General features: G+C 47.4%; 7 protein-coding genes across 9 annotated transcripts; 3 read left to right on the forward strand and 4 right to left on the reverse strand.

The window, feature by feature from the left end:
- Nucleotides 1–42,778: 42,778 nt before the first annotated feature.
- TARDBP (TAR DNA binding protein) lies at nucleotides 42,779–52,383 on the forward strand. 2 transcript variants are annotated; one of them, XM_060088961.1, is made up of 6 exons: nucleotides 42,779–42,973; nucleotides 43,964–44,211; nucleotides 46,277–46,440; nucleotides 47,055–47,195; nucleotides 49,899–50,069; nucleotides 50,456–52,383. In XM_060088961.1, exons 2-6 carry the CDS (start codon nucleotides 43,974–43,976, stop codon nucleotides 50,984–50,986), a joined length of 1,245 nt encoding a protein of 414 aa, XP_059944944.1. In that variant the 5' UTR covers nucleotides 42,779–42,973; nucleotides 43,964–43,973; the 3' UTR covers nucleotides 50,987–52,383. The 2 variants fall into 2 exon arrangements, with proteins under 2 accessions (XP_059944944.1, XP_059944943.1); XM_060088960.1 differs by having other exon boundaries at nucleotides 42,786–42,973; nucleotides 43,960–44,211.
- Nucleotides 52,384–55,126: 2,743 nt separating this feature from the next.
- Nucleotides 55,127–71,027, reverse strand: MASP2 (MBL associated serine protease 2). The gene is made up of 11 exons (XM_060088959.1): nucleotides 70,954–71,027; nucleotides 70,590–70,821; nucleotides 70,296–70,473; nucleotides 69,428–69,559; nucleotides 66,167–66,363; nucleotides 65,946–66,093; nucleotides 61,879–61,997; nucleotides 59,880–59,958; nucleotides 57,668–57,799; nucleotides 57,090–57,164; nucleotides 55,127–55,890 (listed from the first exon to the last, which is right to left on the reverse strand). The coding sequence occupies exons 1-11, from the start codon at nucleotides 71,025–71,027 to the stop codon at nucleotides 55,127–55,129; spliced, it is 2,130 nt and encodes a 709-aa protein (XP_059944942.1).
- A 5,521-nt stretch (nucleotides 71,028–76,548) lies between these two features.
- SRM (spermidine synthase) lies at nucleotides 76,549–80,549 on the reverse strand. Of its 2 annotated transcripts, XM_060088963.1 has the most exons (8): nucleotides 80,294–80,549; nucleotides 79,594–79,714; nucleotides 79,032–79,124; nucleotides 78,108–78,261; nucleotides 77,398–77,481; nucleotides 77,144–77,289; nucleotides 76,939–77,061; nucleotides 76,549–76,837 (listed from the first exon to the last, which is right to left on the reverse strand). In XM_060088963.1, exons 1-8 carry the CDS (start codon nucleotides 80,458–80,460, stop codon nucleotides 76,817–76,819), a joined length of 909 nt encoding a protein of 302 aa, XP_059944946.1. In that variant the 5' UTR covers nucleotides 80,461–80,549; the 3' UTR covers nucleotides 76,549–76,816. The 2 variants fall into 2 exon arrangements, with proteins under 2 accessions (XP_059944946.1, XP_059944947.1); XM_060088964.1 differs by lacking the exon at nucleotides 79,032–79,124.
- Nucleotides 80,550–86,436: 5,887 nt separating this feature from the next.
- EXOSC10 (exosome component 10) lies at nucleotides 86,437–107,317 on the reverse strand. The gene is made up of 25 exons (XM_060088966.1): nucleotides 107,185–107,317; nucleotides 104,790–104,926; nucleotides 103,916–104,039; nucleotides 102,542–102,646; nucleotides 102,088–102,253; nucleotides 101,824–101,938; nucleotides 100,435–100,510; nucleotides 100,112–100,222; nucleotides 99,763–99,906; nucleotides 99,065–99,255; nucleotides 97,877–98,033; nucleotides 97,601–97,749; nucleotides 97,386–97,436; nucleotides 96,620–96,731; nucleotides 94,921–94,971; nucleotides 94,680–94,758; nucleotides 94,477–94,586; nucleotides 92,182–92,277; nucleotides 91,761–91,835; nucleotides 90,523–90,610; nucleotides 89,386–89,459; nucleotides 88,691–88,862; nucleotides 87,843–87,904; nucleotides 87,203–87,279; nucleotides 86,437–86,566 (listed from the first exon to the last, which is right to left on the reverse strand). The coding sequence occupies exons 1-25, from the start codon at nucleotides 107,293–107,295 to the stop codon at nucleotides 86,536–86,538; spliced, it is 2,664 nt and encodes an 887-aa protein (XP_059944949.1). The 5' UTR covers nucleotides 107,296–107,317; the 3' UTR covers nucleotides 86,437–86,535.
- A 3,825-nt stretch (nucleotides 107,318–111,142) lies between these two features.
- On the reverse strand, nucleotides 111,143–232,165 carry MTOR (mechanistic target of rapamycin kinase). Its single transcript, XM_060088967.1, has 58 exons — nucleotides 232,072–232,165; nucleotides 229,941–230,116; nucleotides 228,886–228,994; nucleotides 227,953–228,185; nucleotides 226,496–226,696; nucleotides 225,422–225,556; nucleotides 221,806–222,081; nucleotides 221,613–221,721; nucleotides 218,677–218,863; nucleotides 217,578–217,706; nucleotides 216,470–216,714; nucleotides 214,834–215,049; nucleotides 213,926–214,131; nucleotides 210,629–210,751; nucleotides 209,899–209,988; nucleotides 209,691–209,783; nucleotides 208,853–208,987; nucleotides 208,491–208,620; nucleotides 206,796–207,046; nucleotides 194,985–195,071; nucleotides 190,683–190,850; nucleotides 190,072–190,184; nucleotides 189,592–189,754; nucleotides 188,394–188,486; nucleotides 187,571–187,717; nucleotides 182,797–182,939; nucleotides 180,000–180,162; nucleotides 179,717–179,862; nucleotides 152,451–152,526; nucleotides 149,080–149,219; nucleotides 144,355–144,455; nucleotides 142,547–142,662; nucleotides 141,229–141,306; nucleotides 140,934–141,041; nucleotides 137,645–137,770; nucleotides 137,423–137,554; nucleotides 133,493–133,608; nucleotides 132,577–132,694; nucleotides 129,539–129,784; nucleotides 128,773–128,873; nucleotides 127,983–128,079; nucleotides 127,400–127,498; nucleotides 126,980–127,102; nucleotides 126,602–126,784; nucleotides 126,044–126,178; nucleotides 125,649–125,823; nucleotides 124,157–124,292; nucleotides 123,399–123,546; nucleotides 122,661–122,783; nucleotides 121,351–121,433; nucleotides 120,066–120,138; nucleotides 119,045–119,119; nucleotides 118,519–118,654; nucleotides 117,787–117,852; nucleotides 115,453–115,533; nucleotides 115,096–115,176; nucleotides 112,812–112,917; nucleotides 111,143–112,104 (listed from the first exon to the last, which is right to left on the reverse strand). The coding sequence occupies exons 2-58, from the start codon at nucleotides 230,100–230,102 to the stop codon at nucleotides 112,089–112,091; spliced, it is 7,647 nt and encodes a 2,548-aa protein (XP_059944950.1). The 5' UTR covers nucleotides 230,103–230,116; nucleotides 232,072–232,165; the 3' UTR covers nucleotides 111,143–112,088.
- Nucleotides 170,361–175,390, forward strand: ANGPTL7 (angiopoietin like 7). The gene is made up of 5 exons (XM_060079767.1): nucleotides 170,361–170,730; nucleotides 173,272–173,372; nucleotides 173,951–174,145; nucleotides 174,799–174,997; nucleotides 175,221–175,390. Exons 1-5 carry the CDS (start codon nucleotides 170,361–170,363, stop codon nucleotides 175,388–175,390), a joined length of 1,035 nt encoding a protein of 344 aa, XP_059935750.1.
- A 5,794-nt stretch (nucleotides 232,166–237,959) lies between the features above and the next one.
- On the forward strand, nucleotides 237,960–253,920 carry UBIAD1 (UbiA prenyltransferase domain containing 1). Its single transcript, XM_060079774.1, has 2 exons — nucleotides 237,960–238,840; nucleotides 251,232–253,920. The coding sequence occupies exons 1-2, from the start codon at nucleotides 238,312–238,314 to the stop codon at nucleotides 251,717–251,719; spliced, it is 1,017 nt and encodes a 338-aa protein (XP_059935757.1). The 5' UTR covers nucleotides 237,960–238,311; the 3' UTR covers nucleotides 251,720–253,920.
- Nucleotides 253,921–285,385: the final 31,465 nt, after the last annotated feature.

The raw sequence follows: 285,385 nt of genomic DNA on the forward strand, positions 1-285,385 counted from the left end.
GAAAGGATGGGTATTGGGGGCCCTCTTGGGTCTTACCCTGTGGGCCAGCGGCTCCTAAAGACAAGGTATAGCCGCTCCCCACGAGCAGCAGGGGGCCTGTGGGCTGTGCAACTCTTGCTGAGGCAGGGGTGCCTCCCCGTGGCCTCCAAAACTGCTCCTTCCAGAAGCAAACTCCCTCCACAGGGCCCCCCTCCCACCTTCGCACCAACCTGTGGGCTGAACCCCCAAGGGTCGCAGAGCTCAGGTCAGGGACGGTTCTCCAATGCAACCGGGATATATTATTTCGCCGCGATATTTTTAGCAGGAAAGCGAGCTCGGAGCAAATGTCATGTGAACCGTCTTCTCTTACACGGCAACTCTGGGCTATTTAAAGAGATGGTAATTACGCTCCTGCCACCATGATCAGGACGACAAGCTGAATGCGTGATTGCAGGAGCCGCTCATCTGCCACGCAGAACGCTTGACGCTAATGGAGCCCAATTTTCGAAGCTGCCTGCCTAAATCTGTCCAGTCTCCAGGTGGACACTTGAATCGGCACTGGAGCGCTGGCAGACGGCTCTCCGGGGCCTCCCCGAGGGTGCCACGCCCTGAGGCTCCCCGCCTGGGAGGGGTGCTGCCCACCACTGACCTCCTGCCTCTGGACAGGGTCTTGCCTTGGGCTCTGGATGGTGAGGGTGGTGGTGATGTCCACGCTGATCATCATGCTGTTGATAATCCCATCAGGCTGGCGTCCCCCAGAGAAGCCACCGGCTCCCCTCCGATGGACAGCAGCCATGGGGTCTGGACAAACAGCAGGTACTCATAAACAGTCTGGCCAAGGAGATGGGGTTGCTAGGGGTTCAAGGAGAAGGCACACTTGAGAGAACACTCAGGAAGGTGACAGGGCCAAGGGGAGAATAGGCAGGACCACGAGGGAGGAAGGCAACCTGGACATTTACACTCCTTAAGCGCCAGGGAAGGAGACCCCTGGCAGGAGCACTGGGCACGTGGTAGGTGCGCCACGGGGCTGAAAGATCCAATGAGCCGTTACCCCCACTAGCAAGGCCAAAGGGTGACCCACACTCTGCCCAGTCTGAGTCCTGGCCTCGGTTCCCTTTGCAATGCTCCAGAGGGACATTGGCCATCGGGGCCTTGAATAAAGGCGGGTGTCTGGAGGGCGGGGGCGGGGGGGACAGAGAGGGGTCCCCGGCCCCTATCCTAGGAGGACTATAGCAAGAGGAATTCAGGAGAAGACTTGAGGAAGGGAAAGCTCACTGACTTCAAATATTCAAAGGGCCATGAAATGGAGAAGGGACCGGCTCCTTCCGGGGGGCTGTGGAGAACAGAGGACCAGCAGAAGGAAAGTTTGGGGGAACAGCTGTGCAATATGGCAACAGGTGGTCTTGCAAAGGAATGAGCTCCCCATCACTGGAGACTGTGCAGAGAGAATCTTAGCACGAGGAGGACCTCAGAGGCCTTCAACCCAAAGCCGGGACCCCTCCTCAGATTTCCTCTCAGAGGGCCTCTGCCTGCAGGACACCAGGGAACGCTTCCAGCCTCGGCTGCCGAGACACGAGCCCAGCAGAGCTGGCCTTGTCCACCAACTCTCCAAAGGAGAACAGAAACCAAAACCCCCTGCCTCAGGGTGTCCCCAGGCACCAGGCCTGGCAGAACCTTCCAGCAAGTTGCTCCTGACCCACCTACCTGTCCACTGGTGCTTTCCACGGGTAGGGGCAGGGAGACCTGCAGAACAAAAAGGAAGCAACATGTCCTGGCAAAGCAGCAAGCGAAGGTGAGAGCAAACATTTCTGCCTGAGCACAGAAGCGCTGACAATTACCCCAGCAGGAGGCCGGTGAGAGAGCCGCAGGGCTGGGTTGTTTGCTCATTAAGACAAGAACATCATTTATGTTCTGAGACTCCAGTGTCCACAGGCCCAGGGAAAGGTCGTTGCCTCAGCTGCCACCCTGGGTCTGGCCAAGGGGGCAGCTAGGGTCCCGGGAGCAGCTGGCAAGGCCAAGAGCGCAGGCGCATAGCCGGGATGGTCCTCTCCCAGTCCTCCCAGCTTGTTTTTCTCCCCATTTCACCCGTTTCTCCCTCGCCCTTTCTCTTTCCTTTTCAGATCCAAAAAGCAATGGTGGAGGGAGGGCTTCCAAGGGCGGACACTTTCACCACCGGCACTGAACTTGGGGTGACCATCCAGCCCAGTTTCCTGGGGACTGAACAGGTCCCCCTGGGACTTAGTGCCAAAACAGGAAAGGCCCAGGCAAACTGGGATGGTCGGTCACCGTACCGCCTGTGAATCTCGCAGCCACGCCACAAGGGGCACCGTTCTCCCAGACGGTCATCTGAGAAATGCACAGACGAGGGGAAGGTGGTGGTGTGGGCTGGGCACCTTTCCTGGAGCTTCTGCTGCAGCCCACAGCCTCCACCCTGCCCTTCTCTCAGTTCTTTCTGCTTTCTCCAAGCTCCACTTTGCATTTGCTTCAGACCTTGGCAGGGAAGTCTCGGCACAAGGAAGGAGTCACAGACCAGCCGAGGGGCCCTCGGAGATCATGTGACCAACACCCCTCCCTATCCAATGTGGGAAGGGATGAGGCCAGAGGGGACTGGCTTGCCTTGATGATGCCCCCATCCAAGACCACTCCCACTCCTCCAAACGGAGGGACAGAGAGGGGCTCCCTGCAGCAGAAAGAAGCAAAAGGGACCGGGAGGACACCCCAGGCAGCTCAGCCTTCTCAGCTCCCCAGCCCTGCTGCTCCTTGGCCCTGAGAGCCCCTCCTGGCAGCAGGTTCACGATGGCCCACGGGGAGCTCCTTGAGTGAGCCTGGCTGTTTCCTTGTCTTTGGAGGTGCTGCCTTCACTTGTGGGGCAAAGGGGCAGGAATGGGACGGATGCCTGAGGTTTGGTGAGAGGATTCGGCATCTGCCTTTGCCACCACCAAAGCTGTCCCGTCGTTCCCACTCCTGGCCTCCACTGCAACCTGGAGGAAGGCAGGGAAGCCCCCCCGGAGGCTGAGCTTTGAAGAGGGAGACAGTTCTGCTCCAGGAAGGAAGAGAAGACAGATCAAGAGCAAAGCAAAATGCACGGCCCTTTAAGGCCCCACGCGGAGGCTATATTTAGGGCCGCAGGACCTCGGGCAGCCTTCCTGGGAGCAATCGCTAATCACTGCATTGAGTTTACGGGTGCCCCTGGGCACACTTAACCCAGGGCAATGAATAGTTATTGCGCGGCCTCCTGCTCGGGGCCTGTGGGCACACTTAAGCGAGTGCGCCGGATCGCTGGGAGCGGGCACGGCTTGGGTACACCCTTGGGCACCCTGCGCTTTCAGCGGGGAGAGGCAGAGTATTAAATATCTATGTGCCCTGTGCCCACAGCTGCATTTAGCCAAGGGCAAGGCCGGTGAAACGGCTTTAATTAAAACTTAATGCAAGTTCAAGGTGCAGACACGGAAGCCGCGGCTGCAGAAGTCACCAGGAATGAATCAGTCAATTCGATGAGGTTCTCAGGTTGGGGAAGGGGGTGGCGGGGAGGGGGGCCTGGGCTGCGGAGACCTGTCTTCTGCTGAGTACTTGCTGCCCACCTCTCTGCATTTGTGCTCTGGGACTTGGGGCCACCGCACACGCCCATACCTCGCTTGGTGAAGGATGCTGGGATTCGGGTATCAGGGCATCAAAGGCAGGTGGTTGGAAATAAAGCAGGTCCCTGGGCCGGGGCGGGTCCTGCTTTTCTCAGCCACGCAGCCCAATGTCGCTTGACACGGGTAACGCCGTCCCCCTGGCGGCAGCTCCCAGAATTACAGGCCCAGTGCAGAGGGAGGAGTGACCAGTGCCGGAATGTCAAAGGAACGTGCTGGTGGCAATGTTTGGGGATCCTGGGGTCCGACCCTGCGATTCTTCGGAGGACCAGCACCAGGCTTGGTGTGGCCACTTGTGCCACTAAAAAGGCAAGTAGGCAGAGGAAGCCTGGGAAGCAAAGGAATCTCAGAGAGGTCTGCCCATCGGCCCAAGATGGCAGTGAGCTGGGCTCAGAGTTGGAGGAGCTAAGGTCCTCTGATCCGTGGTCCAGGAATGCTCCCTGCCAGACACACCTGCTTTAAAATTCAGACCAGGGCTTCCCTGGTGGCGCAGTGGTTGAGAGTCCGCCTGCCGATGCAGGGGACACGGGTTCGTGCCCTGGTCCGGGAATATCCCACATGCTGCTGAGCGGCTGGGCCCGTGAGCCATGGCCACTGAGCCTGCGCGTCTGGAGCCTGTGCTCTGCAACGGGAGAGGCCACAACAGTGAGAGGCCCGTGTACCGCAAAAAAAAATTCAGACCAGATGAGAACACAGCTATAAAGCCTTCCTGGGGTAAAGGCTTCACGTCTCATTCAAATCTGTTCCCTTAGCAACAGCACAGCACCTGGCATATAGTAGGTGCTTACTAAATGCTTGTTTCATGAATAGTGATTGTCATTAGCAGGCTTTTTGTGCCAAACTCCTCTTTTCATGTCTCCTTTCCTGTCTCCTGATCTTTAAAATGGAGGCATTATACCTGATTGTAACAGAGGTACTTTTATGACTAAAAGTCTATAATTCCTTGGCACTACCCAGGTCAAGAAGGAGCATGCAAACTGTCAACTTTTTTCAATGGAGAGAAAAAGAACACAAGGACATAATATTGCAGATTTGGTGATGATCCCGTCCTCCCACTGTCCCCAGTGCCAGCAACAATGGGAAGTGGAGAATATTAGTTCAGAACCTTTAATAGTCCCACTCCCACTCCATCCCATCTCCTCCCAGGTTGCTCAGACAACAGCCCAGCGGATCTGGGCATCCAGCCAGGGCCCACAAATGTCTTCAGAAGAACCATGCCACGCGGCACCTCCAGCTGCCACCTGTGGGCCCGGCCACATCTTGAAGCTCAGGAGCCATGGCCTCTGGAGAGAAGCCCAGCCTGGGAACCCCTACTCCCACCCCCAGGCCTCTGAGCCCATTAGCTGAATGAATGTGGGCCAGCAGTGGACACTCTCTTGGCCCAGCCTGGACGTGATCACTGGACACTTCATTACGTAGCAGTCACTCTGCTCCAAGCTTTTCACCTCCCCTTTGAAATATTCTGGTTTCCAACCTGTAATTTGCTTTCTAGAAGTAGGACAAAATTCCTGTGTGCAAATGAAAGAGGAAAACACAGTTAATAGGCTGCAATTATAGGTCAGTGACTATTCACAGCAAATATGATTAACATCAACCCACTGGAAGCTGGGCAGTTCTCATGGAAGAGGCTAGGAAGTGAGCTGAGACTGCCGGGGATCAAAACCTGGGTTCAGCTTCTGGAATCCAGCAGTTCAGCCTCCACCAGGGAAGCCCTCAGGGCCAGTGGATTTCAGGAAGGTCCAACCTGTCCGGACAGAACAGGAGCTTGTGCCTGAACATCCCTTGACAGGTGTCAAGCATCTGCTCACAACTTGTCTCCCTCGATCCTCACAAAGATCCCATAGGGTAGGCTTTCTTATTCCCATTTTACAGATGAAGCAGTTGAGGCTCAGAGGAGGTAAATACTAAGCCAAAGGCATGTGGCCACTCTGGGACTGCCTGGCTCATTCCATCATGTGCCAGATGGAGCTTCAAAGATGTCAAACCAGTGGGTCCCACAGGGGATGCTGGGGCTGACCTCATTTAGCCACAGAGGATGAACCCAATTTGAGGCTTTGTGGTGGGGTCTGAGAAGAGTGTGTACTGATGGGGTGGGAGGTGGGGAACGTCAAAGAGGAGGGTGATTGCAGAAAGGAAGAGAAAGAGAAGAAAGAGGATAATTCCTGAAATTTCTCCCCCATTATGGACCACAACCCCCTCGGTAGAAATTCTGGGCTGGATTGAGGGAGGAAGACAAAGAAATGAAGGAAGAGGAAATGGAGGTGAGGAGAAAAAGAGAAGAGGAAAACATGAGGGTCCATGGAGCTGTTCACACCGTCTTGGGGGCCAGGCGGTGGAATAAAGCGACAGGTGTGCCCAGGGAGCTGCAACCCTCCAGCCCCCAGTCCCTCAGCCACTGCCTAAATCAGGGTGGCTCCTTGTCCTCCTGGCCCCCAAAGAAGCATCAGTTCCCCCTCTGACTGACATGAGCCCACCCCTCCAGCCCCAGATTTGAAACCTGCTTCCCTGGATGGGGTCCATGTTGTCTGGGGCCTGCAGCTCATGCAATTTGGGAGAAGGACCTCTTTAAGAAAAAGAATATAAAAATATCTTACTTTTGCAAATTTTACAGAGTCATATGGTCTTGTAGGCATGTAATGGGCTATGCGACTGAGGGGCCCTGGGTTTATGCTCTGTCAGATCCATGGTCAATCAGCATTTACTCACCTCACTGAGCACTAACTGAGCACCTACTGTGTGCCAGGCCATAAGGCAAACACTGTGGGGGGGACTCCCTTACCCCAAAGACACTGCAGATCTAGCAGGAGATGCGGTGTGAGCAGCTGTTATTAATCAGGGTGGCAGGTGCCAAGGTAGAAGCAGGTACAATGCACAGAGGAGGAGAGATCAGCTATTAGGAAGACTGCCTGCGGGCCTGGAGGAGGCATCATCTGAGCTGGGTTAACAACCTCAGCAGTCTTCTGAGATCTGCGCCCATAGACTCCGAGAGGGCAGGGCCTGGTCTCACCCCTCTCCCTCGGCTGACTTCGTGTGGAGGAAGGGCAACAGTGTCCCCTTTCTGGACACCTGAGCTCAGGCTGAGCTCCTTGTGTCTCCCAGAATGCAAGCATCTCAAGAGACATCATTGAGTCTGATGTCTCCCAAGCCTACTTCCTTCTGCATGCAGAAGGTGAAGTATCAGGCTTGAACAATGAAATTACCATCAGGACTATGATGCAGGAAGTAGCCCCATTTGGCAGGGAAAGAATCCAGGCTGTTGGGGGGCGCTGCAGGTCCCTGTAATGAGAGGGGGACAGCAACATGGGTTGAGCCTCTGCTCAGGCTGCTTCTCTGCAAGGTCGGAAATCTCAGACACCCAGATAGAAACTGAAAGGCTGCTCTGCCTAGAAGCTCCTTACTGGTAATAGATAAAATATAGCAGTAATAGGAAAAAGTCTGGAAAGGTATATCCCAACAAGAAATCCCATTGGTTCTACCTTCAAAATATATCTAGAATCCTCCCCGATCTCCCCACTCTGGTCCTGGGTTTCTGCAGCTGCCTGCTCCTTGTCTCCTGGCTTCCCCCCCTCACCCCTTATTGTCTGCACTCCACACAGCAGCCACGGGATCCTGTTCAAAACTAAGTCAGCTCATGTGCCTCCTCTGTTCAAACCTTCCCATTTTTCACTCCGAGGAAAAGCCAAAGTCCTTGAAGGCCCCAGTGATTTGCCCCCTCACCTCCCTGACCTCTTCTCCCACTTCCTCATCTCCCTCCCAGCCGCACTGCTCCAGCCACACGGGTCTCCTCGCCATTTCTCAAGCATGTCAGTCCTGCCTCAGGACCTTTGCACTGGCTGTGCCCTCTGTGTGGAACTCCTCTTGGATACCTGCATGGCTCACTCCCCCACCTCCTTCAAGTCTTTGCAAAAATGTTGCCTTTCAGAATTGGAGACACAGATGCAGAGAACAAATGTATGGACACCAAGGGGGGAAAGTGGCCGGGGTGGTGGGGGGGTGGTGGGATGAATTGAGAGATTGGGATTGACATATATACACTAATATGTATAAAATAGATAACTAATAAGAAACTGCTGTAGAAAAAAATAAATAAAATAAAATTCAAAAATTCAAAAAAAAAAGTCTCCTTTTCAGTGAGGCCCACCCTGACCTGCTTTATCCTATGGCCCTGCTTCCTTTCTCTGTAGCACCTGTTACCTTCTAACCTTATTTGTTATATTTAAGGCTCATGTCACCCCACCCAAAGGTCAGCTCCATGGGGCCAGGGAGTCTGTTTTGCTCATCGCTGCATCCTTGGTGCTTTGAGCAGTCAGGCATATAGACGGCTGTCAATAAATATTTGTTGAATGAGTGAAATATACAGAGGACTGTCTCTGGGTAGAGAGATTATGGGTAATTTTCATTATCTCCTTTGGATTTTCTCTAGTTTCCATAATTATCGCATACTGCTTTGTCATGATTTTTTTAAGTCATTTTTAAAAGCTCATGGTTTCTTTTTCCAGTGCTTGACTCAGTTGTGTACTTGATAGGAGATGAATGCGTTATTTCAAAAAACAGCTCTGGAAGCCTTTCTGGAGGGGATTCTCTGGTGACATGCCTTTTCTTTTAAAAGCACGCAGCTTCCACCTCTATCTTAGCAAGCGATCATGGCCCTGCCTCTGGCAGGGGGAAGCTCTGAAAGGTAGATCACTGGGGAAATAAAGTGTCTTAGCCTGGATGTGCAAATTGACCTGGATCGTTTTAGTTTTGCATTCAAGTTTGCACTTTGTAAATATTTGCCTGTCACCCCGCTGCTCACACCTGCTTGCTGTCCCCTCAAGTTTATGGAAGGCAGCAGGCACTGTCATTTCTCCAACCCCACCTGGCGCTGCCAGCACGGCCGTGTGAAAAGGAAACTCGCCTGCGAAAGCCACGGGTGTCTCTGACAGCGCCTAAAACTAATGGCCTGTGGCTGGCCGCTGTGACTAATTCTCTGATTATTGACTTTATGATTTTACGCTTAAAACTTCTTTATAATAACACACAGAAATGTTTAATGAGCTCTATCCAGAGCCATAAAAATTACTTATTGAACAAGCGTTTTAAAACTATTAATCTATTGTTTTCCATTAATAATGGCTCTCCAAAGAACGGGCGACAGCTTAATGTATCCGCAGCATTTCTCCTCGAAAAGTGGCCTTTTAAGACATAAATGCCGCTCCCAAAGCATCGCGGGCTGGCCGGCCATTGGGTAGCTGACCCTCCCAGGACAGATTTAGGCTCTACCAGTCCCAGAGGGTGCTTTAAGGATTCCCAGAATGACCAGGGGCCCTGGGAGATTTTTCTAGTCTCTCTGGAAAGCCCCTCTCCTCAATTTCTCTCTTTTTGTGAAAAAGACAAGAGGTATTCCGGGGGCCTGTTTTGCAATGCCCCATGGAGAGCACAGAGGGAAGCAGACAAGTTATACATTGCTATCCTTGTTCCTTCTGGAAGGTTCCAGGTACCCATCTGGTTGTACCCATCACCCCTTCTTCTGTGGGCAAGCCTATGGCTGAAAGTTTTCCATGATACTATGCCCCTGTTTTTGCTATTTTCGGGGCACAATTCCCCCACTAAGCATGAGATGGCTTCCTACTTCAAGTGTGTAAGAATAACCCCTTTAAAATAAATCATCCGGGACTTCCCTGGTGGCGCAGTAGTTAACAATCTGCCTGACAATGCAGGGGAGAGGGGTTCGAGCCCTAGTCCGGGAAGATCCCACATGCCGCAGAGCAACTAAGCCCGTGCGCCACAACTACTGAGCCTGCGGTCTAGAGACCGCGCTCTAGAGCCCGCGAGCCACAACTACTGAGCCCGAGTGTCGCAACTACTGTGCCTGTGTGCCACAACTGCTAAGCCCGAGTGCTACAACTACTGAAACCCACGTGCCTAGAGCCCGTGCTCTGCAACAAGAGAAGCCACTGCAATGAGAAGCCCACACACCATAACAAAGAGTAGCCCCTGCTCTCTGCAGCTAGAGAAAGTCCGTGGGCGGCGACGAAGATCCAAAGCAGCCAAAAATAAATAAATTAATTAATTTTAAAAATTATATTTTAAAAATAAATAAAATAAATCATCCATTTATTTTTCTGGGTAATTTAGATTGTGAAACATATTGGCACCAGATGGGCACTTCTTCTAAGAGCTTCAGGCTGTTCGTTCATTCAGCAAATATTTATTGAGTGTATACTAAGTACCGGGCTGTGTTCTCGGTTCTGGAGACACAGGAATAAACCAGAAACACATGGGCCTTGCCCTCACAGAGCCCATCTGTCAGAGGGGAGCAAAGATGACAGCAGGTGAACATTGTAGAAGATAATTTTAAGATCATTTAAGTAATAAATGCTGAGAAGCCAATGGGATAAGATTGTGACAAGAGTGGGTGGGGACTGCTTTCGATGGAGAGTCAGGAAGGCTTCTTGGGGAGGCGGCCTTTGAGCAGAGATTTGAGTGACAGAAAGGAACCAGCCATGAGAACTATTCCTGGCAGGGGAAAGGCAGTGCAAAGGCCCTTGGGTGAGGTATATATACAGGTCTCTCTCCCTAGGTGAAGGCCCTGCCCAGACAACAACAGTCCCTTACCTGGCACGTGCAGGATCTGCTCAGCCACTGCCTCAAACCCTCCATGTGGCTCCTGGGACCCATAGGGCATGTAGTGGAGAAGCATTCAACCTCGTCTATTGAACAAGAAAATACTTCTCCTCCAAGCCCTACTTCAATGGAATGGTTAGGAAGGGGCACAAAGGAGTCATATTGTCACAATGAGAAAGACCCTTTACACCATGCAGAGGTCACAGAACAGTGTCAGAGGGGATATGTTTTAGGGTTGCAGCTTCTCAAACTTCAGGTGCCTACAAATCACCTCGAGGTCTTTTTCAAATATAGATTCTGATTCGGTAGCTCCAAGGTGGGGCCTGAGATTCAGCAATTCTAACAAGCTCCTAGGTGATGCCAATGCTGCAGGTCCAGGGACCACACTTTGAGTAGCAAGATCCTAGAGGTCATTAAATCTCACCACTGTGTTTTACAGGGGGAGACGGAGAACAATGTGACTTAATGGTAACAGGGATCTGGAGTCAGAGCACCTGGGTCTGTTCTGTGTGTGTGTGTGTGTGTGTGTGTGTGTACCAGTTCCTTAGTTTTAGTTTCTTCCTGTAAATTGATTGTATAATGACAATGGCAGTGATGACGGTCACAGTAGTGGTAGAGATATGGATGATGATGGTGATGATGATGGTAGTGAAAACGGTAATGATGGTGGTAGTGATAATGGTGATGATGGTGATGGTGGTGGTGGCAATGGTGATGATGGTGATGGTGGTGGTCATGATGGTGATGATGGTAGTGAAAACGGTAATGATGGTGGTAGTGATAATGGTGATGATGGTGCTGATGATGGTAGTGATAATGGTGATGACGGTGGTGATAGAACTTCACAGGGTGGGTGTGAGACTTGAATGAGGTCATGCACACAATGATCTTCACGGAATGCTCATCACAGAGAGCGGTGCCTAAAGATGACAGCTCTTACAATGATAATTACTGTCACCTAGAGATTAAAGGACTTGTACATAGTCACGGAGCAGCAGGACCAGGTGCCTAAACATTCCTACCATCATTTTGCAGTTCATAGTCCATAAATTAGGATGTCAGAGAAATCGAATAAACACTAGAACGCACATGACCCTGAATCAGTACTGAACTCAATGTGATGTTCCTCTGCTGGCTGGCCTCAAGGTCATTGTTGTAGACACAGCCTCCTACAAGGAGGCTAGAGAAAATGGGGGCTCTGGGCTGAATCTGTCCAACACAGGTACATGATAGGCATGTGCAGTTTAAAGGTATGAATTGGCCCTGAGTAGGAGCTTGTTTACAAGTCACTCAACTCATAAAAGTGAAGTAGGGGGAAACCAGGGCATTCTTGGAGCTTTGCAACTCAGCTGAGGACTCTGGCTAGTGGGCACAGCCAGAGGTGAGAGGCAGTGTGCAGTGTTCTGGTGACACCCTATCTTTACCTCTGCTCCCCACCCCCAATCCACCCCAGATGGCAGTCAAGAGGGATCTTAAAGTGTAAATAAAGGACTTCCCTGGTGGTCCACTGGTTAGGACTCCATGCTTCCACTGCAGGGGAAACAGGTTTGATCCCTGGTCGGAGAACTAAGATCCCACAAGCTGCATGGAGTGGCCAAAAAAAAAAAAAAAAAAAGTAAATAAACTCATGTCAGTCCCTTCTCAGAACCCTTCAATAGCTCCCCACTGCCCTTGGAATATCTCACCTGATAAGTGTCTTTGTCTACCTGGGGGCCTTGGACCACACAGGATAACCTGTATTAACTGTGTGATATATGGTGGGGGGCTTTGAACCTTGTGGTATCAGCTAAGCCTCTGGAGGGGCTGGAGACTGAGGTCATCCCACAGGGGGTCAGCCATGCCTACATGACTGACCCCTAGTAAAAACTCTGGACACCAAGCCTCAGGTGAGCTTTCCTGGTTGGCAATACCCTGACACAGTGTCACACATCATTGCTGGGAGAAGTTAGCTCTGTTCTCATGACTCCACTGGAAAAGGATGTCTAGAAGCTTGTATCTGGATCTGTTCTGGATTCTGCCCTGTGCACCTCTTCCTTTGGCTCATCTCAATCTGTAACCTTTAACTGTAGTTAACAAGAACCATGACTATAACAGCTTTTCTGAGTTCTATGAGTCTTTCTAATGAATGACCAAACCAAGGGTGGTCTTGGGGACCCCTGAACTTAAAGATGACGTTAATGGGCTTCCCCAGTGGCACAGTGGTTAAGAATCTGCCTGCCAATGCAGGGGACACAGGTTCAAGCCCTGGTCCAGGAAGATCCCACATGCCACAGAGCAACTAAGCCCGTGAGCCATGGCCGCTGAGCCTGCTCTCTAGAACCCACAAGCCACAACTACTGAGCCCGTGTGCCACAACTACTGAAGCCTGCGCACCTAGACCCGTGCTCCACAACAACAGAAGCCACCGCAATGAGAAGCCCATGCACCGCAACAAAGCGTAGCCCCCACTCACCACAACTAGAGAAAGCCCGCGCGCAGCAACGAAGACCCAACTCAGCCTAAATAAATAAATAAATTCATTTAAAAAACAATTGATGTCAAAAGAGAGGTTGGTCTTGGGGACTCCTAAACCAGCACCTCCCTCCTTGGGTACCGAGAAGATAAAATGAGATGATGTACATACAACACTCAGAATAAGTGTTCAATAAAGATGTGCTATTTTCTAGTGTCTTCTATTTGGTGTGGTGGCAGAGCCTCTGGAGCTCGCCTGCCTGGGGTGAAATCCTCTGGCTCACTGCTATGGGACTTCAGACAAGCCAGTCCCTCCCCTGGACTTTGGTTTCCTCATCTACAAGTCATACTGTCATAAGGATGGGTCAATGGACACAAATCCCTGAAGGCAGGCCTGGCACACAACACATGCTCCACACTGGTTTGTATTACTGAAACAAGTGCTGAACTCTGAGTCAGAGGATCCAGGTCCAACCCCAACTCAGGCACCAGCCAGCCACGTGACCACCGGCACTTGGTCTCCCAGTTCCTCACTGGGAGAACAAGAGACTGAAATCCAGGTTTCTGCAGAAGGCTTCTCACTTTCCAAGTGACCCAGAATCACCAGGTCACTTATCAGTCTGCTCAGTGGAGAAATGCTTGAAGCCTGATGCAAGCCATAAAAATGTCATTCATATACCTGTTGAAATTTCAAGTGCAGGGATGGGCCTGTCTTTGTTTGATCTGAAGGGGAGGATCCCTGGGAACACCACAGGTGAACACAGACAAGACAGACGGACCTGTAGGAGAGGAGGGACAGAGAAGGGCCGTGGGTAGGAGACAGCTGCTACTGATCTACCTACCTTCATTCAGTCCATTATATTTATTTGCAGTGCCCACCCCATGCAGTGACCAAGACAGGGAAAGACCACCAAAAACAAGTAAAGAGGGCTTCCCTGGTGGCGCAGTGGTTGAGAGTCCGCCTGCCGATGCAGGGGACGCGGGTTCGTGCCCCGGTCCGGGAGGATCCCACATGCCGCGGAGCGGCTGGGCCCATGAGCCATGGCCGCTGAGCCTGCGCGTCCGGAGCCTGTGCTCAGCAATGGGAGAGGCTACAACAGTGAGAGGCCCGTGTATCGCAAAAAAAAAAAAAACACAAAAAAAACAAACAAAAAAAACAAGTAAAGAAATAAATGAACAAAGTATCTCAGAAGATGATACAGCTCTGAAGAAAGTAAAACAAAGCAATGAAATACAAAGAGTTTGGGTTGGGGAAGGTCGGTGTTAAAAGATAATTTTCTAAAAGCTGTAACATCATGACTCCTGTACTGACTAAAAAAAAAAAAAAAAAAAAAAAAGAACCCATGTTAAAGATTTTATCTAACTCATTATTAATGAGGGAACCAGGCAGATGTTACAACCAGTTCAAAGGAGAAATCAAAGAACAGACACATTTATGATGAAAAATGTTGGAATGAGTTTGCAAATAGACCAAAACTGGCTTCTTCCGCAGGGTGTTGGAAGTTGATTGAACTGCCCTGGACTCACTTTATTTGCAAAGACAAGGAACACTTGCATTGCCATAGGTGCTCCACAACTTCCAACACTGTAAAATAGGTCAGAGACAATGAAAGACTGGAGTCAGATAGCAGGAAGGGTGTCCTGTAAACACTGGAGACAGGCAGTAACCTTTTTTGCTTGTTCCAAACTCTCTATGTCAGATAAAACATTGCTGAAAAGTAACATCTGAGCCAAGACGGTGTGTCAAGGAGTCCCGGGCAAAGCTCTGGGGAGGGGTATCCCCAGCAGAGGGAACAGTAGGTGCAAAGATCCTAAAGTAGGGGATGAGTCAGGTGTGTTTAAGGAACCAAAAGAAGGTCAGTGGAGCTGGAGCCAGTGACAAGGGAGCAAGTGGTGGGCACAAAGTGAGACAAGCAGGCAACGGCCAGAGCAAAAAAGTGCAGACTAGGATTTTATCTTAAAAATGAAGATTTTTACCCTGGAGAACTCAGCAAGGAAGGGACAGGCTCTCCCTTATGTTTCAAAAGAATCTTTCTGGCTGCTGAGACTGTGGCTACTTAAAAATGACTTGTAGGGGCCAATATCACTGGTGAACATAGATGCAAAAATCCTCAACAAAATACCAGCAAACAGAATCCAACAGCACATTAAAAGGATCATACACCATGATCAAGTGGGGTTTATCCCAGGAATGCAAAGATTCTTCACTATATGCAAATCAATCAATGTGATAAACCATATTCACAAACTAAAGGAGAAAAACCATATGATCATCTCAGCAGATGCAGAAAAAGCTTTTGATGAAATTCAACACCCATTTATGATAAAAACCTTCCAGAAAGTAGGCATAGAGGGAACTTACCTCAACATAATAAAGGCCTTATATGACAAACCCACAGCCAACATCATTCTCAATGGTGAAAAACTGAAACCATTTCCTCTAAGATCAGGAACAAGACAAGGTTGTCCACTCTCACCACTATTATACAACATAGTTTTGGAATTTTTAGCCACAGCAGTCAGAGAAGAAAAAGAAACAAAAGGAATGCAGATTGGAAAAGAAAGTAAAGCTGTCACTGTCTGCAGATGACATGATACTATACATAGAGAATCCTAAAGATGTTACCAGAAAACTGCTACAGCTAATCAATGAATCTGGCAAAGTAGCAGGATACAAATTAATGCACAGAAATCTCTTGCATTCCTATACACTAATGATGAAAAATCTGAAAGAGAAATTAAGGAAACACTCCCATTTACCACTGAAACAAAAAGCATAAAATAACTAGGAATAAACCTACCTAAGGAGACAAAAGACCTGTATGCAGAAAACTATAAGACACTGATGAAAGAAATTAAAGATGATACAAACAGATGGAGAGATATACCATGTTCTTGGATTGGAAGAATCAACATTGTGAAAATGACTATACTACCCAAAGCAATCTACAGATTCAATGCAATCCCTATCAAACTACCAATGGCACTTTTCACAGAACTAGAAAAAAATGTTCACATTTGTATAGAAACACAAAAGACCTCAAATAGCAATGAAAAGACCTTTCTCAAGCAGTCTTGAGAAAGAAAAACGGAGCTGGAGGAATTAGGCTCCTGGACTTCAGACTATACTACAAAGCTACAGTAATCAAGACAGTATGGTACTGGCACAAAAAACAGAAAGATAGATCAATGGAACAGGATAGAAAGCCCAGAGATAAACCCACACACATATGGCCACCTTATTTTTGATAAAAGAGGCAAGAATATACAATGGAGGAAAGACAGCCTCTTCAATAAGTGGTGCTGGGAAAACTGGACAGCTACATGTAAGAGAATGAAATTAGAACACTCCCTAACACCATACACAAAAATAAACTCAAAATGGATTAAAGACCTAAATGTAAGGCCAGACACTATAAAACTCTTAGAGGAAAACATAGGCAGAACACTCTATGACATAAATCACAGCAAGATCCTTTTTGACCCACCTCCTAGAGAAATGGAAATAAAAACAAAAATAAACAAATGGGACCTAATGGAACTTAAAAGCTTTCGCACAGCAAAGGAAACCATAAACAAGACAAAAAGACAACCCTCAGAATGGGAGAAAATGCTTTCAAATGAAGCAACTGACAAAGGATTAATCTCCAAAATTCACAAGCAGCTCAATATAAAAAACAAACAAACAACCCCATCCAAAAATGGGCAGAAGACCTAAATAAATAAACATTTCTCCAAAGTAGATAAACAGATTGCCAACAAACATGAAAGGATGCTCAACATCCTTAATCATTAGAGAAATGCAAATCAAAACTACAATGAGGCATCATCTCACACCAGTCAAAATGGTCATCACCAAAAATCTACAAACAATAAATGCTGGAGAGGGTGTGGAGAAAAGGGAACCCTCTTGCACTGTTGGTGAGAATGTAAATTGATACAGCCACTATGGAGAAGAGTATGGAGGTTCCTTAAAAAACTAAAAATAGAACTACCATACGACCCAGCAATCCCACTACTGGGCATATACCCTGAGAAAACCATAATTCAAAAAGAGTCATGTACCACAATGTTCATTGCAGCTCTATTTACAATAGCCAGGACATGGAAGCAACCTAAGTGTCCATCAACAGATGAATGGATAAAGAAGATGTGGCACATATATACAATGGAATATTACTCAGAGTCATAAAAAGAAACGAAATTGAGTTATTTGTAGTGAGGTGGATGGACCTAGAGTCTGTCATACAGAGTGAAGTAAGTCAGAAAGAGAAAAACAAATACCATATGCTAACACATATATATGGAATCTAAAAAAAAAAAAAAAAAGGTTCTGAAGAACCTAAGGGGAGGACAGGAATAAAGATGCAGACATAAAGAATGGACTTGAGGACACAGGGAGGGGGAAGGGTAAGCTGGGACAAGGTGAGAGAGTGGCGTGGACATATATACACTACCAAATGTAAAACAGATAGCTAGTGGGAAGCAGCCGCATAGCACAGGGAGATCAGCTCGGCGCTTTGCGATGACCTAGAGGTGTGGGGTAGGGAGGGTGGGAGGGAGAAGCAAGAGGGAGGAGATATAGGGATATATGTATATGTATATGTATATATATAGCTGATTCACTTTGTTATAAAGCAGAAACTAACTCACCATTGTAAAGCAATTATACTCCAATAAAGATGTTAAAGAAAAAAAAAAAAAGACTTGTAGGGACTTCCCTGGCAGTCCAGTGGTTAGGACTCCACACTTCTACTGCAGGGGCACGGGTTTGATCCCTGATCAGGGAACTAAGATCTCACAAGCTGTGCGGCATGGCCAAAATAAATAAATAAATAAAATTTTAAAATAAATAAAGTAAAAATGACCTGTAGGGAAGAGCCTAAGCTTCCTGGGAGGAAATTTTCCTTAGGGAAGTTCAGAAAGCAATGCTGGAGCCAGAAGCTGGAGAGGACTGACTATAACAGGAAAAGACAGCAGGATACGGAGCAGTGAGAAAGATCCTGCCTCCTTTGGGAATGAGATTGGTTCAACCACTTTGGGTGCCTGGTAGGATCTACTAAACTGAACATTCCTCCTCCAGCCTCTGACCTCCAGCAATTCCACTCCAACTGAAGTGCGAGCACATGGGCACCAAAAGACACAGAGAAAATGGTTCACCACAGCACTATTATTTCCTAAAACTGGAAACTGCTCAAATGCCCATCAATAGTAGAATGGATATAGGGGTCAGTTCATCCAGCTGTCGTGTGATAAAAAGGAACAAATTACTGATGTGTACAACAGCATGAATGAATCTCAGCAACATTTTGAGGAGGGTAGGAAGCCACGTATAGAAGAGTCTTTGATTACATTGATAGAAGTTCAAAAAGAGAAAAAAACAGCCCTTGGGTTTGGAAATCTGGAGAGTGGTTACCTACAGGGAGGAAGACAAGAGTAATGAATGAATGAGAAGAAGCCCAAGAAGGGCCACCAAGGAGATGATGATGGTCTGTTTCTCATCCTGGATGGTATTTACAAAAGTGCTTGCTTTGGAACAGTGAATGGGGCCATACACTAGCTGAAGGGAAAACTGAAATCCTTTGAAATAGATCTCCCAAATTCCTAGGTTTCTTTAATAGAAAACCAGGAGTTGTCTAGTGCACTCTTTGGGATTATTTGATTCTATGCACCTTTCATCACCTTTGAGCTACTTTACAACTCTGTAAGTTGTTAAATATCGATAATAATACAAATGATTCTTGTCCAGAAAAATGCATATATTGTGTCCAGTGGGGTTGCAGTTGGTTACTGACTTGTGGATACTGACCAATTTTGTATCTACTAAGCAAATTCATTCCAGCATTCCTGACTGCCTATACGTGTGTCTGCTCTTTAGATTGCCCTTGAACAGACTGTAATGTGTTACTGGTTCTCTTGTTAGTTAATGGGTTAAATAAGATCTCTACATGTGTTTTTGTTTGTTTGTTTTTTAATGGCCACACCGTGCAGCATGTGGGATCTTAGTTCCTCAACCAGGGATCGAACCTCTGCCCCCTGCAATGGAAGTGCGGTGTCCTAACCACTGGACCACCAGGGAAGTCTCCACATGTTCATTTCATATTTGTATGAAAGTCATGATTATACCATTTTTTAAAATTCTCATTTAACAAGATCTATAGGTTTTTCTGTCTGTGTGTTAGACTTCAATTTTAAAAGTTAAATTTAAAAAGTTAAATATAAAAGGGCAGGGACTTCCCTGATGGAGCAGTGGTTAAGAATCCTCTTGCCAATGCAGGGGACACGGGTTCGAGCCCTGGTCCGGGAAGATCCCACATGCCGCAGAGCCACTAAGCCCATGAGCCACAACTACTGAAGCCCGTGCTCCGCAACAAGAGAAGCCACCACAATGAGAAGCCCGCGCACCGCAAGGAAGAGTAGCCCCTGCTCGCCACAACTAGAGAAAGCCTGCGTGCAGCAACAAAGACCCAACTCAGCCAAAATAAATAAATTAATTAAAAAATAAATGATAAAAGGGCAGGGAGGGTAGGGTGCTGTGGCTCCATCTAAGACTGCTGTTATCAAGCCCTGGGACGGGGCAGCCAACTGCCAAGGCCCCCAGGCTCCCCAGAGTGGGTTGGCAAGAACGACAGGGCAATTCCCTGGCCGGGAATCTGAGCCGAGCCTGAAGCCTGAGAGCCAGAGGAACGGGAGGCTGAGGGAGCCTAACTTCATTCACCAAATTCACCAGCAAGAGAGGTCTCCCTTGGAGGAGGCAGGCCCCTCCCCCGTCGCTGAACCTGCTGCATCCTCTGGCCCCAGGCAGGGGGGAACGCTATTATTATTTGATTAATTCTGAAAACAAAGACCTGGCTGGGGCAATAGGGCTTGAAGTAAGGTTCTCTAAGGGCGAGTAAATCAGAACGGAGAAATAAACCAGGGAAGGAGAAGCGTTGTCTCTGACATTCGGCCCCATCCTCCAAAGGAAATTCCTGCCTCTGCCTTTACATTAAGGAAAGCTACATGAAACTGACCTTGCAAGAGGCTAGGGGCTGCCGGGGTGGGCGGCCACCCTTCCTTCCCGACCCACTCCAATACTCCTCCTTGAGCTTCCGACCCACTGAAGATTGACAAACGATTAAGAGAAAGATGCAGGTTTGGGTTTTGCCCCCTCACTTCTGCAACCCAGCTCAGGCGGCTCCTGAAAACTCCCGTCGCGGCTTCGGGATGGAATGACGCCCTCTCCCAAAGCTGAGCCCCCTCGTTGGGCATTTGTGAGAAGTGGGTGGGTCCTGGGGACCTCACAGGGGACAGAGCCCAGGCCTCCTCCCTGGCCTCCTCCGCTCACAAAACTTGAAACAGAAGCCCTGCAGCCAACTGCCAGCCCCACCCCGGGGGGAAGTGACAACAGCCAGCTACTGTTGACATTCAAGCCGGTCCTTGGAGGCCTCCCTTCCCACTCACAGGAGCTTTTCAAAGTGCTTCTGAAAAGTGGGTCTCAGCTGGGAAAGGGAAGCAGCAATCGTGCTGTTGATGCAAATGAGATTCTCTCCATATCCTCACCATTCCCTAGTTTGTGACCAGGGCCCCCGCCATTTGAAAGCTCCTTGAAATCAAGCATCTCTCAGGCATCGTGAACCCTAACTTGTTTTAAGGACCGTCTAAGCAAAACAAGAGTGTTGCGCTTTCTCCTTCACAAGACAGAATGACTCGAATTCCAGGAGCCCCAGGAAGGTGGGAGCAACTGTGGCTGGGCATCACCCCAGAAGCCCAGCCGCTCCCAAAGCACGCCCAGACCTGGTCAAGCCTCACACATTGGGGCCCCTTTTCCCACTGAGATGTGAGGTTTCAGGATTCTGACAAAGAAAAACAAATATCGTATAATATCGCTTACATGTGGAATCTAGAAAAATGGTATACATGAACTTATTTACAAAGCAGAAATAGAGTCACAGGGCTTCCCTGGTGATGCAGTGGTTGAGAGTCCGCCTGCCGATGCAGGGGACACGGATTCGTGCCCCAGTCCGGGAAGATCCCACATGCCGCGGAGCGGCTGGGCCCGTGAGCCATGGCCGCTGAGCCTGCGCGTCAGGAGCCTGTGCCCCGCAACGGGAGAGGCCGCAACAGTGAGAGGCCCGCGTACCGCAAAAAAAAAAAAAAGAAATAGAGTCACAGATGTAGAGAACAAACGTATAGATACCAAGGGGGAAGGGGGTGGTGGGATGAACTGGGAAATTGGGATTGACATATGTACACTGTTATGTATAAAATAGATTACTAATGAGAACCTACTGTATAGCACAGGGAACTCTGCTCGGCGCTCTGCGGTGACCTAAATGGGAAGGAAATCCAAAAAAGAGGGGAGATACGTATACGTATGGCTGATTCACTTTGCTGTACAGCAGAAACTGACACAGCAGTATAAAGCAACTATACTCCAATAAAAAAAAAGAAAACATATTGCATAAATGACTTTTTTATTTGAAGAGTTTTCAGCCTCTAAGTTACCATGTTTTTAGGTAAAAAATGTATTTCATTTCCAATGCTTTTCCTATTCGTTTCCTTTTCTTTGGGATTATCCCTGTACAAACTTGGTTTTGTAAAAATTGAGTTATTTAAATATATATTTCCTTTAAATTAAATATTTAACAATTCCAAAAAAAATAAAATAAAATCATTTTTAAAAAGAATTCTGACAAAATATTTGGTTTCTGCTCCAAGCCGTGCTCAGCACTCCACCAGCCTCCCCAAGTCCCACAATAACAAGGTGAGAACTTTGGGGACAGCCTGGATAAGAGACACTCATCAGACCACCCCTGGGGACCCCTGTGTCCTCAGGCTCAGCAGCTTTCTCCTGCGCTGGACGAATTTACCCGGAAGCACTTCCAAGCACATAAATGAATGGCCAGCCTCTCCCCGTCCCCTCCAGTACAGATCTCAAGGGTCACTCAGAAAGCACAGGTAGGCATCAGCATCTCCCAACTTCTGCTTTAGCCCTGGGGGCGCCAAGTAAGAGTGGGGATCAGAAAGATGACAATAGGTCGGTTTCCCTGAGAGGTAAGGCCTCAACTTCAGTTTGCAGGAGAAGCCTGTGTAGGGAGGAAAGAAAAGTTTTCCTAGACCTTCTTAGGGTCCCTGGTGGGGTCTCAAAATTAAACTGACGAGACAGATTAACAGGAGAAAAGCATACACATTTATTTCATATAAGTTGTTTTTTTAAATAAGTTTATTTATTTATTTATTTTTGGCTGTGTTGGGTCTTCCTTGTGGTGCGCAGGCTTCTCACTGTGGTGGCTTCTCTTTGTTGCGGAGCACAGGCTCTAGATGCGCGGGCTTCAGTACTTGTGGCACGTGGGCTCAGTAGTTGTGGCTCACGGGCGCTAGGAGCGCAGGCTCAGTAGTTGTGGTGCACGGGCTTAGTTGCTCCGTGGCATGTGGGATCTTCCCCAACCAGGGCTCGAACCCATGTCCTCTGCATTGGCAGGTGGATTCTTAACCACTGCGCCAGCAGGGTAGTCCCTATTTCATATAAATTGTACTGGACTCAGGAGCCTTCATAAGAAAATGAAGACCCTAAGAAATGGTCCAATCTGAATGTTTCTATGCTAGGTTTGAGGAAGAGTGAGAAGTCGTGGAAAGCAAGGACAAAGGGTGTGAGTTGAGTGTAGTCAACTGGGGGAGACAAAGCAAGACCTGTTCACTGAGATTCCTCTCAGTGTCGCTCTGTCTTAGAGAAAAGGATGCTCTCTTCCTCTGGGTACAGGGAGGGCACCTCTCACCTAAGGGTTTATGGCCTGCTTTCAAGGAGAGTCACAGAGTCCTTCTGCTTCTGCTGTTTTTCTCCAACTCCTTCAGCTTAAAATAACCAATACACCAAGGTGCCGTATTTGGCGTAACGTGTCCTGAACCTGTCAGCTCTCTCCAGGCCAAGTGAAGGAAAGAAGCTGAGAAGTCAAGTTTAACCTGAGGAACAGCCACGTTCTCTTGACCCGACTTCCCAGAAACCTACCCAGGGGTCCCACCCCCACCCCAGCAGAGTTCAAATGCAGCTGGGAGCAGCTGCACCAGCTGGCAAAGCTTGGAGGGAGTCTGAGAGGATGAGTGGAGACTTTATGAATAAACCAGCCCAGGTGAGAAAAATCATGATGGAGGGGGGACGTGAACTGACCTGAGGATCTTTTTTTTTTTTAATTTATTTATTTTATTTATTTATTTTTGGCTATGTTGGGTCTTCGTTGCTGTATGTGGGCTTTCTCTAGTTACGGCAGTTGGGGGCTTCTCTTTGTTGCGGAGCACAGGCTCTAGGCACCTGGGTTTCAGTAGTTGCAGCACATGGTCAGTAGTTGTGGCTCGTGGGCTCTAGAACGCAGGCTCAGTAGTTGTGGCTCACGTGCTTAGTTGCGCTGCGGCATGTGGGATCCTCCCGACCCAGGGCTCGAACCCGTGTCCCCTGCATTGGCAGGCGGATTCTCAACCACTGCACCACCAGGGAAGTCCATTTATATAGTTTTATGATGAAAAGCATACCTTTTCCACTATACTTTCTAGTTGGATATTATTGGTGTGGAGATATGATTTTTTTTTTTTTTTTTTTTTTGCAGTACGCGGGCCTCTCACTGCTGCGGCCTCTCCTGTTGCGGAGCACAGGCTCCGGACGTGCAGGCTCAGCGGCCATGGTTCACGGGCCCAGCCACTCCGCGGCATGTGGGATCCTCCCGGACCGGGACACGAACCCGTGTCCCCTGCATCGGCAGGCGGACTCTCAACCACTGCGCCACCCGGGAAGCCCCTGGCCCCAGTTTTATTGCTAACCAGCTCGGGTGAGTCACTTCATTTTCCTGTGCTTGCCTTTCCACATATGCTGTTATGGACGGAGTTGTGTCCCCCCAAAATTCATATGTTGAAGTCCTAACCCCCAGTACTTCATTATGTGACCTTATTTGGAGTTACAGTCTTTATGGAGGTAGCTAAGTTCAAATGAGGTCACTAGGATGGGCCCTAATCTAACCTGACTAGTATCTTTATAAGACGAAGTTAGGACATAGACACACACAGACAGAAAACCACGTGAAGACACAGGGAGAAGACAGCCATCCGCTAGCCAAGGAGAGAAGCCTCAGAAGAAAGCAACCCTGCTGACACCTTGATCTCGGGCTTCTAGCCTCCAGTATTGTGAGAAAACAAATTTCCATTGTTGAAGCCCCTCAGTCAGTGGTACTTTGTTACAGCAGCCCCAGCAGACTAATACACATGCAAAATGAGGGCTTAGGACCCCAAGGCTCCTAAGAACCCTTGCGAGTAAAAAATATACAGTTTTGATTCCACTGTTCTATTTTATCTATACATATGCCTTTCTTTCCCCCCCAAAGGGTTGCCATCACTGAAAATCAAGGAGCTTCAAAATTCTGGCAGAGAGCTGGACACACAGTAGCTCTTAATAAATGCTCACTGAGTGAAAAAAGGAACAACAGGGCAGAAGTAGTAGGGAGTGCCCTTAGTTCTGTGAAGTATAGTGGACATTCATTCAACAAATGTTCATTGAGCACCTACTATGTGTCAGGCCCTGTTCTAGGTGCAGGGATCACAATGGTGAACAGGAACTGTCTTCCCTGCCTTCCTGGAGGTGACATTCTAGTATTGGGGGAGGGGAACAAGCCATAAGCACATAAAAAATTTAATTATGTAATAGGGCTTCCCTGGTGGGGCAGTGGTTAAGAATCTGCCTGCCAATGCAGGGGACACAGGTTCGAGCCCTGGTCCAGGAAGATCCCACATGCAGCTAAGCCCGTGCACCACAACTACTGAGCCTGCGCTCTAGAGCACGCGAGCCGCAGCCACTGAAGCCCGCGTGCCTAGAGCCCGTGCTCTGCAACAAGAGAAGCCACCACAGTGAGAAGCCACCACAGTGAGAAGCCCACACACCAGAACAAAGCGCAGCCCCTGCTCAACACAACTAGAGAAAGCCGGCGCATAACAACAAAGACCCAACACAGTCAAAATAAATAAATTAAATAAATAAATTTATAAAAACAAAAAAAGAAGTTAACTATGTAATATTGTTAGTCAGCCCCAACTACTTATTGATGAGCTACTTTGTGCCAGGATCTGGCCCAGAGGTGAACAGGGCCTTCCTCCTCTGTTTCAGCTACAGCCCAAAGCAGCCACTCTACTACAGGGCTGCCATAACAAAGTACCACACACTTGGTGACTTACAAAAACAGAGGTTGATTCTCACAGTTCTGGAGGCCACAAGTCCAAATCAAGTTGTCAGCAAGGCCATGCTCTTTTTGAAGGCTCTAGGGGAGGATACTTTCTTCCTTCTAGTTTCTAGTGGTTGCCAGCATCCTTGGCGTTCCTTGGCTTAGAGACGCAACACTCCAATCTCTGCCTTGATCTTCACATGGCGTTCTCCCTGTATGTCTCTGGTCCAAATTTCCTTCTTCTCATAAGGATACCAGTCACTGGATTAGAACCCATCCTAATCCAGGATGACCTCATTTTACATTGATTACATCTGCCAAGGCTGTATTTCCAAATAAGGTCCCATTCACAAGTACCGGGGGTTTGAACACATCTTCTGGGAGGACACAAGCCAGCTCACAAAAGCCACCATCTTGCTTTGCCCACTCAGAGTGAGCAAGATTGCAGCAGAATTTAAACGTCAGGAATCTACCTCTCCATTTCATTCTTAGAATCCAATTAATTCTTTTTTTTTATTATTGGAGTATAGTTGATTTACAATGTTGTGTTAGTTTCAGGTGTACAGCAAAGTGATTCAGTTATACATACACATATATTCATTCTTTTTCAGATTCTTTTCTCTTATAGGTTATCATAGAGTATTGAGCAGAGTTCCCTGTGCTATATACAGTAGGTCCTTATTGGTTATCTATCTTACATATAGTAGTGTGTATATGTTTATCCTAAGCTCCTGATTTATCCCTGCCCACGTTTCCCCTCGGTAACCATAAGTTTGTTTTTGATATCTGTAGGAATCCAATTAATTCTGTCAATCATTTTCAGATTCTTTTTTTTTTAACTGAGCTGGAAGAAAATTATCCCAGCTACATAAAAATTAAAAAGTTGGGGGTCTGGGGATAACAAGACCTTTTCTTTTTCAGTTGGACTCTCCCTTTACACAGCATTTTATTATGATAATTTTCAAACATACAGAAAAGTCGGAAGTGTACGATAAACACTTATGTAACCACCACAGAGATTCTACTTAGATTGTTGACCTATTGCTCCATCTATTTTGGATTATTTCTTTTGACTCATCGGTCTGTTGATCAACTTTTCCTTAATCCCACGTTGCTCTGGACTTATCGTGAGCCACCTGAGAAAACATGGGGTTGGACATCAGGACCCAGTGCGGTACCTGAAGGCTGCTCGTCACCAGAGTCTGTTCATGCATGGATGGAAGGCCCTCACGACACCCAGCAGAAGCAAACAAGAGCAGAACACACAGCTGGTTAAACCTTCACAGGTATTCTCTGGAGGCCCTGGCCTCTTCAGAAGGCCTCACCCAGGAATGCCAAGGCCAGTGTCCCCCTACACAGCTCACTCATCTCACTCAACAGAACCTACGAGGACCAGCCCCGAGCTCTTGTTTATATCTTTTTTTTTTGCGGTACGCGGGCCTCTCACTGTTGTGGCCTCTCCCGTTGCGGGGCACAGGCTCCGGACGCGCAGGCTCAGCGGCCATGGCTCACAGGCCCAGCCGCTCCGCGGCATGTGGGATCTTCCCGGACCGGGGCATGAACCCATGTCCCCTGCATCAGCAGGCGGACTCTCAACCACTGCGCCACCAGGGAAGCCCCTATATCTTGTTTTTAACTGAAATATAGTTGTTTCTTTTTTGCAGGGGTTTTTTGGCCATGCTGCCTGGCATGGGGGATCTTAGTTTCCCAACCAGGGATTGAACCCGTGCCCCCTGCAGTGGAAGCACGGAGTCCTAACCACTGGACTGCCAGGGAAGTCCCTGTTGAAGTATAATTGATTTACAATGTTTCAGGTGTACAGCAAAGTGATTCAATTCCATATTTTTTTTTCCAGATTCTTTTCCATGATAGGTTATTACTAGATATTGAATATAGTTCCCTGTGCTATACAGTGGGTTCTTGTTTATTTTATATATAGTATACAGTAGGTCCGTTGTGTTTCTATTAATCCCAAATTCCCAATCTATCCCTCCCCCCTTTCCCCTTTGGTAGCCACAAGTTTGTTTTCTATGTCTTTGTTTAAACCTGAAAAAGAGAAGAGGAAACAGTATTTGAAAAGCAAATTTCTTCCCTATTTGACAATCCAAAGTCCATTCCTCCTACACACATACCCCTACACACATAGCTAGACACACCCCTATTCAAGCCCTTACACATATGCCCTTCACACACACACACACACACACACACACGCGCGCGTGCGCAGCTCCTGTGTTGGACATTCTTAGAGAAAGCAGTTTCATTGGGATCTTTTCACTCGTGTTCAAATTTCATTTCTCCATTTGGGAAAAATCACATTTTCAAAATTGCTTTTACTCAATAGATTGGATGCCTTGGGAAATGGCCGAATCACAACCCCCACACGGTTTCACCACGGTTTTATTTATTAACACCCTCCCTCTCTTACAAATGAGAAATTGTGAAATCCTTTTTAAACGAAGGGCTCTTATACCTACTAAGCTGGTTTTTCAAAAGCAGAAACCACTGACCCACTCACTAGTTTCCTTTGATGCTTAGAGATCAAATGGTAATGAAATATATTAACTCCAACTGCCAAGCTTCCAAAGCATTTTAATTTCGCCCATCTCAGATCTGGCACCATCATTACCACTTTATAAATGAGGAAACCAACATTTAACCAAATGATTACCAGCCTTGTTAGAAAGCTACTGAATAGTCAGTTACAAAACCCACACGGCACCCTGGGAACCAGGAAATGAATGGTCAATGACTGTGATAAGGAAACCCAACTTTCTTCTTTGCTCCTTTAGAAGGAGCAATTTAATCCATTCTCAGGAGGAGTTCCCTCTCCTCCTGGAGCAGAATTCAAATCTTTGATTATCCTTCCCTCCAAAAGGGGAGCCCATTTTTCTGCTGCTAAGAACCGCCATTTATCAAGTGATTCCAGAATTAGACATGGTTCTAAGACACAGAGCATCTAATTCGGGGATTTTTACCCAAGGTCCACCCCAAGGATACATGTATAGAATCTGGAGGGCCCTTCAATTTGGATGAGGGGAAAATATCACATCTTTATTCCCACTAACTTCTAAATGGAATTTAGCATTTGTTTCTGTTATGAAACCAGGCAACAAGCCTCATCATTATTGTGGCTCTGTCCTCAGTGGAAATCCCAGGTATTTTTGTACCATGTGACAGCTGTTACAGATATCTCCAGAGATCTTTTACAGGTATCACTACTTTTTTTTTTATAATAGTGAATTGACCTGCTGCCATTTAAATCCTAATAAAGCTGTGCTTTTTATGTCATACGTCACACATTAGCTTAGCATTTTGATAACTGAATTTTGATATAATTTTTTTGTAAAACACCTTTATTATTTTCATTTGTGGTAAAAACCACGTAGTAATATAAAATTCACCATCTTAACCATTTTTAAGTATACAGTTCAATAGCATTAATTACATTCACAATATCAGGCAACCATCACCACCATCCTTCTCCAGAACTCTTTCTATCTTACAAAACGGAAACTCTACACCCATTAAACAATAACTCCCATTCTCCTCTCCCTCAGCCTCTGGCAATCACCATTCTACTTTCTGTCTCTATGAATCTGACTACTCTAGGGGACCTCATATAGGTGGGATCATACAGTATCTGTCCTTTTGTTTTTGTTTTGTTTTTGTTTTGGCCATGCTACATGCCATGCGGGATCTTAGTTTCCCAGCCAGGGATAGAACCCGCGGCCCCTGCATTAGAAGCATGGAGTCTTCACCACAGGACCGCCAGGGAGGTCCCAAGTACCTGTCCTTTTGGGTTTTTTTAAACTTTATTTATTTATTTTTGGCTGTGTTGGGTCTTTGTTGCTGCGCCCTGGCTTTCTCTAGCTGTGGCGAGTGGGGGCTACTCTTCGTTGCGGTGCAGGGGTTTCTCATTGTGGTGGCTTCTCTTTGTTGTGGAGCACGGGCTCTAGGCACGCGGGCTTCAGTAGCTGCGGCTCGCGGGCTCTAGTGTGCAGGCTCAATGGTTGTGGCCCATGGGCTTAGTTGCTCTGCCACATCTGAGATCTTCCTGGACCAGGGCTCGAACCCATGTCCCCTGCATTGGCAGCAGATTCTTAACCACTGTGCCACCAGGGAAGTCCTAAGTCCCCGTCCTTTTGTGATTGGCTTATTTCACTTAGCATAACATCCTAAGCATAACATCATGTTGTACCATGTGTCAGAATTCCCATCTTTTTTAAGGCTGAATATTCCACTGTATGTATGTACCACATTTTGCTCACTCATTCATCCATCGATGGACACTTGAGTTGGACATAATTATTTCTTTGTTATACCATGTATTTTATTACATGCATTTAAAAACGTTCTTTTATTTATTTATTTATTTTTGCGGTACGTGGGCCTCTCACTGTTGTGGCCTCTCCCGTTGCGGAGCACGGGCTCCGGACGCGCAGGCGCAGCGGCCATGGCTCACGGGCCCAGCCGCTCCGCGGCATGTGGGATCCTCCTGGACTGGGGCACGAACCCACATCCCCTGCATCGGCAGGCGGACTCTCAACCACTGCACCACCAGGGAAACCCCTTAAAAACGTTATTTTGGGGAGTCCATTGGCTTCACCAACCATCCAAGGGATCCATGTGTAATACACAAAAGTTGAAGAAGCTCAGTGAGACAGACATTAGGAAATGGGCTCAGAGAAGTTAAAACATTTGCCCAAGGTCACCCAGCAGGGAGTCAAGCCCAGCTCAGTCAGAATCCAGAGCCCACCTCTATGGTATGACTTCCCTTTCACTGCGAATGACTTAGACTCTGGTTTCAATGGACATTTGGTGTTTTTCCAGGGAGACCCTCCAGGAGCACTGTGAAGGGAACGGAGGTAGCTTACATCCCAGCACTGAAGTTCAGGGCATGGGTCACCATTTGTGGGAGGAAAGTCCATCACTCTCTCCACTCCCACTTCTCAGGCAGTGCCCCTTTTGTCTGGGTCTTCACTCACCTCTGTCCAACTCCCTAGTGAGGACCCCAGGACATCTGAGACACAAAGGGACCCCTGGATGTCTCCTAAGTTACCTAAACCCTGAGATCTGGGACAGTGGGGAGTGTGCACCCCATTATACCCCCAAGTCTGTGAGCAGACAACTAGAATACCCTCATCCTCACCTAATAGCTGGAAGAGGGCAGTGATTCCCGAACCTTCTCTGAAGTCATATTGACAAACAATCACATGCTTTAACTCCCGATATAAAATTTGGGCCTTGTAATTGCTCTAGTCTAGCAAAATTTCCCCTTGAGAAAACTAAGAGCTGAGATTATTCACACTGGTGTCATGAGAGACCCTCTGGAAAATGCTAAACTCTCCGACATCACCGCATAATGATTCTTTTTCCCTTTCTTATGAGCACTGATGGGGTTAATACTAGGAGTTCATAGCAGAGGGGAAGCAGAGGGAGGGATAAACTGGGAGATTGGGATTGACATACATACACTGCTATATATAAAATAGAAAACGAATAACAGGGAACTCTACTCAATTTCCTGTAATGACCTATATGGGAAAAGAACTTCTAAAAGAGTGGATATATATATATGTATAACTGATTCACTTTGCTGTACAGCAGAAACTACCACAACATTGTAAATCACCTATACTCCAAATAAAAATTAATTTAAAAAATAAATGACAGTAGCTAATACTTATTGACACCTTCTTTGCACCAAACATGTTAATTCTCCAGGAATCATATGCAGCAGGGGCTACTACTGCCCCTCATGTTACAGAAGAGGAAACAGAGGCCCAGAGTGGTTAGTAATTTGCAAGAAGTCACACAGCTGGTGAGTAGCTTGAACTCTGACCCTAGGTGGTCTGCATGGAGCACATCATGGCCAAGATCTGTGAGTCCTCTTTCTAGGACACAAGCCTCAAGTTGCAACAAGGGAGGAAGGCACATAGATGTCTTTGAATTTCTTTGTTAAAACTTTTTCTTCACCTTGTGTAGAAGATAAACTGGTTTGCTTTCAAGAAGCAAATTAACTGTTAGGAGCCCAGATTCTAGAAATATTCAAATTCACTAGACGTCAGAGAAGTGCAAATTAAAACAACATTACAAGAGAAGATTTACACTCATCAGAATAGCAAAAATCAGGGAGGTGGACATGAGAGAGGAGGAGTGTCTGCAAAACCACGCAGAGAGGCAGGAGGACATAGAGCTAAGAGCCCGGGTGCCACAACCAGTCTGGGGGGGAGTCACACCCACCCGGGCACCTCTGCGCTGTTTTCCTTATCTGGAAATGGAGGTGATTTTATCTATTTCATAGAATTGTTGCGAGGATTCCAACAGCTAATGACACCAAGGGCTGGCAAGGGCACCTGTGCCCGTAAGGGCTCCATGAAAACAGCACAGGCAAGCCTGAGCTCCCGGAAGACAAGGCCTTTTCTCTGTTCGTTGGCTGTATCTCCAGTGCCTAGAATAAGTGGGAACTTAGTAAGTGAAGTGCTCAATTAATATTTGTTGAATAAATGAATGCATTTACAAATGATATGGGGAGAAGGCGATATCTCACCACTACTTGATGAAACATCAAATAGTGAAAAATTAAAAATCTTGGAAATTGGGACAATACGGAAAGAAGGAAAATTAAGTAGTTTGTCCACTCCATGAGCCAGCTATCTCACTTCGATGTATCTCAGAGACTTCCTCCTCTGGTTCACGATGGGTAACAAACCAGGGGACAATCCAGGGACATTCACAGGGAACAAGCAAGTCAATGTGGGAGAGCCACACGATAGAACATGCTGCAGTAGTTAGAAGTGATCATCCAGAGCAGGGCTTGGCAAACCTTCCTGTAAAAGGCCAGATAATATATACTGTAGGCTTTTCAGACCATAGGGTCTCTGACGCAGCCTTAGATGGTCTGTAAATGAATGGGCGTGGCTGTCCTAACAGAACCGTTTATGGACACTCAAATGTGAATTTCATATAATTCCTACGTGTCCCAAAATATTCTTCTTCTTTTGGGTATTTTCCCCCCAGGCATTTAAAAATCTTAGCTTGTTGGGCTTCCCTGGTGGCACAGTGGTTAAGAATCCGCCTGCCGATGCAGGGGACACGGGTTCAAGCCCTGGTCCGGGAAGAACCCACATGCTGCGGAGCAACTAAGCCTGAGAGCTGCAACTACTGAGCCTGTGCTCTAGAGCCTGCAGGCCACAACTTCTGAGCTTGCATGCCACAACTACTGAGCCCATGCACCACAACTACTGAAGCCTGCACGCCTAGAGCCCGTGCTCTGCAACAAGAGAAGCCACCGTGGGCTTCCCTGGTGGCGCAGTGGTTGAGAGTCCGCCTGCCGATGCAGGGGACACGGGTTCGAGCCCTGGTCCGGGAAGAACCCACATGCTGCCGAGCAACTAAGCCTGAGAGCTGCAACTACTGAGCCTGTGCTCTAGAGCCTGCAGGCCACAACTTCTGAGCTTGCATGCCACAACTACTGAGCCCATGCGCCACAACTACTGAAGCCTGCACGCCTAGAGCCCGTGCTCTGCAACAAGAGAAGCCACTGTGGGCTTCCCTGGTGGCGCAGTGGTTGAGAGTCCGCCTGCCGATGCAGGGAACACGGGTTCGTGCCCCGGTCCGGGAGGATCCCACATGCCGCGGAGCGGCTGGGCCCATGAGCCATGGCCGCTGAGCCTGCGCGTCCGGAGCCTGTGCTCCGCAACGGGAGAGGCCACAACAATGAGAGGCCTGCGTACTGCAAAACAAATAAATAAATAAAAAATAAAACAGAACAGAAAAAAAAAAAGAGAAGCCACCGTGATGAGAAGCCCACGCACCGTAACGAAGACCCAACATAGCCATAAATAAAATTAATTAATTAACTAAAAAATTAATAAAAAAATAATAAATAAAAATCTTGCAGGCTGCACAAAAACTTCGGGGGCCCAGGTTTCTCTCAGGGTCCATAATTTGCTGTTCTACATGTATGTCGGCAACATGGATGAATTCCAAAAACACAATCAACAAACCTGGTGATCTTGGGCAGGATAAGGGTTAAAGAGAAACGACCATACATCCTAATTTTCCAGGGACAGACTAGTTTACCCCACATTGTCCCAGTAATTAATAGCCTGTCTTTCACTCTGAAAAATCCCAGACTGGATGATGAATTACATGTCACCTTCCCCAGTTAAACCATCATCCTAGTTATATAAATTACAAACATACGTTCATTTGTGTATCCCCCAGCATGTAGAGCAGGGGTTGGCAATTTTTTCCCCATAAAGGACCAGATAGTAGATATTTTAGGCCTTGTGCCATGTGATCTGTTGATGCAGCATGAAAACAGTCGGAGACAACACAGCAATGAAGGAGTGAGACTGGGTACCACTAAAACTCACTGATGAACACTGAAATTTGAAGGTCGTATAATTTTCACATATCACAAAATATTATCCTTCTTTGGATTTTTTCCAACCATTTAACTATGTAAAAACACTTTCAGCTTGTGGGTCATACAAAATCTGGCAATGGGCCAGATTTGGCCCAAAGGCTGTAGTTTGTTGACTGCTAGTCTGGAATAACACCTAGCCCCGTGGTAGGTGCTGCAGAAATGTCTGGTTTTTGCTGAGTACACTCACTGTGAAAACCCGTGCCTGTTTTACAAGGACACATGCAGATTTAAGGACAGATAAACACCCGAGTGAGGGTCTAGGAGGGGAATGGGGGGAAATAGGGACTGGGAATAAATAGGGAAAATAATGAAATAAGAGGAACTTCGTCCAGACTGAGCAGAATGGTGGATCATGAACTGAAGAAGGTAATAAACGTTACTCCACTTCTGAGGCTCAAAAAGAAAAAGGAAAAAAAAAAGTGAGGGCTCTGGAGCCAGAGAGCCCTACATTTGAAATTCTGAAGCTGCCCACCCTATCTGGTGACCTTGAGCAAGTTTAACCTCTCAAAGGTTCTTTGGAAAATGGAACTAAATATACTACCTACTTCCTAGGGCTGCTGTGAGGATTGAATGAATCCATACAGGTAAGGGCTTGGCATAGTGTCTGGTCAATGAATGTTATACTGTAGTGGTCTTTTTCCATAAAGAATAGAGAGAAACGTGTGCCCCAGGGGTCCAAATAAGGTGATTGATTAGAGGTGATTAAGAGGACAGGCTCAGGAGCCAAGAACCCCAGCTTTGCCACGCACTGGCTGTGTGACCTTGGCCAAGTCTTGTGTCCTTCCTGTGCCTCAATTTCCTCAGCTGGGCAATGCTAATAATAGTAGTACTTGCCTTGTAGGATTAATGTAAAAATTAAATTACTCAAAACATAGCCTAGGGACCTCCCTAGTGGCACAGTGGTTAAGAATCCTCCTCCCAATGCAGGGGACACAGGTTCAAGCCCTGGTTGGGGAGGATCCCATATGCCACGGAGCAATTAAGCCAGTGTGCCACAACTACTGAGCCTGCGTTCTAGACCCCATGCTCCACAAGAGCAGCCACCGCAATGAAGAGTAGCCCCCATTCTCCACAACTAGAGAAAGCCCGCATGCAACAATGAAGACCCAACACAGCCAAAAAAAAATAAATTTATTTTTAAAAAAAACAAAAACACATAGCCTAGCAATTCTGACATACGCTGCAACATGGATGAACCTTGAGAACATTATGCTAAATGAAATAAGCCAGTCACAAAAAGACAAATACCTATGATTCCACTTACACAAGGTACTTAGAGTAGCCAAAATCATACAGACAGAAAGCAGAATGGGGGTTGTTGGGGTGATAGGGAGGGGAGAATGGGAAGTTATTGTTTATAGGTATAGAGTTTCAGTTTTACAAGATGAGAAAGTTATGGGGCTGAATGGTGGTGATGGCTGCCCATAATGTGAATGAATATATGTAATACCACTCAAGTGTACACTTAACAATGGTTAAGATAGTAAATTTTATGTTATGTGTATTTAACACCATAAAAAACATTTGGTTACAAAAAAACAATGAAACAAACACACCATAGCCTAGCATATAAGTGCTCAAATATTATACATTAGTATGTTATCACTCTGGACCCACAATTTCTGCCCCAGGGGAAATTAAAAAAGGAATCAGACCAACAATCCCCTGTGAAATACTCCAAAAGATCCAAGGAGTTGGGCTGTGGGCTTTGAGGAAAGATTGCATTGAGGAAACATCTAACATGAAAGACAAGATCAAAACAAACAAACAGACAATAATTATTCTGATGAAACAGACATAATGTTGTGCACAAGAAAACATCAAAGAAACTAACATTAATATTCTCAGAGAGTTAAATTAAAAATATTACCTCCATGAAACAAGAACAGTTGCTGTAATCAAGGAAAAAATCAGAGAATAGGAAAGATCTTTTGGAAAATAAAAACATAGATGCCAGAAAACAAAAAATTCAGTAGAAAGACTGAAGGTAAGGTCGGTGGATAAATTTCACAGAAAGTAGAAAAAATTTGCAAAACAGAGGAAAAAATATTTTTTAAATGGTGAGTCATTGCAGGAGATTCAATAGCTAACTAAAGACTTTTAGAAAGAGAGAACCAAAAAAACTGTGGGGGAGAAATTGTCAAAGTAATAATACAACAAACTTTTCCAGAATTAAAGGAGAAGAATATTCAGAATGAAAAGACCACCATAGGCCCAGAACAATGAATGAAAAAAAATCTCCAGGAAGACAAAGTAAGACATCATCTTCAATTTCAGAATACAAGTGGTAAGAAGATTATGCAAGATTGTAGAGAAAATGCAGATTACGTGAATGACCAAGAATACAATGGACTTCTCAAAAACAAGAGAAGCCAGAGGGCAGTGGAAAAATATCTTCAAAGGGCTGAGAAAAAATAACTTTCAACCTGAAATTCTGTCTACAACCAGACTATCAGTCAAGTGTGAGAGTGGAATAATGCCATTTTCAGACATGTAAGGAAGTCCCAGCATGACAGCTGATACAAGTCCCAGAAAGTGACCAGGAAAGGGGGTCTGAAACCTCCAAGAAATTTAAAAATGGAAATGATAATTGTCTGACAGATTTAACTATAAGGAAAAACTTAAGAGCTTTCTATACCTTTTGGAGGGTATAGGGAGATGTAGCTGTTCAAAGAGAACAGAACAAATGAAAAAACAAGAGGGGAGGGAAATTAAAATAAAACAAAGGAATTAATAACTCCAAGAAAAACAAAAAGTTGCACAAGAAAAGATACTTCTTGGTTCAGCATTGAATAAAATTTATGTAGTCATAATAATGAAAACATTGAATGTGTATTTAACCAAAATTTGTGATATAAGTATATTAAGAGGATGGAGGAAATGATAATGGAGTGTGTGAGTTAAAAATCCTCACTGATCATACAGGAAATTAACAGATAATTTCTAAAACAGGTGAATCAAAATATAGCAGAATAGTTTTATTATTTAAAAAATATGTAAGTAGGGCTTCCCTGGTGGCGCAGTGGTTGAGAGTCCGCCTGCCAATGCAGGGGACACGGGTTCATGCCCCGGTCCGGAAAGATCCCACCTGCTGCAGAGCGGCTGGGCCCGTGAGCCATGGCTGCTGAGCCTGTGCGTCCGGAGCCTGTACTCCGTAACGGGAGAGGCCGCAAGAGTGAGAGGCCCGCCTACCAAAACAAAACAAAACAAAACAAAAATATGTAAGTAAATCCATAAGAAGCAACTAAAAGAATGGTTGGTTACCTCTGAAAGGGATAGGAGGGTTTTGGGGAGAACATGGGATGGCAGTCTTTTGCTATTCGTGTTTTTGCACTAATTGGCTTTTTACAAAAATAATTTTAAAAGTCTAAGACCTAGGCTAAATAGGGGAGGCAGATCTTAATTTTGGAAGGTTCTAAGACACTTCAATGAAAAGGAAAGTAAGTCATGACGAATAAAAATGGCTTGCCTTGGTATTATATTATTTTACCTTTCAAAAATGCTTTTGACAACCAAGGCAGCAATGAGCACACCTAATGACCAGATTCTAGTTTCTAAATGTCTTTCCTGACTAAAAGGAACCAGGGCTCTTTAGAGGAATGGCTGATTCCAGGGCTGGCGCAGGGACAGTATATGGTGAGTCTGGAACACTTTCTTGTGCCAGAAAGCAAGAACGTACTCAAAGACTAAAGGGAGGGCATCCCTGGTGGTGCAGTGGTTGAGAGTCCGCCTGCCAATGCAGGGGACGCAGGTTCGTGCCCCGGTCTGGGAGGATCCCACGTGCCGCGGAGCGGCTGGACCCGTGAGCCATGGCCGCTGAGCCTGCGCATCTGGAGCCTGTGCTCCGCAACGGGAGAGGCCACGATGGTGAGAGGCCCGCGTACCGCAAAAACAAACAAACAAAACAAACAAACAAACAAACAAAAAAGACTAAAGAGAACACATCAAAAGAACACAAAGCCAGTTTAAAGGGTTTCCCCAGGCCATAATTAGGACAATTTGATCATTAAAAACACGAATGACTGTAATTATTGCAAAACATTGAATAAATAAATTCCAAGAGTTCATAGTGACTAAAAAAACAGGAAAAAAATAAAATTAATTTGTTTCCATTGGAGATGACTATGATGTCAACCTACTCTGAAACTTGATACAAAGTTAAGCATTTAGGGGGAACTGTAGTTCATCTCCAGTTAAGGAAGGAAAATTCTTCTTTACAAAGGAATGTAGAAGAAATGATATATTTAAAATTTTGTCTTTTTGCAACCCCCAGTGAAGTAACTGAAACAGGCAGGGATCGTTAGTGGTTGCTAAAACCATTAAGTAAAAGGTTGTAGGGAAATGGGATATTTCCTTGTGCCAAAGTATCCAGAGATTACTTGCAAACTGCAAAGAAGGAAAATATACTTTTTCTGTGGAGGGATCCAGTGGTCACAATATTAACCAAAAGACCAAATTTAGGAGCTTCCCTGGTGGCGCAGTGGTTGGGAGTCTGCCTGACGATGCAGGGGACACGGGTTTGTGCCCCAGTCCGGGAAGATCCCACATGCCGCAGAGGGGCTGGGCCCGTGAGCCATGGCCACTGAGCCTGCGCGTCCAGAGCCTGTACTCCGCAACTGGAGAGGCCACAGCAGTGAGAGGCCCACGTACCACAAAAAAAAAAAAAAAAAAGACCAAATTTAGCATTGCTGAAAGTGAGACAACCAGTCATTGTGTTCCCGATGGAGTGCAATGGGACGTACACGGCTTTATCCACAAAGTGTTCTGGCCATTTTCTAACCTGAATGTGACCATGAGTTTAGACCAACTTCCACTATGCAGGAAGATAGAGGAGAGAGGAATGAGCTAAGTAATGCCATGAGGAGCCAATCAGATGAATCCAGAATGTACAGTTGACCCTTGAACAACACAGAGGTTGGGAGTGCCGACCCTCCAAAAACTCAAAAATGCGAGTATAATTTATAATAGTTTCTGTGGTTCCTCTGTATTCGTGGTTCCCCTGTATCTGTGGTTCCCCAGCCTCAGATTCAGCCAACCAAGGATCATGTAGAAGTGTAATATTTATTACTGAAAAAAAATCCATGTATAAGTGGACCCATGCAGTTCAAACCTGTGTTGTTCAAGGGTCAGCTGTATACATTCCACAAACTATCTGACCAGATCTCTTTAAAAAGCCAGTGCCTTAGGTGGGGAGATTATTTTAGATTTTAAAAGACTAAAGGATATAATAACCAAATGTAATATGTTAATTGGATCCTGACTCAATAAAGCAAATGTAAAAGACACTATGTTGTGAAAATTTTGAATATGGACTAGATATCAGATAATATTAGGAAATAACTTAATTTTCTCGGGTGTAAAAGTGGTATTATGGTTATGTATGAGAATGTCCTTGTTCTTTTTTTATCTTTATTTTTACTATTTATTTGTTTATTTAGGCTGCACCGGGTCTTAGTTGAGACATGTAGACTCTTAGTTGTGGCATGTGGACTTCTTAGTTGCAAACTCTTAGTTACATCATGCATGTGGGATCTAGTTTCCCTACCAGGGATCGAACTCAGGTCGCCTGCTTTGGGAGTGTGGAGTCTTACCCGCTGGACCACCAGGGGAGTCCCAAGAATGTCCTTGTTCTTCGGAGATACAGGTTGAAGTATTTCCTGACTGCAGCTTAGTTTGAAATGGTCCAGCAAAAGTAGAGAGTTAGCTATATACACAGACAGATAAAGCAAATAGGGCAAAATAGTCACAGTTGTTGCATCTAAGTTGTGGCCATGTTGATGTTCTTCAACTGGACTGTTGCTTCAATTTTTCCATACTTTGACATTTTTCAGAATTAAAAGTTTAAAAATTAATTGTTGAAGAAATAATGGGGGAAAAAAAAGAAATAATGGAACTAGAAAATCATCATTTTGCAACCATTCGAGTGGCAACTAATTAGGCAAGCGTCATCGATGGATCCTAAAGCCAGTAGGTGAAAATTTGAAAACAAACAGGATATTTGGGGTCATCTCAGTGTATCTACCCATAGGTTTGTTTGTTTTTTTCCACACGGCTTGCAGGATCTTAATTCCCCGACTAGAGATTGAAACTGGGCCCTCAGCAGTGAAAGCGCAGAGTCCTAACCACTGGACCACCAGGGAATTCCCTCCCATAGATTATTTATTAGTTCCAAAAGGGGGAAAATGATATTTTTACAGTGGAGAATAGCAGTACAAGAAGGGCACAACACTGCCTCTGTGGTATTCTTGCCAAAAATTTATATTATATTAATGTTAAAATTCCCGAATTTGATAATAGCACAGTACTGGGTTATACATATTATTATTATTTTATATATCTTTCGAGAGACAGGGAGTGATAAAGCAAATGTCACAAAATTTTATCAGTTGGTGAATCTGGACAAAGGGTACACAGGAGTTCTGTCTACTATTCTTGCAACTCTGTCATGTTTTAAATTATTTCAGAGTAAAAAATTTTTAGGAAAATCTAAGTTAGACCTAGACTAGTTGGGGAGGCAGTTCCTAAAAATGTAGGGATTAACAGAAAATTAAAATCTTTTTTTTTTTTGGTTGCACCGGGTCTTAGTTGCAGCCTGCGGGCTCCTTAGTTGAGGCACATGAACTCTTAGTAGAGGCATGCATGTGGGATTGAACCCAGGCCCCCTGCATTGGGAGCTCAGAGTCTTAACCACTGCACCACCAGGGAAGTCCCAAAAATTTAAATCTTGATAAAATAAAGTTACTTTTCTTTAAATACTTTTATTACCTTGGCATTTCTTTTAGCTTTCAGGAATACTTGACTTCATGGAGCTGGCAGAAATGGGACTCCAAGAGAGGGGCTGGAAGGTGCGAAGGCATGCGTGCCCAACTGACCGGGTTGCAAACTGAAGTCTGTTCCCACTCTGGTTCTCTGGACGGTACCCTTTCTTTCCAGGTGAGACTCCTCATTCTTATATGGAAGCCAGCTCCCCAAAGAGCGGTTGGGGAACCCATCAGACCCTCAGCATCTGCCCAGCACTGGCACCCACATGCTTTATACCTCTTGGGATTGTTTTCCAATTATTCTGTCATCACCCTCACCTGGATTAGACCATTCCATCCAGGCCATGACTGGCTTCCAGTTTTCTTGCATGTCTTTACAGAATGGTTTTAGCACAGTGCTGAATAAGGCATAAAAGCTCAATATATCATTTCTGATCCATTATTTTCAGAAAGCAATGAATAAACAGATACTTTTTGGCCTTCTAACAATCTTTGGGCTTAATGTGTAAGGGATATGAACCAACAAGGAAACAAAGCAAGATCTTTTTTTTTTTTTTTTTTTTTTGCGGTACACGGGCCTCTCACTGTTGTGGCCTCTCCCGTTGCGGAGCACAGGCTCCGGACGCGCAGGCTCAGCGGTCATGTCTCACAGGTCTAGCCGCTCCGTGGCGGCATGTGGGATCTTCCCGGACCGGGGCACGAACCCGTGTTCCCTGCCTCGGCAGGCGGACTCCCAACCACTGCGCCACCAGGGAAGCCCCCAAGATAATTTATAAAGCACATTTCAAACAAGTAGAAGTTGTTTTGTTTTTTCTTTTGAAGTATAGTCGATTTACGATGTTGTGTTAGTTTCAGGTGTAAATAAGTACAAGTTTTGACAACCAGTACTATCAAGCTGAAACCCAGAGATGAACTCCACTAGGAGTGGGAGAACTCCAGGGTCCAGCCTCCCTCTGGCCTTAGCAGTTCTCTTCCTGAAGGAGTTACTTACCTTCCTCAAGACTGTGTTTGCTGGTCTTCCCAACTGGCCTGAAAACTTCTGGGAGAAGGGACAGACCTTGTGGTTTTGTCCCTGTGTGACCTCTCTCCAGTTTCTGCACACTCAGCTCTGCCCACTTGCTGCAGGCATCCCAGGCCCCACGGAGCCACCCACACTAAATGCCTCAGCCTCAATCTTGTCAGAGAGAATGGTCCAGGGAGGTGGACAGAGCACAGCTTCAGGATCTGACAAACCCTGGACAGTAATTTACGGGCAGTGTGACATGCTCAGGCAATTTACACGGCCTCTGAGCCTCAGTTCCTTCTTCTGCAAAATGGGGGTAGTGGGAATTCCCTGGCAGTCCAGTGGTTAGGACTCCATGCTTCCACTGCAGGGGGCACGGGTTCAATCCCTGCTCTGGGAGTAGTAAAATTGACTTCTCCCCCAAAATGAGTGGGTGGACTGTGATGACAGGCCTCTGTACTTCATCCAGTGTTTGGAAACCTTAGTGACCGTCAGGGGCCATCTGTCCAGCTTCATCCCCTGTGTGTTGAGCTACCCCTGGGGGTGGGTAGAGGTCACTCATTCTGACTGCCTCCACTCCCTCCTTTCTATCTCCCCAAGTTGGTTCAGGTATAATCTGCTCAATATGAACAGCAGGTATCAGAGATGGATGGGCAGGACTCAATATTTATTCCCTAGGAGGCTATAAGAAGCAGGAGGCACCAACTCCCGACCCAGACTGCCTGGGTTCAAATCCCAGCTCCACCATCTACCAGCCCTGTGAGCTTGGGCAAGGTTACTTAACCTCTGTGCCTCAGTTTCCTCATCTATAAAACAGGAATGATAACAATGACACCTACCCTATAGGGTTATTCTGAGGATTAAATGAGTTAATGCATAAGTATAGAGCGCTTTGCTAGTACTGCATTTCATTGAATCTGATACACTGGTACACTAGGAAATTAAGATTGTTGCCAATTAAACTAGGACATATCATCAGTGGAACTGGAACTGAAATCACATATTGATTTCAGAAATGTGAACCATAACATATGTCAAAATAGATGAAGTACACTTTTATTATTAGCGTACTTAGCTGGAATACAATAGCATTAGAATTAGGGGTCAAATCCCAGATTCACCATTTACTACCTGGGTGACCTTATTTATGCAAGATCCTGAGCCTCTCTGCGCCTCAGTTTCCTCCTCACCTGTATGTGCGGATAACATCAGTAGCACCTACCATACATGACTCTTGAGGTAATTAAATACGTGAGGACTTAGGAAGTACCTGGTACACAGTAGGCACTATGATTGGTATTATTTAGAACAACGTTATTCTCTCCAGGTGTGGAGGTTGGCTGGGGAGAGAAGAGAGGACGAACCTGGCTGGCTTTTTAGATAGAAAGGTCTTGGCCTCCGCGTCCCTCCCCAGTCTCGCAACGGTCAGGAGGGCCCAGGTGCCCCGCCCCAACCCGGCGCCCCGCCCCCGCCCCCGCCTCGCCCCGCCCGGCCCGGCCCGGCCCCTGAGCTAGTCTCGCGCACTTTTAAAGTGCGCGAGCTCAGGCCGAGACCCAGGGCCGGCGGATGGTAGGGCGAAGCCATCTATTATGCTACGTGGGGGGAGCTAAAAGCCTACGCCTCCAGATGTTTTTCCATTTTTAGCTTTTCAGGCCCAGATTCTGGTCCCCTTTTAGCCTTCAAATCAGCCCCCTATACTCTGACTCCGAGAAGGGCGTTCTGATTCTCTGGGGAAAGGGTCGTTGTGTCTCTGTGCGGCGGCCTCCCCCTCTGGACGGGAAACCGGTGGGAGAGGACGACGGCCGGAGGAGGGAGGAGGCGGCCCTAGCGCCATTTTGTGGGAGCGAAGTGGTCGCTGGGCTGCTCTTGGATTCCTCGCTGCTTCAGTTTCTCTGTCGGGCTTCCTAGCAGCGGCCTAGCGGGTGAGTCGCAGACGCTTCTCACTGAGGATGCCCTGTGTGCCTCGGCTCCCGCAGTGGGGCGGCCCCCGCCCCGGGAAAGGAGCCGTGGGGCCGGGCCTGCCTCATTCTGCCCGAGCGGGCTCGCGTGGGAGCGAAGTTAGGGCCTGGCGCGGGGTGGCAGCCGGCGCCGAAGCAGGGACGCCGGGCCCGCGGAGCCGTGCAGCCCGAGGCAGAGGTTTGTCCTGGCTGCTTCCGGGCCCGGGCACTGTTTTGTGTCTTCGTACTTTGCGCCAGCACAGCGTTTAGGCCTGGTGCCCCAGCGGTCCCACCCCGGCCGCGCTTAAAAACTCCTCCCACGGTTGTCACGCACTGGCTTCTGGGAGGTGGTGGCCCGCGTCGCGAAGGACCTGTCGCCGCTGTCATTGCGGCTCAAGTTTGGAGAGCCCCCAGAAGTCCCCAGATTTGGAACAGGGAGGCACTTTCCCCTTGTTCTCTTCATCTCGTTCACTGCTCCTATTTAGTCCTCCAGACTCAGTTTCTGCCTCGCTTTCTTAGGGAAATCCACTTTGACGTTCCCCTCACACACATCTCAACCAGTTTAGTTTCTTCCCAGTCCCCAAGACTACTCCTTTCTAGTAGCATAATCACGATTGTAATAAAATAATTGTTTGCTTGCTTTCTCCTGCTTATCTCCCCCTTTGCAACCAGCATGCCAGCTGGGACTGTGGTTTCACACACAGTTAATAGTTGCAGCACCTGATGGTTAGTAGGCACTCATCAAATAATGGATGAATGAAATAGCAAGGCATTACATTTTAATAGGAATAGCTATCCTTGCCTGTACCTCCTCATTTTTCAGGGATAACCCACACCTATAAGAATCCAAACACGGAGAATTTTTCTGGAAGTCAGAACAATGACATGGTAGTGGTATTAGCTGGGATAATTACTTTGACACAATTACTTTGACACAAGTGTTGGTCATTCGTATCTCTTTCCCATTTAAGCAAGACAAGCAAAGATGTCCGAATATATTCGGGTAACCGAAGATGAGAATGACGAGCCCATTGAAATACCATCAGAAGACGATGGGACAGTGCTGCTGTCCACAGTTACAGCCCAGTTTCCAGGGGCATGTGGGCTTCGCTACAGGAATCCTGTGTCTCAATGTATGAGAGGTGTCCGTCTGGTAGAAGGAATTCTGCACGCCCCTGATGCTGGCTGGGGGAACCTGGTGTATGTTGTCAACTATCCCAAAGGTTTGTTGCCATTTGATTTTGCAGTGATGCTAAAGTATAAAGTAGAGGTTTGTGTCTCGTTCTAAGTCATAGGTCATGGCCTCTTCATGGTGAACCGTCTCCTGTAGCCCAAGTGTTTCTTTAAATGTTACCGTCAGACAAGTTTGAAAGACCACTAGTTTAAATTAGTGAAAATTGGAAATGACAGGACATTTTAAAAAAACTATGTGTTAGAACAATTATCTGGACTAACGTTGCTCAGCTAATGCGAAATTTAAGGAATTAAGAATGCTTTGCAGTTGTTATCAGTCTGTTGTAAACAGATTTTTCTGAAGGGCCTCAGTATTTTGGTTTGGTCTTTGTCCTTGCAGGCTTACATCATTCATCCAGCTAATCTTTTTTTTCCTCCTTAAATGAACATCAGTTGCAGTAGCCCAAACCTTGAATTAGTGCAGTCGTAATTATAATTGTGGGTTCTGGTCTTATTCTCACTGCCCCTTATCAGTGATGTTTTTAATCTAAAAGGAAGCATGATGATGTAGAAGTGAGCCAGGGAAATGAGGTACATTTTAGCAGTAGGAGTGTGCTAGTTGGTAGATCTCTCTGTTACTTTTTTTTTTCTTTTTGCGGTACGCGGGCCTCTCCCTGTTGCGGCCTCTCCCGCCGTGGAGCACAGGCTCTGGACGCGCAGGCCCAGCGGCCATGGCTCACGGGCCCAGCCGCTCTGCGGCATGTGGGATCTTCCCGGACCGGGGCACGAACCCGTGTCCCCTGCATCGGCAGGCGGACTCTCAACCACTGCACCACCAGGGAAGCCCGTGTCTATTACTTTTATTGTAACGTAATATTGCAACAAAGTCATATTATTTGGTCAGTATTTAAGACGTTGCATCAAGAAATTTTTTTATATATCAAGAAAATTGTTAATAGCATCAACTTCATTTTTTTTTTTTTTAGTATGTAGTTTCTTGATCCATTGGCTGTAGGTTAATATTTACCCAAACTTAAAATGTCATTTATATAGTAATGTGTCGATGTAGGTTCATGGTTGTAACAAACGTACCACCCTGGTGGGGGATATTGATGCTGGGGGGACTCTGCAGGTGTGGGGAGCGGGGGTATATGGGAAGTCTCTACCTTCCTCAGATTTGCTGTGAACCTGACAGTACTCCAAAAAATGGTCTGTGTGTCTGAATGTCATTTAGTTCCTCTTCCAAATACTGATTTTTTAAAATAACCTTAGGTTTCCTTTCTTTTTTAAAAAAATTTATTTATATTTATTTATTTTTGGCTGCATTGGGTCTTCGTTGCTTTGCGCGAGCTTTCTCTAGTTATGGTGAGCGGGGGCTAGTCTTCGTTGCGGTGCGTGGGCTTCTCATTGCGTTGGCTTCTCTTGTTGTGGAGCACGGGCTCAAGGCGCGTGGGCTTCAGTAGTTGTGGCCCATGGGCTTAGTTGCTCCACGGCATGTGGGATCTTCCTGGACCAGGGCTCGAACCCATGTCTCCTGCATTGGCAGGCGGATTCTTAACCACTGCACCACCAGGGAAGCCCAGGTTTCTTTTTTATTACAAAAGTAACGCGAGTTCATTGCTGAAAGTTTAGAAACAAAACAAAAAGAAAGAAAATTGAAATCACCCTTAAATCCACAGCTGGAGATAAAAGTTGCTAATTTTTTAGTAGTCTTCAAGTTATAGGCCTTAAAATAATCAAGCAAATATATTTAATAGGCACAAAGATAGTATCACAGTTATTCAACCTGTTTTTTTTCTTCCTTAATGTATTTTAAAGTGAAAGTGAAGTAATTTTTGTTCTGATACACCTTTTGAGAGGAGAGAACATACAATTGTAATCTTGAGACATTATGGAACCAGAGGTTGGAATCCCTGGATTGGCTCTAGAAAAGCACCTTAGCCACTTACTCAATTCTTATTCTGTCTGTGAGAGCTAACATCACTCTTTGGCGAAAGTTTCCAGCGTCTTAACTGTTCTGAGAATGTTTTTACTTCTCATTTCTAGATGAAGAGGGTGTGTGTTTTAAGAAGCGTTTAATGAAAGTTCTGAAAGGTTTCTGCTCATTTTGTTTAGATAACAAAAGGAAAATGGATGAAACAGATGCTTCATCAGCAGTGAAAGTGAAAAGAGCAGTCCAGAAAACATCTGATTTAATAGTGTTGGGCCTCCCGTGGAAAACAACTGAACAGGATCTCAAAGAATATTTTAGTACCTTTGGAGAAGTTCTTATGGTTCAGGTAAACTTTGATTTCATTTAACAGTTTTTCTTTTGCAGTGAATGAACACCCAGAATTCCTGTTGTTTTAGTGACGCTGCCTTTCATGTTCAGTAGATGATATATTTTTTTATGTTTTCTTTCTTTTTTTTTCCCCAAATAAATTTATTTATTTATTTATTTTTGGCTGCATTGGGTTTTCTTTGCTGCATGCGGGCTTTTTCTAGTTGCGGCGAGCAGGGGCTACTCTTCGTTGCGGGGTGCAGGCTTCTCACTGCGGTAGCTTCTCTTGTTGCAGAGCATGGGCTCTGGGCGCACTGGCTTCAGTAGTTGTGGCACATGGGCTCAGTAGTTGGGGCTCACGGGCTCCAGAACGCAGGCTCAGTAGTTGGGGCACACGGGCTTAGTTTCTCTGCGGCATGTGGGATATTCCCGGAGCAGGTCTCGAACCCATGTCCCCTGCATTGGCAGGCGGATTCTTAACCACTGCGCCACCAGGGAAGTCGCGATGATATTTTTAATATTTGTTATGTGTATACGTAAGAAATTTGGTTTATACTATTTCCCTTCACGTATGTGCTCTGAGTTGATTACGTGTGTGTGTGGTTTTAGTAAATTTAAATGATTTGTTTCTAGGTTAAGAAAGATATTAAAACTGGTCATTCAAAAGGGTTTGGCTTTGTTCGTTTTACGGAATATGAAACCCAGGTGAAAGTAATGTCACAGCGACATATGATAGATGGACGATGGTGTGACTGTAAACTTCCAAATTCTAAGGTACTCTATTTTTTTTTCTCTGCTTTGGCCATTTTTGCTGACAGACTTACTTAGAAGACACTGTAAAATAAAACATTACGGTTGGAAAATGTAGTGGCAGGGTGTGTTCTTGAAATCTTTTGCCTTGTTAAAGTCTCAGGATCTTAATGCATGCTGAATATTTTATATGTTTGTTTGAAATATTCAGTTCATTGCTCCTCCAAACTAAAATGTTTTTCGTTTTGTTCTTCCTTTTTCTCTTGTTATTTTTAGTGATTTAACAATTTCTTACATAGTTACATGTTAATAAAGACAATTAGAATATGTTAATCTTTTTAAAAAGCCTAACTTGTTCCAAGCAAGCAAGACTTGCTTATTTGGAACATTATCATCTTTGCCAAGACATTTCTCAATCATCAACTTTCCTTAATCCAAATATACTTTCATCAAAGTATAAGACACTGATGAAAGAAATTAAAGATGGTACACATGGGCTTCCCTGGTGGCGCAGTGGTTGAGAGTCCGCCTGCTGATGCAGGGGACACGGGTTCGTGCCCTGGTCCGGGAAGATCCCACATGCCGTGGAGCAGCTAGGCCCGTGAGCCATGGCCACTGAGCCTGCGCATCCGGAGCCTGTGCTCCGCAACGGGAGAGGCCACAACAGTAAGAGGCCCGCGTGCCGCAAAAAAAAAAAAAAAAAAAAAAAAAAGATGATACATACAGATGGAGAGATACACCATGTTCTTGGATTGGGACATCTTGGATTGGAACAGTCAACACTGTGAAAATGACTATACTACCCAAAGCAATCTACAGATTCAATGCAATCCCTATCAAACTGCCAATGGCATTTTTCACAGAACTAGAACAAAAAATTTCACAATTTGTATGGAAACACGAAAGACCCTGAATAACCAAAGCAATCCTGAGAAAGAAAAACGGAGCTGGAGGAATCAGGCTCCTGGACTTCAGACTGTACTACAAAGCTACAGTAATCAAGACAATATGGTACTGGCACAAAAACAGAAATATAGATCAGTGGAACAGGATAGAAGGCCCAGAGATAAACCCACGCACCTATGGTCACCTTATCTTTGACAAAGGAGGCAAGAATATACAGTGGAGAAAAGACAGCCTCTTCAATAAGTGGTGCTGGGAAAACTGGACAGCTACATGTAAAAGAATGAATTTAGAACACTCCCTATTACCATACACAAAAATAAACTCAGTGGATTAAAGACCTAAATGTAAGGCCAGAAACTATAAAACTCTTAGAGGAAAACATAGGCAGAACACTCTGTGACATAAATCACAGCAAGATCCTTTTTGACCCACCTCCTAGAGAAATGGAAATAAAAACAAAAATGAACAAATGGGACCTAATGAAACTTAAAAGCTTTTGCACAGCAAAGGAAACCATAAACGACGAAAAGACAACCCTCAGAATGGGAGAAAATATTTTTAAATGAAGCAACTGACAAAGGATTAATCTCCAAAATTTACAAGCAGCTCATGCAGCTCAATATCAAAAAAAAAAAAGGAATCCAAAATTGGGCAGAAGACCTAAATAGACACATCTCCGAAGAAGATGTACAGATTGCCAACAAACACACGAAAGGATGCTCAACATCCCTAATCATTAGAGAAATGCAGGTCAAAACTGCAGTGAGGTATCACCTCACATCAGTCAGAATGGCCATCATCAAAAAATCTACAAACAATAAATGCTGGAGAGGGTGTAGAGAAAAGGGAACCCTCTTGCACTGTTGGTGAGAATGTAAATTGATACAGCCACTATGGAGAAGAGTATGGAGGTTCCTTAAAAAACTAAAAATAGAACTACCATACAACCCAGCAATCCCACTACTGGGCATATACCCTGAGAAAACCATAATTCAAAAAGAGTCATGTACCACAATGTTCATTGCAGCTCTATTTACAATAGCCAGGACATGGAAGCAACCTAAGTGTCCATCAACAGATGAATGGATAAAGAAGATGTGGCACATATATACATTGGAATATTACTCAGCCATAAAAAGAAATGAAATTGAGTTATTTGTAGTGAGGTGGATGGACCTAGAGTCTGTCATACAGAGTGAAGTAAGTCAGAAACAGAAAAATAACCGTATGCCAACACATATATATGGAATCTAAAAAAAAAAGGTTCTGAAGAACCCAGGGGCAGGACAGGAATAAAGACATAGACGTACAGGATGGACTTGAGGACATGGGGATGAGGAAGGGTAAGCTGGGACGAAGTGAGAGAGTGGCATGGATGTATATACACTACCAAAGGTAAAATAGATAGCTAGTGGGAAGCAGCTGCATAGCACAGGGAGATCAGCTTGGTGCTTTGTGACTACCTAGAGGAGTGGGATAGGGAGAGTGGGAGGGAGATGCAAGAGGGAGGAGATATGGGGACATGTATATGTGTAGAGCTGATTCACTTTGTTATAAAGCAGAAACTAACCATTGTAAAGCAATTATAGTCAAAGATGTTTAAACATATGTATATACTTTCATCAACTTTAAACTTTAAAACTTATTCTTCACTGAAGTCTTACAAGAAGAAGTGCTAATGCAAAAAATAAGAATGTACCTACTTTTTAATGACTCACCTAATATAAAAGGCAGATAGGTTGTATTATATCCTCTACCATAATGCTGTTTTCATTGCTCATAAAATATTTCTGATGGTTTTCTTCCTTTCAATTTGACCAGCAAAGCCCAGATGAGCCTTTGAGAAGCAGAAAGGTGTTTGTTGGGCGTTGTACGGAAGACATGACTGCTGATGAGTTGCGGCAGTTTTTTTGCCAGTACGGAGAAGTGGTAGATGTCTTCATTCCCAAACCGTTCAGGGCTTTTGCCTTTGTTACGTTTGCAGATGATCAGGTATTTTCTCTTAATAATTTTGTCCCAGCTAATTAGGTAATTTCTGTGGAACTTTGCCCTTCCAGCTAATTGTCACCCTTAGCTAATCTCTCTGACCTTGTACGCTGTGGGGTATATGGGCCTAAACATTTGTGATAAACCCCTTAGATATTTTTTTAGTACGTGAGGTTTAAGTGGGGATGTTACATGTCCTTTGAAAAAGAACTAAAAAATCCCTGCTGCCATTACTAAAGCTAAAGGCTATTTTATGGTTTTAAATAAATAAGTGTTCATTGCTTACTTTTTCTCCAGTTTAGATGATGGCTTGAAATCTAAGTTTTATTGCTACTTTGATGTATGAGTCAGTGGTTTAATCTCCTTTATTTACATCCCTTATTTTTTTGTAGGTTGCCCAGTCTCTTTGTGGAGAGGACTTGATCATTAAAGGAATCAGCGTACATATATCCAATGCTGAACCTAAACACAATAGCAATAGACAGTTAGAAAGAAGTGGAAGATTTGGTGGTAATCCAGGTGGCTTTGGGAATCAGGGTGGATTTGGTAACAGTAGAGGGGGTGGAGCTGGTTTGGGAAACAATCAAGGTAGTAATATGGGTGGAGGGATGAACTTTGGTGCTTTTAGCATTAATCCAGCAATGATGGCTGCAGCCCAGGCAGCTCTGCAGAGCAGCTGGGGTATGATGGGCATGTTAGCCAGTCAGCAGAACCAGTCAGGCCCATCAGGTAATAACCAAAGCCAAGGCAACATGCAGAGGGAGCCGAATCAGGCTTTTGGTTCTGGAAATAACTCTTACAGTGGTTCTAATTCAGGTGCAGCAATTGGTTGGGGATCAGCATCAAATGCAGGGTCAGGCAGTGGTTTTAATGGAGGCTTTGGCTCAAGCATGGATTCTAAATCTTCTGGCTGGGCAATGTAGACATTGGGTTATCGTTGGTATAAACTGGTGGGAATTCAGATTTTTCTAAACTCATGGTAAGTATATTGTAAAATACGTATGTACTAAGAATTTTCAAAATTGGTTTGTTCAGTGTGGAGTATATTCAGCAGTATTTTTGACATTTTTCTTTAGAAAAAGAGGAAGAGCTAAAGGAATTTTATAAGTTTTGTTACATAAAGGGTTGAAATATTGAGTGTTTGAAAGTGAACTGCTGTTTGCCTGATTGGTAAACCAACACACTACAATTGATATCAAAAGGTTTCTCCTGTAATATTTTATCCCTGGACTTGTCAAGTGAATTCTTTGCATGTTCAAAATGGAAACCATTGGTTAGAACTACATTCTTCTCTCCTTGTTTTAATTTGAACCCCACCATACGGATTTTTTCCTTAGGAAAATCTCCTTTTTGGAGATCATGGTGTCACAGTGTTTGGTTCTTTTGTTTTTTGTTTTTGTTTTTTAACACTTGTCTCCCTTCATATACAAAAGTACAATATGAAGCCTTCATTTAATCTCTGCAGTTCATCTCATTTCAAATGTTTATGGAAGAAGCACTTCATTGAAAGTAGTGCTGTAAATATTCTGCCATAGGAATACTTCTGTCTACATGCTTTCTCATTCAAGAATTCGTCATCACGCTGCACAGGCTGTGTCTTTGACGGTGGGTGTCCCATTTTTATCCGCTACTCTTTATTTCATGGAGTCGTATCAACGCTATGAACGCAAGGCTGTGATATGGAACCAGAAGGCTGTTTGAACTTTTGAAACCTTGTGTGGGATTGATGGTGGTGCCGAGGCATGAAAGGCTAGTATGAGCGAGAAAAGGAGAGAGCGCGTGCAGAGACTTGGTGGTGCATAATGGATATTTTTTAACTTGGAGAGATGTGTCTCTCAATCCCTGTGGCTTTGGTGAGAGAGTGTGCAGAGAGCAATGATAGCAAATAATGTACGAATGTTTTTTGCATTCAAAGGACATCCACATCTGTTGGAAGACTTTAAGTGAGTTTTGTTCTTAGATAACCCACGTTAGCTGAATGTGTTAAGTGAAACGATACTTGTATTTCCCCTACCCCTTTGTCAACTGCTGTGAATGCTGTATGGTGTGTGTTCTCTTCTGTTATTGATCTGTAAGTGTGGTAATGTGAACTGAAGCTGATGGGTTGAGAAGATGGACTGAGCTTGTGGTGTGCTTTGCAGGAGTACTTGGAAGCAGAGTTCACCAGTGAGCTCGGGGTGTCTCACAATAGGGTGGAAGTTCTAATGTCTGTTAGCTACCCATAAGAATGCTGTTTGCTGCAGTTCTGTGTCCTGTGCTTGGATGCTTTTTATAAGAGTTGTCAATGTTGGAAATTCTTAAATAAAACTGATTTAAATAATATGTGTCTTTGTTTTGCAGCCCTGAATGCAAAGAATTCATAGCAGTTAATTCCCCTTTTTTGACCCTTTTGAGATGGAACTTTCATAAAGTTTCTTGGCAGTAGTTTATTTTGCTTCAAATAAACTTATTTGAAAAGTTGTCTCAAGTCAAATGGATTCATCACCTGTCATGCATTGACACCTGATACCCAGACTTAATTGCTATTTGTTCTTGCATTGTCCAAAGTGAAAAGTTTTTTTTTTCTTTTTAAATCTAGTTTTTAATAAGTCTGGGTGACCGCACCTAAAATGGTAAGCAGTACCCTCCAGCTTTTTCTTAGTGCCTCTGTGCATTTGGGTTATGTTCTATTTACATGGCCTGTTATAGATCTCCATTGGGAAATCATGCCTTCTAAAAATATTCTTATTTGGAGGAGTGGGCAAAACAATGTTAATTATTTTAAAATGCTTTGTAGCAAAGCCTATGAATTGAAGGGAATATCAATCAGCACCTTTCTAGTTGGGGATTTGAAAAGTGGAATTAATTGCAATAGGGATAAAGTAGAAGAAACCACAAATTATCTTGTGCCTGAAATCCATTAAGAAGCCTGATAGCTTTAAGAACTAGCAGGGTGGGTTGTCTCTCTGTGGAAGTGTTAAGTGAAATGGGCTTTGTCTTCCAAAGGTGGGGAAATAGAGTAATGTTGAATAAAATCGCTTATAAAACTCAGATTAGACTCTCACGATGCATTGTTAAGTATGTAAAAGCAATAATATATTCTCTATTGTACTTAAAATGTAACTAACTTCTATGAGAGTTGAGCTCCTTTTCTAATGGAAGAATGTAAGTTTTTGTGTTGATAATTTACCTGATGCCCTTATCTAATTAGATTATGATAAATAGGTTTGTCATTTTGCAAGTTACATGTTTTAAACTTATAAATGAAATCGTCCTTTAGACTTATGGTCGCCACATTGTTTTATTCTGTTTCCTCTGTAAAAGGATCTTGCGTTGTTTTAATTTTTTTTTTTTTCTGCATCTAAATTGCATGATTTCCAAACCCTGTACCATCTGAATTTTGCATTTTAGCACTTGCACTATTACTCAGCAGCAGTAACATGGTAACACTTAAAATGGTATTCGGGGACCTCCAAAGACTAAACTGACAAGCCTTCAAGGAGCCCAGGGGTAAGTTATCTTTGTCAATGGCATGGTTTTGATCCCTTATTTACACTTGTGTAAATCTAGTTACCAGTCTTAGAAGGCTTTCAGTGTTGACTAGCCTTCTGTTAACATGTTTATGGTACTACATAGCTATGGGTATTTAATTCTACCCTAAAGAAAAAAAGAAAATGAAGTTTAGACGTAAACTATTTGGCAAAGATTTGTTTTTAAAGTCTATTTGATCATCTAAATGCATTCATTCTAAAAAATTTTTTGAACCAGTTGAATAAAAATTTTTGTTGTCACCACAGTTTAGTGTCTGGAGTCTTACTGGAAAAACACAGTTTCTTTTTTTTTTTAATGTGACAAAGATGCTGGAAAGTTACCTTTAAAAAGTGAGTCTCAAGAAGTTGCACTTCATATGCACAAGAGAAGTTAGTCAAAACTCACAATGAATTTCTACATATAATGGTAACTGTTTGGCTAGAATGAAAAACTTTGTTAAATGTTAAATATTAAAACTTTTTAGGGAGGAATGGCCAACTAAATGAAATGAGATTTTTAAGGTTAAGTCAGAGCTTAAATGCTGTCCTTAGGAAACAGATGTTGAGTACTTAGTAATTCAGAAGATGTATGTGATAATTAGAATAATTTTTTTGTTGTTGAATACTAGGAGAGTAACTGTGTATTTAAGTTCTGCACTTAGCTGTTGTACGATCTGTAATCTATTTTTAAGTGTGCCCAAGTATTCCACGTTCGTGGTAAGAAGGAAAGAAACACTACAGATTGATTTATCAATAATACCGCCTCTTATTTTTAATGTTGTATTTCATCTTATGGAAATGCCACATTTGATTCAACTGTCTTAATTTGAAAATAAAATATTTAGGCTATTTCCAAGTGCTAGGAACATCCTCACAGCTAAATTAAAATCTTAGCATTGGAATTACCAGGTCAAAGACTATGCATGCTTTTAAGATTTGTGAAATATATTGCCAAATTGTCCTTCAGAAAATTCGTTGTCTTCGACAGTGTGAAATAGTGCTGTTCCATGTTCTTTTTGTCTGCCAGTTTGAGAAGTGAAAAATTATAGCATTGGTTTTAACATGGAAATCAGTCTATACCTAGGCCAAAGTATTGATATTTCCAGTTTATCTACCCAAGAAAAACACGATTCAAAGTAATTCCTGAACCAATACTGCTATAATATGTAACGCTCTCAGAGAACAAAAAGAACAAGTACAAAAAACTGGAGAAGAACAGTTAAAGAACATGAACAGGAAATTTCCAGAAATGCAAATGGCCAGTACAAAAAGACACTGGACTTTTGTAAGTAAATCCAAATTCAACCAGTGAGTTTCTATTGGATTGGCAACGATGAATATCACTACAATGGTTTATGTCCCCTTCAAAGAGTAAGTGGTGGAAAAGTGGCAAGTGGAGAAGTGCCTGAAAGGCACATCTCACCTGTAGTTTGGTTTGGTTTTGAGGTGGAATGGCAACTGTCGTGTTAATGTTTCTCAGGTCAGTTTGCTGCTGAGGTCTTTTACAGGTATTTTTTAGAACAAAGAATCATGTACTCACTGAAGACACACAAGTTAAAAATTATTAATTATGTTCTTGATCCAGGGAATATAGTTGATGACTTTTGTGTAGACCCCATACTGATCTGCTTCCCCACAATTAATGGAACCCCAGGACACTATTCCTCCCACAAACCATTTCTGTGTCTCATTGTGTAGAAACACTAATGCCCCCCCACTATCGCCTTTACAGCTGTCCTTGCCCCCACTTTCTAAACCAGCACAAAGCATGTTGTCAGTTACCCTTCCCCCCGGATAGGACTTCTTTTCATATGCTGCCGTACAGTTTTGATGGTCAACAACTGGTATGTCAACAAACATTAGATTTCTGGCAAGAAAACCCCTTTGGGTTAATCCCCATCCAGATGCAGTTCCAATATCATTGGTTCTCATGAAGCATTCAGCTTCTTTTCTGGGCAAACAAATAGGCATGATGTTGCTATTTAATACAACTTTGTTCTTCAGTTTAATCAATGCTATGTCATTATCGTAACCAGCATTATGAGTGTAATGTTCATGTATAAAAATGGCCTCGGCCCAGGCTTGTGTATAATGAGGTGACAGTCTCTTCAGGGCACCCATTCTAATGTCTAGGGAGGAGGCGTCTTCTCTTTGCTCATATACAGCATGAGCAGCTGTTAGGATCCAGTTGTCATATAGAAGTGCACCTGCTGCTATAGTTTTACCTAATAACAGGGCTTGCCAAGGAAAATCGCCAAGCTTTGCCTTTTGTCCTCCATATATGCGACCTTCTGTGGTACGGGTGGATATTCCACAAACTGGGGGAAAAAAGATGTATAGATCCTTTATAGAAACCTGATGGTGTTTCTTCTCCAGTTATTACCACTTTGGAGTTGTGTATATGTAATGTCAACCAAAAATTGCATCACATAATTTGGTGGGTGTCCACCTAAACAGGCAAGTGAGACTGCTTAAAACACTGTTCAAAGACCTGATAAAACCATTTGGTATTTTTTAGCTCCGCAGAAAATGAGGTGAGTGAAAATTAACTTTTAGAAACTGTTTTGCTAAAATAATTTGGTCTCACAATTGGGAAGATATTTAATAGGGCAAACAGGAATTGTCTGAGCTGATGTGCGTAGGAAGTGAGAACCTTTTCATTGCTTCTGTTTTCCTACTTGTAAAATGGGGTATTTACCATGTAGTTCTGGGAAAGCAGAAACTAAGGTCACTATCACAGGATTTGCAGAATTACTTTCACCTTTGTACATTAAAATGTTTTTTAAAATTAGAATGTTGCAGTTGTAGCCAGGAACCTTCAGGTTCAGAAATTATTTTTGGTCTAGTTGATTCTTCCAAACACTAAACTTTATTATGTATTGCTAACTAAATATGCTCATTAATGTAGCAAATATATTTCCTGTTGTGGCAGAATACTCTTATTAAAGCTTACAAACATTGTGTCAGCTAAGATGCAGGTTTTTTAAAAAGACTAATTTAAGCCAAATAACACAGGGGTGATGAATATATTATTACCTTTCTGATTTTTTTTTTTTTAATCATTCAACTATATCTTCAGAGCCGATTCTGGTAAAACTTTTTTTTAAGTACTGTTAAAAGGCAAATTGCATTAATGTTTAAAAACTAGATGTCATTGAAAACAATTGCTTAGGGAAATAATGAGGTTATTAGCTTTGGGTTTTAATAGCATTTTTAAAGAGACGAAATCATGTTTATAAATGTATAAATGGTTCAAGATAATTTAAAAAATCATTTAATTTTTTATGCTTGCCTAGTTGTAAGGTCAAAAATAATCAAATGACTGATACAGTCAGCACCAACGACCTCTCCATATGGAAAGGGTAATGAGAACATACTGTTTGGAAATAATCAGTTGGTCTAAGAGCCAAGTGCTGAAGTTACGTTTCTGCCTGCACAGCTGAAGCACTACTTACTGTCTGCTACCCAGTTCTACTTTCCATCAGTTATGAATCTCGTGTCTAAATGTATCCATTACCAGGCTCACAGACGGGGGGTGATTTTTCTCCTTTGGAGCTCATCCAGAATCCATCAGCCTCACACACATATTTACCTGCAAATCATTGAAAGAGCAAAAATGTTTAACTGCATATGAAAAGGTGGTTGTCATCTGCTTGAATACCCCCCTTGGAAAATGTAGATTCTTGAGCATCAGTCGGAAATAGAGGTGTCTGAATAACCATTTTACATGATTTCATAAATAGGAGGTCTCTGCATTACCATGTATGCTTGCAAAGTGGAAACCTTTTAGATGTGTAACTTGAATATGTATCAAGATCTTAAGTGCTTAATGATAAGGTTTTGACTTGTTAAATTAAACCATTTGGAATATATTGTGTGTTTGTAGTAGTCATTTACTAGATAAGATCTGTTTTCAGATTCTTGCAAATTGACATTAAAGTCACTTCAGCTATAATATTTTACTTAGCAGGTGGAAGAAGTGCCTTGTAATCTTTTGTCTAGTCTTAGCCAAAAATGCTGGATTAGTTTATTTTCAGATCATGAGGGCTTAGGTTCCAAATATCACCCACCCCCAGCTTTGAACAATTTGCTTACCATCATTTGTTCTCATTGTGTAGAACTCATTACAGCGGTATTTAACCACAGCTTTGTATATGGTCACCTCGGTACCCGTTATATAGTCCACTTGGCCACTGGGTAGATCATCAGGAGGGCCACAGTCAACAACTAATAAACACGGGAGAGGGAAGTCAGTTTGTACTTTGAATCCTAACATTAAAACGATGTGGAGTCTGATAGGTGGTTGTGCTGTGTGTTATAACTTGAAGTCATATTCAAGATGGACATCATTTCATCTCTGAAAATGGAATCACCTTAGTGTGATTTTAAAGCATCACTCTCATCTCTGTTCCTAACTAAATGGCTAGGTTGAAGTGAAGACCCCGGGCAAGGAGTTGTATGATGCCTTCCCTAAAGGAAGGGAATTTGAAACTACTTGGACTTCCTTAGCACTCACGAAAGAAAGGAAACACAGCCTGCATATGCCTGTACAGTCTGGTTTGATGTTAAATGGTACAATTTGGTTAGCCTTAAAAATAGAACAATACAAAGAAGACTGAAGAACTTGTTCTTATGATCCTTTTCCTAAGTTGACCTTTTTAGAAGACCTGGAAGTCATAATACCTTGAGTTTGGGTTAGAATTCACAACTGTTAGGACATTACTAATGTGACATAACTAACCAATTTGTGAGACAAAATGATACCAGTCTAAAAGTCATAGTTTTGTACACAGACATTAAAAATTGTTGATGTATTTCTGTGGATATTAAAAGATAACAAATAGTTTTCAGCAACTTAATAGCAGTGTGTCTGGCTTTGTGTCAAGTGCGTTGTCTACGTTGTCTTAATTCTCCACAGATGAGATGCCTGTAACTACCCAGTGACAAGTGGCAGAATCAGGGCTCTAACCCATACCTTAGTCCAACAGTCCTTCGGTGCCAGCTCTTCTTTACTGGTTTTTAAACTTAAAGAATTGGTAGTCTCACAGGAATATAAATTTTGAAACAAAAATATTCCCCTAGGAATTTTGTAGAAACCCTTGCACAAAATATGTGAAAGTAGGGACTTCCCTGCTGGCGCAATGGTTAGGAGTCCACCTGCCAGTGCAGGGGACGCAGGTTTGAGCCCTGGTCCAGGAGGATCCCACATGCCATGGAGCAAGTAGGCCCGTGTGCCACAACTACTGGGCCTGCACTCTGGAGAAAGCGAGGCACAACTACTGAGCCCACGTGGCACAACTACTGAAGCCTGCACACCTGGAGCCTGTGCTTTGCAACGGGGGAGGCCACTGCAGTGAGGGGACAGCATGCTGCGGCGGAGAGTAGCCCCCGCTCAGTGCAACTAGAGGAAGCCTGCGCACAGCAACGAAGACCCAATGCAGCCAAAAACTAAATTATTTTTTTTAAATATGTGAAAATATGCGTACAGAGGTGTTAACTATGGCAGCGTATGTAATAGTAAAAAACTGGAAACTAGAAATCACATGAAGTAAAAAGCATAGGTCCTCTGATGGAATACTATGCCGTCATTAAAAAGAACGAGCAGCTCTCTGAGTGCTTGGATTGTTGGGGAAAGATATCCCAACAATGTTGGGGGGAAGAGTACATTGCAGTCAGATTTAGTTCAAAAGTATGTAATAGTGAGATATGTTAGTATGAATAGTATAGGAAATAAAGAGTATGAAGGAATGGACCCCAGTGTCTCACAGGTAGTTTGAGGATTTGGGCAAGAGAGGCTTTCACTGTATATTTTTGTGAATTTATATGGTTTTTCCATTTAACATGTATCATAATTTTAAAAATATTAAAAATAAGGTACGTGATTCTTCGTTCACAAAATGGTAGTGAACACCGTTATCCCAGTTTGATGCGTATATGCCCCTACAAACAGTAGCCTCTACATGTTTACATGTGTGATATATGGAATTGGAGGGCTAGGCACCAAAATAACAAGAGTGACTATACTCTGATACGGCGGGATTATGAGTATTATAATGTTTGTAATTTTCTCTATTTCCCATCTTCTTTGAGTATTTTATACTTAGAAAAATATTTTTAAATACATACTTTCTGAAGCAAATACTTTTCCTAGTAGCTTGGTTCTGTTTTAACCTCTTAAAAGTGCTCTGAGAGACTGGGGATGAGAAGCAAATTTGGAATTCAAGCCCTGATAAATCATTTTTTTAAAAGACCAGAAGCATCAGTAGTAGCAGAAGTAGCTACAGGCGTTGTGGTCACACATACGTACTGCTGCACTCCGGCATCGGTTGGTCCCAAGATCCATCTGCCTGACAGACTGCAACAAATGATTTCAGGGGCAAATAACCCTAAAGAGGAATTGAGAAAATATTAATTTCCTTGTTTATGTCATGAAACCACTCCACAAAGCTCTGCTCCCACAATAGTTCTTCTTCAAGTGTTTCAAGAGATGCTCCCAAGGGGGTGATGCACCCACACGACTGGACACGCAGCCCAACTGCCTTGATACATGTGTGTACTTGTTGGTGATGTCACCTATGTGTGTATCTCATTTTTAAAGATGTTGACTTGTGCAGCAGTTTATATCCACTTAATCCAAGAATACGTCAGATTTCTCACAAGTTCCTGCTGGTGTTCCACCATTTTTTTTCTTTTTTTCTTTTTTTTGCGGTATGTGGGCCTCTCACTGTTGTGGCCTCTCCCGTTGCGGAGCACAGGCTCCGGACGCGCAGGCTCAGCGGCCATGGCTCACGGGCCCAGCTGCTCTGCGGCATGTGGGATCTTCCCAGACTGGGACACGAACCCGTGTCCCTGCATCGGCAGGCGGACTTTCAACCACTGAGCCACCAGGGAAGCCCCCACCATTTCTTTATGTAAAGTGCCAAAGGGTGACAGTCAAAAGTTTGGGGAAGATCAGCCTGATCAGACATGGAGTGAATGTGTCTGGATTTTTCTAGCCTGCGGCTATTAACTGGAGGAAAGTTATTTAAAATATCAATATTTTCAGAAGCTTCACATGTGTGTTCTCAATCACTTTCCATTGCTAATATTTAGCGGGACATTTTTGACTTATTGAAATATTTTTCTAAAATCAGACTTTAAAATGAAAGAAGGTGGCTTTGACTGAAGCTTTATGCTTCAAAGGAGAGCAGGATGACTTCTTTTTTCCTCAGAAACTGAACCGGCTTGCGGTCCAAGTTGCTGTGGAAAGAGCCTGCCAAGAAGTTTACAAGTTGAGCAAAGTGTCTCACTTTTGGGGGGGCGGGGGCGGTTGTGCCTCCACAGGACTGGTTGCATAACCAGCTATCTTTTCAGTGTTATTGCTTTTTACCACTGGGATTCAGTGACATTTTGAAGAACATAAAGAGGACATGTTAATCGCTTACCTGTGCCCCTAAAGCAACACACTACGCATTTTTTGAAATTATCCTCCTTCTCCCTTAACAGTGGTCACTGTTTATAACTTTGCAGAATATACTGTTTCCAAGGGCCATTTAATTTTTTTGTAGGCCCAGGAGTTGTTTCATGTAAAGGTCATTTGACCAGGAGGAGTTTTGATTTAATGCAAGGTGATAACACAGAGCACATGACAAACATTTCAGCTGCTTTACCAAGAGCTGCTGTAATGTGTGTGAACAGAGAAAAGGTGTACATTTTAACCGCCAGCTTTCCAAAAAAAAAAGAGAGAGCTTTTTTAAAAAGCGGAGTTCCGGGCTTCCCTGGTGGCGCAGTGGTTGAGAATCCGCTTGCCAGTGCAGGGAACACGGGTTCGAGCCCTGGTCCGGGAAGATTCCACATGCCGCAGAGCAACTGGGCCCATGGGCCACAGCTACTGAGCCTGTGCTCTAGAGCCCAGGAGCCATAACTACTGAGCCCGCATGCCACAACTACTGGATCCCGCACGCCTGGTGCCCGTGCTCTACAACAAGAGAAGCCACCGAAACAACAAAGAGTAGCGCCCCGCTCACCGCAACTAGAGAAAGCCCGTGCGCAGCAACGAAGACCCAACGCAGCCAAAACTAATAAATAAATTAAAAAAAATTTTTTTAAACTGGAGTTCCTAAGAATAGAAAATTCTCTGTAGCCGTTTCTCTTAGCAAATGTATCATTTCTTTGAATTTTATTGTTTAATCATAGGCAAAGTAAACCACCATGCTGACAACGGCTGTTTCCCCATTTTCCTTTCACATATTTGCTGATATAAATATGTATTCATTCAAAAACTGTCATGATTGTGGTGCATTTTAAACAGCTTTGTATTAACTTACTTGCAGAAGTTCGTAGCCCGACTCGCAAAAGACAAAGAAGCGGTCTTTCATGATGTATTTGGCCTGCACAGGGGAGATGTGGCCGTTAGGTGGTGCCGTCGGGTCAGGGCAGGGCTGAGCTGCGCAAGGAAACCAGATGTCGGGGGTTTAGCTCTATAGCAGCAAGTCTGAATTTAGCAATTAGAAGTTCTTGGTTTATAAATGAAACACTTAACGTGTAAAGAGAGCTTGCCACAGTGGGGTAGAGTTCTTAAGATTTAAAACCAAAGGCAAGATTAAACTCTCGGCTGCTTATCGTACAAATTAGGATTTGTCTCCTGGCCTGGGCTTCAGCCAAAGTGATGAAAAGAAAGCCAGGCATGTGGTAAGGGAGCAAGGTCACGGCAAAGGGAGAATCTGCTCCATGCCAGGGGCCTCACACACACTGCTGAAAACCAGGGGAGTGTAACTTGGGGGGGTGGGGAAGAGCTGGACAGCGTGAGTTAAAATCACAGGAAAGCCTCAGTTTCCTCATCTGTAAGCTGAGAGTGATAAGAACGTTTGCTCAGCTTCTAGGGCTGCTGCGAGGACCAAATGTGAAGCACAGAGGAAATCGCTTTGCTAATAAGTGCTGGGCAACAGGGGGTTGCAGCCAGTGAACCCTCACAGCAGCCCTGTGGCTTAGAGAGGCACCGGGGCTCAGGGCCAGACTGGCACTCAGGAAGCCTCGTACGTCCCTCGTGAGCACGTGCCCAGGGCTGGCTTCCACTTTGGCCCCCAAACCCTGGCCTGTTGTCACCCCAAGGCTTCAGCCAGTCCCCCATGGCTGCCCATCCCCCAAGGCCACCCCTCAGCCCACACAGGTCATTTGCCCAGTCCCCTCCTTCCTCCAGCAGCTGACTCCTGTGTCCTGCAGTGACTCTCAGTCCCAGGCAGGCCCCAGAGTCTCCCCTCTTGGAACCAATCTGCAGGGATGTTCCAGGTGGCCCTGTCGGGGCCCGGGGCTTCCCGAGGCCACCTCATACCCAGGCCAGGGCCCTGCTGGCACTTCCCTTCACACACACCTCCAGGCTCTGCCCTGGCCCCTTCTCACCCACCAGCCTGGCAAACCTGACTCTTCCCTCTGACTCACTCTGAAACCAGTGCTTCAGTTTTAGAAGTTTTATTACTTCAACCCACGGGAAAACAAAAGGCTTTTTAAAAATGAACAAGAGGCCCATGAAGTGTTCCCAACGTGCTGGTCTCTCCCCTCCTGACCCATCTCTCACCCTTTCCCACAGAGCTGGCCCAAAGGTTAATATCTTTCCTAATTCAATCTCATTTTTTAAATTACTCAATACCTCCTCCATGCTCACTCGGTGTCTTCTGAGTTAGCCCACTAATCCCCACCTTTCCAAGGAGATATTGTCCTTCATTGGATAATTGGGACATTAAGTCTCAGAAAAGTTATGTTAAGAGGTTCAATGTCACATGGCCAGGAAACAGGATGCGTTACAGCCCAGATGCCAACCCGGGCAGTCTGACACGACACCCAGCCTGCGTTCTGAGCACGGCTTGGGGCCTTGGGTATTTTGCTTTGGAGCTTCTCCAGCTCAGTTACTCTGTCCTTCCAAAAACATCCTGGAGACCTGTTGGCTGAGAGTGGGGAGAGGGACAGACACATCCAGAGGTCAGTGCCCGGAAGGTGGGGGACTTGGACTCGTGTCTCAGGAGGTGGCACCAAGAACTACCGTCTACGTTTGAGCGTCTGTCACGAGGAAGAGGTGGTGGAGGAGGGTTGGAGAGGCGGAGTGCAGACTCCCTGTCCAAACCCTCCATGTCAGGCGGGAGGCCCCATCTCTGCCTACCCCATCACACCCTCTTACAGCTCACACCAAGAAAGCTGGAGCCTCTGGGCTTTTGCACGTACACTTCCCTTGCACTTGGAGCACCCTTCCACCTTCCTCCAATACCTACTTATCCTTTCAATCCAATCTCGTATGTTTCCTGTCCCGGGCCCCTTTTGTTAGCACCCAACCCCTGCCTGGGCCAGGTCCCTCCTCTGGACTCTCACTGTGTCTGGTGCTCGGCTGTGCTTGTCACAGGGCTGTGGTCATGTTGCTGTGACTAGACTGGACTGACAGCAGAGGTATTACGTATTCCCCACACAGGGCCCGGTGCACATCCATAAGACGGATGGATGGATGGATGGATGGAAGGAGGGAAGGATGGACAGATGGATGTGTGTGAGGGGTGGCATGAACATGACTTAGCATAAGGATTATAGCTGTCCCGTGATGTCTGCGGGGCATTGGTTCCATGAGCCCCGTGAATACCAAAACCTGCGGCTGCTCAAGTCCCTTATACAAAATGGCAGAGGGAATTCCCTGGCAGTCCAGTGGTTAGGACTCAGCGCTTTCACTGCCGAGGGCATAGGTTCAATCCCTGGTCGGAAAACTAACATCATCCCACAAGCTCCTCGGCCAAAAGAAAAAAAAAAAAGGCAGAGTGTCAGCCATCTGTATCCATGGGTTCTACATCCACGGATGTGGGGAGCCAACTGTATTTTGAGCTGATTATTTTATGAAACAGCAGACACAGGAGAGACTCTGAAAACAGAGTAGAAATTACCCTTCTCTAAGGGAAATTTACGTTTACAGAGGAAATCTCCATTTGTAAGAGTGTCTCCCACTCTGTACCAGGAGGAGGATGACTAAATCACTAGAAACTCTTAACAAAGGAAAAGACAGAAAATTTTTTTTTACTAAAATTAAATTTCAAAAGCAAAAGGAAGACAGAGTCTTTAATCTGCATAACGAATCTTACTCTTGCTTACCATGCTTTTCCTGGTCACCTCCTCATAACTGGACTCCCCTGTACCCTTTCTCTCTTTTGTCTTTAGCTGAAGATGTTTAAGCCTGAATTCTAAGCCACCGCTGAGACTCATTTTCCCCTGGGTTATCTCCCACGCATGCACGAGATATCCATGTTCATAAACTTGTTTCTTTTTCTCTCGTTAATGTCTCTTGTTCCCAGCCAAGAATTTGGAAGGGCAGAGGGAAAATTATTATTTCCTCCCCTACAGATGGAAGGAGGGATGGTTGGATGGCTGGGTGAATGGCAGAGGGGAGGGTGAGAGGTAGGGAAGGAGAGAAGGAAGGCTGTGTGGACGGGTAAATGGGTAGAAGGAGGGATGGTTGGATGGAGGGGTGAGTGAGTGGGTGGATGAATGGGGGCGTGGCACTTCCCACAGGGGACCCCTGCCTCACAGACGACCCCACTCAAACCTGGCCTGTCTTCTGATGGAGTTCAGGACACACTACCTCAAAATACGGCACCTTGGCATGTTGACGATTTTTTTTTTTTTTTTTTGCGGTACGCGGGCCTCTCGTGCTGTGGCCTCTCCCGTTGCGGAGCACAGGCTCCAGACCTGCAGGCTCAGCGGCCATGGCTCACGGGCCCAGCCGCTCTGCGGCATGTGGGATCTTCCCGGACCGGGGCACGAACCCATGTCCCCTGCATCGGCAGGCGGACTCCCAACCACTGCACCACCAGGGAAGCCCCATGTTGACGATTTTAAGCTGGGAGTTTGAGAAAATGGCAGAAGCAGGGAGGTCACTCTGATTCCCCGCTTCTTGCCCTTCCTCCCTGAAGCAGGTCATAAGACCCTCATGTGACAAGTGTCTGCCCTACACCCAGAGGGAAGCCTTATCACCAAAGACAGAAGGATGCCAAGAAGAATCCTAACAAACAGGCCTGGCTAAATTCCCCCACCCCGATTACCACCCTTACTTCATATTCCTCAGCCTATCACACTCCTCAGCAAACCTAGCACAAACGTACACAGGTCCAGCTGTCTCTCTGAGTCTTTATTTCCTTATAAAGGCTCCTGTGCCACATAAAATTTACATGAAATAAACATGTATGCTTTTTTTTCCTGTTAACCTGTCAGGTTGCTTTTCAGACCCAGCCAGGGACACTAAGAGGGTTAAGGAAAACTTTTCCCTCCCCTAACTTCCCAGGCCCAGCCAGGAAGAATTCCATCCTATGTGGCTCCTTGACGCTTCTGGAAGAGCTCCCTGCCAAATCGGAGCCCCACCTGCCCTCACCTGTGCTGTTGTAGTGGATCTTCCAGCCCGTGTGGTCCCCCGACTGATCAGTGGCAAAGGTGATGGTCACAGTGTTGCTCTTGCTTTCAATCCTGCCGGGCAACGCCTTCCCACAAAATGGGCCATATTCCTCCTTGTCTGTTTGAATCTGAAAGTGGAGAGGCCCCTGTCACCTCAGGACCTGCCGGGCCAGGGGGAGGCAGCGGCCAGGGGAACCAAACCTTCAGGGAGTCGTAGGGGCACTGGGTCTCAGGGTGCATCTCCACGTCAAAGGACTCCACGAAGTCCAGGGTGACATGGAACCCCTCCTCCAGGCGGATGCTGTAGGTGCAGCTGGAGAGCTTGGGGTACGGCTGAGGGTATCCAGGGCTGCTGAGCACCCCAGACCGGGCAGTGAAGACCTGGCCTGAGCACAGGGCTGGGGAGAGGGGAGAGGACAGGCGGGATGAGCCAGGCGCAGGCGGCGTGGCTCAGGCCACCTGTCCACCGTCACTCGTCAGCCCCAGAGGCATCTCCCAAGACTGAACGCCCCACCCAGTGGCTGAAGGGACAGTTTAGGGAGAGGTCTCCCTGGCTTCCAGGATTTAGCTGAAACAAGTGACACTTGGAGGTACTTTCTCCAGGGGCCCCACTCACACCCCTAGGGAGGATGGAGGCCCTAAGCTGAGGCTCCTGGTTCGGGGAACCCTGGGCCAGAGCCACAGTTCCAGGGGTGTGGGGAGTGAGCCGTGTCAGGGTCTGCCCAGGGGAAAGGGGCACCAGGAGAACTGAAGGGACTTTCCTGTTCCCAGGAATTGGGTGTGGGGAGGTGGCAGGAGAGGAATTTCCCCTGGGCCCCTTCCAGGAACACTCAGGAAGGCCTCCCCTTGCCCACCTTCCCTGGGTCTAGGCTCTGCCCTGGGGGGCAATTGAGGGCAGTTCAAGTCCACACTGATCGTGAGTCTGGTACCCACTTTCCCCATGGAAACAGCTGATCCTGCCTTTGCAGAGGGAATGTCTGTTGGCATCCCTCGTAGGATGGTTCTACCCCCCATCCCCCCCGGTGGCAGAGGTGGGGACACAGGCATTCCGGGAAGTGAGGAGTCCCAGCACTGCCTTTCTTCTTCCACGTGGCTGCTCCCCATGGGACAGAGGGAGTCACCCCCGGACGTGGGGGACCAGACTGCCCCTCAGTGAATCGATACCTCCTTGGGCCTCTCTGCTCAGGGTCAGACTCCCCCAGCCCAGCACACCCAGGACCTGAGGTACCCTCTGCACAGGAGGTGGACCCCAGGATGCTCTGAGCTCAGTCCTTGGATTCCTGGTGGCAGAGGAGCAAGAGCTCGGCTCCCCTGTGTGAGCCCCCTGCCCCCCTCTGGGCCTCGGTGCCCCATCATCAGAATGAGGGTGAGGACAGAGAAAGCCCCTCTGGCAAAGGAGCCTGTGGCCCCGCAGAGGCGGCTCCCACCAACTAGGGCCCATCGGGCTGAGATGAGGGTGGGAAGGAAGCGGCCAGAGTGCACACTGCTGCCCCCACCTTCCCCCCCCCCCCCCCCCCGCAGAGACACGCAGCAGGTGGAGGTGGAGCCGAGTTTATTGTTAGGTCCGTGGGCGGGGTCAATGGGGGCTGCAGGCTGCAGCGGTCTTGCCCTAGCCAGACCGGAGCTGGAGGGCAGGCTAGAGGTTCTGCTCTGGAAGAGAGAACAGAGACGGGGAGAGACACGGGGGAGGGCACTGAGCAGGGGAGCAGGCTCAGCACCGAGGGTGGGGGCTGCTCGCTCCCAGGGCGCCAGCTGGTTTTCCGTCCAGGCCCCTGGCAGGGGCGCAGAGGGGAGTCCGGGCCGTGGAGGCCAAAGGGGTTGGCCTGCTGGGGGCTGAACCGGCAGCTTTGAGCTGAAGTTTCATGGAGGGAAGCTTGTGTGAGGCAGGCCTAGGGCCCCCACTCCTTCATCCTGAAGCCCCCCAAGGAGGATGAGTCCTGATTGGCCAGGTACACAGTGAGGGCCTACTGCATGCTCACCAAGTGAATGAGCTGGAGAGGAGTGAGAGTGAGCCACGGACAGGGTGGAGGCAGGTGAGGAGTGGAGAGCATGGATGGATGAGTGCTTAGGTGGGTGGATGGATGAGTGCTTAGGTGGGTGGATGGATGGGTGGATGGGTGGATGGATGGGTGGGTGGATGGATGGGGATGGGTGGGTGGGTGGATGGATGGATGGATGGATGGATGGGTGGACGGGTGGATGGATGGATGGATGGACGGGTGGGTGGATGGATGGGGATGGGTGGGTGGATGGGTGGATGGATGGGTGGATGGATGGGTGGATGGATGGGGATGGGTGGGTTGATGGATGGATGGGTGGGTGGATGGGTGGATGGATGGGTGGATGGATGGATGGATGGGTGGGTGGATGGATGGATGGGTGGGTGGATGGATGGGGATGGGTGGGTGGATGGGTGGGTGGATGGGTGGATGGATGGGTGGATGGATGGATGGATGGACGGGTGGGTGGATGGATGGGGATGGGTGGGTGGATGGGTGGATGGATGGGTGGATGGATGGGTGGATGGATGGATGGGTGGACGGGTGGTTGGATGGATGGATGGGTGGGTGGATGGATGGATGGGTGGACGGGTGGGTGGATGGATGGGGATGGGTGGGTGGATGGATGGGTGGATGGATGGATGGGTGGACGGGTGGATGGATGGATGGGTGGGTGGATGGATGGATGGATGGGGATGGGTGGGTGGATGGGTGGATGGATGGGTGGATGGGTGGATGGATGGGTGGATGAATGGATGGATGGGTGGGTAGTGGGTGGGTGGATGGGTGGGTGGATGGATGGATGGGTGGGTGGATGGATGGGGATGGGTGGGTGGATGGATGGGTGGATGGGTGGGTGGATGGATGGGTGTGTGGATGGATGGGGATGGATGGGTGGATGAGTGGATGGATGGGTGGGTAGTGGGTGGGTGGATGGTTGGGTGGGTGGATGGGTGGGAGGGTGTGTGGGTGGGTGGATGGGTGGGTTGATGGATGGATGGGTGGGTGGATGGGTGGATGGATGGGTGGATGGATGGATGGATGGGTGGGTGGATGGATGGGGATGGGTGGGTGGATGGGTGGATGGATGGGTGGATGGATGGATGGATGGATGGGTGGATGGATGGGTGGACGGGTGGGTGGATGGATGGGGATGGGTGGGTGGACGGATGGGTGGATGGATGGATGGGTGGACGGGTGGTTGGATGGATGGATGGGTGGGTGGATGGATGGATGGATGGATGGGTGGACGGGTGGATGGATGGATGGGTGGGTGGATGGATGGTGAGAGGGGACAGAAGATCTGAAAAGGAGCCGTCACCGAGGAGAAGTGTCTAGTGGGCCAAGGCCAGTGGGCCCTCCAGTCGCCTGGGCAGAGCAGCTATGGTCTTGAGAAGCCAGCTGTGTCTTGGGCAGGGTGGGGGTGGGCTGGGCACAGGGTCCCCCTCCAGCTGCAGCTCACCTGAGCAAGCGCGCTTGTTCCTGTGGAGAACGTAGCCCATACGGCAGGAGCAGTAGAAGCCACCCAGGTGATTGTGGCAGTGGTGCTCGCAGGTGGGGGCCTCTCCTGGGGGCACCTGGCACTCGTCGATGTCTGGGGGAGGGGCCGGCAGGCAGTCAGCAGGGGAGGAGATGGGACATCGCTGAGGCCTAGGCTCGGGTTTAGGGGCCCTCCAGCATCATGGCCTGACCTGAGAGGAGCCTCCTCTTGTCTGCAGGTGTCCCATGCACAGCTGAGCGCTAGAGGCCCAGGGTCACTGCGACCTCCCTGCAGCACTTGGAGGGAGACCTAAATACCATCTGTTTTAAACCAATGACGGTTTAATGGTCCTGCTGGTGGTGACTAGGCTAGTGAAAGGAGCGGCCAGCACGGGAACCCAGTGGGTGGGCCTCTATATGGGTTTCACCAAATTCTTGCAGCAGGCTCAGGATGAGCACAGAGAGGTGGAGCCACTTGCCCGAGGCCAACAGCAAGTCCCTGCAGGAGCCAGAATCTGAAATCAAATGTCAGACTCGAAGCCCACAGGCAGATGCAGCGCTCAGGCCAGTGGGGGGCATCACTTTACATCTGTGAACGGGCTCACTTGGTCCTTGCATCACGGGGGCCCGTGAGGATGTCCTGGCTCAGCACCTGGCACAGAATGGGGCTCAGCCTAGAGCAGAGGTCCTGGCTGTTGCTGATATTTGCACTGTGATGATGATGTCAGACCAGGTGGGGACTCTCCTGCTGGTCTGGCAGGAGTCCAGCCTCAGGGAGCGGGGCAGAAGGGAGGGCTGCTCTGGCCCAAGACGGAGTTGCCCCCGCGCCAACCGGCCTTCTCTCGGCTCACCCTCTGCTGAGTAGAAGGCCTCGAAGCCCGCGAACGGCTTCTCGTTGGAGTAGTCGGAGCGGAAGGTGACGTCGAGGCTGGAGCCCGGCGAGTAGAAGGTGGCGTTGCCGGGCGCCCGCTCCGTGTCCGTGCTCTCTGACCCGCACAGCGTGGCCAGCACCGTGGTCCCGGCGCTCAGCTGTGGGGTTGCGGGTCACGGCGGGGAAGGCGAGACCCCGGGGCCTGCCGGCCCTCCCGCCCTCGCTCTGAGGCCAGCCCCCGCCCCCAGGTGTCCCCAGCCCGCCCTGCCGGCACCTTGACGAAGTCGTACTCGCAGAGGTAGGAGGGCTCCAGCTGGAAGTGAGTGAAGTAGAGACGCAGGCGGTAGCCGGGGGGCGCCGTCAGGGCCCAGCGCTGCTCGTGGTTGTTGGCATACGTGCCCGGGAAGCCAGGAGATGCCAGGCGCCCGAACACGGGCTTGGGCCACTGCGGGCCCGAGGACGTGGTGGCTGCCGAGCCCCACAGCAGGCCCAGGATGACCAGCAGCCTGAAGGCAGAGCAGGGGAGGGGCGGTGAGGCCCAGTCTCACCCCTCACCCCCGCTGGGGAGACCCCGAGGGCTTCCACCCACCTCATGGTGCACTCGGCCAGGCCCGGTCTGGAGCCCCAGGGCGCCTCACCTTTGATCTGTTTGTCCAGCGGCCGGCCCTGCCCCCAGCTGCCCTGCCCCTGGCATTCTGGGAACAGACCCCATGACTCCTGCCTGCCCAGACTTCCGGGCAGGGAGGACAGGATGCTCCAGGAGCCAGGGGGCTGAACCTGGCTGACAGCCAGCTCCGGGAACAAACCCTGAACCTCTGTGGTTCCCCCGCCGTGTGTGACTTCCGAGGTCGCCCAGGGTCTCTGTGACAATGACCTCGGCAGTGATGGCTTCTAGGTGGAGATGGGGGAGGCACACACACACACACCTACCTTTGCCTCCTGAAACGCTACGATAAGAGAGAAGAGAAAAGTCTTAAAAACAGGAGCCCAGACGATGGGGAGTGTGGGAGAGGAGGGAGCATCAACATTTGGGAAGCCGGGGAAACAGATGGACAGGTGGAAACAGCTCTCCGGGAAGCAACTCTAAGTTGGCAGGAACCAGGAATTGGTGGCACCAGGTCCTTCTGGACGCATGTAAGAATCTGGCCAATCCCTATTTCCCATCCCCCGACCTCAGCAGAAACGTGGAGACTTATTCTTGGAGGGAGTATATGGAGAGTCCCAGGCCCAGCTGAGCCTGGGAGGGGCAGACAGAAAACAGGGGCACTAGGCAGACAGACCAGCCTCCCTCTGACTCAACTCCTAGAACCTGGCCGCCACCAGGCTTCTCTCTTTTTCCTGGGAAGTGTGACGAGTTCAGGAGGAAAGACCTAAAGACACTGACTTAAGGTTCTACAAGCAAATGGCTCAGCCGCCTCACCCACAGTGAAAGTCAGCTGACAAGCCCCCATCATGCGCTCAGAGCTTCCAATTAGCTTTTTAGTCCCCAGTCTTACACAGGAGCAGAACATTCAAGGGTTACTGAGGAAAACCTCACACGTGAGGGAGAAAGACCAAAAAAATCAACCAACCAACAACAAGAACAAAACAGTAAGAAGCAGTGAGAAGAAAATGTCCAAAACTAAAATGAAGCAGTAATTAATATCTTCAAAGCAAAAAGAGAGGCCAGAACAAGAAGCAAGAACAGTATGCTATATAACAAGAGCATTCAGAGAACAAAAAACAGTTTGGGGAAATAAAAATATGACAGAAACAAAAAACTCAATAAGATGTTTGGAAGATAAGATTGAAGGAATCTTCCAGAAAAATAGAGTCAAAAAGAAATGAAAAAAGCAGTAAAGTCCTATACAGTATGTCAAAGACTAAATAACAGGAATTCGGGCTTCCCTGGTGGTGCAGTGGTTGAGAGTCCGCCTGCCGATGCAGGGGACGCGGGTTCGTGCCCCGGTCCGGGAAGATCCCACATGCCACGGAGCGGCTAGGCCCATGAGCCATGGCCGCTGAGCCTGCGCGTCCGGAGCCTGTGCTCCGCGACGGGAGAGGCCACAACAGTGAGAGGCCCGCGTACCACACACACACACACACACACACACACACACACAAACACAAACGAATTCCAGAAAAAGACAACAAAGAAAACAGAGGAAAGGAAATTATAAACAAAATAATGCAAGGAAATTTCCCAGAACTGAAAAGAATGCGAGTTTACTAATTGAAAATGTCCTCCAAGTGCCCAGAACAACAGATGAAAATAGAACTTTACACCTGATATTTGCAAAACACCAGAGAGAAAAATTATGTTCTACAAACTCTGAGAGACAGAGAGGGGAGGAGAGTGAAAACAGAGCAGGTCACATACAAAGGATCATGAAAAGAATGATTTTGGAGCTATCGAAATAACAGTGGAAACTAGAAGCCAGCGACCAGTGAATCCCGTATTGGGGTATTCACGCCCTCATGTGTGGTCCTCTCCCACACTGAGTAGGGCTTATGGATAGGGCATGACTGGAATGATGGTGTTATGTGTGGCTAGGCATACAAGACATCGCAGTGCCCACCTGGCTCTGTCTCTGATCACTCGCTCTGGGGGAAGCCAGCCGCCATGTGTGAGGACACTCAGTGTCCCTGTGGAAAGGTCCACATGGGGAGGAACTGAGACCTCCTAACATCTGTCAGCGTAATCTGATAGTCATGTGACTGAGTCATCTTGGAAGCTGACCCTCCAGCCCTAGCGACAGCTTTATTGCAACTTCATGAATGACTCTAAACCGAACCAACCAGCCAAGTCACTCCCAAATTCCTGACCCACAGAAAAGACATGTTTATTGTTATTGTTTCAATCTGCTACATTTTGGGCTAATTTTAAACACAGGAATAGATGATAACAATGGAAAACAGCAAATCTCAAAATGTTGAAGATAATTTCCAACATATTTCTATACTAAACCAAATTCTGTATCCATCAAGCATGAAGATGGAATCGAGAGTTTCATGCATGTCAGGTTATTTAAAACTTTCATCCCTTGTCCCCTCTCTCAGAAGGCTCCTCTAGGATATGCTTCACCAAAACGAGGGAGTAAACCAAGAAACAGGAAGATATGGGGTCCAAGAGACAAGAGTCCCGACAGGGAATCCCTCTTGGGGTAGTCAGGAGGCTTGGAACAGATTCTTCAGGAAGATGAAAATGATAGGACACCAGTAGAGTCCAAAGATCCTCCAAAAAATTTTTTTTCCAGTAATTATTTTTCCTAAATGAAAGTGTTATATACATTATGGTACGACTCATAATAAAGAAATGCACGGTATATATATTAGTTTATTACTGAACATTCCATTAAATATAATCATGAATTATAATTATAATGAGGCTAGGTGAAATACTTAGAATCTCATAATAAAAAACAAAACAAAACTGATTAGCGTATTGACCAGAACCTCAGGAAGTGTTTTGAATCCAAACATCTTAAGAGCTTTAGCGATTTGGTAAAAGTTTGGGGCTAAATTAGTGATAAATTTATTGAAAATTAAGCGAATGCAAAAACCCTCCAGGAAAAACAAGAAGCTGTGCCAGAGATTAAAAGTTATCATTTTCTCTGAGTCTCAGCTGAAAACGGCATTTGCATAAGTTGTAACAGTGCAAACACTGATTGCGGAGCCAACCAAGATTATCGTTTAATGCTTGAGAGTGTGGTGGGGCAGGGAAGCAAAGAGCTAAATCCTCACGTTCCCCAGTGGAAAATCAACAATTATGACTGAAACTGACAAATCGAGAAGTAGTAATACAAGCATATTGTTTAGAGGCGTGACCAAAATGATCAGCTGAAAGAGGTAAACGTGGCTGCCTCCGGGGAGAAAAGCAGGCACAGCAGGGCTGCTATTTCTCTCCTAACAATCCGCATGGGAACTACTTGTATCCTTAAACCGGGGTCGGGGGCGGGGAAGCAGGGCTAATTTTTTTTTAAACTTTATTTTTTTATACAGCAGGTTCTTATTAGTTATCCATTTCATACATATTAGTGTATATATGCCAATCCCAATCTCCCAACTCATCCCCCCCAGCCACTTTCCCCCCTTGGTGTACATACCTTTGTTCTCTACATCTGTGGGCAGGGCTGATTTTAATACCCGAATTTCAGAACTCTAGATAGGATTGATTTTATTCTCCGTGCCACAGACTGGGCCTGTTCATGGCCCTCTTCCAGATTTCTGGAATTTTGGAGGATTCAGGCCGCATCCCCACAGAACGCCCGCTTTTGCTTCTGCTTCTGTGGATCAGTCTGTGTCCAAATCACATCCACCCAGCTGTGGGGTTCAGTGCTTGTCCTCAACGCCCACCCTTTCCAGGTGGGTACACGCACGCAGACTCCACTAAAAGTCGGGGAAATGGAGGGACTGACACTGCAGACCCCTTCTAGTCCAGGTCAGGCATTCCTGCAGCAACTTCGGCAACCTGGGCCCTCTTCTTCCTCTGCCGAGAAGAAATCCTGATTTCCACCAGCTCAGTGAGAACGACGTGACATGTGCTCCTTAATGAAGCCTTGTAACAGGTGAGGACCACTGCTCTCATTTTACAGACAGGGTGACCGAGTCAGGAGTTGTGAGTAGCTCAAGTCACAGAGTTAGTGTGACCCAGGTCCAGTACCCCCAGCGCTGGGACCACCCCTCTTCCCTGCCTACCTTCACTCCCTGGGTCATCCTCATGATGGACCTTCCTGGAGCCTGGTCAGTAAGATGAGCCATGGGGAGGAGGGCCACTGAGAGTGGAAGTCCAGGCAGCTGCCCCTGCTGGGAGCCCCAGGGTCCCCTGGCTGAGCTGCAGAGGCCCACGGAGCGGAGTGGCTCCTGGGAGGCCCGCTGCCTGGTAAGGCCTCAGGCATGTCACCTCATCTTGTGTGGCATTAACAGTATCTTCCTTCCTGCCTTCCTTGTCAAGGTTAAAGGAATTCAAGCAGGTGACGGGACAGGGCTCCAGAACTGGCCGTCGCCAGTGCTCCTTTGCCTGGTACTTTCTTGCCAGCCAAGTCCTGACTCCACCAGGCCTCCGCGGGAGGGGGAAGACCGGGGGGTTGGAATGGGGAGGTTAGCTTGGGATCAGACTTGCTGACCAGGGGTGAACCCCAAAACATGCTCACAGTCCAGGGGCTTCGTGAGGGTGGAGCATGGGAAGCCCAGAGGGGGCGAGTGACTGGCCTGAGGCCCCTCGAGGACTTGGTGGCACAGCTGGACCCCTGTTCCCACCCCTATTATGACTGCAGTCTTAGCCCCTGCCGAGTGGGGCCTCCAAGGTGGGTGTCCAGGGTAGGAGTGGGGTTGGGAGTATCCTTGAACCACCACCAGGGTTCCCACACCCACGCTGGCCCCCAACCCGCCAGCCCCAGTCTCCTAGGTTAACACATTCCCTGACCACGTCCCTGCCGAGGGCAGGTGTGGGGTGGGGGAGGTGATGCCGGCTTTTGCAAGGAGCAGGGGCCAATCTCCCGAGTTAGGAGGGGGCTGGAGGCCCCCTCCCCCAGCCTGCATCCTGTTGTGGTGGCTCCTGTCCCAACACCAGACCCTCAGTCCCCGCAGTCAGCAGGACCGAGGTGCCTGACGGTTCAGCACCTTGGAGAGGGGACAGTCACGTGCCCACAGAGTCCTTGTGTAGCCGCCCACACCTGCTTTCTCAACCTCTCAACACTTGGGGGAAGCTTCTAGGAACTTACCAGAGGGCAGGCTCACGAGGGGGGCAGGCAGGATCTGAGCCCAGGTCTGTAATCTGAGCCGAGTCAAGGCACCTGACTTGCAGGCCCAGGGAACCAGACCTCAATCATGCTCCTCAAAGCTGCCTCTGGGGTCACGTCCGCACCCACCCCAGGATGGGACCCGGCCCAGAGTCTTCTGAGGACCCTGCCGGGCAGCCCCAAGAGAAAGCAAAGCCCTTGATTTTGACAACCCCCAGCCCGGGCCCCATGGGCCTATCACCACCAGCCTTGTGCGGGGCTTGGTGAAGCAAGGCTGAAGCTTCTCAGGACAGACTTGGGTCCAGTTTGATGACCGCTGCATCCCTGGGCACCATGGGGCTCAAGGGGCCGGTTCACGGTTACACAAGGACGCAGGCCTGCCTACCCCCGTGGCAGACAATTGAAGGCCAGACAGCAGGGCCAGCTCAGGGTCTGGCACACAGGGGAACCCATTAATGGCTGATGCAGCCCCTGCCTGGGCCCGTTTGAAGTCCAGGGACACACGATTCAGCATTTTGTTATAAATACACGTGTTTGGTGAGTGAGGGGCGACAGAAGGTGGGTGGATGCTGTACACAGCTGGTATAGGCTTGGAGGCTGAACTCCACACACCGGAAGACAGACAGTCCGCCCAGCAGGGCCGGCCGGGCAGCGTTCTGGGGCCTGTAACACTCGGTTGGTGGGCGAGCCAGCGGGGGTCCTGTCCAGGGCTGGTGGGGCCCAGGCGCCCCGGAGGCTCCCTGGCCGAGGTCCTGGGCAGCGTGGGCAGCGGCACGTGGGCTCAGTGCACATCATTCAGAGCCTGGTGGGACACGAGGCCTAGTCAGGAGGGTGCTGGGTTGTGAGGGGGCCAAAGGGGCCCTTCAGGGAGCCCTGGGTCTCCCTGCTCCGCAGGTAGCTCACCTTCCGGGCAAACTCGGGCAGGACGAAGGCTGCCTGGTGCACGTCGGAGTTGTAGTATTTCAGCTGCATCTCTTCCACCTGCTTCTGCGTCAGCTGTTGCACGGGCGCCCGGAAGTTGGTGCTCTGGGGACAAGGGGGGGTCTCAGGAGAGCGCTTTCCGTGCCCACCTGCCCCGCTCCCGCCCCCAGGACAGCCCACAGCTCACTGGGTTTTTGCTGCACAGCATGAAGCCGATCTGGCCACTGGGGTAGGTGGGGATGGTGCAGTAGGCGTAGTCCACCACGGGGAAGAGCGACTTGCAGAAGTGCCGCATCTCCTTGATGAGGTCCAGGTGCAGCCACTGGCACTCGCCTGGGGGCCGGTCAGGCAGCGTCAGCACTGGGCAGGCGGTGCTCCCCCCGCCCCACCCCGCCGCGCTCCCGCCCCAGCCGGCCCCTTCCCGCGGGGTGGCCCGCTCACCCTGGCAGCAGAGGATGCCGTCCTCTTTGAGGGCGGTCTTCATAAGCTGGTAGTAGGACTCCTTGAACAGACTCTCAGCAGGGCCTGGAGGGGAGTAGGGGATAAGGGACAAGGAACGTTCCGGCTGAGACTGCCTGAGCCTGGCTCTGGAGGCGGCAAGGGCCGCTGTCACCTGACCACACAGACCCTCACAGCTGCCCAGGGGCAGAGCTGAGAACTGAAGCCAGGTCTGTAGAGTTCAGAAACCAACTATGAAGAGGGTGCTTTTGAGAGGGGCAGGGATCCAGTACCCTAGTATGAGGGGGCTCCACATTTTAATCCCATTCCTGGGGGGATGCTCATAGGCATTGCATCAGGGGAATCTCCACCCTGAGCCTTGGTTTAAGGCTAGATACCCCGCACACCCTGATGCTGGCCTGTCAAGAGCAGAGAGGAGGCTGAAGAGGAAACTGGGGCCTCAGTGGCCCAAGCCCAGAGCCCCACTCTCTTCCAGGTCCTCAACCAACTGGTGAACTTTGTGCAGTCACCCAGTCCCCCTATTCTGCTGAGCCATGTTTGAGTGGGGAGGTGACAACTTAGAAGGGAAAAGAGCTGCACTAATTCTGGGGCCCCCTGTGTCCTCTATTCCGCAACTCAGACTTGGGACACAGAGGGGGAGGCTGGCTTTCCCTCTGGTGGCTGCCAGAGGCCCCAGGCCATCCGTTGCTTACCCATGGGGTCTGAGGAGTCAGTGATGATGACGTCAAAGGCGTCCTGGTTCTGTTTCATGAACTCAAAACCGTCACCCACGTGTAGGGTCAGCTTTGGGCTACAGTAGCCAATGGCCATGCCCGGCAGGAACTTCTTAGAGACTTGAATGACATCCTGGGGAGGAGACAGGAGGGAACAGGTTGGGCCACGGGGGTTGGGGGCCCTGGAGCCAGACAGAGTTGAGTGGGACCCCCTCTCAGAGCCGGGTCACCTTGGACAAGACACTCCCTTTGTGGAACCCCAGTTTCCACATCTGTAAAACAGAGAGCAGTCTGGTACCTCCCGGAGGGCTAGCTCCCGCCTGCAGCTCGGCCCACACCTCCACCACCCCTGCTGCCGCTCCCCAGACCCAGCCACCGCAGCTGAGTGGCTTTCTTGCTATTTCAGAGGGTTAGAATTCCAGCCTCCACCGGGAGAGCCTTTCCCTGTCTCCACGTGGCCAGCTGCTTCTCATTCAGACCTCAGCATCAACCCACACCCTAGGGACCTTCCTCACCACTATGCCTTCTCTCACATTCCTTTATCAGATAACCCTTTGATATCGCCTCCTAACTAGAATATCAGCTCCAAGGAGGCAGGGACTGAACCCGGAACCTAGATGCTCACTGAAGCAGGCTGCTGTAAAGGGCAGGTGCACTAGTGGTTGGAGTCCCCTGGGACTTCTCTGAAGCACCAGCTCTTAGTCTTACTAAGAACTAGCATCAGTGGCACACCCACTCTGTGCCAGGTGCTTTACTATCTGGTGTGCCTACTGAACCCTCCAAGGTGTTCTTGAGACCAAGAAACAAGGCCGAGAAAGGTTAAGCCACTTGCCCAAGGGTAAACAGCCAATTCAGGGAGAACTGGGACTTGAATCCAAACCCCGCCCAGCTCTGCGTACTCACCTCGTCAATCTCGCACTGGACCACCGACTCCACGGAGGAATGCTTGACCACCTCCCGCAGGACACCCCCATCCCCGCCCCCGATGATCAGCACCTGCCAGGGGAAGAGTCAGCCAGGAGCGGGGCCCTGGGCACCAGCCCCACCAAACAGGCTCCAGCAGGACTCAGTGGCTGGCCTCCCTGCCCCCCAAACTGCGCTGAGCAGACAGAACCACCTGGAACAAGTTCTCCGCTGCTCTGTTCCACAAGCCTCATTACTTCACTTTCGACTCTTAGAAAAGCTCTCCTGCCCTAGGAACCTGGCACGATGTGTCCCCCTTTCCTGGAAACTCCCTCCAGCACTGCTCCTTCTCAAGCTCCAGGCCTCAGCCAGGCTGTCAGCCCCCAATCCTTGTAAAATGGGTGGCTCTCTCCCCACTAGCCCCCTCGTCCTTGCTAGCACTTTCTCTGAAAACCGTTTGGGAAACACCTGAGCTGAGCACTGAGCGCAGCTGCGGCCCCCAGCACTGTTCTGTGGGACCTATCACTGGCCTCAGGGCTGGATGTGGGTGGGATGGGAGTACCTTGCGTGGGTTGGGGTGGCTGTAGAGAGGCAGGTTGGCGATCATCTCCTGGTAGGAGAACTCGTCCCTCTCTGTGCACTGGATGACACCGTCCAACACCAGCACGTTACCGTAGCTCTTACTGCGGGTGGGAGTGACAGTCAGGAATCTGGGTTCCCCGGGAAAGGGGCAACGTGCCCCGACTCGCCCTGGGTGAGAAGAATCTCCCCCAACCTGCAGAGGGGCTCCAGGGGTGAGTCCTAAGGGGTGACACGTGGCGAGGATCGGCGGGCAGGCCCGCTAGGTGGAGGCTGGACTCGGGGTCCCGGCTCTGACGTGTCCGGGACTGACACGTGGAGCTCGGCGCGTCGGGTCGGCGCAGACTCCGGCTCCCTCCCCGCCGAAGAGGACCGCCCGCAACGCCGGCCCCCCAAGCCCGGCGAGACGGGATGCAGGGTGGGGAGGGGACGGAGGGAAGAGACGGGCCTAGTTACGAGAACTTCTGACAGTTCTGCAGGGACAGGAGCGGGCAGAGACGGCCGGGGGCGTCCGGAGGTAAAGGGCGCAAGACAGGGGTCCGGCAGGAAGAGGGGCGGGCTGGGCCGAGACCGGGGCAGGAGTCCCGGCGGGCTGCGTTGGGGTTGGGCAGCTGGCAGCCGGCGATCTGGGCTGAGAGCCGTCGCCGGGGCTCCGGGGCGCGGGGCCGGGCGGGCGGGGGTACCTGCGAAAGACGAGGATATCCTGGTACCGCGAGCGTCGATGGTGTAGCAGCTGCTCCACCTGCAGAGACAGGGCCTGGCCGGGCCACAGGCTGCACGTCTCGCGGAACCAGCCCTCACGGATGGCAGCGGGGTCGGAGGCGGCGGGGCCGTCAAGGCCGGGCTCCATGGCGGCGGGAGGGCGGGCGGCGCGGGGCGCGGGCCCGGGACTGCAGGCCGCGCGGAGCCGCAGCACAACGGGACCAACTCCTCCCCGCCGCCCGCGCCGCAACCTAACCCTGCCGGCGGGGCGGGGCCTGTTGCCAGGGGCGGGCCCCAAGCCCTCCAGTGGCGGCGCGAGCGCTCGGCGGCCCGGCGGTCCCGCCCCGCCGGCACTCCGAGCGCGCTCATTGGCTGCCTCGCTGGAGCGCGGCGCCCGGTGGCTGCGGCCGGCTGTCAGTCGGCGACAGCAGGGTAGTGCGACCTGCTTCCCGGGGCCACGTGGGCCGGGGTTGGGGAGGCACCGACGGGCGCGGAGAGGGAGCGAGGGGTACCCGACTCCGGAGGGGAAACCTGAACTGACATCTCGGGCTCGGCGCGGAGTGTCCGAGCGCCGGGACGTGCGGACCGCCGGCTTGAACCCTGGGGCTGGAGACTCCGGAGTGGGCGGCTACATTGTCCGGCGAAGAGTTACGTTGTTGGCGCTGGAGCGACGGAGTAGAATGTTATCTCTCACCGCGTCCCCGAATTTGACTCCCTGTTGGACTTCAGCAGTGTGTGTGGTTTGTCGGGGGCACAACGAGGGTTTTATTTACTTGAGAAGGACCATCACAGCCCCACGACTTAAGCTCGATTTAGCCATTTCCCCTTAGATTCTGTGATCCATGAGCGTATGGCTGCTGAATGAGAAAGTTCTTAACGAGTTTCTAAATTTACCAGCAGGGTCCCGAAAGAGGCCAACACATGCATGTTCAGCACCAAAAAGGACTGGCCCACAGTTTTTTTTTTTTTGTTTTTTTTGTTTTTTTGCCAAACTAGGCCTCGCTCGTTGAAGGGTGGGTGGGTGGGGAATGTGCTTTCTGTTTTTATGAAAATGTCAAGGAACTTCTCTGAATCATATTAAGCATGCTAATTACCAAATATTAAATGCTAATTGCTCTACATGCCTCATTCTTCTCATGTCGGGGAAGGGAGATGAAATTGGTAATAAGCTACTGGTGACATTATGACAGGGATGTTTTTTGGGTGATGTTTTGCAACCTCTGCTTGGAGTTGGGAAGCCTTGTGTCCTTAACCGCAGGTGAAAAACACACTGGTGTTTATCAGTTAGTGCAAGCCTCAAGCCTTACATCAATGAGCCTTGGTTGGGTTAAACTCCTTTTAAAGGGGAAGTGAGCCAAGGCAGTAAAAGAATTGCTAGGAGGTGGCTCCCACGGAACTGTTACCGACCCAGGGTCAGAATCACACAGCAGATGAGATCATCAACCAATACATCAGCTGCTACAGGCTTGACTGGGTTCAGCCGTGTACTTGACACCACAGCCTGCACATCAAGACGTCTACGCCTCCGAGCTGTGACAGCCTGCTCACTTCTGTGTACCCTGAGCCAGACTGTAAGCTCCATGAGACTAGGGACGGTGCCTGTAGCTGGCAGCACTGAGTAACAGGCTGAGTGGACGTGGGAGGCCAGGATGTGGGTCCAGGCACCCAGTGGAGTCAGCTGCCTTGGCTTTCTTCCAGGCACTGCACAGCTGAGCCCAGATGGGGGCCCTGGCATTCCTGGGGCACTGTGCGGGGCGGGGGTGGGGCAGTGGAAGATCAAGTCTATCCCATCCCTCCCCCAAGTTGAATAAAGCTGCTCCAGCATGTGCATCCTGAAGCGAGGACAATAAATGACACCCTTGGCCCTCCTGTAGAGGAGGTAAAGCTGTGGTCTTGGCTTCAAGCGCCAACAGCAAACAGGACCTCTAGGCTGGTATGTATAGCAGCAGGTCAGACCTTCCAAGTTAAAAGAAAACGGCCCTGAATACATTTCAAGCAAAAATTCCCCAGATGTACGGGACATTGAGCCCAGAAATGTCACCCAACTTCAGATTGCAAGGAGGAAGAACTGTGGTTTTGCCATTAGTAGCCATCGTTATACAGCCCAGTTAAATCTACAGCTGATAGGGAAAATCAGGATGGAAAAAACCAAGGTATATGAAACGTTTCTCCAAATTAGACCAGTATGCATTTACAATTCAGTTGTAAAGCCTTACTCTCCAGTGGGTCAACTGTCCCAACCTCCTAAAGGGTAGATAGTTTATAAGAGGACAAGAGGTGGGTGAACAGCCACCGTCCAAGGCAATGGGGCTGCCACAGAGCAGGAATGTGTTTCTGTCACTGATTAGCACTTGGAGTCATTTTTTTAAAGCATTGTGTTCAGCCAGCTGTGGTTATGAGTGGGAATTTGGCCAGTACGTGGTGTTAGTTGGTTGAAAATGCTTATGGCAAGCTTCCTAAGGACCACAAACAGCAGTGTACCTCCTGGAGCAAAGAGCCCTTCTACTCATAAATTCTCTACCTCCAACCTCACCCGGCCCTGCCAGATCATCTTCCCAGAGCACAAGTCCCGTCACAGCCTCCACGGTTCAGAATCACTGAGGGTTCAGAATCACTGAGCAGTTCCCGACTGACTGACATGCGCCCCTCCATACACTGGCACATCCTCCCTGGTCCTTGGGGATCCGAGCAATCTCCCCATGACTTGATGCTTCAGGGAAACGGAACTACAGCTGTTCTCCAAACCCCCAAGGCTCTTGGCTCTATCCCATGGCTCAGTGGTCCTGGACTTTGGGGTTCCATGGGCCAAATTTCAAACACACATTTGGGCACTGAGGTCGGTTGCCAAGTTTTTCTTTTGCAAGACAAGACACCTAAAAAAGACCTCCACTCCTATGGTCTATGGTCTCCATCTTATTAAAAAACAAAACCAGAGACAAAACGAGCAAGGATAACTTCCATATACAGGACAAGGAATCATTTTACCTCTGTGAGAAACTTAATACATTGTCTCCATCATTCCTTTCACCTCTGACCAGTGGTAAGCCCACTAAACGCAGTCTGGGGCCCACTGCCTTGCTTATAGCACGTGGTCCTCAAACTTAATAAGCACACATAAAAGAACCATCTGGAGAGTTCAGACCGGGTGTCCGGGCCCAACCCTCCATCCTGATAGGGCTGGTCTGGGGTGGAGCCTGGGGATCTGCTTTTCTAACCAGCTTCCAGCTGGTCTCTATCAGAGGCCCACTCTTTGAGTAGCACTGGCTACAAGGTTCTCTGCACTTCTTCCCTTAGTCTTCCAAGTGCGACCCAGATGCACCTTTCAGGAAGCCTCCTCAGGCTGTCCTGAGTAGAATACAATTTCTTGCTTAAAAACATTCCCATCTATCTTTTTTTGGCCGTGACACATGGCTTGTGGGATCTGTTCTTCAATCAGGGATTGAACCCAGGCCACGGCAGTGAAAGCCCAGAATCCTAACCACTGGGCCACCAGGGAACCCTCTCACTGTTGTGGCCTCTCCCGTTTTGGAGCACAGGCTCCGGACGCGCAGGCCCAGGGGCCATGGCTCATGGGCCCAGCTGCTCCGCAGCATGTGGGATCTTCCCGGACCGGGGCACGAACCCGTGTCCCCTGCATCGGCAGGCGGACTCTCAACCACTGCGCCACCAGGGAAGCCCCATCTGTCTATTTTTCATAGCTGACTCTGCCATTTTTTGGCAGACAGCTCACTGTGTATCAATGTCCATTCTTTCCAAATTCTGACTATACAGTGATAGTACCCAGGACTTTCAGCTGGGCACTGAAATAACGACTTTCCTAGTATCCTTTGCTGTGGTCATGTGGCTAAGTTCTGCCCAATGGGAAGTGGACGTTGGCTGATCTCCCCTCCTTCCAGTTAAACAGAATGAGGAGGTAGTGGGTGGCTCTGGGGCAGTTACCAGGCCCATGAGGTGGCAGCCCTGTGTTTGACTTGAGGACGGTAGAGCAACAAGACAGCAGTCAGGGCCTGAGGACCACCAGTCACCACACCAGCTCTGGGCTGACTGTATTTACAGAAGAGACAGAGGGAAAACATCTTTTTGGGCAAGCCACCGATCGTTTGGCTTTTCTGTCAGCTTCAACCGTACCAGCCCTACCTTGTACAGACCCTGGCTGTTCTGGGGGCACTGCTCTGTGGCACAGCCACGTCTGGCCTGGCAGCCCTGTAGGGCTCACACGCAGTCAGCCCGCTCAGTAACTCGTGGGAAAAACTTCCAATAGGTTCCTTGCTTAAATATTTGTAAAAAACCAAAAATAATGGTATCATTCTGTGCTTTATTTGATAGCCCATCTCAGGATTAAAATCAAATGGGGGCCTCCCTGGTGGCGCAAGTGGTTGAGAGTCCGCCTGCCGATGCAGGGGATGCGGGTTCGTGCCCCGGTCTGGGAGGATCCCATGTGCCGCGGAGCGGCTGGGCCCGTGAGCCGTGGCCGCTGAGCCTGCGCGTCCGGAGCCTGCGCGTCCGGAGCCTGTGCTCCGCGATGGGGGAGGCCACAACAGTGAGAGGCCCGCATACCGCAAAAAAAAAAAAAAAAAAAAAAAAAAAAAAAAAAAAAATCAAATGGAATTCTGAGGAAATAATCAGACTGGGGTCACAAATTTATACAAGTTCAGTGTTGCATTAAAAATAGTACAAAAATAGGGGCTTCCCTGGTGGCGCAGTGGTTGAGAGTCCGCCTGCCAATGCAGGGCACACGGGTTCGTGCCCCGGACCGGGAAGATCCCACATGCCACGGAGCGGCTGGGCCCATGAGCCATGGCTGCTGAGCCTGCGCATCCGGAGCCTGTGCTCCGCAATGGGAGAGGCCACAACAGTGAGAAGCCCGCATACCGCAAAAAAAAAAAAAGTACATGGTTAATAATTAAAATGTTTAATAATTAAAAATGTTTAATAATTCTAAAATGAATTTTAGAATGAGAAAAGTCTCATAATATAAACTTTAAAGGTGAAAAACTATAGGGGCTTCCCTGGTGGCGCAGTGGAGAAGACTGTGCTCCCAATGCAGGAGGCCCCGGGTTTGATCCCTGGTCAGGTAACTAGATCCTGCATGCATACCACAGCTATGGAGCCCTCCTGCCGCAACTAAGACCCGGCACAACCAAATAAATAAATAAATAATAAATAAATAAATATTTAAAAAAAGGTGAAAGACTATAGAAATATAAAGCCGTTTGTAAGTTACAGATATACATGGTGGACTTCCCTGGTGGCACAGTGGTTAAGAATCCACCTGCCAATGCAGGGGACACAGGTTCCAGCCCTGGTCCGGGAAGATGCCACATGCCGCGGAGCAGCTAAGCCCATGTGCCACAACTACTGAGTCTGTGCTCTAGAGCCCGCACGCCACAACTACTGAGCCCACGCACCACAACTACTGAAGCCTGCGGGCCTAGAGCCCATGCTCTGCAACAAGAGAAGCCACCGCAATGAGAAGCCCGTGAACCACAAAGAAGAGTAGCTCCCGCTTGCTGCAGCTAGAGAAAGCCCACGCACAGCAATGAAGACCCAACACAGCCAAAAGTAAATGCATTTATTAAAAAAAAAAAGATGTACATGGTAAAAAGCCTTTCTATCAAAATGTTAAAGGTAATCTCTGTGTGGTAGAATTAAAGATGATTTAATTTTTCTCTTGGCATTTATCTATGTCTTCCTCATTTCCTACAATAAACATGTTATTACTTTTATAATTGGGAAAAAAAGTGTAAAAAGAAAAGAGAAAGAAGCAGAGAAGAGACCAGGCCCTTGTGAAGCGCCGCTGGTTCTAGGCGCCCAACGGTCCCTCCCGAATGTACTTTCCGCCATTTGGCTTCATTCATGTGACCTGAAGGCGTGTGAACGAGTGAGAACTCTCGGGATGGACAGTCGGGTGAGTGTTGTGCTCCAGGCCTCCCTTTCCCGAGTCACAGGAGACCCTCCTGCATTCCCCCCTGGAGGTGGTTCTGGATTTCTCCAGAAACCACGCCCCAAGGGCACACTTACCCCAGGCCACTGACGACTGATCTGGACAGGATGAGATCTGCTCTCTCCTGCCAGAGCTGTGGTGGCCGCAAAAGAAAAGTCAGGAACCAGCTTTCTTCCAGTAAGAATTATTTTTAATGGTTTAAAAATGAGTTCGTACAAAAGCAGCACCACCGTGTGGTGCTTCCAGTCCATGGGAGGATCCCCAGGGTCTCTTCCAACACTATCTCTTTGGCCAATTGTGCCTGAAGCCTCTGTAGAGACAGCACGGAAACAAGAGAGTTAGTTCTTCCAGTTTGGCTGAACGTCGGCTCTCAGCCAGTTTATAAAACGCTGCGAACCTTAATCATGCAGAACTGAGGGAAAATGGACTGTCTGGGGGTTGCGAGGACTGAGCGGGGCAGCAACGTGCCCCGAAACTCCAGCAGACAAGAGCGGGGCCGGGACGGCCGAGCTGACCGAGATCTACAGGCAGGTCCCTGCTTTACGGCCACAGCCTGGGGGTGAGTCCTCTGACCTCAGGGTCTGCCTCAAGGATCAGGGTTTCACGCCTCGAACTAAAGTATTCCTGAACAATGACAACCCACATTTGCTTAGGGACCGTTTTTCTCATTCCTCAGAAACAAGCTGATCTAGGCAAACAAACAGACTATTTGCTCTGAGGTGCCCCTGGGAAACCGTATGGTACCGGGGAGAGCGCTGAGGGTGACCGGAGCCCTGGGAGGCCGTGGCTGTGACTGGCATCCAGCGATCACCTCTCCTGTCCCAGCTAGTTTTCCAAATGACAGAGGGCGGGTTCGGGTTGGGAGAGGCCCTGGAAAGTCTTTCCACCTGAGGCCTCGGAGCTGCTCACCGGGTTCCCCGGGCCACGCCGGCCGTCTGGCACGTACCTGTCTGACTTTCCAGTTGGAAAGGACATGCTTTTGTTTCCCATCGACTGTTTAATTTTTTTGGCTGCAGTGCATTTCTGAAAAGAAGCCATTGAAGCTGAGTGACAACCATGACCGCAAGACGCACAGGAAAACACCCCTGAGCTCAGACGGCCCATCAAGGACTCCAGCGCCACTGGTATGACTCTGGTTTTCTTGCAACTGGACATTTCTGGGTGTTTCTGAAGGCAAGGCCGTACATATGAGCTACTGAAGAAACGGGAGGGCTCCACGTGGGCCTCGCCCCCCCACACCATGCCAGACGTCCAGCCACCCTCTGCTCTGACTGGCAGCAACGCCCACGGGGGGCAAAGGCAGGCCTGTGCTGGCAGCCACAGGGAGGGTTTCGGCCTGTGGCTATAATCCCCATGGCAGCAAACAGAGTAACACCCTTCAAAACCACACACCCACTTCTATAGACTCTTTTAAAACATTTTTTTCTTGCGAGAATAGTTGATGGGTATTGTCTGTACTTGGGAAGAAAGGAGGTGAGGGAAAAGATATGCAAAAAGGATTCCTAGATGGACCTGTCTTCCAAGCAGTGGAAGAGGTCAGCAAACATGCACCTCGAGCATGCTGGAGTTCTCAGTCTATTACTTACCTTGCCAGACTGTGGCTGCTTATTTGGGTCAAACTGGGAAGAAGGTGTGGATTTGCTGTCTCCTGAAAGGTAAAAGAGACGCCGGTGATCATGTGAGTGAATACACACAACAGACTTACTACCAGGCTGGGGACACAACATTCAGGAAGTGTGGGCTGCCAGTCCACTACCCCTTTACCGAAACTTCTGGCTGATGTAACTTCACAGATCATGTTCCCAGTAGCTAAGGGCAGCCTGGAGCCAAGGCTCATTTCTCACAGGTCTATTCTTAGGTCGGGGCAGGTGGCTAAAGCACTGGCCACTTTACATCAAGGAAATCTATCTGGTTTCTGTGCAGGAGGAAGCCACTGTCAGTAAACTGGGACCAGAGGTGACATTCCTGCAGAAAAGACTGCTGTGTTGCCGAGGAGCCTGCTCTGTAGTCAGGAATGCCAGCTACAGCCCCTTCAAGGTAGACAGGCTCTCACTGGCTCAGGAAGCACAGAGCTTCAGCTCCTGGGCATCAGGTTTTCTCAACAAACCGAATCGTTGGTGTGTGTGTGTATCTGTCTGTGAGAAAACGTGTTTCTGGGCACAAGCTCTTGTGAAGAAGGATGAAGCCACGATTAGAACAGACACCATCGTGCTGAACCACCAGAGCGGCTCCTACAAGTCAGTCCCAGGGGCTGAGGGAGGTGGGTTTCTGTCCGGTCACCACCGTGTCCTTGTCTTGCCCTCACAACTCCTGCTTCATGCCAGGTCTTGGGCAGAGCTTAAGCTCCGCCGAAGGCCCGCTGTTTCTTTACCCCACAGCTTCCTCCCATGTGACGTGGCAGGTAGTCCTTGCATGGCACCAGTTCTGGTCTCACCAGCAAAAACCTTGAAATCCGACTTGCTGTAGTCATATGGGGTAAAATCTTTTTCTGGTGGATCTGGGTCTTTCATCTTCTTGGAGGTTTTGAGTCGTTTCTTGTCTTGTTTCTGTTCTGTCGTCCTCGGGTCACTTGTTGTTCGTTCCCTCTTCTTGGCAGCGTTCTCCAGCTGTGGATTGAACAGACCCGTAAGAGAGCAGCACGCCCCGCGTGCCCCGCAGAGAGCACATCGCGAGGCACCCACCGCCTCCTGGGCTGTAACAACTGATGCGGTGATGGGGAGCGGAGCGCCGGCGGGGAGTCTGGGCGGGGCTGTTGCCAGGTGGACCGAGAGAGACCAGCTCCCAGAGGGACAATGACATCAGGCCACTTCGAAAGGCCGGGGCTGAGCATTCCAGAGAGTTTGGGTGCCGGGGAGTGAAACAGCTCCCAGGAGGGGTGGGACACAGAGCGGGCTTGAAGGCCTGTCTACGTGTACAGGTGAGGGGCATGCTTATCCCAAACGCGGAGGGAGGCACATCGAAGGGGGATGACAATGTCAGCTTTCATAAGGGGCACAAGGCAGCACCACTTGACAAGCCAGCGTGAACTGGGAAGAAGCAGGCGTTTAATCCAAAGCTGAGGGTAAGCCCTCCTGACGTTCGAGAAGAATCCTGACCACAACCAGAAAACGCAGAAAAGCCAGCACGTACGGCAGCCTGCTGGCGGACGGGCACGGCCTGCTCCGCTGCTGCTCTGCACTCCTCCTTGGCCTGGTCCCGGGCAGCTGCAAGAGAGAGAACCATCTCTGTGCAGGCCTCCGCCCTCCTCTGCCCACAGAGGTCGCCCCAGCTGAGCGCATCCTCCCTGCCCCTCAGCCCCCTTTGCTGGTCCCACCCCACCTCCCCAAATCCCCACAGGGTGGCTGCAGTGGGGCTCGGGCCCAGATGCTCTTCTCACCACCCGCCCTCTCAGTCCACACCCACACCTGCCCCGCATGCACTGGCCTACGGGACACCTCTGAGGGTGCTGCGCCGGGATCTCAACTGTGACACATGAAGGACCAGAACCCAAACCTCGTCTGCCTCAAACCGGCTCCCTCTTCAGCCTCACTGTCGACGGCAGCCCCTCCTCCTCAGGCACTCAGGACGAAACCTCTCGAGTCCACGGACCACACCTGAGTCCTCACCCAACGCTGTGGGCTTCACTACGGGCCACACCCAGGCTCTGACTTCTCACCACCTGCTCTGACCCCAGGTTGTCCACACCAATGTCCCTTCGCACCCACATTCCGCCCCTGCCCTCTGCGCGGCTTCCAGGGTGAGGCCTCCACAGCCTAATTCAGCGCACGTCCCTCTTCTGCTCAGAACCATCCAAGGCTCCCAACTCACTTGGAATAAAAGTCCTGACAATGGACTCCTGCTCTCTGCCCTCCCCTCCTTCCCGCCTTCCTCACCCCCGGGGCCTCCTGGCTATGCTGAGCAGCACGGCGAGCTGTGGCCTTGGCCTCGCTGGGCCTCCGGTCCGGTACTCTCCCCCCGATCCCTGCAGGTCTCTGCTCAGCGCCACGTTCACTGACTGCCGTATGGAAGTAGCCCCGCGCCCCCTCAGGCCCACCCCCCAGCACTTCCTACCTCGCTCTCTGAGCAAGTACCCGCTGCCCTGACAGCTCACACATCTACCGGCTGACTGTCCGCCATCCCTCAGCAGGGGGGAGGCTGCGGAGGGCAGGGCCGGGTCTGCTTTGCTGTATCTGGCACTTCGCTGAACGATTAAATCGACAGAACGATGTGCAAGGGCCGTTCTCTAACAAATGTGCTGAGTTTCTGAGGAAGCAAATGCTACGCTACCTGTTTGCTCAGCTGCCTTCTTCTTGGCAGTTTCTTTAGATTCTTTTTGAACCTGTACCTGGCTTGCCAGCTTCCAACGGTTGCTGATCTATAATGAAAACAAACAGAACAAAAAAACTCCAGAACTCAGCCACCTAGGAATGCTTTATTTTTTTTAATGAGGTGATGCAGAGCATGCTAACCTAGCAGCTATATACATTCTAGGTTATAAGTTCCATATCTAATGACACACAAAATAAAACCTCAGGCTGGCTTTATTTATAAGCTACTTATTGAGAAGGACAAAGTACAGCTGTATCCCAGGCACTGGGCTGGATGCTCGCATATCCACCATCTCATTCAGTCCCTTCTGCGATCCCGGGACAGTGGCATTAACATCACCCCTGCTTTACGGACAGGAAACAGTCTCGGAGAAGCTAAATAACTGGTTCAAGGGGCATGGTTAATAAATGGCGGAGATGGGATTCAAGGCAGGCCTCCTGCAAGTCTGACGTGCTTCTTTATGACACCGCCTGTACCTGCGGCCTTAGAACGCATCTAGGTGACAGGAAGCAGCAAGCACGGGGAGGGACGGATGGCTGCTGAGTGTGCCACGACCAGTGGGGGGAAACCCTGCCTGACTCCCCGTCTAACAGCAGCAGGCTAACCACCAGGGACAGGGCGGAGGCCCATCAGGGTGTCGGCCTGATTCTCCTGCCTAAAGAAAGAGTGGTGCTGGGACCAGAGGAGGGCAGGCCACCCATCTGACCAGAGCGCTACTTCCTGCAGGGAGGAAGAGGGCTTTTAACAGGCAATTAACGTGCGGGCTCCCGGGAACATCGCATGGGGACCCAGGGAAGATGCGCTCTCATTGTTAAAAACAAACCACACAATATACGACAGAGTGTTTTAAAATTTAAGCTGTCACCTTTAAGAACCTTAAAGTCATATTCATATATAAAAACGCATCAAGCTGTACATTTCACATCTGTGTACTTTACAGCAAGTAAATTAAACTTCAATTTAAAAAAACAAAAACCAAAGATCTGTTTCTTAAAAAGTTCCCCAATGCTTTCGAAAATCTGATTAGAGTCTGGCTGCTCTCTCTGGAAACAATGCTTATCTATGAAGTGTTTCTTGCATTCACTTTCAGGGAGTTTCACAGATGGGCTTATTTAAAACAGAAACCTGGTTTAAGAAATTAAGAAGTCCCCTTTTCCTAGAAAGTCACTCTTAGAAAGGGTGACAAATCCACTTACTTCATAGATTTTCGAAGATGGATCGAACTTTGCTGTCTGAGAAACGTGAGCCCGGGATTCTAGTGAAGGCAGAAACTGGAGAGACGGAGACACAGTCACGTTAACCGCTGAGAAATGGAATCCGGACCCAGAGGTCGGTGGCGCGGAGATGGGAGTTTTCTTGCTGGTTCCATCTTAGGAGGCCTCCGTGCAAAGCATCAGCCTGGCCGCAGCTGCCTGGCCCTCAAGTGGGGTGTTCCTTTCGGCTTTGTCTCAAAAGACCTGACCCCAGGTCTCAACCCACCGCCGGGGACGACTTCACAGTTTTGCGGCTTCCAGTCTCTGCACGCTCTCGGCTTCTTTTCCAGGCAAAAGGCACCTACAGCTACAGAAAGCTCTGTGCCTCTTCTGTCAGCCCTTAACATACACAACCATTACTTACCATCCGGAATGGATTGTCAAAGGACTCCATTATGTTCTGGGCTTTTTTCTGTGCAACTGTTAATGGACCCTTTCCATTTTCTTCAGCACTAGGTTCCTGCAGGGACAGAAAATGATCACTCATGTCATCGTTCTGTGACATTAAGATACATGCAAGAGGAATGACAGTAACAGTAACGATACTAACAGCTGACAGTCATTCATTCATTCACGCCATGCCCCATATGGGGATTTTAGTTCCCCGACCAGGGATCAAACCCGTGCCCCCTGCAGTGGAGGCACGGAGCCCTAACTACTGGACCACCAGGGAATAACTTAAATTTATTTTTTTATTTAAAACTTTGTTGGGAGTTCCCTGGCAGTCCAGTGGTTAGGACTCGGTGCTTTCACTGTAGTGGCCCAGGTTCAATCCCTGGTTGGGGAACTAAGAGTAAGCTGCAAAAAAACCAAAACCAAAACCAAAACCAAACCAAACAAAAAAGAAAACAAAATCAAACAAAAAACAGAAACAAACCCCCCCAAAACCCAAAGACCCAAAAAACTATTTTAAAAATTTAAAATTTAAGTATAGTTGATTTACAATATTAACGACTATTTTTTAAAAGCCTCCCCTATGTATAAGGCACTGTAATAACCTATATTAGCACACAGTAGGGTGTTTAATACATATCTATTGAATCAATGAATTCTCACCGTGTCCTTACAACCTATGAGCTATGTGGCATTATTCTCACCATCTTACAGATGAGGAAAGTGAGGCTGGGAGAAGTTAAGAAAGTCTTCCAGAGCCTTGCAGCTAATAGGTGCAGAACAAGGATTTAAACCCAGGTCTGGCTGGCTCTAAAATGTGGGGTTGTAACCTGAAATTACCTGAAATTTAAAATCATACACCTTTATAGGTAACCAATGAAATTATGCAACAGAATGTTGCTTCCACCTGGGTTCATCAGCATGTGAAGTCGTCCCCGGCGGTGGGTTGAGACCTGGGGTCAGGTCTTTGGCTTTTTCTGTAGTTAGGCTCCCTGCCACACAGGGCACGAGGGGATCCAGCATCCTTTAGACCAGGCACAGCGCTTACACATCCACACAGCCGCAAGTTCACGCTCACATCTTTAGCTGCCTAATCACTTTGTGGCTCAATGAATTCTGCGGTCAACTAAAGCTCCTAGACTTCTTTTCGCAAGAAGCAAGACTAAATGTATGTAGTTAAGTGAAAAGGCAAGCTCACTCCCGGGTGGTACATCTTGCAGGTGGCACCTCGCCTCCCTGGCTTTGGCCCAGCACCTGAGTGTGGTGGGATAGTGTGAACGGAGACCCCGTACCTACTGGACCACCAGCTTCTTAGCCATCTGGACGTCTGCTAAGCTCGACACTTGTCCTTTTCCATATAGACAGTATCCTTGCTTCTCTTTCTCAGTTCCTTCTTTCTAGAAATTATGGTTTTTCCTTTCTACCACATCTATTGCTTGCTGTATTCAGAATTTTATCTGTGCATTTTCCTTTTGTCCCTGGTCATTTCAGTATCTGTCCATCCTGACCAACAAATGCACCTTGGTCTTCCTTGTGCAAAGAACCTGCAGCTCAAGTCACTGGCGGAAAGGAGAAGCGTGCTGAGTGGGACAGACCGGGATAAGCTCTGTCGCATCCCAGCCCAATTCCAGGAACACGGCTGGGCTCAGGCGGGCCACGCTGGGACTCCACACTGGATGGAGTCACTACCTACCAGGACTCAGCCTCTCTCCGGGATGGGGAACAAGCTCCTACCCACTTCCTGGTGCCTGATTTCCCGCAGCTCACTTCCTCTAACGAGCCAGACCGGAGAAATGCTCTTTAAATCTTCTCTTTTTCATCCAAAGCGCATACAGGTGGTGCTGGCGGCTGTCAGGAAGGTATACACAGCACACACTCTTCATCGGAGAGATCACTCCATCCCTTCTGGGAATCAGGGTGAACTGTCCTTTGACCGTGGATGTTCGGGAGAAGTCCCTGCTTATGCGTCCCTGGAGCCCACACCGGCTTCCCCGGGGGGCCACTGGTGAGTATCAAGATGTCAACCCTCCCTTGAGGATCTCCTCACGCGGAGCGCACAGAGAATCCTCCGCCACCTCTCACAGACCCCCTCGTCAGAGCAGCAAACACCATCTGGCCGATGGCCTCCACGCCCACTCCCACCACCGCGGGCTTCTACTTCTGGTGTTTGGCTCAGAGGTGGCCACGACAGCCCAGGCAGACAGCCTGTGTGATAAACCCAGTACCTCCCCCCGGTCTGTCCCCCCTCCCTGAAGAGGTTACTCACGTTAAATAACGTGATGACGGCGGTAGCGATGAGGCATCTGGTGTCCGGCAGGGCCTCCTCTTCTTCTCGGGCAGTGGGGAGGCCCTCCTGCTTCTGCACCGGCACAGGCCCTACAGGGAGGGGAGTCAGCACGGTCGAAGCCTGTGGGATGGCACACCAGGCAGCCCCAGCTGTCCAGGATATTGCAGAAGGCTTTTCATTACCATTGGTTCCCATGAGAGGACAGCTGTCTGACGGGGCATGGGAGCAGTCGTGGGGGCCGAAGAGAGCACTCTCCAATCTCTGCATCAAAAAGAAAGCACCAGGTTGGCACCAACAACCTGCAAGCAGGGGGCAGCCTTCTGCCCGAGGGGTCAGGCCCTGGTGTCTGTCAGGGAGGTTGGGTCCGCGCTGGCTTTGACTCATGTCTCCCCCAAAGAAGCGACAACAAACACATCACGGTACCTCGGGGTTGGGCGGTGGCCCGTTCTTCCTCACTCCAGCTGCAACTTCAGACTGAAAAGTAAAAACAAAGAGAATTTGAGGAAAGTTCCCTACATTTGATGATACACACATTTTTTCCCCTCAGCGCAGACGGGTCCGTTACTAGACGGTGTTTTTCTCAAGAACCCAGAGATTTTCTCTCATCCCTTCAGCTCTTCCAGTGCCTGGCACTATAATTACTTAGTGCTCAATAATTATTTGTTGGATGAAAGAATAAAACCTTTTATCGTAACAAGGCACAATGTGGAAGGATTCCAAAGAGCTTGATAAAGATTCTTCTCTTGTCACCAGAGTTTCTCTCTTTACTTGGAAAAAGTATAGAGCCAAGAAAGAAATTTTAACATGAAGACAGTAAATGTGTTTATCCTCAGATTCTCTTATTTTTTTATTTTTTTGCGGTACGCGGGCCTCTCACTGTTGTGGCCTCTCCCGTTGCGGAGCACAGGCTCCGGATGCGCAGGCTCAGCGGCCATGGCTCACGGGCCCAGCCGCTCCGCGGCATGTGGGATCTTCCCAGACCGGGGCACGAACCTGCGTCCCCTGCACCGGCAGGCGGACTCTCAACCACTGCGCCACCAGGGAAGCCCTCAGATTCTCTTCTTTTTCACCTTTTCAAAGGGGCTGATTTTAAGTCTTCTGGAATCAATGTATCTTTCAAAAAATTATAAACATGATTTACCACATACTGACACAAAACATGAAAAACTGTCCCAATAAAACACAAATCAAAACATGCAAATTTACCTGACATCCTGCATTATCTACACAAGAGCAGAGGCGTGCTGGTGTGTGTGCGTGCCCATGCGTCGCACATACAGACGTAACGTATGGATCTGGATTATGGGCTGGGGACCCTGCTTTCAGCTAAATTTTCCTGAACTTTAGCATCTCCTTCACAGTTAGCTCTTTCTGAATTCCCCTCTTCTATCCAAGGTTCTCATGTTTCCCATCACCTCAGCTTTATACGTGGAGTGAACTGTCCTTGACTCCACCTCCGTTATTTTCAAATCCACTTGCCAGTCGGGGAATACCTCTAAAGCACTTAGCATGGTGCTCCAAAAGAAATGGCAGGGAACTCCCTGGCGGTCCAGTGGTTAGGACTCGGCGCTCTTACTGCTGAGGGCCCAGGTTTGATCCCCAGTCTGGGAGCTAAGACCCCACAAGCCACATGGTACAGCCACAAAAATGAGAAAAAGAGATGGCAGCTGTTGTCTCCACCGATCTTTTCTTCTGAAGATGCTTCTTGTACCCATCCTTTGCTTTCCATTTCTGTGACCAACACACTCATCAGGGCACTATCACTTCACTCTGGACCACTGCCCGTTTTCCAAAACAAGCTCCCCGTGCTGAGATCCACACTCCATTTTATCCCGCCTCCAGGTTAACTGCCTCTGAACAACAGCTAACCAGCCCATTAGACATCATTAGACATCAAGGACTGTTGGATGATCAAAGATAAGGTCATAAAAAAAGGATGAGTTTTAGCTTTTGATTATCATAAAGATACACCCACTGGATTTCCTAAATCCTATTATGTCTTCAGGATTTTTTTAGAATGGAGACCAGCTGACGTACATAGGACACCACAAGAAGTAAGACACTGGCAGGCAGGGTTGAGAACCTGCTGAGTTGGGAACGTTCAGCAGAAAAGCTTTCTTACCTTGAGCAGGGGCATCTCTCGCGCCTGCTGAATTAAAAGATGCATTTCATTGATCTGCTGCCGTACAAGAGGTGGCACAGGGTTACAGCAGGCTATGATGCCTTGAGGTTCCCTGAAGGCAAAGCGAGAACACACTCAACTCATCGCCTAGGGACGCAGCGCTCAGAGGCTCCAGGAAAGAACGATACCCAGATAAAGCCAGAGCACTGGAAAGCTCAGGTGAACACCAAGGAAACACCGTCACGTCAGGGCAGCCCAGCCAGCTGCTCCCAGACGTGCTCCCTGCTGCCCTGAGCCCTGAGCAGAAAGCCTCTTACAGCTGCCTCCTGCTAACAGGGAGGGCTGGAAAGCAGGGCCGCAGCTCCGCTGTACTGCGATTCTGCAAGGAGGTGACAGAAGATTATGAACTTTGATTCTCTGCTTATACTTTAATTAACATCATACAACATCTGAAATCGTAAGACAGCTTAAGTTGGAAGAAAGTACAGACATTTTCCTTCCTTGTAAGTGGATGTTATAGGCTCAGAGACTTACATGGGACTCAGTATAAGGCATATCCACTGAAACAGTTCCAGTTCAGAAGTTTTACTGCCTAAGTGGCAGCCCAAGGGCAGAGATGCTGCATTCCTTGGCGCCAACTTCCTGGAGCACTGATCTTCTCTGAGTAAACAGCCTTCAGGCAACAACAATCAGGGAAGCTGGATTGTGAAGGACAACTTTTCTCTACTGAGAAAGTCAGCGAGCATATGAATCAGGTCTCACTCACTTGGGCAGTTCCTCGGCTATCTTTAGCATCATGTGGTTTGGCAGGACATATCTGGAATAAAACACACAACGGGATCACATTAAATTCAGCCAACAATTTCCACTATATGCTATAACCCTGGGAAAACAACCAACTTTCATGGCAAAAAGGAAAAAAAGTCCATTATTTGCTTGTTACCAGACCTGGCAAGATTAAAAGAATCTCTAGTCTCTTACCCATAACTTTCATCTTCCCTGCGAGCTGTTTTATCTCTCCAGGCAAACAGCAGCTGAAAGGCCGTTAGCTGCTGTGTGTTGAGATGTTTCTTTTGCTTTCTATACAGTTCCAGGTAAGATTCATCCGTGAAGATAGGTTTGATGAATTTCTGCAAAATATCAGCGAATATTCAAGATCAGTGGGCATCACTATTGTGCCTTGGGCTCTCTTCATGAATGGAAAGAGCAAAGCAAAGAACAAGCGGGACCTGAGCGGAACCGGGTGTCGGGCTTTACCTTGAGGCAGATGTCACGGCTCCGCTGCCACTCCACCTGCAGCTGCGTGGGCTGCTCGTTGCCACGCTCCCACAGCTCCAGCCTCATCTTATCATAGATATAAAGCAGGTAATGAGTGTCGTCGCGGGCATAGTTGAGCATTTCCTCGGGCAGAGGTCTAGAGTTGCAACAGAGAACACTGTTTCACACCTCTCCCCCTGGGCGGCAATTCAACTTGTCTGCGCTGCTGGAGCTAAGACATTTTTGGCTCCTTCTGATATCAAAGATTCTCTCCCAGCCAACACTACAGTTCTACCAGCATCTCCTGCATCTTCATATGACAAGCCACTCTTTTCACAGCTGGGCAGAAAGGGCGGCAGGGCAATGATGTGGTTAAAAATAAGGGCCCTGCCCTCCTGAGTTTGAATCTTAGCCCAGTGTATGGCACGTGGCATGGGTGAAGTAACAGGTAATGGTTTTTAGATTTTATCATTTTCGTCTTACATTTGGACTTCACTAGATTCTCTTTAGAAATTCTGGCATGAGAAGTGGAGAAAAGCTTGGTGCTTCTCCATACAACAGCTGCAACCTCAGAGAGGAAACCGGCCATCGGAAAATGACCAAGGTGAGCAAGGATCCCATAAAGTATGGCCAAGACTCTGTTACAGCCTTTGACTACAGTAAACACTGACTCTAAGGCTAAGTCAACTCTGTACCTTAGAATCCTCTCACACCTATGGGAGACCATCTCACACATACACAAGCATCCCTACCGGGGAGATGTGAGTTACAAACAAGAGACTGGCGTGGACAAATGCTGACATGGTGTGGCTCTTTCAACTACTACTTCCATGAAGCATAATGCACTATTCGTTTATCTAAGACAGTAATTCCCAGCTTTTTCAAATAGGAAGCATTTTTTTAACCAATCCATTTAAAAAGTTTTAAATTCTTCACATTACAGAACTAAACTGAAATTTACTAACATTCCCCTCTATGTAACATAATCAGCCCAACATAAGCTTCATTGCTATTCTAAACCTTCCAGTTGTCCTTATGCCACCGAAAACAACTGGAGAAAAGCCCAACGACATTCAACTGAAGATCCAAATGGTGTTACAGCCTGAACAAGGGTCTCCAGGAGTGGGAGTTAATGAACGCCCAGGCCTTCTTCCGCCATCCCCATTTCCAGGTCAAGAACAAACTAACCGTATTCTCCAATCGGCCAGCTGATACTGCTTGTTTGATTCCACGTTGCAGTAGAGCTTCAGCAGATGGTCGAGGGAGTGCCTGCCCAGGTTAAGAAGGCGTGCTGCTTGATGGGTATCAAACATGTTCACCACGTACAACCCAAAGTCCTTCTGTAGCCATTCTATGTCTGAATCGGCGCCATGGAAGACCTGAAAACAAAACCACAATCAGGCAGTACAGTGGCACAAGGCCACTTATACTCTGAAATGAACTCTGCCCCTAGGTTATTAGAACACTGGAATTAGAAGCCAGGATAAAGATTAAGATGGGTTCAGTTTTTAAATGCCTCTTTTAATTTGGGCCACAGCCTTCTACACTCCTAATTGCATACTTGTAACTGCTAACAGCTGATAATTCTAAGAAAGCTGCTCTGCTAGCTTCAAGGGTAGTCATTAAGTCCAAACAATCTTGAGAGCATGGGCTCACTGTAGTACTCATCAAAGTGATTTAACATTTTTCTGGGTGGTAACGAGCTAAGCCTTAGCTCTTCTAACAGGGGTTTAGAAACAAAAGCAGTTTAGCATGTGGTACCCTAGTGTGAAGTTACTGTTATTTCTCTCAACTTTATTGGGTCTACGTTGAAATGACGGAAACAGTAAACTGAAAAGCACCTACATCTTGCACTCACATGCAAGAGTGGGAAAAGGCTGGCTGACCTTAACAATAGCTGGGTCTGTGAGGCTCTCATTGAGAATGTACATGTCACTGCGAAGCTCCAGGGTGTCAACGATGAAGTCTTCTGTCCGGGTGGAAATCTGCATTAGGCAGGTGAGCCCTAGGAAGCTCCGGTAAGAGTGGTGCTAAAACACACAGAAAGAAGGGAGAACAGGAGAAAAAAGATTTTACCAGGCTTACCTTTACCGATTTTGAAGTCAGTTATAAAGCAGAGTAATATAATTAATTTTTACCAAAAAGTAGATTTAAGTTAGTATTAATTTTATATTTCTTGAGTAGGTGAACTCACAGGAAATGTAAAAATTTCATTCCAGGTCATTAACAAGTTACCTCCAAGTCTACAGCAAATTCTTGACACTTCAGGAGCTTTTCATTGAGTTCCACCAGTTCATCCAGCGAAGACACGAAGTGGCAGGGTGTCTCTCCTACAGGTCTGTATAACTGCATCACAGAAGTACGGGCAGAAAGAGAAGACTGTTAAGAATCATCTTTCATGAAAGTACCAAAATTACGAGTTCACGAAATAATCCAAAGTCATAACCTTCTACTTTAAAAATATTTAAGGAAAGCCAAAATTACATCCAGTAATTCTATGTATTTGATTCTTCCTGGGCTACTTGGGTACCATCCATCAGCTAAGGTTGGGCACTTACCTGAGGCTCTGGCTTTTGAAGGACTGAGTCTGGTGGAGTGAAGTGATCTAGTTCGTACTGATAAGGATGTGCAAACCTGAATCAATAAAACAAAAAGAAAAATCTTTTTAATTCCATGATTCAAGGAAGAACAACTGCTTTAATCCAATTCGTAAAAACAAACAAGAAAAGACCACTGTGAAAATATTTTTAAAAGCATCGTTTCAACGACGATTCAAGTGCATCAGAAAAAAAAAAAAATTGGGTGAAACTTGTTTACCCTTAAAGTATGATAATTCAAAATCGATTCATTTATAAAGATTTGAGCACTAACTGGCCAAACACTGTATGGTTGCTGTTGTGGATGATACAGAAAGGTGAAATATGTAATTCCTTGTGGTTTGGAAAAACGAACCTGTGAGGTGAGAGAGGGTGGTCAATACCTCAGTTGGTCATATACCAAATGATGTATTTTTTTCAGTTCCTCTGTCAGATACTTGCATAAAAATCCTAAGTTTCTGAGTTCCTTGAGGGCAGGGCTGCCTTTCATTACCTTTATTTCTCTAGCACTCAGCTAGTGCCCTCACAGTGCAGAGCTGGGGCTGAGGCACAAACGCTCAGACACTCTGGCTGCGTGTGAGAAAAAGACCAACACTGACGAAGTTTTCACCACCGTTTTTCTTTAAACTGAAATCAAAGTCCTCTTGTCTGTTTTGCTTTAAAATTTTTTTTTTTTTTTTTTTTTTTTTTGCGGTACGCGGGCCTCTCACTGCCGTGGCCTCTCCCGTTGCGGAGCACAGGCTCCAGACGCACAGGCCCAGCGGCCATGGCTCACGGGCCCAGCCGCTCCACGGCACGTGGGATCTTCCCGGACCGGGGCACGAACCCGCGTCCCCTGCATCAGCAGGCGGACTCTCAACCACTGCGCCACTAGGGAAGCCCCTCTTGTCTGTTTTAAGCAAAGTTTTTCCAAGATGCTTATCCTACCAGTGAGAAATGGCTTTTCTGTACTGAATTTATTGGTGAGCATTACCTTCTTGTTTGCGTCCACACCTAACAAGAAAGGCAGAGTGGTACAAAGGGAGGACAATTTTAAGAAAACCTGGGCTTAAAGTTCTAGTTCTGTGGGTAGTTAGCATCCCTAACTTTGTTTTCTCATCTGTCCAGTGGGGACGAGAGCAACTGGCAGCTCTCAGGACCGCGTGAGGGCTACGTGAGACGGTGCTTGTGCGAGGCCCTCTGCGAACACAAGCAGGAGGTTTAATCGATGAGATGCACGTCAGGATAAGGTGAAGAAAGTCACCCCCTCCTCAGATTCTCATTCACACATTTTACAAAAGTGACACAGAGTGAAAATGCGGCACGAGGGTCAGGACTCAGGGCAGGACGTTCAGACAGGCAAACACTTACATGTCCTGCTCCACCTGCTGGGTTCTCTGCTGGTGGATGAAATCCGCCAGGGCAGGGGGGACATCCAAGTCCTCAGGTCGGTCCTGTGGGCGCTCCCGCCTTTCTTTAGAGAGTGCTGGAGACGCAAGCAGCGACAAAGACACATTCACATCTTGTCTAGTTATGGAGGGTTAACTGGCTCCCTCTGAATTTGAAGAAAGGAAGGTGGGAGGGATACCTTTTCCCCTTGATTTATTTATGTTGGGCAGAGTTGGCACCACTTACCCTGAGGGAGGGGTTTCTGAGCATTGGGCTTGATGAAGATTTTAGGAAGAAATGGTGTGTTGGAATTGTCAATCTTCTCTCGGAATTTCAGCTGAGGTCGGATGATGTTTTTTGCATGAAGCAGCCGGAATGTTTCACATTTTGTTTTTTTGCTATATTCTCCTGCCTATGATCAACAAATATAAATACTTTATAACACAGCAACTTGATGAATTAGAAAACTAAATTCCAATTTATGCCTTCCAAAGACCACTCATATAAGAATGTATGTGTGTGTGAGACTGGGGGGTTAGACAAGAGGGCGTAATTAGGTTGTGTCTATTTATGAGAACAAGTTAGGCAGTGGCCAGTTCTGTGTCCAATAAGTTAAAACAGAAATGCAAATCAGAATGGGCAAGGGCCCTACTGCAAAGCTGACACTGAAAGCTCTAGTCACCTGAAAAGCAGCCCTCACCTTCCGGTTCCAGCTGGACACTATGGTTTTAGGGACCTGCAATCCTGCAGGGAGGACAGGCTGTTGATTCTTATTCACACCTGATGCTTCATCCAGTAAAATGCCCTAAGAGTAAAAGAGATATTAATTTAGTATCTTCCTTTCAGGGTTAACAGAGCTAATTACCTAAAATTTTTACGAAATACATTCAGAGAATTATGTGTGAGAGTACACACTTATAAGGGTGGATCACTGTAGGAGAGGTGATTAGAGAGTCATCGCAAATAACTGAAGCATTATTTGCTCAGAGACAGGGCTGTAATCAGGCACTCCCTACCCTTGATCAAGTCTCTTTACAGTTCTGAATTGGGCTGAAAATTCAAAAGTGATTCAACAGTATGTTGTGGCCCACTAAAATAATTAAAAAGACCCTAGACTGTATTAAACATAGAGGTACGGTATTTAGAGTGAGAATGAAGCGTGTCCTGATCTACTTTGTAAAGATGTGGAATCTCAATTTGGGCACCATTAACAGAGGTGCACCCAGTTGATAAATGACAGGATTTGAAATCATGAAGTATGAGAAACCACTGAAAGACCTGTGGGCATTTAGACCGTGGAAGAGATGACTTCAAGGGACAGGAGAGCATGTTTTAAGTATCTGCAGGACTGTCACACGGCTGAGAGTTAGATGTGCTTTGGACAATCTGTGTGTATTTCTGTAAAGGATGTTATGCTGTAGTGTTAGGTGTAAGTAGACAGTCAGCTAGATCAAATGATTCACATCTCCCTCCAATTATGCAAGTCAGGGTGTTTAGCAGACTGTGGATAATAGTAAAAATAGACTAAATTTTGGTTGGGATCTGTATCCAGAGGCCTCTTCTCTTGCAACAAAATGGGATTCGCAAATCTGGAAGGTAGATTATTAATATGGAACTTTAAAAATAGCCTTCCCTGGGCTTCCCTGGTGGCACAGTGGTTGAGAGTCCGCCTGCCAACGCAGGGGATGCAGGTTCGTGCCCCGGTCCGGGAAGATCCCACATGCCGCAGAGCGGTTGGGCCCGTGAGCCATGGCCACTGAGCCTGCGCGTCCGGAGCCTGTGTTCCGCAACGGGAGAGGCCATAGCAGTGAGAGGCCTGCGTACTGCAAAAAAAAAAAAAAAAAAAAAAGCCTTCCCCCGGGGCACTGATACTCTGAAGTGATATATCTGAAGACAACTGTGTTATTTTTGGGATAAAGAAGCCAACTAGCAGAGGGAGGGAATGTCATTACAGGCCAGAAATGCTAAACTTCCTTTCTTTTCATTTCCTAAGGTGCTTGGGTTTCTTTTCATACTTAATAATACGAAAGCTCTTCACTTGTTAGTAACCTTAAGAGTAACGTGAAATACTCACCACTCTTTCCAGAATAACATCATTGGTATCAACCAGCAAATCAAACTTGTCCTCCAGCTCAGTCACTTTCTTCTGATCCTTAATGTTGCTTCGACACCCATGGTACTGCATTACCCTGCTCATGCTAGAAAGGACAGGAAAACCACAGTCAGCTTGTATACTTTTATTCACTTGTTTACAATCTAGGAGAACGCTCCCAAGGCTTGGCTCAGACTATTCCCAATACTTTTTGATCAAACTAATAAAACCTGCACCCTTTAGCAAAAAACACTGCTAGTTGTATGGCACTGGGCAATTCACTAAATCTCACTAAGACTTATTTTTCTCATCTGTTAGTTGAGGGGGTGGAAGAAACTATCCCAAAGCTTCCTTTAAATTCTAAAAAAACATATACAACACTATGTAAATAATGTACTCTGCATTCATTGTTTTAACGTGAAATCTAAAACAGATTCTCTAATTCTGTCATGCAACAGTTAAACAAAATCAATGTTTGTGTAATGCCTGTCCTGATACACTTATTAGAAAGTTATTACTAAAAAAGAAAATAGATTTAAAAAAAAAGAAGAAGAAAGCTAATACTTGTGACTTTCCAAGTTGTGTGAGAGAATCTTGGATCTAGGTTTTCAAGTCCCATATTAATTAAAAAAGATTCATTGTCTACAGCTGCAATAGTCAATATATATATATTTTAAAAAACTCACAATTTACCAAGTAACATTTCCCTAATTAATATGTCCCAGTCCCTCGTTTTTACATTTTATAGCTCTAAAGCACAGAAAATTATGGTAAGAAAAAAACAAATTTCAGGAAAAATCATCTACTTCTTTATAGTCTTTTCTTTCAACATGAGAAACCAATATACAGTACTTACCACTGAAGCAACCTGTCTCCCTGTGTTTCACAAAATGCCTGGAAGCCAGGAAAACTTCGGTAAAAATCATACTCATCACCAAACTGTGGGAGGCCCCCAGAGGCCTTGGTGACTGCCACCACTGCCCCAAGAGCAAACTGTCAAAAACCAGAAAAACAAGCATGTTTTAGACACGGATCACCATTCATTCAGCAACTCATTGTTTTCAAGATCTGCTACATATAATGAATTGTGCTAGATGATGAAGACCTTCATGCATCCAACACATATTCATTTACTGCCGATTTTACACCCAGCCCTTATGATACAACAGTGAACATGAAACCAAGTTTTGGAGCTTACATTCTTGGGAGAGTAGGGAGAGAAGAACAAATGCATATATAATAGGACTAATATTCAAAACAGCCTGGGTTTGAGTCTTGGCTCTACTACCTATGGACTGTGACCTTGGGCAAGTTATTTTATTTATCTGAACCTTAGTTTCCGCCTTTGAAAAATAGGCATAAGGGGGGCTTCCCTGGTGGTGCAGTGGTTAAGCATCTGCCTGCCAATGCAGGGGACACGGGTTCGAGCCCTGGTCCGGGAAGATCTCACACGCCGTGGAGCAACTAAGCCTGTGTACCACAACTACTGAGCCTGCGCTCTAGAGCCCACAAGCCACAACTACTGAGCCCGCGTGCCACAACTACTGAAGCCTGTGTGCCTAGAGCCCATGCTCCACAACGAGAAGCCACTGCAATGAGAAACCCACGCACCACAACAAAGAGTAGCCCCCGCTCACCGCAACTAGAGAAAGCCCATGTGCAGCAATGAAGACCCAAGGTAGCCAAAAAAGTAAATAAATAAATAGATGTAATCTCTCATTATTAAAAAAAAAGAATCCGCCTGTCAGTGCAGGGGACACTGTGAGTTCTTTCCTGAGTCCACCTGTCAGTGCAGGATTCGAGCCCTGGTCCAGGAAGATCCCACATGCTGCAGAGCAACTAAGCCCGTGCGCCACAACTACTGAGTCTGCGCTCTAGAGTCTGCGTGCCACAACCACTGAAGCCCCTGTGCCCAGAGCCCATGCTCCACAACAAGAGAAGCCACTGCAACGAGAAGCCCGCGCACCGCAACCAAGAGCAGCCCGCGCTCACCGCAACTAGAGAAAGCCTGCGTGCAGCAATGAAGACCCAATGCAGCCAAAAATAATAAATAAATTTAAAAAAATTAAAAAAAAGAGAGAAGTATAAGGGACTTCCCTGGCGGTCCAGTGGTTAAGACTCTACACTTCCACTGCAAGGGGCACGAGCCACGTGGTGTGGCATGAGCCATATGGTGCGGCAAAAAAAAAAGACAATATAAGAATATTCTAGATCTTTTGGACGAGCAATTTAGAATGGCTACTGTCCACAACTGGACTAGTGTTTATGGCTCGGTGCCAAGTAGGTCTCTATTTTAATTGTTGTGTGATAATGAGAAAAAACCTGAAGTGGCTGTCATAGGTAAATGACGGTCATATCAAGGCCAACTGCCATTACTGTGAGTTGTGTAATAAATGTTTTCCAAGAAAAAAAAAAAAGAGAGAGAGAGAGAAAGATGGGAACTTGAATCATGGTGGGGTACATGGTAGCGCTGAGCCACCCAATCAGGACCATGGCTAGTGGCCCAGGAACTATTCAGAACCAAATAAGTGAATTAATAACAACATCTGCTAATGATAAATTAGATATAATGTGAGTGGCGTTTTGGAGGATCTGTAGTGCTAACTTACAAACTATTTTAGTTTCATGGTCTTGGAAGAGCTATGCATGAGGTGTTTAATCCCAGGTTTGTTTGTTCATATTTAAGCACCATTAGACAAATAATCTAAATGAACTCTATGTTCCTTCGAGGAGGCATTGATAAATGTTCTATGGCACCTCCAGGAGGGACACTCGGTGGCAGCTGTAACAGGTGACATTAAACCCAGGGTTTGGGATTATGTAGGATTGGACCTCAGGAGAGGGAAGAAGGGTCATCCCGGCCGCGGGAGGCATAAAGCAGCCGAGTCTCTCTGGAGAGTTGGTCGGGTGGCTCAGGCCTGGGCGGGGGCGGGGTCGCGAAGGCTGGGGACATCAGGGTGACCCGGAAGCCCTTCCCAAGAGGCGGAGACGGCTCTCCATACTCGGGACTGCATGGGCTCAAACGGGAGATCAAGGACCCTGGGGAGTGTGGCGTCCCCCAGTGTCAGCGTGCGAGGCCCCACCCCCGGAAAATGAAGACTGTGCCCGGAGCGGGCAGCGACCCCTAGACCCCCGCCCGAGGTTCCGCTGCAGCGTGCACGCGACCGCGTGGGCGGCCTCCGAGAGGGTCCGCGCCTGCTTCCGGTCAGGCGCGGGCGGATCCCTGTGCCCCCGAGGCCTCACGAACTCACCTTCACGAAGCTGTCTGCATCGGGGAAGCCGGGCAGCACCATCTCCCCGTCAGACGTGGTAGCGCTTGTCGCCGACTGGGCCTTGGACTCTCGGGGACTGGGAAGCGCCATTTTTCCGGCTTGAACGGCTTTTCTCGCGAGAGTGCCTCAGCCAACGCGACGTGCACGCACTGCGCATGTGCGAAGGCTGTTGTTGAGTTGGGGCGGTGTCAGCTCTGAGTACCCCCACCCAGGGAACTTGACGTTTTTCTTTAACCTCATATTATTTCATGACAGCAACCCAGTAATTTACGGTAAGACCTGGAGGACCCAATTATTCTTATATTTAAAGCCTGCTCCTCCCAGGCTCTGGTTCCGTGGCCCCCTCACTCACTTGGTTTGACTCCTGCAGTTATCCCCTCTCTGGCGTCATCTGTCTTTTCCCTCGCTGCTGGTTCATCCCTAACAAACTACAGGTATGCTGGCATCTCTCCCAAATAAAAGACAAGATAGAAAACAACACTCCACCCCACACCTCCTTCCAACCACTGTAACATTCCTCTTGCCCTTTATAGGTAAACTACTAGAAAAGGCGTCTATATGTTCCTACTGTAGTTACCTCCAGTTCTCTGGAACGCCTCCAATCAAAGTTTCCTCCCCATCCACGTCTTAAGGCACTTAGTGTGAACTCAAACATTTCTTACATGAATGCCTGGAAGAGGTCTTGTTAGGAGGTTGGCAGCGGTGGATTTGGGAAACCTGGTAGGGTGTGTCCTCTTTCCTAAGATCAGGAGTGGCACACCCTTAATACAATTTGTTTGGCTTAGTAAACGTTAGCTGTTATCTTTTTTTTTGGCTGCACCTCACGGCTCGCAGGATCTTAGTTCCCCAACCAGGGACTGAACCCGGGCCCCAGGAGTGAAAGCTCTGGAGTCCTAACCACTTGACTGCAGGGACTTCCCATGTTAGCTGTTAATCAGAATATCTTATTAACAGAATGCTTGTTTTTCATTCTCCCTGCCCCCCATTTGTGTACCTCAGGTACACAGGTACCCTGGCCGAACAAAGGCCTAGGCTAGCTAGCCTAGTTCATTTTTACAACTAATATTTTGAGCACTTAATTCATATAGTTCAACCTAGGCTGTGCTGAGTGCTGTACATGGATTAGCTCATCCTCAAAACAACCTTCTGGGGTAGATCCACATTTTCAATGGAGGAAACAAACACAGAGATTAAGTAACTTATCCAAAGTCACACAGATAGGATGAGATGGAGTTGAGATTTGAAACTAGGTAATTGGATACCACAGCCTTGACTCTTACTGCTTTACCTGCCTCCAAGAGATTTAAGGCCCTCCCTTCACACAGCTTACATGAAACTATCCTGGATTGATAGGGGAATTAGACTGTCTTTTAAGGCCTCCGTTAGCACCCCACCTTCCTCTGGTAACTCATTTCAACAAAGTCAGAGGTTTTGCTTAGGTATAACTTAAAACCCATTGGAGGGATTCCCTGGCGGTCCAGTGGTTAGGACTCTGCACCTCCACTGCAGGGGGCATGGGTTCAATCCCTGGTCGGGGAACTAAGATCCTGCAAGTTGTGTGGCCAAAAAGAAAAAACAAAACACAACAAAAAAACCATTGGATTCACCAAACATCTTAATCCCAAGGACTCTCTTGTCCTAAGGAGTATGTCCTTACCACTAATGGCCACCATTTTCCTGAGTCCGTTCTTTCCCATGGCCTTTATCTTTTGTGAATGGTATCGCTGTAGTCATTGATAGTTATTTCATATAGAATCTGATCATATTTTCAGGAGCAAAATAGTTGATACATAGCTTAGGATAGTTATAGAAAATCTGAAGGTATGAGACTTTCTAGCTGTGAGGGCTAAAACTGTTTTTTCACTGTTGAGATTTAAATCCATCTTTTGTTTGTTTTTGGCCTCGATGTGGCAGGCAGGGTCTTAGTTCCCTGATCAGGGATTGAACCCGTGCCCCCTGCAGTGGAAGGGTGGAATCCTAACCACTGGACCACCAGGGAGTTCCCTCTGTTTTTAATAGAGGAGTCCCCCAACAAATGTTTACGGAGCACTACTGTGGGCCTGATCTTCTGGCAGATTTGGGGGATGTGAATTCCCACAAGATACGGTTCCTGGCCTTATAATATTCTTGCTCCCCCTATTACAAAAATTTTTTTAAAATTTTATTGAAGTAGAGTTGATTTACAGTGTGTTAATTTCTGCTGTACAGCAGTGATTTAGTTATACATATTCTTTTTAATATTCTTTTCCATTATGGTTTATCACAGGTTATTGAATATAGTTCCCCATGCTCTACAGTAGGACCTTGTTGTTTTTCCATTCTGTATATAATACTTTGCATCTGTTAATCCCAAACTCCCAATCCTTCCCTCTCCCACCTCTCCTCCCCCTTGGCAAACAAGTCTTTTCTCTGTGAACAGAGTGAGTCTGTGAGTCTGTGTCAGTTTTGTAGATATGTTCGTTTGTGTATTTTATTTATAAAATATTTATTTATTTATTTTTGGCTGTGCCGCGTCTTAGTTGTGGCACTTGGGATCTTCGTTGCGGCGTGCAGACTCAGTTGTGGCACGCGTGCGGGATCTAGTTCCCCGACCAGGGATGGAACCCGGGCCCCCTGCATTGGGAGCTTGGCGTCTTACCCACTGGACCACCAGGTAAGTCCCTGTGTTGTACTTTAGATTCCACATAGAAGTAATATCATATGGTATTTGTCTCTTTCTGACTTACTTCACTTAGTATGAGAATCTCTAGGTCCATTTTACAAGTTCCTTAAACAGCTTTTATGGTTCATTATTTCTTACTGGGTAGCTGTGGCCCACAGGAATTTAGAACAAGAAATTTAGTTCAACAACTAAAACCAATATTCTTTGGAAGAACTCTGTAGGCTGCTTTCTCTTCAGAGGAATCTGTGTCTAGTACTTCCCAGTTCCATATTCAAGTTCCCTCCTCTCCATTATTCCAACGGTTTTACTAGGCCTTACAGCTTGTTTTTTTTTTTTTTTTTGCGGTACACGGGCCTCTCACTGTTGTGGCCTCTCCCGTTGCGAAGCACAGGCTCCGGACGCGCAGGCTCAGCGGCCATGGCTCACGGGCCCAGCCGCTCTGTGGCATGTGGGATCCTCCCGGACCAGGGCACGAACCCGTGTCCCCTGCATCGGCAGGCGGACTCTCAACCACTGCGCCGCCAGGGAAGCCCGGCCTTACAGCTTTTAATTTTCTCTCCACCTGTTTGATACCAGTTTCTCTTAAAAACACTACTCAGGTCCTTTTCTCTGTTTTAAAACTTCACGTGGTTCCCGCCCTGTTGTCCACGGCATCAGGTTCACACTCCTTGCCGCTGAACTGCGAGGCAGGCCAGTCTGGCCTGGTTCTACGTTCTAGCCTCCTTTCAGTTCCTATTATTCCTTTTCCCATTATTCCTTTTATTTCCCACTGACCACTGAGCCAGACATGCTGAACCATGAGGTCCAAGTGTGTGAAACTGCTGTTTCACGTATAAAAATGGCCGAATATCTACAGTCTAATATGGTTCAAGTTAACACTTGCCATTCCTGCACGGTATTGTGCTTTCATACTTCTTTTCTGCTGAGAACCTCCTCACTTGCTTCATCTGACAAACTCCCACTCCTCCCTTAAGACCCTTGGCAAGGGTCCCCCCTTTCTGTGAGGCTTTCCTGGTTCGCCCGGTGGAATCAGTGACCCCACCCAAGGCTAGCGCCCTGCACGCGGCTCTCCTCACCACGCAGCCCGGTGGCTTTATCAGTCCGCTCCCGAGATGCCGGCTCCCCCTCGTCTGGCCGTGAACAAGCCAAGGATGGAGACCACGTCACGTAGACCTTTGTCCTGCACAGTCCCAGTACTCAGTGTTAATGAATGTTGAAGGAGTAACTGCTTCCTTTATGAACTAATAAGTAGGAATAAAAAGCCACTCATATACATGTTTTTAAAATTCTGATGTCATTTATTGGCACAAAAATTATTCAGATACAACATGGGGTCTAGACATGGCTACGCTTTATATTTTGTGCATTTAGTTTAATGTTTCTTTTGCTCCTAATTCCCAACACGTACTAGACTTTCCACCTCTGTGTCAGCACCTCCATGACAGCATTCCTGTATCCCAAGGCCTTGCTCTAAACACAGAGCGTTCAGACCTCACTGAAAACATCCCAGAACCGTGCTGGGGGAGGCCAGTGTGGGCCTCCTACTGCTCTGTGACCCGCTCCGTGTATCTGCTCAGCCGAGGCCGCCCGGCGATCTGAAGAAACTCCCCTCCGAGTGGCTCCGGGCTTGAAGTGCGTGCAGTGCAGCATCACGGGTGAGGCAGAAGACAGACCCTTCCCACCCATTTTGGCCCATCTTGCAAAGGTTGTTGCTGCCGTCCACGGACCAGTGAGGTAATGAGATGGGCGGGGGTGAACACGTCAGCTTCTCCTGCTTCCGTACAGTTCAGAACCCTAAGCCGTGTCCTCCAGGACCTGAGGCTTCCTGACTGTGCTGAGTTTGCTGTGTCCATGTGGAGAGGATCGACTAGGCCATTCTTCTGTCAGCAAACGCTTATGAGTTCTTCTGTGAGTTAAGTCAAAACCCGTATTTCTAAAGTTGTGAAATCTGTTCCCCCAAATCAATGGCTTGATTTCTGTAGTATTACTGCATTTACTGTCCTGGGAACCAAATCAAGCCTTGTGTTTCTGACAATATATTCTTCAACAGCAGCTAGAAAGTTGGTTCAAACCAACTATTAATATACAGTAGTTCTTTTCATTTACATTTCAAAATATTTAACAGAGCTGAACTTTCTGACCATGGCTTCAGTTTAGTGGAAGCGTACACCAAAGTACAAAAGCCTCAAGAGAAATGCTGTGGGCATGTCTGGGCCTCCAGTTACCAGAAAGGACACCTAAGAAGACAGAGAGAAAAGGAGTATTTTAATAATTTGGGCTTCTTCAGAGCTTTACGTGGATACACTGAAAATGGAAAGAGCAAGGTCTGACAACCCCTGGGACGTTCCCTGAGATTTTCACAACTAATTGTGCAGGACACGCTCATAATTTCCAGTCCAGGGCTGACGCCTGCTGGGGTCCCAGAAGGACACCTCCCCGCCACCCTCTCTCTCAAGTTTCTACCTTCGAGCGTGCCTCGGGCGATTAATCAAAGCAGACCCCAGAGTGGTCCTTGAGGTTACAATCCTGGATGATAAATTTGTCTTTTCATCTCCTTCTCTCTGTCTCTGCTTTGGTTTCTTCTCCTGCCCTTCCTGTATCTCTGAATCGACAGTAAAAATCTCCAAAGAACCCCCCCCCACCCCAAATAAGGGGGCCTCACCTATTCTTCTAAACCAATATAAAATGTAATTTTAATTTATTTTGGTGTTTACCTTCCAAATACACATCCGCATTTCTCCATTTTCTCCTTTTGGGAACAATGAGCACACACGGCAAATACAAACTTTTTTAAAAAGAGATTTGAAACACCATAACACGATTTCCCTTTATGGATACTGCCCCCCCCACCCCACCCAAATCTTCTTCTGTGACTCTGGGATTGGGGCACAGCGTGGGGTCCTGATTGCTTATCTGAACAGAGGTGCTTTGACAGGCCACTCACCAGCCGATGTAGCACTGGCAGAGGTTTTCATGGGATGTTGCCTGTTTGATGAGCAGCTCAACTTGTGTTGGGACATCCAGCGTTTCATCGTGAGAGAAGTCCCGACCTAGGACGTGAGAAACAAAAGCATCCAGCCTGCACCCGGTTATCCGTCCTTGCCCCCTGTTTGGCTTAACTGTTCCTGCAGCCCAGATCAGTTCCTCCTCATACATGAATATAAAGGCTATACAATAGTTGGATTTTAAATTCTCCTCCACGTGACTTGGGTAAACACCAGTCTCCTCTTAATACATACTCGGTTCTGGAGGGTAAAGTCCTATGGTCGGCTGAGTTCAGGAGTGGCGAAGGTCTGGCCGATGGGCTTATGAAGACTCCTTCTTCTAGTCCATAATCATCCCTGAGTTGGGCAAGTGGCCGAGGAACCCGGTTCTTTTCGATCCTTCTAGCCTCCCCTTCGAGTTCTTCCTCCCGCAGGGCCGCCTGCTTTCATCACACATTTACACTCTCCCACCTCACTCAGGCACTCAGCGTTGCCTGGCCGGCTGTGCTGCTTCTCTGGCAGTGCACCTTCCCATCTCCGCAAGGGCCACTCCGAGTCCTCGGCTTTACCTGAACGTCCCAGCCTCTCCTCTGGCGCCTCGCCCTCACCAGCGCCCTCATCTCCCCTCTACGATTTAATGGACTCGCTAGCGCACAGTGTGTCGGGCAGTGTTCAAGGTGCTGGCTTCCTCTCCTTCCTTCCTGTTACCCCCCAGAGCTGTCCCTCCTCCCCTTTAAGGCCGAGATCACCTGCACTTGGCTCCACCACCCACTGCTTTCTTAGGAGCCTTACGTCAACTCTCCTGCCTCTCACTCATACCTGCAAACTCTCCCCCTCACGTTCTCACTTTTTATGTAAACACGTTCCTCTCCTATTGAAGGAAAAAAAAGCCTCTCCAACTGCTCCTTCTCCAGCTTCATCCTCTCTCCTGCCTGCACAGCCAAACTTCTCAAGAGTTTTCAAACTTGTCTCCACTCCCTCGCTTCTCTCTCTCACTTCACATTCTCTTCAATTGCTTTAGTCTGGCTGTCAGGCTCATCACAGCTCTCAGAAGGTCACCAGAGACTTGGAGCCACACTTGATCCCGCCCCACCCCTCATGCCCCATCATCAATCCTTTGGCTTTACCTTCTAAACGGCTCCTGAATCCACCTCCGCTGCCGCCCTTGTCTAATCAACTGTCCAGCCTGCATGACTGTGGCAACTGCTTCCTCCCCTTAGCCCCTGCTCCACCCGTAGCCAGAGCAGGCAGGATTTCACAATGCAAACCTGCCCAGGCCCCCCAACCCCTTAAAACCTTTCAGTGCTTTCCCACTGCCCATAAGACATAGGATAAAAATATAATGTCCTGTATGATCTGGCCCTGGCCTACCCAGAGTCAAAACATTTTGCATTGGGCTCCTCCCACCTTTCTCTGGGGCAGTTAAGACTGGCAGGCTTTCGGACCTTTTTTCTTGCTATACTCCCTCCTTTACCTGGAACAATCTGCCCTAATCAACTCCTCTTTCAGATTTTAAGCTCATGGGTAGTTTGGTGAGGAAAGCTTTTCCTGAACTCCTGAACTTAAATTCCCTGTTATCGGCATCAGAGCCTCAGTCTCTCTCTTTCACTCACAACAGTATTCCTCTTTAGATTCTAAGCCCCACAAAGGCAGGGAAGCTGCCTGTTTTTACCAATACCGTTTCTTTAGCATCTAGCACTTGTGGGTGCTCAATAAACCAATATGCCTTGACGACAAAGCTTATGTGCCAGGCCCTATGCTCAGTGCTGGGCCTCCTACGTCTCAGTTCATCCTCACCGCCTTCTGAGGGGTCTTTTGCCTCCCCGCCTCCCACCCCCAAGTCACACCATCTGGTTAATGTGACATGTCTCCTGTTCAAAAGTATGTGTTTCTCCCCTTCCATGTTCTCCACTCCATAACAGTTACCTGAGCACAGATGGGCAATGAATCAAGTGGTCAGATTTGCTCTAATATCAAGCCATGACGATAAAAAAAGTTTTTCCTGAATTTGGCTCTGGACCCAACAGAACTTTACTGTTAAACTTCACTGTTTTAACAACATTACTTAAAGAAAGTTTATTGGTCATTAGAGGATCAGAGAGGGTCCTTAACTGATGGCCTCAGAGACACTCCAGTTAGCAGCACAGGGTCAAAGTTTAGGCACCAACACCACTGGAAACTGGGCCAACCACCCACTAAAGGAGATTTTATGTCCGTTTCAAGTAAACACATACACACACTCACCAGTGAGCTTATCTCGAACTCTGTTAATAATTTGAATAGCTTTCTTATTTAGGGCCTCTGGTTTCACCAAACCGTCTCCAACTGGAATACACAAAAGTAGAAATAACAGTAAGATTGGATCATCACAACAGGTTCAATGGATGCCCCTGTTTTTCTCAAATATTCACTTTGTAAATGTTGAGTAATTCTTCTTCTTTGTCTATCTTTGTCCTCAGAATATAACGAGAAATTCACAGGATCTTTTCTGCTCAAAGGCAGTTTTGTTGCTTCCTCTTACTGGCCCTCATCATGGTGCACACAGCTGCTATTTTCTTAATGAGCTAGTCACTGGTGCAATTCCTCAGAGGTTGGACTTACTGAAAGAATGAATAGATTCTGGCACTGTGGTCCCTGTTTTCTTATGGGCTGGTTCCCCAAGTTCCACACCATCCAAAATTTCTAGGAGGAAAAAAATCAGTTAGCAGAAAATTCAAACACCAAGAAGCCACTGTTTCAAGGTATTAGCTCTAATTCTTCATGTACTATATTCCCTTTAACACTTGCCCTACCTATCTCAGAGGGGAAAGGAGAAAGGAAGTGTTATGTTACTCTTTATGTATTTAAAAGTTTTTAGTGAGTTCCTGGGTGGTCTAGTGTTTAGGATTTGGCGACTTCACTGCTGTGGCCCGGGTTCAATCCCTGGTCAGGGACCTGAGATCCCACAAGCTGCAGGGTGCAGCCAAAAAAAAAAAAAAAAAAGTTTTAAAATCTGCAAAGCATGAATTTGCAAACATACAGCATTAATAAAATGTTCTGACATACAGAATAGGATCACGAGTCAAAGATCCGGTAACAAAATTTGGTTGGACAAAAACTGGTAATAACATAAAGAAAACTAGCTTTCAATGGGTCACATACATGACTGAAATGTTATTCCCTGGAGGAATTTATACATCAGTTCTGGGGAGAAAAAGTCCACAAGCTTTAGGGTTGCCCTCCAATGACTGTGGCCTTCAGGAGAGCAGAGTCTACAATCAGAACATGAAGTTCTTTACACACTGTCCTTGGACATCACAGGCCTTCAAGCTGAAGCTAGTGATAATAATACTTTTATTAATGAGTCCCTGGAATTTCATTAAAAAATATTTATTTATTTATTTCTGGCTGTGTTGGGTCTTCGTTGCTGTGAGCAGGCTTTCTCTAGTTGCGGCGAGCGGGGGCTACTCTTTGTTGTGGTGTGAGGGCTTCTCACTGCGGTGGCTTCTCTTATTGAGAAGCACGGGCTCTAGGCACGCGGGCTTCAGTAGTTGGGGCACGCGGGCTCAGCAGTTGTGGCTCACGGTCCCTAGAGCGCAGGCTCAGTAGTTGTGGCGCACGGGCTTAGTTGCTCCGCGGCATGCGGGATCTTCCCGGACCAGGGCTTGAATCCGTGTCCCCTGCATTGGCAGGCGGATTCTTAACCACTGCGCCACCAGGGAAGTCCCTGGAACTTAACTTTTAAGCCACATAAAAACAACCAGGTCCACCAGCACCTGGTGCCCCCAGAACAGGCTGTCCTAATTCCCCTCTGCAATAATGTATTAAGGAGGTGGACCCTGAGACTTAAACCAGTAAGTATCACGTAATTTGGGTGAGGCCAGTCATCTGTATGAGGCCCCCCAGACACCGTGGGTGATTCAGGTATTTATGATATCCAGTGTAGAGTCCAAGCTATTCATAGATGATACCAATCCAGGATCCCAGTTTCCTGCCGAGAACACTCTCTTCCTTTCTACACATCCAGATTCCATCCATCCGGTAAGGCTCAGCTTAAATTCCACCAGCCCACGATCTCCCTAAACCACTGCAGTTCAGAGTGATACCTCCTTTCTAAGGCCCACCATCCCTCTGTTACCAACCAAATTATGTGGTACCTGTGCAGTGCCCTGTTCTCTTTATTATTTCATATATACTCCGGTCAATTCCATAATGCTTCTTCAGGGCATTCTAGGTATCTCACATTCTTTCTGCACCTCTAAACACTATTTGGCTTAGCTAAGTAACTAGTTGCAAATGTTCCGTAAGTATTTGTAGAGAATATTTTACTGTTACACACCCTGACAGTACTTCCTAAGGGATGACTGTGTGGGATGTTGTTAGATGCGGGGGTCAAAGGGTTGGGCTGAGGGTAGGCAGCAAAGGGCAAGGGTAAACAAAGTTAAACGGCTTTACTTTGAGACGTCTCAGAGCATTTAATACGCTGACCCTGTTCTGGCTCTTGGAAGGACATTATCTTCTTGGAACCCTGTTCTGTGGACCACATTCTTGGAAACAATGTTTCATGTGGTTTCCCAGCTCCTCAAGCAGCAGGGTAAGTACATTTCTGCTGCTTCCATCTTCCTATTTCTGAGCTATTAACAAAGCTTTAGGATTAAGGTATTATAGCTAGTAATTTCCACAACCCAGGCACCATTAAAGGGCAGGCTAAATACAGGCTAATAGTCAGACATACTTTTAATTATGTTTTTACAGGTAGATTAAGATTGGATAGTTTGAGCAAAATTTCTGAGCCTTAGCTACCCACTCCTTCCTGAGAGGCATTAAAGAAAACACACGTTAGGTGCTTACTACTTTAAGCCATGCTTCCTAAAGGCAGTGACCAAGCTCACCCTCTTCTAGAAACACTATGGACAGAAAAGGACAGAGTCTGCGACCCTCAGGGGATGCGCCCACCTACTGACTGGCCAGCAGAGTAGGAATCCGTCCTCGTGCGGGAGCGCTTGTTGCCTTTGGTATTTGCTAGGGAAAGAAATAAAGGGAGGATTAAAAAGTGCTTCAAACTTTGACTTGAAAACAACTTGATTGATATATTTTCTTACAATCATAAAAATATAATTTTCCCAAAAACTATAACCCCTAAGAGAGAACCAAAGACGTATTGCTCGGGAGAAAATGGGTAGCTGTTAGCACAGGTATCCCATCCTGAGGGACACTTTATATGGTTGAGCTGGATTCAGACAAGGCAAACCAGACAACAAGGTGCAAGTATGACAAGCACAGTGGAAGAGACGCCTCTTGTTAGTAAACACCTTCTAAGGAGGTAGGAAAAAAGAATAGACTGAGATACTGCTGAGATACCACAACTGCTTGCAACTCCTGTCAAAATTCCATCTGCTACTCAACATGAAACCTAAACAAAAATCATTAAGAGTACTTAATTTACCCTGAAAAAGGTTTCAGTTAGTATCTAAACTGATGACTGGAGTTTTCTGTCTTAGTTAATAAAAATACTTGAGATTCATTTCCAGCCACCAGAGCAGCTTTGTGAAAATGTAATGCAGTAGCCTAGTAATGTGTCTTGGGCTCCGCGCTTGCAGGGGGACAGGATCGTGAAATGGAATGCGTCAGATACTCCCACTTTGGGAGGGTGCGGACTCCAGTTCCCAGGCACTTGATAAGACTCACTGTCCATCAGCCTCCAGTTCAGCAAGGGGTCGTAGACGAAGGCTTCCAGCACGGCCATGACGCTGTCCTTGTGCTCCCGAAGCACTTCCATCACCGTGTGGCATGTGATTCTGTAGTTGCCGTCCAGGCCCGTGACCTGCAGACGGGCCAGAGCCATTCACCACAGAGCTCACCAACACTGGCCCCTGAAGGCCTTACAACCGAAAGTCAGACAGTCAAGAGGGCGTGTCACCTCCGCTCAGGAAGACGACTTAGCCCATTACTGATGGGCCAGGCTGGGAACGTCTTCAGAGCAAAGGGTCAGGTCAGGACTGTGATTCATATGAAACAAGGCCTGGAGTAAAGGTTGGTAAGACTTTCAAAGACTGATCATTTCTAACACAATGGAAAATACCAGGAAACGACTACAGAATAACCTGGGCATTTGGGGAACTGGAGATCTAACAAGGAAGGAAGTCTGTCCTCAGACAGGGCTGGAACTGTATTGGTCCCACTTCAAATCAGCTCATTACCAATATCCACTCACCTCCATAGCATTGGTCAACATTCTTGTTAGTCTAAATGGAATCTTCTCTGGAAATTTCTCTCTGGTCATAGCAACCTAAGGATAATAAAGGGAAAAACCAAGTCCACTGGTTAGACTTTTCCTCAGCTGAAGCCAGGGGCAGGCAGGTGGTTTTCCTTTGCATCACCAGCACCGACTTCAATTAGAGCACAGAAAGGAAGCAGCTTGAGTTTAGTGACGGGTCTTGTCACTGGGATCGAATAGACAACTAAAAATAAAAGAGAGAGGGTGGGGGAGAGGGAGAGGAGGAGAAACGGGGAGAGGGGGAGAGGGAGGGTGTGGAGAGAGAGAGATTGGAAAGAGAGAGGGAGAAAAAGAGAGAAAAAGACAAGTGTGCATCACGCCTAGGCCTTTGACCAGCAGGCCATGTCGAGGATAAGGGATTCCTCCACTTAAAGAGGGTGTGTGGGGACTTCCCTGGTTAAGACTTCGCCTTCCAGTGCAGGGGGTATGGGTTTGATCCCTGGTAGGGAACTAAATCCCACATGCTTTGCGGCCAAAAAACCAAAACATCAAAAACAAAACAAAACAAAAAAACCAGAAGCAATATTGTAACAAATTCAACAAAGACTTTAAAAATGGTCCACATAAAAAAAAAAAAAAAAAAGAAACTTAAAAAAAAAAATTAAAAAGGACTTCCCTGGTGGTCCGGTGGTTAAGACTGCGTGCTTCCAATGCAGGGGGCGTGGGTTTGATTCCCTGGTCGGTGAACCAAGATCCCACATGCCGCGTGGAGCGGCCGAAAAAAAACAAAGGAGGGTTGTGAACCGTGCCCCCCACCCCCCTTTTTCTGAGTCCAATTACGGCAAGTATCAAAGAGCACGGAGTTCATTTATTAGACTGATTTTCTATCACCTTGGTAGGAGAGGCAGGGGTGAGGATACTGCATTTTGGGCTTAAGTTTGCCTAAATGGTTGGAGGGGGGTGGAAAGTGGTCATCCGGGAAGGTGAGGTTACGTGGTGTTCTGGAACGCGTGTTCACCTCAAAGCAGTCCCCAAAGTCAATGTGCAGGATCTTCCCGCTCAGCCGGTCCAGCATCAGGTTGGATGGGTGTCTTTGAAAAACAGAAGAGAGACCGGGGGAGGTCAAGAGAGCAGCACAGATGAACAAATCCCCAAGTCTGTGAGACTCTAGGCCAGGGGCTGGCAAACTACAGAACGCAGGCAAAATCTAGCAGCACCCCTCCAACTTTTCTAAGTAGAGTTTTACTGGAACACAGCCACGCTCATTTGTTTATATATTGTTTCAGGCTGCTTTTATGCTACAGCGGCAGAGATGAGTAGTTGTGACGGAGATCGTATGGCCAGCGAAGCCTAAAATATTTCTTATCTGGCCCTTTACAGAAAAGGTTTGCCGACCCCTGCCCTAAGGCTCAAATGAGAATTGATCTGTGTGAATCACAAGCTGCCCCATGATACCGAGACACTTTGCTTTCCCAAGGTCTTTGGTCACAGGATAAATGGTTTCTGGCAGTGCTGGCATCTCAGGGTGACAAGGTTCTATCTTCGCTACTTGGCACCTATCATAGGGTCTCATCTCCCTGAGCCCCTGAGCCAGTTCAACAGGTGTTTTCCTAAGTATTTTTTGGATCCTAGTTCCCTGACCACGGATTGAACCGTGCCCCCTGCATTGGGAGCACGGAGTCTTAACCAGTGGACCACCAGGGAAGTCCCTCTGAGTTTTTTAAAAACAGGAATTTATTATTTCTGTGGGATAAAATTTTTTTCTCTCTCAAATAATTGCATGAAACATGATCTCAGGAGAAGAACAGTAGACGTCAGAATACTAGTTTTTTTTGGTTTATTTTGTTTTGAATTTCTGAACATTCCTAAACTACTTTTTCAGTCAGTACACTAGGATGAAATTTATTATGTAGGAATATCAGAAGGATCTACTTTGGTTGGTTTCAATTAAGGAAATAGAATTATTTATCTTAGCATGGTGGTGATTGATAAATGTTTATTGAATCAATAAAATCAACTGGATTTAAAATGGGTTTTAATACATTAAACCAACCTATGGAGAAAGTAGTACCCTTGAACTATTGTTTTTCTTCTCTTTAGTTTGATGTGTTGTTCTGTTGGCATGACAATAAATAGGGGACTAAGGTTGATGCCCCCAAAAGCGCCTAAAGTACAAAATACAAATATTTACCAAACGGTCATAAATCTCACTGGAAAACAAAATGAAGCCATTCAAGAAAACTACAATGGCTACAAAATGAAGCCATTCAAGAAACAAGACTCAAAGAAACAAATTCACTCACCTATCGCCCAGGCCCAAAATATACCCAACCATGGACATGACCGCTAAAGAGCGGGTGTAATTGGTTCTTCGATCAAACCACACCTAGAACACAGGAGCACACGTGAACCAAGCCTCTGGAAACTAACTTGTTTCAACATAATTATACCCCAATCAGTTGTTTGCTTATAGTCCATCAATAACCAGTTAGAATGTATAAGGGAACCAAAATCACATTCATAATTACACAGATAAACTATGCTCAGAATAAACTTAATTAGAAATGTGCAGAACTTAGATGAATAAATAAATTAAACTTTGCTTAGAAATATAAAGACTTGAGTAAGTGAAAATATCCATTTAAGGATATCCACTTAAGATTGAAAAGATGTAATATCCTCCCAGATTATTTAATACACTTAATGTAATTTCAATAAAAATTCATTGGCACGTTTTTGGGGAACCTTGACAAAATGATCCCAAAATTTATCTGGAAAAAAAATATATGTAAATAGCCAATGAGAAGAGACTTGTATTAACAGTGGGATACTTGAGGAGAAACAGGCAGAAAGATCAATGAAATAGAAATTCTAGAAAGAAATCCAAAGGCATATAAGAATTTAGTATATAATAAAAATTGACTCTTTTAAATAGTGGTGAAAGGATGGATGATTTGGTAATACTAAAATATTGCTTAATCATCTTAAAAAAATAAAATATATGCCTTAACTTTAAATTCCAACTTGGGTTAAGGATTTAAATGTAAACACAAATCTTTTTCTTTCCCTTGTGATAAGAACTTATGTAATTTACTCTCTTGACATCTTTTATATTTATCATACAGCAGTATCATATCACATCACAAATCTTATAATTAGTATAAGAAAAGATAAGTAATCTTGAGGTGGAGACTTTCTAAATATAAAGCCAAAGGTAGACTTTAAAGAAAAGGATTAAAAATCTATTAACTTCTAACATTTAAAAATGCACATCAAAACCAAAACAAAAATTTCAAACCGAGAAACATACTGTTAACAAAACTGAAAAACCAAATAAATAGGAAATTTATAATACATATGAAAAAGATTGAACAGCTTTAATAAAATACTATCATAAAGCAATGGGTGAAACTTGAAACTATTAACTACTGCTAGACTGCATGGCTCGCCCATTCAATTTCTGCTCTAAAGGACTGCCCATCATCCACAGCTAATCATTACAGAGACTCGTCCACCAGGTGCACAGGAACAAACGAGAAAACCATTCCTGACCAGAGGGGGTGCACCAAAGGGCAGCGGCACGAGTGGGGTAGGGTGCGGTGGGGTGCCGTACCTCGGAGCTGGGGCTCTTCAGCCACAGCAGCTTGGCCAGGTCGTCCCCAGCCGTGTTGTTGACGGCGTGCTCAAACACCTCAACCTTCTGCATCAGAGTCAGGTGGTCGTAGTCCGGAGCCATCTGCACCAGGACACAAGGGCTGTGAGGAAGCGGCCTGAGACAGGCAGCTCACACCCAGGAAGAAACAAGGCTCCGTGGCCAGGCAGTGCTGGGTTCTAATTTCCCCACCACCGCCAAAAGGAGAAGGGAAACAAGGAAAAGCAGTGGCCACTCTAACCCAATGACCACAGGAAGTGCCAGGGCCTTGCCTCAGTACCAGCCTACCGGTATGAACAAGAACACTGGAAGGTTCAAGGATTCGGGTAACCAACAGTTCTCGTTCTCCTCACTCACACACCTACTAAGCATCATTTCCCCATATGGCCAGGCAGCGCTCTGTATACATTGTTAGTATTCAGTAGATACGTGCTGCCTGATGAATAATGCTGTCCAGTCTCACGGAAGGTGATGGAAACCTAATTTCTGGGCTTCAGGGTCCTTCCGTTTCTTAGAGAAGGTTATCTGCTTTAGGACTCACATCATTAATCCTTCGTCAACAACTAATTCCCTCAAACAGATTTTTCAGTGATGGACACGTACAGGAGAACGAGAAAAGCAGCTTTGTACAGATTCCCTGACTGGTGAGTTTTGCCTCTGAGACACTGAAGGGTTGGGCCTGGCAGACGCATCACATACCCGCAGCATGATGCGATGCTCAATGTTGAGAAGGATCTTCTTTTTCTCCCTGTAGTCCCGGATGAGGGCGTGCAGCGTGTCACAGTGGGGGACCCAGCCGATGAGGCCCGAATTGGTTGATAAGGGAATGACAGCATATCTCTGGATGCTAAAACCCAAGGGGAAGCAGGGTCATTGAGCAGAAAACAGTAGAACTTTTTTTTTTTTTTTTTTTTTTTGTGGTACGTGGGCCTCTCACTGTTGTGGCCTCTCCCGTCACGGAGCACAGGCTCCGGACGCGCAGGATCAGCAGCCGTGGCTCACGGGCCCAGCCGCTCCGCGGCATGTGGGATCTTCCCAGACTGGGGCATGAACCCGCGCGTCCCCTGCATCGGCAGGCGGACTCTCAACCACTGCGCCACCAGGGAAGCCCAATATCTATGTTCTTAACAGAAAGAGGAGGAAGAGAAGACTGAGGACAGGAAGGGCTTGGCAGGGCTGTCATCCTGTAAGGGGAGAACACATTGAATTTGTGGAATCTCCAGTCTAAAGGCCACAAAGTATTCCTTTCTGAATCCTCTGGAGGTTATCAAAGGCATTTCCCATGAGAACACTCTAAAAACCTGGAGAATTCTTCTCTTTGACACCTTGGCTATTGATGACTTCCTGTCAGGTATGTAATTATTTATTTGGCAAAGGTACACGACCACCTGGAGAGATGTTAAGAAATAACTAGAAGATTTCTCAAATCAGTGCCATTTTCATGGCACCCTGAATACCTGAGGTTTTTCCGAAGAGATGTTGGGTCATTGGCCAGAAGGGTGTTGACCAGGCCGAAGAGCTGCATCACTCGCTCGTCCTGCCGCAGATCTTCATGGCCCTTCAGGAGGAAGACAAACTCGTGCCCGTTGCTGCCTGTAAAGAATGGGGGGAGCAGTCAGCGAGGATCAGAGGGTCTCAATCCCACTGGCTGGTGGACCACCACTGCATTCACAAGTCTGTGGACACATAACTTACCCAGTTGTACTGTCCCTACAAAGAGAAGAAACACTCCCTAGAACGGATGAAAAGAATGGCCCTCCTGTTAATGGTCCCCCAACGAGATGTTGTTCAAATCAACGTAAGTAAAATTTTTTATAAACTCTGTCTTCGAGGGCCAGGAACAAGTCTGCACAAAGATGGTCACTCTACATATCCCCTCCCCAACCCACTTTCTGTCCTTCTCTGTCCTGCTCTGACCCGAGAAGCCTGACCCCTAGAGACCACATCCCCTGGGCTCCCCTGTGTGCTTGGCCAATGGGGGCGGTGGCAGGAGGTCAGAGGGTGGGAAGAGGGAGAGGTCAGGGTACTTGCCCCTGACGACTGGCCAGGCTACGGTTCTGGAAGTAGCTCCCTCCCACTGTCTGAGCCACGGCTTCTAGGGGACGGCCTCTCTGTCCAGGTTACAGCCCTTGCCGGGCTCTGTGCCCTCTTCGGGCTGGAGGTTGGGGGTGAGTACTAACTTCACACTACCGGCTCTCTTAACTCAGCCACACCTCCGGAAACAGTCCTTCGGTAAAGTCTCTTTAGTTAGACGCTGCTGAAAGCTGACCAACACGTGTTTTAGTATTAGAAAAGGCCAGCCACGGAGAGACAATAACCCGTGGGCTACCATTCGCTGCTGACGGTGAATAATCACTGCTTAAAAACCACGAGCACTGTTAAAGGCAGGAGAGCTGAGAGCGCCGGCACAGCACTCAGGCCTCCCGAAACCACACCCCCAGGGAACAAACCTCACTGCTGGAACTGATTTCTACTTCAGTCTGTTCACCTTACACAACATTTCCCACAAAGAGAGAATGTGAGAGTAAACAGGGACACTCAAGGCCGGTGCCCTTCCTTCGACGTGGCCTGTCACCTGCCGTGCTTGCATCCGGGGCCTCCTTCTTGCCTCAGCAGCTCCCTGACAGCTGCCCACCCACCCATCCTCCACATCGCAGGCCTTCACAGCTCCCTTCCACCAGTTCAGCGGGGGGGGGGGGGGGGGGCGGGGACGGTGGGGAGGAGTGTTATGCTTCACTTAAGTGAGCCCGGCTGTATGAATCAACGAGGGGTCCCAGGGAGGAGACAGTAAGGAGAAATGCACTTTTCCCTACTCGGCTCTCAATAAACGGGAGAAAGATTAGTCGTGTGGACAGCAAGCAGTCGTTTCAGGAGAGGGGAGGGGTCCACCAGGGTGAGAGGGAGACTTGGGTCCTTACCCGAGTCTCGGGTCCGCACGACGGTCCTTACCCATAAGCGTCAACTTCCGGGGCCTCTGCTTGGATGTGATGACTTGTAGAGATGGTGCAATGGACTGAATGCGAATGATCGGCTGGTTGGGGTCATATGTTCCCGGCACAGCCAATTCCAGGTCCCGGCACATCAGAAGTTTTGGGGACACGTATTGCAGCTCTAAGGATGTGAGCTGTGAATAATTACCACAGGGTTTAGTTTTCTGCCTCAGGGAGGAATTTAAATGCCATTTAAGTATTTTTCAATGGGTTGCTAATAGCGATGACTTGTCCCAAAGCCTGCAGGTAGAAGTGGAACCAGGTGCTGGGGGGGTTAGTGTTAGAATGTTCACAGACAATAAAACAGAAAGGACTATAATGACCGTTAACCCTGCTGGAGCCTCAAGATCCTACCTGAGGCAGCTGCTTTGAGATTCGTCTGAACACGTGGTAATAGAGGTCCCAGGCTTGGGTGAGGTCCTTGACATTCCCTGATTTCATGTATTTCCTGCACCACTCTTGGGCCTCCATTAAATCTCGACCATACGCCTGAGAGGGAATGCAGGGGAAATTTGCAAGTTGTCATTTGTGTTGACTAAGCCACAAGGCTGAGTCCCCAAGCAGACAGCAGAACTCCTTGGGAGCGCACCCTGGCCGGAAGGCACTGGCCTGGATCGCTCAGCAGGGAAGCTTGGCAGTATTCCAGCCTCAAAGTCCCATCCTCAGGATGGCTTCTCAGGTAAAGTAAGTTTGGAAGAGAGATGAGATGGCCTCGTGAGGAATCCCACAGTTTTCCAATTAAAGTTTCAGGAGGGTTCTTGTAACTTAATGACAAATAAATTTCTGGTGTTTTATATCCTATGACCTCCCTCCATCAGAATACATTTTCTTCAAGTCAGTAAAGAGGTTAGAGGGAAAGGCGTCTGCAAAAGGCTCTGGAGTCCCGTCAGTTGACGCTTTTTCCTCCCATACCTGGTTAAAGGATGTTTCCTTCAGAGTCTGGGGTCCCCGCTCCATCATAGCATGCAGGGGCTCCAGCACCTCGAACATGCCTTTCACGTTCCTCTCCCCAAAGTACAAGCGAGAGGCCTCTTCCAGGCCTTCGTGCCACATCTCATGCCAGAGAATGGCCACTCGGATCAGCTCCTCACTCACCTGGATCAGAAAGGGGAAGGAGGGAAGCACCAAGGATAAGCTAAGCTCAGGAAGGCCTGTCTCGGAGAAACAGAAGGTACTCTATCTGGCAGCCAGAGGGAGTACGCAGCCCTCTCATGAGGAAGAAAGACAACCTCACTCAAGATGTCTGCTTGGTGACCAGAGGCCGTGAAGTCTGCCCCGGCCCTGACTCACCATCATGGCCTGTTGCACCAAGGTGTTACTATGCTCGCACATGTTCTTCAGAATCTTGTTGGCCGCATTGTGACGGGCCGTGGTGGTAGACTTAGAAGCCACCGTCAGTGGGTAGATGAGGGCCTGAAGCAAATACAGAAGGAACATTTGCAAACTCGTGTGAAAGGAGGATGACAAGAATATGATACCGACACTTGTCTGAGTCTACCAGGCAGGGGCTATTCGATCTTGGCGGGGGTTCTTTCTTTCCTGGAAGGCCCCTGGGTCCCAGAGCCTGCCAGCTGGGCAGGCCCTCCCGGGGGCAGGACAGGACGCTTGGCTCCCAGTGGCACTCAGATCTCTAGAGCAGCTTTAGGAAAGGCTGACCACCAAATCAGAAGGTCAGCAGTTAGATGAGAAACTGCCCGGGTCTCCACGTACCTGGGGGTGGTACCGACCAATGTCTGTGAGAAGCTGGTGAATGAGACGTCCCACCAAGGGCCTCGGCGTATCAATTCTCGCAATGAGCTGAGGTATAACCTGATATTCAGAAAGACACAGTGTGCAGCATGAGATGTGGAAACAACTCCGGTTATTCTTCTGAGCCACGAACAGCTCTTATGACTTGTTTGGTAGATGCTGTTGGGCTTGGAAATGGTTCATTCTCTTCAGTTCTCTAAAAGGAACTGAAGAAAATATGGAGTCTTGACCTTGGGGTCGATCCCTACTTCCTCACCACCGTACAGCACATGCTTCCTTGCTATTCTCAACAGTGTATGATTCTAAGAGGAGGCAGACGAGGAGCAAGATCTGACCCATCCCCATCTGTAAGCAAGTGTCCCCACCTGTAACCAAGTACCTCACCTGTAACCAAGTATCCCAACCTGTAGCCAAGTACCCTCTCCTGTAACCAAGTAGCCTTACCCATGACCAATTGTCCTCACCTGTAACCAAGCAGCCTCACCTATAACCAAGTACCCTCACCTGTAACCAAGTGTCCTCACCTGTAACCAAGTGTCCTCACCTGTAACCAAGTGTCAATCTGGATCGCTTTCACCCCTTCTACTAAGGCTTCGTTTACATCTGGCCAGTGACCATAATCAAACCATAAGGTGAGGACTCTGGAAAAGAAAAATGAAAGTCATAGAAAATTTAATTTACCAGCTTTTTTCTGTTTTTTCATCTTCAAGACTCTTGGGAAGAGAACTGGCAGAATTCCATATCAGTGGCTCTCCAATGTGTTTGGTCTTGGGACTGCTTGGGAGTGGGTGGGTGGGGATGGTCAGCGGTGCTCGGCCAAACACAGGAAGATCATTTCAAGTGAATGATTATTTCATTCCAGGTAACACAGAGGGGTCACCATGGCATCAGCTCATAACTCGAACAGACGAGCCCATGGATAAGCTTTGCACGTGCAGAAAGAGTTGCCTGTAGCACAGCAGCAACTTGGAAACCTGGCACTTAGCCGGTGGAGACCCCCAAACGCAGGAGGGCTGGTCACCTACAGCCTCTGGACTGGCTGGCCTGTGCCATTTGTTTAGGCCTCTCAGAGTTGCCTCCAAAAGCTGAAGGAATTTCAGCGATATTGTGAGAAACAGCTGCGTTTCTCCTTCCCACATAACAAGCCACACACGGGCAGTCCTTGGGCCACTGCTCCCTCCTCTTTGCAGATTTCACCTGCACAGGTGGGGCCTGGTCAGCTGCAACTCTGGGACGTGCTCATCGGGGTAGGTAGGGAAAGAGGACTTTATGTGTGACTTCTGTGACCTGCCATCCACATGGCCCACCAGGGCTTCCCTTCCTTTCCCTGATACCTGAGCGTGTCCTGGAGGTTGTTGCCTCGTGACAAAGAGATGGATCGGAAGAAGCCCTGGACAGCAGGGACGGTGTACATCAAGAGGGTTTTGGACAAATCCTGTTGGAACACACATATGTTAGTGACACTCTTGCCTCAGCTTTCTCACCTGTAAAATGGGCATAACAGCATACTAAATAGTATCCACTTCAAAGAGTGGTTATGAGGATTAAATCAGCTAATACACAGAAAGCCTTTAGATCAGCACCTGGCACAGAGCAAGCACTCAGTAATGGCAATGGTGCCGTCACTGTTACTATCTTGGGCTAACAGTGGCTTCCTGAACAGGGTGGCAGAGGAGGTGGGGCCAAGGCCCTGAACATGCTGATCTCTGGGCTGGTCAGCTGCCCCAGGCCCTGAACCGAGAGCCTCAGGGGAGGTGGAAGGGGAGAGAAAAAGACAGGGGATGGACTCTGCCGGGCTCTGTGCTCAGAGTGGGCCCGAAGATGTGCAGGCTGCCTTCACACCAGTGCAGAGCATTAGGAGAATGAGCTCAGTCACATGGGAAGCATGACGAGGACCTCATTCTTCAGCGCAGGGGCTACGTCAGTTCCCCAAACCCAAATATATAAACAAAAGGGCTGTCTCAAACAATGCCGATGGCAAACCATGTTTTCTGGCTTCAACCAGAGCTTCCGAGTAGGGCCTCAGGCTCCTATCAGCCTCCATCCCTCAGAGCGCCTGGTGCCTGGGTCAGTCCTTGATGGGGGAGGAAGGAAGGGTACCTCAGTGACCTTCTTCTGCAGAGGAGACGGGGTAGGGCTGTTCTCAGTGCTCTCAGCCTCGCTCTCGCTGTTACTACCCTCGGTGCTGGTGGCAGTGGCCGTGGCCGCTGTGGTGGCGGCAGTGGCCACATTGGTGATGTTGGCCCCGCTGGCATGACGCAGTTTCTTCTTCTCATCACGGGCTTGGTTCTGATGTTTGTAGTGGAGCACAGCCTCGAAGTTCATCACAGCCCACGCGTGCCAGGCCTGCGGGCGGGGACAAGAGGACAGACATCAGGGCTGTGACATCAGCAGGGGCAGGAAGCTCAGGCATCAAGGGCCTTGAGGGGCGTGAGGCCACAGCGGAGGAAGAGTGCGGGCCGCCCTTTCTTCTCAGTGGTCAGTAGAGCAAATCCTCACTTCATGGAACACTGGGGAATGGGGCATTTTACTAAATCCAATGCAATTCATTCATTTTGGGGTGCATCTGCTGTATCGGGGGCTGTGGTGAGTGCCGTGGGCGGGGTGGGGGGCACATGAGGAGGAACAAGCTATGGGCCTTGCCTCAGGGACCTGCTAATCTTGTAGAGTAGGTTACTCAAAAACCTAAAAACAGGCAGAACACAACCGGGGCAACGAGAGACAGACAACGGGAATGCCAGGGACGGGCGGGCAAGGCGTCACAGAGGAGAGACTGCGGTGGGTCTTGAGCAGCCTTAGATGGGCAAGGACGGCACAAGAGGGCGACAGGGAGGGCATCCTGGCAGAGGAGGAACAGGGACAGAGATGCAGGCTGGGCAAGCACGGCACAGTTCACAGGAAACAAGCAGACAGATGTGACTGAAGCTTAGGGCACACGCAGGAGAGCAGCGAGGGGGAGCCCAGCAAGGCGGCGGGCTCAGACCGCGGAGCGGCCGGCACGTGAGACCAAGGGCGTCCCATCTCATTCTGTAGGAAATGGAGTTTTTAAAGCTGAGTTAAAAGCTGGGCTTCAAACATTCCTTTGGCAGCAGATATAAAACAGATTATTTAAGAGGGCAGAGGTTCAGGGAGTGAGGGTGAAGGTCTTAACCAGGCCAGAGGACAGTGGGGAAGGGGACACACTGAGAGCACAGGACCACCACGGAGGGTGACTCTTGGTCATTGTTCATCCCTCGCACCTGGCTCGGGGCCTGTCAGAGAGCCAGTGCTCAGCGACTGCTTGCCCGAAGAAGCCTCTGGTGCTAACCATTCACACCTCTGACGCTTTGAGCTGCAGTGATGCTATGGAATAGCATTGCCTGGGGTACAGAGCATGAGGGAGAGTTTGATTTGGGACCTGGTAAGTCTGCAGTGATAGGAGGACATTAAATAATCCACTCATTGGGCTTCCCTGGTGGCGCAGTGGTTAAGAATACTCTGCCAGTGCAGGGGACACGGGTTCGAGCCCTGGTCCGGAAAGATCCCACATGCCACGGAGCAGCTAAACCCGTGTGCCACAACTACTGAGCCTGTGCTCTAGAGCCCGGGAGCCACAACTACTGAGTCCGCGAGCCACAACTACTGAGCCTGTGCTCTAGAGCCCACGAGCCACAACTACTGAGTCCGCGAGCCACAACTACTGAGCCTGCGAGCCACAACTACTGAGTCCATGAGCCACAACTACTGAGCCTGTGCTCCGCAACAAGAGAAGCCACTGCAATGAGAAGCCCGCGCACCGCAACATAGAGTGGCCCCCGCTCACTGCAACTAGAGAAAGCCTGCGTAGAGCAACAAACACCCATCACAGCCAAAAAAAAAAAACAAAAAACTACTCATAGTTGGACTTTCTGGATAATCAGTAAATTCCTTTGCATCCCTTGCTAAAAACCCTTCTTTAACATGGAAGTGTCCATTTCCCCAGCTAAGCAGAGTAGACTGATCATAATCAACCTCTATTTGGTGAATAAGAATCCTACAATGACCCAGGTTCAGTTTTCCCATACTTTTGTTTATTCAACAAGTACCTCTCATATATGTACTGTGAGCTGGGGGTCCCGCTGAACAAGACAGAAAGAGTCCCGCACGCGCATAGGACTAACATACACAACTGATGGTACAAGACAGTATAGACCCAAAAGGGCCCATGCTAGGAAAAAACTAAAACTGAAAGTCCTGGAGCCAGTTTCTTACTTGTGATTTGTTTCTTTCTGAAAAGCTGAATGAAGAAAAGCAATCTGGTCAGGACACAGTTCTAATCAGTAAGGTTCCAACTAACCAGGGGTTCACTGGCCACATTCTTCCAGCCTCAGACTGAAGCTGTCCTAGAGAGAATGATCACTACTGCTTCCACAAAATGAGCATTTTTCAGATCAGACTGAAGCATGCTTAAAGCAGAGTTAAGAATTTCGTTGTAGATGTTTCTGTGGTCTCCAGATGCAGGTTTGGATCCCAGAGGGATTAATTCACACAGTATCAGCCGGTTAAGGAGACACCAGAGAGAAATGGAGGACACCTGTCACACCACGTAGCTCTTACCAGGAGGCCCCTCAGAAAAGAAAGAAAAACATGAGAATGTGTGCTCTCACCAAAGACGTATATGCCCAAGACTCAGTCCTGTCCCAGTCAATCACATCTTTTATACATTTTCTAATTCTGTTTATCTTCTTGAAAAATTTCCTATAACAGGATGTTACCCAGAGCTTTCCAATAAAAACAGAAAGTTCAGTTCTTAGATGAGGAGCAGACAGGGATGCGAATCAGAAAGAAGCTGGGAAGGAACAGATGACCCAAGGGAAGATACAAGTTCCAGAGACTAACCATGTGTCCAGATGCTCTAGGAAAACAAGCCGCTAAGAGTCTGTAAGACAACAGCATCCCCAGAGCCACGCACACACTCATGGTATAATAAGTCTTTTTCAAGTCAAAGAATCTATCAATTAGACGTGGAAAGGGCCTCTAACAAACTGGCTCCCAGCCCTCAAAGAAGCCAATTCGCGGTATCAGACCAGGCCACCAAGGCGTTGCTGTAAAGCACGAGCCACTGGGGTGCACAGGCAGGCGTCTGGAGGAGGCAGCGGGAGGTCCCCGTCTCTGGTTACCTTGTACCAGCTGCGGTCGTGCTCCGTGGCAGCGCTATAATACTGCAGCACTTTGGGGATCGTGCTCTCGTTGATGCCCTGCAGGTTCAGCTGCCACTCCCCGAGTTTCAGGAAACATCTGAAAACAGAGAAACGAGACCCCAGGTTGCCCCCTCCTCAGAAGAGCCCTTCCAAGGAGAACAATGAATTACGTCGCAGGAGCACAAAAGCCTCCCTGATATTTATTCCTCCTCTCGGGAAGCAACGTGAGGGAACCATCAGAATTCTTAGCCACATGGAAGGAAAAGACAGGCTTTGGGGATCAGTTTTTTTAAGGGATGGTCTCTTCTTCTTGCCCTCTGTCTTTCAATGCTAGCATAAACCAGGTACCTGGCACACGGAGGTCTGAATGGACCTGTCTCCCCCAAATTCATTATGGTGGGTGGTAGCTGTTGAGAGCAATTTCTCTTTCGATTGCTATATAGCTTCTCCCTTACTTTTTCCTTTTACTGATTGCTAAGCTATTCCAGGTTCTGTGCTAAAGGCTTGATGTATTCTTCCCATTAATCCTCACACCATTTCATTCCACCCTAGGAAAAAGGAACTCTCACTATCCACTTTTTATATAACGAGGAAACCGAGGCACAGAGAGGTTAAGTAACTTATCTAAAGTCACACAGCAAATTAGCAGCGCATCACACTCTAAAGCCAGACACCAGGAGAACAGCACACAGGTGCTCCTGGGCTGCTGGATCCTGGGAGAGTAAGTGGCAGAGATTTTGGACTAGCGTGATTCGACGGCTGCCCGGGACCCCTACTGGAGAAGGTGCGAGAGACGTCAGCAGCCGGCTGCTCCGGGAGCCCTGAGCGCGCCCTCGCAGCAGCGGCCTCCGGCGGGACAGGGCTGCGCACGGCGGGCCGGCCGTGGGGAGCTCACCGGGCCATGAGCTTGTGCAGCTCCTGCTTGTGCTGCTGGTCCTCAGCGGCGCCGGCGCGCTGGGCTTGCTGCTGCACGGTCTGAACAAAGTGCTGCATGTGCTGGAAGGCATCGATCTGTAGCAGGACAAAGGCACAGGGAACCACTTGGTACTGGGCCCAACCTCAGGAGACAGGCACTGCGGTTCACAGGCACCTGAGCCAACCCTCTCCCAACGGAACACCCTAGAACACTGGGTGAGGACCCCGTAGGATGGAGGACCGGGGCGTGATGCTGAGAGATGGCTGGGCTTTTCAAGAAGATTCACATTTTTTCAATTCAAGTCTTAGCTCTCCTTGGCCAACTGTAATTACAAGTCTTAATAAGCCTTAGAAAAACTACTCGCCTGACTACCCCAAAAAACAATTCATATGAAGTAATCTCAAACCACTGCTTACTTCACTATCAATATATTGCCCTGGGGGAAATCAGGCTTATGGGGAATTGTTTCAGGCTAGTAAAACTTTAGCATGTGTTTAAAACACTGTGGTACCTTGGACACTAGCATAGCAAAAATTACAGTTTAAAAAAATGTGATACATCCCGTGATAAACCATAATGGAAAAGAATATGAAAAAGAATGTATATATACGTATAACCGAATCACTTTGCTGTACAGCAGAAATACAACATTGTAAATCAACTATATTTCAATAAAATATTTTTAAAAATCTGACAGAACCCTCAGTACCCAAATAGAACAGAGAGATGGGGTGAGGCCCCTCATACATCCAAGTGGCATGGGGGGGGACACTACCCAAGCAAACATTTAGTTGAATAGGGTGGCTTAGGAGCAAAATCTGCAGAGCGTCCTCCAGCAGTTACATCTCTTTACACTATGTGATTTTATACAAAGTGAGCAGAAGGCATCTGGGTTAGTAACAGATAGTGGAACTAGGGAAGAGCAGAGACAGAGTCAGAGATCTGAGAGTCAGTTACAAGCCATTTGTATCAGCCTGCCGTGTCCACACATACCAGCATCGTGATAAATGTGAAAAAGAGAGTATGTGTTCTTTGCTACAGAAAAGGAGAGAAAAAACCCCAACACTTCAAATAAATGTCAGAATGATTTCCTTACTGTAAATCATGTAAGAGTCTTTTTTTCCTTTTTTGAATAGAAACATGTCAGTAATGATGGTCCTGAAGGAAAATTGAAACTCCCTGGCTTGGGGGTCAGGACCAACCTCAGATACTTTTAATATATAAGGAATTAATTAATTAATTGGCATCGAGAGGGCTTAACCCAGAGGCAGAATGACGTGACAATGATTTACCAGGCAGCTAATCCACACATGAGGGCAGGGCAGACACACAGATGTTCTAACAATTACCAAGACACCTGTCTCCCTCAGACATCTGTCTTCAGACTTCCACTCCTCACCAGTGGCTTTGAAAAATGAGCTATATCAGCATCTCGCACCTGGGAAGTGATAAGCGTTCCTTTAGTTTTTCTTCTATGGGAACTACACTGGCTAGACTTAAATCTGATTAGGAAGAGAAAAAAAGAATTGGGAGGGAGTCCTTAAATGATCCCTCATGAAAAAGGTGGAAGATAACTCATGGTGGTTAGTGTGTACATCAAGCAGGTAAGAAATGAACTAGGAACTCGGATGCCAGGTGCTTTTCAGAGCCCACAGGTTACGTGTCACTGACTGTCCAGAGAGAGTTTAAATTCCCTTCGGGAGACTCCACAAGAACAAAACAAAAACTGCCAAAACTGGGAAGGCTGAGTATTAGTTTGGATTTGAAGCCCAACGTTAGGTTTAGTCAGTTTACCCAGCATGGGAGACTCAAGTATCTTTCTACTCTGTGGCACGGAGGCATCTTATTTCCAAGGAATTGAAAATGTTCTATCAAAAACTCCTTCTTGGGCTTCCCTGGTGGCGCAGTGGTTAAGAATCCGCCTGCCAATGCAGGGGAACACGGGTTTGAGCCCTGGCCCGGGAAGATCCCACATGCTGCAGAGCAACTATGCCTGTGCGCCACAACTGCTGAGCCTGCGCTCTAGAGCCTGTGATCCACAACGAGCAGCAACAAAAACCCAATGCAGACAAAAATAAATAAATTAAAAAACAAACAAAAAACCTCCTTCTTTTCTCCATCCCCGGGAAGTGAGGAGGGGGAAAAATGACTCCTTCTCTCTTACAGATGATGGACTGCTCGCTTGGAGGAAGGGGTTTCTCTCAGGCCCAGAGTGTAAGCTGGGCAGACTATTCTGGCTCTTGACTGCCTGCGTGGTTTGTGGGCAAGAACTATGTTCTCGGCTTAGTGAAATTTCACAGAAGGAACCAGCCTGCCTCTAGGTTCTGTGAACTGTCTTGTCTAGAAAAACAGTGGATATACACCTATTGCCTGATGTCTTCCTGCAGAACGGGATCTGCTTTTCCCCATTTCCATCTGCCTTAGGCAAAGCAGAGAGTACAATCCTTATTTATGGAGGAAGAACACAGTGCTCAGAGAACTAAAGTGACTTGTTCAATAGCACAATGATTATTAAGTAGTCAGTTTTCTTGGAGTAGCTCCTGAACTCTTACGAAGATGTGGCATCTCTAGCTCCGGGCTTGACGTTCAAGCACCTAATTTTAAATAGATTTCTAAATCTTTAATCCCTGTGGTTTTATGGTCTCCCTCCAGGATCTGGGTTCCTAAGAAAAGGCCATAATCTGTGGAGAAGTTGGGCTGTGGTCCTATGTTGAAAGAAGCCACTCCTCGGTTGAAATACTAGCCAAAACACTCCTTCCGCCTGCCTTCGGCAGGACATTCAAAGACTTGGAGGCTACATATAGGAAGGAAACCAGACTATATTCAGATCCAGCACCTTCTGTTTTTCTCATTTGCCTGGAGGAAGGTCAGGCTTTGAATCAGAAGTGCTCTGGCCTGGGAGGCTCACAGAGACTAAACCAAACCACCCCCTCTCAAACAACAACAAAAGAAAAAACCCCCAACTGCACATTTGGAGAAGGACACTTGGGCCATGATATTTGAAGTATGCCCCAATCAAAGACCCAGTGCGTGGTGCAGGGCTGTGGCTCCCACTCTGGGTGGCATTCAGAGTCACAGAATCCAGCACCCACAAACGAAATCAGCTTCTGACACAGTCCAGGGATCTCCCAAGTAAGCCTTCAGCCAAGCCTCCACTGCTATTTTATTACATCTTCCACAGCCGCAGCTCCAGTGGCTGCTCTGCATTCCTTTCTCATCTCAGGGACACTGTGGGGACAACAACAGGGAGAGGAGAGCTGGGACTCCCTCCTCTGTTGCATAAGGACGATGATGGGGGAGCCAAAGCAGGTGCTGATTTTGCCTCCAGGGCCTACTTTTTGTTAATCATCACCATCGTCCAGGGAGATTGTTTTAAAAAATAAAAACAAAAAAGAAGCCACATCTATTTCCCAAGGACCTGTCTGTAAATAAAGTCAGAGGAATTCTACATTGGCTTCGAGGTGACTTTCCCCACTGGTTTCAGCATCACACTCTGGGTGTTGCTGCTTTTGAATCCCAAACTAACGACAGGAGAGGAGACGAGAAGTCTGAAAAACCAAGTTGGTCTTACGAAAGTTTCAGTCTGTGTTTTCACAAACATGCTTTTTTGGGTACTTCTCTTAGGGGGAAAAACAACACAACCCAGAAATATTTTCTATGTTTTAGCATATTCTAGCTGCTAGTAAATAGAACTGTGATCGCACTCATTGGTTTGATCAATGGTATACGTGCATCTCCTCGAATATGATTCACTCTTTGAAATCAGGCCAAACAGCCTCCTGACGGGAGTGAACTCCCTGGCACGGTGGTTTGGACGCTGTTTCCTTTCGGGCCTGGAGGAGGCAGTGAGAAGCAGATTAGGCGAGCATTCTGGAGAAACGTGGTCTCCTGCGGGATTCTAGCACAGACCTTGCGAGCGCTCTTCCACATATTTTTCATGTAGGCGTAGGTCACCTGGGGGTGAACTGTTGGCAGAGGGTGGTCAAGTTGCCGAGATGGATCAACTCCCAGGAGCAGCACTAAGGTTTTATGAGCAAGAGCCTTCAAAACAAGAGGTTGGGGTTATACACAGAACTGGGCCAGGAGCACCCCCCCAGACTCCCACCCTACCCACACGGTGGGGACACTCACCAGCCTGCCACTCTTGCCACACAGGCTTGCATACTTGAGCCAGGTCCTCATGTCCTCGTGAGGGCTGACCACTAGCGACCGCACCATGAGGATTTTCTGCCAGTCCTCCACAATACGCTGGCAGCCCTGGAACGTCCAGAAGCGAGGATTAGACACGTGCTCTGCTATAACTTAACCCCTCACAAGCAACAGTGAAACCCACCCTGAAACAAAAAAGAGATTCATTTTTATAATCTCATCTTTCTCAAGTGAAGGGTACTGTGAGTGAAACGCCTCTTAGGAACTTCTCAAAATTCGAGAAGCAGTACACCAAGGACTCTGGAACCTGAAACCTGGCCCGTCCACTGTACCACCTATGTGACTTTGGACAAATTACTTAACCTCTCTGTGACTGATCTGTAAAATGGGATAAAAATGGTACCAACTTCATGGCGCCATGGTGAGGCTTAAATGAACTAAATTATTTAAATTTCTTTTCTGAATTGTAAATAATGTACTTTTAGCTTTAATTTTTTGCTTCAGTCTCTCTGGTTGAAGATGCCTATCACTGACAAAGAAATTACATTTAAAATGTATCATTCAAAATTTAAAAAACTAATTAAGTGTAAAAAAAAATTGAAATAATTTTCAATTGATGTTGTTTGTAAGTTGGTGGTGTTTATATTTCTGAAGTTATCAGAGCCTAAACTTGCACTCAGATCTTGACCTTGTCTTTCCTCTACATTTTTATTCGTCTCAGATCAAAAACTGCACATAGAAGGGAAAGGGACTCATTCATTCACACACATAAATTCTTTTAAATTAAAAAGAAACAAAGTGAATTAATCATTATCAAAGGGGCTAAGCTAATTTTATATCAAAAGACTGTTGAGAATAGAGCGAGCCTCTCCTCCTCCACCTTCCTGAGAATAAGTCAGATTCAGAGACAAACACCAGGGGAGATGGGTTTCTGATATCTCTCACTTCATCAGAGAGTTCCATGAAACCAAACAACGAGCTGTCCTCCATGGAGGTAAGTCTAAAAGTCTAGCGACAATGGTTGCAGGCTTTTAAACATGACAGGACACAATCTGAGACTGAATAAAGAACCCAAGGCAAGAAAAGACCCAATGCAAGTAAGGTTGACCTCTCAAACTGCCCCGCGGGAGCCACTGGCTGGGGAGTTCAGTTTAATTGATCGCCAAACGGCACTCTTCCAGCCTAGGCAGTTGGCTGAGTGTTCTGACAGCAAGCCATCCACAAGAGCCAAATTCCTACCACAAAGTTAATGCTGTATTCTTAGGCCTTGGACCACAATTTTCTGTCCTGTTGTGTGTAACAACAGTAATTTGGAAAGTTAGAAAAACAGAAAAAAGTACACTGAGTGACTGTTTTGGTGACTTCTCATCATCTTCTAGTTTCTCCCAGATGCTGAAATCACTTGGCCCCTGGAAACCAAAAAGCATCTTCCTGTGTTAAGGTAGGAAAGTCATGAGGGCCTAAGATGATGATGGCATCTTGGACACAGTAAAGTCAAACACGGGTCCCTTCTCTCTGAGACTCATTTAATCTACCCCCTTCCAAGTCTCTATTTTGCCCACTTGTTAGAATGGCGGAAGATTCAACAGATCTCTGATTTGGAAACTCTTCACCTCATTACAGGCACTTAAAAACACCAGGGTGTGTACAAGTCAAGTGGGAAATTCTGGCTTTGTGGAATTCCTTTCTGGGGTTCAATGGACAATTTTCCATCAAAACATTCACTGGGCACTTCATAACTGCTAATAAAACATGTGAAAGAACTGCATGTGCTCATTTCAGAGCATAAACGACTGTATTCATAGGCAATCCTTTGCCCGGCTCTTTTCCTTTCCAGTGGAATGTGCCTGGAACTTCGTGGACAGGAATGCAACTTGGAGTCAAAAGGCTCTGCCACAGCCTACTGAAAAGTTGGAAGCACAAACCTCAACTTGTCTGGGGACAGAATCTGGAATTAAGTGTGGATTGGGTCAAGAGGAAACAGCTTAAAATTGACGAAGGCTGATTATGACAAGCAGGGGGAAAAGTGGCTTCTGGAGCAGTGAAGGCTTTGCCAACAAACTTCTCCTCCTCCCGACTCAAGGAATGGGAGAACTGTCCTTTCCAAGGACACTTAAGACTCCTGACTCCCAGGTCTGGAACTGACAGCTGCTCAAGCTAAAATGATCAGAATGTACAACGAAAATACTAATGGAAGACTTGGAGAAGTTTCTCGATGAGGGGAAACTTCAGTGGAAAAAAGTCTGCACAGAGATTATGGGGTGACTATGAGCTGAGGAACTGTAAACGGCAGGGGTTAGTAACTGAACACACCAGGCCACCCCACTTAAAGGGCTGGATGCAGGTGGTCAGCAGGTGGATTTAGAGCAGTGGTTCTCAGTGTCAGTCACATCCTGGAATTATCTGGGAAGGCTGAAAAGATACTGATCCTGGGTCTATCCCCAGAAATTTTGTTTATTTGGTCTGGGAAGTGGTCTGAGTATCCAGATTTTTAAAAGCTCTCCAGGGGGCTTCCCTGGTGGTGCAGTGGTTGAGAATCCGCCTGCCAATACAGGGGACACGGGTTCGAGTCCTGGTCCGGGAAGATGCCACGTGCCGTGGAGCAACTAAGCCCGTGCGCCACAACTACTGAGCCTGCGCTCTAGAGCCCGCAAGCCACGACTACTGAAGCCCACGAAACTAGAGCCCGTGCTCTGCAACAAGAGAAGCCGCCGCAACGAGAAGCCCGGGCACCACAACGAAGAGTAGCCCCTGCTCGCCGCAAACAGAGAAAGCCCGTGTGCAGCAACGAAGACCCAACACAGCCAAAAATAAATAAATAAATAAACAAAATAAATTTATTTTTTAAAAAAAGGCCAAAAAAAGCTCTCCAGGTCATTCTATTGTGTGGCTAAAGTTGAGAACCACTGATTTTGAGGACAAGATTCTCAACTGGCTGGCCATAATGTCACTTATTAAAGATATTTTCTTTTGGGAATTCCCGGGCGGTCCAGTGGTTAGGACTCTGCGCTTCCACTGCAGGGGGCACGGGTTCGATCTCTGGTCAGGGAACTAAGATCCCACAAGCTGTGCAGTGCAGCCAAAAAAGAAAAAGAAAAAAAAAAAAAAAGATATTTTCTTTTCTTCCTAGAGAAGGGTAAAAGGAGGCCGAAAAAGAGGTAGGTCATTCTCTCGCAGCTAGAGGCTTATTCGGTGAGAAGCCTCTGGGTGTTCTGCCCTGAATGCAAACGGAACCTCTGTGAGGCTAAGCGGGGCTTTCTACCAGGCTCACCTGCAGTCTCTCCCACCAGATCTGGCGGATGATCTCCCGGCGCTCGGGGACAAGTTTGTACTGGATGACCTCCTCCAGCTCGGAGAGCATGTGGCAAGAAACCATGGCCTGATGGAAGCAAATCGCATTCCAACTTAACACAGCGCGAACAATCCGAAAGCCAGGCTTCATTTCAGTCATTCCTTTTGGTCCCACAGGCACGCTCTCGGCAGCCTGTGTGTCCTCACGAGCCCACTCTGCAAAAAGAACTGAAATGTGCTTCCAACCCTGCACCGTGCAGACGGTCCACACTCACCCCATACGCCCGGCTGTAGCTCTCTCCTGCCATCGCAGTTAACTCGGCGTCCAGCAGGTCCCGGGCTTTGTCGATGCACTGGAAGAGAAAAAGAGAAGCCCTGGAACTGAGCTGTGGACTTGGGAGCTGAGGGGAGGGAGGGCTGTGATTTTCAGGCTTCCCAACTAGCTGCAGAAGTTACCTGTCTCACTGAAATCCTAGTGATGAAGAGAAAAGTTCACTGAAGGAGGGAAGAAACCTTTTACCAGATTTGAAAGCCTAGAGAAGAGCATTATCTGATTTCTCAGAAAAGACAGAAATGTATGGCAGCCAAAACTTAACATCTTAGATGCCGGGTAACAAAGGAAGGGAAATTCGTGCTTAGAAACAGAGCCACTGTTTTCTTGCAGCTCGAGGACAACTTGTGGATCTACCTTCTTTCAACTTCTCCATGTTGGGCATATTGGTAAGAACGGACTGTGCAAGCACTCAAATGGCCCAGCTGGTTGTCTCTGGCTTTTAAGCACCTTGTCCTCCTGAGGGAGTGCCTCTGAAATTGGCAGAAGAATGCCAATCCTCACCACGTAAATGGGAGCTTTTGTGCCTGTGACGGGAATGACCCAGGTCTCAGTTCTCATCGTGTAAATCAGAGCTTGGGGCGGTGGGGATGCCACAGGACTGCAGTTTGAGTCTTCTCTGTTTCATCAGTTAAAACCCCTGCACGTGGAGCTTTTCTTTTTTGAATGTTTAAGGTTAATATGACTATGTCCCCGTCCGTAGCGCTCAGGTCATTTACCCAAGCACCTCACCCAAGACAGTCGGGTGCCTGACAGGCTGGATGTGATTACCTCGTTATTTTAGCCTGCAAGTCAGCACAGGATTTCCAAATCAAGTGCTAACTTTCCTAGAAGGTAACCAGTGTGTGACACGCCTGCAGAGCCAGAAGAACCTCGTGACTGATTTCTGCTGCAGAAGGGGGTGTGCTGCTCTCTGAATTTTCCTTTGGTAAAACAGTTTCTCTCTACCACAAGCAGTGCTAAAGCAACATGGTGAAAAGGATGCAACGATGACCCAAGGAGCCAACTCCAAAAGCAATCTAAATGATAACTTCCAGAACACATGTCCCTCTCTCAGAGCAGAAAGTGGCCCTGGCTGATATGCTGGGAGTCATCTTCTTACCGAGCCTTGCGCTCCAAAGCCATTCTAACAAGGCCACAGAGCCAAACGCCAGAGCTGAAGTACAACAGCCTGTTTACACAGGCGCCACGTGCTAGGCGCGGACACGGTGCACGTGATTACCTTCCCGTTGTAGGTGGTGTGGGTACATGGAGGTTTGTACCTGCTGCGCCAAGGAGAAGAGGTCCTGATGCAGTGCCAGCACGGCTCTGTAAAATGCCCCGTCGTGGGTATCCCGAGGGATCATGCAGGTGTACTCCTCCATGCTGTCCCACTGACCTACACGCATGCACACACACACACAGAAAAGCATTAGGGTGGTCAGCTTGCTGGGCTAAAGGCAGCATCTCAAATAGGCCTTGTCACTGTTACTTGAATTTAGCTTGGGGTTCAAACAGGACATGCTTGAGCCTGCTGTATCCGAATCCTGCAGAGAGCCTCTAGACTCTGTGAGGCTGAGAGCCAGTTTAACAAGGCCACATCTGTCTTCCAAACACAGGCCTCCACTGCTGCCCCAGGGAGTTCCATGAAAGGTGGAAGGAGCCACATGAGCACAGGTCAGGAGGGTGCCACGCAGTACCTCATTAACCTAGAGAACTCGCCCAGCTTTCTCTAGTTGAGATGGAAGAGCTTTCTTCCCAACCAATGGAGGATCTCACAGTTCAACGGTACCTTGGACATTACATTTCCCCCTAAACAACTGATATGGCCGTTATCCAGACAGGGGACAGGATGAGACAAACAGTTTGCTTGGCTCACTCTGGCAGTACCTTTGCCTCAGAGGGAGGAGATAAGTATTTTAAGAGGCTCTGTTACAACAGAGAGATGGGCTAGGTCACAGCACAGCAGTGTCATATCAGGGCAGACTGGGGAAATGGTGGCATCTGGAAAGACACAGTCACTTCCCCTGGTGGGGTGAGCATGTCTCAAATGCCAGGATTTCCAAAACCATCTGCAGGAAAGATACCAGCTTCATTAGCCGCAGACTGCAGGGCTGCTGATTTTACGAGGCCTTTTCCTGCCTTTCACTCCAGACCACTGGTGCATCCATTCTCTATGCCTCTGGGCAAAAGCAAATAACAAATGATGACTCCTCAGGAAGCAGTTTGGTTTTGAAAAACGTTCTGGATCCAGCTCAGAGCTCATGAAAGGAAAGGATATAAGCTCTGTGACTCAGAGGGTGAGAATGGAGGTGGACGTTATGTAACCTTCCTCTGGACTCCACAGGTGCAGCTTCCACCTGGGACATCCATGAGCCCTTTCCCCTCTTACTGAGAACATCCCTGGAACAGACACTGGGAATCCTCTCTGCTGGGGTCTGATGTCAGAAAACGACACTTGTCTGTGGGGATTAAAAGGAAATTGCTGCTTGAAAACACTCAGGGAGTGGGAGGAAGGTGGCTGAGTGTCGGGCAGCAAGGAGGAGAACAGAGAAAACAAAAGTGCCAGAATGTTCCTAACTGTTGGAGAAGGTGAACAGCATATCGGGGTTCATTATACTAGTCACTTTTATATTTGTTGGGAAAATTCTATAGTAAAAGTTAAGAAATAAAAGGAGCTAGACAGCTGACTTCTCTCATTATTCCTGTAGGATAAAGACATGTTGGTGGAGCTCCAGCAACCATACTGGATCATGAGGTGGCGACCCCCTGCAAAGCAGAAACATGGAAAAAGGCTAATGATGATGGAGCCAGAATACAAACCAACTTCACTAAATATCTCAGTTTTGATGCTTTTCTCACTGTTTTCCTTGGTCTCCCTGTGAAGAGCCATTATTAGACACATCTAACAAAGTTAGTCAAAGTCATGAGGTAGAAAGGACAGATGGAGGAGGGAGAAGTGGACATGAACAGTTTTATGCTTCTATAGACCTGACATCTCTGCCTGCAGCCACAGTGCCATACTTTTCAGATGCGAGCCCCCAGCCTCACTGTCCTCACCTTGACTGGGTGCCTGGAAGGGGAGCCTTACCTAAACCCCATGCGGCTGCAGCAGCCATCCGGGCCATCTTGGCTTGGGTCTCATCATTAACCAGGGTCCACTTTTCACAGCACTGCTGGTGGAGCTGCCCCCTGAAGGAAAAGAATTATATAGTCGGGTTAACAGATATCACCTCCATCTTTCTCTCTAGCCCCTTAGGTTAGCTGGAGGCTGCGGAGGAACTGGATGAGAGGGGCCTGCCTTGAACCGTGAGCCTTTAAAGAAAAAGTACTTTTGACTGTGTGATATAATTGAGAAGTGACTGGCCATTTGTTGTTTCTATGGCCTGGTGGCTCATAAGTTGTCTGAGAGCGAGTTTATCTAAGATAGGGACCGTGTCTAACTAGGTGTGACATGAAATGTGAACATCTGGCCCCCTTCATAAATATTAAATAACTTTTCTCCTATGCCAATGAACTCTGGGCTCTTTCCTTTTGGCAGGCCTACAGAGAAAGCCATCGGAAGAGACACATCTGGACATTCTTTTGGGTTCCAAGCTATAGGGAGAATTGGCTTTTAAAAGTATTATACCAATGGCTGCAGTCTGAAATGAAACTCAAATGAAATCAATCTGCACAGAGGAAGAAGGTGCTACAACGGTCACATCTACCAGAAATCCAGATGTTGCTTACTCTCAGAATTGCGCACAACTACGTGAGTGTGGGTATGACTAGGAGACACTGAGATACGTATGGTGTTCAGCAGACTCTGGTACACAGAGCAGAAGCCCTCAAGAAAAGATGTCCTGTTGGCTGTTAAAACTGCTTCCCTCCCATGCTGCACTTCTGAAGGAAAGGAAATAAAACTCTGCTACAGGGCAAATATGAGCTCCTGCTTTCATGTGAGCTTCAAGACTCAGCTAGGAGACTCCTTAATCTTTCCTACTTTCTGAAAGAGATGCTCTGCAGGATGTTTTAACTTGGTATTGGGAGTGGAGTCAAGAGAAAAGGTACAAGTTCCAAGTGGCCCAGCTCAGAAGCCTCGTGGGACATGAGCTACACTGCACTATCAGGTGACATGGGGGACAGGGAGGGGGGAGGAGATAAAGATGTTGAAGGGATCTGGGCTGAGCTCACCGAGAAGCTGACTGGTGACCACATCTAGGAGAACTGCTCGGGGCCATTATCCAGCATCGTGGCCTGGCAGTCATTACCTTTCACTGTCTCTCTGCCACAAGGTCAAGAGAGCCAGGGACGCAAGCATTCTAGCTCAATACACAGCCAAGATAAAAAAGAGGAAGAGGAAGTGGGCAGCCATCCTGCCTTGTGCACTTACTGAAGCTCAGAGACAGCAGCTGGACGAACCTCAGTATTGTTTTCCTGCCGTCTAAACTGAGAAACCTTCACTCTGGGTCCTGCTGGAGGTTGTCTTAGAGCAGAAGTTCTCAGATTGTTATGTGCATCATAATCCCATGGAGGGCTCCTTACACAGATCGTTGGGTGCCATCCCTTGAGTTTCTGATTCGGGAGGTCTGAACTGGGGTCTGAGAAAGTACATTTCTAACAAGTTTCTAGGTGTGATGCTGTGATCCAGGGGCCACAGTTTGAGACCCACTGGCTCAGAGCATAGAACAGCTCCTCCGGGCAGCACATTTTTTGCTGGGGTCCTGTCTGGAGGTAAAGGAAAGCGACATGATCTCTGAATGCTCCTTCCAACCCTGGAATTCAAATTTGTACAGCTGGTAGCCATAGGCAATTCAGCCTCCCTCTGCTGTTTCATCAGGACCCCCCATTTCTGTGTCACAGGTCTGGGATTTAGCTTTCCTCTTCATCTCGAGGCAGGGAGCGAGTTCAGTGTGAAACGCCACAAACTGTTAACTCCAGAGACAAAGCAGGGAGCAGTGCAGGAGCAGCATCCTGAAAGGCAGCCCCGCCAGGGGACACAGGCACCGACCTCAAGCTGAGGCTGTGTCAACAGTTGTCAGAACCTGGTCGGTGTACACAGAGGCGGGGTTCCTCTCCCACAAACATCTGTTACAAATAAGGATGCAGAATATACTGAGTCCTAACTCTCAAAGGCACGGGGGCGAACAAAATCAAATAAATAAAAAGTATGAGACTGTCCGTGGGGCAACTACTAGGAGGCTCTTTGGCACCTCTCACCGACACCAGGGAGGACTGGGTAAAAGGCCCTCCAAAACTCTGACTTTCCACCCAGTGCAGCAGCAAAAAGTGTAAGGAGCGTTCTTCAATTGGCAACGCCTAAAAGTACTTGGCTGTCTATGACCTCATTCCTGAGGAATCTGTCCTCAAGGACCCAGAGGCCATGAAAGGAACAGTGCAGGGAGGAGGCTGACTTAGGTTCAAGGGGCTGCAGGTGTGGCTGGGGAGCTGGGGGAGGGGGTGGCTGTCTCTGGTACTCAGCTCCCAGGGGCTGAGCATGGGGAGGGGGTCTTAGCTCACTGGTAACCCTGGATCACTCCTGAGGGCCATCTCCGGTGAACACCTGCCTCGGGCACGTTCAGGATACTAACCCAAAGCAAAAGCAATCCAGAAGTTGCACTCTAAATAGAACTGGCTAAATAAACCATATAAAAAACCTGCATATGATCAGGAAAAGAATTCTACTTCTTTCACCTCTTTTTAAAATCTCTTTTAGCCTACTTCATTCTTAAACCCCTTGCTCAGCATCACTAGCCGCTTATACTTTATAGGTAATTATCAAGCTGGAACGAATTCAAGAGCTCAGAGGTAGATGGCCCTGGGCAGTGCAACGTCAGGAGACCCGGATGACTCTGCTCTCGGGAGACCTCGGGCAGCTTATATCAACTTCTACGAGGCTCAGTTTCCCAACTGTCACACAAGGAGATTAAACAAAATCACATGTAAAGTCTCTTCTCATGCATCCAAGCCAACCCTACTTAACCCACCTAAGGACAGTGGTTGTCTCTAATTATGAAAGGTGGGGAGGGCAGGAAAGGTTTCAAGGAGGGAGAAACAGTTCAGGTGGACCTTGAAAGACAAGGAGAATTTCAAAAAGTAGAGAAAGGAGAAGAGGAGGTGAGCAATTCAGGACACTGAATGGAAGAACGCAAAGAAAAAAACTTCTGGGGGGCTTGGAGAATGGCCGATCAATAGCCCTTTGGTTAACGTTCAAACTCTTAACGTGGAGCATAAGCCCCACTTGATGTGGCCCCCGCCTAGCTCTCCTGCCTCACCGTTTACCTCTTTTCTGCGTCACACTCGACCCCACAGCCTTACTGAACTTTCAGAACCCTAAACATAATGATGTGCTCACCCCTCCTCACTGTCTGGGTCCCAGTTAGGTATCACTTCTTCCTGGAAGCCTTCCAGAACCTTCCAAGCTAGGATTAGGGCCCCTTCTGATATCCCACAGGCCCTGGGCTTCTCCTCTCCTTTAAAACTGTATTCACTCTGTGCTACAGCAGCCTGGTCGTCTGCCCTGTAAGCTCTGGGAAGGAAGGGGCTGTGTCTAGCCCCTGAGCTATAGCACAGACCCTGGCAATGAGTAAGCGCTCAGTACGACTGGCTGAATGAATGAATGGGGCACTCAGTTCCACATGCGAGAGGAAGCTGAGATAATCTGCTCGTGGGGAGGCAGTGCAGCCTTCTGTTTGTTAGTTCAAACTGTAGTTAAACTAGTTCATGACTGCAGGATGGCATTTTGCTTTAACTATTTTAAAAAACTGCACTTGATGCTGGAAAACGGAACAGGAACCATTTTTCATTTAACGTCCCCTAACAACTCCCCAGGCCAAGAGGCAGGCAAGTGTTCTAAACCAAGCATTACTGTCACTTCTACCTGGCATGCCCTTTCGCTCTCCCCATTCTCCTTCGCCTGTCTCCCAGCTGTAGGCCTTCCTCCAGGGAGAACTGCAAGATCACCCCGTGCCCCACTTGGGTCTTTCAGAGCTGTGTGCTCAGACCATTCGTTGTCCCTGGGCTCTCAGGCTCTAGTAACTGCCTGCAACGTGCTTGTCTCATCAGCCTCACAAAGGAAGAGGCCTCTTTTTTTTGTGTGTTGTTTTTTTTTTTAATCTCTGGAGCCTGGCATAAGTGCTGAGCCCGTAGTAAGCATTCAATAAAGGTGAAGCACCTGAAGAAAGCAGTCATCTGTTCTTCTTTCCTAAAATCATTAGCAAGAGGTAATAAAGAAAAGAAAAAAAATCAAGGTTGCAGAGTAAGAATATGAAGTCTTCATCAGTCAGTCAAGGTCAAGAGGCAGAGAGAAAATAGGTGTAGATGCCAGGAGCACACCCACACCTGTCCTGTCCCAGAGCATTACAAAGTTTAAGTTAAAAAAGAAAGAGGGCCTCCCTGGTGGCGCAGTGGTTGAGAGTCCGCCTGCCGATGCAGGGGATACGGGTTCGTGCCCCGGTCTGGGAGGATCCCATATGCCGCGGAGCGGCTGGGCCCGTGAGCCATGGCTGCTGGGCCTGCGCATCCGGAGCCTGTGCTCCGCAACGGGAGAGGCCACAACAGTGAGAGGCCCGCATACCGCAAAAAAAAAAATAAATAAATAAAATAAAATAAAATAAAAAAGGAAGGAAGGAAGGGAGAGAGAGAGAGAGAGAAAGAAAGAAAGAAAGAGTTTTTCTATTTAGCACTGAGACAGAACAGAGAGAGAAACATTCCAAAGTGATAGATGATTCCTGGGAAAATAACCAAGTGAAACAAAAATGAGAGTCTTAGATGAGAACTCTGGTCGGGAGAAGCATTTCAAATGCAACTCGGCCATCAGCCCGCTACAGCTTACCATTCCCCCAAGGCCTCGAGGCAGCGCATGCGGCCCAGCATCAGCTCTGGGTCATCCTTGTTGGTGTCCATTTTCTTATCATAGGCCACAAGAGCATCCTCCCACTCATGCAGTTTCTCATACCAGGTAGCCTGGATCTCCTGCCAAGTGGAAAAGAAAGAGGACTGTTGGGAGGCACAGAGAACACAGGGGTACATTTTTTTTAATCCACAGACTCTCTTTCCTGAGTGTGCCGTGCTGTATGCGTGACACTTCACCCATCACAGTATGCCTTGGCTTGGACTGAAAAGAACTTCAGAATATCCGGAGGTATGTTTGGTGACAGTGGGAATGCTGGTTCCTTGGCACAGTGATGGAACAACCCTGGGATAATCTGAGAGCAGATGTCAGGCCATGCTTTCCCCCCATCACTTCCAGCCCAGACACAGAAGTCAGCAGAACTCCAGCATGTGGGGATACGGGGATAGGAGAAATCATTTAGGACGGCAGGAAGCCCCGACCAGGGCTCCTGTAAGGATGCCAAGGCCTCGATCTGCTGGAATGCTGACAGTGGGCCACATGGCAGGGATGGCAGCTGCTTTCCTGATGAAGCCAGAAAGACCAGGCCACATCTGCATATCTGCTGGAGGAAAACCACTCGCTTTTTAAAAGCTCTCGATTCTCTGCGCTTCTTAATGCATTTTTAAACTTTCAGGAAATAATAATTTAAAATACAATATAATACTGCCACTTAAAATTCTTTGGAAAAACCTTCCTCCCTTCTTCTAGAGTCTCCCCCATCCAATGTTCCCTCCCGCTTAGCACTTGGCAGCTTTACCAGTGGCAGGGGCCAAAGGACGGGTTCCATTACCCGGCAGATGGCGCGCCACGCTGCAGTTCAGTGCCAGCCACGTGCATGAGCGGTGCTGCAGTCTAGAAGCTGCAGTCTACGGCTCTCTGAATGGCCCAGGGACTGTTTTATGTCTCTGTCTGCCCTCTATCTGCCTCCACCTCAGGCTGTCTTCTGGGCTTCTTCATCACCAGCTTGGTAAATGACCATTTCTCTACTGGGCCAGGGGAGTGGCTCTCCAGGGATTTATTTAACAGTACGATCCTGCAGTGGAATGTGTAGGATATAATGCAGGGCCCACATTTGCTTCCCCCATTACCTTCCTCTCCTTTCTAAATGAAACTCTTATTTGAGCAGCACGTACACGAACAGCTACTGTGTGCTAAGCTCTCTGACAGAATCTTTTCTTCTTTTTTTTTTTTTTGCGGTATGCGGGCCTCTCACTGTTGTGGCCTCTCCCATTGCGGAGCACAGGCTACGGACGCGCAGGCTCAGTGGCCATGGCTCACGGGCCCAGCCACTCTGCGGCATGTGGGATCTTCCCGGACCGGGGCACGAACCCGCATCCCCTGCATCGGCAGGCGGACTCTCAACCACTGCGCCACCAGGGAAGCCCAGAATCTTTTCTTCTTGAACCTCTGTAAGGAGGTCATTTCTATTTTAGGTAGCTAACTTGTGCCTGCTTCCCCCCGTGTGTTTTCAGCAGAGCCAGCCCCCTCTGCTTCCCCTGGCCTAGTTCTGCAGCCACAACAGCCCTTTCCCCAATGTCCATGTACAGTGAGGTTTGCCAAAATGGACTCTGTGGAGGGTAAAACCACCTAAGCTCCATTTCCCAAGCTCGTCTAGAATCATGCCGCTCTACTACGCCTAAATATGAAAGCAAAAACTTCCAGAGAATACAGTGACTGCAGAGACTGTACAATTAAAAACTCTGAAATTAAAAAGTAACACTGGTAAATTTCCCATTTTGAATTTCTGTCCTGGGTGGAAAAGAAACAAAGGCTCATGACTAATGTATGGCACACACTCAGTATGAACAAGCAGAAAGCAGGGGGAGCGGCGTACGGAGCAGGTCACGTAGGGGGCAGGATATTTTGAATTGCAACAGATTGCAGAAACTGTAAGGTTTAAGCAATGAATCACACAAAATTCTAATGAGATTGCTGTTACCTAACCTGCGCTGAGAAAGCACAGGCCCTGCAAGAAAAAGCAACCACTGTCGAGCTTAATGTGACTCAGCCACCTAAATATAACAGAAAATCCACCATAGGTTTAGCAGCCATCCTGGAGCAATGGCCACCTTTAGAACCTGGAGACGGGGCAACTCTTCATTTAGGGTTGGTACTCTGAGCCACCGGGGTATAAAATCGCCTGAATACCAGACGTCTGTGGAATCCTTGTTTCAATTACTGCGGTCTAAGCGCTAAGGATATCACAGGAGAGGACATCTCTGGGTGGAGTACATGAAGCGCCCTCTTGGCTGACCTTCTTCCCTCTGTGGACACGGATTGTGGCAAAGGTGGAGGAGACACAGTCCCTTCTGTTTTGTCATCTGGAGATGCTTTCTTAGTCTAGTCATAGATATGTGCTCAAGATGGCAAAATATTCCCTGAAAGGTTTCAGTCCAATTGACCAGGCCTTGCAGAAGGCAAAAGCCCGTGAAGTAGTCACTTTGCTTCACTCTGACACACTGGGCTCTTGATTAAGGCAGACTGGAGTAAGTGACCTACTTGACTAATAAAAGGTTCCTCATCAAATATATGGACCCAGAACTTCCTGACCTTCCAGGAAGTCAATGTTAAGTTGATTAAGTCGATGCCTTATATATGGTTAGGAGTTACCAAAGCACTCTCCCAGGAATACAGAGAGTAACGGAATCATTTCAGTATCAGTTGGGCAAAGATGGCAGGAGGCAAGAAGCTATATAAACAGTAATGAGATGGAACAATCCCTCAATATCAGGTATAAATTATGGCATATTTTTTCTGGAGAATTACCCATGGTTTCCTCTGAAGTAGGTACTGAGCCTTAACTATGGGCCAGTGGTAATGCTGGCTGTCATAGACGACACAAAGACAACTCTGGTCAGGGTTAAACACCTGGGCTCTGACACCAGACTGCCCGGGGTTCAAGTCCTGGCCCTGCCACTTATTCACTGTCAGCTCAGGTAAGGTTGTTACCCTGCTGGGACCACAGTCTCCTCATCTGTAAAATGGGATAACAATAGTACACATTCAAAGGGAGGACTGAATTAGATGAAGTACATAAAGCACATAGCAAAGGGCTAGATGCATGCTGAGAGTTTGATAAATACAAGTTATTACTGTTTTTTAGATTCTGCCCTCACGATCTCTGTTTAGCTTGAATATACTCCATACAGCCACTGTCTCCTTCAACCTCAAGATATAGGTAAGTCAGCATCAGATTTTTAACAACTGGCCAAAAAACAGAAAAGGAAAGTAACTTTCTCAAGGTCGTGGCTTAGTGCCTCCCTAGCCAGGTGGCTACCTCTTGCTCTTCTAAAAGGAATGAGGCAACTTACCAGCTCTCCGAAGTGTTTCATGGCATATTCTAATACCCCGGCAGCTGCCTCTGGCTGCTGTAGCTTATTATTAATGCTGGGGAAACAAAAGGAAGAGGTGGTTACACTCAGCATGTCAGAGGGTGGGAGGTGCAGGGTCATTTGTGGGCAGATGGCTCACCAGCATGCTGGGGACAATGTCTTACAGATGTAGAATGAGCATCAGTGATCTATTACCACCCAGAAAGCTCGGCCTGAATGATTTCATCTTGATCTCATACTCCTAATTTTGAAGGGGCCACATTTGGTGGACAGGAGGCCTTGCCTGCTCTGGGGCCCTTCCTCCAAGCAGCAGACTGGTTTCCTCTCAGATATCATACGTCAGGCAGCACATGCCTATTTTTAAACTAGAAGCCCTGGCTCCAGAACTGTTCGTGTTGTAGAACACAACCAGATGCAGTACCTCTGAACTTTTAACTCTTACTTCTTCTCATCAGTTGCCCTTGGTGATAAGAATAACCAAAATGAATAAAAATCATCAGGCTCTGTGGGTGACAAAGAAGTGGCACTGACACTGGGTCATCCACGTCAATGACAGAGAACCCAGCAACAGTCTTGACTGCTCCCCTGACGGGGCCCATCTCTTTCAAATTCAGATGCTTCCCTAGTCCCTTTTCAAAGACCATGCCCTCCCTCTGCAGCAGGCTGTGAAGGGACCGCATCCCAAGTCACTTGCCTGGTCTCTCTGGCGGAGAGATGCTTTTCATAACAACACACAACTTTGCTGATGTCATCTGTGGGCAGCATATGGCCAGTTGGAGCTGGAGAACTCTAAGTGTATTGGGGCAACTGGGCAGGAAAGCTGGAAGGCTTGCTGCCTGAAGTTGGTTCATCAGAGAGGCTGTGAAGAGGTCCTGAAAGTAGGGGAGCTGCAAGGCTCAGACCCTTGTTCCAACAGGGACCTATGTAAGAGGGTAAGCAGCAACTAACCCAACACTAAACATAAGCTTGAGTTATGGAAGGAAGGAAGGAAGAGAGGGAGGGAGGGAGCAGGCTTGAGAAAACCACAGGACAACAATGACTACATCTGTTCACAGGCAGGGAGCAAAATGTGACAGACCAACTTGGGAGTCTAGACTGGGTGTCCAAGCTCAAGGCTCCAGGCTCTGCAACCAGAGGCGAAAGTAACTGCACAGACATCCCTCTCCTTTATTTACAGGAGCAGATGGGCAACCTCGTGTGGGATCTACTGGGCGGACTGTTTGGCGCTTCTGTGTGGGTCCCAAGCAAAGCAATGAGCCCAGATGTTCTCCGTTAAGTTTTCTGCTGCAGGATTCAGAAATATTTTTAATTTCAAAGTGAAGCTGTAACATCATGGTTTCCTTTAGGAAGCCCTATGAGAGTTTTTCTAAGCTGAGAATGAAAAGCCAAGTCCAAAGGGACTAATTCCACTGCATGCTCATTGTGAAGCAGTTTCCCATTCCTCTTGGCCTCTAAGTCAGGTTCTCAGCTTTGTTGCTCACTCACATGGGGCTGAGTAAACCGTATTAATAATTAATATTACTGGGTATAGATTTGTGATAATCTAGCTCCTTGAGCCCAAATAAAGATTTTGGAAGCATAAGAAGGCAGGAAAAAAGAAAGCCAGTATATATTCTATATATTATATTATACTCAAATATGTACTATATCATATGTAACTATATATAGTGATATAGTCTATATATTATTTTTAGTCCTAATGTGGACTATTGGGATGGCCCTGGTAGGAACATAAAGTGTTCTGATGAGGAAGATAAGGAAAGTGTTCCTTGCCTGAACCAAAAGAAGTTAACTCTAAGAATCAGACATAAAAATCCAGGAGTTCTAATAACTGTCTTCCAATCTTATGTTCTGGAACATAATCTAATTTTCAAGAACGAATTATAAACATTACCAAAACTTGCCTCACTCTGGGGAATAAAGCAACACAAAAACAAAAGCAAGCAAAAGTCACCCCCCCACTCTCCCATTTGTTACACGTAAAAAGGAGAATTTTACAAGAAACTGATCAAAATCAGGAAGTTGTGACTAGAGACTTGAGAGGAGAAATATAAATTTTACCTTAACGTTGCTATGGCTTTGACATACCTCCTCTAAGGACAGACCAACACAGCTTTGCAAACTTAAAAAGAAAACTCATCACATGGCCCCAATTCCTTTAAGAGAAAGTCCACATAAGTCACCTGCACAGAACTTCCCGTGTGAATATGTGTGGAGGCAGGTGAGGATACAGACAGAGCCCCGTGGGAAGGAAAGGGGGGCTGGGCTCCCTGCGGACCCACACTGACCAGGCCTCCATCAATGGCCAGGAAAAGCAGGGGTGCACCTTGGGATGCATGACAAGCTCTTGTCCAACAGTAAGGACAGTCACTGAAAAATGACAACTTTAACTAAATGGACTAAAACAAACCCATAAAAAATGAGTGGGAGCAGAGAGAAAGGGTCCCTTTGATAAATTAAGTTCTGGTTTGAGGACTTGAAAGTAAAGGAGATCGTACACACCTACTTCTGACAGTTCAGAGAGGAGAGATTTCAAGTTAACCAGCTGTTCTCATCCTGTTATTCTTTCCTCCTCCCTGTTTGCATTCTTCCTTCCCACAGAACTTTCTCCCTAAATGCATTGCCCTCTTCTTTCCTTCCGTGAGTCTCCCATGTGTGCCTACAAGGCTGCCGGAGAACGCAACTGCGGGGGCTGAGGCTCTGGGGGTTCTCCTGGTGCTCAAGAGAGTCTACCAGCTTGTCTGGGACCTTACCTTTTTCTCCTTCCTCCCCGGCTTCTGGCACTCCATCACGGGAGGCAATGGATTATAATAACAACAAAAAAATACCTAAATTTACTGAGAGCTCACTGTAGGTGCCAGGCGCTATGCTGATTATTGCTGATACGTGTCATCTTAACCCTACGAGATAGACATTATTAACACTCCCATTTTACGTATAAAGAAAACGTGGCCCAGCCGGTCATCCTTTCCCTTCGAAACTGTACCATTAAAAGGATCTGAAGTGATAACTAAGGGTACAGCTCTGCAGTGGGAGAGAAGCATGTCAGCTGTCTACTCTCGGCATCAGTGGGCCTGAGCAAATACGTGTAAAATAAGTGACTGAAAGCATGGCATGGGACGTTTCCATGAGTGAACTCTGTATATAATCTGCTGTACGGGAAAAAGGAGCTGTAATGCACCTTCACTTTAGCTTCCTCACCCATACCATGGCTAACACCCTGCTCTGACCCCTAAGCTCCCATTTCCTATTTTTTATTTCCTTTCAGAAGCCACTGGCAACGCCTCCACACCTCGCAGCAGGACAGTCAGCATGCGGCCACAGTGGGCTTTTCCGAGGCAGCTTGTTTGAGGCTGCCAGGCTTACAGACAGAGCCCAGGCTGCTAAGTGGGGGATGAATAAGCCTCTGTGGAAACTCAGTAGTTTCCAGCTACTAAGGCCCCAGTCTCCTGCTTGCTTGGGTGACACAAGACTGTCCGTTCAAATACTCCCTTTTTAAACTCAGATGTGGTTTTATGAGACTGAAGGGAGCGACCCTATGTGTGTGTGGCTCATGTGCAGAAACCACCTTTGCTCAAAAGGCCCCCAAATGAGGCGCTCTCGCTTTATGGGGCAGCTGAGAGTTTTCTACAGCCCGTTCAATAAATGCTCCCTTGTGTGTCCCAGGGTCTTTCCGTATTAATGCTGGAGGCTTATAAAGGGCAAACTGTTCAAAGCTCAGCCCAACAGCAGAGGAGTGCTTAACAACACAAACCAGACCTCACCGACGCTAACAAACAAGTGTAGAGACATGGAGGCTTAGGGAGCAACGTGCCCACGACAACGGTGCACAGGATGACAGGTCAACCAGATAGCCTGTCTCCTCTCCACGCTCACCAAGGCCAGAAGGAAAAGACGGCTGCAGCGCAAGAATTTCTAGGCTAGTGGATCCCGTCCCAGTGCTGTCTTGGCATGGGTGTCGGGGCAGATTTGTATCCTACTTCACTGCGCAGTGAGAACATCCAGCTGAGCTCTTGTATGGCTGCGAGTCGACAGAGCAAACAGAAGCTGCCCACCCACAGAACAAAACGCAGAGCCCACAAATAAACCTGGTGTTAGAAATACAACGAAGAGAGACAGACAGGGAAACACAACGAATTAGGATATCAAGAGGGGAAAAGGCAATTATTCAGACATCTTCACTCATTCATTCCCCACCTCCCCTCTCTCACTCCAAGATTTAATTTTTATCAAAGGAAGCTGAGTTGAAGAGCTTGAAACTGGGAAATTCTTGGCAATTGAGGGAAACGCTTTTTAGAGTTGAGTCGAATTAACAAATAAGAAGATATGGCCTCAATGCCTCCTACACCAAACAGATTACACCAGGCATCTTTTCTCCACTATCCGAAACTCTCTTTCCAGACGTAGGGAAAGTGTGTAAGCTGAGGAAGGGACTCAGACGTGAAGGAGCTTCTCGTTGCCTTGGTGGGTTCTTTGTCCAAGAGCGAAGGCTGAGAAGCTAGCGCTGGGGGTGGGGACTGTTTACTTCCCCGTGACTCGCCCCTTCAATCTTTTCCTCAGTGCTTTTCACAGGCAAGTGGTGACCAGTCTCACTGAGGATGAGACTGAAGAAACAGCGGGTCATTAACTGCTCCACATCCTAACTAAAGCTGAGCCATTAGCAAACCAATAGGAGGGTCTCCGGCTGGGCATCCAAATGCCACTCCTACCACCTGAAGGGAAACCTGAGGAACTGTGCTGTTTCTAAGTCATTGCTCCATGGGCTTCTGGACTGATGTCAAATCCAATGTCATCTGGCCTGGTAGTTCCTCCTGGTACGGCTCACTTGGTTATCGACCTCATCTCTTAGCCTTGGTGCCTTGATGACCTTCGGCTACTAAGAGCAAAGTGATGCAGGATCACTCAACACGAGCTGGAGCCCGTTGGAAAGCCGGTCACACGAGGAGCATCTGCAGTCACATCTGGGGGACTACTCAGGCTGTCCTAGGGCTCCCATCAGGAGTTTATGAGAACGTCATGCACTTGCGTCCCAAATGGCTCTGGGCCTTCTCTCTCCTATTTCTAGTGCAGACTGTAGTCTACGTTTTATTTGGTTCTCTGTCAAGCAAGAATACTCTGAATTCCCTTGGTGCTGGGCTGGTGACACACGCAACGCGGCTGACAGCGGACCTGGGCGGGTCTGGCTGAGGAGCTCCTGAACAGCCAAGTTGAGGCCCAGATAGACCCTGCTTTGGGTCCTCACCACTGTATCAAGCAGTCTTTCTTTTTTTTTTTAATGAATTTTTTCTGTTGCTTTATCCTTTTTTTTTAAATTAATGCACTTAAAAAATTAATTAATTTATTTTTGGCTGCATTGGGTCTTCATTGCTGCATGCGGGCTTTCTATAGTTGCTGTGAGCAGGGGCTACTCTTTGTTGCAGTGCGTGGGCTTCACATTGCGGTGGCTTCTTTTGTTACTGAGCATGGGCTCTAGGCGCACAGGCTTTAGTAACTGTGGCACGTGGGCTCAGCAGTTGTGGCTCACAGGCTTAGTTGTTCCACGGCATGCGGGATCTTCCCAGATCAGGGCTCGAACCCGTGTCTCCTGCATTGGCAGGCGGACTCTTAATCACTGCGCCACCAGAGAAGTCCCCCAAGCAGTCTTTCCTATTCCTCTTATAGAGCGGTAGCTGCTTCTGTCCATCCCTGTTACTTCTTCCAGCAGCAAGACTTAGCTCTGTGTCCAACGGATGATTAAAAACAAAACATCTTGATTCCTGTACAGAGCCAGGAAGATCCAGGATTGGTGGGGCCCTGATGTCTTTTCATCAGGCAGTTCCCCTGGGACTCTGGGGAGCTCAAGGGTGTGACAGTCTCTTTTCGAGCAGGACAGCAGTGAAGACAGAAGGCAACGTGAGAACATCCGAAATGTGCAGTGGAGAAAGGCGGTGAGGGGCAATTCAAATGCAGGTGGGTAGGGAGAGGGAAGGGGTGGGGAGAGCGAAGGGGACTGGCAGGCCTTAGGGTCCCCCGCTTAAAGCCACAGTCAGGGCACGAAGATAGCACCCCAGGGTCTGGCAGGTCAAACTTTCCTTTCTTGCTTCAGAAACTTAGGAAGAGTAAATTTACTCCTTTTCTACATATTAAGAAAAGGAGGCTGGCCTCATTAGACGGTTTCAAAGCTGGGACATTTGGTGTCCTTGGCACCCTCAGGGACCTAAGGCACCAAGACAAAAAAAAATTTGGTGCAAGAGGTGGGTGGACTGCCTTGGACAATCAAATGGGTTCCTGACGTCTCAGACCACAGTGGCTTAAGGATAATGAGCTCTTACTTTGTCTTCACCCTTTCCTTTGTCTGCTCACAGTGTAAATGACACGTCTGTCATGCTATCTAGAAGACTTGCTAGATCTGTATGTGAGAAAGTGGGGCCTTAAGAATAAAAAAGATAGAATGCTAACAACTGTGTAGATTAGGGAAAGGAGAGACAAAAACTACCTTTTCGAGACTGGTAGTAGGAAGTATATCTTTTTTTTTTTTAAATTAAGAAAAATTGGGGGGAGGGAAGTTCACCACGACATTAGAATGTTACTTTTGCCCATGCATATTCTGTATAAATACATATTTTACACACAGTGCTAGCTAGAGTGATCATACAGTTTTGGATTCTGCTCTTTCACATATCACAGGTATTCCCTACTTTATCCAGAGTCTTCATAATTATTTTTATTTTTTTATTTTTTGCGGTACGCAGGCCTCTCACTGTTGTGGCCTCTCCTGTTGCAGAGCACAGGCTCCGGACACGGAGGCTCAGCGGCCATGGCTCACGGGCCCAGCCGCTCCGTGGCATGTGGGATCTTCCTGGACCGGGGCATGAACCCGTGTCCCCTGCATCGGCAGGCGGACTCTCAACCACTGTGCCACCAGGGAAGCCCCTTCATAATTATTTCTAACAGCTGCATAAGAATGTCACCCTGCTGCTGGATCGCACATACAAACCCGTCTCGTGGGTGCACCCTCGTGGCTGGGTGAGAGCAGCACTAGCTAAGCCACCAGGGCGCCAGGAGCGCGGCAGGAGCTCACACCCTCTGCTCACAGGTGATCTGTCCTGTAGACATCTGCAGGGTCAGCCCTGGGAATCCGAGCGGCCTCCCTGAGGATGAGCACAGCACTCAGCAATAAGTAGGGTAAGCGGGCCCATTTCACCCATCACCTTCAGGCCCCTCCTGGTTGGATGCGGGGCCCGGGCTCCCCAGCACAACCAGAGTAAGGCACTGAGAGGTCGCAGAGACCCGGAGTGTCAGAGCACACGATTTGTGCTGGTCGGGTTTCCAACCCAGGGGCCTGTCAGAGGCGTGCTGTAAAAATGATGAATGGCTGTCACGTTTCCAAGGCTCCGGCTGATTTAGGGAGCCAGTGGCAGGCGCATCACTCCCAGCACGTCAGCCAGTGAATTACTGCCAACTTTATCGTTCTTGTCAACACTTCTTGACTAATCGGCCATTATCTTTTTATTCTACAACAGTGAGCACTGCTCCTTTTCTGGTGATGCCTGGAGGTTTTTCTCCTCCTTTCTGCTTCTTCGTATCCAGAGTGGAATGAAGAGCTCTGAGAGAGACGATTAGGAAGAAGAAGCTGTCAGGAAACAACAAAGTGGGGAGGGCTGACAGACTGAAGCCCAAAGCTTATTTTTCAACTACCTTGACTCAAAATAGAGTTGATATTTTGGGTAAAATCCTGATTTCTTGGCTTCTGCATGTCCAAGAGCTCTGACTCAGTCTATTACGTGGATGAAGTTGGGAAACAAAATTAAATGACCCGGCATCCAGTGACTCGGCAGCTTTGAACTCTCCACGCTTATAATTGTGTGAGCAGATGTGCGCTGGCCTTGTACTCCAGTACGGAGTTAGGCCACATTGTAGAAATACGGATGCCCATTCTGGGATCAGGAAAAGGAAAAAAGATGCCTACCTTTTTAGTAAGGAAAAGCTGACAGACGAGGACCATAACATACTGTAATTGAATCACCAAGATTCACAGCCAAGGAGATGTCCAAAAGAATCTGGAGAGATCAATGGTGTTACCACTGATACATTTCATTGTCACTGGGACAGACTGTGTCAGAGGTGGCCATGGGGCACCTACCGTATTTCATCAATTCTAAGAGGTACGCTTTAACAGCTCTGAAACCATGATACAGTATAATTCAAGGTTTCAGAGTGCTGTGACCCAGTTTAATTGCCAGCAGCAGTTTGTTCCCCCTCGCAGTGGTACATGAAAATCAGAAGCAGCTTTGCTGAATCTCCAGCCATTCCTGAGGATGAGCCAGACGCAGTGGAGGAGCAGAGGCTAACTACTGGCTGACGGCGAGCGGCGCCCTTTAGAGTGGTCGTGGGTTACAAGGAAAGACCCTCTGTCCTTCTGGTCAGCTTTAGGAGAAACCCCAGGACTCTTCCCTTTGTACAACTCCTCACTCACGGTCAGCTTTCTGCACTGAAAAGCAGCTTTCCTTGGAGTCTGTAAGATGCTCTACAGAGGCAAGCTGTTGTAAAGTGAACCTGTAAGAAGTCTTTAGAGCAGCCAGAAATAAATTTAAGCTCTACTGATGACTGGTGAGGGACCTGGCCTCTTGGGTAATGGCTGGATGTAAAAGGGCATTAAAGAAGAAGATGGGGCTAAAAAGAAAGATATAATCTGTGCTTGTGCTCGGGCTACACAGGGGTTTCCTTCATCTGCACACTCTTTGCTGCCTGGAGCTTTTCTACAGGGGTACGGATTCCTCGAGGCACACTGGCACTTTTGAAGGCAGCATGAGTCCAGACGTTTGGAATGTGTTTTTACTGAGAGGTGCGAAGCTTTGAGCAAATCCTTCCCCTCTGGACAGAGCGTTTTCTCTTCCAGCAGAGGTGCGGGAAAAGAACAAGACTGTGTACCTTTTCTGGAAGCCTGGAAACAACTGTAAAAGCTGGGCTCATACTTCCAAGCACGCAACAGAGACACCTTGGGAACGTGTGTTTAGAATTAAGACACAGAGTGGGTTTGTTCGTCCATCTAGCCCCTTGCCTGTAGGCTGTAAAGCCCAGTCGCCCTCACTGTTAAGTGGTTGCTCAGGCACAAACTGGTTCAATTTCTTTAACATTCTCAAAGAGTTGCAGGCCATTCCCCATTAGTGCTGCCTAAGACAGGGAGGCTAAGACCCAGGCTGACGGGAAGCTCCTCAGTCCCAGGGCAACTGCACACGGACTTGAAATCTTGTCCTGCACCCTGGCCGGAATCCGTCTTTGGCTAAGAGTGATTTTTTGCAATTGCAATGTAATGGGTGTTTGATTTCCCTTTGGAGACAGACAAGATTTGTTGGGTTCCTGGATTAATTACGGGGAATATAGCTGCCCAGAGACATGACATGTTACTTTCTGTGTTCTGTCTTCAACATGAGCTGCTGCATGTGGCCCCTCAGGCCGTGATGAGGGTTAACCGACAGGTCGATGCAGGGTCAAGTTATCGGATATGCCATTCATAGAGGCCTCCAGAATCAACGGCGGGGGTGGGGGGCTGGGGGGTACAAAACTCTACCACAATGCTCTGTGGCCCTCTCACTCGTCTTCGTATGTAAAGAAACAGGGGTGAGATGCAAACCAATGGTTTCCAGAGATACAAAGTGATCATACAATCGGATGCTACCTCAAGTTACTGGTTAAAAAAAAGAAGGCTGAACCAAATGATCTCAACTCTTCCAGTTCTCACTTTCTTTGAGTCTATAACTAAAATCTATGGAAGAAAATGCTAAAGCAGGAGAGAAAGCAATCCCCTGCAATGAAGAGCTCACCATGATAAAATACTGGCAATGACCATGGAGAGAGACTCTAAGTCTCCATGTCAGATGTTTATTTAGGAGAAAAGAACCTTCTGCTGGGAATTCATTCTTTCATTTGACAAGTTCCAATGCAGTATCTCTTTTGTCTCAGGCTTTGTGCTAAGTGCTGGTTGCTAGAGCTACTATGGTAGATAAGACAGGTATGGTCTTTGCTTTCACAGAGCTTATAGGTCAGTGAAGTAGATATACAGAACACAAATGGAAATGAGTGCTGTGGAGGTAAACATCATGAAGAAAACAGAGCACAGAGATGGAGAATGGCACGGGGGACTTATTTTAGATTCAGGTGGACAGGGAGGTTTTTCTGATGAAATGATAATCGATTACCTAAATATCAATACTACTTAATATTTGCTAGATATGGACTATGTGTCAGACACAATTCAAAGTGCCTTACAGCTCCTATAACTCAATAACAAAAAAACAAACAACCCAATCGAAAAATGGGCAGAAGACCTAAATAGACATTTCCCCAAAGAAGACATACAGATGGCCAATAGGCACATGAAAAGATGCTCATCATTGCTAATTATTAAGAGAAATGCAAATCAAAACTACAGTGAGGTACCACCTCACACTGGTCAGAACGACCATCATTAAAAAGTCTACAAGTAAGGGACTTCCCCGGTGGCGCAGTGGTTAAGAATCCGCCTGCCAATGCAGGCGACACAGTTTCGATCCCTGGTCCGGGAAGAGCCCACATGCCGCGGAGCAACTAAGCCCGTGTGCCACAACTACTGAGCCTGTGCTCTAGAGTCCATGAGCCATAACTACTCAGCCTGCATGCCACAACTACTGAAGCCCATGCACCTAGAGCCCATGCTCCACAACAAGAGAAGCCACCGCAATGAGAAGTCCACGCACCGCAACAAAGAGTAGCCCCTGCTCGACGCAACTAGGGAAAGCCCGCGCACAGCAACGAAGACCCAATGCAACCCAAAATAACTTAATTAATTTAAAAAAATACCAAAAAACAAACAAACAAAGGACTAGTGTTCAAAAAAAAAAGTCTACAAATAATAAATGCTGGAGAGGGTGTGGAGAAAAGGGAATCCTCCTACACTGTTGATGGGAATGTAAACTGATGCAGCCACTATGGAAAACAGTATGGAGGTTCCTCAAAAGACTAAAAATAGAGTTGCCATTTGATCCAGCAATCCCACTCCTGGGCATAAATCCAGACGAAACTATAATTTGAAAAGATACCCGTACCCCTATGTTCACAGCAGCACTACTTACAATAGCCAAGACATGGAAACAACCTAAAATTTGTCCACTGAGAGATGAATGGATAAAGAAGATGTGGTATATATATATACACAATGGAATATTACTCAACCATAAAAAGGAATGAAATAATGCCATTTGCAGCAACATGGATGGACCTAGAGACTATCACACTAATGGAAGTAAGAAAGAGAAATACAAATACCATATGATATTGCCCATATGTGGAATCTAAAACACGACACAAATGAACATATCTACCAAACAGAAACAGACTCAGACATAGAGAATAGATCTGTGGTTGCTAAGGGGGGGTGTGGTGGGGGGAGGGAAAGACTGGGAGATTGGGATTAGCAGATGCAAATTATTATTTACAGGATGGATAAACAACAACGTCCTATTGTATAGCACAGGGAACTATATTCAATATCCTGTGATAAACCATAATGGAAAAGAATGTGAAAAAGAATATATATATGTGTATAACTGAGTCACTTTGCTGTACAGCAGAAATTAACACAACGTTGTAAATCAACTATACTTCAATAAAATTTAAAAAAAAACAAAGTGTTTTATGTGCATTATCTATTTGTAAATAAGCTTCCTGGCTGAAGTACAACATATATACACAGGAAAGTATACACCTAACTGTACAGCTTGATAAATTATCACAAAGTGAAGACACCCTTATAACTACCACCCAGACCAAAAAACAGAACACAACACACTGCCAGCATCCCAGAAGCACCCAAGCCTTCTCCCAATCACGGCTTCCCTTCTCATCCCCAGAGGTAACAACTCATAAGAGGTAACAACTATCTCACTTCTGATACAATTGGTTAGTTTCACCAGGTTTTGAACTCTATATAAACACTCGACATTATGTTTACGAGATACATACATGTCGTTGCATGCCACAGTAGTTTTGTCTTTTTACTGCTGAATAGTATGTCAGTGTATGAACATACCACAATTTATCTGTCTTACTGTCGATGGAGGTTTACGCTGTTTTCAGTTTGGGGCTATGGTAAGTCACGTTACTACATTCCTTTTTTTTTTTGGCTGCACCATGTGGCATGTGGGATCTTAGTTCCCTAACCAGGGATCGAACCCACGCCCCCTGCATTGGAAGGGCGGAGTCTTAACCACTAGACCACCAGGGAAGTCCGGACAAACATTCCTATATGTGTCTTTGGCGCGTGTGTGCTCGCATTTCTGGTGGGAACAAATCTCGCAGTAGAACTGCTCGCTTACAGGGGCATGTTCCAGTCTCAGAAGATACTGACAAACTGCCACTTTACATTTCGACCAGAAGGGTATGGAAATTCCAATTGCTCCACATCTTTGTCAACACTTGGAATTTAGTGTTTTCCATTTCAGCCATTTTGATTGGTGTGTGAGTTGCACCTTCTGGTTTACTTTTTATTTAAAAAAAAATTTTATTTTTATTTATTTATTTTTGGTTGCGTTGGATCTTTGTTGCTATGCGTGGGCTTTCTCTAGTTGAGGTGAGCAGGGGCTACTCTTTGTTGTGGTGGGGCAGGTTTCTCATTGAGGTGGCTTCTCTTGTTGCAGAGCAAGGGCTCTAGGCACACAGGCTTCAGTAGTTGTGGCTCGCGGGCTCAGTAGTTGTGGCGCACGGGCTTAATTGTTCCACAGCATGTGGAACAGACCAGGGCTCGAACCCATGTCCCTTGCACTGGCAGGCAGATTCTTAACCACTGCGCCACCAGGGAAGTCCTGCACCGTATAGTTTAAATTTGAGTTTCCATAATGACTAATGAGCCTGAGCAGTTTTTCATGTGTCGACTGGCCTTTTGTACATAATTTTTGTGAAATAAGTGCCTGTTCACATCTCTTGCCAATCTTTTAATTGGCTAGCTTTTGTTTGTTTGTTAGGAGTTCTATATATACTCTGTATACAGTATACACAGAAGAATGTACTGGAGATACCTTCTTGCCTTTTTACTTTCTTCATGGTGTTTTCCAGTGAAAAGAAATGACTCCTTTTATTGCATTTAATGATGTTTTCCTTTATGGTTAGTGTTTTTCAAATCTTGTTTAAGAAATCTTTGCTTATCCCAAGATGCTGAAGATAATCTCCTGTTATCTTCTAGAAGCCCTACTGTTTTCCGATCTAGAATTTAAATCTCCTGGACTTGAGGTTTTGGGTGTGGTATGGGGTAAGCGTCAAGAACCTTTATCCCCCCATAAGGCTATCTAGCCTACCCAGAGGAACTCACTGTTCTTTAGTGGTACCTTGTCATAAATCAAGGGTTCATATATGTGTGGGTCTGTTTCTGGACATTCAAATCTGCTCCATCTATCTATTTGTCTATCCTTGCGCCAATACTACATTGCCTTAATTACTTACTGTAGCTTTAAGATAAATCTTGATTTCTAATAAGGTAATTCCTCCAAATTTATCTTTCTTCTTCAAAAATGCCTTAGCTATTTTTAATCTTTTGCTATATTTAACTTAGTCCTCACAAAAATCCTGTGAAGTGAAGCAGTTATAATTTTTTTTTTTAACTAACTTTTTTTTTTTTTTGGGCTGTGCTGCACAGCATGTGGGATCCTAGTTCCCCAACCAGGGATCAAACCCGTGCCCCCTGCAGTGGAAGCACAGAGTCCAAACCACTGGACCGCCAGGAAGTCCAGGAGTAGTTAAAATTTTTATCCCCATTTCACAGATTGGTCAACTCCAAGAAGTTAATTAATTTGCCCAGGGTCATATAACTATCAAGTGATGGGAAGGGATTAGAACCCAGATTTATCTGATTCTAGACCTAATTACTTTAAGTCCTTCAGATACCATCTCTTTAATCCTCAAGCCAGATGAGCCCTTCAGGGCATTTAATATGAATGTATTACAGTTTTAAGAAATTCTGATGTTCTAAGCCACCCACTTCCAGTTAAAAATCTTGTTTGGTAGCTACAAAGAGCCACTGTCCTGGTGAGACTCAAAAAAAAAAAAAAAAAACAAAGCAAGAAGTAAAAGCTTCCTGGCTTCCTTCCACAGCCCCCTGTCTCCCAAGCAACACTTACGGCCTCGCCGGGATGCACAAGGGCACTCAGGCCCGACGCGCCTCCACTCCTCCAGCTTTAACTCCTGCCACCACTCCTCTTCCTTCTTGCCCCTTAACGCCACACTTGACTACTTAGGCTCTATAAGCCCAGGCTTTTCATACAGCTGCACCTTGGCTCAGAATGCCCTCTCCCACTGCTGGCTACTTCTTCCTTTAAAAAAAAAAACAAAAAACCCCACAAAAACAACAACCCTGGGTATCACTTCCCTCGGGAGACCTTCCAGAACCTCAACTGGGTTGGGCACTCCCCCTCTGCTGTGTCCCCCACCCCAGCATGTCACATTGCCCTGGAGTTCAGCTGTCTGTCTCTCCACCTAGCCTGCGAGGCACCTGAGGCTACAAATTCCAAAGAGGGTTCAGAGACAGACTTTTTTGCTAGGTGCTATAATTAAACAGTAGACGCTAAGAGGAGGCCTGAAAGCAATGGTTTCTAATAAGACCAGGACACACTCTCTGGGAGAAGTGGCAAACTAGAAGGCTTAGGGAAGAGGTGCAAATACCTTCTGCGATGGACCTGGACTTTGGGCTGAGATGGAAGTAGGACTGAGCGGTAGGAGGGTCAGGGGTTAAATGGCCACATGTAGTAAGGCAGCTGTGGCTCATTAGAAGACTTTGGAAGTAAAATATGACCACAAACACACAGCTAAACTAACAACAAGGCAGATTCTTCTGAGATGTATTCATTCAACAAACAGAGCCTGGCACCGAGGGCAGCTGTTCCTCCCTCACCAGTCTGGAAGGATGGTGTAAGAGCAGGCAGGGGCACGAATACACTGGAAAACGAGGAGTCGCTCCAACAGGAACATTGTCAAGAAAACGAGACATGACGCCCCTACTGGGGGAGAAGCAAAGACCAGCTCTTGGCCCTTCTCAGCTCTAGAATTCCCAGGCTGCTCGGACACATCCAATCCTTGGTGCCAGCCTAAGGCAGCACAGCCCAGACTGTGAAGTAAAAGCTCACTGGCTTTTCTCAAAAGAACATAAGCTTTATTTTCATAAACATCTGTCTCAGGAGCTCCAAGCTGACCCTCTTTCACCACCAGCAAAATGGAGAAAAGGAAAAACTGTAAGGTGTCCAACACAGGTTTTCCATATTTTCTCAATTAATTCCCATTTTTTATGGTCACATTGTTCACCAAGGGCAGAGAAGGGATTAAAAGCCTCTCAGAGAAGGGAAAAGTGCTCTAGTCTTCCGCATTTGTCCTGGTTTCCTCTACTGGCTTAGCTGTACTCAAAACAAGGACTTATTTTTCCTTCCTTCAGAAATTCAGAATCTAGGACACCCTAGGGTTGTAGATGTTTTGGAGGACAGATAATCTTCTGGCATGGGATATACTCTTAATTAGCGATTTTTCTCAAAATGGGCGGGGGGGGGTGTTGAAGATTTGGGCAGATTAGACAATTTAAGAAAATCTTCAAATAAAAAAAGCTTCTGTCTCCAACTTAAGCCTTATGTTAGAAATAAGTTTCCAGAAAACAAATGTCAGAGAGTAGGCACTCAGGCTAAAAGCTAGATGCTTTTGATCCAAGCTTAGGAACCCCTTCCTACCTTTCCTGGAAAGGACTGCTACACGGGTTGCAAATATGAATGATCGGTTCATTTTCTGCCCAGATATGAAAATCTATTCATAACAACATTTTTCTGTTTGGGCAGAGGAAATGGTTACTGGAAAGAACAAACAAAAAGCCGGCCAGGAATCCATAAAGCGCCATTGTTCCATGATGTTCTCTACCAAGACAGCAGCATCATGTGTGATGCTACATACAATTGTGTGCCGCACGGTTTAAGCTCAGTGCTCAGTGTCGGTTAAGCTGGGTAGGAGATCATCTTGAAGATCCTCATGGAGTTTAGCAGACCCCGCTAAATGACCCTGTCGGATGCTGGCGGTCGGGGCCAGGTTCGCCTTAGTGAAGTGAGCTCCGTGAGCTAATAAGGCTGCAGTGCCCGGCTGGACTAGACATTTGCAAAGAGAGAGCAGGGACCGGCTGACAGTGCCAATTCTAAAAAGACGCTTTTGAGCAATGACAAGCTGCTACAGGACTCCAGCAACATCCTCACTCCTAAGCAGCCGAAGATGAGCAGGTTAGCAAACAAACCCTGATCCACCTGATCCACTCCTGCTTTTTGATTTACAGGAAAAAAAAAAAAAAAAGTGTTTGGTAACTCCAGCTGCCTGAACAGAAATGACTTTCTGAGAAGCAGAAGCCCTGACTGGAAAAAGGCTCTGGGGGTCACGGTGGGAAGGAGGGCTGCCAGGCCTCAGGCTTGTGTGTGAGGGGCCCATACGGAATAGCAACAGTATAAGCACTGCACCCGGAAACAACAAGAGTATGTTCCGAAGACAGTTAACGCGTATGGACAGAGGGAACTTTGTTTACCTGCTTAGTGAAAAGCTCATTTTAAGGATTTAAGATTTGCCGAAAACCCAGGTTTTTCCCCCACTTGTTTTCAAAGGAGGAATCTCCTTTAAATACAGTACATGAAAAATTACAATATCCCTACTGTCAGGGATATATGTATCGTATATAGAGAATAAATCTGCAAACCATATTCCATAGGAAAAGGGAAATGAGGCTCTAGACATGGATTATTAGGCAACGGGGGTGTTTTTCTCTGCGTTTTAACACGCCTTCCCGGTTTAGAACCATGGGCCGTGGCTGTGCCTGTTCTCTCTTCTGCATGAACACTGATGGGCGTGCAGGTGCCCATCCCGGGACCAGGTCCTGCGTTTTCACCCCTGCTGCCACCTCTGCCACTTCCATGCCAAATGTCAAGTGTGAGAGGCGAACACTGGCCCATTCTTTATTGAAGGAGAAAGTATGTAAAAAGAAAGAACTCGGTAAAGCCTGTGGGTACAAGCTACCAAGTCCTTTTTTGCTTCTTAAGAGATTTCCTCTATCCTTCTATTTCTAAAGCTTTTCTAAGTTGGAAATTTTCAAATGTGAGATAGCGTTAGATCCAGGCCCAAAGAGGGTTTTGTAAAACACTGAATGATGATCAGAGAAAGGAATAATGAGCCTTGCTAAAAGCACATTCAGAAGGAGGCCAAAATAGACTAGAGCCTCGTATAAACAGCGTGGATTGCATTAACAGGTCTCCCTGTGAGTGGAGACTCTTATTCCCAACTCTCTTTGCCTACCTTATGCTCACCCCACGGTTATATAACCTTTAGAATGGAATCTGGAAATTCTTCTGACCCTGCCCTGCTTGCTGATAGAGCAGAGCCAGTGGCTGGCAGGGGTACAATCTAATAGGCAAAACTGGAAACACACGAATTCAGTCCTCTTGTCTTAGCCCAGAGACTGTGCAGGCAAGGAAAGAAAGACTGCCCCTGTCTCTCTCCTCCCCTCCTCTGGCCTAAGTTTACGCTGACTTCACCCAACAGGCACCTGACCCTCCCAGATGAGCTGGGAGGGGCTAAAGCGCTATGCACGGCCACGGTAGGGGTGGAGGTGCAGGCAGCAAACAATATTTAAGATGCTGAGTTTGTGGAGCATTCAGTCTTGGGAAGGAAAGCTATAGGATACCCAATGAAGCTGCGCTTTCAGAAAGTCAAGTTTTGAGAAAGGCTAAGAAAGAGCAAGGGGAGAGGATCAACAAAGTGGCAAGTCCACCAGGAGCGAAAGGGCTAGGTTCTAATTTGCCGCAGCTTTGCACACCTCAGCTGGACACAGCCGGATTCCCCCAGAGGAAGAGCCTTCCTCAACCGGGCCCACGAAAGATGCTGAAAGAGACTCTCTCGGCCGTGGCCTGGCTCTGCATTTTCACCGTGGCCTTTGTCAGCCACCCAGTGTGGGCACAGAAGCCCCCTAAGCGCAAGACACCTGCAGAGCTCACTGTGGCCGGCTGCTGTGAGGAGGCGAAGGAGCTCAAGGCCCAAATTGCCAACCTAAGCAGCCTGCTGAGCGACCTGAGCAGGAAGCAGGAAAGGGACTGGGTCAGCGTGGTCATGCAGGTGATGGAGCTGGAGAGCAATTCCAAGCGCGTGGAGTCGCGGCTCACAGAGGCTGAGAGCAAGTACTCCGAGATGAACAGTCAGATCGGCATCATGCAGCTGCAGGCAGCGCAGACCGTCACCCAGACCTTGGCAGGTAAGGAGGACGTGTCCTCACGCTACTCACCACCTTCCCCCTCACGTAGTCGAGCGGCTCCCGCCTGCAGCATTGCTTCTAGGTGACATGGTCGTCAGAACGATCCCTGGGGGTTCTTATGGAACTTACTTTCTTGGGTACGTGCCACCAGCTCTATTTTCTCTTTAGCAAAGGCTTACGAAGTATTTCTTTTGATTTCTAAGGTTCTGTACGTTTACCCAGCTTTTTTTTTTATCCCTGCAATGTTTCGGCATACTGAAGGCATGAATTACCATCTTGGAACACAGAGAGACCACGCGGTTTGCTCAAAGTCACAAAGCAAGTCTTAGAAACTGGGTTCAAGTTTTCCTGATTAGTCCACTTCCTTACCCGGAGCTGACCGGCTTGTACCCTCAGTCCCAAGGAAGCAGGAATGAACACCCAAATCATAACGTCTCTAGAAGCAAAGTTTTGCCAAAAACAGTTCTCTCGGGTCCCTGGGATTTAGTGGAATGGGCATTAATGGACTTCGGTGTCCTGTCTGCCAACCTAATTCTCACTGGCTCAGAATTAAGTGCACAGACACTGCCCGGAGCCACCTGAAGGATTCCTTCAGGTTCAAAAAGGACTGACTCCTCAAGGTCCCGCAATTCTGGTATTTCTATTTTTTCCCACAATTGCAAATAAAATTCTCCCCAGTTATACAGGAAAATGCAATGCTGGAATTTACATCTTTAGTAGGTCGAAAATAAGACACGCTTACTGTTTTCTTTTCCAAAACAATTTTCAGTTTCTACTTAGCTTAGACAGGCCAAGGTGAATTTATTGTTCAGACAGAAATTTGGTTTGCTGAAATTATCAGGAAATTATTAGTTACAAGGAGCAGAGTCTATAGATATGTCATTTCTTGCTGATATAAAAACTTAAAAGACAATCTTTTTGGTCATATTATAAACCAAGCCAAGAATAAAGAGCAGAGTAAGTCTTACTGGTTATCCTCAACTCAAATGAAGAAAAAGTTTTAACATGAAATTAAGCTTAAAAATTTTGTGTGGGATGAACTGGGAGATTAGGTTTGACATAAATACACGAGCACGTGTAAAATGGAGAGCTAGTGGGAACCTGCTGTAGAGTGCGCGGAGCTCAGCTCGGTGCTCTGTGATGACCTAGGTGGGTGGGATAGGGGATGGCGGGGAGGTCGGTCCACGAGGGAGGGGACTTTCTAAGCATGTACTTCCTGACTCTCAGTTTGGGACTAGAAAGGTCTTCTTCTCAGGCCATTTTCCAGACAAGTGAGTCCTGATTTGGTCTGTGTGATGAAACCAGACACACAGGGGACCAGGCGAGACAGAGGAATCTGACCAATGCCATGTCCTGCTCCTCCAAGCGGGATTTTCTCATCTCCCAAGGAGTTTCTTGGGGGTCAAATGCAGCTCTCTTGCCGGGCCTCTTACTCTTCCTGCCCAGGCCCTCATTCCTTACTTTTCTTCTCTGCTACCAGGTGTGGGGTCACCTTTATACTCTGTGAGTAGCGAGCCCGCTGGAGAAAGCAGTAAGTTGATGCTTTCATCAGTAAGAGGAAGTGATGACCTCGGATAGGGAAGACAAGGGTCTCCCATTTCCCCTCCCCAAAGTGCTCTGTCTTGAACAATTCCCGCAGCGGGAAACTGACAACTGTGTCCTCTTCTTGAAGGTCCGGTGCAGCGGTCACCGAGAAAAGGATCCCAAGACACAGTGGGCAGGAGGCATCTCCTAGACAGGCGAGAGCGCCTGCTTCCTGAATCCTACCTGGAAAGGCTTCCCTTCCACAAGGCTCTTTGATATTTAGAACGACAAGGAGACAAAGTCCTTCATAAAGCACGAGCCCCCAAGGCAGCTGAGGGAACGTTAAAATCAACCCCAGAGTGAAAGCCCGCCTGCCCAAATCTCTCATTTCCTTGTTTTAATAATGGTGTCAGGGGAAGGCCTCCAAGGGTTCCTTAGGGTGTTTGCATTTTCATTTGTCTAGCAGTGTTGGATTAAGGAGGGAAAGATAAAATTATAAATCTCTGCTAATAAGGGACCTAGTAGGCAGTAGCCATTACCTCTGAAAAGCAAGAAAAACAAACCGAGAAACAATAAAACCAGACCCTATGAGATCTTCATGACTTATTTAGGACTAGAGGCTGGCTGTCCCAGAAGCTGAATCTATTAAACAGGAGGATCTGTTAGTGGCCCTCACACATTGTAATGTTTCCAGAATTCATGCCCTAGAACTACAGGAGGATCATTTATTTCAGCAAAAACCTGAAGCCACCTGTTTGTACCGTTGTGCTATCCAGGTGAAGGGTTTCCCTAGCCCTCAGCCCTACCACCAGTGAGGCCAAAACACACCCGTTCCTGGCCTCCTGATGCCCACCTCTCCCAAGTTCAGACACTGCCCAGCAATGAACATTCCTGTGAATTTTGTGGTAGAAATGAAGTCTCCCTTCCTAAACTTTCAATTTAGATGCAGCGAGGATGCCGGCTAGCCACAGAGCCCCTGGGTTTGGATGCTCAGCCTGTGGTTTTCTCCTTTTGTAGATGCCATCTATGACTGCTCGTCTCTCTACCAGAAGAACTACCGCATCTCTGGAGTGTATAAGCTTCCTCCCGATGACTTCCTGGGCAGCCCTGAGCTGGAGGTGAGGTCATCACGGCCCATGTACTACCATCTATCCTCCAGCCCCTCAAAGGCTGGGGACAACAGGGCTAGTCACAGTCTAAAGAGAGGGAAACTCAAGACAGAGAAGCAAACACATCAACACCAGAGAGCTATCTAAACACTCAATTTTGGGGGAAAAAAATCCAGGCATCTGTTTTGCTCCTTCAAATCATTAGCAACCAAACACTAAACCTTCTCACATAGTTAGATAATGCTATAACCACCACCTAACTAGCTGCGATCCCTTGCCACATCCTAGGGCAGTGACTCTTTGGGGAGAAAAGAGAACATATAGGGAGTGTGTCAGAAGGACCCGGACTTTTTCCTTTCAGACTCTCCGTGCACTTGCTCTTATCCTCAATTTTGACCTCAGTAAACCACCAGCCTGCCCAGCTTGCCAACCCTGGGGCAGAATCGTTGCCTAGTGAGCCAGCATGGCTGTGGAAGGGCACACGTCCCCTGGCTCTGCGGGCTGGCAGAAAGGCGGGAAGCCACGCTCAGGCTCGCGCTGCCTGCCTCGGCACGTCCTGACCAGGGCGGGCATCCCCTCTGCTCCAGGTGTTCTGTGACATGGAGACTTCAGGTGGTGGCTGGACCACCATTCAGAGGAGAAAGAGTGGCCTTGTCTCCTTCTACCGGGACTGGAAGCAGTACAAGCAGGGCTTTGGCAGCATCCGTGGGGACTTCTGGCTGGGGAACGACCACATCCACCGGCTCTCCAGGCGGCCAACCCGGCTACGCGTGGAGATGGAGGTGAGCATGAGACCGGGGCCGCCACGCCCAACCGTGTGCAACTCCTGGGCGTCATTCCTACTCCTGTTCACCATCGGCTGGTGTACTCGTTAAGATGGTTTTCCTGCAGGTTGCAGTACAGTTGAGGAAGAATAGGGCTTTTTCCCCTATTTTTCACAAAAACGAGGCTGCAGGTACAAGGGAGAGGCCAGACTCAGGCCAGAGCAGAGGAATCCAACAGTCAGCTGGGCTGAAACACTGTGGTCCCTGCCCTGGCCTGGGACATGAGGTCCTCTACGTGCAAACCTTACTGGTATCGGTTGGTGACCCTCATCAAAGGCCCTGAAGCGTCACTATGTTCTCAAGTTACTCTTATGACACCTCAGGGTGGGATACAGCAAAACACACACACGTGTACACCTTACAGACAGGGATGTAAAGGGGAAGAGAATGAGAGACTAACCAGGGCCATAAGGTGACCCAGGAGAGAAGTCTGATCTAGGACCCTTGTTTTCTGATTCCCAGCTTAGTGTGTTAAACTAGAGGTAGACAAGTAATAAAGTAGTAAAAAGTAGTAAAAAGGTGTATGGCTGCAGCTGGGGAGAGGGAAGAGGTGCAGGATGGTATGAAAGGAGGCCCTGCTGCAGTTTTCTAAGGCTCTGCCCCCCGGACAGGACTGGGAGGGCAACATGCGCTACGCTGAGTACAGCCACTTTGTCTTGGGCAATGAACTGAACAGCTACCGCCTCTTCCTGGGGAACTACAGCGGCAACGTGGGGAACGATGCCCTTGTCTATCACAACAACACACCCTTCAGCACCAAGGACAAGGACAATGACAACTGCTTAGACAAGTGTGCCCAGCTCCGGAAAGGTGAGAGTTGGGGTTGGGAGGTGGGAGTTCAGGTACAAGGCCATAGTCCCACTGGAGGAGAAAGAGTGAATTTGTAACTGCAGTTGGTATTCTGGCTTTGGTACTCCCGTTTGACACTGACCCAATGGCTTAGGTACAGTTTAAAAAACATCACAAATCCCTGCTGCCTAGTCTATCAGCTATTTCCGAGGACATACCAGGACTGACCCGTTTCCTGTCCCAGGTGGATACTGGTACAACTGCTGCACAGACTCCAACCTCAATGGCGTTTACTACCGCCTTGGGGAGCACAACAAGCACCTGGACGGCATCACCTGGTACGGCTGGCATGGGTCTAGTTACTCCCTCAAACGAGTGGAGATGAAAATCCGCCCAGAAGACTTCCAGCCGTAAAAAGAAGCCTGCTCTGGAGCAGGGCTGGAGAAATGGAGACAAACGGAGGCTGGGAAAAGGCAGAGGAGGAGAGGAAGGGAGTCTAGAAAGGGCAGGGACAGAAAATGGCCTATCCTCTTCAGTGAGAGAGTAAGTCTCTTAGGAGAACAAAAAACACTGTGTACTGAGGACGTTACAGTAAATGGGAGGAAGTATTTAATGAAACACAATGGGTCCAGACACAGACTTCTCAGGGGGCTGCCCTGAGTGGGCTGTCTGCCTGTGATCCCTGACATAGCAGCAGCTTCTTTTCCACATGATTTTTCTGTGAAAGAAAAATAACTGTGAGTTCACTTTAACCATTTTCCTTAAGGCCTAGGTTATGTGAGGGCGGATAATAAATCCCTTTGCTGAAAAGGACCAGATTATTTTGATTCTCTTGGGTGTTAGACAAAGGAGTGAAGAGGGTGGTGGAGGAGAGGTGTTTCTGCTTTTAAATCCAATGAAATTATCTTCAGTCTACACAATTTTTTTTTTTTTAAAGACAAACATTTTTCTGCTGGAGGTGAACGGACCCAGGCGGGCATTGACTGGAGGAAACTCCAGGGCTCTGGGCCTTGCAGCTGGCCTCTGAGCACCTCCCCTGCTCGGCCTCGATCAGGGCCCAGCACGGAGAGGCAGGAAGTGGGTCCAGCGGTGGCGGCAGCTCCAGCGGGAGGGGAAGATAAGTCCCTGTGGACGCCTGCAAAAAACTGCCTTAAAATAGTCACAGTCAACACAGATATGCCTATTTTTATTTACTTTGTAAGAAAAGGGCTCAAAGAGCTTCCTCTTTTATCTCATCTATAAAAAAAATGGCTGAAACAGGAAGGTAAATGGCACTATGGTTAAGAAATAATTCATGCTGTATATAAGCATTTTGCTTTGTAGAAATACAATACTGTAGTTTGTTTTAAACATTCAAAGTTTTTTCTTCCTTCTACAATAAACTCTTTTAAACCTCGTTCCTTTTAAAATGATTACTGTTACCACTGGGAGCATGGTGGAAAGTTTGAAGTGAAAAATCAGAGAGTGAGCCGTGAGAAAGAGACTCGGAGTGTGCTGCAGTCTTCAGGGAAACCAAGGGAGGAGCAGGAAGCCAAAGACGAAAGAGCGAGGGACAAAAAGGGCGGCGGCATCCACCGGAAGAGGTCAGACTGTCTGACCTCCACCCAGCCGCCACAGAGGCCAGTGCCACCACCTGGCTTCAAAACACTTTGCAGGGCTTCCCTGGTGGCGCAGTGGTTGAGAGTCCGCCTGCCGATGCAGGGGACGCGGGTTCGTGCCCCGGTCCGGGAAGATCCCACATGCCGTGGAGAGGCTGGGCCCGTGAGCCATGGCCGCTGAGCCTGCGCGTCTGGAGCCTGTGCTCCGCAACGGGAGAGGCCACAACAGTGAGAGGCCCGCGTACCGCAAAAAAAAAAAAAAAAAAAACAAAACAAAAAACAAACAAACAAACAAACAAAAAAAACAAAAAAAAAAAACACTTTGCAAACCAACACTCCTACTTTCTACTTGAGCAAACTTACATATACGCAGAGGGAAAAGAAACATCTTTAGCCATAACAGATGTCAAATAATTTTGACCTTCAGGAAGCAATTTTTCCTTGTCAAAAAGAACCATTCACTTGAACTAGTCAGTGTAAGGTAAGCATAATTCTCGAACTCACTATTTTTTACTGTACCTATAGTCCTTTGATTGTTTGGGAACCTACTTAACCTTAAAAACAAGACCCTCAGGATTTTCAAAGAAGTAAAGTGAGTAGAGAAGAAGTACACTGGAGTAGGGCTGCCCATGGGACAGGCAGTCAGACAGAAACTTCCTAAGGCAGGCAGGGGATCTGAGATGCTCATGGGCATCTGCTTGGAGAGAGGAGAAAAAGATTGGGGGTTAGGAGATGAAGAGAAGGAAGAGCACAAGATGCCTAGGGCAGAAGTAGCTAATAATTTCCTCTCATCAGCTATACACCCCACAACTAAAGAAAATTGAGGCTCTAGGCAACAAAAGCTAAGACAAGTTAAGTGGGACTACCTCAAACTAAAAAGCTTCTGCACAGCAAAGGAAAACGATCAATAAATTGAAAAGACAATCTACAGAATGGGAGAAAAATATCTGTAAACCATAACCCAGGGTTAATATCTAAAATATATAAAGAACTTACACAACTGAATAGCAAAAAAGCAAATAATCTAATTTAAAAATGGACCAAGGACCTAAACAGTCCATTTTTCTGAAGAAGACATCTAAATGGCCAGTGGGTACATGACCGGGTGCCCAACACCACTAATCATCAGGGAAATGCAAAGCACAGCCACAATGAGATATCACACCTGGTAGGATGACAATTAAAAAGACAAGACATAATAAGCGTTGGCAAGAAAGTGGAGAAAAGGGAGCCCTTGTGCACTGCAGCCACCACACCACTATACCAGTCTGGAGGTTCCTCAAGACATTGAAAACAGAAGTACCATGTGAGCCAGCAATTCCATTTCTGGATATATATTCAAAGGAAACAAAATCACTATCTCAAAGAGATATCTGTACTCCCATGTTCACTGCAGTATTATTCACAATAGGCAAGATATGGAAACAACCTAAAATGTCCTTCAAAAGATGAATGGATAAAGAAAATGTGAAATATAGTTTATGTATATATATATATATTGTGTGTGTATATATATATGTACATACACACACATATAATATACACATAATGGAATATTATTCAGCCATAAAGAAGGAAATTCTACCATTTGTGACAACATGGATGAATCTAGAGGGCATTATGCTAAGTAAAGTAAAACAGAGAAAGACAAATACTGTATAGTATCACTTATATGTGGAATCATTTTTTAAAAAGCTGATTTCATAAAAACAGAATAGAATGGTGGTTGTCAGGGGATGGGAGAATGGGGAAGCAGGGAGATGTAGGTGAAAGGGTACAAACTTTCAGTTGTAAGATGAGTAAGTTCTGAGTATCTAATGCACAGCATAGCAACTATAGCTAATAATATAGTTTTGTATATTTGAAATTTGCTGAGAGTAGATCTTAAGCATTCTCACCACACACACACACACACAAGAGTTAACCATGTGAGGTGATGGATGTGTTAATTACCTTGATCTCGGTAATCATTCCATAATGCATATCAAATCATCATGCTGTACATTTTAAATATATTCAATTATATTTGTCAATTACTCCTCAATAAAGTTGGGGGGACAAAACATCTATATTACATTAATCAAAACCTATAGTTGCTGAAATTTACTCATACTTTTATAGATACACAATTGAATGACATCTAAACTTTTTGTGACAAGGTTAATGTCAAAAAAAATGTCACCATATGTGGTATTTTAGAAATCGACATTCGAAGTCCAACTTATTTGGGCAAAAACATGATTCTATTTCTATCTTTTTGGTCACTTTTTAAAGTGTTTAAAGGAAAACTTTTTCGCATGTACTCAAAAGCAGAGCTAGCAGAGAACTTGGTTATTTGATTATCCTTTCAAATGAAGGAAGCACCATACACAGCAGGCTGTTTCAGCCACAGTGGAGGTACTTATTAGCTGGGTGATTTTTCCTAAACTATCTGTAGTGAAATAATCAACCATATCAGCATTTACATGAAGATAATTAGATCCTGAAGTTAATATTCTCTGATGATCATTAGGGGAAGTGAACAGTTCTCTAGGAGCTGTGGAGCTAACATTTAAGGCTGCTTGTAATTTCATAACGGCAAAAAATTTATTAAACAACCTATTTTTTTTCATACCCAGAAGACTCAAAACCATCTTATGAGAGAACATAAGCAAATGAGGGGAAAAGACCATGGAATTTCAGACTCTGTCTTTTACATTCATAGAACTCCAAGGAGGAAGACTCAGGCACCAAAATATTTAGCCAATAAAAACCCACCCTGCCCTCGGGTGGTCTCTGAGGCACAGAATCCAGCTCCTAATCCCAAGACAGAGAGCGCACTCTAACCCAGACGTAAAATCTGTCTTTCCTAGGCTGCTCTGTCCACAGAACTGCTTCTAGGCTAATTTCATTGGGACAAGTAAGCACAGGTTGGAAAACAACAGAAGCCCAGGTGCTAAGGGTCAACAGAAATGACAATTCTGGCTAGAATACTGGGGAGAGCCATCTGCAACCACATCTCATTTAAACGTGCTGGCCAGGCCTGATGGCAGATTTCACAGAGCAGAGGTCTCCAAGTGCCTCCAGTGAACTGTCACCAGGCAGTGGGAGAAGAGAGGTCATTTTAGATGAAGGCAGCAATTAAAAAGGATTTATGGCCTACCTGATGAGAGACTCTAGGATGGCAGGGGTGGGACCTTTCTGGAACTCCAGTTCTTTGTAGTGTAGCGCTTTGGCGTATGCTCGGCACTTGGCAGCCCTCTCACCCAGCAGAACAATGCCATTGTCATCTCTCAATGGCAGGGGGCCCTGGAGAAGAGCAGAACCCCACAGCATAGGAAAATGGCAGACGGGGCACAGGCAAGAGTGGCCTGCGCGGGTGCTTCTCCCCTCTCACCAGCTGGTTCCCTGTCAGGCTCCATCTGGACAATTGGGCAAAGTCTCACCTTGTCACTGTGTTCCATGAATTCAGCCAAGTTTAAGAGGGTTTGTGTGACTTCAGCGATGTCCTGGGAGGTGAGGGCCAACTCGATGCTTCTGATGAGTTCATCCTGCTGGTCTTCATTCAGCTCAGACCAGCAGGACACAAATGCAGCGTTAAAGAGATCCCTGAAGGCAGACAGGAGTGAAGACAAATTTGGAAATGCCTCTCCTGCCTCTGCCTGGTGCCACAAAGTCACACCTACCAATCTACTCCCGGCATCACTGATTATGGTTATACAGGCCAGGGCTGTCCAAAAGAACTTGCTGGAAATGGTCTATATCTTCCCTGTCCAATATGGTAGCCATTGGTCAATGAACACTTGAACTTTGGTAAGTGTGACTAAGGAACTGAATTTTAAGTTTTAGTTAATTTTAATTAAGTTAAAATAAGCACACGTGGCTAGTGACTGTTGTATTTTACAGCGCAGGTACAGGGAACTAGGGGTGGGGGCGGGGCGTGTGGGGAGAAAGAGCAGAGAAAAGTAACTTGTCTCCACAGTGGTTGCATCACTTCTCTTCATTGGAGGGGATGAACAGAAAGGGACTTCTAACATAGCAGTTGACATAAAAGATTCAGAAAACAATAATCTTCAAATGATTCTTGGGATGTTTCTTCTCAGGCAATGTCCAAAGTCCTAAGGTCAGAAGTGGCAAAGGCAGCATGTGCTATTGCTTTTCAAAATATAGGCAGAACCTTTAGTAGGATGGTCATAAACAAAATGACAACAGAACTTAAGAAACTAGCAGTATTAGAAAATAGAATCCAAATCCACAAGTCTTAAAAGATTCTCTTAGCCAAACCTCTAACAGCTGGGGCCTTGGGAAGACCTGGAAGCAGAGGTATCATTTCTAAGATCACTACAACTATTTAAAATCACTACAGCACCACTTGGGTGAATATATTTGCTACCCCTGACATCTGAATTTTAATCCTACCCTCTCTTTTTTTGGTGAATATGTGGAGAGGGGAGTTGGAAACTACAGGATATGCCTAGATAATGTATGGGGTAAAGCATCTGATGCTTATACATCTACTTTTCATTACATATTTTAAAAGGTTAAGTCAGATCGATGTATATATAATTTTGGAATCTGATGGAAGAAAACAAAATTTGAAATTCAAAGGATAACATGAAGATCAAAAGAAACCCTGTGTAAATTAATAAGTAAGCTTTCTGATCTAGGTCCAAGGCCACGCTGGCTCCCAAATGAACATACTTGGCACTAAGGGGACAGACACATGTGTGTATATTTATCACAAGCCTCTTTTGGATGACAGTGTGCCCAAAAGGGACTTGGAGCAGATGAAGGTACGCTACAGTAGCCGAGCGTGTGAAATCTGCACAGTATGGAAACAGAGAAGTCCTAGGAATGATTTTTAAGCATTATAAAATATTTGAAAGAAATCAGATGAACTAAATCACGGCATCCAAGCAACAGCCTCAGGGACCATCGCTATTCTTGCTAAATACGCTCCAAATAGCAAACCAGCTGTGCGGATGAAAGTGAAATGGAATACCTCATTTTTTTGCTTCTTGCTAATGAAAAGCATTGTTAATTAAATCACCATTTAATGCCTCATTATAAATAAGAACTGTCCATTGTAGAAAAATTTAGAAAATAAGGAAAAGAATAAAAAAGAAAAGAATTGCTCCTTAAATCCTCCTACTTAAGAGATAATCATTATTGTATTACTTTCTAATCTTTTTCCTATGTACATATATTTTTAATAGTTGAAATCACACATTTATACCATTTTGTATTCCATTTTATTCACTTACATCATACTATGAATCTTTTACATGCATTAAAACTTTTTATAAACCAAATTTTCCATGACTATTTAAGATTCGCTGTTAAAGGTTTATAGTATTTTTTACGGCAAATTCTATTTTCCGAAGACGGCTGCAGCACTAGCTCCTGTTCCATACGCTCTTCTAGGCGCCTTCCACTCCCCTATAAAAAGGTGGCATCCACGTCTCCTCCCCCTGAGCCCGAGTAGGCCTTTGTGACTGCCTTCAACAACGCAGCGGGACAGAAGTAGCACCATGTGACCTCCAAGACCAGGCCATACAAGCATCGTGCACGTCTGCCTCGTTCCCTTGGGGACACTCACTCTTGAACCCAGCCAGTTTCCTGTGAGGAAGCCTGAGCAATCCATAGGGCAATCCACGTGGGGAGGAACCAAGGTCCCTGGCCAGGGCTGAACTTCCAGCCAATAGTCAGCCCCAACTTACCAGACGTATGGATGAGCCATCTTGGAAGTGGATCTTCTAGCCCCTGGACAAATACCCCTGACACTGTGTGGGGCTTAGACAAGCTGTTCCCACAAGTCCTGCCCAAATTGCAGATTTGTGAGTAAAATAAGTAATTTGTTTAGACTGCTATTGTTTTAGACCACTAAGTCCTGGGGTATTTGTAATGCAGCAATCAATAACTGGAGTATCACTATTATTGGAAAACAGGTTATATTAAGCTATTACATAGTTGTTTTCAGAGTTATAAATGACTCTGTAATTAAAGTTTTGGACCTAGATCTACTAAGGAAAGGTATACTAGCAAGGTTAAGATGGATGTTTTTCCTATAATAAGAGCTTCTTTAATTTGCCTTTTTATCTTTTCCCCCAAAGGTTAACAAAATTAAAAAACCCTTTTACTATTACTGCTAATAAAAACTAATTGTTATACAACATTTTCTACGTGCTGACCCTCTTGATCCCAACCTGAAGCTGGGAGGAAGGGAGCCCTGACACACCATACCTGGCCATCGGGTTGTAGGCCTGTGCCAGGGCCCAGCAGGAGCGCAGGGAGGGCGAGGAGGAGTCCTTCAGCAGCTCCAGGCTCAGCCGCCTCAGCCATTCCAACCAGTCATCTTTGGAGACCCTTCTGGCAGCTCCCCAGGCCTATCATGCCACAGGCGACAAAGGAAAACTATCAACTGTAAGGGCCAATTGTAAAGAGCCCTTGCTTATCTAATGATTATTTCACTTCTTTGATTTATAAAATTATACCTCTCATGATAAAATTCCCTGAGCACAAATACAAAAGAGTAATATCTTAAGCCATAAAACAAAAGCAGCAAACTCTCATAATATAAAGAAAGCCTGTTTTACACCTCATTTGCGCTGGACTCTATCTGCAAAGCAGAGAGCTCTACAGCCCCAGAGTGGATGGGGACCGTCACACTCAGAATGCATCCAACACAGCCGAATGGCCTCCAGCAGTGTGTGAGGGGCCCGGGACACCCTGCAGTGGGACACTGGCTCATCTTACGCAGAGTCACCCAGAGAGAGGGAAGCGCTCAGGTTGACACCATCCTCAGTAGTGTGACCATCAGGTGAGCACTGAGCCCGAGTACACGGCAGTGTGGTGGAATGAGACAAAAGGAGTTGAACAGACTGCATTTTTACTTTGTAGTTTATCCCCTCCAACTTTCCTCAAAACTCTGAGCTCTCCAGGCACCAAGAGGTACTAGCAGGGGCGGCTTAGGGAGGTGGATGGAAAGATCCAGGCCCTGGACCTGGGCAGTAAAGGGGAGTGGTCAGCAGCCACACTCTGTGGAGCTCAGTGGCTGGAGTTCAAATCCCAGGTATGTAACGTATTGGGTGTCTGATCTTGGGCAAGTTACTTAACTTCCCTGTGTCTCAGTTTCTTCATCTGAAAAGTGTGGATAATAGTCCCCACATCAGAGGGTGTTCTTTTTTAAATTAATTAATTAATTTATGGCTGAGTTGAGTCTTTGTTGCTGCACGCGGGCTTTCTCTAGTTGTGGTGAGCAGGGGCTACTCTTCCCTGTGGTGTGCGGGCTTCTCACTGCGGTAGCTTCTCTTGTTGCGGAGCATGGGCTCTAGGCGTGTGGGATTCAGCAGTTGTGGCTCGCGGGCTCTAGAGGGCAGGCTCAGTAGGTGTGGTGCACGGGCTTAGTTGCTCTGCGGCATGTGGGATCTTCCTGGACCAGGGCTCGAACCTGTGTCCCCTGCATTGGCAGGCGGATTCTTAACCACTGCACCACCAGGGAAGCCCCCAGAGGGTGTTCTAAGGATTAATTAACTAAGTTAGAGACTTCCCTGGCAGTCCAGTGGTTAAGACTCCATGCTTCCACTACATGGGGCACGGGTTCAATCCCTGGTCAGGGAACTAAGATCCCGCATGCCACACAGCATGGCCAAGATTTAAAAAAAAAAAAAAGATTAACTAAGTTAATATGTGTAACAGATTTAGCACAGTGCTCAGCACAAGTTAGTGCTTTACGCTGAGAAACACCTGGTTGGAACCCTGGCCCTGCCACTCACCTGCTGTAGGGACTCTGGGCAAATTACTTGTACACTGCTGTCTGAGTCTTAATCTTCCTCATTTAGGGATAATGCAGCTAAAGGGCCTAGCTGGAATAGATGAGCAAAACATGGTGGCTTCTTTATCAAAATGACATCTCGTTGAATTGGCTTAGCCCTAACTACTAAATCCCTAACTTTTAAAATATATTCTTAATAGATTTTTCTGGCAGAACAGACATGTCAATCCTCCCTAAATAGGGAAATCAGATAAGTTAAAGCAGAGTTCTCAAGTGAAGTAGTCCAGGGAGTGAAAGAGACACCCATGTGCTACACCACCTGAGCATCAATGACCCAGTCCATCACCTCCTGGGATAAATGGAGATTTGCTATAGCTTTTGATGAGTTACCAAGCAGTAACATTACATAAACTAGTATTTTTTGTCAAAAACTGAAGTAGAGATACTACGAGAGACAAATTAAAAATTTATGTGAAGGATTCTCACTCACCATACAATGAGAACCCCTGAACTAGAAGAAGATACCAAAGACTTTTAGACCTTGTTCTGTTGAACGAAATGGGAACATCAAGTCCTTTTCGATCCACAGATTTCTGGCTTCCTTCCTATACAGCGAGTCTCTGGATACCGGCGCTGTATTACAAGGCATTTAGAAGTCAGACACATACAAGGAAGCATTACTAGTATCTTTTGCCCTCTAATGATATGAGGCTGAGCTTGGGTAAGGCGAAGGCAATGCAACACAGTGGCTAAGAGACTGGTCTCTGGAGTCATACCTGGGTCAGATCCTGGCTCCACCAACTACTGGTTGACACTGAGCAAATTACTTAAGCGTTCAGTGCCTCAATGTCCACATCCATAAAAGAGGGATGGATACTAATGACAGCGTCAAACTTATAGGGTTACTGTGAAGATCAAATGAGTCAATGCAGGTAAAGTGCTCACAACAGTGCCTGACGCGTGGGAAGCGCTCAACAAGTGGTGCTGGTGGTTAGTGCTATCATTAACATCGGTACCATTTGATAAATGGTAGCAAAAGGCTCTTCAAAAAATTTCAGCTTAAGGAACAACCGCACAATCTATCAAACAGGATGTGTCCCTCACCTGGGCCTTTCCCCACTGCTCTGTAATTTAAAACATAGTCAACTCTCAATTCTCTGGGTTCCACAGTAACTGTTGAAACTCCAGCCAGTTTCCTCTCCTCACCCACCCACCGCTGACTGCCTCATCTGGTTACACTGGTGCACGCTGATGGAACGCCAGCTTACTCATTTAGAAGGTAAGCCCGACTAGATTATCATGAGGCAGGAAAGCTGCTGAGAATCTTGGAAGGCATCCTAGAGGTTCACATAAATGGTCTGTATGTTTTCTGTACTATGTAAATCTTCTGTTAGCATAGCCAACAGAAAGGTGAGTGAGGTGGCAAATTCTTCTTCTGAAAGCTGGTTAAAACTGACAAATATACCAATCCTTAATTATCATCACATGAGTATGTAGAAGCACAATTCACTTTTCGATGAAATGGATCTGAGAGTCAGCTGTGGAGAGCTTGGCTTAGGTTTGTTTTTTTCTTTTTTTTGCGGTACGCGGGCCTCTCACTGCTGTGGCCTCTCCTGCTGCGGTGCACAAGCTCTGGACGCGCAGGCTCAGCGGCCATGGCTCACGGGCCCAGCCGCTCCGCGGCATGTGGGATCTTCCCGGACCGGGGCATGAACCCGTGTCCCCTGCATCGGCAGGTGGACTCTCAACCACTGCACCACCAGGGAAGCCCACTTAGGGTTTTCTAACTTGATCTGTTCTCTCAGGTGAGACAGACTGAGATTCTTTTTTCTGTTTGGCAAAGGTTATGCTTATTTTTCCAAGTCCTGGGTAGAAAGCAAAACTTTCTGGAAGCAAACTAGACCACTGGGGAATTTCCTAAAATAGAGAGAACAAAGCCCTAAAGCTGAGTGGACAGCTGCCTGGTTGGAAGGACATTCTGAACCCAGGCAGGCTGAAAACATCTGGGTAGAAATGTGCATCTGGCCTCCTTGTCTGGCCCCTCCCTCAAATGTGAGGTGTCAGCATGGAGGCCTCAACAACTGCTTGGGAATGCCAGGTGTTGATGACCTTTCTCCTCCTGAAGTCTTGGCTAGCAGTTACAAAACACACAGAGGTAGAGCATCAGCGCTCATGACCCAGGGGTATTTTACCACTTTCATCTTAAATCATCAAACGTTTCTTAGTAGTGGTCACTCTGCAGCTGTCTGTGTGGGTAAAGACTGATGTCAGGAGTACAGGCCAGTGTTTCAAAGCTGTGGGTGAGCACACGCACACAGGTCTGTGTGCAAAACGTTATGGGCTTGGCCAAAAGAAGACACCAAGTCAACTAGGACCCAGCCCTGCCCAGTTCTTGACCTCTATCTGCTGCTACACATGAAATGCAGCTGTGTTGCATCAGCTGCTAATAAAGAAAACTACCACATTGAAATTCAAACTGGGAGCTGCTTACAGTCATTAGAAGTACTAAAGATTAATGCAAAATGTGGAAAATAAGCAACCTGGTATATTTATTTCAAAGTCAGTGAAGTATATGATTACTCTGTTTAGATCCGTCCATTAGAGATGATTTGAAACTGCCTACTTTCAAGTGCATAGCTGGTGGCATACATGATCAGAAGCTGGTTATATCCCAGGCTTTGGTCAGCATAGAGAATCCAGTACTGATCTGCAGAGATCTAAAACCTTGCAACTCCAAGTGTGGTCCGTGGACCACTGGCATCTGCATTACTTGGGAGCTTGTCAGAAATGGAGACTATCAAGGCCTGAGCTTGGGCCTGAATCAGAACAAGCATTTTAACAACAAGCTCCCTAGCATGTGGTAAGCCCAATGAGTCTGAGAAGTTTGAGAAGCACTGCTTTAAAGGGCCTGCATCAGGCTCAGTGCTAACCAGGAGGCTCACTGGTTGTGTTCTGGTCCTGTAAAAAATGAGAATGCTATTTGCAACAATGCATTCCACTGTCAAAGCTCCAAGGGGACACAAAAGGACACCTTGTTCTTTATTTTCCTTCTATTAAAAAACCGTATAATTCAGATACTTGGAGAAAAAATAAAATGACCTAAGTTCGTGGTATCTAGATTTTCAGAAAGATGCTTGGTTTTTGGTTGTTTTAAACAGAAGACAGCAAGAGCTGAAAGTTTTGAACAAAAGAGAAGAGCAGGGGCTCTCCTTTCCAAGCCCCCCCAGGAAACGATGGACCTGCCTTTTGGAGGTTGATGGTGCTGACGTGCAGTTTCTTCATGGGTCCTGTTTCCACTGGTCCGCTAGCCAAGGCATCCCCTTGGCCACTCCGCAGCATCCGATGCTGGTAAATCAAAGGGTCCTCTTCTTCATCAGCAAGGGTGTATCCCTGCAACCAGAGATTTAGAGAACCACAAGCTGCTCCCCGTTTAGAAAACATCCTTAAACCTTGGGAGGGTCACACCTTCGGGAAGAGCCAGGATTTAGGTTAAGATTCCACATATGGACAGAATGAATCATAGGTGGGCTGTATTCCGCACTGAGACCAGTCTGTGTTGGTCACTCCTGGCCACTGACAAGCACTGACTTAGTAGTATGAGCATGCAACTGGCAAATGTGAGACAACCGTGAGTCATAAACATGACGAAGAGCTGGGCCGGCAAGGAGCTGCCGCCTGTTTTTGAAGGACCTGAGAGCCAAGGATGGTTTTTGCATTTTTTAATGATTGAAAAAAAATTGAAAGAAGATTGATATTCTGCAACATGTGAAAATTATTAGAGAATCATATTCTGGTGTCCATAAGTAAAGTTTTACTGGAACGCAATCAGGCTCATTCGTTTACATATGCACATGGCTGCTTAGAGGCCGCAGTGGCAGAGCTGAGTAGTTTCATCAGAGACCACATAGCCTACAAAGCTGAAAAAATTTACCATCTCGACAGAAAAAGTTTGCCAATCTCTAGTTCACAGCTAAAAAGCTAGATATACCCCCACTGCTAAGATTACAAGAATACCAATTGAGAAAGACAATGCGGGACTTGGAAACAGAAACAAAGCGCAGCGCACCTTGACAATCCTGCAGATGAGGACATCATAGCGCTGATGGTTGATTCGGTGTCGCACCAGAACTTTATTTACCATTGGAATGAAAATTTGGTACTATAACAAGAGAGGAAGCAGATCAGAAACCATTACTTTGGAGAGTGGGAAATAGAAAAAAGAATATTACCCCTACCACATTACAGCTACTACTTCTGGGTTTGGGACTAGCTCTGTGGTACTTTTTACCCCTTGTGCTATGATCCTCATCCCCATCACCTTCCATCTGCGTCACTGCAACAGCCTCTTATTTTAATGGTCTCTCTGCTTCCCCTCTTGGCCCACTCTATTCTTCCACACAGCACTGAGAATAATCATTTAAAAATGTTAGGTCAGATCACAGTACTCCTGTGCTCAAAATTTCCAAAGAATTCTAGTCTTGCTCAGAGTGAAAAGAAAGCCAACTATAATGGCCTACAACAGCGATGTGCAAATTTTAGTGGGCATCAGAACCACCTGGAAGGCATATGAAACCAGAGATTGCTGGGCTCCACAGTCAGAATCGCTGGCTTGGTAGGTCTGGGGTGAGGCGTGAAAATCTGCAGTTCTAAGGAGCACCCAGCTAAGTAGATGCTAATGCTGCTTGTCCGGGGGTCACATTCTGAGGACCACTGGCCACAATACCTAGCTTCCATGCCTACCACCAGCACAGCCTCTACAAGGTTCTCTCTATGCCCTTTTCAAAGCCCTTTCCCCCGGCTCCCTCCCCTGAAGTCACTGCCCTCCTGCTGCCCCCACCCTTCAAGCACGCTGCCATCTCGCACCTTTGCCTCTGCTAATCCTTCTGCCTGCAGCCAGCTCCCTGGCGTTGAGCCTTTCCTTTACTTAGGTCTCTGCTGAAATGTTACCTTATCAGAGAGGTCTGCCTCTAAAGAAACAGCATCTCTCCCTACTCCCTCCCATCCCTCTTATGAGATAAATTATGTCTCGTAGCTTTGCTTCATTGGAATGTAAGCTCTGTGAGAACAAGGACATCTTTCTGTTTACAGCGTTATCCCCAGAACAGCACTCAGCCCACACTGGTGGCTCAATAAATACTTGCTGAATAAAGAAGGAAAAAAAGGCACAATTCCTAGCTCTTTGTCAGTGACTGAGGCCTACAGACTAACAAGCGGAGGAGTCTGCAAAGGCAGAAGAGCGCGCGTGTCGAGGACTCCTGCCTCACCTTCTTCCCCAGCTGAAACACGAGTGAGGACAATGTGTCCATGGCTGTGGGACGGAGTTCTGGGCTCTGGTCCAGCGTTCGCACAATCGGGTGAATGATCCGAGAGGCATAGTCAGTGAAATCCAGGGACTCCGTCAGGCGGTCCACTGTCTCTAACGCTGCCCTACAACAATCGCTGACATACAGTAATTGCTAACACACAGCCCAAGAGTAAGAGAAGTGGCTGAGGGCTACCTTAACAATCAGCACCCAACGGGAAGGAATGGCTTCTGACATTATTTTGGGTACAGAGATCTAACACATATTCCTGTGGGATGGGGACAGTGAAGATTTCCATAAACCTGGTACATATCTGGACTAAACTAATGAGAGGTGAAATAACAAAAAAATAGAAAGATGGCCTGGGGACTTAAGAAAAGGGCATTTTCAACAAAACATTCAAAGCTTGATAACTGTTAGTCTTAAAGAGTAGGTGCTCACTTTCGAGATGGCAATGGAACTTCAGGGGCATCAAACAACTTCACGACAGGGGGCAATAACAAATGCAGATAGTCGTCCAGGTTGGCGCCAAACAGCTGGATTGCAGCAAGCAACTGCAGAAAGGAGAAAGGCACGGCGATGAACAAATACAGTCAGGTATCAAGGCTCTAGGTGCCTGAAGGGCGGCAGTGGTATGGATCAGTCAACATTCTTTGGGGACTCTGAAAAGCCTTTATTAAATGGCTCCGAATTACATTCTCTTGGTAGCACTTTTCCCCGTCATTTTATTTCACTTACATGTTACTTTGCTTTCTCTGAACTTATTTCAACTGGTAAGGAATCAATTGCTGGATAATAGAGAAAACTGGTATGCTAAATAAAATATTTACCAAGAATAATCCATCAAAAGAGACAAAACATAAGGATAATCAAGAGAGGATTAGAAACATTCTGTAAACCGTACACTGCACGCATCAGGTACTACAGTATTCTTTAGAGTCAGTCTTACGGACCGAGCATCCCCGTCACTCAGAACAGGGTCTCTTAGATGATCATCCAGGGACTCTGATGGACTCTGGAAATCTCTCCAGAGGATGTCCCGGGTTACTCACCTTGATGGAGACGATGCGGCCTGAGCTGTTGTCATGCATGAAGACTCGCAGCATGTGTGGGATCAGCTGGGGCAGGTAGAGCTTAAATTCACCCCCAAGAGCTACCACAATCTGCTCAATGAGAAGAATGATCGTGCTCTGGATGGAGGTGTTCATGACCCAGAATTCCTATAAAGAGGGCAGAGACAGAGGAGCAAAGTCGGCAGCCCTTCTGCTGAAATATGAACGAAGGAACTGAGACAGCCAAAACAAAATGCACAAATGCAGCGAGCGTGGTCTGTGCCATGGGGCTCCTTCCTTATCCTCCTCTCCCCAGGCCTCCCTGCATCCCACGTCAGTCACGGTGAGCAACTAAACTGCATTTCCCCCAAAGCACCAGGCTACAGGGCTCCTCCGTGCTTTGGTCATGCTGCTCTCGGCTTAGAATCCCACCCCTTGCTCAGCTAAGCCCATCTGTCTTTCCAGACCTGGCTCAGGCCTCTCTTGGCCTAAGAAGGCGCTCCTATCTCCTTCCATTATCCACTGTGGGTCCCTCTACTCTGCTCTCTTCTAGCACCTGTAAGACTTAAGTTTCTTTGCCGCCTTCCCTCTACTCGACTGTAGGCTGGTTAAGGGCAAGAAACCCTCCGATCCATCTCTGTCTCCCTGAATCTAGCAGAGCGCCTGGCGTATTCCAGCCACCCACACCCACCTGGCAGAATGAACGAACAACCAGGCCTGCATCACTCTAGGAGCTCTCCAGCCGTCTAGGGGTGGTCCCACTTTGGGTAGCGCCTGGGCTCTGCCAGAGGGTGACTTCAGTGTTAACAAGATTTCCTGCCCTTTTGGATTTAGACTTTGCTCAACAGCATCTGACATCTGTCCCAAACCATTTTCAGGCCTGGAGAGTGCCACAAGAGGAGCATTTTTCTACATTCATCTAATTATATCCCACATAAATGACTAAAATAAAAACTTGGCCAACTGGCTCCAGATCCTGTCTCGGTACTGCAACGCAAATTGGTCCAAGTCTCTCACTCCAGGAAAAGCTGTCATTTCAAATCAATTCAGAAAGACAGTGGCCTACTGCCTTCTTTAAAACCTCCAGAGTAGGAGACTTAATGATGGCAACATATGCTTATTAATACTCTTGGGCCCCCATTTAATTCAGAGTAGAAGTCAGTGAAAAAAAAAAAAGATAACTCCTCAGATGGAAGGCTTTAAAAGAAGCCTAAGGTATTTTTATTTAGAAAAAAACTGTTCTTAAATTATAGTAGTTTAAAAAGTAAAAACATTTCGAAAAAAATCTATACTAAAAGGTGCTGGTAAAACTTTCTTTCTCTCTGCTTGGAGAGAGGTATTCTCTTTGAAAAAGCTATTTTCTCTAGATAAAAAGCTTCGACAAAGAAACACTACAAATTTTATGGCCTCCGTGGTTTGTCTGATGTTCATTCAGTGGGACCACACTCTGCCTTCTTTAGAGAAAGCCCGCCTACCTTTCCACTGCAGGGTCATCGGGGCTCCTCACAAAGGGTTTTCTCTATGTCAAAGAAACCAGGCAGGGCCTCCCTGGTGGCGCAGTGGTTGAGAGTCCGCCTGCCGATGCAGGGGATACGGGTTCGTGCCCCGGTCTGGGAGGATCCCATATGCCGCGGAGCGGCTGGGCCCGTGAGCCATGGCCGCTGGGCCTGCGCATCCGGAGCCTGTGCTCCGCAGCGGGGGAGGCCACAGCAGTGAGAGGCCCGCATACCACAAAAAAAAAAAAAAAAAAAAAGAAACCAGGCAGCCTCCCCAGGGATGTCGGCTGGATCACTGTTCACAAAGCCCCGAGCTCTTCCTGGGCTCGGAGGAGCTCACTAAAATGCCCAGGATCAAGAGCCAAAGAAGAGCCCGGTTGGTACCTTCTCTATCATGGAGGAAATGAAAGCTGTATTTTGCAGATGTAAGGCTCCCAGCCTCAAACCCCTATATGTTTTGTCGTAAGTCCTTTTTGGGGAATAAGTCACAGATTACTTCAGCTTCAACCCCCGAGCGCACTGCTTCCTCCTTCCCCGCCCCACCCTCAACTCCCTTACCACCACCCGCAGGCTCTTTAGCATCCTGCCTAACTCTTCCTGTACAGAGGCCCCTGTGGCAGGAGGCAGGGAACACAGCAGCTTTTACTTATTTATACATATAGGAGTTTTTCAGTTCTGAGACTCATTTTCGGGGAAGTTCCGTTTTTGAAGGCAGCCACTTTCATTTTAGTCCTGCTGCTTCTTCCACGCTAACTACAAAGGTCTGGTGTAGAAGAACAAAAATCACTGGAATAATTGTCTTCCAGTTCTTTGAGGACACAGCCATCTCTGCAAAGCAATCTCCCCAGCGGAGACACTGAAATTATAGAGAACAGTAGGAAGCAGCCTCTCACCCCCAATACAGAAAAACGATACTGCCATCAATGGGGAGTCCTTTGCACCTAGACCTGAACAGACATTTCTCCAAAGAAGATACACAGATTGCCAACAAACACATGAGAGGATGCTCAACATCACTAATCATTAGAGGAATGCAAATCAAAACTACAATGAGATCATCTCACATCGGTCAGAATGGCCATCATCAAAAAATCTAGAAACAATAAATGCTGGAGAGGGTGTGGAGAAAAGGGAACACTCTTGCACGGCTGGTGGGAATGTAAATTGATGCAGCCACTATGGAGAACAGTATGGAGGTTCCTTAAAAAACTACAAATAGAACTACCATACGACCCAGCAATCCCACTACTGGGCATATACCCCTGAGAAAACCATAATTCAAAAAGAGTCATGTACCAAATGGAAGCAACCTAAGCGTCCATCATCGGATGAATGGATAAAGAAGATGTGGCAATGGCAATACAATGGAATATTACTCAGCCATAAAAAGAAACGAAATTGAGTTATTTGTAGTGAGGTGGATGGACCTAGAGTCTGTCATACAGAGTGAAGTAAGTCAGAAAGAGAAAAACAAATACAGTATGCTAACACATATATACGGAATCTAAGAAAAAAAAAAAAAGGTCATGAAGAACCTAGGGGTAAGACGGGAATGGAGACATAGACCTACTAGAGAACGGACTTGAGGATGTGGGGAGGGGGAAGGGTAAGCTGTGACAAACTGAGAGAGTGGCATGGACATATATACACTACCAAACGTAGAATAGAGAGCTAGTGGGAAGCAGCCACACAGCACAGGGAGATCAGTTCGGTGCTTTGTGACCACCTAGAGGGGTGGGATAGGGAGGGTGGGAGGGAGGGAGACGCAAGAGGGAAGAGATATGGGAACATGTGTATATGTATAACTGATTCACTTTGTTGTAAAGCAGAAACTAACACACCATTGTAAAGCAATTATACTCCAATAAAGATGTTTAAAAAAAAAAATTGGGGACGAGAGCCTCTTCTCAAACACTGTTGCAGGGACTTCCCTGGTGGTGCAGTGGTTAAGAATCCGCCTGCCAATGCAGGGGACACGGGTTCGAGCCCTGGTCCGGGGAGATCCCACATGCCATGGAGCAACTAAGCCCGTGTGCCACAACTACTGAGCCTGCGCTCTACAGCCCGCATGCCACAACTACTGAGCCAGCGTGCCAAAACTACTGAGCCCACGTGCCACAACTACTGAAGCTGTCGCGCCTAGAGCCCGTGCTCCGCAACAAGAGAAGCCACCGCAATGAAAAGCCCACGCATCACAATGAAGAGTAGCCCCAGCTCGCTGCAACTAGCGAGAGCTTGCACAGCAGCAACAAAGACCCAACGCAGCCATAAATAAATAGACTTATGTACTTAAAAAAACCACAACACTATTACAGTCAGAAGGCGGCATTTATGCTTTTGAAGGTAGCAGGGAAAAGCATCACCTCCTTCCTCAGAGCCTGACAGCAGTCCATCGTATTTAATGGCCCCAGGAAAACCCAATCCCCAATCCGCTCTTAAGGCCATGGTTTTACAGGCAGGAAGGAAGAGGACTTTTGAGAGAACAGTAAAGCACTGTTGTGATGTTAAAGTGAAACTGCTGTGCTGTGTGCGAGGCAAAGAACTCCAGTTTATTTCTGGCAGGACAATTCCTTCAGGATTTCTCCTCAGACTTTACAGCTTGAACTCTTGTACCTGGGAGCCTGTAGCGAGAGCCCCTCCACCCCCTTTCATAATCCAGTGGGATACCTTGCTCCACTTTTTATCCTCAGGTTATAACGGCTCTATGATGACCCATGAAAAAAACGTCCACATCATCCAAACCTGCTGCTGAATGCTCCTGGACCCAAACAGTGAGGAACAGGCCAAAGCATTAATTTCTACTCACTCTCATGAGTGTGACTATTTCATCCATGTAAGGCCTGATGTGGCTCTTCACAAAGGACACCAACATTCCCAGCTGCTGGAACAGAAACTGAAACAGAGAAGAGGTCAGCAAGTTGGCACCACGAAGGAGGTAGAACTCCCAGGCTTACCCCAAGTGCACGCTAATGAATAAAGACAACTATGGAATCGGTTTCTGCACCACCCTTTCTTCTGAGAATAAGCTTCAAAGAATGAGACTTAAAACCATCGGTGGTAACGGTGGTGAGGGCTGAAAAATATGTCAGTGGCTTTACTCACCAGGTGAGGCAGTTTCTGCTCAGCAGGGGCTTCGGGGCCAGACTAGCTGTTCTGAACTGTTTCTGTTACCTACTAGCTTTGTGACCTTCATTTAATCTCTCTGCACTCAGCCTCTTCTGTGGGAAAATGGGAGATAACAGTTCTTGTCTCATAGGCTTGTGGTAAGAGCTAACTGGGCTAATACCTGGAAAGCACTAGGACAGGGACACAAATACTGTGAAATGCCCAGTGAACATCATCTATCATTGAAGGATTTCTGGAGTCACTGAAAACTTAAAAATGGACATGAAATTTTTAATTAACTGTAGATGTATCTTTTGTTTATTCAGTCTTAATTCACTACCACTTACTTTCTAAAATAAATACAGCTAACTATTATGGGTATTGTGGTTCACTTATAGTAATTAACTCAATTAATTAGGTCTTAATTAATTAGTTAATTGTGTCTCTAAGAAACTGTGGGGACTTCCCTGGTGGCGCAGTGGTTAAGCATCCACCTGCCAATGCAGGGGACACGGGTTCGAGCCCTGGTCCAGGAAGAGCCCACACGCTGCAGAGCAACTAAGCCCGTGCGCCACAACTACTGAGCCTGGGCTCTAGAGCCTGTAAGCCACAACTACTGAGCCCGTGTGCCACAACTACTAAAGCCCGTGCGCCTAGAGCCCATGCTCCGGAAAAAGAGAAGCCACCACAACGAGAAGCGCGCACACCGCAACGAAGAGTAGCCCCCGCTCGCCGCAACTAGAGAAAGCCCGTGTGCAGCAACAAAGACCCAGTGCAGCCAAAAAAAAATAATAATAAATAAAATAAATTAATTTTTAAAAAAAAGAAAGAAAGAAACTGTGAACCAAAACAGCAAGCAACTTGAGAGAGGGCTGGGATTAGGAGATTCTATTTAGGTTGGTATCTTGCAACTGTTAAGAGATGCCATTCACGAAATAAAGTTGGGAATAAAGACGGCTTAGGTAAGAGAAATCCCAACTCCTTTCCAGGTTAAAGATGTCTTCAGGGTGTAGTTTTTATTTTGTTATGATCCTCAGATAGTGCTACATGTCAATATCAAGTCGCAAATCATACTGTAAACCTCCCTTTCCCCCTCACCCACCCCGCAATTTTTATAGCTCTCTATGCCTTTGCTGCCCTCCATTAACAAGAATAATTTCGTACATATGTATTTTCACCCTTATCCACATTTTAAAACTTGGGTAAGTTGGGGAAAAATAAAAAGTATGTTTCAAATAGTGAGTAATGGACTTATAGAACTCATTACCTGGAGAGGTGAGACTGACAGGACACATAGGACTGGGCTCAAAGACAGTTTGGACTAATTTCTAAGGACAGGGACACCAGTGGCTTCTAAGGGGGTTAGAACCTGGTCTCACATGGCACACAGGTTCAACTCAGTAGAGCCACCCCTACCTATCTCCTGGGTACCTCCTCATGGAATCACTGCTGACAGTTTTTGTGAAATGGTCCCTACGAAAGTATATTACAGAGATCAAGGGACAGGAGACTCTAAAATACAATGGTTTTTGAGATAAACGTTTGTTATGCAGAACCTGAAAGAAGGTAGAAAATCTAAACTGGAGGAAAAGCAGGGCATTGGGGATGGCAGGTCAGGGGAAACCCTGAGACAAAAGGACAAAAGCCTCCTGATCCTTGCTGTCACTTCATATGAGGTGTCCATGGGGCAGCCTCTCGGTGGCTGATTCATAAGGGTCAGTGGATACACCCAGGCAGGTGCCTCATCCCCAGGGAGGGGGCCCGAGTAGCCACCTCATTTCTTCTCCCTTAGATTCTTTCACAAGCTTTTTTCTCTTTTCCCTCCTGAACATTAGTATTTTAAAAGAACACGTAGCTTTGTTCCTGAAAATATGGTGGGTTAGATGCCCTCCTAAATCCCCTTGCTATGAAAAGCCTAAAAGTAATGCATAAAAGATAAACGTTGTTATTAGATTATCAGAACTGAAACTTTCACATAAAGCCAGACCTTCAAAAAGCTACATATCAAGAAAAATGGTGAAACCTCCTACCCCCAAATCTGTCCACTGGCAAAGGAGACAAAGTAATCTGTGAGTCTTGATGTGAGGTCTAGGTTGGAAAAAAAAGCCTTCCTAAGAGTTTGTAATTTCAGGCCACTCTCATATGAGTTTAGGGCGTTATTTTAACTACCTGTGTGGCCTGAGAAACTCTAAGCCAAGACACTAACTAAAAGTTCTCCTAGATCACCTGGTAGAAGCAAATGCAAGCCCTCTCTGGAGAGACGTAACTTCAGAGCAGATATTCCAGTATTAACTGCTCCAGGGGAAGTCCAGCTGAATATGATGCATGATCCAAAATTGTAAAACACATAAGGACAGACTTACAGACTTGCTGCGAGTATGACTCAGCAGAAACAATAAACAACAGAATTAGACTCATCAAAAACCTTATGTATATTGGAATTATTGGATAGAAAATATAAAGTAAACCTGTTTAAAATGCTTAAAGGAATAAGAGAATAAAAAAAATGAGTAAGGGGGCTTCCCTGGTGGCGCAGTGGTTAAGAATCTGCCTGCCAATGCAGGGGACACAGGTTCAATCCCTGGTCCGGGAAGATCTCACATGCCGCAGAGCAACTAAGTCCACGAGCCACAACTGCTGAGCCTTCGCTCTAGAGCCCGTGGGCCACAACTACTGAGCCCGTGTGCCTAGAGCCCGTGCTCCACAACAAGAGAACCCACCGCAGTAAGAAGCCCGCGCACCACAATGAAGAGGAGCCCCCGCTCGCTGCAACCAGAGAAAAGCCCGCATGCAGCAACAAAGACACAATGCAGCCAAAAATAAAATAAATAAATAAATAAATATTTTTAAAAAATGAGTAAGGAACAAGATACTATCAAAAATACTTTGTTTGAAAGAACCTAGTATAACTTTAGAAATTATAAAATGTAGTAGGAACTAAAAACTCAATGACAGGTCAAAAAGACATAGCTAAAGAATCAGTGAATAGAAAATGGATGTGAAGACATATCCAGAATACATCTCTGAGAGACAAAGATGAACAACACGGATAAGAAACTAAGAGACATTAAGGACAGAGTGAGAAGCTCTAAATGTTGAATCTAATTCTGGAAGGAAAAAATAGAAGGGTGGAATCCTCACATTCAGAAAGCCCACAAATCCCCATCAGGATAAGAAAGAGAAATGCATATCTAGACTTACAATAGTGAAACTTCAGGACAACCAAAAAAATGAGAAGATCTGAAACAGCCATAGAGAAAAGGGAGATTACATGAAAAGGAATCATAATTTCTCAACAGCAACAAAAGAAGTCAGAAAACAGTGGGATAATATCTACAGCTGAAGGAGAACCCAGAATTGTATTCTCAGCTAAATAAAGATTTTATAAGAGTTGGTGAAATAAAGATTTTTTTCAGATAAACAAAAACAGAGCATTTACTTTGATGGATGCTCAGAAAAAGAATTTGCCTTAGAGAGAAGGAAAATGGTCCTAGGAGGAAGCTCTGAGATAGGACACAGAAATGAAGTGGCAAAAGGGATAAATATAAAAACTGTCTGCATAAAATAACAGTAACATTTAATTTGGAGTTAAAAAAAGTGACACTAGATAATAACATAAGAGGGAAGGGAGATATAATACTTTGATCAGTCATTCTAAGTTTTGTATATTGTTCAGGGAAAGGATGGAGACAATGACTAATTTCAGACTTTGTTAAATAAGGTATGCAAGTTAACTTTTATGGGTGAAAAAGATAAAATTGGATGCATTCCTCATACTGTACACTGGGACATATTCCAAAGAGCTCAAAGATCTAAATGTAAAAGGTGAAGCCATTTAAGTACAAGAAGAAATAGAGGTGAAAATGATGTATACACAAAGCTTTTCACTGCAGGATCATTTTAAATATCAAAGACTGGAAAAACACAGTCATCAATAGGGACTGGTCAAATAGCTGTGGCATGTTCACACAATGAAGTACCAACTGCCTCTAAAGGAATGAAGACATTCTCACTATACTGCTATGGCATGAACTCCAGGATATGCTGCTGTGAAAGTGGAAAAAAGTAAGATTCAGAAAGTTTATACTATGTTATTCTTCTAAGGAAGGAAGGTGGGGGAATATATTTCCTTATATTTTCAAAAATAAACACTGAAAAGATAAATTTAAAAACTGATAAAACTGGTTAGCTTAGGGGGAAGTGTGGTAGGCAGAATTTCGGTACCCAAAAAGGTCCATGTCCTAATCCCTAGAACCTGTGAATAAATTACTTTACATGACAAAGGGGACTTCTGCAGATGTGATTAGGGAGCAGGACTGAGATGGGGAGGTTATCCGGGTGGGCCCAATCTAATCACAGGAGTCCTTAAAAGCAGAGAACCTTTCCTGGTTATGTTCAGAGAGAAAGATTTGAGGGAAAAAGGAGAGTCAAAGAGATACAATGTTGCGGACTTTGAAGATGGAGGAAGGAGGCCAAAGAATGCAGGCAGCCTCTAGAAGCTAGAAAAAGCAAGGAAAGGGGTTCCCCCTAGAGCCTCCAGAAAGGAACACAGTCTTAATGGCACCCTGACTGTAGTTCAGTATGATCTATGCCAGACTTATGACCTAAAGAGCTGTAAGATAATCCATTTGTGTTGTTTCAAGTTACTAAATTGGTGGTGATTTGTTATAGCAGCAATAGTAAATGATAGAAGAAGGAAGAAACAAGGTATAAGAATGGGGAGGGAAGCTAGTAGTCCTTGCTGAATATATCTTATTTTATAGTTTTGACTCTTGAGTTATGCTAACGTCTTACATAACTAGAATGAAAGTTAAATTAGAAAAACTCACAAGAAATTTCTAAAAATTGAAAATAAAAAGGAACAAATGAGTTTAACTATAAACCAAGTTGGTTGCACAATCACTCAAAGAATTATTTCAAGTGCCTTTGAACACAGTATCTTGGTGTATATCCCCAACAAGACACATCCTAAAAACAATAACAAATAGCAAAAGACCTTGAACTGCATTCAGTACTCATATTGTTAATACTAATACTGGTCATATACTATTTATATGTATACAAAAATACATATATTTTGCAAGATAAAGCAAGAAATTACGGAGACGTCAGAACCAAGGAATCAAGGTTTTCAGTGTAACAGAAAAGAGATACAAGTATAAAATCAAAGAAGTAAAAACTCTTTAATCTTAAATCTGAATTGGAAATATCAGTATTAAGTTATGTATTACTTTTTCCTTTTTAAAAATTATTACATATTTCTAGTTCTGTTCACTGAGAAGACCTAGAAACAATGACACACCAGCAGCAATGAGCACCCTAGCACACAAACTGCAGTCTCTAAGTTCCATCTCTCACTTGAAGAAACCATAGCTCCTTGGAAGTGGCTAAGTCTAGGCTTGAGTGAAGTATACTTGCTAAGGCTGAAATAGCTTTTTTTTGCCAGAAAGAAAGAAAGTGATCAAAGACTAAGATTACTGGGCAATGTTAAAAGAACATAGAGCCAGGTTGAGTGGGATGATTAGATCATTAAAAGAAGACTGTCTTCAATGAATAGAAACACTAGATAGATGGACAGATATCCATGAGTTGTTAATGATACTCCAAAAAATGGCAGGGGGTCGAGGGGGGTGCCTGGGTTACTTTTAAGAGGTTGCAAGGGACTTGATTCATTAATCTGAAAAACTGATGAATAAAAGGAAAGAATCATGCATTTATTCTGCCTTTCCTGCACGAACTATCCATCACATTAACTAAACAGTTGATGACACAGAGTTCTTTATAGGTGATTTCTAGTTTATAAATCCAGAAGGAATAACAGAATTAGAAAACCGCCATTTTGCAGTTGCTATTCAAATAATGGTTCTCGGAAACAATTATCAATAAACGATAAAATGACTGGGAGAAAGGCTGATGGTGAACGCAGAATCACAGCACCTGAATCCTCTGGTTAACCTTCACATCACTAGAAGTGGATCATTTAGAAAATATCTGCTTATTAAATGTTGAAATAGGAAGTATATGGTACCACCTATGAAGTATTTCCTGCCGAAAGAATAGAACCTGAATCTAATCAAGCCTCTAAATTTAACCGGTTTACAAAAAAAACTTAAAAGACATCTTGAAGATACAATCAGCCAAATCCAGAATGGAAGATTATGTAGGACAACTGACCTGGTTTCTTCCACAAACACATGGCACGGAAAGAAAAACAGTGAGGGAAAAGGGAGAAGATACAGAAAGAGAATTAGACATGTCAACCAAATGCCATGTTATTTGGATTCTGATCTGAATAATCCAATGTAAAAAAAAATTTTAAGACAAACAAGGATATCTGAAGAAGGACTGGTATTAGATTATATTAAAGAATTTTCATTAATTTTGTAGGTGTCGTAATTGTGGTTATATAAGGAAAAAAAGAATTGAATGGTGAAATAATACGTTATCTGGAATTTGCTTTAAAATACCCCAGAAAGAAAGTGTGTGTGTGTGTGTGTGTGTGTGTGTGTGTGTGTGTGTGTGTGTGTGTTGGGGGTAGGGGGTAACAAGATGAAACCAAACTGATAAAATAATTGTTGATGAGTATGAGAATTTGATATAAATTGTCTACTATCTGTTATGGTTAAAATATTCCATTACAAAATGTTTAATGAAATTAAAGGTGGCCAAAGAGTAGAGGGCAAAAGATAAGAAAATGAAAGCTCAATCAAGCCCAAAAAAGACAGAAAAGAAAGAAAATAAATACACAAAGTAGGACAAAAATAAAGCACGATGTAAGATGATGGAAATCAACCTAAATTTATCAGCAATCACAATAAATGTAATTGGATTGAATGCACTGATGGAAAGACAAAGATTTTCAAATTAGATTAAAAAGATAATCTAGCTATATTATTATATAAATTATTATGAAATACCCATCTAAAGCAAAAAGTCATAAGACAGTCAAAAGTGAAAGGATAGGGCTTCTCTGGTGGCGCAGTGGTTGAGAATCTGCCTGCCAATGCAGGGGACACGGGTTCGAGCCCTGTTCTAGGAAGATCCCACATGCCACGGAGCAACTAGGCCCGTGAGCCACAATTACTGAGCCTGCGCGTCTGGAACCTGTGCTCTGCAACGAGAGGCCGCGATAGTGAGAGGCCCGCGCACCGCGATGAAGAGTGGCCCCCGCTTGCCACAATTAGAGAAAGCCCTCGCACAGAAACGAAGACCCAACACAGCCAAAAAAAAAAAAAAAAGTGAAAGGATAAGAAAAGACATACATCTCCAAAAAAAGCTGGTATAGCTAAATTAACATAAGGCAAAATAAATTTTAAGGTATTATTAAAGATAGAAAGGGTCATTGTAAAATGATAAAAGATTCAGTTTACCAGGAAGATATGATGATTTAAAATGTGTATGCACCTAAAAATATAATCCCCAAAATATAAAGAATTGACTAGAATTGACTACACTATGAGAAATTAATAAATCCATCATTATAAAAGGAGATTTTTATCTCACTTCTCTCAGTACTTGATAGATTAAGCAAACAAATATTAACAATACAAAATATTTGAACACAGCAAGTTCAAATCTAATTAACATATGTAAAATCTTGTGTAAAACATTAGCAAACACACCCCATTCACAAGCATAAAGGAAATATTAACCAAAAACAATCAAGCATTAGACTGTTAAGGCAGTTTCAGCACACATCAAAGAGTCATAAACCCAAGGCAATTAAGTTAGAAACCGATATCCAAGAAAGAAATTTAAAATCCCATGTTTGCAAATTAAAATATCCACTTCTAAATAACGCAATGATGAAAGAAATCATAACAAAGACTGGAAAATACTTATTTCTGAACAGTAATGAAAATATTACATTATTCTTCATCAATAAAAAAGGAATGAACTACTGACACATGTTACAGCATGGACGAATCGCAAAAGTGAAAGAAGCCAGACACAAAAAACTACGTATGCTTCCAATTCTACGAAATGCCCAGAAAAGGCAAATCTACAGAGACAGAAAGTAGATTAGTGGTTGTCTACGGTTGGGATAGGAATGGAAAATGACTGCAAATGGGTAGGAGGTTTCTGTTGGGGTGATGGGAATTTTCCAAAATTAGATTGTAGTGATGGTTGCAACTCTGTAAATATACTAAAAATCACTGAATTTTACTTAAGAAGGGTAAATTTTATGGTATGTAAATTTCATCTCAATAAAGTTTTAAAATGCAATTAAACAATACTTGGAGTTAAATTTACAGCCTTAACAGATTACATTTAGGCAAGAAGAAAGATCCTCCATTGATGAGCTAATATTCAAACAATAATTTTTTTAAAAAAGCAGAAAAAAGAAAATAGGAGGAAAGTAATAGTAAGGAGCAGATTAATGACACAGAAACAAAGATATGAGATAAGAGAAACAAAGGCAAAAGTTGGTTTTTTGAAAAAGAAAAATATGATGACAAATCTCTAGCAAGAAATTAAAATGTAAAAGAACAGGGCTTCCCTGGTGGCACAGTGGTTGAGAGTCCGCCTGCCGATGCAGGGGATGCAGGTTCGTGCCCCGGTCCAGGAAGATCCCACATGTCGCGGAGCAGCTAGGCCCATGAGCCATGGCCGCTGAGCCTGTGCATCTGGAGCCTGTGCTCTGTCTGCAGTGGGAGAGGCCACAACAGTGAGAGCCCCACGTACCGCAAAAAAAAAAAAAAAAAAAAAAAAGTAAAAGAATAGTGAACAAGTTCATGCCAATAGGTTTATTACTTAGATAAAACAAATAATTTCTTAGAAAAATGTGACTGAAACTGTCTCAAGAAGAAACAGAAAACCTAAACAGATCTTTGAACCTATAGTTTAAAAAAAAAATTACAGGTTAATTCCACTCAGGAATACAGATGCAAAAATTCTAAATTAAATATTAGGTATAAAATCAATGTATTAAAAAACTGTATCATAACCAAAATGGTTTTGATACAAGATATCAAGGATGCTTCAGCATTAAAACATATATCAATGTAATTAAATATATTAACATGTTAAAAGAGAAAAACCAAATGATCATTACAAGAGATAAAGAAAAGGTATTTGATAAATCTAATACGCATTCATGATAGAAACTCTTTAGCAAATAAGACTGTAAGGGAACATTTATAACCCTTGTGGACCTACAGACTTGTCATACAGAGCGAAGTTAAGTCAGAAACAGGAAAAAAAATATACCATATGCTAACACATATACATGGAATCTAAAAAATAAAATAAAACGGTTCTGATGAACCTAGGAGCAGGACAGAAATAAAGACGCAGATGTGGAGAATGGACTTGAGGACACGGGGAGGGGGAAGGGTAAACTGGGAAGAAGTGAGAGAGTGGCACTGACATATATACACTAGCAAATGTAAAATAGATAGCTAGTGGGAAGCAGCTGCATAGCACAGGGAGATCAGCTCGGTGCTTTGTGACCACCTAGAGGGGTGGGATAGGGAGGGTGCGAGGGAGACGCAAGAGGGAGGAGATATGGGGATATATGTATAGCTGATTCACTCTGTTATACAGCAGAAACTAACACAACATTGTAAAGCAATTATACTCCAATAAAGATGTTAGTAGAGAACAAACGTATGGATACCAAGGAGGAAGGGGGGGTGGAGTGGAATGTACTGGGAGACTGGGATTGACATATATACACTATTGATACTATGTATAAAATAGATAACTAATGAGAACCTACTGTATAGCACAGGGAACTCTACTCAGTGCTCTCTGGTGACCTAAATGGGAAAAAATCCAAAATAGAGGGGATATATACGTATTCATATAGCTGATTCACTTTGCTGTACAGTAGAAACTAATACAATATTGTAAAGCAACTATACTCCAATAAAGATTAAAAAAAAAAACCTACAGCAAACATTATATTTAGTGATGAAATCTTAACACTAGTCCCATTAAAATCAGGAACAAGATTAAAGGTTTCCACTATCACAGAGTCTAATCAGCACTGCAGTGAAGGTCCTAGGAAAGCAGTAAGGAAAAGTAACAACTGCTTTACCGACCAAAACAAAAAAGCCAAAACTGTTTTTTATTTTCTGCAGACTATATGATTAGCTAGAGTGAAAACCTGGGAAAATTTACAGGTAAATTATTAGAATTAATAAGAATTCAATGAGGTCGATTATGTAAAAATAAAATGCGCTTGTATATTCCAGGCAGAAAATTAGAAAATATACTTTCTAAAAAAAATACTATTTCCTCTGAATGTACCTCAAATTGAGTATGTAATCACAGAAGAAAAAATAATTAATTCCAGGATCTTTAAAACGCAGTACTCTGATCATACACCTTGTGGAATACTTTCTAAGGATAGTAGGAACTGCAAAGCCACCTTGAACTGTATTCAGTAGGATCACTGTTGGTAGTGGTACAGGTATGGTAATCACAGAACCACCGTGCATGCTCTATGGTTCAGAGAAAAAAAAAGAAAAAAGAGAGAGAGAGCAAGAGAGAGAAAGAGGGAGGGAAAGGGGGAAATTCTTCTTTACAGAAAAATGCCAGCTATTAAAAATAGAAGGAGGGGCTTCCCTGGTGACGCAAGGGTTGAGAAACCGCCTGCCAATGCAGGGGACACGGGTTCGATCCCTGATTGGGGAAGATCACACATGCCACAGAGCAACTAAGCCTGTGCGCCACGACTACTGAGCCTGCGCTCTAGAGCCCATGAGCCACAACTACTGAAGCCCACGCACCTAGAGCCTGTGCTCCACAACAAGAGCAGCCACTGCAATGAGAAGGCTGCACACCGCAACAAAGAGTAGGCCCCGCTCGTCGCAACTAGAAAAAGCCAACACGCAGCAACAAAGATCCAACACAGCCAAAAATAAATTTTAAAAAGTCATTATTTTGCAACCAACGTGATAATTGATTCCAGCAAGGATCATTAATGGTGGCTAAAATCATTGGGTCAAAGGTAGCTGGGGAATAGGACAGTCACACAGTCTCAAAGTATCACCCCACACATTACTTAATGACTAAGGAAAAAAGGTAACTTTACAATGGAGATATCTGATACATACCAACCTCACCACGTGCTCAAACTTAGGACCAACAATAATTGGACAAACTGACATTATGAAGCATTGTAACTGCACCTCTGTAGTATTCCCACTAAGCGTTTGACTTAAATCTAATCATGCCGAAGCAACCAGAAATCCACTGTGGGATATTCCACCAGATTATTGGACTGCACAGTAGATTACGAAGAATAACAATACTGTCCCCCCGCCTCCCCTCCAGCCACTCATCTTTTAGCCATTTTGAGGTATAAAACAGGAAGTTGAGCTGAACTGATTACACCTGTACACTTAGGTGTTAGAAGTTCAGGGGGAGGAAAGGCATTAGGCGTAACGGCCAGCAGAGTACACTATTAGGAAGCTGGGGCACAGATGGACTTTGCATGCAGGCGTGGCTCGGAGCACGGAGCAGGGAGCAGGGGGGAGCAAGGGCTGGGGGTTTACCCACTTACTTCCCGGATGGCCCCGTCACAAACTCGAATGACATTCAGGAATGTGGGCATGACCTGGGGCAGGAACTGCACACACTTGAGCCCTAGGGACTTGAAGATGAAGGTGATGGCCTGGACGACCATGGTGTGATGGTGAGAGAGGGACTGGTCTCGGAAGATGCGCATCAGGGCCACCATGGACACGGCTGGGTAGAACTCGTCCAGAGGCAGGTTCCCCATGTTGACCAGCATCTCACTGGTGCTGTAGTCAGCTAGGACCAAACAAAGGTGAGGATCACGAGCTATACATGACTCTAACTTTGTACGAAGCATGGTTACCGACAAACAAAAAAACCTCCTGATGGTCACCAGCATTCATATCTCTCTGCCTGGTATACTTTTAACACCATTGGGAATACCAGGTATATTAGGAGCCAGTGAGTAGGCTCTCACCGTGAAGGACAAACAGTTTTTGGCTTGCCTATTATCTAAACTACAAAAGCCTAACACAGTACATGACGGGTTTTCTTTAAATTGCTATGTTTAATTTATTATTTTTTTATTTTTTTAATTTTTTTTAATTTTTTTTTTTGCTATGTTTAATTTAGCTTCTTACCATTCCAGTTCACAACTTCAGTAGCTGAAACCATCAATAAAAAGTTACTCCGCCAAATGAAAATAAAGGGGATTAAATGAGGCAAACATCTGTTCAGCAGCTGCTTGGTTCCCCTAGGGAATTCAGAGAAGTTAACAACAAATGCTACCTGATCTGAACAACAAGGATCTCAAGGACTGGGGGTGGAGGAGGGTATGGAAGGCGGTGGAAGGGGGGGAGGGTATGCGGGTGGGTGGAGGTTTAACAGCACAATAAGGACGCTAAGAACCAGAACATCCAAGAGACTGGATGACTGGCACTGCTGAGGACAGAGGAAAGGCTGGAGGATGTGGCTCAGGCTCTGCTCGAAGGCTGTGGGTCTGACAGGATTAACATTGCAGGCACACTTCTCTCATATACAGAACAAACTGGAAGCAGTATGATCCCATCCACAGAGTTCAGAAACAAATTATTTTATTTGGGGAAAATAACATTTTGCTGAACTAGATGGGAGAACCCCTACTGAACTTTCACACTTTGAGAAATACGCCTGCCCTGATGGACACTGGGTTAAGCCTGCATCCCCACACCCTACCCAATCTCTTAGGCTACTTATCTAAAGACAAAGGAGCTCTAGGCTAGACCACTTGATGGAAGAAAGAGCCCTGGATCCTGATTGCTACTAGTTTTTCCACACCCTCTGAGCCTTAGCATCAGATTTCCCTATCAATTAAAACAAGGAGAATAAATTCTACCCTCTTCCTCCTTGGGTGCCATGGGAATAGAAAACATCAAAGATGCACTAACAAAGAATGACAGATGAACAAGGGTGATGGGGTGATAATTCACGTCTCTCTCATCAGCACCAAAGAGTGACTACAGACATAGCCTGTTGACCTTTAACAAAGAACCTGGACAAACGGGAAGACTGGACACACTGGGAAGCAGCGCCCCTGCTGTGACTCAAGAGGAAACTACTGATGTTCCATTCAAAAGTCACGAGGTGAGTCAATATGCAATAATTTCACAGTTATCCATCCCAAGGCTCTTTCTAAACACAGCCAGTGAGGGCTTAGTGAGGCAAGAACTTGGCAAGCCACTCAAGGTTCTCCTCAACTTACAGGAATCCTGACTTGACTTGGATTCTGACAGGCTGACAGCAGAAGCATCCCGGGACTGGTCGATCATGCCAATGTTCACTTTGTGCTTGTACGGATCCAAGGCCCCCAAGAGCCCTAACACACGTATAGCCTGTGTGGGAAAGGGGAGGGGAAAAGAACACATTCACCACAGCACCCGACTACCACAGCTCTCATGGATACTCATGTTCCATGATGCCCAATTCACATCCCACAACCAGCTACAGGGACAAAACGGAGGGGACAGGAAGCCGCATCAGTACTGTCAGAGCATGTTAATGACGCAAACGTCTCTCCATTCTCCCAGCAAAGTCTTTAAACACCAAGTTTGCGGTGTTTCCTACCTCTCGCCGTGTACCCTGGTTCTGCTCAGTCTTCAGGAAATTCAGCAGCACCTCAAGCAATGTGGGGTACTTCCTGTAGGGCTCCACCACGTAGCCAGTGCTGGCCACCAACTGTCCCAGGGTCCACAGAGCCACCTGGACAGGTGAAAGATCACATGGTTTGTAGCACCAGTAAGAGAGAAAAGAAAGGATACTCCGTACTCTTCATTAAATGGTTATAACAAAGTGTTAGAGGCTATTACAAGAAAAGAATGCCCAGTAAAGGCACTAACCATAAACCAAAATCCTGAGAGCTGGGACATAAAAACAAGGCTACAAACCCACACAACAATCGCTGGATCAAAGGTAAAGAACAGTCCCGCCTTTCTCAGAAGTATATAGTTCTTCTATACCCCGGATGATTGACAGGAGAAATCGGACTCAAAAGGAAATTAAGGTTGTTCTTACTTTCAGTCTAGTCACCTAATGACCTCGATGACCAAAGCGAAGCCAGGGCCGGGGGAGGGTGAGCTGAAGCTCCACTTCCCTCCACAACCAGAGGCCAAGACTCTCTGTTTCCCTTTAGGGGCCGGGGCTCTGATAGATGACCTGCATTTTCTTTTTTTTTTCTGTCTAGAGGAAATGGCACTGGTCAGCCCTGATACTGACAGTGACTCTGGGTCAGGATGAAAGCTAATTCTAGCTCCAAGTCTTTCTTCTTTTTACTCAGTCAACAAATATTTCTGAGTACCTACTAGTGCTAGGCATTACTGGCTGGGCACACTAAGGTGACTGAGAGAGACGAGGTCCCTGGCCTCATGGGGGCTATCCTTCTCAAACACAAAGTAGTGGTACTCGCCTGCCTTTTGGCCAACAGAGAGGAGTCCTGGAGCATGTCCATGATGATAATAAAAAGTTCATCAACCCATTTCCTCATTTCTAGGCCACTAACCTACAAAATGAAAAAGGAAGTGGTAGATAGAAATTATGGCATTAAGAAGTATTTTGACTTCATTAGAGGTGAAATAATTCTTCCCATCCTATGGAAAAAGCAGTTGTCCCCTTACCTGAGCCAACTCTCCTATTGTAGCCAAGACATTATTGATCACACCTGGGTTTGGATCAGGGTCTGGATCTTTCAGTTTCAAAATTAAAGCCTATGGAAAGAAGGTATGAGAAAATGAATGCTGGTTAGAGTCTACTAGAAAACTTTTTTTCACATAAGTAAAATTCACCCAAGAGACCATCTCAGTCATGGATAAATTACTTCTAAGGCTTTATGAATCCAGGATTCCTCTGGAATGTGGATTCTTAAGCCTTTGTCCATACTGCACACAAGCCTGACGTATGATGGAACTGGGAAGTGCCATGATCTACAAACATTTCCCATGCCTTCTCTAAACTGTATCTGTGTGATCATGTACCCAGATTCACATAAGTTGTGAAAGACTTCACATAAGTCTAACATAGACTTGAAGGTTGACTCAGATTTTAAAGCTCAATTTTTCTTCATTTTGGGGGAGCTACTTTATGCCGCTATCTTACTTCTCCTCTCCAAGCACATTGGATGAGGTGCTTGAAACATCATATCTTATCTCTTAGAAGGAGAGCCCTTTCCTGCAACTGGTGAGATCCCTGGTATTCTTGAACTGAGGGTGCTTGATGTGGCCCTTGTCTGTGAGCCTGGGACCAAAGAAATTATCTACTTTGTTCAGTGTACCAGTGAGCACCGAAACACTCCCATCATCCCAAGACATCCTGGAGAGAAAGTACCAGTCTCTGTCTGTTGCACATTACCTTCAGAATAGGCTCCATGTAGGGGCGGATGAGCCGGGGGGCATTGGAGACCAGGTGCCCCAGCATGCGGGCACTCTGTTCCTTGATTCTTCCAATGCCGCTGTGCTCCAGCTCTGTCAAAATCTGTAGGGAAGAAAGGCTTACTACGACTACGGCAGAGGAAATTCGAGAGGGACTGTGTGTTTGAAGCAAGAATGAGGCGCGGGACTAGAGGAAGGAATCAGAACTCCACTGCAGATCAAGGAGCTGCTAGATACTCCACAAGCAAGGCCATCTCTGCAGCTCACGGAACAGTCCTGGATACAGCAGTGACCGGAGGAAAAACTGAAACCGGCCCTTTCTCCTTCTGTCACAGTATTCCAAGGTCCCTCAGCCCTCTGCAAAGCATAGCTTTTAACAGTGTAGACAGTCACAGAAGACGGAGAAAACCAACAGGGCTGGCTGTGAGCAGGGTTTTGCAAAAATAAAGAATGAAGCGGGGGGCTTCCCTGGTGGCGCAGTGGTTGAGAGTCCTCCTGCTAATGCAGGGGACATGGGTTCGAGCCCCGATCCAGGAAGATCCCACATGTCGTGGAGCAACTAAGCCTGTGAGCAACAACTACTGCGCCTGCACTCTAGAGCCCGCGAGCCACAACTACTGAGCCTGTGTGCCACAACTACTGAAGCCCACGTGTCTAGAGCCAGCACTCCGCAGCAAGAGAAGCCACTGCAATGAGAAGCCTGCGCACCACAACGAAGAGTAGCCCCTGCTCGCTGCAACTAGAGAAAGCCCGCGTGCAGCAATGAAGACCCAATGCAGCCAAAAAATAAAATAATTTATTAATTGAAAAAAAAAAAGAATGAAGGAAGGGCTCTCTGCAAGAAAAATATCTGTACAGACAGCAAATCACTCAGTGCATATAAATAATGACAATGGAATTGAAGACTAGTCAGAACAGCTGTGATGTGGAAAGAAATACTGATGCTCAGTTGTGGTTTTGGGCACCTCTAGACAAACCCAAACAGTTAGGGATCATATCAATAGAATCCCCTTGGACCTTAATGAACAGAGATAACATGTGCGATCTAACTGACACGCTGAAAACACCAGCAAATCATCACGTTATGCTCCTGGTGACACAGACATAAACAACTTAATATAGACAGACTTCTGGAGAGCTGAAGTTGCCAGAAGGAAATCTCTGCACAGTGGGAAAAGTGAGAAACAAAGCTCGTGTTAACTCAGCTACCCAAAGGAGTCGTCTCCAATTTAATGTTATGTTTTGTCTCACATTATTGATTTAATAATCCTGATTTCCTGGACCCCCTTGGCAGTCTGTTTTCACCTGGTCACAGCATACAGCAGTGAGAGGGGATGGAGAAGGATTCTGAGAACAGAAGCATAACTTCAAGAGATGGCTGTCTGCAGGGAAATGGGTACCAGTGAGGAGAGCACAACTCTCTGGGACAGTGCAGGGCCAGATCAAACAGCCCCCAATTTACTCCAGAGCCAAAGAGCGCCACTGCACCCTAATAACAATACCCAATGCCCACCTTGATGAGCAAGACACCAAGAATAGATCAAAGCACATTTAGGTAAGGTCCCTTACCAAGGCATGAAAATGTACAATTCAACTTGGGGAAATCTGTATCAAAGTTTAAAAACAAGAAAAATTATTAAAAATTTTTCCCCAAGCTGTACTTGTTTTATTCATTCCCTTTGTTGTAGATTTGCTGCATTCTGTTAAAACAGAAAAGATAAAATAAAATAAAATTCTGGAGTTTCAAGGGCTAAGCTCAGTACATAGTAAATTCATTTAATGATGCTTCACAATTTCCAGTATCAGAAAAACGGATAGCCTGATAGATTACTATAAGCTTCTTGAGGACACAGCCCATGCCTGCCTTGTTCACTGGCATGCTTCCAGAACCCAGCAGTATTTGGAACACAGAAGGTGCTCAAAACATCTGTTGTCTGAATGAACGTACTGATATTCTCATTAGGAGATATTTCTCTATCAAGCTTATTTAGCATGGTTTGAGCCGGCAGGCTCAACAATGATTTCTTTTCCTTCCCCAAACGTTAGCTATTTCAAAAAGACTTAAAAGGATAGGCACTCCTAACACGGGCCAGCAGTTAAGGAGTGAACCATTAGGCTAAAAACACAAGTGCCAACATAAGTATAATCTTTTAATTTGTTCACTGATGATATAACTCACAGTCACTTTTTTTTTTTTTTTTTTTTTTGCGGTACGCGGGCCTCTCACCGTTGTGGCCTCTCCCGTTGCGGAGCACAGGCTCCGGACGCGCAGGCTCAGCGGCCATGGCTCACGGGCCCAGCCGCTCCGCGGCATGTGGGATCCTCCCGGACCGGGGCATGAACCTGTGTCCCCTGCATTGGCAGACGGACTCTCAACCACTGCGCCACCAGGGAACCCCTCACAGTCACTTTAATTATGATAGACTGTGAATAAATGACATTTCTTTAGGGTAGAAGTTATATTAATAACTTTCTATGTTTAAGTTCTTTATATGTTATGAAAAGTGTTTATTTCAAAAGAAACCATGGGGAGGATCATGAAGCAGAGGATGTGGTGGGGACAGGATGGAGTCGGGGGACAGTAGATGACCAGGTGAGCCACACTGAGACCCAGAAGAGGTGGGTGGAAATAACTTGAGGCAGGAAGGGCTGGACTCTGTGCATCGTCCACAAGGCAGCCAGAGAACTTACTCGGCCGGGTGAAGACAAGAACCAGAAGACAGGCTTCAGCAGGAAATGGAAATCCCACCAGCTCTAGCAGCAATGCCAACCCGCATCGACCCGAGGCTCTAGTCCAAGCAGCTTAGCTTGGCATGTCACATTACTTAGGAACGACAGCCAGGGACCACAGACCAGGGGCAAGGATGACGAGAAACAGTGCTGGAACCGTTCCCATATCTGGCCCCTGTGCCTGGCCTGGCATCAGCGGAAGCAGGAGCGGAAGGATCGCGAGGCGCTGGGCAGACTGACACCACCTGCAGCGGAGGCAGTGAAGAGGGGCAAGGGACGGACTCGCTGGTGACTTCCCAGGAAAAAGGAAGAGCCATGTGAGAGGTCAGCTTGCGAGTCACGCTGACAAGAGGCTTATGAGGTGATAAGCACTAGAACCGCAATTACCAAGCCGGGAAAACACGTGGGCTCTTCGAGCCAAATGTGGCTTCTACCAGGCATCTCGCTCTTTCTCTCCCTTCCTCCTCCTCAACTCTCGTTCCCCAAAGCGCACTCACGATGAACGTGCGTTCCCCACTACCACGAGGTGTGACCGTCACATCCTTACCTGGATGAGCATCTTGCGCAGGAAGGGCATGACGAAGGCAGGGTTCATGCTGCTGAGCCGGCCCACGGTGCAGATGGCCAGCTCCCGGATCTCAAACACCTGGTCATTCAGGGCCACAAACAGGGCCTGCAGATTCTCTGCCTGGGCCAGGTGTGCGTCAAAGCGCTCATCCAAGGATGCCAAGACACAGTAGCGGATGTCGGGGTCTGCAAGAGCAATTGAGCCTTTCAGTGCCTCTTCACTCCTCTCCTCCCTCCAGTCCTTTCCCAGTTTCTGCTTCCACTGCCATCAGGCTAGGGAGAGGATTCCAGATACCCTTCTCTCACCAAACCTGTCATTTTTTTCTCTACTCACAGGAGCAAAGATAATAGAATTTTTTTAAAAAAATAAATTATTTATTTATTTATTTTTGGCTGCGTTGGGTCTTCGTTGCTGTGCGCGGGCTTTCTCCAGTTTTGGTGAGAGGAGGCTACTCTTCATTGCAGTGTGTGGGCTTCTCACTGCGGTGGCTTCTCTTGTTGCAAAGCATGGGCCCTAGGCTCGTGGGCCTCAGTAGTTGTGGCACACAGGCTCAGCAGCTGTGGCTCGCGGGCTCTAGAGCGCAGGCTCAGCAGCTGTGGCGCATGGGCCCAGCTGCTCCGCGGCATGTGGGATCCTCCCGGACCAGAGATCAAACCCATGTCCCCTGCAGTGGCAGGTGGATTCTTAACCCCGCGCCACTGGGGAAGTCCAAGATAATAGAATCTAAGGCCGATTATCTTACAGCAATAGGCTGGCGTAGCCAAGCCTAAGGCTTTGCCAGAGATAATGCTGGACATCAGCTTGTTGAGGCCATGAAAGGAAACTGGCTACTTCCAACTGCCCCAGGCACCTACACTTCCCTAGACTGCCTCCGTCTCAAACTTTACCAGGATCTGTTATCCCGACCACGAGCAGTTTGCTGAGCACATCCGCCACCACTTGCACTGCGGTCTGGCTAACCACGTGAGCGTGGCCACTGATGAGGTGGACAGAGGGCGTGAGCAGGCGGGAGCAGGTGCGGGCGGCTTCCATGCGGATCTCCTTGTGCTCGCTGTTCAGGAAGTGATCCGCACAGTGGCGGACAAACTGGGTCAGAGAGTGGCCTGGATACAAAGGCAGAGAAAAGACAGAATAAACACTGCTGCTTTGGACAGCAGGTCTGCAACTCGCTAGCTGCATTTTCCATTCCATGGCCACTAATTTTCAACAAGGTACTGACCAGCAAGATACTGACCCCAAACTCTTCTCTTAAAAATGATCTTCCAATGAGCAGAAAGGCAGAAGGGAGGTGGAAAAGGAGCTGGGAGACATACAAAAGGCATTTCCTCCCTGCCTCCATCCCAATCCTTTATTTCCTTCAAAAAGTGAATTATTTTGTTTTATTTGGACCCAGCCCTTTATATTCTCAGAGAGTAAAACAATTTTTGATCAAATTTACCTCGTCTATTTTAGTTCCCAGATTTAAATACCAAAAAGAGAGTTTGATATAGGCTGGGTTTAAATATAGCTACTTTCTATTCCTTAGAAATAGATTGGGAGGAGATATGGGGATATATGTATATGTATATGTATAGCTGATTCACTTTGTTATACAGCAGAAACTAACACACCATTGTAAAGCAATTATACTCCAATAAAGATGTTAAAAAAAAAAAAGAGAAAAGAAATAGATTATCCTGGGTGTTAATCCGTGTAAATGGAGGAACTGCAACAGGGAAACTACTGATGCTGCAAGTACTCAGCACGTCTACGCTTTTTGTACTTGTTTGTTTCCCTGGAGCCTTAACCAATACCACCTACACAATCTTACATTTCAAAAGTGTCCATTTTTCTCTACTGAAACCTATCTCCCTAAGGCATTAATGTGGGTTTATCGGTAGCTTAGAATTCCAAACTGAACTACACAGTACAGCAGTCTTGGAAATCACACCCCCACTGGAATGAAAATACCCCCAAGCCCTGCTTATACATTTTAAAGAATTCAATACCATCTCAGCCAAAGGCAGGTGACAAGGTGAGGGTGATCCATCTCTGCAGCATTAGTTCCTTGGATCAATGCATACTTTTCCTCAACACCATCTGCCCCCACCCCCTTTTCCTTTGTCTTTGTATGGGACAAAGAAACAAACGGTAGGAATTAACCATATACGGAAAGACTATAAAAGGATGAGCTGCTATAGAATCAGCTACCCTGTCTCCAGGACAAGAGCCAGGAATTCTAGGCACCCTCATTCTTTTCTCGAGGTTCCCAGTATCACTGACTATCCTGGCAAGAGCCACCGCAATTTTTTGGTTTTTTAAAAAAAATTTTTTTAATTTAATTTATTTTTTTATACAGCAGGTTATTAGTCATCTATTTTATACACATCAGTGTGTACATGTCAATCCCAATCTCCCAATTCATCCCAGCACCCCCCTCCACCACCACTTTCCCCCCCTTGGTGTCCATATGTTTGTTCTCTACATCTGTGTCTCTATTTCTGCCCTGCAAACCGGTTCATCTGTACCATCGCAATTTCTTACCTTCAAATTCAAAACTGCCAAGAGTTCGGAGGGCAAGGGTAATGCTGCCCACATCGCTGGCCTCAGGGAGGGTCGTGAGGCCAGGGGAAGCCAGCTGATGGGCCAGGCCCTTGGGCATGCCTGGGTGCCGGAGGGGTTTGTGCATAAGGACCAGGGACAGCATCTTCAGGAGTCCATCTTGGATGTCCTTTTTCAGCTGTGGAATCTGACGGCTCAGGTCGTAGAGCACAGCTGTGAGGGCAGGGCTGAGGAAAAGGAAACCAGTCACATAAGGGGCTGGATATATGACATTTGGTCTGGTCTTGGGAAGAAACAGCCCTTCTTGTCCAGCAAGGGGATCAGGCCCCATCCCTGCTTAGTCTTTAAAGCAGAAAGGATACAATGAAATAGAATATATATCTTAAACTCTCTTGGCCTGATCCCATATTTCAAAACAATCTATGATTTTCTGGGTTTTGCCTTGAGAGAACTTGTTTACTGTAATTCAGTCCCTATGGAAAACCAAGTCTCAATAAACAATCTGGGAAGCAGATTGAGAGCATCGTCCTTATTTTATAGATGAAGAGAACAAAAGTGTAGGAAGCTTAAGCAATTTGCCCATCATAATATAAATGATAGCTGCAAACATTAACGGAGCACTTTTTTTTTTTTTTTTTGGCCACGCCACATGGCTTGTGGGATCTTAGTTCCCCAACCAGGGATTGAATCAAACCCGGATCTGGGCAGCACTGGGTCCTAACTACCAGACCGCCAAGAAATTCCCAGTGGTGCATTTCTTATACACCCTGCACTGTACTAAGAGTGGCTATTTCGTGAACTCTTTCACTTAATCCCCACGACAAACCTAGACCATAGGAACTGCTGCTGTACCCACTTTTCAGACTAGAAAGCTGAGGCTCAGAGAAGTTAAATAATTTATTTACGATCACCCAGCTAGATAGTGATGAAACCTGGATTTGAAACTAGCCTATGAGTTTAGTGTGAGCTATCCTACCTATCCAATTTAATGTGTAAATAGCCACGCCTCGCTCTTTCAACACAGACCCAGGACTGTGGCTCAAGCCTCATACTACCCAAGCCGGGGACAGCTCAGGTGCCCGACACCCACCTCAGTCCCACCGCCAGCATGGGCTCCAGCAGCTCCTTGATGTCCTGCTGGATGCCCGGCCCCATCGCTCGGGCCAGCATGCTGATGCAGGTAAACACTGTGGCATCCACCTGCATTGCCTTCTGTCTCCTGCAGAGAACCGAAGAGTGGCTAGTTTAGACATAACGGCATTTTGTGATACCCTACCTCAAAACTACCTTGGGGCAAGGAGGGCAGGTTACCCAGGCGGGGCCACCCCATGTGGGTGTGCAGGTTACCTACTACTGCACAGGCCAGGGGCCCATCACACTGTAGTCACTGCAGACTTGGATATTTAAAACAAATGACCAGCAGATGGCAGTAAAGTCTCTTGAGGAAGGGGCCCCACTTCAGAATTCACACAAAAGGCACCATGTGGGTTAGTGTGGTGCTGGCCAAGGTCCCTATTTAGGAAGCAAACTGAACAACGTGCACATTGGGGACCACGAGTGCAGGGCACAGCCATCATATGAGAAGAAATTCTTCTCCCTATGAGGAGAAGGCTGGGCTTGAAACGGGCGAGGCTCATTAATTCACCAGCGCAAGCCTCGCTACTAACACACAGGGAACAATGAAGACACGATTCTAATGAACACGGACCTCCTAAGACTTAGAGGAGATTCCCCAGCCTCGCCACCTTGCAGGGTGCTGAAGGTCTTTCTCATATTTTATTCACTGGGACGTTTCAAGAGGTAGGATAATGTATCCAACTTCAATGATAAAGAAAAAGGTGACCATTAGGTCCCCTCAGTTCCCATCTAGGAACCCTCGCTTTAGCTGTTATCAAAATCAGACCTTTGAAAGCCAGAGAAAAGAACAAAACTAGGAGATTCCCAGTAAATAATATCGAGAACAGCACCGGTATCTAACACGTTCACAGGTATTCAACCTCCCCAAATATTTACATCCATTTCACTTCATCTGGGAAAGGCTGGAACTCAACTGAGGAAGGGCTATTCATTATATGATTTGCTGGTTAATGACGCAGAGAACAGGCTTCAGCTCCATGGAAACTGGGATGGAGCATCCTCCCTCTCCAACCAAATGGGGTGGAAGATGAAATCATAATAGAGATGCTTACTTATGGGCAAAGTCCTTAGGAGGCAGGGCTGCTCGGATGATGTCCAGCACACGAGGTAAATAGACCTTAAACTCAGACCTCACAGCCACAGAAAGTAGCCCCAGGGCTTGGAAGGCTGCTGTCCGTTCCTTCTCCTTCTTGACACAGCTTAGGACATGGTTCATGGTATCCTGGAGGTACTGGGTATCTGAGCACAGAAACGACAAAGTGTATATGGCTCAAGGTGAGGGGTGGTCTACATATGAAAGGTCAAAGTTCCTATAAAACACTTAAATTTAAGAATAAATTAAGAAAGCTTGTTGGAAAGATATTAAGAAGAATTTAGAGAATGCATTAACCAAACTCTTTGCTTGATAATCACTCCTCTGATACAGCTTTTAGAAATATTAGAAATATAAGCTGTTTTTCCTTTAATTTAAAAAAAACACAAAAACTTAAAAGTGTCTCCAAAACAATATTGCATTAATTATCCCCATTAGCATTAAATTTTGAGGGACAGATTACATGCTTTTGTTTAAGAAATATATGTTAAACCTTGGTTAAAAACAAAGAGAGAATCATCTAAGCTATTTTATATTATCTGGAAATTTAAAGTAATATTGAAAACTGTTCGCAATAAACAGGCTATTCCATTCAGCTTAGGCCTAGAAATCACTTTGCTATCACCTAGAGACTTCTGTTACAGTTATATTTAACAGAACAAGATTTAGTCTGTAATTTGGAAAGCCACATATGTGTTTTCATTAAGTTTACAAAAGCCAGTGTGCATGGGTAGGTGATTCTTGGGCAGTTTAAGCTAAAGTGCTACGACTCTTCAGAAGGCTGGTATTTCCTGCCTCTTGCCCCTCTTCCATTTCTTCTCTTCCGTCTTTCTGGCCTCAAGTCCGTGCACCAGCAGCCCATACAAGCAAGACCACGCATCCGGTAGAAAGTGAGGGGTGTTCAAGGCCACCAGGCCCACATTTAGGAGACAGTGAACTAGACTCCCAAACAGCACACATACAGCACTGCATTTATGCTATCGAGAAATGTCTTCTCTCACAGCTCACGGTCCAATGCCGTTGAAGCATGCTGGAGCTTGAAAACAGTCAGAGACCAAGGTGATACAACTCTCAAATCAGAGTGCACCAACGAGAAAAATGGGACCTTTGCAGGGCAGGACAGCGTTTCAGCAGGAAATGATCTTAACCAGACTTAGCACCCCAAGAGATTAGGAATCTGACATTGCTTGAGATTCCAGCCCAATCCTAGGGGGAGTATTTTTGATATTCCCAAAGCTTGCATCATCAGGAAGTGCACGCAGTGACTTCCAAACTGCAAGCTTTAAAAAAGTGGCGCTTTCCCAATGAGACTGTACTTATGGAGGCTGCCCAGGCTGAATTTCCAGAACATATTTTAGTATATTATTTAATAAAACAACAAAAACTCACGTCAAAAGAACAAACCTAGGGGCCCCTCTGAGCCTTTGTGTCCTGCTGCTAGGCCGTCTTTTGAACTTCCTGAGGTAACCGCCTCTACAGCATGCCAGACTTTGATCAAATTTGGCCTAGTTATTATTCTCTTTTGAGCCACAGACTTTCAAACCAAGATCATTTAAAGCTCTACTGAATAGGCGCATGTCTGTTCATTAAAAAAGAGAAAAGCTGCTGGGTACCAGGTGAGAAGAATGGAAAACTGAAAAAATATGGGTGATTCTCATTATATCCCTTCTCTCTGGTTCAGTGATTTTATGTGGCTAATCGTCTCATCCTCTCCTAACACCTATTCTCACACCCAGCACATTTACCACCTCACCGGCTGCATTTCTCTGCTTTCATCTGAGCTGGGTGGTGTGAAAAGAGTCTGTGCTAGGGAACGGCACCTGCTGAGGGTCAGGCTGGCCTTTCATTTCCCATCCTGCCTCTCACCGGGTCCTGAACGCTTATTAAGCATGCACCATAGTGAAGAGGAAAGAGATGGAGGGCCGGGGCCTCTACACTCAGCAAGGAGGGAGGTGAGACAAGGACACTAAGTATGAACAGGCAACTGGAGTATTATTATAATTTTCACCTTTATCTTGTTTCTAAAATGGCTTTGAAATAGCTAGGGGAAGCAGCAACAATAATGGTTTCTATTTCTTGGAGCTTACTCTGTGTCAGGCACTTAGAGAGGTGCCTAGACATTAAAGCAGCTCATCTTGTGAGGCAAGGACTGTCACTCTAATTTGACAAGTCAGGAAGTGGAGGCCCGGGAAGGTCAAATAACCTGCCCCAAACCTCACAGTTAAGAACAGAGGCAAGATTCACCCCAGGTCTGATGACGCCAAAGCCTTTCCACAGCTGGGGGTTGTAACGGAAGAGGAAAAGCACGTTTCTAGCTAGAGTGACCCAGCAAGGCCTCAGGGAGAAACCAGTGTCTGAGCTGGGCCAGCTTCAGGAGCCAGGAATTCACACCGCCCAGTGGGAACAGGGCAAGAATTCAGGAATTCGGGAACCCAGTCTATTACCCGTGAAACCAGCCTCTGAAGCATCCGGTCCTTCCTCCCTGTGAGGGGGCGGCAGCCCGATGCCCACCTCAGGAACAGACACAGGACTGTCCCCGGATCCTCCCTGCCCCACAGACTGGACGCTGCACACCACTGAAACCCAAACTGCCCTTCCTGTGGTCTCTCAGAAGTCCATGCATGAACGTGCTGGCTTCCACACACGAGAACTTGCCTGGCTCTAGAAGTGCCTCTGCCAGCACATTCGCATTGTTCCTGTGTTTGCTGCCTCAGACATTTACAGAAAACCTGAACTAGATGCCACTGAAGCTGGATAGAGGCAAGAGACCAGAGACTAGCCCCTCAGCAGGCACTGCTTCAAATGAGAAGCAGACATAACTTTCTGGCACCTCGTCTTCTCTGTTTAATTACCCTTGAATGGGTAATGACATGACACGTCCATGGACATCCTCACCTGTGAAGGCAGACGGTCGGAAGGCAGCCAAGCGGGGCAGCAAATTCAGGATTGTCATTTGGATCAGCGAGTTCTTGCTATTCCTGCACTTCAGCACCCACTGGCACACCTGAGACAGGAAGCACACAGGGTTGGCAAAGGAAAGGGAGGCGTGGAGCCTGGGAGAAGAGGGAGCGGACCTCCTGCCACTGACCTGATCAAATTTCTCCTCCATCAAGTCTCTGCAGCAGCGACTCTCCACCAGGGTGGACTTCGCTGGGCTGGGGGAAGCCCCGAAGCCCATGAGGCCTTGGTGAGAGCTGTACCCCAGCAGTCCCACCAAGGCGTTTGACTGCTGGGGCTGCATGGCCTGGAAACTGGTGAAGGGGGTGATGTGACGAGGTTTCGTTCCGAAGCCCATGAGATCCTTGCAGTACTTGTCGTGTACCAACTGCTGCTGTGTGATTTCTTCCATTTCTTCTCTCAGGCGCTATATACGTGGCAGAAAAGTCACCTTTACTTACAAGCGGCATTTGCCTAGGCACCAGGGAGTCTGCCGACAACACGAGCCCAACCCTGAAACGCAACTCTTCCCACAGTGGGCGGCGGCCACTCTTCATCTCTAGGATTCGATTTCCCCAGGACCTTGCAGGGGGCCTGAACCTGTTCTAATTTAGGCAGAAGAGCACCACCTACTGAACGATGAAGAAGCAGCAGGGGTCTGGCCCCCAAGAACCCCCTACCCCACCCTTGGTTTGGGAAAGCTGACTTGCGGATGGCTGTGACAACAGACCTAGGATCTAGCAACGGCGCCTCCCGCGAGGGCGAGGGGCAGCCCCAGGCCCGTCCTGCGAAGGACGCTCTGCTCTCCCTCTTCTCACCGGAAACCCAGGTAGAGACAACTCAGGCAAGTTAATTTTCTCAGAGTCCTAGGAATTCCATACGAGGCATGGAGGACACTGACTGGCTGACAACCCCCATCTCTTACCTATTCAAAGGGCTGCTTAATAACTCATTCTCCAGCTTTCCAAATTGAGAAAGATACAAACCAATTAATTTCCAAACTTCTAAACTCTTTCCACAGCTATTTTCATTTTTCAGAATATCTTATCCACTATTCTTGTCAAGGTCACCAGTACTCTTAGGCTGCTAAATCGAATGGTCTGCAGCATCTGATCCAACTTAGTGTTTCCTCCTCCTTGAAACCCTTTCTTCTCTTGGCTCCTTGGACCCTGAGCTTTGCTGGCGCCCCACCCCCACCCCTGCTGCGGCTCCTTCTCGGTCTCCCTTGGTTCTTCCTCATCTCCCAACCTCAGGTTCTCAGCCCCCATCTCTCCTCCAACTATCCTAGCTCCCTGGGGGTCCTCATCCAGTCTCACGACTGGAAATAACAGCTACATGCCAACGACCTCCCCAGTCTGTCTCTCTTGCTCAGATCTCTCCCTGAAGCTACTCAGTAACTCCGCTCACAGACGCCCAACACGCATCTTAAACTTAACACGTTCAAAAGCAAACTCCTGACCTTCTACCCCAGACCCGTTCCTCCCATCTCAGTAGATGGCAGCTCTACCCTTCTAGTTGCTCAGGCCCCAAACCTTGACCCTTCCTTCTCTCCTATCGACCTCCAAATCCCAAATTCAGAATCCAGCCCCCCTTGTACCCCGACAGCTCCCACTACTGCTGAGATGCTGCAGTTCCCCCCTGACGAGACTCCTGGCCTCAGCCCTGGCCCCTCCCGTAATCCATTCCCAGCACAGTCTGTACAGGGGCGACTGAGACCCTAGGTGACAAGCACCCTCCCTGCCCCAGGGATTCCCCCAGCCCCACCTCCCAGCTCCTCTCACTCAGCTCTGTCACAACGGCAGTCCTGCTCCCTTCATAAAGCAGCACGCTCCTGACACGGGGCCTCATGCTTCCAGGACTAGCGGTCTGGAAGAAAGCTCATCCCCAGATGTTTGTATGGCTTTTTTCTTACCTCCTTCGTGGCTGTGTCCAAACATCATCATATTTTAAAATGTAATCCATGCTAGCATCCCCTATTCCTTTTCCCTGCCCTACTTTTCTCCACAGCACTTATCACCATATGCTACACTATGTATTTTTACTTATTTATGTACTGTCTGCCTCCCCTTGCTAGAACGTACTGTTTTATTCATTGCTGCCTTATTCTTCTAGCTCTTAGGACACGGTATAGCTGGTCCATAGTAGGTGCTCAATTAGTATTTGTTGAATGAATGAAAAAGTTATGAAATTATAACACCTTATATTTGGATAGTTCTTTATAATTTACAAAGCACCATCACAAGTACTATTTCATTTAAACCTATCAGTTAGGTGATATTGCCCTGTTTTACTGGAAGAAAACAAAGATCCCAGAGCTGTGTGGGGTACAGTGGAAAGTACCACATTATACTTGGGTGGGGAAAACTCTGAGGGTGACCACTTACGGAACGCCCACTAGGTATCAGGTGTTGTGCTAAGCACCTCACATATATTTAGAAACCTCACAGAAGCCCAATGAGGTGGATAAAATCCCCATTAAAATTGAGGAAAATAAGGAGGGAAAGTAATTTACCCAAGTCACACAGTATAGAGAGGAGCGGGGATCCAAAGCCAGACTCGCTGTGCTTCTACACATACCGCAGCACACGCTGCTCCCACATCCAGGGCACAGCCATCACCAAATGATTGCTGGGGCTAGGGAAGCAGGAAGCCCTGGGGTGAAAGTCCACACCAACCAGCTCCCCACAGGAAGACTCACAGGTGGGGCTCTACCTCCCAGATACACCCTGAATCTGGTGTCAGCAGACTGACCCTGAATCTACTTTTGTGTCTACACTGCCAGTGCCAGTCGAAGCCACCACCACTGCTCGCCCAGGTGACTGCAATTGCCTCCTGGGGCAGCCGTGAGAACAGGACCTCTAGCTACAAGAAGTGTAACCGACCCAGGGCCCCAGCTGCTACTCTGAAATCCATGGCCATGTCTGTGCCAAGGCCACACTTTCCACGAGCTGCTTCTAGCCGACAACGAACACGGTAGGAAGGCTACGGTGGGCCTCCTCCTGACGGCCAGTTCTGGCCTGAGGACCCTGTGATGGCTCCGCACAGCAGACTAGGGTGCTTCCATCCAACTGCTCTTCCCGCTCTTGTTCTCTCAGGGTCGGATACGCACTGAGGCCTGATGGTTCTCCCAGCCTCTCCCAGCTCCCTCCCCATCTTCTCTCAAAGTTTATTTCCCTAATACAGTCCTTGCACTTTTAAGCCCATCTCGGCAGCTGCTTCTTGAGCCAGCACACCTCCTACCTCACCTCCCTGCCTCCCTTCCTGCCTCTCCACAAGCTCTTCCCCACAAGTAGCCAACGACTGTTAAAGATGGATGTCATCACGTCATGCTGTGGACACAGCCCTGTGAGGAGAACGGGAGCCAGTAGGGGCCACGAGCTGTGAGGCCCCGGGTGCGGCCCCTCCCGCCCTCTCCCTTGCTCGCGGTGCACCAGCCACACTTCCCTTCCCGCCTGAACGTATCAAACTCTCTTCCACCTCAAAGTCTCTGCCTGGAGCACCACCTCCCTGCCCGCTGCAAGGCTGGCTCCTCCATGTCACGTGGTCTCAGCTCAAACGGCACCAACCTCAGGGAGGGAGTCCCCGCACCCCCGTCACCCACCACCCCACTTCCCCACAGAACCTGCTGCTACCTGCAATGTTCCTATTTATTGGTCTACCGCCTGCTCCCCCCGCAAAGCGTCAGCTCTTCGAGGACAAGGATCTCGCCTGTCTCGCTCCCAGAACGGCACGTGAGAAGACGGGACCCCCTCAGGCGCGCTTCTCACCTCTCCCTCCATGCTGCTGATGCGAACCAGCTCGTTGAGGATCAGTAAGGCTCCGTGGATCCGATCATCGCGATTCATGCCCTTCTCCTTGGCCAAGGTCTCGTCAAACCCCTTCTCTGCTTCCTCAAACGTGTGCTACGGAGAGATACAGAATGCCTAAATGACCCAACGTCCAGAGTTAGAAAGCAGCCCCACCCATCTATATGGGGGGTTCTGAGGTTACCACGCCTGCTAAGGGCCTCGTGCCGGTGTCACCAACAATCCTAACTCACTGAGCTCTCTCGTTTCATTTAGCTTCAACTCTCACAACAATACCATGAGGGAGATACCACTACCACCCCTACTTAATAGAGAAAAAACAAGAGGCTCAAAGAAGCTAAGTGACTTGTCCAAGGTCACAGAGCGGCCAAGACGAGAACCCAGGTCTTCAATCCCAGGTTCCCATGTTCAGGGCTCTTTGTGTAGGACAAGGGTCCTTAGCAGGTTCACTTGGCAGCGGCAGTCAGCACAGGACTCACGATACTAGAGGAGCACCGGCATCTCTCCAGAGACTCCCGTATTTCTATACTTTAACATCTCTGAAAAAAGATGTCTTACAATTGTTGATAAGAAGGCAGTGAGTTTAACGGGCACTACAGTCCCACTCTTAGTGGTACGTAAAGCAATGGTGTGGCTACCGATAAATCTTCGCTTTCGTGAAAATAACTACTGATTCATACTGAGCTTAAAAAACCATGGGAGGGCCTCCCTGGTGGCGCAGTGGTTGAGAGTCTTCCTGCTGATGCAGGGGACGCGGGTTCGTGCCCCGGTCCGGGAGGATCCCACATGCCGCGGAGCGGCTGGGCCCGTGAGCCATGGCCGCTGAGCCTGCGCGTTCGGAGCCTGTGCTCCGCAACGGGAGAGGCCACGGCAGTGAGAGGCCCGCGTACCGCAAAAAAAACCAAACAAACCATGGGAGACCAAAGCAGACAGGATACTTGCTCTTTGACAAGGGGCCTGCTGCTGCCCTGTAGGCCTGGTGATACTCTACGCAAATGTGCTTTGCTGGAGGTTGGGATGGAACCATCTCCTCACCCTGTACCACTGTGGCTTCTGCATCTCCTTTGGCTCCCGCTGGGTGGTGAGGATCAGACAGGCACGAAGTGCGGCCACAGCTCCCTCACGGATGGCCTGCTTGGGGTCCCACACGGCCACAAAAATATTGTCAAAGAAGGGCTGCACTTGCTGGAAGAAGAAGGTGGGGACGCTGATGGCCAGCTCCCGAAGAACCAGGACCTGGGAGAAAAGGCACAGAGAACTTTCATCTGGGTCAGAGTCTTGTTCTCTCAGGAACACAGCCTCCTGTCATCCTAGAGCCTACATACACTAGGAGAGGAGCACACTTGCCCACTCTTCTAGCTCAGAAGTTCTGGGGACCTAGGAAGGAGAGTGAAGTTGATCCAACATCTCAGTGTCCATTATCCCAGGGTGTTTAGAAGCAGAATGCTTGCCATGTTAGGACACAAGTTCTGAAGGGGCAGACGTGTTTAATGCTTTGTACAAGCTCTACTGATAGCCTAGAATGTGCCCGAAATACAGCAGGCATTCAATAAACATTGTATTGAATGAATGAATAAGCCTGTTTAATATTTAATCTTGCTATTAGCTTCATCTGACCCTGGAAAAACTGCAGGTTCGGAGGCGGCCCCAAGTTACAGAGTGTGGAAGTAGCACCAGGGTCCACGCGGGGGCCCCTCACCCAGGCAGGCTCCCTCCTCGCGCTGCTGTCCCCGAAGAGGGAACCGACTGGAAAGGATCCAACTGAAGCTTCTGATCCCCATCACATTCATTCCTAGATCCTCTCTTAAGGACAGACTCTCCCCATCTCACGGCCTGGATTCCTAGCCCATCACACCAGCCTCTTTCAGGGATGAGCCTCAGAAAGCAATGAGTATGTGCGTCTAGAAGAAGAGGATAAGAAGCCACCACTTCCTCAAATGAAGAACAGCCAACGGGAAAGAGGAAGTCTGGACTACGTACCGACCGATCAATAAATGACTAAAAAATAAACAGGAAAGGCCTGGGAGAAGGCAGGCCAACTCCCCCAGCGCGGGGAGTGAGCCCCTCCCCTGCTCTTCTCTTCAGCCCAGTACTCCCATTTTCCCACGGGATATGGAGGGACCTTGACAGAGGGATCCTGCAAATAGCGCGGTTGTCTGGGGCTTTGTAAGCCTCTTGGCTTGTGGCTTCTTCTCTTGCCTACGGCTGAGGGGGTGCCTTCTGCCTGGGAGGCATTTTTGATTCTGGAAAACTGGAGGTCAGGATAAGCACTGCACATAGGGCTGCCTCTCAAGCAACAAAAGAGAAGGTTAAGCCTCCTCTTCAGGTACGGAGCTCAGGGTGAAGAGAGAAAGGGATTCAGGACAGAACCGAAGGCCACCAAGAAGCCCAGTGCCTTTGCCTGGAGCGTCCCGTCATTCTTTGCCTTTCAGGGACCTGAGCACATCGCGTGAAGGACCCCAACACGGAGCCACCACTCGCCATGCACTCACAGCCGCATGTCTCCGGCCCTCGTTGCGGTCAGCACCCAGCCATTCCAAGGCTCGCTTCACCTCAAACTCCACATACTCAGCGGTAAAAGTGTCCCCTGCCATGGCGAGGCGACCGATGGCCTTGGATGCCATTTCCATGACAACTGGGTCATTGGAGGGGAGGAGGTTCCGAAGGTAGTTAGCAAATCTTCCAATTCGGGTGGCATTCCCACCTTCCACTCCTATGAGGCTGGCTGGAAAAGAGAGGAAAGCAAAAGGTGAGGAAGGGCACACGCTGTCCAGGAAAGTATGCTGCCTTCAGACGAAAGCTAGCCAGTGACCGCTTCCTTTTACTTTAAGTGCAGACTGCAATTTCCAGACAGTAAGGATGCAAATAATTTTTATCTTAACCAACAGATTTCATATTTGTGCCAGAACTACTCATATAAAGCAAAGTAACCTCATTTTAGTATATATAATTTGTTTTCCCAAGAAGAAAAGGAAAACAAACTGGGACTGAATAATAGTTCACAGGATGGAAGACCAGTCCCTGGAGGTTGAAAATTACCTGCCTTTCATTCACTGCACCCCAACTCTACTTTTCTATTCGTAAGCCCCACTATGCCAAACTTTGCTCTACAGAGAAACCAGAGCCTGCATTTTTGCCGTGGAGAGAAAGCAGGCTTCTAGTTTCAGTTCAGGCACACTGGCCCTAGAAAAGTCGCTTAACAGTTCTGAGATTCCATATCTGAAAAAACCTGCTTTGTCGATGTCCCAGGACTATTGCTAGAATTAACAGCTGGATAAGTACACTGAAAGCCACAAGTCTCCTTAAAATTCATTAAACAAATGTGAACTAAGTGTCCAGCAAGAAGCAGACCCAGGGTGCAGTAGACACAAAGCTGAAGAGTCCTTTATTCCCAGTTCTCACCTTACCAGAAACTCTGTCCTTACCTATGGCCAAGATGCCACCTTTCCTCTCATTGGCATCTGAGCTGGAAACCAGTTCAAAAATGTGATGGTTCAGCTGATCATAGAAGCGAGTAGACTCTTCTTGACTCATCTACGAAAGAAGATGTACTCAGAACAATTTCTAATGTCTCCCTGGTGGTGGGGTGGCTTCCAAAGACTAGGACCTGAGAGGCAGCCAGGAGGTACAGTTCCAGCCAAAGATGACATGGCTACTGCCTATTTCTATAGTTTTAAACTGAAGAGCAGTTCATCAGTGTATTTAACAAATACTTATCGAGTATCTACTCCTCTGCAGGCCATGTCCTGTCCTAGAGTCTACCTAGTACCAAGGGTATAAGAATAAACAAGACATTGCCCCTGACCTCAAGTCTGGTCTCTATTTAGAAAGCCCCAGGACTTCCCTCGTGGCACAGTAGTTAAGAATCTGCCTGCCAATGCAGGGGACACGGGTTCGATCCCTGGTCCGGGAAGATCCCACATGCCACGAAGCAACTAAGCCCGCGAGCCACAACTACTGAGCCTGCGTGCCTAGACCCCGAGCTCCGCAACAACAGAAGCCACAGCAATGAGAAGCCCCCGCGCCGCAAGGAAGAGCAGCCCCCGCTCAACGCAACTAGAGGAAGCCTGCACACAGCAATGAAGACACAACACAGTCAAAAATAAAAATAAATAAATAAAAATTAAGGAAAAAAAAAAAAGAAAGAAAGAAAGCCCCAAGCAACCAACTCGTCAAACCCATCCCAACCACTGTTATCAGGCAGAAAGAGTGGAAGGTCTGGAATGTGGCACGAAAAAGAAAAAAAAATGAAAAGCAGCAGCCGACTCCTAAAATATCACAACATAGGAAACGCCACAGAAATGTGTAACTGCAAAGGAACCTGCCCATTCTACAGACATGAGAAATCGGTGCCTTTCTAAAATGGAACCTCTGCATTTTCCGAATCCTCACTTAGCTGTCAAGAGGCATCTAAACCAGGGATGGTATATGTAACCCCAACACTCCATGATGAACGGCCCCGAACCACAGCAATCCCAACCTCTCGGAGCTCCATGGTGACATAGTGCTGGAGCTCCTTGGCGGCTTTGGCCCTGGTCTCCTCATTCCGGCTCTTCAGGCCGCTGGCAAACTGCTGCAGGACGCTCACATTGCTGGATGCGGTAGTAGTTGTGGCAGCGGCGGCAGGGCCGGTTCCAAGCATCTTGCCCTGAGGTTCTTCGGAGAGAAGCTGCCTTTAATATTCTGAGTAACCAACCATGGCGATGAACTCATTTATGGCCCCAGCTCCTCAACACAGATCTTCACCCTATCCATGTCAGGCTGGGGATCCTAAGAAGGTTGGGATACCTCACTAAAAACATGCAGAGAGACTTGATTCATTCAACAATGACTGATGTTTCAAAGAGGCAGCATAGGAGAGAGGGTCAAATGATGGGCTGTGCTGCCAGACTACCTGGGTGTGAATCCAGTCCAAAATTATACACCTTGAGGAAAGATACTTAAAATGTCTTAGTTTCCTAAACTGTAATAAGAGGATAACAATACCTAACTCACAGGATGGATGTGAGGATTAAGTGAGTTAACACACTGAACAGTTAAACAGTTAAAAAGTGCTTAAAGTAGTGCCAGGCACACAGGGAGTTCTTAATAGCTGTTAGCTATGATTATCATCATGACTACTATGTACATGGCACAGAGTCAGGTACTAGAGGTGGGGAGGTAGAGAGAAAATAAAGCATGCCTAAGACTGTCCTTTTCCTCCAGGAGTTCAATTTAAAGAGGGAAATTGGTTATTATTCTGTAGCAGCACTGCCCAATAGAAATACAAGCCACAAATGTAAAAATAAGTTTAAATTTCCTTGTAGCCATATCGAAAAGGTAAAAAGAAACAGGCAAAATTAATATTTTATTTAATTCGATACATCCCAAATATCATTTCAACATGTTATCAATATAAAAATTATTGATCTATTTTTCTATTCTCTTTTTTGTACTGAGTCTCCAAAATCTAGTGTGCATTTTACACTTAGGGTAATCTCAACTTGGACCAATCACATTTCAAGTGCTCTAAGCCACACGTGGCTGATAGTTATTGTATAGGACAGCGCAGTTCTATAGAACATTAGGACTTGGAATGTGCTCTAAAAGAGACTGATTCGTTTCCGAGATCACTCATTCATTCCTCACTTATGCCCTGCCCCTTCCCTCAATAAGCTTACAGTCTAGGGGGAAATACAAATAATCAGGCGACCACAATAAAGTGGCCATGAGAGCGCTCTGGCAGACTGCTATGGCAGTAACATATGCACCTATCCTAGGTATGTCCAGATTATATTAGAAAATCAAGTTTTCAAAATTTCTTATTTTTCAAAGAATTTGTGAAATGCAGAGAGAGAGAAAAAAAAAAACAAGGAATAATTGGTTCTGAAAAGCTTTTAAATACTCCAGTGCCGAGAAGAGTGCAGAAGGAAGTGTCAGCCTTCAGGGGAGAGGAAACCCAAGGACTCCAGATGAGAAAACCACAGAGTGTGTGCGCTTGTCTGGGGGAGGAAGGCTAGCAAGGAATTTCCAGTCTCAGGAAGGAACCAGCACATCTTTATAAGGTCTAAGGCCCACAGGCCATCTGCTCCAGAGAGAATTCAATTAAAATACTAGAAGTTAAATCCGAAGGGTCTTGGCGAGGGCTTACTGAAGTTAAAGTCAGGTGGGGTCGGGGGAAGCAGAGAGGATGAAACTCTGGGATGGAACCAAGCTCAGCTCCGGGGAATGGGTTCTTGAGAGGCCTCCACGGTGGAGCGCAAGGGGCTGACACTGACGTTGGTCCTCTTTGAGGACAATCTGTAGGGGGCTCTGAGGAAGGGGTGACTGATGGGCAAGGAGACCCAAAGGCGCCCCAGCAATACAGGAGCTGATGGGCCGGCCTTCGTGGCGCCAGAGACGCACAGCAGGCTAAAGGGTTCGGTGGTTTCCTGCGGGTTCGGGAGGAGGTGGGCGTTGCCTCGGGGGTGCGGGTCCAGGGCTCAGGCGGCGCCCAACTCCGTGGGGGCCAGTACTGAGGGGACCCCACGTCCCAGACGGACGACTTCCCGGGGTCCCCCCACGGACCAGGTTGACCGTGGGTCTGGAAATTCCGCCGCCTTGGAGGGGTCGGTGCCAGGTCCCAGACTCACCGCGCGGCTTCGGCCAAGGCCTCAGCTGCTCCCGCCAGCGCCGGTACCACCGCTTCAGGCCCCCGGCCCCACCACCCGCCTTCCCCGCTGTCCTCTACGCCGGGCGGGAGGGAAGGCGGGCTCCCAGCCCTAAGGACCAATCGACGGGCGTAAGGAGAAGATGGAGTGGAACATCGGCCAATAGTCATTAAGGAGAAGTGAGGCTTAGGGACCCGGCTTCTCAAGGGGGCGGGGACTGTTCAAATAGACAAACCCCATGGCCAGTGGCAGGCGAAAGGAGGCTTAGGTCCACTCGGGAGAACCAATCGGTCATGAGTTGACTTCAGTCACTTCCACGCACACATCCGGTGCATCGCTACTATAATTCCCCTCTGCACCTGGGCTGTGGAGGTACGCATTCCGCTCTCTGGGTACCGTGGAATGGAACCACGAGGCGGTAAACGGAGGTTCGCGACCCCGCCGGATTTAATTTTCGAGACCAGAGTGTGAGCGATGCCAGCGGCTTGTAATCACTGGAGCAAAAGAAGTGGAATTTTCGGACTAGCGCTACTTGTGCATCCGTGATTTCTCTTTTGTGAAATGTAATACGCATTTGAAAGCCTTTTTAGATTTCTCCACTTTTCCAAAATTATCTAGCTCACAAGATCATTCGCGAAAAACCGTAGACAAGTTTTAGCTAAATAAGGTGCTCGTAAACAAATAATTTCAAAGTAGTATCATTTAAAAAACATCCTTTCCAAAATCAATAGCAAAAATGGAATTTGACTACATCTCTTTTTTTAAAAAATCACGGTCTGTTTATTATAGTAAGCATTGAAAATTCCTAAATACCTCACAATAGGAGTCAGATTAAATAAAATATAGTAATTTATATTAAGGAAAATGTAGGTAGCCATTAATAATCGTAATGTAGATGAATATTTGCTAAGAAGAAAAAGGGTTCACAATTATACCATGTAAGTATAATATAACCTATTAAAAATTTATATGTTTCTTATGTATCTGTGTTCACATGGGGAAAATATGCAACTAAGATGTAATGGAATTTGGGGAAGGCATATTTTTTCTTTACACATTACCATCATTTACTTTTTTACTTTAATTAAATAAAAAGTGTTTGTTGAAGAGGTGTGAGTTTCCAGAAGTACTAAATTACCAAATAAAAGAGGTTTGGTAATATTCTGTGGCTAAAAAACGCTTTGGCAGATTTAAGAGAAAAAGAAAAAAGACTACTTTTTTTTTTGATGTGGACCATTTAAAAAATCTTTATTGAATTTGTTACAATATTGCCTCTGTTTTATGTTTTGTTTTTTTTTGGTCATGAGGCATGTGGGATCTTAGCTCCCTGAGGGGATCAAACCCACACTCCCTGCATTGGAGGGTGAAGCCTTAACCACTGGACCGCCAGGGAAGTCCCATGACTACTTCTTTAGGTTTAGAATCTTTACATTGATTCTTCTGTGAAATAATTGTTCCTCTGAATTTCACATTTTTCACTTGTTTTCAACATCTCTATATTTAGTCGTTAAACATTTTTGAATATGTAATACATTCACTATTCAAATCTCAAAATAATTAAAAATTATGCTTATCATTATGTCTTGCTCCACCCCTGCCCCTTCACTACTTATTTTCTTAGTTCTTATGTATCCCTAGATTTTACATTTTTTACATTTCTATGTAAATAAAAGACAAATATAAATATATATTCTTATTTCCCTCTTTTGTTACTCTATATACACAGTTCTGTACTTTTTAGAATTCTAGGATACCTTGGCTTCCCTGGTGGCACAGTGGTTAAGAATCTGCCTGCCAATGCAGGAGACATGGGTTCAAGCTCTGGTCCGCGAAAAACCCCACATGCCGCGGAGCAACTAAGCCCGTATGCCACAGCTACTGAGCCTGCGCTCTAGAGCCCGCGAGCCACAGCTACTGAAGCCCGCGTGCTGCAACTGCTGAAGCCCACATGCCTAGAGCCTGTGCTCCGCAGCAAGAGAAGCCACCGCAATGAGAGGCCCGCGCTCGCCGCAACTAGAGGAAGCCCGCGCGCAACAACGAAGTCCCAATGCAGCCAAAATAAATAAATTTATTTTCTAAAAAAATTCTATGGTATCTTAGAGATTTTTCTTAGTGTATATAAGGCTTCCTTGTTCTTTTGTTATTCTTATAGCTGCATAGTGTTCCATCACATGGATATATCATAATTTATATTTCCATTTCTCTGTTGATGGACACGTGTTATTTTCAAATTCATGCTATTACTAATGATGCTGCAATGAATGCCTTTGTAGATATATAATTTTATTCCCTGGCAGCTATACAAAATAGTACCAGAAATGCGATTATAGGGTCAGAGGGTAAATGCATGTGTAATTCGATGGATATTGTCAAATTCATCTCTGTAAGGGAGGTATCAATTTTCATTTCCACCAGCAATATATGAGGTTTTTGTCTCCCTAAGACGTGGTATGGCCCTGTTTTCTAATTAACAATCAAAGATGGTTTTATAATAATAGTAATCAGTGCATTTATAGGTCTCTTTTCAGTTTACAAAGAGCTTTCTTGTCCATTATGTTAAAATAATAACTAATATTTATTGAGCACTTACTTACAAGCTATCAGGCGTTTTGGCGGACATTATAGAGTAGTGGCTAAAAGCATCTTGGAGTCAAAACTAACCGATTCTGAAACTTAGCTCCAGCATTTACTGACTATATGAGAAAGCACTTATGTACCTATTTCCTTATTTATAAAACTAGAAGGATTATAATGTACCTACTTCGGTAGGCGGTATTGTGTGGGTTAAATGCTAATACAGGTATAGTACCCAAAACACTGTATGACACATATGCACAGTCAGTAAATGCTGTCACTGCTGTTCCTGAACATCTCTATGAATGAGACAGTTCATATTGTTCCCACTTTGTATAGGAGTAATCTGATGTCCAGAGGAATTGGGTCATACAGTTGGTAAGTGTAGAGCCAGGATTTGAATATATCTGCTGCTTCTTCTTGTCTGATTCGGCAGCATTGGATATTCAGGTTTGGCCAGCATGGCAAGTATGTGCTGGGTGGTGGAGTTGTAAATGTTTAACAACCAGCTGGGAAGGGAGGGCGGCATGTATGTATATACTGGGCTTCCTTCATCATGTGTGACCTGTGAGGTCAGAATGCTCTGTCTTGAAATTCTTAATGATTTTGAACAAGAGGTCCTGCATTTTTATTTTGCACTGGGCACCAAAATCATGTAGTCAGTCCTGTGTCCATATATGTTATATGTGTATTATAACGTTCACTAATACGAAGAATGTGTAGCACGAAACTTACAAATAATAATAAAATACACGATACTCTTTACTATAAATTCCATATAGCCAGTTGATTCTAACAGTATGCTTTCTTTGATATTGTGTAGCCTCTGTATGGTTGCATTGACCAATGAGTGTAGTTCCAACATGACTGTTAGTTGATATTATCTTTTTTTTTTAAAAAAAAATATGGGCTTCCCTGGTGGCACAGTGGTTAAGAATCCACCTGCCAATGCAAGGGACACGGGTTCAAGCCCTGGTCCGGGAGGATCCCACATGCTGTGGAGCAACTAAGCCCGGGCACCACAACTACTGAGCCTACGCCCTAGAGCCCGCAAGCCACAAGTACTGAGCCCACGCGCCACAAGTACTGAGCCCGTGCACCACAACTACTGAGCCTGTGCTCTAGAGCCCGTGCTCCAGGACAAGAGAATCCACTGCAATGAGAAGCCTGCACACCGCAATGAAGAGTGGCCCCCGCTTGCTGCAACTAGAGAGAGCCCACAACAATGAAGACCCAAATGCAGCCAAAGATAAATAAATAAATAAATCAAATCAAATTAAATTAAAAAAATATATATTTTAAAATATTTATTTAGGCTGTGCTGGATCTTAGTTGCGGCTCGTGGGATCCTCGTTGTGGCATGCGGGATCTTTAGTTACGGCATGAGAACCCTTAGTTGCAGCATGCATGAAGGATCTAGTTCCCTGAACAGGGGTCAAACCCGGGTCCCCTGCATTGGGAGCGTGGAGTCTTACCCACTGGACCACCAGGGACGTCCCAGTATTATCTTTTACATTAAGGAGTAGGTGGAAAGTGAAACAATTGAGATACATTGAACTTCACTAGTTCATCAATGACATGAATGGCTTCTTTGCTGAATTGGATAATATTCTAGTACTGGAAGTATATTTCCTCAAATTTTTGCTGCTACTCAAAACGAAACAGCTACAGAGTTGACACACAAAATTTAATCTGCATTATTAACTTTTCTGCATCACTTTCTTAATTCCAGATGATGATGTACAAAACAATTATGAAGCATTTGCTGATTTGTGTGGTATGAATACTCCCATGATGGCAGATTTCAAACCACCAGCGGATATCACTGAAAGAACAGATAGGAAGAGATAAGCAGCTGCACATCATTATGTAGTATTTCCACAATGCAGTTGAAATAGACATAAATAACCTGAAGAGCATAAATGGTAAAGTGTAGTGAAATAATTAGGAAGTAATGAGTTTTGAGTATTTGTTACCTTGGCTTTTAATATAATGGATCTACTTGTAAGTTTGTATAATTTAATTTTAATAATGGCTTTGCTTAATGACTGCTCACAAAATTCCTAAAAGTTTAACAATTGGCTCTCTCCAGCCAGAACAAGCTACAGATATGGACCATAAGCTCCCAGAAGGCAGGAAATGGAGACACAAAGCTGGCCAACTGGTGGGTGGGGAGGAGGGCAGTTCTGTGCATGAATAAGTAAATAAATTAGAAGAAAGATAAAAAGGCAGTCAGGGCAGTATATGGAATATGCATAATAAAAAGTGGAAATTATTGCTGTTGTTATTATTACCAGAGCTAATAATTTCTTTTTTTAAATTTTAGTTTAGTTTTTTTAAATTGAGCTATAGTTGATTTACAATATTGTGTTAGTTTCAGGTGTACACCAAAGTGATTCAGATACATATGTATATATTCTTTTTCAGATTCTTTTCCATTATAGGTTATTACAAGATATTGAATATAGTTCCCTGTGCTGTACAGTAAATCCTTATTTATCTATTTTATTTATAGTAGTGTGTATCTTTTAATCCCATACTCCTAATTTACCCCTCCCCCCTTTCTCCTTGGTAACCATAAGTTTGTTTTCTGTTTCTGAGTCTGTTTCTGTTTTATAAAAAAGTTCATTTGTATCATTTTTAAGATTCCCCATATGTGATATCATATAATATTTGTCTTTCTCTGTCTGACTTCACTTCATATGATAATCTCTAGGTCCATCCATGTTGCTGCAAATGGCAATATTTCATTCTTTTTTATGGCTGAGTAATATTCCATTTTATATATATCTTTATCCATTCATCAGTTGATGGACCTTTAGGTTGCTTCAATGTCTTGGCTAAGCTAATAATTTCCTAGACATCGTCATTTCCCATTTCAGAGCTTCGGTTTTCTCATTTGGAAAGGAAGTTTAATTACACCTTTCTTATCACCCTCAATGTGCTCCCTGATTTTTATCCGTTTTATTCACTGTTGCGTGCAATAGTAGGTGTTCAGTAAATCTTGTTGCACACAGTAGGCACTCAATAAATGCGTGTTGAATGAAAAAAATGAATGAGTCCTATTTCCGTGAGAGAAAGCTCTTGGTAAGTCGTAAAGCGACACGCATTCGTGGCCCTTCTTGAGATACTAAGTGAGGCTGTTTCCAGCAAGTCCGGGAGCAATTGCCGCTCGCGGACCGTCGGGGAGACGAAGGGCTGGACCGCTGGGTCGCTGCACTGCCCCGGCCCCGCCCCCGCCCCAAGCCCCGGCCCCGCCCTCAGCCTGGCCCCGCCCTCAACCCCGCCCCGGCCCAGGCCCGCGCAGCCGGTCCCTGTTTCCCGGCGGGCCGGCAGTGGCGGGCGCGGAAGATGGTTGCCACCGCAGCTCTGTAGAGGCGGCAGCGGTTCAGTCTCGGGCTTTAGGGCGAGGCGGGCGTCTGGAAGCAGTCCTTGCCCAGGTGACAGGAGGTCGAGGAGGCGCCGCCGGGCCTCGTGGGGTGCCAGGCCCGCTCGCTGCAGTCCCCGGGCCCCGCCGCCTCCCTATCCCTGCCCCCGGGTGGAACCGAAGAAGGTCAGGTCTGCCGCCCCGCCCGTCCTCGCCTCAGGGCGGACGCTGTGTGTGGGTGGCTCACTGTTTAGCATTGACTTCACCCAAGTGCTTTCTCCATGGCGGCCTCGCAGGTCCCGGGGGAGAAGATTAACATCCAGGCAGGAGAGACGGCCAAGGTCGGGGGCAGGGACCTGCTGGGGAACGGCTGTCCCGAGCAGGAGAGACCACCGCAGCGCTCGTGGAGGCAGAAGTGCGCCTCCTATGTTCTGGCCCTGCGGCCCTGGAGCTTCAGTGCCTCACTCACCCCGGTGGCCCTGGGCAGTGCCCTGGCGTACAGATCCCAGGGCGTCCTGGATCCCAGGCTACTGGTGGGTTGTGCCGTAGCTGTCCTCGCTGTGCACGGAGCTGGCAATTTGGTCAACACTTACTACGACTTTTCCAAGGGCATTGATCACAAAAAGAGTGATGACAGGACCCTGGTGGACCGAATCTTGGAGCCCCAGGATGTCGTCCGGTTTGGAGTCTTCCTCTACACCTTGGGCTGTGTCTGTGCTGCTTGCCTCTACTACCTGTCCCCGCTGAAACTGGAGCACTTAGCTCTCATCTACTTCGGAGGCCTGTCTGGCTCCTTTCTCTACACAGGAGGTAAGAATTGGCCTGTTTGCTGTGCTGCAGGTCTTAGTTGCATGTATTGGAAACTGCGGTTTGCATAGGAATTATAGGGTTAGTGGAGAGGTGTCAAAGGTTATTTTCTTTTTTTTTTTTCCTTTGGCCGCACCGCGCGGCCTGCGGAACTTCCCCCACTCGGGATCCATCCGGTGCCCCTGGGAGTGGAAGCTGGAGTCTTAACCACTAGACCACCAGGGAAGTCCTCAAAGGTTATTTTCTGAATTAGGCCACTTTATGTGAAATCTATAATGTTTGGGTCGTGTGGATTTGGGGGATAGCATTCCTGGCTTGGCTTATGGATGTTAGGAGTAACTTATATATGGAAATTTTTTGTGTCTAGTTTCCACTGGTTGGTCATACCTTATAATGCCACAGTTTCAAATTTTAGTGTAATTAAATTTGAAAAGCTCAAAGTATACACCTGATTATTTTCAGCTAGTTTGCTAGGTGATCCCTTGCAGCAGGCTGATTAAGGTAGTGATGGGCTGGTGGTTAAGCCCTATTTATTGAGCACCTATTATGTGCCAGCCTCTGTTCTATGTGAACACAGCAGTCAAGTCCCTGCCCTTGTGGAAGTGATTTTATATATCATGAGGAGAGACAGAAAATAAAAATAGTAAATTATGGGTAGGATGACCAACATCCTGGTTTGCTCAGCACTGAGTGTTCCTAAGATGTGGGGCTTTGGAAACCAGGAGAGTTCCTGGTAAGCCAGGATGAATTTGTACCTTGGTTACAGTACCTGAAAAGAAGATAAGTGCTGTAGGGAAAAGAAGGAGAGCAAGGAAGGAGGACACAGCTGACTGCTTTAACTAGCTTGATCAGAGTAGGCCTCGTAAAAGAGGTAACATGTGAACAAAGATTGTAAGAGGTGACAGGTGAGGGAGTTGCCTGAGCAGATATCTGGAGGAAGAGTATCTTGGAACAGCAGTTGCCAAAGGCAGGAGTGTCCCTGAAGAGTTGGAGGAATAGCATGGAGTCCAGGGTGTGAATGAGGGAGAGAGTAAAAGGAGGAAAAGTAAGAGAAGTTCGTTGAGCGGGGGGGACAGGGTGGCACAAAAATGCTGTAAGCCTTAATGTTTTAAAAGAATCACTTTAAAAGAATCACTCTGGCTAAGGTACTGAGAATGGATAAAGAGGGGTAAGGGTAGCAGCAGGAGCACCCAGAAGGAGACTGTTGAGTAAACCAGGCAAGAGATGTCTGGTGGCTTGAATCAGGGTGGGAGTAGTGGAGAGGGAAGTAGTCAGATTCTGAATTTATTTTGAAAGTAAACAGGGTTTGCTGATAGTTGGGATGTGAGGCAGGAGAGAAACAGAGAAATTAAACATAACTCTAAGGTTTTGTCCTGAGTAACTGGAATAGTGGTGTTGATGTCTAGTGAGAGAGAGAAGGTTGAAGATAGGTCTGTGGAGAGAAAGATGAGAAATTGACTTTGGACATCTTAATGTATTAGATCTCCAAGGGGGTGTCAAATTGATAGTTGGATATGAGTCTGAGTTCGGGGAAGAGGTCTGAGCTGGAGATAGAGACTTTTGGGAGTCTTGTACATAGATAAAGTTGTACAACTGGGGGAGATCCCAGAGCGGGGCAGTGTTGATAGACCTGAGGGTGAGCCCTGGGGCACTCCAACATTAAGAGGTGGGGAGAGTAGAAGGAAGGCAAAGGGAACTGCAGTGGAGCATCTGGAGGAGAAAGAAGAAAAGCAAGAGACTGTGATGTCCTGGCAGCCAATTGTAAAAAGTTCCATGAGGGAAATCAGCAGGGTGCTGAAATAGAATGAATGTATCAGCTAGTGGTGGATGGAAGAGGTCCTCTCTGTGAAGGTGACGCTTAAACTAAGACTTGACAGATAAGGAGCCAGCCATGGGTAGAATGGGGGTCTGATTTGGGTCCTTTAGGGATGAAGGAACAGCAAATGCAAATGTCCTGGAGTAGGGTAAGACTTGGCATCTGAAAGGCCAGCGTGATCAAGAGGAAGACTGAGATGCAGCTGTCGGGGCAGGCAGGGGCTAGATCGCGCTGTCTCATAGGGCCTCAGTCTCTGCCGGTTCCTCCTCACTCCCAACCTCCAAGCCTAGTCCTTGGACCTCTCTTCTCCGGCTCCATTCACTCCCTTAGGGATTTTAGTCCGTCTCGTGTCTTCTATTGCCATCTATTAAGCTGGTGACAAACTTCTACCTCCAGACCAGATCTTTCCACTAAACTCCAAACTCAGATCCAGCTTCTTACTCAGTAACTTCTCTGAGAGGTTACAGGCATCTCAAGCTTGACACGTCTGAGACCAAATTCTTCATCTGCTCCCCATAGAAATCTGCTCTACCCTCAGCTTTCCCCATATCACTCGATGGCAACTCCATCCTTCTCGTTCTTCAGGCTGAAGATCATGGGCATCATCCTTGACTCTTCTTTCTCACGTCTTGCATCCAGACCATCAGCTAGTCCCGTTGACTCCACTTCTTTTTTTTTTTTTTTTTGAATTTTTGAATTTATTGATTGATTGATTAATTGTACACGGGCCTCTCACTGTTGTGGCCTCTCCCATTGCAGAGCACAGGCTCCGGACGCGCAGGCTCAGCGGCCATGGCTCACGGGCCTAGCCGCTCCACGGCATGTGGGATCTTCCTGAACCAGGGCACAAACCCGTGTCCCCTGCACCAGCAGGCAGACTCTCAACCACTGCACCAAGAGGGAAGCCCTGAATTTTATTTTTTTGTACAGCAGGTTCTTATTAGTTATCCATTTAATACATATTAGTGTATTCATGTCAATCCCAATCTCCCAATTCATCACATGCCCCCCCCACCTCCCCGCCGCTTTCTCCCCTTGGTGTACATACGTTTGTTCTCTACTTCTGTGTCTCAATTTCTGCCCTGCAAACCGGTTCATCTGTACCATTTTCCAAGGTTCCACATATATGCATTAATATACAATATTCTCTTTCTGACTTACTTCACTCTGTATGACAGTCTCTAGATCCATCCATGTCTCTACAGATGACCCAATTTCATTCCTTTTTATCACTGAGTAATATTCCATTGTATATATGTATCACATCTTTATCCATTTGTCTGTCGATGGGCGTTTAGGTTGCTTCCATGTCCTTCCTACTGTAAATAGTGCTGCAATGAACATTAGGGTGCATGTGTCTTTTTGAATTATGGTTTCCTCTGGATATATGCCCAATAGTGGGATTGCTGGGTCATATGGTAATTCTAATTTTAGTTTTTTAGTTTTTTAAGGAACCTCCATACTGTTCTCCATAGTGGCTGTATCAATTTACATTCCCACCAACAGTGCCAGAGGGTTCCCTTTTCTCAACACCCTCTCCAGCACTTGTTGTTTGTAGATTTTCTGATGATGCCCATTCTAACTGGTGTGAGGTGATCCCTCATTGTAGTTTTGATTTGCATTTCTCTAATAATTAGTGATGTTGAGCAGCTTTTCATATGCTTTCTGGCCATCTGTATGTCTTCTTTGGAGAAACGTCTATTTAGGTCTTCTGCCCATTTTTGGATTGGGTTGTTTGTTTTTTTAATATTGAGCTGCATGAGCTGTTTATATATTTTGGAGATTAATCCTTTGTCCGTTGACTCGTTTGCGAAAATTTTCTCCCATTCTGAGGGTTGTCTTTTCATCTTGTTTGTAGTTTCCTTTGCTGTGCAAAAGCTTTTAAGTTTCATTAGGTCCCATTTGTTTATTTTTGTTTTTATTTCCATTGCTCTAGGAGATGGATCAAAAAAGATCTTGCTGTGATTTATGTCAAAGAGTGTTCTTCCCATGTTTCCCTCTAAGAGTTTTATAGTATCCGGTCTTACATTTAGGTCTCTAATCCATTTTGAGTTTATTTTCGTGTATGGTGTTAGGGAGTGTTCCAATTTCATTCTTTTACATGTAGCTGTCCAGTTTTCCCAGCACCAATTATTGAAGAGACTGTCTTTTCTCCATTGTATATCCTTGCCTCCTTTGTCATAAATTAGTTAACCACAGGTGTGTGGGTTTATCTCTGGGCTTTCTATCCTATTCCATTGATCTATGTTTCTGTTTTTGTGCCAGTACCATATTGTCTTGATTACTGTAGCTTTGTAGTATAGTCTGAAGTCAGGGAGTCTGATTCCTCCAGCTCCGTTTTTTCCCCTCAAGACTGCTTTGGCTATTTGGGGTCTTTTGTGTCTCCATACAACTTTTGAGATTTTTTTGTTCCAGTTCCATAAAAAATGCCATTGGTAATTTGATAGGGATTGCATTGAATCTGTAGATTGCTTTGAGTAGTATAGTCATTTTCACAATATTGATTCTTTCAATCCAAGAACATGGTATATCTCTCCATCTGTTGGTATCATCTTTAATTTCTTTCATCAGCGTCTTATAGTTTTCTGCATACAGGTCTTTTGTCTCCCTAGGTAGGTTTATTCCTAGGTATTTTATTCTTTTTGTTGCAATGGTAAACGGGAGTGTTTCCTTAATTTCTCTTTCAGATTTTTCATCATTAGTGTATAGGAACGCAAGGGATTTCTGTGCATTAATTTTGTATCCTGCAACTTTACCAAATTCATTGATTAGCTCTAGTAGTTTTCTGGTGACATCTTTAGGATTCTCTATGTATAGTATCATGTCATCTGCAAACAGTGACAGTTTTACTTCTTCTTTTCCAATTTGTATTCTTTTTATTTCTTTTTCTTCTCTGATTGCCGTGGCTAGGACTTCCAACACTATGTTGAATAATAGTGGTGAGAGTGGACATCTTGTCTTGTTCCTGATCTTAGAGGAAATGCTTTCAGTTTTTCACCATTGACAATGATGTTTGCTGTGCATTTGTCGTATATGGCCTTTATTATGTTGAGGTAGATTCCCTCTTTGCCCACTTTCTGGAGAGTTTTTATCATAAATGGGTGTTGAATTTTGTCAAAAGCTTTTTCTGCATCTGTTGAGATGATCATATGGTTTTTCTTCTTCAGTTTGTTAATATGGTGTCTCACATTGATTGATTTGCATATATTGAAGAATCCTTGCATCCCTGGGATAAATCCCACTTGATCATGGCATATGATCCTTTTAATGTGTTGTTGGATTCTGTTTGCTAGTATTTTGAGGATTTTTGCATCTATATTCGTGAGTGATATTGGTCTGTAATTTTCTTTTTTTGTATTATCTTTGTCTGGTTTTGGTATCAGGGTGATGGTGGCCTCATAGAATGAGTTTGGGAGTTTTCCTTCCTCTGCAATTTTTTGGAAGAGTTTGAGAAGGATGGGTGTTAGCTCTTCTCTAAATGTTTGATAGAATTCACCTGTGAAGCCATCCGGTCCTGGACTTATGTTTGTTGGAAGATTTTTAATGACAGTTTCAATTTCATTACTTGTGATTGGTCTGTTCATATTTTCTATTTCTTCCTGGTTCAGTCTTGGAAGGTTATACCTTTCTAAGAACTTCTCCATTTCTTCCAGGTTGTCCATTTTATTGGCATAGTTGCTTAGTCTCTCTACTAAGAGAGTGGTAGTCTCTTAGGATGCTTTGTATTTCTGTGGTGTCTGTTGTAACTTCTCCTTTTTCATTTCTAGTTTTATTGATCTGAGAACTGTCCCTCTTTTTCTTGATGAGTCTGGCTAATGGTTTATCAATTTTGTTTATCTTCTCAAAGAACCAGCTCTTAGTTTTATTGATCTTTGCAATTGTTTTCTTTGTTTCTATTTCATTTATTTCTGCTCTGATCTTTATGATTTCTTTCCTTCTACTAACTTTGGATTTTGTTTGTTCTTCTTTCTCTAGTTCCCTTAGGTGTGAGATTAGATTGTTTATTTGAGATGTTTGTTGTTTCTTGAGGTAGGATTGTATTGCTATAAACTTCCCTCTTAGAACTGCTTTTGCTGCTTCCCATAGGTTTTGGATCGTCGTGTTTTCATTGCCATTTGTGTCTAGGTATTTTTTGATTTCCTCTTTGATTTCTTCAGTGATCTCTTGGTTATTTAGTAAGGTATTGTTTAGCCTCCAGGTGTTTGTATTTTTTACATTTTTTCCCTGTAATTGATTTCTAATCTCATAGCATTGTGGTCAGAAAAGATGCTTGATATGATTTCACTTTTCTTAAATTTACTGAGGCTTGATTTGTGACCCAAGATGTGATCTATCCTGGAGAATGTTCTGTGCGCACTTGAGAAGAAAGTGTAATCTGCTGTTTTTGGATGGAATGTCCTACAAATATCAATTAAATCTATCTGGTCTGTTGTGTCATTGAAAGCTTGTGTTTCCTTATTAATTTTCTGTTTGGATGATCTGTCCATTGGTGTAAGTGAGGTGTTAAAGTCCCCCACTATTATTGTGTTACTGTCGATTTCCTCTTTTATAACTGTTAGCAGTTGCCTTATGTATTGAGGTGCTCCTATGTTGGGTGCATATATATTTATAATTGTTATATCTTCTTCTTGGATTGATCCCTTGATCATTATGTAGTGTCCTTCCTTGTCTCTTGTAACATTCTTTATTTTAAAGTCTATTTTATCTGATATGAGTATTGCTACTCCAGCTTTCTTTTGATTTCCATTTGCATGGAATATCTTTTTCCATCCCTCAGTCTGTATGTGTCCCTAGGTCTGAAGTGGTTCTCTTGTAGACAGCATATATATGGGTCTTGTTTATGTATCCATTCAGTGAGCCTGTGTCTTTTGGTTGGAGCATTTAATCCATTCACGTTTAAGGTAATTATTGATATGTATGTTCCTATTCCCGTTTTCTTAATTGTTTTGGGTTTGTTTTTGTAGGACCTTTTCTTCTCTTGTGTTTCCCACTTAGAGAAGTTCCTGTAGCATTTGTTGTAGAGCTGGTTTGGTGGTACTGAATTCTTTTAGCTTTTGCTTGTCTGTAAAGCTTTTGATTTCTCCATCGAATCTGAATAAGATCCTTGCCGGTAGAGTAATCTTGGTTGTAGGTTCTTCCCTTTCATCACTGTGAATATGTCATGCCACTCCCTTCTGGCTTGTAGAGCTTCTGCTGAGAAATCAGCTGTTAACCTTATGGGAGTTCCCTTGTATGTTATTTGTCGTTTTTCCCTTGCTGCTTTCAATAATTTTTCTTTGTCTTTAATTTTTGCCAATTTGATTACTATGTGCCTCAGCGTGTTTCTCCTTGGGTTTATTCTGTATGCAACTCTCTGCGCTTCCTGGACTGGGGTGGCTATTTCCCTTCCCATGTGAGGGAAGTTTTTGACTATAATCTCTTGAAATATTTTCTCTGGTCCTTTCTCTCTGTCTTCTCCTTCTGGGACCCCTATAATGCGAATGTTGTTGCATTTAATGTTGTGCCAGAGGTCTCTTAGGCTGTCTTCATTTCTTTTCATTCTTTTTTCTTTATTCTGTTCCGCAGCAGTGAATTCCACCATTCTGTCCTCCAGGTCACTTATCCGTTCTTCTGCCTCAGTTATTCTGCTATTGATTCCTTCTAGTGTATTTTTCATTTCAGTTATTGTATTGTTCATCTCTGTTTGTTTGTTCTTTATTTCTCCTAGGTCTTTGTTAAATATTTCTTGCATCTTCTCTATCTTTGCCTCCATTCTTTTTCCGAGGTCCTGGATCATCTTGACTATCATTATTCTGAATTCTTTTTCTGGAAGGTTGCCTGTCTCCACTTCATTTAGTTTTTTTTCTGGGGTTTTATCTTGTTCCTTCATCTGGTACATAGCCCTCTGCCTTTTCATCTTGTCTATCCTTCTGTGAATGTGGTTTTTGTTCCACAGGCTGCAGGACTGTAGTGATTCCACTTATAACATGCACTTGGGACTGGACCAGTTCTCGTCACTTCCCACCACTACCACTGTCATCTCCCTCAATTATTGCGGCTGATTCTTTACCCGTCTCTGTGCATGCACCCTTGTCCCTTTCCTGGTGCTCCCAGATCAACAGCCAGAGTAATTCTGCAGCTATGTCAGTCTCAGTCGTCTGCTCAAAACTCTCCAGTGGCTCCCACCTCATTAGAGTAAAGGCCAGGGTCTTCACAATGACCCCCAGGGTCTGACATTATCTGCTCCACTCCCAACTCCCCCAACTCTCCGACCTGCTCTCCTCTTCACCATGCTCCAGCCACACTGCCCTGCTAGCTGTTTCTGGAACACACCAGGCATGCTCCTGCCTCAGGTCCTTTGAGATGCTGTTTCCTCTGTTTAGAACACTCTTTCCCCATATGTGTGTATGATTTGCTTTCTAACTGCCACCCATTTGCTCTAATGTCAGCTTCTACCCTATTTAAAATTACAAAACAATAACAATTTTTTTTCTGCAGCAGCTGAAAAAAATAAAATAAAATCACACACACACCCTGTGTTTCCCCTACAGTGCCTTCCCTATTGCTCTCCTCTGCTTTTTCTTCATAGCACATATTACATTCTAACCACATAAAGTACTTACTTTGTTAATTATCTTCCCCCTTAGACTGTAAACTCCCTGGAGGTAGGGATTTTAGTCTCTTTGTTCTCTCCATGGTGCCCAGAACAGTGCCTGGCAAGTAGTCAGTACTTAATATTTATTGAATGAACAAATGGGGAGACATTGAAATGTACTGAGCAGGGTAATGACATAATCTGATTTATGTTTTTTTTTAACGTTGACTTTTATCGATATACAGTTGACGTATGGTGAAATGAATGGATCTTAAGCGTTATAGTTTGATGAATTTTGACAAATACATACAGCTGTATAACCTGTACCCCTACCATAATACAGAACATTTCTGTCACCCCCAGAAGCTTCCTTGTGCTTTTTCCCTGTCAACCCCACTCTTCCCACCCCATCTAGAGGCAACCACTGTTGCGTGGTCTAGAACATCATGTAAATGGAATCATTCAGTATGAATTCTTGTGCCTGTTTTTGAGTTTTGTTGTGTTGTCATGTGTATCAATAGTTCCTTTGTATCACTGAGAGGTAGCCATTGTATGGACATACCACAATTTGTTTATCCATTATCCTGTTCAGCGACTTTTGGATTATTTCCATATTTTGGCTATTATGACTGAACATTCGTGTTCAAGTCTTTTGTGGATATTTGTTTTCATTTTTCTTGGGTAAATGCCTAGGAATCGAACTACTGGGTCATAGGGTAGATGATGTTTAACTTTATGAGAAGCTGCCAAAGTGTTTTCTGAAGTGGTTCTACTGCTTTCACCTCCCCACCAGCGAGGCATGAGAGTCCAAGTTACTCCACATCCTTTTTTTTTTTTTTTTTTTTAGCGTTATGCGGGCCTCTCACTGCCGTGGCCTCTCCCGTTGCGGAGCACAGGCTCCGGACGCGCAGGCTCAGCGGCCATGGCCCACGGGCCCAGCCGCTCCGCTGCATGTGGGATCTTCCCGGACCGGGGCACGAACCCATGTCCCCCGCATCGGCAGGCGAACTCCCAACCACTGCGCCACCAGGGAAGCCCTCCACATCCTTTTGATGCCAACATTTTGATTTATGTTTTAAGAAATTCATTCTGGCTGCTGTGTGGAGAACTAGCCCAATGTTTCACTGTGCTGGGTCACGTGGAAAATGGTGTTGGGAGGAGGGGAGTGCCTAAAAGGAAACTCTCAGGTGGGCCACATCTCTGAATCAGGTGGAGCACATGAGCCTTGGGTTGGACACTCAGGAAACAGGGCTTTCTGCTCAAGGGCTTTGTCATTTTCTGGTGTCAGATAATCTCAAGAAGCTTTGCTCATGTTGTTTTTTGCCAGGCAATCTAAGGTGGTGTTCTTGGGTACTCTTGCCAGAGGTCAAGAGCCCCGAAGTCTGCTTGGAGAGCTGAGAAAAAATGCAGAAGAAGAGCAGACAGCTGGTGGAGAAATTTGCTAGATTGGTGCTGGGAGCATTCCTGCCTGGCATCTTCCTTGGGCAGGGGTAGTTGCCTAAACGTGTGAGATACCGCACAAGACATTGATTTCCTAATTTAGGTTGGAGCCGAGGTGCTGCTTGAGAGGCCTTCCTCCTGGAGGGCATGTCCTCAGACAACCAAATTATTTATCAAAACACTGCCTGGGAAGTACAGAATTAGTTTGCTGTGTGTTGGGGGTATCAGGGGCCATGCCTGTTATACTCTTTCCTGGAGATGCTTCATTCCAAGGAATCAAGGGTGTTCATTTAGCACTAAAGAATCCCAACCACTAGGTGTGGAGGTAAACTTGGGCTGCGTCTTGTTCTTTGGCTACCATGCTTTTAGATCTTTTACAGATCATTGTCCCTTATCATTTTAGGCTGTTTAAAATGCACTTGGTGACCCAATAGTTTTTTTTTTTTTTTGATTTTCTGATCCTGAGGCCATGCCTTGGTAGCTTGATTAGATCAGAGGTTTCCCAAGCTTCTGTAGCAATATATGTGTGGATCACCTCTTTGAGTGTGTGTCTCTCACCCTTTCCACGCTGCTTTGCCTGTTTCAATCCAAGTGGGACATTTTTCATGACCTTGGTTCCAAATTCCAGGTGCTTGTTACTGTAGCTCTGTGTTCAGTTCATCCTTTGTGTCAAGCGCTGGGGAGCCAGCTGTTAACTGGCCAGACACAAGGCCCTGCCCTCATTGAAACCTACAGGTTAGTGGGAGAGACAGATTAAGAATTAGAAGTGTGGGAATTCCCTGGTGGTCCAGCGGTTAGGACTGTGAGCTTCCACTGCAGGGGGCACAGGTTCCATCCCTGGTCGGGGAACTAAGATCCCGCATGCCACACGGTGCAGTCAAAAAAAACCCCAAAACTAGAAGTGTGATGGAGTTTATGAAAGTGGAAGTCAGGGTGCTGTGGAGCATATTGCAAGGGGAACCAAATGTGGTGTAGGGCTGAGGAAGGCTGTCTTGAGGAATGGTCTTTAAGAAGTCTTGAAGGATGAGTAGAAGTTAGCCAGGCAAGGGGCCAGGGTTGGGGGAGTGTCTGAAGGCCCTGAGGAACTGAAAGAAATATGTGTGGCGAGGGGAGGAGGGCTCAAAGTCAGGCAGGAGGGAAGCAGGGCAGGGCCAGAGGTGAGCTAGGTGGAAGATCTGGGGCTTTTTTATCCGGAGGACAACTTGCTGATAAGGGTTTTCAGGTGTATGTTGGGGGAGGGGCATGACCAGCTTAGTATTTTGAGAGGATCATTCTGGCTGCATTGTGGAGGTGCGATTAGGAATGGGGAGGGGAGGTGGTTATGAGAACAGAAGCTGAGGGGTCACTTGGGAGGGTGTCGCAGTGTTCCAGGCATAAGATGACTTTGACTTGGATTTGGGGCTGGAGAAATGGGGCCACTTTGAAAGATGGGGATTAGACAGGATGTGAAGTAGATTAGCAGTACGGGAGGAAAAGTTAGGGATTATTTAGTGTTTTAACTTAAGGGGAACCAGAGAGGGGAAGCAGTGTGATAAGTTCCCTGTCTTAGCTGTTTTACTCATTCTGTGGGTGAAAGTTGCTCTGTGTGGAGTTTGGGAACCCTGAACTTTTTGCTGAGATTAACTGGAGACTTTCAAAACTGGAAGATGCTTCCAGAGGTTGTGGCTGAAAAGTAAGAGGCTGGGGTGGATATTCCGTGAGGGGCTGGTCTCAGGGCATTCCTGACAGAAGCAGTGTCTTGCAGGGGTTGGTGGAGGATGAAAGAAACGCAAGCCCTGGCCCGTGAAACCTGTGAGATCCTTCACGGGCTCTCCCGTTGAACTGTCTGTGACTCGGAACCCCCTGCTCTTTTTGCTTTTTTTCAACTTTTTTCAATTTTTTTTTCAATTTTTTTTTTTTTGCGGTATGCGGGCCTCTCACTGTTGTGGCCTCTCCCGTTGCGGAGCACAGGCTCCGGACGCGCAGGCTCAGCGGCCATGGCTCACGGGCCTAGCCACTCCGCGGCGTGTGGGATCCTCCCGGACCGGGGCACGAACCCACGTCCCCTGCATTGGCAGGTGGACTCTCAACCACTGCACCACCAGGGAAACCCCTTTTTTCAATTTTTTATACAGTTTTTAAAGGTTACCTTCCACTTACAGTTATTACAAAATACTGGCTGTATTCCCCATGCTGTACAACACATCCCTGAGCCCATCTTACACCCAGTAATTTGTACCTCCCACTCCCCACCCCTGTTTTGCCCCTCTACCCTCTTCCCCACTGGTAGCCACTAGTTTGGGAAGCCCCCACTCTTTGTGGCAGGGCTTTGTTGGGGGACAGCAGGAAGGAAAACTCAGGGATGACTCTGAGACTGAACTGGGTGCTAAACGACAAGTCTTCTCTGTCCCTCTGTGCCACTGGAGAAAAAAAAAATCAGATTTTGCCCTGGAGGGGAGGGGAATGCAACCACTGCCCCGCTTCCCAGCCTAAGAATATGCCCCGTGCAGCCACAGCAGCCTGCCTTTTGACTGCCACGGTTTCCAGCCCCTGATCTCACAGCAACTCTCTATTTTCTGGCCTAGGAATTGGATTCAAGTACCTGGCTCTGGGAGACCTCATCATCCTCATCACTTTTGGCCCGCTGGCTGTGATGTTCGCCTACGCCGTCCAGGTGGGGTCCCTGGCGGTCTTCCCGCTGGTCTACGCCATCCCCCTCGCCCTTAGCACCGAGGCCATCCTCCATTCCAACAATACCAGGGACATGGAGTCCGACCGGGAGGCTGGCATCGTCACGCTCGCCATCCTCATCGGCCCCACTCTCTCTTACGTGCTCTACAACACGCTGCTCTTCCTGCCCTACGTGATCTTCAGCACCTTGGCCGTGCGCTGCAGCATCAGCCTGGCGCTGCCCCTGCTCACCATTCCCATGGCCTTTTCCCTTGAGAGACAGTTCCGAAGCCAGACTTTCAACAAACTGCCCCAGAGGACCGCCAAACTCAACCTTCTGCTGGGCCTCTTCTACGTTTCCAGCATCATTCTGGCACCAGCAGGCAGTCTGCCCAAACTCTAAGGGGACCAGTAGCCACACCCCACAACACGTGCCCCTTTCTTAGAATGTGTTGAAGGCAGAGTGTCTGAGGAGGGAAGGTGATTTGGCAGTGAGGGGCTTCAGGATGGCTTGTGAACGCCCACCTTTTTTTTATTATTACATTCTTAAAGAGAATGTTTTGGTTTTGTTATTTTATTCCGTTTTATGGGGACTCTTGAAACCACTCTGGCGTCAGAACAAGGTAAATTGGACGCATGGCCCTTGTTTTATTTATAATTTCCACTAGAGGGTGTTGTCCGGTCACTTTTAGTGGACAACGATGCCCTAAGGCTTGGTGAAGGAACCGCCCAGGTTGGCCTCCTGTCCTGAAAGGGCCATAGTCACTGGGCCAAGTGTTCTCTGCTCTTTTGGTCTGGCAGGATGCGTTGATGATCCCCAGTGACAAGGAGCACCTGTCTCTTACCCTGAGCATTTGGGTCCTGAAATACACTACCTGAGAGAGAAAGTCCCTTATTAACAGCCGACTGGGCTCTAGGCTTTTTGCCTAAATTGTGATTCAGACCCTTTTGTCCTCACTTCACTTATTGCCACAGCTGAGGAGACGCATCAGATCACCCTGCAGCAGGACAGTGGAGCCGAGGGCTTGGAAGGAAAAAAACCAAAAAAACAAAAAAAACAGCACCTTGGAGGCAGCTGAGAAAATCACTCTGCTTTTGGGTGGAAATGGGTAGGGCGGCTGGTTTCCCCTTGTAGAGCCCGCTGGCATGACAGGGAGGACTCCCAGCCCTTTCAGTAACTCGCAGCACTCTGAAGCTGTTGAAGCCCCGGCTGTCCTTGCCGACCACTGAAGGCCCACAAGGCCGCTTCTCCGCCTGCCCCCATCGTGTTTCCTCGCACTCCCCTATGCCCGCCCTCCATTTCTTTCAGGTCCCCATTTGTGTGTCTCCCATCCGTGGGGAGCCCTGCTGTTTGGGCAGCAGCTTAGCAACTGAGTCAGGGATGGTTGCCCCTGTCCACAGAACCATAGGACGAGCAGACCAGGGACAGCAGCTCCTCCATGAGTGAATAAGCCAATGGACAAACAGTCCTGACCCTGTTCAGCCAAAATGACAGGCTCATCAGTGAAGAAACTGCATCCTCCTCCTTGAGGACAGATATACAATACTGACCCGGCTTTTCCCAAAGGCTTCAGTTGCCTTGTGCAGAGATAGTTTGTACCCAGGATGGGGTTGGTCAAAGCTGGGGTTGATGAAAGCGTTGATCAAAGCTGCTGCTTGTTTCAGTGCCTGTGAAGTATAACTTCTGGGCTAGCATTGCTTGGTTGCATTGGGTCCAAGACCAAAATAGATTGAGACCATCGTCATCATGCTTTTCTGTTGTGATTATAGCCATTCTGATAGGTATTTCAGGGTCTTGGCCTGCAGAAAATGACATCAGAACTAGCTCTTAATCTTTAAAATCAGGCCAATTATGATTTGGCTCCTTGAGTTAGAATTGGGTCGCTTACTTGGAAAAAACATTTGGAAATTGCAAAAGTTCCTCTAAAGGTGGTTTGTCTGCAGAGTTCCAGAATCTTCATATAGTGGTCAGAGCCCAGTAATGAGGAAAAGGAAGACAGCCCTCTCTCCTGTCTGTCTTCTCCCTGCACCATTTTTGTCTTATGCCAGGCTAGTGGCATTTTGGTGCTCACGGGAGTCCTGCCTTCAAAGAGACAAGCCTTTCGGGCTCCTTCCCAGCAGGCCATTGTCCCATAAGGCTCACCCCTGAGGCCGTCAGACCGAGAGCTCCCTGCATCCACAGACCAGACCACCTTGGTAAGCCCTCCCTTCAGGGGTGTCAGTTAACCTCTGCACTGTGTTCTGGTGCAGGTTTTTTTTTGTTTGTTTTGTTTTTTGTGGTACGCGGGCCTCTCACTGCTGTGGCCTCTCCCGTTGCGGAGCACAGGCTCCGGACTCACAGGCTAAGCGGCCATGGCTCACGGGCCCAGCCGCTCCGCGGCATGTGGGATCCTCCCGCACCGGGGCACGAACCCGTGTCCTCTGCATCGGCAGGCGGACTCCCAACCACTGCGCCACCAGGGAAGCCCTGGTGCAGGTTTTAATGCATATTTTTATATATTAATCTTTCTAAAAGGCCAAATTTGATGCCAGGTTTTATATGCAGGTCACTATAATTTGTATTACATCCCCTGATTCAATGAAGGTTTTCTTTAGACTTGTTAATAAACAAATTTTTTTAATTAAAAAAAGGAAAATGTTTATCAGTGGTCTGGCTTCCCATTTCCCTGTGCTCTCTCCTGCTGCTTGCCTCATCGTCTGCTTGTGCACTCGGATTCATAAACCTCAGGAGACCGGCGCGGGCACATTTAGTGGGGAGGGGGTGGGGTGCCTGATCTTTGGCGGTGAGTTTGACCAGATTTGATGAGCCCTTAGGAGAGACAGTAGGGACCCCTCTGAGCCAGTGTGGATTTGCCAAGAGCCAGGCAGGCCAGGTTAACCTTGTTTCCTTCTGTCGTTTCCTACTTTCCTTTTGCTTGAGCAGGTCACTGCTGATAGATTGGGAACGTGCAGCAGATACAAGACATTTGGGTTTCTGCTGGGCATTTGACGATATGTCCTCATGAACACAGCAGAGATACGTGGAATGGATAATAGTCTAGTTAGGTGAATTTCTGGGAGACTGAAAAGGCTGCTTTGATGTGTGAAAGGAAAACTACCATGAGTAAATACAGTAAGTCCCTACATTCGAACAAGTTCCATTCCGAGAGCGCGTTCGTAAGTCCAATTTGTTCCTAAATCCAACAGGGTTAGCTTAGGTACCCAGCTAACACGATCAGCTATATAGTACTGTACTGTAATAGGTTTATAATACTTTTCTCACAAATAATACATAACAAACACAGAAAAGTAAAACTTTTTTTTGTGTGTGGTACGCGGGCCTCTCACTGTTGTGGCCTCTCCCGTTGCGGAGCACAGGCTCCGGACGCACAGGCTCAGTGGCCATGGCTCACGGGCCCAGCCGCTCCGCGGCACGTGGGATCTTCCCGGACCGGGGCACGAACCCGTGTCCCCTGCATCGGCAGGCAGACTCTCAACCACTGCGCCACCAGGGAAGCCCCAGTAAAACATTTTTAATCTTAGAGTACAGTACCTTGAAAAGTACAGTAGTACCAGCTACATCACCACTGCTTTTACACTTGCTTCTGGACATCCTGGGCTTGAAATAAAGATACTGTACTACTGTACTCTATACAGTACTGTACAGTAAAGTACACAAAAGCACAACCACCTGTAGAGGATGTATGCACGCGACGGTGTACGCCAGACGTATGAACTAACTTACGTGATTGGACACGCGTCCGCATCTTTGAAAGTTTGCAGCTTGAAGGTTCGTGTGTAGGGGGGCTTACTATATAAACAATATACTTGGGTCCCCCAAACCAAATATATTGGATCGGCCAAAAAGTTTGTTTGGTTTCTTCCATCTGATGGAAAACCCCGAACGAACTTGTTGGCCAGCCCAATATAACATCAGAAGGGGAAGATCCGTGGAGTGAGAGCCGCAGGCATGGTGGGTGTTGATGGCTCTGCAGTAGAGCATCACATGCCTTTATTTCTGTGAGTCAGACTTATCCTGCTCCCCAATGGGGGTGGCTGGCAATGCAGCCTTATTCACCTCTTGGGCCTGCTTCTGTCTCCCTGGGACCACCCAGGACCCCTGGGCCTCCGTGGGGCAGAAGCCAGAGATACTGGCTGGGTCCTTGCTCCGTGGGCTTGCTGTCTGTAAGGTTGCTTCCTTGCTGCTTCATGCTGGGGCTCGGCCCTGGAATCTACCCTTGTTTCTTGGATACTCTGCTCTAGGAGGGTTCAAAATGCCCCTGACAGCAGCCTTCCTTGCCGAGTACCGTGGGCCTGGAGAGCCCTTGTCCCTGTCACTCCATCCCCATTTCTGCCCAGTCTTGGGGGAAGCTCCCACTTTCTCTGTGAACTACCTCATCCACCTGACCTACTCAGAGCGTGTCCCTCCTTCCTCAGCCCTTGCAGGACCTTTGCACAAAATCCCACCCAGGGGCCTTTAGAAGCTCAATGCTGGCCTCTTCCGGAGTGGAGTGGTGAAATACATCGTATGTTATCTTACCAACTCTTCTGTTACTCCTTTATTTAAGCCAAAAGCTGAGCCTGTGACCTGGCCCAAAGCACAGTTTGAGTCAGTGATGAGCTTTGGCTTCCATGTTGGTTAATGTGACCCGAGGTGGAATTAATAGATTAGCGTCCAGAACAAGGAAGGCTCAGGTCCTGCCCATCCCTGTGCTGTTAACCACACGTGGTGGGCTGGTGGGCTGGTGGGCCGGGCCCATTCCTGGGCATTTTCCCTTCTTTCTTAGTTCCTTTTTTTAAAAAAATTTATTATTTTTTTGGCTGTGTCGGGTCTTCATTGCTGCGCGTGGGCTTTCTCTAGTTGCAGCGAGCGGGGGCTACTCTTCGTTGTGGTGTGTGGGCTTCTCATTGCGGTGGCTTCTCTTGTTGCAGAGCACGGGCTCTAGGAGTGTGGGCTTCAATAGTTGCAGCACTAGGGCTCAGTAGTTGTGGCTCACGGGCTCTAGAGCGCAGGCTCAGTAGTTGTGGCGCACGGGCTTAGTTGCTCTGCGACACATGGGATCTTCCCGGACCAGGGCTTGAACCCGTGTCCCCTGTATTGGCAGGTGGATTCTTAACCACTGCGCCACCAGGGAAGTCCTCTTAGTTCCTTATTTATTTATTTATTTATTTTTGGTTGCATGGGGTCTTCATTGCTGCACACAGGCTTTCTCTAGTTGTGGTGAGCGGGGGCTACTCTTCATTGCGGTGTGCGGGCTTCTCACTGTGGTGGCTTCTCTTGTTGTGGAGCACAGGCTCTAGAGTGCAGGCTCAGTAGTTGTGGCACATGGGCTTTGCTGCTCCACAGCATGTGGGATCTTCCCGGACCAGGGCTCGTCCCCTGCGTTGGCAGGTGGATTTTTAACCACTGCGCCACCAGGGAAGTCCCTCTTAGTTCCTTTTTTGATAGAGCAAATGTGATGATAAATCAAGAGCATGCCTTGGATGTAATACACTGGGATTTCAGCAAGGCGTTCAACAATATGGGCTGACATGTGGAATGCATGAAAATACAGCTCCAGGAATTTCATTTCTACCTGCACACACGTGTGTCTTCACACTGGTAACAGCTGCGGCAGAGATTTTACGTCTCAGTGTGGCACCACGTTCTGAAGATGTGTTATTCACAAACTGGATCTTGTCCAGAAAGCAGTAGGCAGACTGGTGAGGGCACTTAAAACCATGTCAGCATAGAAAGGAGAGGGATGTCTTGGGGAAAAGGGATTGGGGTGGGAGGGTGTGTGTGTGTGTGTGTGTGTGTGTAACTTCAAAGGCAAAGCTAGGACCAACGGGTGGAAGTTATTTGATCCCAAATTTAAGCTCTGAGGTCAGGAAGAACTTTCTAACCATTAGAGGAATCGTCAAGTGAGATGTTTGACACGTCCCAGTGGGCAGTGAGGTCCCCGTGACTAGAGGCATTCAAGCAAAAGGATGATTCCTTGTCAGGAACATTGAAGTGAAGAGTTGGCCATCAGAGGGGGGTGTATGAGAAGGCCTTAAGGGTCTTCCCATCCTGTGATATGGGTGTTCTATTATTATGGGATCATCTCTCAGACCTGCCCCCAGGGGTTGGGAGGACAGAGTACGAGAAACACGTTGACAGTTCTCTGTGATGTCAGATCGTTGTCTGCCGACTTTAAGGGACACGGCTGTGATTGATATTACTTTCTTTTCTTTTTTTCTTAAGATTATACACGCACATACACGGATGCACATGCACACAGAGTTGATTTCCCCCTTGAAAGCCCTTGAAGGGAGGTGGATGACAGCTCCTTTCCTCCAAGCCCCGCGGACTACTCTGCTGCTAATGGACTGTCAGCCTCTTTCATTACAGGCTCCAGACTGTGCAGGCTGCTGTAAAAGTAGTGCCTCTGGCAAGAACCTGGCACTTGGGTCTCAGCCAGTTGACATTTGTGATTTGCCCTTTTTCCAATTGGGACAGGCCTCCCACCATGAGCGACAAAGCCAGGATGCCAAACAGTGGTATAAACCGATTCAGGTCCCCTGCTTGAAGAGGTGACAGGGGCTGAGCCTGGCTCTTCAGGAGGGCCTACAGACAGCTTCCTGGGGTGGGGGAAAGGCTGTAATTGCAGGGCAAACCCCCCCTGACCCACCTCAAGATGCGGGAGTTCTGGGAGGGTCCTGAGCATCTTGAGAGGGACAGTAAGGGTCTTGATCACATGATTTCAACCAGGTTTCAAGGGTAAGGGAAGTTGGCCTGGGGCCCTCCTATGATGCCAGTACATCCAGAGAGGCAGCCCTCTGCGTGCTGTTACTCTAGGAGCACCCCAAGTCCACACTCCCGCACTCCTGCCATATCCTTGTCCCTCTCTCCCCCAGCCTGCCTTAGAATTGTCCGCATTAGGGTCACAGTGGGTGTAGCAGGGCAGGCCCGGGCATGGTGTGGATGTTACACATCTGTTAGTTTGTCAAATGTCTATTGTCAGCCGCCCCCAGGAGGTGGGAGGACTAGGGTGCTTTACTCACCATCCTAAGTCATCTCGAGCACAGGGCTTGGGATTCAGAGCAGGTGCTGAAGGACTGAGCCACCTCTGGGGGCGGCAAGACTTGTAGGGCTGACCGACAGGTGTTAGAGTTTGGACCACAGCATCACATCTGCTGCCCCTGAGCGGTAAGGGGCTGGGAGAGGAAGGGAAACTTGGCAGTAACTCTTAAGAGCTTTTTTATTTTATTTTTTTGCGGTACGTGGGCCTCTCACTGTTGTGGCCGCTCCCGTTGCGGAGCACAGGCTCCGGACGCGCAGGCTCAGCGGCCATGGCTCACGGGCCCAGCCGCTCCGCGACATGTGGGATCTTCCTGGACCGGGACACGAACCCGTGTCCCCTGCATCGGCAGGCGGACTCTCAACCACTGCACCACCAGGGAAGCCCCTTAAGATCTTTTAAGATCCAGCTCATCTTCCTGGTACGTGGAAGCCTCTAAATAAATGTTTGCTGAATGACTGAGTGAACGACAGTAATAAAACCATCACTGTGTGCCAGGCATTGTTCTCAAAGCTTAAAAACATTCTTTTAAGCCTCAGAACAACCCCATGATTGGTGTATTAAGGTCTTTTTTTCATGCGAGAGGAAACTGAAGTTGAGGGAGAGTCTTATGATTGCCCAGGGTCACCCAGCTACCAAGTGATGGAGCCATGATTCTAACCTTGAACTATTTCAGTGCACGTTCTCTCTCTTCCCTGTCTTTGTATGTCCTGCAGCAGCTCGTACACTGGGTGCTCAGTCAGTTGGCCTGCCCCGGGAGTGGGAGGGTGGTGAAGACGAGGAAGTACGGCTGCTGGCCGTGTGTGCCTGAGAAGTGGGTGTCAGAAGCGTTGAAAGTGACACAGCCTTCACAACTTCCTTGGTCCCACCAGTGCTCTTAGGCAGGGTCTCCTGGGGTTGCTCTCAAGAAAATGCAAGTGACCGGGCTAGTGCAGGCCCACAGAGGTGGCTCAGGGCCGGGGATGTGGTTCCCATCCGGGTGGGACAGCCACCTCCTTGCTGGTGGCACGCTCACGCAGGAAACAGAGAGCCTGTGACCTGGGGGAAGAGACAGACAAGCAGTTGGAGGGAGAGGAGGTGCCACGGGCTGGGCACTGCCCTTGGCCTTGGCACTGGGCTGCTGCCCTCTGGTCTGCCAGGTGAGGCCCCCTCAAACCCTCTGCCCTGTGCCCCCAGGAGGCCGGCTCTATGGAGATAATAATTAAGCCCACTTGTCTGACTTGCTCCGGCTGCGTGGACTAAGGTTTTGGGTCAAATATTTGCACCCCTGAATAACTGAGAGTGGCTCCTGTCCGCCCACAACAACACAGCAACGTGCGTCCTCAGGTTAAATTTCTCCTCCTGTTCCCCCATCTGCCTGCCTTCATTTTCTCTCCTTCTTGCAGTCCTCACCCAGCCATTGAGTCAGAGTGCCCACATCAGGAATGGTGGCTCTGCTTCTTGAGCACGTGGCTGCGGGGAGACCGAAAGAGCCCCTCCCTACCTTCAGGGTGAGCAGTGCCTGGAGCTGAGAGTTACACATGTTTGGGACACAGGAGACTTGCTCTCTGGGTTCAGTGAGAGGTGACTGACGCCTGCCAACTGTTGAATAAACCCTGACAACCACTGCATTGAGGGTAGGGGTGGGGCTGCCGGATGGAGCTAATCAGGAAGGCTTCCAGGAAGTGGTGATGAGGAGTTGTGATCAAGGCTTCCAGGAGGAGGTGGCCATGAGGGTGATGGTTTCCTCAGAAGCTGAGGTGCTGGTGGGTGGCTGTCCCCAATTCACCCAGCTGGAGAAAGTCCCTCGGTTGCCGCCTGAGAGCGTGGGCGAAGTTTTCCTTAATCAACCTCCTTGGCAGCGTGGCCAGACAAGACTGCAGCATCGAGGTAGGTGTGCTAAGGGCCTTCGCACCACTGCCAAGGTCAAAGCCCGAAGAATGAAAAAACCTGACACCTCCTTGCTGCGAAACAAACAGGAGGGGATGATGGGACATTTAATCAGCCAAGGCTGCCAATACCTAATCAAGATGAATGGCCTTGAGAGACGAGGTCCAGGGAAGGCATCGTGTTAGGGGAATGGGAAGACCGCCTCCCTCCGGGCTGCACTGAGACCGGGGAATGGCAGGCGAGGAGTAGCACAGATGCAGGGCACGTGCTGAGGGGATCAGAGGTCACCAACGAGGGCCTTCTAGCTGATGCTTCCAGGGCCAGAGACCCTCACTGGGAGCCCACTCTGGGCCAGCTCTGTCCTAGGACTCAGAATGAATAAGCTTGCCCTTGCCTTTTAAGGGCTCATAGTAAGCTGGGGAGCGCACATACATAAGTTATTCTGATGCCATCTCAAGTGTCATAACAGAGGCACAAAGGGCTGTGGGAGAAGGAGGGCAACAGAGATTAATTTCTCCCCGCCCCACTGTCACAGACCCAAATCAATTCACAGCTTATGACAAAGACCTCCGTCTCGCCTCTGCTTCTCTGGCGCCACCTACAGGTGGCTGTGAGACCAGTTAGTCATTCACAGTTAAATGAGCAAGTATTATGTTCCAGCACTTGGCTAGGCTCTGGGGTACAATGGTGAATGAAACCTGGTCCCTATCCTCAGGAATCTTACAGTCCCAGAGGAAAGACAGACAAACAGGCACTCCTGACGTCACTCATGGAGCTTAACTAGTGAAACACTCATGGAGTCTGACAGCACTGGGTTCAGTTAATTCCAGGCTGTATCACTCGCCCTCTGGATGTGCTCAGCCAAGCTATGTAATCCCTACGAGCTTCCAGTTCCTTCTCTACAAAGGAGGATGAAAATACTTGCCTCGTAGGATAGTTTTGAGTTAAAATGTTCAGAGAGTACTTAGCACGGTGCCTGGGATGTAACAGGCACCTCACAAAATGAGTCCCCTTTCCTGTCTTACTGATGAATATTTCAGAATGTGGTCGTTTCTGTATAATATCAGGCTTCCGCACTAAAGGGCAGAGGATCCCTGGCTGACGTGATGGTGTTCTTCACAGTGCTGGCACAATGCCCAGTACGGTCATTTCACTCAGCAAACATTCATTGAGCACCTGATAAGAATCAGGCACTGTGTTAAAAACTAAAAATAGAAGGTGAACGAGACCAGGTCCCTGCCCTCACAGAGCTTACAAAATAGTAAGGGAGACAGAAAAGAAAAGAAACTATTCATTGTGAAACTGTGTGTGTGTTTGGGGGGGTCCCTTTGGTGATTTCCTGGGGGGCTCTGCTCTGGCACCGACACGAGGTTCTATGAGGAAACCGAGGCAGGACCCATTTGTAGCCTTTCAGGGAGACTGGAATCCCAGGGGGGTGACCATGGGAAAGTTGCCCCTCCCCCTACCAGAGCCCGGTATGCCTGAGGTTCTGGCCTGGGGTCTCGAGACTGTCAAGGTGGCTTCCTATTTGAATGCCTTATGGCCCTGGGAGGCTGACCTTTGAGCAGGTGCTAAGAGAGAGTTGGATGGAGAGACAGGTGGTCTTATGTATGGTTGTGAATGGCCTGTCATTCAAAGGGGCTTCAAGAATCTCTACGTTAGGGGCTTCCCTGCTGGCGTAGTGGTTAAGAATCCGCCTGCCGATGCAGGGGACCCGGGTTCGGTCCCTGGTCCAGGAAGATCCCACATGCTGCGGAGCAGCTAAGCCTGTGCGCCACAACTACTGAGCCTGCGCTCTAGAGCCCGCGAGCCACAACTACTGAAGCCCACGCGCCTAGAGCCTGTGCTCCACAACAAGAGAAGCCACCGCAATGAGAAGCCCGCACATCACAATGAAGAGTAGCCCCCGCTCGCCGCAACTAGAGAAAGACTGCGCGCAGCAACAAAGACCCAACACAGCCAAAAATATAAATAAATAAATAAATAAATAAAATAATAATTAAAAAAATCTCTAGGTTAAAGGGGGTCCTATTTCCCAAATGTGCTATGGGGACAGGTAACAACATCTCCTTGGGCTCTTGTCAAAGTTCAACCAGGGAAGGATATCCAGAAAACATCTGAAGTCTGTTTTACCAGGGTTGTCATTATGTTAAAAAAATTTGCCCACTTGCACATGTGTGCACTTGTGTACGTGTGGGACACCCACTCCCCTGCTTCCTCACCAACAGGGCAGTTATTATTCTGGGTGTTCAGAGAAGCTGAAAATTAATGAAACTCAGTGCAATGAGCGACACCTTGTAAAACAATCTCAATTACCAGATAACCAATCTCCGTGCAATTGCAGAGAGGATAAACGGAAACCACGGGGCTGTGAGCAAATGATAGCCCCGAGCCGCTAGGGCAGAGGCAGGGAGATGGAGCTCAGAGCAGAGGTGGGGCACGGGGGTGGGGGGGGCGGGCTGCTGTCCTGAGAAGAGCCATTCCTTTTTCAAGAAGGGACAGCAAGGGGGACCATGGTCTCAAACAAAGATAACCGAGTTAGTCAGGTGGGGAAGAGTGCTGTGTAATCCGTGCCCCGGGCCATCAGGTGCAGCTAATCTTGCTTTGCCTGAGAGCTGGGAGAAGACCTGCTTCCCCAGGTGGGGCCCCGTCTCCTGGGAGAGGCCAGGCCCTGCCCCAGAAACCCCACTGCTGGCCGGGGGGATCCGTAGTCCTCGTGCTCCAGTCCCTCCTGGAGGGTCTGATGACCCGCTCCTGGAAGTGGCCTGGGCTGCCAGGAGGAGGGCGTCCTCACGTTCACCCCCTGGAGTCGAAGCCCTGGGTGTGGAACCGTCCGTCCACGCCGCCCAGGCTTACAGAGTCTCCATCCCCACACCCTCTCCCCGCGGGTCTCTGCCCCGCCTCCCCACAGCTTTGAGAGGTGCGCTTGCTGGGCAGGTGACTTGCTCAAGGTCACAGGACCACAGAATGGCAGATACTTGACCTGAATCGGTTCTTCTCTGACTCTAAATGCAGCACTCGTTTGGTTAAAAATCTTTTTCATTTTCAATGCTTCTCTTTACAAAGACAGGGTGGTGGAAAGTGTTTTTCTTTTTTTTTTTATAAATCTCATTTTCAATTGAAATCTCCTTTAAAATATTGAAAGAACCACAGCTGCTTCTCTCATCTTTGTCTTCCTCTCCATTTTCTTTCCTGTCTCTCCTCCCGCTTCCCTCCCTAACCCTTCTCCCGGCTCCCCCTGAGCTCCCCCTGCACATGGGGGCTTCTCACGCTGGTTGCCCTGGGTGTTTGTTGAAGGAGAGATAGAAGAGGTAGGGTTGAGGAACACATCAGAGAGAGGGTCTTGGGGTTCCCACTGTTTGAGGGGGGAGGATGCTTCTATTTGCTTTGTGCAGTCTGACCCCCAGACTCATCTCAGTCATCCCTCTGACCTGGAGTAGAAAGCATGGCTCCAGCAGATTTGCTAGATATCACCTCTGAGTGTGAACAGCCTCAGACAAAATTGCCTACAGAAACCCACGCTGCAGGGTCTCAGGACCCTTTTCCTCAGTTCTGCTGTTCCTCAGTTCTGCTGTCTGGGCTGAATTAGGTTCACATAAGTGTATATCACCTTTGAGACTCATCACAATTCTAGGATGAAGTTATGATATATGATGCCCATCTTACAGATGAGGAAATTGAGGCTCCTGCAGCAAGGTTGAACACCTTGCTCTCAAGGTCCCCAGACAGATTCATCCATGCAAGGTCACAGAGCCAGTGGCCAAACTGGAATTAGAAGCCAGGTCCTTTACTCCTCACCCAGTGCTATTTCCACCAGGCTCTGTGGTGTGGTCCCTCATCCTGACCTTGGTCCCGGCCTTGAGAAGGCAGCACCGAGACTGGAGGACTCGTGGCTTCCAGGTTCCTCTTGAGGCAGGGGCCCAGCCCATGACAGAGATGAAAAGCAAGCAGAGGGGCAGGGCTGATCCTGCGGAGAGCAGCGATAGCTCCCCGGGTGAGGATAAAGCAAACAGCAGGAGCCGCCGAATGGGAGATAATCTCTGGGAAATGATGGAGTGTCAGTTGCTTCTGCAGCTGGGGGGCTGCATCTGGGCCCCGGCGCTGACGTGAGCTCCGCCTCCAGATCTGCATTGTCACCGGCTTGTTGGAAAAACATGTTATTGTCCTCTGTTCCCGTCCCTTTGTCCCTAATAGGCATTTAGTGCAGGAGGGGGAATGGAGAAACTGCGACAGAATTGTGTGTCTATTTCAGGCTCTTTCTGGAAGGTTGCATTTCTATGGAACTTGGAGTTTGGGATAGAATGGGTGCAGGGAAGGACCTCCTCCCTTGCCCTGAGTGGTCCTGGGCCAGACTTGGGGAGGAACTGCCCTGGTGGCCCCTCGGCCAGGCCAGTGGGTGCTGAGGACTGGTTCTGGAAGGAAGTGCCTGCCTTCTCTCCTAGGTCCACCACCTGGACTGGACCCTAAATTGATGTCAGGAGAAGGGATGATGGGGACCTCTGGCCTTCTACCTTGACTCTCAGAACTTGGTAGGCTGGATGAGGTCAGGGGCTGATGAGATCAAAATCTTGGGTTGCATTTTTGTTGGGGATTCATTCATTCATTCATTCATTCAGTGATCTGCTGAGCGCATTCTTAAAGGCTGAACTCTGCACTTGACAGCAGCATGCTGGTTTGCAGGTGAAAACTTTTCATGGGAAGAACCGTATATCTTCTTATATCAGGTCACCGTGACTATGGTTTAATGGGAGCTCAGAGGCTCTCCTGCACCTAAATAGCTCTGCAGAAACCTGGTGCCTCAAATTCCATCGTCAGTCAGTCCTGTGAATGAAGGCATTATATCTCCCAAAGGTCCGTGCTAAAATATAAGTGTATAACTGAGGAGGGCTCACAGAGAGCAAAAAACAAAAAAACAAAATACTGCCTGTCACCATGGCGAACAGAGCACGGGGCCCAAAATGAATGCTACGCAAGATGGGTAGGGTTTTTTTTTTTTTTTGCGGTACGCAGCCCTCTCACTGTTGTGGCCTCTCCCGCTGCGGAGCACAGGCTCAGCGGCCATGGCTCACGGGCCTAGCCGCTCCGCGGCATGTGGGATCTTCCCGGACCGGGGCACGAACCCGTGTCCCCTGCATCGGCCGGCGGACTCTCAACCACTGCGCCACCAGGGAAGCCCAAGATGGGTAAGTTTTGATGGGAGACAGATGAGAAGAGAAACGTCCAGCCCATGGGCTACTGCCCTGGGAGGGAGGGCCTAAGGGGCTGGATGAGAGACGGATTTAGGGGGAGCAGTTCTCAGAGGGACCTGGTTCCACACATCACCGGATGCCCCATTCTGATTTGAGACGGACGGTGTAAGACTAAAGAACTATCCCAGCCCTTCTGCCTCTGTCTGGAATGTGCTGACCCGCAAACCCTGGAGGCTCGGAGGTGGGGCCACCTCTGTCCCCACAGGTGCCTCATCCACATCCAAGTGGGGTATAAGGGGCAGAGATGGGGTGGATGGAGGCCCCAGTGTCCCATCCATCTCTCACGCCCCTGTGGCCCCCCTCGAGCCACACCCTGCTCTGCACCTGTCTCCTCCCCTAGCTGGGGCCTAGGGGCTGATTGCAGGTGAGCTCAGGCCCCAGCAGAGAGTGCCCTGGTCCACCCGGACAACTTCGATGAGAGAAGAGAGAAGCTAATCCTTGAGTGGGGGCGGGGAGGCCCTGTTCTGCCATCCCCCCTTACCTGATGGGTATTAGGGGGCTGATTAACCAGGGAGGTGCCCACCAGGCAGAGATGCCCTTTGTAACCTCCTACTACTTAATATTCAGAACCTATTTCACCGCCCTGTAGCAGAACTTCTAAAAAAGTCACATAATAAAGCACATTAGAATTCATCCAAGGGCTTCCCTGGTGGCGCAGTGGTTAAGAATCCGCCTGCCAATGCAGGGGACACGGGTTCGAGCCCTGGTCCTGGAAGTTCCCACATGCCGCGGAGCAACTAAGCCCGTGCGCCACAACTACTGAGCCTGCACTCTAGAGCCCACGAGCCACAACTACTGAGGCCACGTGCCACAACTACTGAAGCCCATGTATCTAGAACCCGTGCTCCGCCCCAAGAGAAGCCACTGCAATGAGAAGCTCGCGCACTGCAATGAAGAGTAGCCTCTGCTCGCCGCAACTAGAGAAAGCCCGTGTGCAGCAACGAAGACCCAATGCAGCCAAAAAAAAAAAAAAAAAATTCATCCGAAATTGTTTCCATAAAGACGTGTATTGTTGCCTAGTGATGGTTCTAGGTGAGCTCTGAATATGAGAGCTGAGGGGGGCTTGCCCCCTCCCCCTGGGGCCCCACCCCACTGTGTCCTGTTCTAGGAAGCACTCAGGAAGAGCCTGCTGAATGTTTCCTAAGGCCCTCCCACCCTCCCCTCCTCACTTCACCCCTGCCAGCTCACCTGCCTTCCACACCATCCAACAGCTTGCTGCGTACTCCCCAGTGACAGGGCGTTGGATGAGGACCATTGTCTGGGAGAAGATGGAAGGAAACTGGCCAGAGCCCTGGAAGGCTTACTCACCTCTGCCCACCCCCTCTCCCACCACTCCTGTTCCCATGCTCGGATCTGGTGCGGCAAAAGAGGTGCTTTGCCTTAAGGACGACACTCAGGACTTAGGATGGAGAGGAGCCCTGAGAAGTTGGAAAACTGTCTCCTTGCCCCAAGCAGGGATTCCTGATCCAACAGCCCTGAAGGCGGTGACTATGCCTTAGTCATCTCCCAGGTCTGGGACCCAGGCTGGGCCGATGGGTCTCCTGAAAGCGTGTTCTCTATGAACACACAACATTTCAAAACAAATACACAACATTTCGAAACTAGTCTATGGCGTCAAAAGTCAGGAGAGGGAATTCCTTGGCAGTCCAGTGGTTAGGAGTTGGCACATTCACTGCCAGGGCCTGGGTTCAATCCCTGGTCAGGGAACTAAGATCCCGCAAGCCGCAAAAGACGCAGCCAAAAAAAAAGAAAAAGTCAGGAGAGTGGTTGCCCTTTATTGGGGTGGGTCGGTCCGAGGGGGGGGTCTTCCTGGTGCAGATAACACAGGTGCATTCACTTTGGGAAAATTTGTGAATTCTTCTGAATGGATGTTACACCTCAATAAAATATTTACCCCTAAAAGCCCTTTGTCAAGTAGAGATTGTTAATACTGCCATAATTATATCATTGAAATAAAATAATCGAAATAATCTCTGTGAGGGTAGGATGGAACAGGTAGTCAAAAGCAGTGGATAATCCACAATTATTTTGGACTTGGACTTGGAATGAGTGCCTCACATACAACATGCACTTGGTTGCAAAGGATTTGCTTCTGTAAGTGTGCATGCTCTTGCTGCTATTAAAATTAACTGCAATTTCTTTTTTTTGGGAATTTTTGAATTTTATTTTATTTATTTTTTATGCAGCAGGTTCTTATTAGTTATCCATTTTATACATATTAGTGTATACATGTCAATCCCAGTCTCCCAATTCATCTCACACCCCCACCCCCCGGCCACTTTCCCCCCTGGGTGTCCATACGTTTGTTCTCTACATCTGTGTCTCTATTTCTGCCCTGCAAACTGGTTCATCTGTACCGTTTTTCTAGGTTCCACATATGTGCGTAAAATTAACTGCAATTTCTGAATACATACCATTCGGCCCTGGGTGGTCCAGAAGCATCCTGGTAGCAGCGAAGTCAGATGGAGGCAGGACGGACTTTGACGTGCTCCACCTGCTGTCCCCTGCCTCAGTGCTGGGTGTGGTCACTGTTCAGGTCACTGCAGTCCACATTTCTCTCCTGCTTTGGTGGGTACCAAAGTCAGCTTTTTTTTTTTTTTTTTTTTGCGGTACGCGGGCCTTTCACCGCTGTGGCCTCTCGCGTTGCGGAGCACAAACTCCGGACGCACAGGCTCAGCGGCCATGGCTCACGGGCCCAGCCACTCCACGGCATATGGGATCTTCCCAGACTGGGGCACGAACCCACGTCCCCTGCATCGGCAGGCGGACTCTCAACCACTGCGCCACCTGGGAAGCCCCAAAGTCAGCTCCTGAATGAAAGCCACCTCCTCCTGGCATGAAGGATCGGGAAGAAACTGCCCACAGCAGGAAGGTCTGAGAGCCTGATCCCGGACTGGTGACTGTGACACCCTGTTTGCAACAAGCCCCTCCCTGTGGCAGGCCCGCCTTGCAGTGTGCCTTTGCCCCACTCTTCTCATCAAGAGGCAGAGTCTCCTTCCCAATCTCTTTTTTTTAACTTAATTAATTTATTTGTTTATTTATTTATTTATTTGGCTGCGTTGGGTCTTCGTTGCTACGCACGGGCTTTCTTTTTTTTTTTTTTTTTTTTGTGGTACGCAGGCCTCTCACTGTTGTGGCCTCTCCCGTTGCGGAGCCCACTGCGCCACCAGGGAAGCCCGCGGGCTTTCTTTAGTTGCGGCGGGCGGGGACTACTCTTCATTGCGGTGTGCGGGCTTCTCATTGTGGTGGCTTCTCTTGTTGAGGAGCATGGGCTCTAGGTACGCGGGCTTCAGTAGTTGTGGCTTGCGGGCTCTAGAGCGCAGCCTCAGTAGTTGTGGCTCATGGGCTTAGTTGCTCCACGGCATGTGGGATCTTCCCAGACCAGGGCTCGAACCCGTGTCTCCTGCATTGGCAGGCGGATTCTTAACCACTGTGCCACCGGGGAAGCCCCTTCCCAATCCCTTGAATCTGGGTTGATCTTTGACTTACTTTGACCAATAGAGGATGACGGAAGTGATGCCTTATGACGTCCCCGCCCAGGCCTCGGTAGGCCTTGCAGCTTCTGCTCTCCTCCACCTGGGGCTCTCCAGAGACTGCCAGGTGAAGGGGTTGAGTCTGGCCTCCTGAAGGGTGAGAAGCCACACGGAAGCAGAGATGAGCCATCTAAGCTGAGGTTCCCAGACCACCCACCTGGCGGCAGCCTGTACCAACCACCAGGCGTGTTCATGAGGCCAGTTTTAGACCCTCTGGCCCTCCCAGCCACCAGCTGATGGCACACGAGCAAGCCCAGGAGAGACCAGCCCAAGTAGTCCACCCACAGAAGCACGAGCGAATACCTCTGTTGTTGTTCCAAGCCACAGCAATTCATAACGGAAGCAGTTGCTAACACCCTTGCCTGAGCACCTGCTGGCTGATGCCAGCGTCCCAGGGGACAGGACTGTGCCCTCGAATGCTGTGCATTCTTCCATCCATAAGCCCCAGAAATAACTTTTTGCCCAAGATTTCTTTTTTCGCACATCCCCACCAGTTTCCAGGGCAGACACGGCAGTGCCCATTGCTCTTCATTAGTTTAATACATGTTGAAGCCTCCAAATAGATGCTGGGGCCCAGGTGGAACAGATGAAATAGGACTAAGTTCTGGGGGATGATTGATAATGAGTAGGGACTGGAAAATCAATTGTGTTAATTCCTGGCCTGTCACCGGGACCGAGAATTAATGAGAAAATGTGTCCAACTTAATGGTATTTACACATTATACAGAGTGTGATAAACTTGTCTGTAGGTGCTGCCTGGCATTCCAATTATATAAGGCCTGCACAGCCTGAGGGGCTGGCAGGTCTGAGCTGTCCAGGACCTGGGCTGGGCCCATAGAGACTTACTGAGGTGACCCAACTACCAACTAACCTACGAATTGGTCCCAGACCCCCGAGTGGGTCTCACTGGCATGGCTGGCCCCTGCCTGGTGTGGGCTCTCCAACTGGCAGTGTCTCAGGAATGTGCTGGAGGGCACATCTATGAGCCTGCTTCGAGGATAACCACTCCAGAAGCCACGTGGGCCGTTGGACAAGGGACGGGTTCTGTCTTATGTGCTGGCGTTCCTGGCCCCCAGGCCCGTTCCCCCAGGGAACCTGTCCTGCACCACACCCACTGGCCAGTCACTATTGGAAGGCGTCTCGAAGAGCCTCATGGAAACTGATGGAAAAGACTTCCTTAGAGTCTGTTGGCTTTCCTGAAATTTTACAGAGCAGAGCTTGTCCCGACTAGGGCTATCAGGGCGGCATCCCCGAGAATCAACAACTCCTGGTATTCACACCCTTGTGTGGTCTTCTTTCATATTGAATAGGGCTGATCTGAGGGTCCAATAAGATATTAAAGAAATTACTGTGACTTCTGAGGCCAGTTTTTATATATATACATACATATGTGTATGTGTGTATATTTATATATATATATATGTATATATATATATATATATATATATATATAATTTTTTTAAAGGCAACTTCTGCGTTGTTCTCTCTTGCATCACTCACTCTGGGGAAGCCACCCTCATGTGGGGAGGCCCATGTGGGGGGGAACGGAGGCCTCCCGCCAACAACCAGCCCCATGGGAATGAAGCATCTTGGAAGCAGGTCCTCCAGCCCTGGTCAAGGCTTCAGATGACCACCGCCCCGGATGACATCTTGACTGCAACTTCAAGAGAGACCCAGAGTGAGCTTGCTCCCAAATTCCTGGCCCATAGAAACCGCTAGAGATAATGATATAGAGGTTTATTCTTGTTTTAAGTTGCTAGGTTTTGGCGTAATTTGTTATGCAGCACTGGATAACTAATACAGATGGGGAAGGAGATGGGTGGGCAGGGCCAGGGATATCTCACGTGGGGTGTGGAGCGGATGGAAGACCCCCCCCCCTTGAAACTTCTCTACACAATTCAAGTGAAATCCTCTTCTGTTTTGCTGCTTCCCCCAGATGCCTTGCCTTTCCCACCTCTGTGTCTGAATGTGCTACTTTCTTTGCCTGGAATCAATCCCCTGTTTGCTCCCCCTCCTCTGCCTCTTCTCCACTTTCTCTTTTTCCTCCTGAGATGAACTCCTACCCAGGCTTCAAGACCCAGCTCAGATGTGCCCTCCTCTGGAAAGGCCTTCCCAGTCTCTCTTGGGCAGTCTTGGTCACCATCTTTGTCACCTCCCCGTGATACCCTACTTTTTAATGGCTACCTGAGTGGATTGAGCTATAATGATTGGTTCCGTGAGCTCTGGCTGGGGTTTAGAACTTGAATTTCATTCATCAACTCTGCCCTCCTTCCATGTTCACTGGCATCCAGGGGCTGTTCAATACAAGGGTGGCGAATGAATAAATGAATGAATGAGCAACATCCAAGGCCATCTTGGGGAGGAAGAAAGTGTCCACATGAAGTCTGCAGAGCGGGGAGAGGGCAGAGCCTGGCCTGTGTGAATGGAAGTGGTGCAGGCTGGTTATCGGTCTGGGTCTGTAAGTTTCAGGACTGCTCATCCTAACACCAACGAGAGAGCTCTTTCCTCTGGCCACCCCCAGAGCTTCCCTGGGTCAGGGAAAGGGGCATCGCTTGGGAGGCCCTTGTGTCTGTGTGTCCCCATCAAACCTTTCCTGATCCCTGCCATTCCCCGCTCTCTGTTTTCCATGCCCAACAGGCAGCCTTCCAGAGTTCACCTTCCCTTCATCCAAACCTGGAGGGCAGGTGAGCAGCGGCCAGACAAATCTGATTTCTAAAACAGGTCTAAAGGTCTTTTCCCAGAGCCCCTGAGCTCGTTTCTCCTTTCTCTGTCTCTGAAGTGCCAAGGCAGTAATTTGGATCTCAAACACCCAAGCAGAGGTGCAGCCAAGTTCTTTATTGCACAGAATGAATTTGTTACGTGGGGATTCTTTGGCCTGAAGGATTGCTTAATGTCCTTATGTCACATGATATCCCAGCCTAGCTGGTGCTCAGAGGTGGGAGAACTGCCTTGCTCGCCAGTTTACTGAGAGGAAGGCTGAGGGGGACTGAGGTCAGGGAGGGGTCACCTGCAGACCCTAGTCCTACTGCTGGCCACACCTATTTATTGAGTGCCCAGCAAAATCAAGTCCCAGAGAAAGAAGTCATTTGTCGGAGGTCCCAAGGCAGGAAGTGGCGGAGCTGAGATCTGCTCCCAGGCCTGTCTGACTTCAAAGACCCCTGTTATTGACCGTTAGGTCACACTGTCTCAGCCTAGCACAACCACTCCAGGGGTCCCGCAGCCCCTCCCCTCCCAGCTCCCAGACCATCCAGGGGCCTTGCGTGTTTTCAGTAGGACTAAGCCAGAAGCTGAAGGAAATGACTGCCTGGGGTGGAGGTTCCTGGGTCCCTGACACCCATGGGCTCCTCCAGTTCCCAGAAGGCAATCGGAGATCCTGTGGTTTCCTGCTTGACCGAATTCCACTCCCGCTGGAGCACAGGAGGGTGGTTTGCCATGTCTGGTAGGAGGGGCTTATCTTCTGAAACCGCAGTGCATGTGGAAACCTATGAACCAAAGGAGGTGGAAGAAAGATTAAAGAGGGAAAGGATTAAAATCTACAGGGCTCCCTGTGCTCTGCACAGCCTCTCCCGCAAGCAGCGCTGCAATCTTTCTATTAGACAGCCAGCTGGCCGCCAGCTCTGCGGTGAGAAGGGCTGAGCCCCTGACCCCAGCCTTAAGTCATCGAGAAAGCAGCATTTTCGGGCACAGAGGTGGGAAAGGCAGGGTGTGTTTGGGAGGCAGCAAAACATAGAAGTGGATTTCACTTGGCTAAAAACAGGGTGGGGGCTTCCCTGGTGGCGCAGTGGTTGAGAGTCCGCCTGCCGATGCAGGGGACACGGGTTCGTGCCCTGGTCCGGGAAGATCCCACGTGCCATGGAGCGGCTGGACCCGTGAGCCATGGCACATCCGGAGGCTGTGCTCCGCAGCGGGAGAGGCCACAACAGTGAGAGGCCCGCGTACTGCAAAAAAAACAAAAACAAAAAAACAAAAAAAACAGGGTGGAAGTGAAGGGGAGATACATGAGAATGTCTTTGCTTCCATCAGTTCCACACCCCCGGGGAGATACCCCTGGCCCTGCCCACCCATCTCTTTCCTCACCTGTATTAGTTACTCAGTGCTTCACAACAAATTACCCCAAAGCTTAGCAGCTTAAAATAATAATAAACATTTATATCTATTATCTCTCCCATTTTCTGTGGACTGGGAATTCGGGAGCAAGCTCACCCTGGTCTCTCTTAAGGCTGCAGTCAGGATGACAGCCAGGGCTGTGGTCATCTGAAGGCTTGACCGGGGCTGGAAGACCTACTTCCAAGATGCTTCACTCCCATGGTGCTGGTTGCTGGTGGGAGGCCTCAGTTCCTCTGCACATGGTGGTGGCTTCCCCAGAGTGAGTGAGAGAACAAGGCAGAAACCACCGTGTTTTCTTTTTTTCATGAACTGGCCTCAGAAGTCACAAACAGTCATAAAGGCTGGCAGTTACTTTTCCCACTTTCCCCTACATTCCAGATGATCACTGCTGATGGTGTGGCTGCTGGGGGTCTCTGGAGTGGCTGTGTCTGCCTCCAGAGTGGCCAGTCCCTAAGAGTTGTGATATCAGTGTACCTGTGACTCTTTTTCAGAAAGCATGACATGAGCAACTGCAGTCTGGGAAGGCAGACCCTTGCTGCACACCCACTCCCAGCTGTGCCACCATCCCGTGCCCTCCACCCATTTCTACCCTATGCTTGCTGCCATCCCACCCCCTCCTCCCAACTGCTACAGCTTTCATATCCAAATAAGATGCTATCAGCAGTGATTGGAGCATAGGGAAAACTGGGAACAATTAACAGCCCACTTTTATGGAGTACTTACTATGTGTTAGGTCCGTACCAAGCATGGTAAAAGTGCTAACTTCTTACAGCCTCTCAATGGGGTAGGTCCCTCCCTCACTACCATTTTATATATGGGGAAACAGAGGCACAGAGAGGGTAAGTAACTTGCCCAAAGCCACACAGTCCTTAAGTGGCAGAGCTAGAACCTGCCTGCAGAGCCCACTCTGCTAACCTTATATGTATTGCATCTGTGATGTGAGGCAACATTCTCTTTTATGAGGAAGCCAGAGTTCATCAGACAGAGATGGGAGTTCACAGTACAGCAAGAAAGATGGAGGGAGGTCAGACACGTGGAAGGCGCTCCAGGCCACAAGTTGTGAGGCCTCAGAGCAACTTTGTCCCTGCGTATGTTCAGGAAATAGGGTCTTCCAGACTGCAGTGAGCACTCAGGCAGCAGCTGGGCCAAAGGGCTCTGGCCTTTCTTTTTTTAATTTTAGAAAATGGTGGTAAAGTATACATAACATAAAATTTCCCATTTTAACCTTTTTTTTTTTTTGCGGTACACGGGCCTCTCCTGTTGCAGAGCACAGGCTCCGGACGTGCAGGCTTAGCGGCCATGGCTCACAGGCCCAGCCACTTCGTGGCATGTGGGATCTTCCCGGACCGGGGCACGAACCCGTGTCCCCTGCATTGGCAGGCGGACTCCCAACCACTGCACCACCAGGGAAGCCCCATTTTAACCATTTTTAAGAGTGCAGTTAGTGGCATTAAACACATTCACAAGTTGCACGATCATCATCATCAACCACGTCCAGAACTTTTTCATGGCATCTTGAGGTCTCTGCTGACCCCCAGTTCTCCTGCCAGCCTGGACCCCCTCCCTCTGCTGGCAGGGGCGGGACGGGTGACAGCACAAACAGGCTTTCCTCTTCTGAGGGGAGGATTAAAATGATCCACCTTTGAGGTTTGCTCTCTGCTTCAAAGGCCCACAGCAGCTGTGCAGACGATGAGCTATAACAAGGGCATGAAAGGGAGTTTATCAATAGTACTTGGAGCTCAGTAATTCATAAACCTTTCATTAGTTTTACATCGATGACGGCTCAAGTCCTAGGAAGTAGATTTAAGCTGGAAGACAGATGTCTCCATAAATCATCATCTCTGAAAATTAGGGAAATGGAAGGAGGGTTTTTATAGGATTTCGCAGCAGCTCACTTGGGGAGCTTTGCTTTCTTACTCCCTTTCTGAGCTGATGTTGGATTTCTGGCCTCATGTCCTTGGATGGAAAACACAGTCAGAGGCTCCGAGAAGGGATTAGAAAGGGAACCAAACGGCCCTCCCCTTTCCTGGGGCACCTCCAAGCCTGGAGGCTGCAAATCTTGTATCTGGCAGTGTAGTTACCTGCAGAGGGCTCAGGGAAACAGCTCTCTGGAAGGTGCTTCTGGAGAGAAAGAAACTGAAGCAGCAGCAGGAGAGCAGACAGAGGAGCTTTAAAATCCAGCTCTCACCAGAAACAAGAAAATAAGACGGAGCCTTTTTCTTGCTAACGAGAATAGTAGTGATGACTACAGCGCTTAAAACAGTGCCTGCCACGCAGACAATTCTCAGTATGTATTAGCTATTATTTTGGACATTTCTTATGTACTGCGTACTTTATCAATGATTTACTGGGACTGCCCTGGTGGTCCAGTGGTCCACTGCAGGGGGCACAGGTTTGATTCCTGTTCGGGGAACTAAGATTCCATATGCCACAAGGTGTGGCCAAAAAAAAAAAAATTTATTATTGTTACCCTCCTATTTTACAGATAAGAAAACCAAGCCTAGAGAAGTTGTGACTTGCCTAAGATGCCAGTGGCAGGGCTCGGGCCTGACCCCACCCTACACAGCTGCTCCACATCCCAGGGGTAGCCTCTCTTGGGCATGACTTTGACAATGTCATCTTCTCCTTTCCCTGCCACAGTTTCTTCATCTCTAAAATAGAGAACCAACTCCAGCCCACCCTGTGCTCCAGACATGAGGTGAGAGGTGAGCCAACCCAGGAGCACCAAGCCTGGGACTTTGGGGGAAGATAAACTTCCTCAAAAGGCAGGGAAGCTGTTGCTTTCAGGACGATGTCCACACCTTTGATTTCATGCTGTCTTTACCATGTCTCATGGAGACTCGGCAAATGTTGCTTATTTTCATTTTACAGATGAGGAAATTCAGCTCTGCCATCTCCTGCCCTCCCAGGTTCAATCACACAGATGGTAGATGCCTAGGCAACCTGCAAGCAGGTCCTGGCTTCTACTGTGGTATCAAAGGCCAGCAGACAGCTTAGCCAGCACCGATGAACACTCTGGAAGGAAGTGTCTCCAGACAGGATGTCAGGGCGTGGGTCGCCACTGCTGGGCAGGGGTCCTCTCAGCTGCTTCTCTTCTGCTTTGCTCTGCAGCCCCCGGCTCGGGAGCTCCTGCCCATCCCCTACGCCCCCGCACCACCCCCTGCCCCCGGGCTGCCCTAAATGCTCAGACAGACTAATTACAAGAAATAGCAGAGAAGCACTGACAGAGAACAAGGTGGCTAGGGCCTCAGTCTCAGTGATCTACTCTGGCGCAGCGCCGGCAGGCTCAACAAATCAAAGACTTCAATTTCCTTCCCTCTCCCCTTCTCTTGCCCCTGGAGGATGAGCCAGCAAGCGCCCAGCCGGAGGTAAACGGCTGCAGTGTTTTCTGCGTCTTGGATGTGGAACGAGAAGCCTCCTAGCAAAAAGTGTCCCAGGAGAACTTTTACTCAGGAATAATCTGCATGAGGATTTATTTCCTCCTTGCTGGGCTTCCCGCCGAAGTGCAGGCTTGTTTCCACTAGGTTCCGGCAGGAGGAGGACTCGGCTCAAAGATTTCAGCGAAGCAGCTGAAGATTCAGATTCAATGAGCGTTTACCGAGCACTGTGTGGGAAGCTCTGTGCCCATAACTTTGCCCACGCCATCCTATTTAGCCTTCCTAACAACCTTCTGAGTTTGGGATTCTTATTCTCATTCTACAGATGGGGAAGGTGAGTCCATAATTAGTAATAACACTACCAGCTTACATTTCTTTACTGCATTTACTTGCCATGTGTCACATCTACTCAGTGAGCTCATTTAATTCTCTGACAACCCTATGAAGTAGATACAGCTATTATGCCCATTTTGCAGCTGAGGAACCTGAGACCCACTGAGGTTAGGTAACTGCCCCAGGTTATAGGGGTTGAAGGTAATGGAGCTGGGATCAAATCTAGGCTAGCTGGCACCAGGGACCACGTGGAAGAGCTAGAAATCAGGTCCAGTTCTTCGGGTTCATGCCCAATTCCTAAAAGCCATGGTTATTCTTGGTTTGATGACCTTCATGCCCATGGGAGGGATGGGTTTTGGAGGGATACTATCCCAGGTACCTAAGGATCCCAGGAACTGTAAGGCCAAGACATGGCTGTGTGTTGTGATCAGGATATTTCAGTGGCAAGCTATAGAAACCCAATATAAGTAGTTTAAAATAGAGGGGCTTTATCTGCACCAGTGAAAGGGGACCCCAGGGGTGGATCTAGGGATCAAATGATGTCATCAGGGCTCTGCCAGTCTGACTCTCTCTTGACCTCATTCACCAACAGTTCTCTCTTCTGTCCTCAGGGCAGGGAGGATGGAAGCTTTGTATGTTGGCTGTTTAGGCACTGCTCAAAGGCTCCCACCTATGGGGCTGCGTGGGAGCTGAAATGCATCCAAAGCTCTGCTTGCCAAGCTCTGTGCCCTGGTACAAGGCAGTGTTGGCCCAGAGGGCCACTTTTCCCATTTCATCTACTAGGGAGACTCACCTATTCCTAATACATGTAAGATGCTCTATAGGTTACAGGTTATCCTGAGCCCGTCTCCTGGTGCCCAAGGCCAGCCTCACACCAGCACCCCCATCCCCAAATTTGGCAACTCCATCAAATTCATCCACTTAGTGAATATTTATGGAACCCCTATCATAGGACACAGGTACTTCCCTGCCCTTCTGCAGCTTATATTCTGGTAAGGAATCCAATTGGTTTAGCTTGGGTCATGTGACCATACCTGGACCAATCACTGTTGCCCGAGGGAATGAGTGGATACTGTGATTGGCCTAGCGGGGCCAGATGTCCATCCCTTTGGGCATTGATTGACAGCCTCACCAGGACCACCTGGATAGAGGAGTGGTTTCTCAGAGGACATAGGAGGACTAGTCTGTAGAAATAACTGACATCCACCAAACTGTGGGATCCTAGGAAAATCATAGTCCTTCTCTTCCTCGACCAATAACCTTCCCATCTGCAGTGGGAGGTGCCTGAGGCCCATATTCTGAGAGGAGTGGGTCAGGGTGTCCCTAAAGTGTCTGCCGCTGGCCTATCACAGGTGAAAACTCCCTCTGGTCCTGTTCAGGAAGGTCAGGGGTCAGGACGGTTTACCCAAGATCAATGCGGTCTGACTTTCAGTTTGGGGAAAAAGAAAAATGATGGGGTATAGGGGAGAGTCAGGGGTGTCCATGTTGGGGAGCAGGTACCGAGTGGGACTCCTGGTCCCATTGTCGGTGGGGGCTTCACTGGGTGTCATAAACACTGAGTACTTGTTACGTGCCAGGAGCTTCCCCTGCTTTGTCTTATTTAAGCTCCACACCTTCCAGGTAGGTGTTACCACCTTTTGTTGGTGAAGAAACTGAGGCTCAGAGAAATTCAGTAAGAGAAATATGCTCGCTCAGGTGTGCTGACTCCAGAGGCCCTCCTCTGAGCCCACAGGACCCTGAGGCCACAGAGGCATCCCCGAGCCACCGCTCACAGGCCCAACAAGGAACCTCGCGTGGACCCGATTTCATTTTCTGATCCCTGGCCTCGCATTCTCCAGCCCGCCCACCCCTAGAGAGCAAGCAAACCCTCTTGCAACCTCATCTCGCACCATCTCCTCTGCTTCCACTCACATCTGGGTGGCATCTTCCAGTTTCCTGAGCACTTTCCTGTGTTCTCAAAGGATGAACATCTTCTGGGCCCTGAGGTCACCACATGGTCCCAGGACACCTGCCTGTTCATTTCAGGAGGAAGGTCAAGCTCAAGCTGAGTTAAGGGGCCTGCCTGACACTAGGGGAAGCTCCCAGTGTGGCCTTGTGCCTTTACAGGGTGCTGAGAGGTGGGGCCTGGGTAGCGGGAACAGCCCTGGGAATGCCTTGCCAACAGTCTTCTGGAGACAGGATGTCCTGATGGAATGACCCCACCTGGAGACCGGGAGGCTCTGGACTATGAGAACAGCATCTTTCTTTCTTTCTTTTTTCCTTCCTTCCTTCCTTCCCTCCCTCCCTCCCTCCTCCCTCCCTTCTCCCTCTCTCTCTTTCTATTGAAGTACAACTGATCTACAATATTGTGCTAGTTTCAGATGTACAGCAAAGTGATTTGGTTCCCTATCTCTATCTATCTATCTATCTATCTTCTTTTTTTCCCAATTCTTTTCCATTATAGGTTATTACAAGATATCGAACATAGTTTCCTGTGCTATACAGCAAATCCTTGCTGTCTATCCATTTTATATACGGTGGTAGGTATCTGTCAATCCCATACTCCTAATTTATCCCTTCCCCCACTTTCCCCTTTGGTAACCATAAATTCATTTTCCATGTCTGTGAGTCTGTTTTTGCTTTGTAAACAAGTTCCTTTGTATTATTTTTTTAGATTCCACATATTAGTGATAATATAATATTTGTCTTTGTCTGATTTAGTAATCTCTAAGGTAAGATACTTAATGTCTTTTTCTTTCTGACTTACTTCACTTAGTATGATAATCTCTAGGTTCATCCATGTTGCTGCAAATGGCATTATTTCACTCTTTTCTATGACTGAGCATCTCCTTTATTAAAGTGCGGGTCTGGGGAGATGCAAATGGCTGGAAAAGGAGCCCCAGCAACCAGGGCTGGGGGCTCAGGCTCTGCCTATTCTGCCCCGTCCACGCCTGATGCTCATGCCCACTCGGAATCAGAGGAGAGCATGTGCGACTTAGAGCAGCCCAGTAGCTGGTTTCCCATTCCTCATTCATTGACAGTGACTCCTTCATTCAGCAAATATTTAGTGGGTACCTACTATGTACAAGCACTGGGATAAGCTTTGGAGATACCATGATAACCCCTGCTATCGTGGAGTGTTCAGTCTTGTGGGGAGAGAGAGATGCATAAACAAGCAATTGTCATGCTATGTGTTAAGTTCGAGCACAGGTGTAAGCACAGGCGACTCCAGGTGCAAAAAGGAGGTACATAATCTCTGCCTGGGAGACAGAAGGCTTCTCAGGGGAGAGATATCTTAGCTGAGACCTGAGGGATCTGAGGAGTTAGTTCAGCAAAGTGAAAAGCGTTCCAAGCAGAGTGATCAGTTTGTGATGCCCAGAAGTGAGAGAGCATTCATTCATGCATTCATTCATCATCCATTCATTCAACCAATACTTTTCCAGCATCTACTCTGTGCCCGGCACTCTTTTAGTTGCTGGGGCTGGCTATAGCAGTGAACCAGGCAAACAATGGGGCTGGCTATAGCAGTGAACCAGGCAAACAATGGGGCTGGCTATAGCAGTGAACCAGGCAAACAGTGGGGCTGGCTATAGCAATGAACCAGGCAAACAAAATCCCTACCTCATGGCACTTACATGCTAGTGGAAGGTGGCCATTCACTGAATCCAAAGAAAACTTGATGACCTAGGGAGACATGTGGAAGGGACGGTGGCCTCTCCCCTGCTCAGCACTCCCTGGGCCCCATTCTCCATCCTCTTCCTGCCAAGCCTGGCAGCCAGTCCCCAAGCCTGCCCGCACCGGTCAGCTGTGGGGAGGTCACCCAGTCCATGGGGGCAGCCTGTGCCAATGTGTTAATAGCCTGGCTGAAGGCCTGCCGAGCCGTTCTGCTAACTACAGTGATGAATGGCTTTAATTTACTTAGTAAGAGTAATGTGCTGTCACTCTGCTGTCAGAGCTCAGCCCCAGTGCCTGCTCCCTCCTTTCTCCCCCAAAAGGTGCCCACCCAGGATCTTGCAGCCTGCCCACTGGTGGCCCAGGCTCCCTTGAGTCCAGGCACATGCCTGCCCATCGTTATGTCACCTTCGGAACCTGTCTGCTGCCCCCTGGTGGCAAGGGGAGAATTCTTACCTGTTCCCACTGCAGAGGGCTATGGGGCCACAGCTAGCTGGGGAAGGTAGACCTTTCCATCCCTCCATGTCACCTCTGTACGTGGCAGAGAGAGACCCCTGATCTCTAGTCGCCCCCCTCACACAGCTCTCTCTGACTTATCCCTATGTGGCAGTCACCCTAGCTGAAGTCATTTGATGCGGTTTCCTGTGTCATGACCACCTTCCGGCTCCAGAGCATGAGGATATGGACCCTCTCAGGTGCTCTGTTTGTTGAATGAATGAATGACTACATAAGGGTCTTACTCTCCCATCCCACGTGCCTCAGTCCTTGTAACAAGATGACATCGGAGGTGGTGCTTTTCTTCCCTCAATCCCTGCTCAGCAATCCTTCCAAGTGATGTCTATAGGTGACAGGTGGCCCAGTGTCTTCATTGTGCAGCCTGAGAAATGCAGGAGCATGCAGCCAAGGCTGAACAGAAGTTGAGGCCTGATGATCTGAACCCATTGTCCACTGGAGCAAGGACATAGGGACCAGTGCCTTCTTTGAAGCCCAGGTCTCCATTTCTAGGGGATGGTTTCAAGCCTCCAACTAGAGCTTCCTTTGACTGCAATCATTTTTCTGGTGATTCCAGGGAGGGAAAAAACTTCCTTGTGATTGGCAGTCTTCTCCTGCTGTCTAACCTGACTCCCTCCCTTTGCCCCCAGTACTGCTCTTCATCAGCGTAGTTGGGTGGCTAGGGTCGGGCTGTCTTCTCAGGGGAACTTACTTCCACTTTCCAGGCCAGTCCTGAGACCAAGAGGGTCCCCTAGTTCCTCCTGGCACCGGGACCGTCTTGTTGCCAAGCCTGCCCTAGCCTTGAGCTGTGGCATCTGCTTAGTCACGCCCCGCCCTTCACCTCCCCAGGGCAGCTGTGACAAGCTTGGCTGAGCGGGTGGCCACAGGCAGGGGAGAACGGGGAGCCACAGGCAGGGAGAACGGGGAGCCACAGGCAGGGGAGAATGGGGAGCCACAGGCAGGGGAGAACGGGGAGCCACAGGCGGGGGAGAACGGGGAGCCACAGGCAGGGGAGAACGGGGAGCCACAGGCGGGGGAGAACGGGGAGCCACAGGCAGGGGAGAGCGGGGGGCCACAGGCAGGGGAGGACGGGTGGCCACAGGCAGGGGAGAGCGGGGAGCCACAGGCAGGGGAGGACGGGGGGCCACAGGCAGGGGAGGACGGGGGGCCACAGGCAGGGGAGAGCGGGGGGCCACAGGCAGGGGAGAGCGGGGAGCCACAGGCAGGGGAGAGCGGGGAGCCACAGGCAGGGAGAACGGGGGGCCACAGGCAGGGGAGAGCGGGGGGCCACAGGCAGGGGAGGACGGGTGGCCACAGGCAGGGGAGAGCGGGGAGCCACAGGCAGGGGAGGACGGGGGGCCACAGGCAGGGGAGAACGGGGAGCCACAGGCAGGGGAGGACGGGGGGCCACAGGCAGGGGAGAACGGGGAGCCACAGGCAGGGGAGGACGGGTGGCCACAGGCAGGGGAGAGCGGGGAGCCACAGGCAGGGGAGGACGGGGGGCCACAGGCAGGGGAGAGCGGGGAGCCACAGGCAGGGGAGAGCGGGGAGCCACAGGCAGGGGAGAACGAGGAGCCACAGGCAGGGGAGAATGGGGAGCCACAGGCAGGGGAGGACGGGGGGCCACAGGCAGGGGAGGACGGGGGGCCACAGGCAGGGGAGAGCGGGGAAACACAGGCAGGGGAGGACGGGGAGCCACAGGCAGGGGAGGACCGGGGGCCACAGGCAGGGGAGAACGGGGAGCCACAGGCAGGGGAGGACGGGGGGCCACAGGCAGGGGAGGACGGGGAGCCACAGGCAGGGGAGGACGGGTGGCCACAGGCAGGGGAGAGCGGGGAGCCACAGGCAGGGGAGGACGGGGGGCCACAGGCAGGGGAGGACGGGGGGCCACAGGCAGGGGAGAGCGGGGAGCCACAGGCAGGGGAGAACGGGGAGCCACAGGCAGGGGAGAACGAGGAGCCACAGGCAGGGGAGAACGGGGAGCCACAGGCAGGGGAGAACGAGGAGCCACAGGCAGGGGAGAACGGGGAGCCACAGGCAGGGGAGAACGGGGAGCCACAGGCAGGGGAGGACGGGGAGCCACAGGCAGGGGAGAGCGGGGGGCCACAGGCAGGGGAGGACGGGGAGCCACAGGCAGGGGAGGACGGGGAGCCACAGGCGGGGGAGAGTGGGGAGCCACAGGCAGGGGAGAACGGGGGGCCACAGGCAGGGGGGGAGAACGGGGAGCCACAGGCAGGGGAGGACGGGGGGCCACAGGCAGGGGAGGACGGGGGGCCACAGGCAGGGGAGGACGGGGAGCCACAGGCAGGGTAGGACGGGGGGCCACAGGCAGGGGAGGACGGGGGGCCACAGGCAGGGGAGGACGGGGAGCCACAGGCCGGGGAGAGCGGGGAGCCACAGGCAGGGGAGAGCGGGGGGCCAAAGGCAGGGGAGAGTGGGGAGCCACAGGCCGGGGAGAGCGGGGAGCCACAGGCAGGGGAGAACGGGGAGCCACAGGCAGGGGAGAACGGGGAGCTGTTTGTTTCGTTCGTTCACTGCCACGCTTGCCCGAGCAGGCAGCCGGCTGGCAGGATGCTCGAGGGAGCCCTTCCTTCGACCAAACCAACTGTGACTGGTGCTGGGAGGAGTGCGGGGTTCGGTGGGGATAGGGCTGTGTTTCCATTTTCTCTCCTGTCAGGGACAAGAAACTCACCTGTCAATCCTTCGGCCCAGTTAGAACAGGACAAAGGCAACAATGCAGCAAGAGGGATTGCAGCCAGACTGAAAGGAAAGAGAAGACATGTCTTCCTAGAAGGGAAGTGAGGGCGAGATCCCAGAATGTCATCCTAGGAGTGACAGCCTCAGCCTAACCTATAGCCGTCTGTGACCGGAGCAGGTCACATCTCGCTTGGCCTCAGTTCCTCCATCTGTGCCGCAGCAGAGAAAGGCCTGTATGAGCTGAAAACTAAGGACGCTTCTAGTTCTGGGATTCCGCATCTATAATTCCTGCCCCAAGACACATCCAGGAACGGAGCAGGGTGGACCCCTGACCCCTCACGGAATGTCCAGCACTTGCTGGAGGTGCTGACACCTCATGACCAGCTCCCTGCAGAAGTGAGAGCCGTTGGGTCTCAGCAGGCGAGAGGCCAGACTGATAATTGACTCCGGCCATGGGGGAGGCAGCCCAGCCTAATCAGTATGCAGTGTCTGTGCAGGGCGCTTAAGAAAAACTTATTAATTTCCCCTCCACAAAGACTGAGAGTTCGACAGTAATCACAGTATCGAGTTGTAAAAAAAAAAAAAAAACAACAAAAACCCTCCATTGAAAAGAGCGGTTGGGGTCTGAGAGTTCAACAGGAAAAGATTGCATTAAGATACAGGGGATTATAGCAGAGTGGACGTTAAAGTTGTCATTGTCTGGTAAATCACATCAGGGAGGCCCTGGGACTGCTGTGTCGCAGCGAGGGAGCCAGGACCCCGTCCGTTCCTGACCTGGCAACACACCGGCCGGCCCACCTCTCTCCCGTCTCTCTCCTGCCCTCCGAGGCTGTAGCAAACTCAGGAACCTGATGTCCCTGCCGCCTGAAACTGACCTGAGGACCCTCATTAGGGGCAGAAGGTGGAACAGTCTATAGGTTCTGGAGGACAGATCTCTGCCCGAGGCACTCTTATAGTCTAGCCTGATGGTAGGGGCTTCCGAACATCTGCCCAGCAGCAGAGGGGCCTGGGAGGGAAGGGGTGTTTCTGCGTCACCTGTCCTGTTGGCATCTTTCTGGTAGGGACAGAGTCTCAGGACCTGAACCGCCCTGGACACGGCCTGACCTGCCTCCTAGACATAGGCTGAGTCAGAGAGGGTGTTCCGACTTGCCAATGGGGAGTTCCAATCCTGGTGGAAAAGCCCAAAGAATTCTCATGAGGAATTAGCAGGATGAAGCCACATACACTCAGGTGCTAGATGGCCATCGCCCGCTGGAGCTCTCACCAAGTACTGGCTGGCTCGGTGAGATACAGGGCAGAGCCAGGGGGTGGGAGCCCTGCTCTTTGACACCTTCACTTGGGCCAAATGAGAGGCTGTACAGACTCCAAAGATGCAGTCTGATCTGAAAGCTACACTGGACTCAGGACAAGAAGCTTCCAGTTGCTGATAGTTGGGAGGCCACCTGGAAGAGTGGGGTCATGGTGGGCTTCCCCTGCCATTACTGAGGGGACGATACAACGCAGAGGTTAAGAGGATAGGCTCCTCGGCTTTGAGTCCTGACTCTGCTATGTATTAGCTGTTCATCCTTAGGCGAGTTATTTAACCTTTCTGTGCATCAACGTTCTAATCTATGGAATGGTGGGAACAGTAGTAATGGTATCTACCTCATAGCATTGTGATGAGGATTAAATGTATGATTACACATGAAGAGCTATAAATAAAAATCTGCTCTTGGGCCTCCCTGGTGGCGCAGTGGCTG

This window comes from Mesoplodon densirostris, chromosome 2, assembly GCF_025265405.1.
Source record: "Mesoplodon densirostris isolate mMesDen1 chromosome 2, mMesDen1 primary haplotype, whole genome shotgun sequence".
In the NCBI taxonomy this organism is placed as follows: Eukaryota; Metazoa; Chordata; class Mammalia; order Artiodactyla; family Ziphiidae; genus Mesoplodon; species Mesoplodon densirostris.

What these genes read in the sequence shown, in the direction of transcription:
- SRM (XM_060088963.1), bottom strand. Translation starts at nt 80,460, where the DNA reads ATGGAGCCCGGCCTTGACGGCCCCGCCGCCTCCGACCCCGCTGCCATC. An exon ending in CGGCATCCTCTGCTGCCAGG is followed by an intron (nt 77,290 to 77,397) that starts GTGAGCGGGCCA and finishes ACCGGCCCCCAG; the next exon opens with GCGAGTGCCAGTGGCTGCAC. An exon ending in TGCCCGAGTTTGCCCGGAAG is followed by an intron (nt 76,838 to 76,938) that starts GTGAGCTACCTG and finishes GTGTCCCACCAG; the next exon opens with GCTCTGAATGATGTGCACTG.
- MTOR (XM_060088967.1), bottom strand. Translation starts at nt 230,102, where the DNA reads ATGCTTGGAACCGGCCCTGCCGCCGCTGCCACAACTACTACCGCATCC. An exon ending in TGGAGGAGAAATTTGATCAG is followed by an intron (nt 221,722 to 221,805) that starts GTCAGTGGCAGG and finishes TTCCTGTCTCAG; the next exon opens with GTGTGCCAGTGGGTGCTGAA. An exon ending in ACTTTGGGGACTGCTTTGAG is followed by an intron (nt 119,120 to 120,065) that starts GTGAACACGCGT and finishes TATTATCCTTAG; the next exon opens with GTTGCTATGACCAGAGAGAA.
- MASP2 (XM_060088959.1), bottom strand. Translation starts at nt 71,027, where the DNA reads ATGGGGTCTGTTCCCAGAATGCCAGGGGCAGGGCAGCTGGGGGCAGGG. An exon ending in GCGAGTACGACTTCGTCAAG is followed by an intron (nt 70,474 to 70,589) that starts GTGCCGGCAGGG and finishes GCAACCCCACAG; the next exon opens with CTGAGCGCCGGGACCACGGT. An exon ending in GATCCACTACAACAGCACAG is followed by an intron (nt 61,998 to 65,945) that starts GTGAGGGCAGGT and finishes TTCCTTGCGCAG; the next exon opens with CTCAGCCCTGCCCTGACCCG.
- ANGPTL7 (XM_060079767.1), top strand. Translation starts at nt 170,361, where the DNA reads ATGCTGAAAGAGACTCTCTCGGCCGTGGCCTGGCTCTGCATTTTCACC. An exon ending in GGCTACGCGTGGAGATGGAG is followed by an intron (nt 174,146 to 174,798) that starts GTGAGCATGAGA and finishes CCCCCCGGACAG; the next exon opens with GACTGGGAGGGCAACATGCG. An exon ending in GTGTGCCCAGCTCCGGAAAG is followed by an intron (nt 174,998 to 175,220) that starts GTGAGAGTTGGG and finishes TTCCTGTCCCAG; the next exon opens with GTGGATACTGGTACAACTGC.
- EXOSC10 (XM_060088966.1), bottom strand. Translation starts at nt 107,295, where the DNA reads ATGGCGCTTCCCAGTCCCCGAGAGTCCAAGGCCCAGTCGGCGACAAGC. An exon ending in AATTTGCTGTAGACTTGGAG is followed by an intron (nt 99,907 to 100,111) that starts GTAACTTGTTAA and finishes TGTGTGTTTTAG; the next exon opens with CACCACTCTTACCGGAGCTT. An exon ending in GAGAGATGCCCCTGCTCAAG is followed by an intron (nt 94,972 to 96,619) that starts GTAAGAAAGCTT and finishes TTTACTTTTCAG; the next exon opens with TCTGAAGTTGCAGCTGGAGT.
- UBIAD1 (XM_060079774.1), top strand. Translation starts at nt 238,312, where the DNA reads ATGGCGGCCTCGCAGGTCCCGGGGGAGAAGATTAACATCCAGGCAGGA. An exon ending in CTCCTTTCTCTACACAGGAG is followed by an intron (nt 238,841 to 251,231) that starts GTAAGAATTGGC and finishes TTTCTGGCCTAG; the next exon opens with GAATTGGATTCAAGTACCTG.
- TARDBP (XM_060088961.1), top strand. Translation starts at nt 43,974, where the DNA reads ATGTCCGAATATATTCGGGTAACCGAAGATGAGAATGACGAGCCCATT. An exon ending in TGTTGTCAACTATCCCAAAG is followed by an intron (nt 44,212 to 46,276) that starts GTTTGTTGCCAT and finishes CATTTTGTTTAG; the next exon opens with ATAACAAAAGGAAAATGGAT. An exon ending in TTACGTTTGCAGATGATCAG is followed by an intron (nt 50,070 to 50,455) that starts GTATTTTCTCTT and finishes ATTTTTTTGTAG; the next exon opens with GTTGCCCAGTCTCTTTGTGG.